Source organism: Thamnophis sirtalis, unplaced genomic scaffold, assembly GCF_051295495.1.
Source record: "Thamnophis sirtalis isolate CommonGarterSnake01/CBP01778 unplaced genomic scaffold, rThaSir2_p1.2 scaffold_2, whole genome shotgun sequence".
In the NCBI taxonomy this organism is placed as follows: Eukaryota; Metazoa; Chordata; class Lepidosauria; order Squamata; family Natricidae; genus Thamnophis; species Thamnophis sirtalis.
Window position 1 is genome coordinate 66,760,146 of NW_028261382.1, and position 219,375 is coordinate 66,979,520.

A 219,375-nucleotide genomic window follows, 5' to 3' on the forward strand; every position below is an offset into this window, starting at 1 on the left:
TTGCAGGATTTTGCACTGAGAAGCCATATGGTTTGCCAACAGAGGGGGGCGCCTTTTCTGCTATTTACACCTACAGCCCCAAAGGATTTTTTTTTGTACCTCTATGGGAAGCCACCATTCCCTCCTAGAAGAATGAAATACTTTGAAGAATATTTAAAACAGGCAGATTATTATATTTCCGCAAAGGGAGAAATGGAGAAACATGTTTTTTTAGAGACAGAAAGCAGCTCCCAATTTCCTTAATAGCCCACAGCAGATGTCAGTGTTTCAGAGATAAAGAGCTTATTGAAAGAAGACAAGTATCTAGACAGCTCTCTTCATAAGCAAATACCCTCATCCAAGAGCCAAAACAGGACAAAGCCATTAAGCCACAATAGGAATTGCCCATCACTTTCCAGAACACAAGCCTCTTCATTGCAACATCTCAGAGCAATCCAACCAAACCTGTTTTCTCTGATCCTGAAGTTTAAGTTATGCTCATGAAGGATTCAATGATGGAATGTATGTCCAGATGAGGCCCTAGGGATGAGGACCCAGGTATGGATGGAATGGACATGAGAATGAGGAATATGAATTCTGATAAAGCATTTTCTCTTGTCTTCATCTCTTTGCCTTGACAATTAAGAGCTTTGCTCCTTTCCTGTCTCTCTCATTGCAGAGGGAGGCGGGGGAGTAGGGGGGGTTGCTGCCTCAGACAAAAGTTTTAAACTGCTTTCACTTTTCTCTGTGGAAAGAGGGTGGTCGCAGGGGAGCTGCTTCAGATAAAAACTTTTTGCTCTTTTATTCTGCTCTGCAATAGGAAGGGAGGGTAGCTACACATGAACAGCGAGACAAAAGTTAGCACCTTAAAACCACTAGTCAGGATATTAGGAACAAGAACAGCTTGCTTATAAGAAAAAACCCCAAACCCACACAGCTGGCACATTTGCAAGATACCCATGACCTGGGGTGAAAAACAGGTGACGTGACATTCAGCTATTTAATAATTAGGGTGACCAGACGTCCCGCATTTGGCGGGACAGGCATGATTTTTCATAATTTTTCCCGCGTCCCGCCCACTTCTCAAAAAACCCCGCTTTATTTTGGCGCTCGCTGGCTCCCCCACCCATCATCAGCTGCCGCTAGCTCACTCGTTCCGTTCCCCCATCTATTCTATTCTACACTAAAAATCTAAGCCAGCCCAGCCTCCCGCTCACTGATTGGCCTGGACTCCAGCCAATCAGTGAGCTGGCTGGGATGAAAAACGCGGCGTGCTTAAAGTTTTCCATCCCAACCAGCTCACTGATTGGCTGGAGTCCGCTTAGCACGTCGCATGAGTCGCAGGAGTCTCCATTTCATTTCGCCTTCGTGGCCGTTTGCTTTGTTTTGCTGCTTCACTGGTGAATAAACCGGGAATTAGTAACCTGCGCGGGGTTAGTGAAACAGCCGCCGCTGCCCTCCTCCCCTTCCCTGTGTGTGAGAAAGGCGCCCGCTCGCCAGCCTGCGCCAGCCCACTCACCCTTGGGCTCCGGGGGCAGCACCTTCCCAGCTCCGCCGCTGCCGTGCTGCTTCCTTCGCGCCCTGCGGAGTTTTCCCTGTGTCTCCCAGGTCGTGCCCATCCTGTGTGCGAGAAACTTCGCAGGGCGTGAAGGAAGGTGCTGGGGAGGTGCTGCCCCCGGAGCACAAGGGTGGGTGGGCGGACTGGCGAGCGGGCACATTTCCCTGTGTCTCCTAGGTTGCGCCCGTCCTATGTGCGAGAAAGCCATCCGGGATGGCTTTCCCAGCCTCCTTTCTGTGCCCCTGCCCCCGTTCCACCTCCTCTGGCTGGCGGCCAATGGGAGGGAAAGGCGGGAGAAGAGCAAAGGTGACGATGGCGCTGCTCTTCTCCGCCCTCCGCTCACGCCTCCGTGCCCACCCCAGCCGCCCGTTCACCCCAGATCCAGCCACCTAAGCAGATCCCTCACTGTCCGGGGCGGCTTTCCCAGCCTCCTTTCTCTGCCCGCGCCCCGGTTCCACCTCCTCCAGCTGGCAGCCAACGGGAGGGAAAGGCAGGAAAAGAGCAAAGCCCTCCGCTTGCGCCTCCGTGCCCACCCCAGCCTCCCATTCACCCCGGATCCAGCCACCTAAGCAGATCCCTCGCTGTCCAGGGCGGCTTTCCCAGCCTCCTTTCTCTGTCCGTGCCCCGGTTCAACCTCCTCCAGCTGGCAGCCAATGGGGGGGAAAGGCGGGAGAAGAGCGAAGCCCTCCGCTCGCGCCTCCGTGCCCACCCCAGCCTCCCGTTCACCCCGGATCCAGCCACCTAAGCACATCCCTCGCTGTCTGGGGCAGCTTTCCCAGCCTCCTTTTTCTGCCCACGCCCCGCGCCCCGGTTCCACCTCCTCCAGCTGGCAGCCAATGGGAGGGAAAGGAGAAGAGCGAAGGCGACACTGGCGCTGCTCTTCTCCGCCCTCCGCTCGTGGCTCCGTGCCCACCCCAGCCTCCCGTTCACCCCGGATCCAGCCGCCTAAGCAGATCCCTCGCCAAGCGGCTCTTGCAGGAGATCCTCTAAGGAAAGGCTTGGCTCGCAAACTGTCTTCAGGAGCTGCGCAGGGCGAGCCCGGTTCTCGCCCTTACTTAAGACGGCGGGCCCGTCCTCGCTTGCGGGGAGCCGCCTAAATCTTGGTAACCGGCCGGACAGGCGGCAGAGCTTCCCGGATGTTGCAAGATAAGGCACGCAGCTTCCTTGGGGAAGCAGCGCTCACTGCCTCCTGCCCGCAAAGGGCTTGTTTGCTCTCTTCGGAGGATGCTCCCTTTTCAGGGCAGGGATTCCTCTTCCTCTCTCTCTCTCTCACACAAACACACACTCAATCATACTCATACTTTTTAAAAAAAATCATACTCTCTTTCACACACACAAACACCCTACTCACGCTCAACTTCCTTTCTCTCTCACACACACAAACACACTCAGTCATTCTCTGTCTCACATACACACACCACTCACAATCACTTGCACTCTTCCTTTATCTCTCTCCTTCACACACACACACCATTCTTAAGAGACCTTTGTCCAGTGTATCTCAATTAGGGGTGGGGACGTTTTAAAGCTGGCCCGTTGCAAGATATATATATATATATATATATATATATATATATATATATATATATATATATATATATATATATATATATATATATATATATATATATATATATATATATATATATATATATATATATATATATATATATATATATATATATATATATATATATATATATATATATATATATATATATATATATTGGAACAGAGAACTGCCTGAATACAATCTGTATCATTCACTGGAACCAGAGGTTTACTCTTCCAAGCTTTGGGACTTGTGCTGGAGAGCCCATCCTTAGGGAACTTCTCTCTATTTGAATGTGTGTATTGAGACAGAGGGCTGTCTGTTTTCTTTTTTCCACTGAATTGGTGAAAATTACTTTGTAAACTTAAAAAAAAGAAAAGAAAAATGGGCTGGAAGGAAGAGAGAACACTTTGAGTTAAGATGAGCCACAAGATTTTAGGGAAACAAGACAGGGAAAGAGCAGAAAGACAGAGAAGGTGAAGGTAGATAGGCAGAAGGAAGAAGGAAGAAATAGGAAGGAGGGAAGGTGAGAGGATGGAAGGAGGAAGGAACAGAAGCGAAGAGGAAGAGAGAAATGGAAAGAGCAGAAAGACAGAGAAGGTAGATAGGCAAAAGAACTGAAGCTGAGAATGGAAAGAAGAAGGAAGAGAAAAGGAGGAAGGGAGTGAGTGAGGAAAGAAGAGAGGATGGAAGGAGAAAGGAAGGAAGAGAGGGAAAGAGCAGAAGACGGATAAGGTGAAGGTAGATAAGCAAGAGGAATGAAGGAAGAAGTGAGGTGTCTCGAGGAGGGGGAAAACATTTAGTGACCAAAGTTACAATGGCATTGAAAAAAGTGACTGATGACCATTTTTCACACTTAGCGACTGTTGCGACCATTTTTCACACTTAGCGACCGTTGCAGCATCCTCATGGTCATGTGATCAAAATTTTGGCAACAGATTCGTATTTATGCTGGTTTCAGTGTCCTGGGGTGACCTTTTGACAAAATATAAAATTTTTAATCAAGCCCCCCCCCCCCCCACAGGTCAAAGGTGTCCCTCTTTACCAATCTGAAAATCTGGTCACCTTATTAATAATACAAGTGTAAGGCAGGAGTAAAATCCAGCAGGTTCTGACAGGTTCTGGAGAACCGGCAGCAGAAATTTTGAGTAGTTCAGAGAACTGGCATTTTCCACCTCTGGCTGGTCCCAGAGTGGGGAGGGAATGGAGATTTTGCAGTATCCTTCCCCTGCCACGCCCACCAAGACATGCCCATAGAACTGGTAGTAAAAAAAATGAATTTCACCACTGGCGGTAAGGGTTTAGGGGCGCTGAAATCCAAATAACCAATCAATATTATCTGTCATGCATGAATTATTAGGGGAAGGGCAAAGGGTTGAATGTGATCATCCAGTGACTTTAAAAACTGCTGTAAAATTCTAATCTGGGCCCTTGGTTAGCTTTTCAAACTGGTGTCCTTATATCTTGGTACCAAAATAAAAGTATAATTCTGCATCACACCTTGTGTCCGGTGACTTATCGGCTTTGACACCAAGCAAGAGTCCAGTTTTGGGGACAACACTAATTCTGCCTAACATGGGATTCCTCTGTGTTGCTTGGAATTGATTTTCACTGTATGTTTTTTATGCACACATACATATCTGTTTCCGCGAGCGAAGGTATCTTAAAACAAGGGAAAGGACTCACCTGCCCTATTTTACCACTAATGTAGTCAGTGGATTCATTGAAGTTTAGGTAATGTATGCTCCTAGAAGCTAATTATCTGATCTGAACAGAAATAACCTCTTCAAGTTTGTGAACTGAATTCATTATTTCTGCAGTTTCTGTGCTGATCGGCTTCCTGATTGCTTTCTATTTTCAGAAACAACCAAATATTTTTAGAGTTCCCTTTCTGAATATCACTTGCTGTTTTTGAATGCCTCCATATTCAAATCAAATGTTCTGCCCTTTGATGAGCCTTTTAAAATATGAAAGTGATAACTACAATCCCAAGCTAAGTTAAGAGAGCAAAAGTTAGATTTCAATGGCTGCAGGATTTGGGTTTGGCCAGTCTAGAGAAAAGAAGGACTAGGTGACATGATACCAGTCTTCCAGTATTTGAGGGGCTGCCACGAAGAAGAGGGGGTCAACTTATTCTCTAAAGCACCAGAAGGCAAAACAAGAAGCAATGGATGGAAACTAACAGTACTGAACAGAAGGACCAAGGGAGACATGATTGCATCTTCCAATATTAGAGGGGCTACCACAAAGAGGAGGGGATCAAGCTATTTTCCAAGGCACCTTTGAAGGCCAGACGAGGAATAATGGATGGAAGCTGATCAAGGAGAGATTCAACCTGGAAATAAGGAGGAATTTCCTGACAGTGAGAATAATTAACCCATGGAACTGAAGTTGCCTTCAGAAGTTGTGGAAGCTTCATCATTGGAAGCTTTCAAGAAGAGACTATCTGTCAGAAATGGTGTAGGGTCTCCTGGTTAGGAAAGACGTTTGGACTAGATGACCTACAAGACCCCTTCCCAACTCTGTTCTTCAATTATTCTGTTAAGGACAGAGTATGATACTAGTGTTCCAATATTTGAGGGGCTGTCACAGAGAGGAGGGGGTCAAGCTATTTTCCAAAGCACCTGAAGGCCAGAGAAGGAATCATGAGTGGAAACTGACCAAGGAGAGATTCGACCTGGAAATAAGGAGGAATTTCCTGACAGTGAGAACAATCAACTGATGGAACAGAAGTTGTCTTCAGAGGTCGTGGGAGCTTCATCCCTGGAGGCTTTCAAGAAGAGACTGAGCTGCCATCAGTCAGAAATTGGTGTAGGGTCTCCTACTTGGGTGGGCTGCAAGGTCCCTTCCAACTCTGTTAATCTATTAATGTCTCTTAATGATGGTTGCTGTGTCCTGGGGTCACCCGATTCCCCTTTTGCAACCTTCTGACAAGCCAAGTCCAATGGGAAGCCAGATTCACTGCAGTCATCCACTTAACAGCTGTTGCAAGAAAAGTCATAACATGGGGCATACATTTTGAGTTCCCTACCTACAGGTTCCTTACCTGTACTTCAGGAGGAGGAGGAGGAGGAGGAAGAGGAGGAGGAGGAGGAAGAGGAGGAGGAGGAGAAGTCCCAAGGAGGCTGAGAGGCAGTGCTGATTTACTGCTAGGTGGACGCTGCAAACAGTTGCTAGCTGGAACGTGGCTTTTCAAGATTCCAGCCTCTCGGTCCTTTAACAGCTTTGCACACACACACACACACACACACACACACACGCCAAGCAGATTTTCCAGTCATGGAGTCTTTCTTCCATTATTTTGGCCTTGGTCCATCCTTCAGATGCTGATGGGATTTTATGGGTTTAGGAAAGGGTCCAAAGGATAAAATCCTTTTGCTTCTAAGAATCAATTAAGGCAATTGCATCATTTCTCTCACTTTCCTGATGCAGAAAACAGTCCCAGCAGAGAAGTCATTCTTCTTCTTGATCTGCACTTCCAAGGAGATGTGGCAGGAAAGCAATTGGAAAGGTGCTGTGGTTGCCCATTGAGGGCATGGTGCGATTGGCACCTCTCCTGTCTTCAAGCTGCCCTCACTGTTTCTGCCAGAGGGACAGTTCTAGTCCCCGGGCTGGCCTAATGGGGCATTCAGCATCCTTCGCCTTCAAGGACATCATCAAGTGACCTATAATCCCAATACTTACTTCTGTGGGTCTTCCTGTTGAGAATGCCTGCCATTCTGAGATTTAACAGATCAGCAGAGTTGGAAGGGATCTTGTAGGTCATCTAGTCCAACCCTTGCCCAAGCAGGAGACCCTACACCATTTCTGACAGATGGCAGTCCAGTCTCTTCTTGAAAGCCTCCAGTGATGAAGCTTCCATAACTTCCGAAGGGAACTTCTGTTCCATCGGTTGATTGCTCCCACTGTCAGAAAAATTCTCCTTATTTCCAGGTTGAATCTCTCATTGATCAGTTTCCATCCATTGTTCCTTATCTGGCCTTCAGATGAATATAATAGAGAGTGTAATGGGAATGGGAGTAGAATAGGGTAGGGTAGGGTAGGGTGGGGTGGGGTGGGGTGGGGTGGGGTGGAGTGGGGTGGGGTGGAGTGGAGTGGAGTGGAGTGGAGTGGAGTGGAGTGGAGTGGAATGGAATGGAGTAGAGCAGAAAACAGAGTTGGAAGGTACCTTGGAGGTCTTCAACCCCCTGCCTAGGCAGGAAACACTACACCATTTTAGACAAACAACATCTTCTTTAAAACTTCCAGTGTTGGAGCATTTACAACTTTTGGAAGCAAATTGTTCCACTGATTAATTGTTCTGTCAGGAAATTTCTCCTTAGTCCTAGGTTGCTTCTCTCCTTGGTTAGTTTCTACCCATTGCTTCTTGTCTTACCCTCAGGTGCTTTGGAGGATAGCTTGCCCCCCTCCTCTCTGTGGCAGCCCCTCAAATACTGGAAGACTGCTATCCTGTCTCCCCTGGTCTTTCTCTTCACTAGATTAGCCATGCCCAGCTCCTGCAACTGTTCTTCATATGTTTTAGTGTCCAGGCCTTTGATCATCCTGGTTGCTCTCCTCTGCACTTTTTCTAGAGTCTCAGCATCTTTTTTATAGTATGGTGGCCAAAACTTGATACAATAGTCTAAGTGTGGTTTTACCAAGTTTTTATAGAGAGGTATTAGTACCTCTCTTGATCTTGATTTCATCCCTCTGTTAATGCAACTTACCAGGAGTGAGAAAAGGCCTTTAGCCATCTCTTCCCCAAACCTTTGAGTACAAAGAAGGATGCAGCCATTCAGGGCAGTCCTCAAATTATGCTCAATGCTCATCATTGCAGCTACAATGATGCAACCTCCACCTGTTTGTGATGTGTGTTGCAGCTCTTGCAGCAAGGATGGGACTGGCTTCTGTTTCCAAGGGATGGGGAGAGGCTCTGCTAGGACCCAAACAATCCAGAAACCGCTTTGTGGTTGGGAAACGTGAAATTTCAGATAATCCCTATCGATTCTCAAGTGGTGTGACCAACAGCGTTGCCTCACAAACTGACCTTCACTTTCAGCCAGCGCTTGCCTTATCTGCTCGCAAGCCTGCCAAGGGCATCGCAGTACCACTTGGAGAAGAGATAACCAGGGTTTTTTTTCCCTTCCAGTTCTTTTTCCACTCTGATAGGTGAGCCAGGGTGGGGGAGGGGTGGTGGGCTGGAGAGACTATTTGCTGCAGTTGCAAAGAAAGCCAAACCTGGCACAATCCGATCTACTGGAAGCATGGCTGGATTCCAGGCTTCCCATCACCACCACCACCTCCTGCCCCATCAGCTCAGCTTGGTTTGGTTTACCTTGCCTAAGTATTCGAACCTTACATATTTATCTCCATATTGAAACTCATACTTGCTTACAGTTGTTGGCGATGAAGCCCACCGCCAGTTGAAGAAAATGCAATAAACTTACATATTATAGGTGGGTATATGCATAATTCTGTATTTATTTGTATTTATTTATTCTGGTATATTATGTAAGTATATGCAACTGTATGCAATGAAATTTCCTTTTAATGTATGCTGATTAGTATACATCCAAAGTGACATTAAAGTTATTATTCTATTCTACTCTATTCTACTTGAATGATGTCTTTCCTGTCATAAAATTCCTATTCTAGTCTAGTCCAGTCCAGTCCAGTCCGTTCTTAATTCCTAATTCTATTCTACTCTACTCATCTAGTCTAGTCTAATTTATATTCTATTCTATTCTATTCTATTCCATTCCATTCCATTTAGATTGTGTCATTTCTGCTTATTATCTGACCCAGTGGGACTAAAAGTTATTAAAATCAGGGGGAAACATGGGTGAAACAGAAAAGGCACATCATGAAACAATACTTTGTAATTGTAATTATTACTTTACACAATATATTTTATATTTTATTTCCATTAGGTGTTTTTATTTCTCTTGACTACCATATAAAGGTTAGATTACCCCCGCCCCGTTGCACTAAACAAATGTTATTTTAACCATGGTTTGCTGCATATACAACCAACCACTGAGAAGGAAGGAAGGAGGGAGGGAGGGAGGGAGGGAAGGAAGGATAGCAATAGCAGACATATACTGCTTCACAGTGCTTTACAGCCCTCTCTAAGCAGTTAACAGAGTCATCCTTTTGCCACCAACAAATCGGGTCCTCAATTTACCGACCTTGGAAGGACGGATGGCTGTGTCAACCTTGAACTGATCAGGATTGAACTACTGGCAGTCAGCAGAATTAGCCTGCAATACTGCATTCTAACCACTGCATACCATGGATGGATGGAAGGGAGGGAGGAAGGAAGGAAGAGCAATAGCACTTAGACTTGTATACCACTTCAGTGCTTTCCAGCCCTCTCTAAGCAGTTTATACAGTTAGCCTCTTGCCCTCAACAATCTGGCTCCTCATTTTACCCACCTCCGAAGGAAGGAAGGTTGAGCCAGTGGGACTCGAGCTGCGGTCAGGGTCCAATTAGCCTGCAATCCTGCATTCCAACCACTGCGCCACCCCGGCAGAAGAACGCTCTTTCCAAAAGCCCAGAGGGGAGGGGGTGGATGGGGAGGGGGCGCCCCGCAATTCCCCCTCCCTCATTCCCTCCCTCTCTGCATCTCCAGCAAACTTCCACTTTCCCACCGGGGCCGCCTGTAGGGAGTTTCCACGGGGAGAGACGGCGTCTGATTGATTAATTCCTTAGCTGGAATTCCTCTTTCCAAAGCGGCGCACGGGGCGCGGTTGTTCTTGGCCAACACAGCCTGGCCAGAGGGCACCTAGTTGGGCAAAGCTGCCCCGAGGCGTCGCAGCTCCAGATGGGATTGCGCAATCCTCACGCATCTCCCCTCGCGTCTCCTGAATTGCCCGGGGCGGGGGCGGGGCAGGAGAGGGGGCGGGGCTTGACGTGGGTGTGTCTCGAAGAAGCGGAGAACAATAGGCAAGCCCCGCGGTGGGCGCGGGCCGGGCCGGCAGATCCACCAATCAAACGCTCCCACCGGCTAGTGGGCGCGGCTAAGGGGGAGGTGGCGCCTATATAAGCGTGCCGGATCGTCGGATCGTCCTTCAGTACTTGGTGGGCATGGCCGCTCGCTCTTGCTTCTCCCGGGCGTCGCTGCGCGCTGCTCAGTCCTTCGTCGCCCCGAGCCGTTCGCACTCTTCCCCGGCTGCGGCTCCTGCTGCTGCAGCGCTCCCGGACCAGGATGCCGTCCCCACCGACGCGGTCCCCGCGCACGGGACGCACCTCCGCCAGCACCCGCCGCCGCCGCCCCAACCGCGGACGGTGAACTTCTCCGATGCCCGGGAGGCTTTCCGGAGCAAGAGCAGCGGCGAGCTCCTGCGCGGGCTGCTCGTGCTCCGCCTCTGCGCCCTGGAGCCGCTGGTGCAGCGCTCCGAGCAGGTGAGCGGGAGATCCGGCCGCTTCTTCCTTTCCCGGAAGAACTGAATGGCCGCGGGGGGGGGGGGGGATGGAGAAAAGGGTAGAGCTTCCGTCTTCAGATGCAGTCTATCGGCATAACGGAAACGGGGCTTTTGCCTTTTGTTTAAAATGAGGCTGGTGTTGTTTTAGACGCGAATTTCCCAAAGGATGAAAAAGGAAACGATGGATATGGAAGAGATCGGACTGCCATTTCTTCAGAAATAGTGTAGGGTCTCCTACTTGGGCGCGGGGGTTGGACTAGATGACCTCCAAGGTGCCTTCCCACTCATCTGTCAATCTGTACCCTAGGGCTGTTAAGGACTTGGCACACACCTCGCGTTCGTGTAACGGAGGAGCGTTAACGTGCTTGTGGGAACTCGGCGGGTGGTTGTCCCCTCCTTGGGAGATTTCTAAGAGTGGGGGGGGGGTCTTCTACGGTTGACTGGATCCCCGGGACATTCGTGGGGGTGTTGGGGAGATCTTGGGCTGTCAAACCGAGGAGTTTAAGTCCCCAGAACTACAGCAGTTGGTGACCTCTGGACTTTGCAGACAGCTCAAAGGAGCAGTGAGGAGTTTGGAAGGAGCAACTTTAGGATGGAGTTCCAAAATGCAAAGCTTGAATCTTCCTTTATCAGCACAAATAGTGATGGCTCTGGAAATTATCCTTCCTAAGAAACTGGGGAGTGTTTTTTGCAAAAGAATTAACATTCTTTGGGGTTCCAATTTTGTTAATCTGTAATCTCAGAGGAATTCAATCTCGTGACTCCCAAGGCTGGTTAAGGCCTCCTGAGAAATGACTTGCACTTGGGTCAAAGATGGCACATTCTTCCCTGAAGGAGGCACATTTCCACCACCTCAAGGGTTCATTCAGAAATACTGGACTGGTCCAGGTTCCAGTCTGGGGTGCAGAGTAGAATAGAGTAGTCAATTCTTTATTGGCCAAGTGTGATTGGACACCCAAGGAATTTGTCTTTGGTGCAGATGTTCTCAGTGTACATAAAGAAAAATAAAACAGCATACATTCCACAAGAATCATAAGGTTTTATGGGGAAAGGGGGTAATAGGACCAGTGTTTACTCTGGGGCTGCCTCTGGGGAGTTTTAAGTGAGAAAGCCAGCCCTGTGACTGCTCCCTCTTTCCACAGTTGATGCACCTCAGCCAGAAGCTGCTGGGCCAGCAGCTCTTTGAGAAGCTGATGAAACTGACCTTCTATGGGCAGTTTGTGGCTGGAGAAGACCAGGAAGCCATCAAGCCTCTCATCCGGCGCAACCGTGCCTACGGCGTGGGCTCAGTGCTGGACTACAGCGTGGAGGAAGACCTGACCAGCGAGGAGGCCAAGAAGAAGGAACTAGAGTAAGAGACTAGTGTGGCAACAGGCAGCAGTGAGGGAGGGCTGCGCTGTGTGCCAAGTGGTGTCCATCCCCTCCGCAGCAATCATTTGGAGAAGTTGAGGTCATAGCCCATTACATAAGAAGGGGCATGACAGGGGGGCGGGGGGGGGAAGCGTTGGCTTACGGAGGAAGGCTGGTTTGGGGGAGGATTGGAAAAGAGGAATGATGTAAGGAGGACCCCAGCAATTAATCGACAGGAACTATTCCAATGATGTGTAACAATAAGCAAGTTTGCCGTGGCCTTTGCAATCTCTTGGGTTCGGGTTTCAGTGATGAGTCGGAGTGGAGCCATGAGCTGCTGGGGCTTTGAGACGTTCCTCCGGGATCTTTTCCTCCTTCCCACAAGGCCACAGGGTGGTGGGGGAGGAAGTGGGGAGCTGAAGGCCAACCCTGCAGTTGGGGGAGGCTATCCGTTAGATGAGTGGAACCGGTTAGACCAGGGGTGTCAAACTGGATTTCATGCAGGGCTGCACCAGGGTTATGTTGGACCTTGGGGGGCAAAGGTTGGGTGTAGCAGGCTCGACATCACTCGTGTCAGGGGCACCTGTGATGGCCCGAGCACTCGGCCAGCAAAAACCGGCTCCTGATGTCCATTTCCAGCTGTAACGGCCTCCTGCAACCCTCTTCCAGCAAAAATGGGCTCCTGATGTTCATTTCTGGCTGCAATGGCCTCCTGCAAGCCTCTGCCAGCAAAAACGGAGCTCTGTTTTTGCTGGCAGAGGTTGCAGGAGGCCGTGGCAGTCGGAAATGGACATCAGGAGTCCCATTTTCATTGGCAGAGTCACCAGGGGCTGGTCCCTCACTATTTCCAGGTTTTTCCTGCGGACTGGATCCAACCCACGGACCTTGAGTTTGACAGTCCTAGTTTTACACCAACATGTCTACGAAATGGATCTGCATTGGCGCTTCCTTTACAACTAATTTGGAGGAAGAGCTTCAGCACATGCGATGCGTGTCCTGCCCATTTTTTCTCTGCCTTTTCCTCCAGAATCTGTGAGGTTCTTCTGCATCACTTGCAAAGCAATCCCAGGCTGTTCTACAAATGATGCTTTAAAAAAAAAAAATTGCAGCTGCCGTCCTGGCAGCTCGTGCTAACTTGCCCAGAGCGATACTTGTGAGGTTTAAAACGAGAGCATGTGCTGGCCTATAGCATTGCAAGTATGAGGAGAGCAGGACAGGGGGTCCCAAACGTGATGCGGAAGGGAGGGAGTCCCTGCAAATTTTATTCCACTAGTTCAGGGGTTCCCAAGGAGGTGTGTGTGAGGTGTGAGACAATATTCCAGGGGGCATGAAAATGTGGGTTTAGAAGTTTCAAAATTATTGTGTATGTGCATAATTATATGCATATAATTATTTACTTTTTCAAGGGCTGCGAAAATATATCAGCATTCTAGGGGTGCAGGGTATAGAAAAGGTTGGGAACCCCTGCACTAGCTGATGCTGACTGTAGGGGGCAGCACTCATTGTCATTTTGAAGCTATGAGCCAGTGCTGTCCAAAGATATTTCTGTAGGTCATGTGGCCAGCATAACATCACAGAGTGCTGTTTCCTTCCCGCTGAAGTGGTACCTATTTACTCGCATTTGCGTACTTTTGAATTGCTAGATAGGCAGGAGCTGGGCAAAGACAGGAACTCACCCCATTGTGTGATGCTTAGTTTCAAACCCCGGCTGTCAGATTTCCATCGGACAATCCAGGAGTCTTAACCACTGAGATATTTCATTGCCCTAAATGCAATTGGAGAGGAGCGGTTTGATATTTTCCTGCCCAACAGATTCTTAAAATGAAATTATATTGCGGGTAGAGGGTAGAGCTGGACTTGGTTGATCAGGATAATTCTCCAAAACAGAAGAAAGGAGGAGAGACCAGCAGTAGAAAGATCAAGTTTAAAAACGGGTCAAGTTAGAGCAGAGAGAAAAGCACCAGGATGCCTCCCCCCTCAGGGCATTCCGTGATAGGGAGGGACAGCTGGGCAGCAGCAGAAACTGAGCTAATGAAGAGAAGGACTGGGTGACAGTGTTGTGGCCTATTGGCCCCTCCATCAACCGAATCGGAGGAGGAGGTATGGGAGTTAGGGCCAGCATCAAGGCAACCTGAGAGCTCCAGGGGGAAGAGGTAATGGAGCTGGCAGAGAGAGAGAGAAAGAGGCAGAGCCTGGGCCATCCATCAGCCCTCAGGTGGAAAGTCAACACCCCCCAGGTCTGGAGATGGCTGATGAGGAAGAAGAGGAACAGCTGGGTCCAGTGCCTGACACACAGATCCACAGAGGAGAGGAGAGCAGTGGAAATCTATGGGCCGGTCCTTGGGACAGAAGAGCTATCGCTGCTAGCGAAGCCCCACCCTAGCTCTGGGGATCAAAGGCAGGGGATGGAGATGAATAGGTGTGGCCAACAACTATTCATCTCCCTGCCAGACATACTTGTTAGCCTGCAGTGAGAGAGAAACTTTTTGCCATGCTGCTGGGATTCTGAGTTAACTTCAGAGGGTTTGCCATGTTTGGGGAGCTGGGTCAGAACAGACAGCTTCTTCCAATTTTCTGTCTCGGAGAAAGAGGGGTCAACCAGTTCTCCAAAACACCAGAGGGCAGGACGAGAGGTAACGGATGGAAACTTACCAAGGAGATCCAACCTAGAGCTCCGTCACTGGAGGTTTTTATGGGACAGCCATTTCTCTGGCGCTTGAGCAGGGAGTTGGACTAGAAGTGTCCCAGCTATGTTTTTTTTTTGCTGTGGGGCTCCCCATAACTTGCCTTCTCCCCACCCAGCCTCATGTTGTGAAGAGGTTACATAAAGGGATCAGGGTTTCATCTTTCCAGCAACATAACATGGCAGATCTCCAGGAATGCTGGCAATGTTGGCCTGGTGAGAGAAAACACCCCTCCCCTAGTCGCAGAAGGTCTGTGGGGTACTCGGGGTCACCTCCTACCTCTCAGCCCAAGAGCTGATTGGGTAGAGGGAGAAGATTTGGATCCTAGTTCTTCCTCATCCATGGAACTCACTCCCCCCACCCCCAGTCCATGCTACCACTCGGTGGGCCAGACCAGGAAATCCACCCAACAGGAAGGTTAAGGAAGGCGACGAGGACTGGACTGGAGAAGGGCTGCAATGACAGAATCTTGCCAGTCTGATTCTGCTGGGTCTCCTCACTTGTACAGTGAATTAGTGTCTACCTGAGCCACCTCCACATATTCTAGATTTTTAAAAATGCTTCGGCCACTTTTGCCTAGGAAGCAGTCCCTGCATTTCTCGGTCAAGGTTGTCTTCCTTACTCTCTTGAATACCTTATAGGGTGGTTGTGAGCCAAATTTGGTGTGTGCAGGTTTGGAGAGAGCAAATGCATATTCCATTTGTATGTCTGCTCATCCCACTGAGGGACTCTGTGCCATGCTGAATCCTGAAGGAAATAAAAGGTGCAGGGTCAAGGTTATATGGTGCAGTGGTTAGAGTTGCAGTATGGCAGGCTACTTCTACTGGCTGCCGGCTGCCTGCAATTTGGCAGTTCAAATCCCACCAGGCTCAAGGTTGACTCAGCCTTCCATCCTTTCGAGGTGGGTAAAATGAGGACCCAGATTGTTGGGGGCAAAAGGCTGACTCTGTAAACCGCTTAGAGGGGGCTGTAAAGCACTATGAAGCTGTATATAAGTCTAAGTGCTGTTGCTATTTCCCTCCCTCCCTCCCTTCCATAGTGTACAGTGGTTAAGAGTGCAGTACTGCGGTCTACTTCTACTGACTGCCTGCTGACTGCAATTTGACAGTTCAAATCTCATCAGGCTCAAGGTTGACTCAACCTTCCCTCCTTCCAAAGTGGGTAAAATGAGGACCCAGATTGTTGGGGGCAATGGGCTGACTCTGTAAATGGCTTAGAAAGGCTGTAAAGCACTGTGAAGTAGTACATAAATCTAAGTGCTAGTGCTATATGCTGAAAGCCACCAACAGGCCATTTTGGAGGATGTGATCCAGAAATAGTAAGCACAAGAGGCAAATGCTCACCCACTCAACACCCGAGTAATCCAAAGCCAAGCTATCGTATTTGGTAGCCCAGTTCTCATCCTTTGCAGAGATGAGTGGAAAGGGGGAGTGATTTTTTCCTGTCTTCTAGAACCCTAAAGCGACCAAAGAAGAGTCAAAACTCTCACTCCATGTGGCCTTCCTCAGTCACCAGAGGGCATCCTGTGACCCTCAGCATTGTGGGAGGAATATGTTGTCCACTTTGCCCAAAAAAGCCTGGTGGGTGTTTGTCAGGGGACTGGGTAGGTTCCCTTCCAGTCTCTAAGGCAGAGTCCTCGACTGTGGCTGTTTTAAGATGTCTGGACCAACTCTCTGAATTCCCTAGCCAGTCCTGCTGATATCCACCCATCTCAATCAGAATAGGGCTGGAAGGGACCTTGGAGATCTTCCAATCCAACCCCTTGCTCAAACAGGAGACCCTATACCATTTTAGACAAGTAGCTGTCCACTCTCGTCTTAAAAACCTCCAGTGATGGAGCACCTACAACTTCTGGTGGCAAGCTGTTCGACTGGTTAGCTGTCATCACCGTTAGGAAGTTTCTCCTTAATTCCAGGTTGCTTCTCTCCTGGATTAGTTCCCATTATTTCTTGTCTTGCTTCTGGTACTTTGAAAAATAAATTGTCCCCCTCTTCTTTGAGGCGGCCCTTCAAATACTGAAATGCTACTGCTATCATGTCCCCTCTAGTCCTTCTTTTTTCTAGACTAGCCAGACCCAACCTCTGCAACCAGTTTTAGTCTCAAGGCCTTGGATCACCTTCGTTGCTCTTCTCTGCACATTTTTCCAAAGCCTCAACATCTTTTTTACTAATGTGATGATCAAATGTGCAGTATTCCAGGTGTGGCCTTACTAAGGATTTATGAAGTGATACTAATACTTTGCATGATCTTAAAAAGCGGCCACAGTGGCTCAATGGCTGAGACGCTGAGCTTGTTCAGCGATTTGAATCCCTAGCGCCGCATAACAGAGTGAACTCCCATTACTTGTCCCAGCTTCTGCCAAACTAGCAGTTTGAAAGCACATAAAAATGCAAGTAGAAAAATAGGAACCACCGTTGGTGGGAAGGGAACAGCGCTCTGCCATGCTGGCCACATGACCACAGAGACGTCTTTGGACAGCGCTGGCTCTTCGGAGATGCACACCGCCCCCTAGAGTCGGGAATGACTAGCACCTATGTCCGAGGGGAACCTTTACCTTTAAAAAGCGACCTGGGTTGAGAAACGCAGCTGCTCCAAAAGCTTGCTTGAGGTCACCCCTGGATTTTTCTCGGTGCCTCGGCTGCCCCTCCCTTTGGTGCCTCTGGGCACAACTTGTTCTGCGCATTTTCGCTTCCTGTTTGCATTCTCCCCTAGAGCCGGGCTGGTTTCCATTGGAATCTGGAAGCAGGAACTGATTAGGGAGGGAGGGAGGGAGGGGGCCCCCTTGGGAATTTGCTTGCGCCCGGCCCAGGAGGAAACCCGAGAGGGTCTTCGCCCTCTTTGCGTCACAAGGCGCAGTGTTGTTTCTTTGTGGGACACGGTGTGTTCCTCGTGACTTGCCAATGAAACAGCCTTCCGCTTTGCGATTGGCTGAGGGGCGACATGCCCCCTCTCCCAGATTGGCTGCGGGGGAGGCAGATTCCTTACGCAAGAGAAGCAGCTGCCAGAAACATGTGCGAAGCTGAGCTGGAATCCGTCTTTGTCCTGCTCCTCTTCCTGCCTGGCCAGGTGAGATCAGTTAATCCGGCTCTTGGCAAGCCTGGTACTCTGTGCCATCTGATCTCCAGGAAGGCAGTTCAGGGTTTGTTTTGCAAGCTTCCATTCATTTCAGTGCATGGGCTGTGCCAGGGAATTGGCCTTGGTCTGAGGATCACAATCTGGTGATCTTCCCCACCTACCAATAAAGGAGAATATTTATAGCCCAGGGTTGAAATGAGGTGTCCTTGGTGCTCTCTGAGCTTGGTGGTTTTCTTGCAGACATTTCATTTCATGCACTGATTGTGTTACCTAGTTTGGGTAGAGGTATGCCTAGTGAAAAGAAGAACTAGGGGTAACGTGATAGCAATGTTCCAGCATTTGAGTGGCTGCTATAAAGACGGCGGTGGGGGTCAACCTGTTTTCCAAAAACAAGACAAGAAATAATGGATGGAAACTACTCCAGGAGAGAAGCAACCTGGAACCAAGGAAAAACTTCCTAACAGTGAGGACAATGAACCAGTGGAACAGCTTGCCACCAGACGTTGTGGGTGCTTCATCACTGGCGGTTTTCAAGAAGAGACTAGACAGCCACTTATCTGAAATAGTATAGGTTCTCCTGCTTGAGCAGGGGGCTGGACTAGAAGACCTCCAAAGTCCCTTCCAGCTCTATTCTGATTGATTGATCTCATTGCCATACGGGGGGGGGGGGGTAATGTCCATTTGTCCCAAGGCTGTGCTGATCTGCGGCAGGACTGAGCAAACTCTATGGCTTGGCATGGCCCCGGTCGATTCCACAGTCAGTGCATATATACGGTGCAGTGGTATAAGGTCTCCTGCTTGAACAGGGGGTTGGACTAGAAGACCTCTAAGGTCCCTTCCAGCTCTATTCTGATTGATTAATCAAACACCTGCAAGAAAAACAATCAAACTCAGAGAGCACCAAGGACCCCTCAACCTTGTCTGAGCTGGAGATGGGCTGAATTAAGGGGACTTTCTGGAACAGGAGTCCCCCCCCCCCCCCGGTGGGCTACCAAGGGGCACTTTGCAAAGACTTTCTCTCCCATCCTGTCAACTTTGGGGAAGTTTTGTCTTTGGAATGAGCTTGTCTAAAGCCATCCATTCTTTGCTGTTGTTTGTTTAGTTCACAAAACCTCCTGGGAAATTTGCATTTTAGGTCTTAAGTTCTTGATTAACTGAATCGGTTAATCAAGTTTAACTTGATTAGCTTTCTCTGTCACTTTTCTAGGCAGCTTTTCCTGCCCCAGAGTAAATACAGACATGCCCTGGCACTGACAGTTCCTGTCAAAGGCCATCAGGCACTTAGTGACTTCTGGGCTGGAACTTCAGCCGGCATTCCCTGCCAGGTTGCTGGGAAACAGACACACACAACCTTTACTTACCTTGAAAAGTAGGCACAGCTCATTGGACTGTGGAAAAAATGCAAGTCACAGCTATATGGTATCTTTATAACAACCGAAAATGACGGGCACACTTGGGGATTTTTGGAATTCATTGACAAGGTGTCATTTAAAAAAAACAACAGAATAGATTGGCTCAGGCCTTAATGGCCTATTGACAAAAGGGGGGGGGTGAATTTCTGCCTCCCTTTTAGGGGAAATATTCTGCCCTTTTAATATTTCCTAAAATACCTCATTTTCCTAGGAGAGGGTGGGTGCTAACTTCCTACAACTGCAAAGCCCACCTATTCTGATATTGCCAAATGTACATGTAATGAAGACTGGCAGACCCCAGTCCTAACTCTTCCGGTTGCCTCTGGCCAGCTGTGATCCCCTTGTCTGGGCTGCATTCAGTGCTTGCAGAGTGACCCATGGCAGAAAGTAAACGTTTTCTTCCTTCCTTCCTTTCCCAGCTCCTGCGTGTCTGCATTTGAGAAGGAGACAGGCAGTAAGTAAAGTTGCTGCGGAATCTTCTGGCCTCTTTTAATGTCCCACCACTTGTTTGGGGGTCTCCGGTCTGCCCTGTGGGGGGCCTCGTGGCTTTTTGCCCTGGCAGCCAAGAGGCAACATTTTTTCTCTGGTTGCTTTTGACCAAGGAACCCAAAGGTGCTTTTGGCAAGAGGCAACTGGACTTTTTGGTTTGTTTTTTCTTTTGAAGACATTTCGCTTCTCACCCAAGAAGCTTCTTCAGCTCTGACTGGATGGTGGGAAATGGAAGGATTTATACTCCTTGCAGACAGCTGGTCATTTGCATCCTTTTAGAGGGTCCTTGAGGCCACCTGGAGGTTGAGCTGTATAGTCAGGGTCACCTGAACAGCCCTCTCTCAACAGAGGGGGAGGGAAATGACATCTATATCTACAACACAATCCTTTCAGCTGTTCCAAGAAGGCTCCATGTCCATTTTCACCACTTGGGCAAACTCCAAGTGGCCTCCATGACTCTCTAAAAGGATGCAAATAACTAGCTGTCTGCAAGGAGTATAAATCCTTCCATTCCTCACAATCCAGTCAGAGCTGAAGAAGCTTCTTGGCTGAGAAGCGCAACGTCTTCAAAGAAAAATCAGAAAAACCAGTTGCCTCTTGAAAAAAAAAAAGCATCCTTGGGACAACCAGTTCCTGGATGATGGAGAATCTCCATAGACATTTCACCACGAACTGCTGACCAGGATCCCCGGAGGACGCTGTAGGACCAGAGGCCCCTTTCGGTCTTTTCATGGCACGTCAAGGGGTGCACACACCCAAAGTGGTGGGGGCCCAGCTCTTTTCCAGGGGGAAGGGGGGATTTCTGAACAGTAAATGGCTGCCCTATTTGTTCCTTAGCTCCTCAAATGTGCTCAGAGAAAAACTGGCCCAAAGGGCTAAGACTGTGATAGCGAACCTATGGCACCCATGCCAGAGGAGACACACACAGCCTTCATTGTGGGCATGCATGCCCTTCGCCAGCTGCTCTTCTGGTTTTTGCTTTTCTGGTGCTGGAAAATGGCTGGGAAACAGTCCAAAAAAATAGGGTGGTTTTCAGGCTGGTTTTGGCCCAAAAATGGTCTGCTAATGCCCCCCCCCCCTAATGGCCAGAAAACTGCCCAGAAAATGGCCCCAAACAGGCTGCTTTTCAGGCCATTTTCAGGCTGGTTTTGGCCTGAAAAACAGCTGAAAAAATGGTCTGAAAATGCCCCCAAAATATGTATGTGCCAGCCAACTGGTCTTTGGATTTCTGGCACTCTGGTGCGCGCATATGCACGTATGCACATCCTGGTTTGGCCATTCAGTGACAGAAAGATTCGCCATCACTGAGCTAAGAGGTTGGCCCTGGTTCCTTGTGAGGGGCTCTGGAGGCCCCAAATGGATGCCTCTCCTCCAGGCTTGGTCACCCTTTTGGCCTGGCTGACTTTGCTCCCACTTATGAGTGTAAGCAGATTAGGCCATGTGGGAGACCACACAGAGAGAGAGAGACAGAGGCAACCAAGTTAAACCATTATAATTAACAAGGATGGTCACAACCAGCTTTCTTGGTTGAGCATTTCCTAAAATCGCTTGGAGGGAAGGGGGCTTGGCGTGGCTTGGGGTGCGAAGTGGCTGGAGATTCTGGGGCTAAGGGGGCTCCCTTCCCTGCTGGCTGTCCTTCCCAGAACAGAGAGAGAAGCGCTATAGTGTCCATCACAAGTTTGGGGACCGGCGGGATGGTGTCACTGGCGCCCGAACCTACTTCTACGCCGATGAAGCCAAATGCGACCGGCACATGGAAACATTCCTGAAATGCATCGAGGCCTCAGGTGAGCAGCTGAGCAGACTTCGGGGGGGGGGGGAGGTCAGCCTCCCCCCAAATCGAAGGTCCTTCCTCCCACGAGATGGGCATAAGGGTGCAGGACCCCTCTGTAGAACCTGTCTTCCAAGCTTCTAGGGCAAACATATGGCCCTAGATGATGACCAAGGATCAGGCCAATGGGGGAGAAATGAGGAGCTGCAGTCCATGCAGACCTTGGGTTGTCTCCTCCACTTTGACTGCCCTCAAACATGTTGCCGGCTTTCTTGGCAACTTCCCTGCTGCTTTTCAGTTCTGCTAATGGAAACCAATCTGCTCGGAGGAGATCTAGATCAGAGGTCTTCAATCTTGGCAACTTTAAGACTTATGGACTTGGGAGTTGAAGTCCACAAGCCCTAAAACTTTGCTGGCTGAGGAACTGCAGGAGTTAAAGTCCACAAAGCTTTGCCAGCTGAGGAACTCTGGAGTTGAAGTCCACAAGTCTTAAACTTGCTTAGTTTGGAGAGCTCTGATCTAGATTGAGGGAGTTCAAGAGTCCCGGCTTGGCGTCACTCTGGGTTCACCTGTCTCAAGGCTTCCAGAGAGCCAGGGTGGCTCCTGACCTTCCTGGTCCTCAGGACAGGATGGCTAAAGTGCTCCTGGAGAGGAGATGCCCCTTTGGCTGATGATCTTTCTGCACCCGAAAGGCCCCGAGCACTAACTCTTGTTTTTTAGGAGGAAGCTCAGAGGACGGTTTCTCTGCCATCAAGCTCACAGCCCTGGGGAGGCCGCAGTTCCTGGTATGTGATCACCTGCTCTGGATAGGCCGTGTTTGGTTTCTTGGCTCCCTGCTTGCCCCATCACCGTTTAGCTCGGGCCTTCGGGTTAAGAAAGACCCCGCAAACTGCCCGGTGTGGCTCTGGCAGTGCCTCTCCCTGCTGGCAAAGACAGCAGTGGGGTCCCCTCCATGGAACAGGGTCAACACTAACCATCCCAGTTGGCACATTCTAAACAAAAGTGAAACTTTATCGAAAGCTCCATGTAGGAGGTACAGCAGAAGCAAAGTTGGTTCTGAGGTTTTCCTGTGAAAACCGGCGTAGGAAAACTGTCAAGAGTTTGTTGCATAAATTCAAATCCAGAAGCAAACACAGATAACTGATGCAACAGGATTCATTAACTTCTTCATATACATAAGAATAGATGAATAAATGTACGATAAAACACAAGGCAGGAAAGTTACAGGCAAACACAAGCAGTTAGTTTCATTTTAGCAGACAAGCCCAGACAGGTTGCTAGTTTACTTCTCAGAGCAGCAGACTGCTTAAGTTTCTGCTTCAATTCTCTGCACAGACTCAGATCTGTTTAAGCTCCCATTGGTTGACTTAGTTGTTATGCCTATTCATTGACTGACCTTGTTCCCACATCTCTCCCAATCATGAATATTTTAACAAAAACATCCCTTTTCTTCCCTGGGCCTCCCGCAGTTCATTATCCACCAATTACATGCTGTGCTTTTGTTTGGGGAAAATGTTCTGTGCCGTTGGAACAGTTCTCGGAGTTTGGCCTTGGTGGATATCTCTTCTCACAAGCAACAGAAGGCTCTTTTGCATTCCTCAGTTCTCCCCCCTTCCTGGGAATTTACCACCACCCCACCAAAAAAAACCTCTCATATGCGGCGCTCCCAAGCTCCGTTTTCACTGGCAGAGGGTTGGCGGAGACTGCGGCAGCCGAAAACGAAGCTTGGGAGCCCATTTTCACTGGCAGTAGCACTGCAGTCCAGTCCTTCTTTGTTTCTAGGGTAGCCCCACGGGCCAGATCTAAATACCCTGCAGGCTGAATCCGGCCCCTGGGCCTTGAGTTTGACACCCCTGTTCTAGTGCTTGTTGTGGTGACTGAATCCTAGATCCCCTGGGGAACCCTTTGGAGACCCTCCTCAGGAGGGCATCTCTGGCCAAGCCCCTCCTTGCATCTCGATATAGATAGCCAACCAGCAGGCACTTCATTCCTGTGAAAAGGCCAGGCTTCCTTGGGGCTTATTGTTTGTCCAGTTTCCATTGTTGTTGTGTTTTAATGGACTCTAGCATCCAATTTGCATTTAAAAGTTGGGGGAGGGGGGAAAGTACCTGCTAACTCTAATTTTGATGAAATGGCCATGGGACTTGGGTTTTTAGCAGACGGGATTCAACCACTGTGGATCTTAATGGAGTCCCTCAATTTAGAAGGAACATCTTTTTTAAAAAAATTAAGTGGTGCAGTGGCCTAGAGGTGGAGCTCTCGCCTCACAATCAGTAGCCTGTGAGTTCGATCCTCAGTAGAGGCAGATATTTCTCTTCTCTGGTCACAATGAGAATATATCTGCTGAACAAAACTCCGCATTGGCAAAAGGAAGGGCATCCGGCCATTCAAAAACGCTGCTAGCTCCATTCAGTTGCCCAGACTCCACCCTGCAAGGGATTATGGAGTCATTAAATGATGATAGGCCTTTTGGGTAAAATAGGGACCAGAAATAAAGACCAGAAAATGAATTATTTTCTGCTTCAGGAGAATCAGATGTTTCTCTCTCTGGTCACAATGAGAATATATCTGCTGAAGAAAACTCTACATTGGCAACAGGAAGGGCATCTGGCCATTTAAACACTCAGCTAATTACCCAGAATCCACCCCACAAGGGTTTATGGGATTGTTAACTCATGATGATTTTTAAAAATTTCTTTGCTAGTCCAGGACAATAGTTTGCCTTTCCTCATTGATACCTAAATGCTTATCCGAGAGGTCTTGAGCCACCAAGGTCCAAGGCCCATCCAAGGTTCCTGGTCAATGCAGGGGACGTTCCCTGGACTGACCAGGCCTCTCAGGGATGTAGGGCAGATGTTTTAACTCAAGACAGGGCTGCTCACTCGGTCTCTGCTTGCCTCCAGCTGCAGTTCTCGGAGGTTCTGGTGAAATGGAGAAGCTTCTTCCACCAACTGGCTGCTGAACAGGGCAAGGTGGGCTTGGCAGCTCTGGAAACCAAGCTGGAGATAGAGAAGCTGCAGGTGAGTTTCTGATGGGGGGGGGGGTTAACAAAACAGAGTTGTCTAAAGGAGACCAAATTTCTGCATTGAGAGAAAACACCTGTTGGAAAACAGACACAGGAAGCAAAAGTAGAATGGTCTCCTTTTGATTTGACTGCATTTCAGGTTTTAAGTCAATATGTTGTTGTACCAGTGAAGAGATCCCTACAGAGGAGAATGTGATTAGGAAAATATTAGAATGTGCAGAAATGAACAGATTGACCGATTATTATACAATTTGGGAATCTTTTTACTGGTGGTTAGAGAACAGACATAAGAATTAATAGTAAAAGAAGTTATCTAAAGTATAGAAAATGTATTAATAGTCAATATAACTAATAGATTTCAATAAATTACAGTGGGGATTGTTATAATATTAGATACTTAAGGTATTGGAAATTAAGCTAAAATGAGATTAATTTATTCAGTACAAATCTTTTTTTATTTCCATTTCATTCTATACAATCACATGTTTACTGTGCAACCGAGGCATATAACATTGAGTAATAAACACAGCCCTCGCTTTTATAGAAAATGCCCCCTACAATACAAACCCAATATACCGCCTTAGCCCACCATACACCCTCTTTCATCCCCCTCCAACTTTCATTCTTCCTTCTCTCATACCCCTCTACACCTACTTCCCTTCCCCCTCTATCTAACCCTAACCCTATCACTCCCTCTCTTAATCCATTCCCTCCCTTCCTTCTCCTCCTCCTCTCTCTCACTCTCTCTACTCTCCTTCTTCTTTCATTCAGCTCCTCCCTTCGGTATCTATTACTTTCCGATATATTCAGTTTGTTCTGTTTTGACACTAACATTAAAAAAACCACAGTATACAAGTGCAATCATGCTTTAAAATTTAACACATATTATATTTCCCCCCTCCCCCCCTCCCCCTAGATCCCCACCTCCCTTCCCTCCCCCCGACTTCCCAGAGCCCATACATGGTATAACTTTTTGACAATCACAGTCTAAAATATCTCTACATTGAACTCAGCTTCTTGCTGTTACCCAAATTTTTAACAATTTAAGTTATTACTAATTTTAAGCATAAGCTATCTGGAATTTCCTAGTCCCGTATTTGCTTTGTATATAATCAATCCATTTTTTCCAGTCTCGTTTATACTTCTCATTTGAATGTTCTTTAAGATATGCTGAAATTTTTGCCATTTCGGCTAAGTTTGTAACCTTCAGAGTCCATTCTTGAATTGTAGGCAGGTCTTTCTTCTTCCAGTATTGCGCCACCAAGAGTCTTGCTGCCGTTATTAACCAAATTAACCAAATTAATCTCTACTGCTACAAAGTCAATACATATACCTAGTAAAAACAGTTTGGGAGTGAATTTTATCCTTTTTTTGAAGATATTTTGCAGGATCCACCAAATTTTTATCCAAAATGCCTTAACATTACGACATGTCCACCATATATGAAAATATGTAGCATCAAAAGAACCACATCTCCAACATTTAGGCTGAACATTTGAATACATAGAAGCAAGCTTTTTGGGATCTAAGTGCCATCTATAAAACATCTTATAAAAATTTTCTCTCAAATTTTGTGCTTGTGTAAATTTTACATTTCTTACCCATATTTTTTCCCATGTGTCCAGCATTATAGGTTCTTCAATATTCTGAGCCCATTTTATCATACAATCTTTAACCATTTCGGTTTCTGAGTCCATCTGTAGTAATACATTATATATCCTCTTTATGTGCATTAAACTTTGATCTCTTATTTGTTTAAACAAATTATCCTCAGCTATTACAAAACCTATTTTTTGGTCTATTTTCCACCTGGCCTGTAGTTGGCCATACTGAAACCACGTTTGAACTACCTTCTCTTTTTTAAGTACCTCTAAGGATTTTAATTGCAGCACCCCTCTTTCTGTAATAAGAAGTTGTCTGTAAGTGGTTCTATCGTGTTTTTGTTCTATATTCATATTTTCAATTGCATGTCTAGGAATTGCCCACATGGGCAATTTGTCATTTAGTTTATGTTGATATTTTTTCCAAACCCGCAATAAGGCATTTCTTAAAATATGATTTTTGAAATTCTTATCCAGTTTTTTGTTGAATAACAAGTAAGCATGCCAACCATATACCAGATCATGTCCCTCAATATTCAATATTCTGTCATTGGTTAAATGGATCCAATCACTAATTGCAGATAAAGCCACTGCATCATAATATAATTTTAAATTTGGTAATTTCAATCCTCCTCTTTCACGTACATCTTGCATTATTTTCATCTTAACCCTCGGCTTCTTTCCTGCCCATACAAATTTGTTGATACCCTTCTGCCATTCTAAAAGGTTCGCATCTCTTTTAAGTATTGGTAACATTTGAAACAAAAATAAAAATTTTGGTAAAATATTCATTTTCACTGCCGCTATCCTTCCCAACAAAGATAAATGCAGTTTCTCCCACCTTTTCATCTCCATTTGTATACTATGCCAGAGTGGTTCATAATTATGCTTGTATAATTTCCCATTTGAAGTTAAAATATTAACTCCAAGATATTTGACTTTTTTAACAACCTCACATCCTAACATCACTCCCAATTCTTCCTTCTGTTTGGTATTCATATTCATTGCTAATATTTTGGTTTTTCCTAAATTAATTTTAAATCCAGAGACTTGACCATATTGATAAGTCGTATTCATTAAAACCTTACTGGATTCCTGCGGTTGTTTCAGTATTATAACCAAGTCGTCCGCAAAAGTGCGGACTCTGTATTCTTGCTGTCTGATCTTGATCCCTTTTAAAGCATCCAAAGCCCGTATCTTATTCAGCAATACTTCCAAAGTTATAATAAACAATAGTGGGGACAAAGGACAACCCTGTCTTGTACCTTTTTCTATTTGAAAGGAATCTGTTAAACTTCCATTAACTATAATTTGGGCTTTTTGCTGCTGATATATTGCACCAATTGACCTTAAAAAGCCATCTCCTATCTGCATTTTTTGCAATATCTTCAACAAGAATTGCCAATTGACTCGATCAAAGGCTTTCTCAGCGTCCAAAAATATGAATGCGGCAGGAATTTGATTATTCTTTCCCAAGTATTCTAAAGCATTAGTAATTAACCTGACATTGCTCTTCATCTGTCTGCCCTGTATAAACCTGTTTGGTCAGTATGTATCAGTTGTTGGATAACCACCATTAACCTATTTGCTAATATTTTAGTAAAAATTTTATAATCTACATTAAGTAGTGAAATAGGTCTATAATTTTTCGGCTGAGTAAGATCTTGGTCTTCTTTGGGTATCAACGATATGAACTCTGTCTTCCATGAGGGGGGCACTTTACCTTCCGATTGAATTTTATTAAATAATTCTGTAAGAGGTTCTACCATTTCTAACTGTAAGTTTTTATAATAAATGGCTGTTAAGCCATCTGTACCTGGTGCTTTCCCTAGCTTTAATTGTTTGATTACCTGCAGGATTTCCCCAGAGGTTATTGGTTGGTTCAGCCTATACCTATGTTCTTCGCTAACTAGGGGGATTTTCTCTTTATCTAAGTATTTATTTATATCTAAGTCCCTAATTTTGTCCCCTTTATACAACTCTGTAAAAAATTCTCGAAATCCCTTTTGGATCTCTTCCTGCTGAAACACTTCCTTCCCTCTGTAACACAATTTGGATACATTTCGAATTTTCCTTTTTTTCCTGATCTGATAAGCCAACCATCTACCGGGTTTATTTGCATTGCAGAAAGTATTATGTTTAGCATATAATAAACTGGTGGCTACCTGGTCAGAGATCAGCATATCAAATTGAGATTTTAATATGGAAATTGCTTCTTTAGTCTTTGTATCACCTGGGTTCAATATTAATTCCTGCTCTTTCCCTTTAATTTCCTCTTCCAATTCTTTACGTTTTTGCCCTTGTTTATGTCTATGTATTTTGTTTATATTTATCAATACTCCTCTCATATAGGCTTTGCTTGCATCCCATACATATTCCATAGGTGTACCCTTATTCATGTTAAAAACAAAGTATTCAGATAACAATTTTTTACAATCATTAACATACTTTTCATATCTGAATAAATTTTCATTCAGCCTCCAGGACCTTCTAGCTTGAACTACCCTTCCCAGCTCCATCCAAACTGGGTTGTGATCCGAAAGGACTCTGGCCGTAATCTTTGTCTTCTTCACCCTAGAAAGTAAATCATTAGTAATTAATATAAAGTCGATCCTTGAAAAAGATTGATGTCTGTCGGAGAAGAAGGTAAAGTCATATTCTTCTGCATGCCTTTCACGCCAAACGTCTCGCAGTTCGAAGTCGTCTGTCATGTCAAAAAAGGATTTGGGTAGTTTAGCTCGGAATTTAGTATTCGGGCGAGATGTCTTCTTATCTCTTTTGGTGTCAATCACGCCATTCCAATCACCCAATAGTATGCACGACTTAAAGTCCCACTGTACTAATTTAGCATGGAGATTTCTATAAAATCCATCTTGTTGTTGATTAGGAGCATAGATTCCCAAAAGCAGTGTCTTTTTCCCTTCTAAGATTAAATCTAATGCGATATATCTTCCAAAGGGATCTGCTTCGATTAGCTCAGTTTTAATGTCTTTCCTTAAGTATACTACTATACCATTTTTTTTTCCGTAGCAGAGGTCACAAAGTGTTGACCAAGTTTGGGATTGACCAGATATTTTTGATCAGTTATTTTGATATGAGTTTCCTGCAAACAAATTATATCATTCTTAGATTGTTTAAGATAATGAAATATTTTCTTTCTCTTCTGTGGAGAGTTCAGTCCATTAACATTCCATGTCAGAATCTTAGTTGTCATTTTTGGTTGCCTGAAGCTTTTTTAGAGCCTCCCGCATGGCCTGTCTCACCTTGGGTCTAGCTCCTCCCACAGCTTCTGAGCTTGTTGCTGTAGCTCCTTGGTCAATGGCCGAAAATTGTAAAGATTGTTGCGTTATGGCTTGTTTTTCTGTTTGTCTGGTGGTCATATGGTTAGATCTTTGTTCCTTAACCCCTTGCCCTTCTGGGAGGGGGAGATGATACGTTTTGTCTGGTGATTGTGTAGTTTGCTGTTTCTCTTGTCCTGCTTGTGGTTTTTCTCCATATCCCGATGGTTCAGGGTGCCCCACTTTCAAAATCTTATGATAGAAATCTCGAGCTTTCCATACAGAGTTGAGACGATATCTTTGCTTATCAAATGTAACTATGATGCCAAACGGGGCATCCCATCTGTACTGTATCTGGCGCTTTCTGAGCTCTTCCACCAAAAAAGCATAATCTCTTCTGGCTCTTAGCATTTGAGGTGGTATCTCTTTCAAAACCATCAAATCCTGTCCGCCAATTTGAAGTTTGGTATTGTAGGACTCTTGTAATATCTTATTTCTGGATTCTCTTGTGACAAAATATATTACCACGTCTCGGGGGAGTTGCTTTTGTTTTGCCGCCCAGGAGTTGACGCGAAAATTTTTATCAATCTGCCAATCAAAATTGGATCCCGGTCTTCCCACCAGACAGTCAAAGGCCTCAGAAAACATCTGCTTTAAGTTCTCCTGTCTCTCTTCACGCAGCCCCCTAACTCTTAATGCAAGTTCCATCTGGTTATACTGTATCATAATCATTTGTTTTTCAGCATTTTCAACTTTTCGTTCCACCTCTTCGGTTTTAGATGTCAAATTAATTTTAGCTTCATTGAGAGTTTCTAAGTTCTCTTCCATTCCAGAAATATATTCTGTGAGTACGTTTACAATTCCCAACATATCATCATTTATTTTGGTAATCTTGGTATCAAATTTATCATATGAGACTTTTATCTCATTGCTTATCTCTTTCCTTATTTCATCTCTGAACTCTCTGAGAGCTTCCAAATTCTGTTCCCTTGATTCTCTAAACATTTCCAACAAAAATTCTTTTGTTAATACATCTACACTAGGGGGCATAGAAGATGGGGGCTGTGACTTTGTGCCAGGTATGGGAGAAGCAGATTTAGGAGGTAATTTCGCAGGATTCAACTTGGAAGCCATAATATCTTTGCTTCAAGCACTTAACAAATCACTATGCCAAGAAGAGAAAAAAAAAATTCTCCCTTTTTTGCCAAGAATTTTACGGAGGATTTCAAAGGGCTGGCATTACTCCAAAACAGTTCAACAAAACAAAACAAAAAACAGAGAAAAGCCCTGTTCGGAATGTCTCTGTGTCAACAAAGGGCCTTTGAAAACTTTTAATTAGATAAGGAAGTCTCTTCAAAGGGAATAATTAGAAAAGCTGATTAGAAAAGCTGCCGGAATGTATCATCATTGCAAATACAAAGGCTGGAGAATCGCCATCTTTAAAAAAAAAAAATTAACACTGAAGCTTGAGTTTTCCTAAAAAAACAGACGTAAAGTTCTCAAATATGAGCTCTGCTTGTATTAATTTCATAAGAAAAAAAATAATTTCATTAATTTGTCCTAAGGGGGGGGGTCTTGGCCTTGTGCCGTTAATACAGCAGAGAGATCTGGCTGGAGATGACTCAGCTTAAAAAAAAACAACCCCTCCCCTCGTTTGCAGCAGAAAAAAAAAGCTACAAACTGCAAGGAGATTAATTTATGAATGATTGCAGATTTAAGTGTTGGTGCAAAATATGTATTCCCAGACAACACACTGGTTAATGGAAAATGGATTGTTGGTGTGTATATATATGTGTATGCGTACATACACACACACAAACATACATATACATATATACATATGTACATTTATACATTTATACATATATACATATATACATATATACATATATACATATATACATATACACGTATATACACGTATATACACACATACACACATATATATTTAAAGTCACAACCCCTGGTATGCCCAAATATGGGAGGAAGGTCACACTTCCACTCTCTGTCTTCGGCTCGTCACAAGAGACCATCCAGACAGAAACCCAATATTTTTTACTGTTGCCTTTTTGTTACATTTGTTATATACACATACATACATACATACATACATACATACATACATGCATGCATGCATGCATGCATGCATACATACATACATACACACACACACACACACATACATACATACACCATATTTTTTGGAGTATAAGACACTCAGAAGTATAAGGTGCACCTAGCTTTTGGGGAGGAAAACAAGGGGAAAAAATCTGCTTCTGTCTCCTAGCAATTTGCCTCCTTGCAACAAACAGCAAACAGTACAGACAATATACCTGCTTGTAGTGTTACATTTCAGACTATACTTGTATAGATACTATTAAAATTGATGTGGCTTTCTGGAAGTATACATTAATTAGCACAAAAAAAAATCTGCTTCTGCCTCACAGCAATTTGCCTGGTAGAGCAAACAGCAAGTTTCCCTTTCAATTTCAGAATGGGCCTCCCAATCATCAGCTGTTTCAGGCTGCTGGGATTGCCATAGCCTATTGCAGCCTCCGCAAGCCCCATTTTCCCCATTGGCTGCAAGGAGGTAAATTGCTGGGAGGCAGAGACCAAAGCGTGGGTACGGTGGGTGGGCACAGCTACATTTGGAATATAAGATGCACACACACCCTCTTTTAGGGGGGGAAAAGGTGCGTCTTATATACTCCCAAAAAGTACGGTGTATTTTTTGGAGTATAAGACACCAATATATATATAAATATATAAAGAATTAAGAACTGATTGGGCACTGCAGGACTGAAGGGACTCTCTCTGGTTTTGGCAGGAGGCCCTGGCCAACCTGGGGATTGCCACCAAAACTGAAAGCCAACAGTGGTTCGCGGGCGAGAAATTGGGCCTGACGGGGTAAGTGCAGTTCAGCTGGCTGGTTCTGGCTTCCATGAGGACATCGGCCGTATTATTGGGGGAGGTGGAAGAAGGTAGGTCATTTGTGCATTCAGGTCCTCTCTTGGCTTCTCCAAAGACACATTTGTGCTTGAAAACAATTAGGGAGATTCTCAGTCATCTAGGTGTGTCAAAGGTGCTTTTCCAAGAGGCAGTTGGACTTCCTGGTAAGTTCTCAGAAACTCCAGTTGCCTCTTGAAAAAGCACCTTTGGGACAACTGTCTCAAAACGAAGCAGGAGAGGAGGCCCTGGGGTGCACCGGTGTGCGGGTTGTTTCTGCCAGCATTATAGCCAGTTCAGTGCGCTCACAATTTTGCTTGTGCATAGTTGCCTATAAATAACTCTGCATCCACAGAACATTAAAAAATAGGGAGGGAACAGTTCAGGGGCATGGCAGGCCTGGGTCACTGCTGGTTCTGGCGACCCAGGCCGGCATACCACTACCGATTCGGCCAAACTGGGCCGAACCAGTAGGAACCCACCTCTGCCTGGGTGATGGAGCAGCTTCCTTGCAAAGAAGCAGAAACAGGGTGGCTTAGGGAAGACAGACAAGACCATGGAGATGAGAGCCAACCTCCCTTTCCCCCAGTCTCAACCTCTAAAGCTGAGCAGTGGGCGACTCTGGAGCAGTAAGGAGCCCCTTCCCCCCAATTGCGAAATAGCCTCGCAGCCATCAATTGGGCACCTTCATGGGACAAGACGAACCCACAGAGGAAAAGGCCCACCAGGTGTGATGGCTAAACATTATGCAGCCCCTCCATTCACCAGAGCTTGACTTCAATCTCTTTTCTCAGAACGGTGGACTTGCTGGACTGGAATAGTTTGATCGATGGCCGGATGGAGATTTCCAAACTTCTGCTTGTCCCAAACCTGAAGGTAAACACACCAGACCTTCCAGGAAGTCCTTGGTGGTGATGGAGCGGGTGGGGAATGTAGCGGTTTTGGGAGACTTCTGGATCGACATTGGGACCACATCTTTCTTGGTTTAGGACAGTGGCTGCTTTAAGGGGTGTGGTCTTCAATTCCCAGAATTCCCCAACCGGCATAGCCTTGAAGCTGCCATAGTTGAGAAATGTTGGGTTTAGGGAGCTGCAGTTTTAAATTCCCCCCAAATACAGAAAGGCTGCACATTTTTTCCCCCTGCCAGGTCGCATTCAATTCAAGGATTCACAGTCAGAGTCAATTATGTGTTGTTCTCTAAATATGCTAGTCCTCAGTGAGTTGTCTACACACACACACACACACACACACACACACACACACACACACACACTGCCCCTGGTAAATATCAGGCTACAAAAATCTGTAGAGGGATGTTCATTAGTTTCACAATATCTGTGAAGCAGATTCACAGCATGTAGGATTGGTGGTTTATTTATCTTTAAATTTTATTCACTAAATTGATAACGCCGCCCGTCTCCTATCAAGCAACACTTGGCACGCATGTAATCTCACCTCCGCAGCTGAGTAAGGAGCAGGGTGGCACCTTCTCTTCCCCTGTTCTGAATCGGCTGCAGAAAATTCATCATTTGGCCAGGCTTGGCAGCTTCTAAATATGTCAGGGATGATTCCTTGAGCCTCTGCTGGAAGAAGATAATGGACAGAAGAGATAAAGGACCAGGATGCTCTTTGGCTGGCAGTTGGGAGCATCTGTGGCTCCCTCCTCCCTTCCCCCCACCCCCCTCCCCCTTGTTCAGAGCCACCGTTACAATGACAAGCCTATTTAATTGAGAGACGAGCCCATTGGCTGATCTTTCAGTGGCTTGGACAGCGTGATGCCATTGGGGTAGGGCAGGGTGAGCAGGATCTCCTGGAGAGCCAGCCCACCATCCATCTCTGGGCTGCAAGGGCAGGGCAGGCTCTTTAAGGCCGAGCTTGGTTTTCATTATCGCTGTGCAAAAATTAGACCTGGGGACTAGATTTGAGCCAATCAGGTGGACCCATCAAAGTTCCAGGCATCGGACATTTGCCTGCAGAGGGTGTGCTGTCCCACTCGCTCCCATGCACACACAGTGGTTTAGGGGGTTTATTAATATTCCTCAGCAATTCCCTTCACCAAAAACCCAGAACTGTTTCAATGAAGTCCAGCCAAGAGCACATGGAGCAATGGCCAATGAGTCCACAAGGCACTTGAAAGTTTCCCAACCAAGATAATCCCCAAGAGAAGAGGGTCCACCAGGCCAGAAGAATCAAGAGCTCACAAGACACGACCCAAGGTCAAGGCAAGGTGGTCAATCCCAACAACCAGGAAAAATGCAGCTAGGAAATGAATACTTTATTCCCAGCATCATCTCCATCCACCTGCTGTGCTAAATAGCCAGCTTCTGCTTCAACCCATCACCTCAAAAGTATTGGATTAAAATTTGGAAATAGATACAGCAAATTACAGAGAAACAAATAGAATATAAACCGGAACTCTTTCTGCTGGGATTAACCAAGGGGAAATATAGAAAGAAAATTAAATACATATTAATACCCATGTTGACTACAGCCAGATTAATGTTTTCCCAATGTTGGAAACAGAGTAATATTCCCCCAGAAGAATTAGTGATTCAGAAAATTCTATATTGCGCAGACATGGACAAATTAACATTAAGATTAAAGGATAAAGAAGAGTCTGAATACTATGAAATTTGGGATAATTGGTATAAATGGTTGCATAACAGGAATAAAGTTAATTCAGCCAAGAAACAATAGAGAAATGTATAGAACTGTAGATGAATGTATTTAAATATAGAAGTGATATAAGATTAATATTTCCAGGTATGATGAAACAACAATGTTAATGGGATGATTGTAAGATGTAATAGAGGGGAAAACAATAAAAATTTGATCAACCCAGAAGGCAGTTCCTCCTCCTCCTCCTCATCATCATCATTGACTGGCTGCAGCTGGATGCTTTCCCCACCTGGAGCCTCAGGTGGTCTTGCTGTAGCTGTGCTCCAGCCAAATCCCCTCAGCTGGTTGTTTAAAGCCATTGATCAATTCCCTTTCTGAAGTGACTGGGACTAGTTTTATCTTCCTCCAAACTGACATCTGGAGAGGAATTTGGGGAAACATCTGGGGGAGTCATCACAAGAGGGGCACAAACTGACTCCAGACCCTCCCCCCACCCCAGATTGGCCTGGCTCCCTTTGGGGATTCAAAACTAGCAGCTGGAATGATGAAATAAACTCAAGCTCCACATTTATGTCTGGAAATACTTTCTAATCTCATCTCTCAACCTTCCCAGACAGGCCAGCTTGAGCCGCTCCTCTCCCGCTTCACCCAGGAAGAGGAGAGGCAAATGAAGCGCATGTTGCAGCGCATGGACATCCTGGCCAAGGTGAGACACTCCTCCCCTCCCCCCCCCCCCGGCCCATAGCACTTTTTGCAGTATGGTGACCAAAACGAGATGCAATATTCCAGGTGGGGCCTTACTAAAGATTTATAAAAAGGTACTAATACTTCATTTGATTCTGATGCCCTGTCTCTGTTGATACAATCAAGGATGGCATTAGCTGTTTTGGCTGCTGCTGCACACGGCTGGCTCCTGTTTCAGTTATTATTAAGAGCTAATCACCATCTTTTACTCTTCCTTTTTAGAAAGCCGTCGGGGTGGGCGTGAGGTTAATGGTGGATGCAGAACAGACCTACTTCCAGCCGGCCATCAGCCGCCTCACCTTGGAGATGCAGCGGCGATTCAACCAGGAGAGGCCAGCCATCTTCAACACGTATCAGTGCTACTTGAAGGTGGGATTTCCTGGTGGTCTCCTACCTAAGTATTGATCAGGTCCAACCTGACTTGCTTACGAGCCCAAAGCAGTCATCAAACTTCCCCCTTCACCCTCTACATTGGCCAAAACAGCTGAACAAGACAGGTTGCACTAATGGATGACAGGAATCATCATCATCATCTTTTAATGACCCCATAATCCCTTGCGGGGTGGAATCTGGGCAACTGAATGGAGTTGAGTGTTTACTGGCCGGATGCCCTTCCTGTTGCCAATACGGAGTTTTGTTCAGCAGATATATTCTCATTATGCCCAGAGAGAGAAATATCTGCCTCTGCCTAGGATTGAACTCATAGCCTTCTGATTGTGAGGTGAGAGCTCCACCTCTAGGCCACTGCACCACTCTAATGGTTGACAGGAATGCTGGAGGAAAAAAGGCTTGAGATATATTGAAGATTGAATTTATTTATACGGAATTCTAACTGGTATTTTTAACTAAAGAATCCTAAATCAGATCATATTGAAATGTTCATTGGGATCAACAGAATATAAAGATCACCCATCCTTTAATATCTGCCAGAGCCCTTAGACGTATATGTCGCTTCACAGGGCTCTCTAAGCGATTTACAGAGTCAGCCTCTTGCCCCCAACCATCTGGATCCTCATTTTACCCACCTCGGAAGGAGGGAAGGCTGAATCAACCTTCAGCCGGTCAGGATCAAACTGCTGGCAGTGGGATGTTTGTCTGCAATACTGCATTCAAACCACTGACCACAAAGGGAGGGAGGGAGGGAGGGAGGAAGGAAGGAAAATAGCAATAGCACCTAGACTTACTGTATTTTTCAGAGTATAAGACACACCAAGGTTTTCAAGAGGCAAATAAAAAAGAAGTTTTTGCACTCTGCAAACCTCCCAAAAACGAGCCCATTCCCCCACCCCCCAAAAAAGGCATGAATAGCCTTTAGGGGGCTTGCAGAGTGCTCCTGGGGAGGGGGCAAAAACCAGCAAAAAACGGCCCGATTTTCATTTTAAAAAGGGGGATGGATAGCATTTAGGAAGCTTATAGAGTGCTCCTGGGGGCTGGGGGGAGGTAAAATTGAGCAAAACATTTTTTGCTCATTTCTGCCCTCCCCAGCCCCCAGGAGCTCTCTGAAAGCCTCCTAAAGGCTATGCACAGCCATTTTGATGAAGGGGGCGGGGTTTCAGGAGGCAAAAAATGCTGTATTCAGTGTATAAAACGCATCCAGATTTTCACCCTCTTTTTTGAGGGAAAAAGGTGTGTCTTATACTCCGAAAAATACAGTATATAATACCGCTTCATAGTGCTTTATAGCCCTCTCTAAGCGGTTTACAGAGCCAGCCTCTTGCCCCCAACAATCTGGGTCCTCATCTGACCCACCTCAGAAGGATGGAAAGCTGACTCAACCTTGAGCCTGGTGGGATTCGATCTGCTAAATTGCAGACAGCCGGCAATCAGCAGAAGCAGCCTGCAGTACTGCACTCTATCCACTGCGCCTCTTGATGTGCTTCTTGATGCTGGAATCGAGCAGTGTGGAGAGGATCTTCCTCCACTAATATAAAATTTAGTTAATTTTTAGAAAGGAACAGATCTCAAGGTCTTTAGGTTATAACTGCCAGGAGAATCCTGTTTTGCCTTGGAAACCTTCAAGGTACAATTGAAGGCACATTCTCAGGCTCCTCTTCCTCCTCTTCCATCCATCCATCCATCCAAACAGGAGGCCTATGATAACGTGACCATCGATGTGGAGCTCTCGCGCCGGGAAGGGTGGCATTTCGGAGCCAAGCTAGTGAGAGGCGCATACATGGAGCAGGAACGAAGCCGGGCGTCTGAAGTGGGCTACGAGGACCCCATCAATCCAACCTATGAAAAGACGAGCGAGATGTACCACAGGTGGGGAGAAGTCGGCTCTGGGTTGTAAGAGGGGAAGGGACACCTGGCAGGCCAAGCTGATCCCTTCATCCCTCTTTCCTGCAGATGCCTGGACTACATCCTGGAGGAGGTTCGGCACAGCCGGAAGGCCAACGTGATGGTTGCTTCTCACAATAAAGAGACGGTCAAGTTCACCCTTGGCAGGTAGTGGTCAGTGTGAGGCCCACCAACCCATCTTTTATATATATATAACATTTTATTTATTTATGTTGTATGTTTGCATACAATTCTGATAATAATATTACCATTTAAGTCGGGGGGGTTCAGCTACTGCTACTGCCGGTTTGCTCAGGGATGCGCTGCGCACTTGCGCACATGTGTAGTACTAAAAAGAAGCTCATGTGCAGAAAGCAAGTTGGTGGCCCCCATGGCACCGCCGAGAAAACCGGTTCGGGGGCGTAGCAGACTGAGCTACTACTTACTCGACCGGTCCGAACTGGTATAATCGTAATTTTTCAACTTCTAACATTTGTGTATGTATAGCAATTATAATACCATGTTTCCCCCAAAATAAGACAGGGTCTTATTTTCTTTTGACCCCCAAAATAAACACTTGGCCTTGTTTTGGCGAGGTCTTATTGTTTTTGAGGTGCAGGAGGCAGCGAGCCTGGTCACCTCATGGCTGCTGCTGTGTTGTGCATCACTGGGCTTGCCACTCTTTTTGCGACAGCCATTAGCGTGACAGAAAGAGCACGGTGGCTAGGGTTGTGGGAGCAGCGGTTAGGTAAGGGCATGTGGGGTGCATGCAGGGGTGGGTTCCTGCCAGTTCTAACTTCTTCTATAGAAGAGGTTCCACAAATCTACCATGCCATTTAGAACCGGTTCCAGCTCCCGCCCATCTGCACCACGCTTGCCCCGCCCGCTGCTCACTGATTGGCTGGCTCACCAATCGTCCCCCCCCCCCCCGCCTTTAAGAGTCCTATCTAAATCTTAGTCTTAAAGCTGTCAAGTTTGAACATCCCTGGTTTTTTTTTTTTCTAAAAGGTTAGGGGTGCCAGGGTCTTGTAACTTGACAGACTTGTGTGCTTCAAATGCCAGAGTTTCTGAGCCTGTAACATTTTGGTTGCTAAGCAAGAGCGTTGTTAAGTGGGTTTCACCACATTTTAAAAGTTGGCCACGCCCACTCAGTGACATGGCTGGAAAGCCACTCCCACTCAGTCACATGAGTGCCAAGCCACTCCTACTCAGTCACATGGCTGGCAAGCCACTCCCACAAAGCAGGCCACACCTACAGAATAGGTTCTAAAAATATTTGAAATCCACCACTGGGTGCATGGGACATTTTCCCCCCTCCCTTCCCCCCCTCGCTTTACCTCATGCTGTTTGCACAGCAACCAACCAGAGGAAATGGGGGGGACCAGTTATGCATAAGTTTAAATATTTTCAGGGAGGGCTTATTTTAGCGCATGTACTCAAAAGCCCGATTGGGTTTATTATCCAGGGAGATCTTATTTTTGGGAAAACAGGGTACGTTCTATTATATTTCAGTATACATAATATTTTCCCAATTTCTATTTTCTACTTATTTTTTCTAACACTTAATAAAATAACCACCCTGTTAAAAAAATTCTATATCTATCCATCATCTCTTGCCCTTTTTAGAGTTTTAACTCTTAATAACTTTTTGGATGAATCTTTCCTGCTTCTCCTCTGGTACCTTGCAACTCCTTTTATCGTGTTTATTTAAATATTTCCTCTGCCATGGCATCTGTCTCTTGCTGTTGGATCTCTAGAGCAGTGGTCACCAACCTTTCTGACCTCAGGGACCACTACATTCATAATTTTAAATCCTGCAGATCACTAATATGATCTGCCTAATGATCGGCTTGGTGGGCATGGCTAGGTGGTCGCCTCGCCAGCCTCTACTCACCCCTCCCCTCCCAGCCACTCCTCCCCTGCCTGCCCGGGCTCCTTAGGGCCCCAACAGGAAGCAGTTGTTGGAGCTAAGCAGCCACCATGAGAAAGAGTTGGCAAAACAGCTCAGTTCAAATTGGATCTGGTCGAGAAGGAGGCTCAGCAGAAGCACCTCACTGAGGACTAGGAGCATAGGCTTTCCAAGCAGAGGGAGGGCCTGCAGGAGTGCAAGGCCAGGTACCGGCACCTGGAGTCTCAGCAGGCTGAGTTGGTCAGCCAGTTCCGGGCCATGATGCAGTCCCACTGGAACCAGGCCCTCTGGCTCTTCGCCACCAGCGGCCCTTCCCCCCAGCCTTTGTCCAAAGCCCCTCATCAGGAGACCGAAGCAGATCCCAAATCAAAATTTCTGCCCCCTCTGACCCTCACAAAAAGACCCCAAAGGGGGAGACTCTCTGCAGCAACATAAGCGTTCATGGCACATGTCCAGCCCAGGGGCCGTAGTTTTAGGACCCCAGATTCAGTGCAATATAGAAAATGCCAATAATTTTTCTTCAGTAGGTGATCGCTGCCCTGGAGCACCCATCTGATGAAGCCTGAATTCTCCTCCTAAAATTCTCAAGCCAGGGCCATCTTGCCCAGGACACTCTGCAAGATGGTGTCTGCACACCTGGAAGGGAGGTTGGCTATTCTTCAACATCTGGAGACTGTCCGGGGGTTGTCTTCTGAAATCCTTTCTTCTTTGCAGGATGGCAGACCTTGGCATCCACCCCTCGGAGAACAAGATCTACTTTGGGCAGCTCCTGGGCATGTGTGACCAAATCACCTTCCCTCTTGGTAAGGCAGGGCTTCCGTAAGAGTGATGTGACTCTTGGCCAATGGTGGAGGGCAGTGGGGGGCTGAGTTGAAAAAGGTGCAACCAACTGATTTCTGAATTCAATCCTCCCTCCAGGTCAAGCTGGGTTCCCCGTGTATAAATACGTTCCCTACGGCCCCGTGAAGGAGGTCCTGCCTTACCTGTCCAGGAGAGCCCAGGAGAACCGAGGCCTCCTGGCACGGGCAGAGGAGGAGCAGCAGCTTCTCTGGACTGAGCTGAAGAGGCGCCTGTTTGCGGGGACCCTCTTCAACGTACCGAGCCCCCCTTGAGTACTTCTCCCCTCGGCCTCGCACTGGGGCAGCTTGGACAGGGACCCCAGTCGTGGACGCTTCCTTGCAGGCTGACCGGATTCTCTCTCGCCCGGTGCCAGGGTGGCACAGCTTTGGGGAGGGGGGGGGCTGGCAACAGAAGCCCTGAGTGTAGCAGCTACTCTAGCATTACAGGCATTTGTGGCACCTGCCCATTGCCATCTCCCAGATTTGACACCTAGTATTCTGGAATCGCCTTCTCTTTGTCACCCGTTTGCTCTTCCACTTGTCCGTCTCTGGGATGAAGGTGGCTGTACCAATAAAAATTCTTTTCAGAAACTGCTGGAGTGACAGCCGTGTTGCAGAAGAGCCTTTTCCCAGGACAGTTGCTGAATGTCCGGTTGGTCTCTGGGTGAGATCACCCCCTCCCCCTTTTCTGAGGTTTGCAGCTCTTGCAAAACCACAATCTACTTAGCCACAGTTTATTAGTGAATCGAGCAGGTTTGCAAGGGCTTAGAAAGGAGTACGATAATTATCAGAGTTATCATGGATTAAACAAGGTGCACCAGAGAAATCTTAGTTTGCTTTGACAACCGAGCTAGATTACTGGAGGAAGACTTTAATAAGGAATTGGGGAAAATGTGGACACACCCTTCTTGAATAACTTGAAGAAGGTACGATTGAGGGATTGGGAGTGGGCTGAGCTACTACAGCCAGCCCATGGTCCTTAAGGGAGGAGAGATGCAGGGGGTACCTGGGGTTCCAGCCTGGGCCAAGGACTCGTCAAGATCTCCATAAATGTCCAAGATGAGAAATAGAGGGATTCTTATAATGTTTGGAGATGATGCAAACCTTGGCAAGAGTGGGTTGCACCAGAATACAGGCTCGAGATTCAGAAGGTCTAGATAGACATGAACTCTGGGTCCGATCTAGTTGAACAACCGGTTCAGTGATCACATGTTTCCCATGTAGTTTTAGTTGGGAAGTAACACAGCTGAGGCACAGCAATCCACTCTGCCACGCTAATCAGCTGAGAGGATATAGGAAGGTAAAGCACAAGGGCAAGCGGGTGGGCCAACCTGATCGTCGAAGCGAACCAGTTTGCCCAAACCAGTTCAAACCGGCTGAATCCCACCCCTGGTCCTATCTAACAACATGTTCAGACATGTAAGGTTCTGCATTTGGCAAGAAAAACCAGGTGCACAGGTACAAAATAGGGGTGCTACCTGGTTCAGACATAGTGTTTGGAAGGAGGATTTGGTGTCCTCGTAGACCACAGATTTTGCATGACCCAGCAGCATGCCAGAGGTGCTAATGGAGTCAGTACTGTAGAGGTGGAGATGGGATCATACTCACACAATATCTTCTCCAGTTCCGGTCACCACAATTCAAAAAAGAGTCAGGGGACTTAGAGAGGGGGCGGAGAAGAGCAACAAAGAGGCTTGAAGGCTAAGTCTTATGAAAAATTGGTTAAAGGAACTGAGTATTGTTTAGCCTAAAAAAGAGAAAGCTGGGAGGACGTGCTAATTCTCCAATCTTGAAGGGTTGACACAGGGAAGAGGGGGTGAATTATATGTTCTATAGTGCTCAAGGGTAGAACAAGAAATAAGGGATGGAAGCTTTTCTGAGAATTATTCAAGCTCAAGTAGGAATTTCCTGGATGTTGGGAATTATTAAGCAGTGGAAGAGTCCTGAGGGGTCGCTCCATGAAGGTGTTCAAAGAAAGGCCATTTGTCTGGGCTAGTTGGAGGAGTCCCACTCTAAGTTGGGCTAGAAGGCCTCCCGGTTCCACCACAAAACCGCGGTAGACAAAAGCGTGCTCGACGAAAGCGCGCTCGACGAAAGCATCGCGCTGTGATCGATAAATGTAAAATTAAAGCGAAAACCTTACCCTAACCCCCCCAAACCTAAACCTAACCCTTAACCTAACCCTAAACCTAACCCTTAACCTAACGCTAACCCTTAACCTAACGCTAAACGTAACCCTAACGCTCTAAACCTAACCCTAACCCTTAACCTAACCCTAACTCTAACCCTTACCTTTATGTGAATCGGCTTGCTTTAATTTTATTTTTATTTAAATTTTTAATTTTTTTCGTCGCGCTGTGATGACGTCACGTACGCGCTTTCGTCGAGCGCGCTTTTGTGGACCGCGGTTTTGACGGGTCACGGGCCTCCCAAGTCCCTCCCAGCCATAAGGGCTTGTGGCTGGATCCCCTTCTCACCCTTTTTGGTCAAACCATGATCAAACATTGTTCCGTTCCTAAGTCTAAGGAGGCATCTCCTGACCAGGGGAGTTCTTCAGTGGACAGTCTTCCTCCTGGACTCATGGAGGCTTCATCCAAGGAAAGGTTGGACAACCATTTGTCTGGGATACTGAGGATTTCTGCCCTGGGCCATAGGATGGACTAGGAGGCCTCTAAGGACTCTTACCAAACCCAGGATTGTAGTGCAGTTGGCTGGGAAGAGGTTGTAAGGCAGGAAGTGTCATTGGAGTTAAGTCAGGTTGTCCAGTAAAAAGCTGGATATGAAACTTGATGGAAAAAAAAATAAGATTTTACATTTGGACAAGAAAAAACAAATGCACAGATATAGAATAGGTGGTGCCTAGCTCAAAACTGCAAGAGGGGTCTTGGAGTCCTGGTAGACAATCACTTAAATATGAGCCAGGATTGAGCTGCAGCTGCCAAAAAAGCCAACAATCCTAGCCAGTATTAATAGAGGAATATAATCAAGATCACGTGAAGTGTTCGTATTGCTTTATAATGCTTTGCTAAGATCACACTTGGCATCCTGCATCCTGTACTGCACAAAAGATGTTGAGAGACTAGAAAGAATGCACAGAAATGCAACCAAGATGATTAGGGGACTGGAGGCTAAAACATGAACGGTTACAGGAATTGGGTTTGTCTAGTCAGAATTTGTTGCAGCAATCACATCCAGAAAGCACACACAGGTAACTGATTCAGCAGGATTCATTAACTTCTTTATATACATAATAACCCATAAGTAAACATACAAAACCAAAAGCAGGTTTTCCAATGTGGTAGTAAAATACAAGCAAAACATAGGCAGAGGAGAGAACAGTTTCTGTTTCAGTTCAGAGCAGCAGACTAGAGCTCAGCACAGACTCAGAACTTTAGTACAGAACAGTTGAGCTAAGCCACGCCCAGGCTCCTTGCTGTCTCCTTATTGCTCACAGCAAATACTATTTCAGCTTCCAAACAGCCCTCATTGGCTGACCCAGTTGCCGTGTTGATTCATTGGCTGATCTTGTTGCCATGTCTCTCCCAAGTCATGAACTCTCATACACATTGACACTAATGGAAAAATAGTCTGATGAAAAGAAGGACTAGGGGTGACATGATAGCAGTGTTCCAATATTTGAGGGGCTGCCACAAAGAAGAGGGAGTCAAGCTATTCTCCAAACCACCTGAAGGCAGGACAAGAAGCAATGGGTGGAAACTAATCATGGAGAGAAGAAATTTTCTGAGAGAACAATCAGTGGAATGGCTTGTTTTCAGGAGTTGTGGGTGCTCTATCACTGGAGAGTGGACAGCCATTTGTCTGGAATGGTATAGAGAATCTCCCGCTTGAGCAGAGGGTTGGACTAAAAGATCTCCAAGGTCATCAACAGAGGGATACAATCAAGATTAAGGGAGGTACTAGTACCACTCTATAAAGCCTTAGTAAGACCACACCTAGAGTACTGCATCCAGTTTTGGTCATCACACTATAAAAAAGATGAGACTCTGGAAAGAGTGCAGAGAAGAGCAACAAAGATGATGAGGGGACTGGACGCTAAAACCTACGATGAACGGTTGCAGGAACTGGGCCTGGCCAGTCTAGTTAAGAGAAGGACCAGGGGAGACAGGATAGAAGACTTCCAATATTTGAGGGGCTGCCACAGAAAGGAGGAAGTGGGTCAAGCTATTATCCAAAGCACCCAAAGGCCAGAAAAGGAACAATGGATGGAAACTGACCAAGGAGAGATTCAACCTGGAAATAAGGAGAATTTTTCTGATAGAACAATCAACCAGTGGAACAGAAGTTGCCTTCAGAAGTTGTGGGAGCTTCGTCCCTGGAGGATTTCAAGAAGAGACTGGACTGCCATCTGTCAAAAATGGTGTAGTGTCTGTTTGGGCAGGACGTTGGACTAGATGGACCTACAAGGTCCCTTCCAACTCTGTTAATCTGTATATACAGATAAGTCTAAGTGCTACTGCTATTCCTTCAGCCTGCAATCCAAAAGGTGTCCACTAGGTGGCAGCGCACCACTCCATTCGGGACAGCCCAGCTACAGGAGAAAGCAGCATTAATCAGCATGACAGAATTTTAAAAAGCCAGGAACCTGAAGGCAGCAGGAGGATCCTGCAAAAGAAGACATCTTTATTGCAATGAAAAGCCAGCAGATCATAAAACTTTATCTCTCAGCAAAACAGAAAATAAACTCTGCCTCTCAATCCAGCCAGGTGTGCACGTTGCATAGAGAGAGCAGAATTCAGCTACATGTACAACTGATGAGAATTTAGGCCAAGAAATTTGCCTAAATGTGGGGTTATCAACTCTGAGCCTGCTGGCATAAAACAATATAATGAAACGTGTAGGGGTTTGATAAGCCCTTCACTGCATGGCAACCTTTGCGTATTAAGCTACCAAAATGTCAGAGTTGCGAGACTTCTGTGTCTTCTAGAGATGCCTCAGCCACACCTGGCTTCTGCTTTTCAAGTGCTGGAGAAGGTTTTGGATTTCTCCTGGAGCATCTTGAGCTGGTTTGACTGGCAGAGGGGGCCAAGCAGAGGTGAAACTCAGCAGGTTCTGACAGATTCCGGAGAACCAGTAGTGGAAATTTTGAGTAGTTCAGGGAACTGGCAAATACCACCTCTGGCTGGCCCCAGAGTGGGGAGGTAATGGGGATTTTGCAGTATCCTTCCCCTGCCATGCCCACCAAGCCACACCCACAGAACCAGTAGTAAAAAAGTTTGAATTTCACCACTGGGGCTAAGGGTGTTACCCTGGTGTCATTCAGTTGTCCCTTCCATTTCCTGCAGCCCCCTAACTATCCACACTTTTCAAGCTGGAAAAGTCAAAGCGAGTCCTCCGATTTAAAGGAAAAACAGGAAGCTGAAGACCAGGGAGAGAATTATATTGTGCAAAGCTAAAAACAACAACAACATGCAATCATAGAAGGGACCTTGAAATTTAGAATAGAATGGAATATGGAATATGGGAATACAGAACATAGAACAGAACAGAACAGAAGAGAGAATAGAATAGAATAGAATAGATAGAACTGAAAATAGAATAGAATAGGAACAGAAAATAGAAGAGAGAATAGAACAGAACAGAACAGAAAATAGAAGAGAAGAGAATAGAGCAGAAGAGAATAGAGAATAGAACAGAACAGAAAATAGAATAGAGCAGAACAGAACAGAAAATAGAATAGAATAGAACAGAACAGAAAATAGAAGAGAAGAGAAGAGAGAATAGAATAGATAGAATAGAACAGAACTGAAAATAGAAGACAAGAGAATAGAGAATAGAGCAGAACAGAACAGAGAATAGAACAGAACAGAAGATAGAATAGAGCAGAGCAGAACAGAACAGAACAGAAAATAGAATAGAATAGAAAATAGAAGAGAAGAGAACATGAATAGAATAGAATAGAATAGAATAGAATAGATGATTAGAGGACTGGAGGTAAAACATATGAAGAATGATTGCAGGAACTGGGTATGTCTAAAGAAAAGAAGGACTAGGGAGGACCTGATAGCAGTCTTCCAATATTTGAGAGACTCCTACAAGATGAGCAGGTCAAACTATTTTCCAAAGCACCAAAAGGCAAGACAAGAAGCAATGGATGGAAACTAATCAAGGACAGAAAGCAACCTAGAACAAAGGAGAAATTTCCTAACAGTGAGAGCAATCAACCAATGGAAGAGCTTAGCTTCAGAAGTTGTGAGTGCTCCATCACAAAGGTTTTTAAAAAGAGACTGGACAACCATTTATCTGAAATAATACAGAGTCTCCTGCTCAAGTGGTGGGTTGGATTAGAAGACCTCCATGGTCCCTTCCAATTCTATGATTCTGTGTTTTATGTTCTATTATCACTTCTCCTGATCTTGATACTATCCCTCTGTTGATTCAGAGAGGACTGGCTTTTTTCTCTCTTTACTTCCTCCCTCCCTCCCTTCCCTTCCCTTTATTTCCTCCCTCCCTCCCTCTCCTTCCTTCCTCCCTTCCTCTCCCTCCTTCCTTCCTTCCTTCCTCTCCTTCCTTCCTCTCCTTCCTTCCTCTCCTTCCTTCCTTCCTTCTCTTTCTTTCCTTCCTTCCCTACCTCCCTTCCTTCCCCTTTCTTTCCCTTCCTTTCCTCCCTCCCTTCCTCTCCTTCCTTTCCATCTCCTTTCCTTTTTTTCTTTCCTTCTCTTTCTTTCTTTCCTTCCTTCCATCCTCCCCTTCCTTCCTACCCCCAATTCAAAGGACAGCTTAGAACAAATGTGAGAGTAACAGCCCAAGAATCTATACTAGACAGCAGGGGGGAAGAGGGTCTTTTGAGGGATGCATTTTCTTCTGACAGGGATCGGGGGGGGGGGTAAACAACTGGCATTCCCTTGGCTGGATTCACGCATTATGCTAGGAACCCCTTTCCTTCGACCACCATTTGTTCAAGGCACAGTTGGCTAGCTCTACCCTGCATCACCCAGCAAACCACACAGCAGCTTCACACATGAGAATCCATCTGTCTGGAGGGGCTGGGCTGAAAAAGTGACCCTCCCTCACTGTCTCGCTCTGGCCCCAGGCACAATTCTAGCGAGTCACTTATGGCAAAAGCCATAAATCGGTCAGTCGGGCAGAGGGAAGTTGATTCTCAGATGGAGGGAGCTAGTCCTTCTGGGACTGCACTGATGCAGAAGAGCCCAAGAAAGGAGAGGGAATGGGGAGAGAATGGGTTTTGGACCACAGCCCCTCCTGCTCTTATGCCAGAGAAATACCACACAGGGCTGGCCAGAAGGGTCTTCTCACCACAGCAGGTCAAAAACTTTGGTGTCCTTTACATCAAGCTGGGGACTTCATGGAAGGTCCCTGAAGCTTTCTTGGCAAGGACAGAAGTTGAAATATCTTTGAATATTAGTAGCTGGGGTTGATAGTTATGTTGATGGTTTGAGCTTTCAAGCTTGGCAATTTGGTTGCAAACGTTTTGCCCCCATTCGAGGAGAACATCTTCAGTGTGCTTTGGATTGATCAAAAGTGCATTGACGACGTCTCCTTGAATGGGGACGAAGCATTTGCAACCAAATTGCCAACCTTGAAAGCTCAAACTAACAAGATAAGGACAGAAGAGTTTGACTGTTCTAGGCTCCTGTTTGGTCTTTCATCCAAGAAGCTCCTCAGAAGATCAGCTGTCATCTCCTGTGACAAAGGCAACATTGCTTGATTTCCCAGTTAGAATAGAATAGAATAGAATAGAATAGAATAGAATAGAATAGAATAGAATAGAATAGAATAGCAGAGTTGGAAGGGACCTTGGAGGTCGTCTAATCCAACCCCCTGCTTAGGCAGAAAACCCTACACCCTGTTTGGGGGGACCCGACCCCCCCCAGGTTGTCTGACGCCTCCTTCTGCTGCTGTGCAGCTGTAGGGTCAGGCTAGGGACAGGGTAGGGTTAGATTAGAATAGGGTGGGGTTAGTTTAAGTTAGGTTAGGTTAAGGTTAGGGTGAGGGTGAGGGTGGGGATGGGGTTGCTAGCCTGATGGCCTACCGACGGGCTGCCTCCACTGGGAGTGTCACGGTACAGCTGGGAGTGGGGTTCCCCCCGCCCTTTTTACCGTGGGGTTTCCCTGGCTCCCGGGTGTTCTCTGTTCCTGGCGGGGGGGGGTGATGTTGCTGGCCGCCGTTGCCTGTGGGTTGCCCTACAACTTCCGCCATCATTTATCACCTACGGCCTGCTTGCTTCTTGGACTTTCCTGGCTTCTCTCTGGACTATTGCTAGGTTATCATCAGATGCCCCACTATTATTTTTCTGGACTTCGGACACCTGTATGGGAGACTTCGACACCATCCCCCTTTGGCCTCTTCGGACTAAATAACTTGCGATAGTGCGCAGATTTATACTTTATAATTTTTATATATTGGTAACTGTACAAAATTTTATAATTTTAATATATGGGGAGTGTGTGGTATGAGTGTGATTGATTGAATGTTCCCACTTTTTATCATAATATTGCTGTTTTTTTGTTTTTAATTTGTTTTGTGGGGATTGATTGACTGTATGTATGGGTATGTTTGGTGGGCCGGGAGCCTAGCTGGGTGCCTCCTGTACTGAGTGCTTTAGCGGTGTCAGGGGGGCCCAGGTCCGGTCCCGGCCCTTGGATGTGTGTGTCGAAGGGCCTGCCGGTGATTTTGGCGGTAGGGGGAGAGGGTGGAGGGACCACAGATGCGGGAGTGGGCCAGAATATTGGGGTCATATTGGGGAGGGGCAGATATGGTGGGAACTTCAGGGCGAGCCATTACCGGGGAAGGAGGGCTCCCTATGTCAGAGGGATCCCTCTTTCCGGCCCTGTGAGTTCCACTCCAAGGCCAGATTGCGCGAGTAGTCAGGACCCTGGTCTCAGGTTGCTGTTGCTAAATGCCAGGTCTGTGGTTTACAAGGCTCCCCTCGTCCAGGACCTAATTGTAGACGAGGGGGCAGACCTGGCATGTATTACTGAAACCTGGCTGGGCCTGGAGGGAGGAGTCTCCCTCACCGAGATGTGCCCAGAGGGTTTTCAGGTGCTTCATTAACTGTGACCCCAGAGAAGGGGCGGAGGAGTGGCCATTGTCATCCGGCAGTCCTTAGCTCCCCGTAGGATCCCTGCTCCGGAGCTTGTCGGGTGTGAGTCCTTGCTGGTGAAGATGGACCTTGCGGGTCAAGTGGGCTTGTTGTTAACGTACCTGCCTCCCAACAGCGTGACAACAGCCCTCCTCTTGCTCCTTGAGTCAGTAGCTGAGCTGGCAGTTGAGTTCTCCAGACTTATGATACTGGGGACTTCAATCTGCCTTCGCTCGGCGAACACTCGGATGGAGCACAGGAGTTCATGGCTTCCATGACAGCCATGGGCTTGACCCAAGTAATCCAGGGTCCGACTCACTCAGCGGGCCATACACTCGACCTCGTATTTCTCTCGGAGCAGTGGAGTTGTGATCTTGATCTGAGGGGTAGTGAGACCTTGCCCCTATCATGGTCGGACCACTTCCTACTAAGGCTTGACTTTCGGAGACCAATCCCCCGCTGTAGGGAGGAGGAACCGATTAGGTGGTTCCACCCCAGGCGTCTTATGGATCCCCAGGATTTCCAGACGGCGCTTGGAGTTATGCCTGATACTCTCGCCCGCAGCTCGGTGGAGACCTTAGTCACTACTTGGAACTCGGTGGCGGCTGAGGCTCTCCACCGGATTGCGCCTTTACGGCCGATCCACAGCAGTGGATCCAGGAGGGCCCCTTGGTTTACCGAGGACCTCCGGGAGATGAAGCGCCAAAAGAGACGCCTAGAGCCCCGCTGGAGGTCCAGTAAATCCGAGTCAGACTGAGCACTATTAAAAGCTTGCATCGGAGCATACCTCTCGGCAATACGGACAACCAAAAACAACTATATTGCCGCTCTGATAGCATCTGCTGAGTCCCGCCCTGCCGTCCTGTTTAGGGTGACCCACTCCCTCCTAAATACGAGGGTTGCAGATAACCCTTTACAGGGTAGAGCAGAGGAATATGTCCAGTTCCTCGCGGACAAAGTTGCTCGGCTTCGGATGGACCTGGACTCCAATTGCGCAGAGCCAACCGGGGTACCGGGGGAAGGTCTTGACCGACATCTCTGGACTGACTTTCAACCTGTTGCCCCTGATGAAGTGGACAAGGCCATGGGAGCGGTGAGTGCTGCCACACATCTACTGGACCCCTGCCCCTCCTGGCTGGTCGCGAACAGCAAGGAGGTGACACGGAGCTAGATCCAGCTAGATCCAGGCGATGGTGAATGCCTCTCTTCGGGAGGGCTTCTTCCCACCGGCATTGAAGATAGCGGTGGTGAGACCCCTCCTGAAGAAGCCATCGCTGGATCTGGCCATTTTGAACAACTACCGTCCAGTCTCCAACCTCCCCTTTATTGGGAAGGTTGTTGAGAAAGTGGTGGCCTCTCAACTCCGACGGTCCTTGGATGAAGCCGATTATCTGGACTCCTTTCAGTTTGGATTCAGGCCTGGCTACAGCACAGAAACCGCTTTGGTCATCCCTCCATCCTAGTGCTCCTTGACCTCTCAGCGGCCTTCAATACCATCGACCATGGTATCCTTCTGCGACGGTTGCGAGAGGTGGGGGTGGGAGGCACCGTTTTCCGGTGGTTCTCCTCCTACCTCTCGGACAGGTCGCAGTCGGTGTTGGTCGGGGGGCAGAGGTCGACCCCTAGGCCCCTGAAATATGGGGTTCCTCAGGGTTCGGTCCTGTCCCCACTCCTGTTTAACATCTACATGAAGCCTCTGGGTGAGATCATTCGACGGCATGGGATAAAATACCATCAATACGCGGACGATACTCAGTTGTATCTGTCTGCCCCGTGCCAACTCAGTGAAGCGGTCAACGTGATGTGCCAGTGCCTGGAGGCTGTCAGGGTCTGGATGGGGGTTAACAAGCTTGTGCTCAATCCAGACAAGACCGAGTGGCTGTTATGTTTCCCTCCCAAAAATTTGGTTAGTATTCCATCACTCAGGCTGGGGGGTGAAATTTTACACCCCTCCGACAGAGCTCGCAACTTGGGAGTCCTCCTGGATCCACAGCTGACTTTAGAACATCATTTGTCGGCTGTGACCAGGGGGGCATTTGCCCAGGTTCGCCTGGTGCACCAGTTGCGTCCCTACCTGAACCGGGAGGCACTCGCAACAGTCACTCACGCCCTCGTGACCTCAAGACTGCAATGCGCTCTACACGGGGCAGCCCTTGAAGAGCATTCGGAGACTTCAACTTGTCCAGAATGCAGCCGCGCGAGCGATTGTGGGTGTACCTTGATACACCCATGTTACACCTATCCTCCGTGAGCTGCACTGGCTTCCAATCGGTCTCCGGATACGCTTCAAGGTGCTAGTTATCACTTATAAAGCCCTTCATGGTATTGGACCTGGGTACTTGAGAGACCACCTGCTGCCAATTACTTCCCAAAGACCCATTAGTTCGCACAGGGTCGGCCTCCTCCGGATCCCGTCTACCAGCCAATGCCATCTGGCTACGACCCGGGGGAGGGCCTTCTCTGTTGCAGCTCCAGCCCTTTGGAACGAACTCCCCGCGGAGATTCGGACCCTCACCTCTCTCCCGGCCTTCCGAAAAGCTGTTAAAACCTGGCTGTGTCGGCAGGCCTGGGGTTGATGAGTTCTCTTCCCCTCTCGACAGGTATGGTTGTTGGTTATTTTAAATGGGTGTCTTGTATTTGTATGTTCCCTTCCCCGTTTGAGTTGTTCGCCGCCCTGAGTCCCTGCAGGGAATAGGGCGGCATATAAATAAAACAAAACTTCAACTTCAAACTTCAAACTACACCACTTCAGACAAATGGATATCCAACATCTTCTTAAAAACTTCCAGTGTTGGAGCATTCACAACTTCTGGAGGCAAGCTGTTCCACTGATTACTGTAGTTGTTCTAACTGTCAGAAAATTCCTACTTATTTCCAGGGTGAATCTCTCCTTAGTCAGTTTCCATCCATTCTTCCTTATCTGGCCTTCGGGTGCTTTGGAAAATAGCTTGGCCCCCTCCTCTCTGTGGTAGCTCCTCAAATACTGGAAGATGCTCTCCTGTCTCCCCTGGTCCTTCTCTTCCCTAGACTAGGCATGCCCAGTTTCTGCAACCGATCATGTATTTTAGCCTCCAGTCCCTTCATCATCCTGGTTGCTCTTCTCTGCACTCTTTCTAGAGTCTCAACATCTTTTTTACATGGAGTTAATCCAAAGCCTTGGCTAGTAGTTGTCACCTACAAAGCCCTGCATGGTATTGGATCTGGGTACTTGAGAGACCGCCTACTGCCAATTACCTCCTCTAGACCAATAAGATCCCATAGATTAAGCCTCCTCCGAATTCCATCAGCCGGCCAATGTAGACTGGCAACTACCCGGAGGAGAGCCTTCTCGGTGGCTGCTCCGACCCTCTGGAACAAACTCCCCGTGAGGATTCACACCCTCACCACCCTCCAGGCCTTCCGCATAGCCCTTAAAAGCTGGCTGTTCCAACAGGCCTGGGGCTAGTGATTTGTAACCCCACTCGAATGGTATGACTGTTGTGTTTTTAATGATGTATGGTTCTATGTTTGTAACTTGTCTGTCTTTCCCCTCCCTCCAATTGTGAGCCGCCCTGAGTCCCCCCAGGGAAAAGGGCAGCATACAAATAAAGTATAAACTAAACTAAACTAAATTTCCGGGAAGTGTCTCCTACAAGCTTGGGAGAGGCAATTAGCTTCAACCCAACCCTGCTTAACTTCCCAGACAGACCAGCTGAGGGCCACCAGAGGCCAAACCGTTTGAGGGACTCTCAGATTCTGCTTTGGTTCTCCTGAATTCTTGGGGTTTACCTTCTGTGAACTTCCCTCTTTGGTTTTCAGCCTTCAAACTACTGGAGATAATTCCCCGAGATCCGGGCACTGAGGATGGGTCGTTCGGGGAATCCCACAATCTGCACCGGCCAGTCCCGGGCATCCAGTCCCAGCCACGCCCGCAAAAGTCCCGCAAGCGCAAAAGGGCGTCCGTTCACACGACCCCCGCAAGTGCCGCCGCTTCCAGGCCAGCCTCCCTGGCAGGGGAATCGCAGCGCCCAAAGCCGCGGAGAGGGGACCCCGGCGGCCGCTTCGGAGGGCAGCAGAGCGGCCGGGCAGGCCGGGCTGGCCGGGGCTTCCCTCCCTCCCTCCCTCCCCTCTTCTTGCACGGCCCCAGAGCCTCGCAGCCAAAGGCACCGAGGCGCATCCGGAGCGCCTGGGCGGCTGGGGCGCGCGGGGCAACGGGGCAGCGTTGACTGTCTGGCCGCCCCGCCAGCTGCTCCTGCCGCCGCCCGGGACCGAGGGCCGAGGGGGCGTCGGCGGCTGCTCTCGCGCTGCCGCTTCCGGCCGGGATGCTGGAGCAGCCAGGCGGAGGAGAAGGAGGAGGCAGAGGAGGAGCCGCCGTCGGGGAGCCCAGCTGCCCCAGGAGGGCCGCAGGAGAGCGCAGCTCCTCACGCATGGAGGAGACGCCGCCGAGGGCCCGGCTCGCCGGCGGGGCAGCGGCTGCGGGGGCCGGTCGGGCGCTCCTGACTCTCGGCCCGCGGCTCTTACTCCTGCCGCTGTTGCTGCTCTTCGGGGCCGGCGGGGATGCGCAGGAGCTGAGTCCGCGCGGGAGGAACGTCTGTCCGGCGCCGGGGTAAGAGGCTCCTTGGGCAGTGGCGGGACGGGCGGGAGGGGGGGGGCTCCGCTGGCTCGTCCTCGGGGTCCGGCTTGGGGGGCGGGAGATGCGCTTCATCCCGGCCAGAGTTGCGGGCGAAGCTCCCGCGCCTGCTGCTCACGGGAACGCCGCCGCCCCTTCCCTCCCAGGCCGAGAAGGGGTTCCGGCTTCCCAGCGGAGGAAGGCGGCATTATTCCCCACTCAACCTTCCCTCTCTGTCCGGGGCTGCGGAACCGGGGCGGTCCGGGGGGGGATGTCCAGCCACCCCGACGGGGGCCATGGAGGCGCGAGGATCCTCCCCCCCCAAAGGCCAGGCGGAGCCAGTGGAGGGTCCCCGCACGCAGAGCTCATCCCGCCCCTGCCGCTGACAGTCCCGGTGCCCCCCCCCCCGTGGCCCGAGCGCATTTTGACACGCCGCCCCCACCCCCCGGCAAGTTTTGCTCTAGGCGCTTCTCCTTAGAGCTCCGGAGGTAGCCCGTTTGGGGCGAGGGGCTCCCCTGAGTTAGAGAGCCGCTTGAGCAGGGCAGAAGCTGGGGGGCGTCCCATGGAGGGGCGCTAATTGCAACCTTCTTGAACGCCCGTGTTTAAATTCCGAGGGAAGGGGGCCAGCAGCAACCCAGCTTCCCCTTCCCCGTCTCTCGCTCTCGCTTCCTTCCCTCCCAGCAAAAACCGCTTTCTGCCGCGCTAACCCATCCGCGCATCCCGGCTCAGAAAGCGGATTTCGGTCCCTTCCTCCTAGTGCCCGGGAGGAGGGAAAATCCCCCCAGCCCCCCATTGTTCGCTGACAGCCATGTTGGGCAGCGAGTGCACGACTTCCAGAACGAAAAAAACTCCACATATAAAAGTCAGGCGCCGAGGTTTTGGGAGACCCAATAAGTCCCCCCTTTTTTTCCATGAGGTTCAAAGAACAACAACTAACGCGGCGCCCCCCCCTTCCCCTCCCCAACCCTCCCCTTCCAAGTGTAACCTAAAACCTAGTGGAAAGCGAGGCTACATCTGTTTTTGATTTAAAGTCTCGCAAACAAGCTCTCTTCGGCGGAGGCCTTTGCAGATTCTGCGGTGGAATTTTTGGCTGAGCCTCGTTCTGTCTCCCCCCCCCCCCAAACCCTCAAGTTTCCCTGGCCCACATTGTTCCTACCCAGACAATGTCTGTTTTGCAATGGAAGAAGAAAACCCGTGGAAAGGAAGAGGGTGCAATTTAGCTTTTTGTGGGCATTAGAGAATGTCCTCGCTCTTGCAGATTGTGGGCTCTTGTTGCTATCAAATTTTTAAAAATCAGTTTTGATTGCAGACTTAGAGAAATGGGGGTTCACACAAATGAGGAGTTTGCTTGCTTGCAACAGCAGAAGAAGCTAGAAGCAGCTGGACCCTTGATTGCTCGGAGCAGGTTTCCTAACATGGCAATTTTTTAAAATTTCTTAAATATTAGCAAACCAGATCCTCCAGATGAGCCCATTCAGTTCCATCTCAAAAAACCCCATAGGAGGAGAGAGCTGGCACTCAGCACACTTTTGGGGATTGCAGCTCCGGTGTGCTTTTCCATTGATGTGTCAACTAGCATTAACAAAGTAAAACTCAAAACACTGTGTGGCTGATGTCCTGGATGTTTGTTTGTTTATTCTTAGCAACAATATAGATTTCCCCTATACAATATATAATAAACTAAATTACTAAACGTAGGGAGAATCAGGACAAGTTATCTTATTTTGTTTGTTTTTTTGATTGATTGATTGATTGATTTGTAATGGTCTTTAATGGGACCTGCTGTATGTAGTTTTTGATATGAGTTTGGGTAACTCCCTGTGGAAAAAAGGCACAAAAACTTTGCCATAATGATTTCTATCTCTGCCAAAGGAGAGCCTCCCTCAGAGAAATGCAAAAGAAATTTCCGGACATCTGAAAGGTAGATGTCCCTTTTGGCAGGGGAAGCCACAATGCGGATTAGTATATGTTTGAATAAAGGTGGGCTCTGTGTGAGTTTGCCCCCAACCACGGGGAGCCTCACCAAGCTTCAGTCAAACTAAATTTAGCAGGATATCAGCAAAATGTGGTCCCATCTTAAAAACTCTTCTTTTAATCAAAAATAACAAATGTATTGGTGTATGTAAACAGTGTTCGGAAGGGCTGCTTAACGTGCTGCTGTTTTCTAGGCTGTTGATTTACATCAACAAAGAAATTACTCAACAGTAATGATCTTCTCTCAGAATCTTTAAAAGGTCCCTGCTCCCCCACAGAGGCCAATAGTACAGAGACTGGCATAACATTTCTATTTTCTCCCACATAAGGTGGGGAAATGCCACCTTCCCCTTTCTCTCTCCCAGGAAAACCATTGTGGGTGTCAGACAGGCCAGTGGGGGGAGGGGGCAGAAGGTCAGAAAGTGTTCAGAAGTTGGAGTAAGAGAGGCAGGTTGAGAAGCACTGTGCTGGCAGCCTCAGGCACCTGTAGGCAGGCAGGGGATGGGCAGGCCGTAGACAGGCCAACCCAGGAAATCAAAGATGGCACATGTTTGAATTTTTGTCCATAAGGGTCTTGTCCAGAAGCATCCAGTTTTGGTCACCACATTACAAAAAAGAGCTTAAGACTTTGGAAAAAGTTCAGAGAAGAGCAACTAAGATGATTAAAGGCCTGGAGAGGCAGTGGATTGTATCCAGGGGTCATTGTGTTTTACTTAACTTCCCTCCATTGATTTTCTCTCCAACATAGTTGTATTTTTTTACTTTATTTTGGTTTTCATTGCTCCTTGTTGCTCTTTGTTGCAAATAGTAAACGAAATGAATGAAATTGCTAAGTGAAAACCCAGTTAAAAGGAAATCACAGGAATATGAGAAGAAGACCATCTCTTGAAGCTGGTTCTATGCCAATTTGCCACAGCCATCTCCCCACAGCCAATGCGACAATTTGCCACGGGACAAGAGTTAGTCTAATATCAAAGAAATGGTAGAAAGAATCATTAAAGAGCCGTGGTGGCACAGTGGTTAGAGTGCAGAACTGCAGGCTCCTTCTGCTGACTGCTGGCTGCCTGCAATTTGGCACTTCAAATCTCACCAGGCTCAAGGTTGACTCAGCCTTCCATCCTTCAAAGGTCAGTAAACTGTGGAGCCAGATTGTTGGGGGCAACAGGCTAACTCTATAAACTGCTTAGAGAGGGCTGAAAAGCACTGTGAAGCAGTATATACGCTATTGTTCTTCCTTTTTTCCTTCCTTCCTTCCTTCCTTCCTTCCTTCCTTCCTTCCTTCCTTCCTTCCTTCCTTCCTTCCTTCCTTCCTTCCTTTCTTCCATGATGTGCAGTGGATAGAATGCAATTCTACCAATTGTTATCAGTTCAGTCCTGACTGGCTCAAGGTTGACTCAGCCTCCCATCGTTCCGAGGTAGGTGCTTTTGCTATTGTTCCTTTTCCTCTCCCTCCTTCCTTGTTTCCTTCCATGGTACGCAGTGGTTAGAATGTACTATTGCAGGCCCAGAGCCAAGAGTTTGATCCTCCTTCTATCCTTCCAAGGTTGGTAAAATGAGGACCCAGATTCTTGGGGGCAAGAGGCTGACTTTGTAAACCGCTTAGAAAGGGCTGTAAAGCACCGTGAAGTCTAAGTGCTATTGCTATTGCTAAAGAAAGGATGCAAAAGGAGGGACATAATGAAATGTGAAATAAAAGCCATTTCAATTCATTGAAATGACTTTTATTTCAAGTCATTGAATTGTTAAATTGTACGGCGGTGAGTTGGCTGTGGCGAGTTATCCCTTTTCTGCTTGAAGCTATCCAGGGGGATTCCCCCAGGATTGTTCTCAAGCTCCTTGCCCCCCCCCCGTGTCCATAAAGTGTCCATGAAGAATGGCATGCTAAACCACATGCCCCTCCCTCCCCCACTGTCCAGAAATCAAGCCAGACTCTGCTGCCACCCAGGCACCCCTGGCAATCCAAGGGCCAGGCTCAGCTTGCTGGGAAATCAATCCATAGATTTTGGCACAACCAAGATGGTTCAAAGGTGGTTTCACTCACTTCCTGCAGTAGGTCCCCTCCTTATTCATTGCAGTAGGTCTGCCTTCCCCAACAGGATCCCCTCTGGGGATGGGGGATTTCAGTTCCTATCATCCCCAGCCAGAGTCGTCTGTCCATTCTGAACAGGGAGTGTGGAAACTGTGTTCTGGCTCCCAGATTGAGGGAGATTCTTTGAATGGCCACTGATGGGCCAGTTCTATTTTTACTCTTTCTTTTATCGGTCCAAATATTTAACAGGCGGCCTTTGAAGAGCCCTTCCTGGGGAAGTGCAGAAGCAGAATGGGGAAGCTAGATTAAGAACAGAGCCATTAAGATTAAATAAATAAAAATACAAGATCCAAACCTCCAGCCTGCATTTTTTAAATTAAAGAACGACATGGAATAAAAAGTTTTTATTGCTCATCTGATACCAGGTCCTTGGATGAAATCCCATGTCTCGCAATGAGGCATATATTGTTATTGGTACATATTTCTTTTGATCTCGAGGCCGTCAAAGTTGCAGGTAGATGGGGCGTAAATGAAGCCAGATGTGCAGATGTGAGAGAGGCTGGACTGAAAAGAATCACCAAACTCATTTATGGCATAAATAAAGGGATAGAATCAAGATCAAGTGAAGTGTTAATAGCAGTGGTGAAATTCAAATTATTTTACTACAGGTTCTGTGGGCGTGGCTTGGTGGGCATGGCAGGGGAAGGAAACTGCAAAATCTTCATTTCTCTGCACTTTGAGGCCAGCCAAAGGTGGCATTTGCCGGTTCTCTGAACTACTCAAAATTTCTGCTACCGGTTCTCCAGACTCTGCATTTATAATCCCGTAGTAAGACCTCACCTAGAATACTGCATCCAGTTTTGGTTGTCATGATGTAAAAAATATGTTGATACTCTCGAAAGTGTGCAAAGAAGAGCAACAAAGAGGGTTAGGGGGCTGGAGGCTAAAACATACGATGAACGGTTGCAGGAACTGGGTATTTTCTAATCTAGCGAAAAAAAGGACTAGGGGTGACATGATGGCAGTGTTCCAATATCTCAGAGGATGCCACAAAGAAGAGGGAGTCAAGCTATTCTCCAAGGCACCTGAAGGCAGGGCAAGAAGCAATGGGTGGAAACTAATCAAGGAGAGAAGCAACTTAGAACTAAGGAGAAATTTCCTGACAGTTAGAACAATTAATCAGTGGAACAATTTGCCTCCATAAGTTGTAAATGCTCCATCAGTGGAAGTTTTAAAGAAGAGATTGGACAACTCTTTGTCTGAAATGGTATAGGGTTACCTGCCTAAGCAGGGGGTTGGACTAGAAAACCTCCAAAGTCCCTTCCAACTTGTTACGTTATGTTACGTTCTGTTGTGTTGTGTTGTGTTGTGATGTTATGTTATTCTTTTCTATTCTTTTCTATTCTTTTCTTTTCTATTCTATTCTCCACTCTACTCTATTCTATTTTAATCTGACACCAGGATACTACTCTAAATTTGCGGGTCATCCTTTAAACCAGTCTGGACTCCAACAGAAGGAAGCAGCCTCCTAAATGCTGGGTTGGACTGCAGTTTTTCCAATTCTAGATGATTGGTCAGCTACAATCCCCAATTTATGACCTCATTTGCGATTTGAATTTTGATTGCTAAGCAAGGCAGTTGTTGTGCGAGTCACACCCAATTCTATAGCCTTTTCTTTTGCCACTGTTATTAAGCAATTCATTGCAGATGTTAATTTTGGTCCTTAATGGAATCCAGGTCTCCTTCGCCCAATGAATTTGCTTCTCAGAAGCTGGCTGGGATGACTGCGGGTGGCGATCACATGACCCTGGGATGTGCAATGAATGCATGACAGTTGCCATGCACCCAAATGTTGAGCACACGGCTTTGGGACTAGGACTAGAACTAGGACTAGGACATGGAATGGAATAGAATAGAATAGAATCTGGAAGGGACCTTGTAGGTCATCTAATCCAACCCCCTGCCCAAGCAGGAGACCCTACACCATTTCTGACAGATGGTCTCTTCTTGAAAGCCTCCAGTGATGATGCTCCCACAACTTCTGAAGGCAACTTCTGTTCCCTGGGTTGATTGTTCTCACTGTCAGGAAATTCCTCCTTATTTCCAGATTGAATCTCTTCTTGTTCAGTTTCCATCCATTCTTCCTTTTCTGGCCTTCGGGTGCTTTGGGAAATAGCTTGACCCCCTCCTCTCCACAGAAGCCCCTCAAATATGGGAAGACTGCTATCATGTCTCCTGTGATCCTTCTCTTCACTAGACTGGCCATGCCCAGTTCCTGCAACTGTTCATCGTATGTTTTAGCCTCCAGTCCCCTCATCATCCTGGTTGCTCTTCTCTGAACTCTTTCTAGAGTCTCAACACCATTTTTGTATTCTGGTGACCAAAACTGGATTCAGGATTCTATGTGTGGCCTTACTAAGGCTTTATAAAGTGGCAGGGGTGGGTTTCTGCCAGTTCTAACCTTTTCTATAGAAGAGATTCCACAAATCTACAGTGCTGTTTAGAACCGATTCCAGCTCCCTCCCCCCGTCCATCCACACATCATCAAGATGAAGAGCGAGAGGGGGAATTCTGGGAGTTGAAGTCCATAAGTCTTAACGCTGTCAAGTTTGAACACCCCTGGAGTTTTTTTTCTAAAGGGTTAGGAGTGCAAGGGTCTTGTAACTTGACAGCTTTAAGACTTGCATGCTTCAAATGCCAGAGTTTCTGAGCCAACATTTTGGTTGCTAAGCAAGAGCGTTGTTAAGTGAGTTTCACCACATTTTACAAGTTGGCCACGCCCACCCAGTCACATAGGTGGCAAGCCACTCCCACAAAGCAGGCCACACCTACAGAAGAGGTTCTAAATAAATTTGAAACCCACCACTGTATTAGATCCTCCATGGTTGAGTCCCTGAGGTCAGAAAGCGATGACTTCAAAGAAAGGTTCTTTTATTTATTTATTTTTTGTATGAATTCCATAGATAAATAGAAGCTCCCAAATCAGCCCCAACAGCTGAAGATTAAACTCATTCTTTCAGTTGCATCCTGAAACTCCAGACAGATGGATTTCTCTGCTTGCTTTTGGGAAACTGTCAGTCCTATAGTATTATTAATAATCTCTGCCTGTCCTCCTGTCTGTGCAAAGCCAAGTGAGGGAGAAGGGTTTGGGGTGTCAGCTGTTTTTAGCAGCAACTGCTTTCACAAGTCAAAGTTCGACATTTATTTGCAAGACCCTGCAGAAAGAATTCGCCTGCATTTTTCCCCTATCAATTTTTTACTATTTAGTGTGAGAGCAAAGACCATTTGCTTTTAGAATCGCCTTCCAAGGGAAATTCATTTGGGCAGAGTGCGGTTTTCCTGCATCCATTTCAGTGGCAAAAAATGGGTGTGAGTGAGTCTCCTTTCTTTCCTCCTGCATCATCTCTCTGTGCTGTGCAGCCTCCCTGCTCTCTCCATTCATCTCAGAAGAACAGGAATGCATTGGAATGCCTTCTTCAGAGGGAGAAGTGCTGGGCAGCTAGGGAGCTGCAAGATGAGGGGGAGAGTTAGTGGGATGGGATGGGATGGAATTGGAATTAGGATATGATAGGATATAGAATAGAATAGAATAGAATAGAGAGGATAGGATGGGATAGGATAAGAAGAATATAGGATAAAATATAGAAAATAGAACAGAATAGCATAGCATAGCATAGAATGAATAGGATAAGATAAGATAGGATAAGATATAGTATAGAATATAGAATAGAATGGAATGGAATGGAATGGAGAGGAGAAGATAGGATAGGATAGGATAGAATATAGAAAATAGAATAGAATAGAATATAATATAGATTAGAATAGAATAGAATAGAATATAGAAGGGACCTTGGAGGTCTTCTAGTCCAGCCCCTTGCTCAAGCAGGAGAACCTACACTATTTCAGATAAGTGACTGTCTAGTCTCTTCTTTAAAAACCTCCAGTGATGAAGTACCTACAACTTCTTCTGGCAAGCTGTTCCACTGGTTAATTGTTCTCACTGTTAGGAAATTACTCCTTAATTCCAGGTTGCTTCTCTCCTTGACCAGTTTCCAACCATTGTTTCTTGACCTGCCCTCTGATACTTTGGAGAATAAGTTGTCCCCTTCTTCTTTGTGGCAGCCCCTCAAGTATGGGAATGCTGCTATCATGTCCCCCCTAATTCTTCTTTTCTCTAGACTAGCCAAACCTAAAACCTACAGCCATTCTTCGTATGTTTCAGTCTCCAGGCCTTTGATCATCTTAGTTGCTCTTCTCTGAACTTCCCCCCACCCCAAGTCTCAACCTTTGTTGTTACATGAATCACTGCAGTTAACTGAGTCACCCAGTCATTAAGCAAATCTGGTTTCCTCCATTGAATTTATGTTTCAGAAGCTGTCTGGAAAGGTCACAGATGTTGATCATGTGACCCACGGATGCTGCAACCGTCATAAATAATATACCGGTTACCAAGCACCCAAATTCTGATCACATGATTGTGAGGATGCCACAACAGTCACAAGTCATAAGACCAATCATAAGAAGTCACTCTTTTCAGGGCTGTTGCAACTTCAACTTCAGTTGTTCCATGAATTGTTTGAAGATGAAGACGATACGTATTAGCTCGTCTTTTGGAGAGCAATGTTTCATAGCTGGAGGTTCTCAAGAAGATTGGACCACCTTTTGTCTAGGATAATATAAGGCAGTGATGGCTAACCTTTTTGTTGTTGGGTGCCAAAAATGTGAGCGCATGCGTGTGCGATAGCATGTGTGCGTGCACAGACCTACCTGTGCATGCATGCACAACACTCCACGCTCCCCCCTCACATGCACCACACTGCTTGCCTCTAAGCTGAGTGTGGTATTTCCTTCATGGGCGGGGCGGCGGTGTGTGTGTGTTTTCACCCTCCACAGGCTCCAGGAAAGCCTCCGGAGCCTTGGGAGGGCGAAAAATGAGCCCAATGGGCCTACCAGAAGTTTGTAAACAGTCGAAAATCAGCTGGCAGGCACACCGGAGCTGACAGCTCGCAAAGTGGCAGCTATGGCTAGGCATGCCCACCATCATGTGAGCATAAGAACTCTGTCCTTGGTAAGAAAATGGATAAGAAAAGTATGTGTTTAACATTACATGTTTTCACAGCAGCAAGTATTATATTCACACAATACTGGGAAAATGAAGATACACCGCGAGATGAAGAGATAGTCAAGAAGAGATGAGATTGCACTTTATCTAACTGTATGTATGTATGTATGTATGTATGTATGTATGTATGTATATACATACATACATACATACATACACACACACACACACACACACATACACTTTTTGTTCTCTTTTTTCCAAGAAAGGATGTTAAAATGAAATATGTACATTGAAAAGGAACTATAAATACCATCAACATAAAACAGAGCTTGCTCAGAAGCTGAAATACACCAAGTAAATGATAAGAGTGGGAAGAAAAGAGGGGAGGCAGGGGAAGGAGAAAGGGATAGGCGAAAGGGCAAGGAGGGAGCAATAGCAATAGCAGTTAGACTTATATACCGCTTCATAGGGCTTTCAGCCCTCTCTAAGCGGTTTACAGAGTCAGCATATTGCCCCCAACAACAATCCGGGTCCTCATTTTACCCACCTCGGAAGGATGGAAGGCTGAGTCAACCTTGAGCCGGTGAGATTTGAACAGCCGAACTGCAGAACTGCAGTCAGCTGAAGTAGCCTGCAGTGCTGCATTTAACCACTGCGCCACCTCAGAAAGAGGTGGAGAGAAATGAGGAGGAGTGGAAAGGGGGGAGAGGAGAAGGAGAGAGGAAGGGGAAGTAGGGTAGGGAAGGATGACAGAGGGGAGAAAGGAGGTAGGGAGGGGGAGGAGAAAGAGGGAGAAGAAAATGATGGATAAGGATAAATATGGTGTATGGAGAGCAGAAGAGCTAAACAATTATGTTTTGGGAGCTGATAGTAAGATGAATTGATGTAAACATTTAATAATAATAAATGATGTTGGTATGTAATAGTATATATGTGATTATATGTTGTGAAAATGGAAAAAATATTTTTTTTACAAAAAAAGGAAGAGATTAGATTGTGTAGAAATGAACAGTTTGAAATTAAACAGAGAGAAGATGCAAGTCATTATCAAACATGGAATCTATTTTTACCAGTGGTTGAAAAAAAAGATTGTGGGGGTTAGTAATGTAAATTTATAATGATTAAGCAATAATTACCCAGACAACACAATGTTCATTAAGCACTAAGATGTGTATTTAATAGAAAAAAACAATTTAAAAAAAGAACTCTTGCCTTGGGCAGGAACTAAACTAGAAGAACCTCCAAGGTCACTTTCAGTCCTAAGGTTTTATGGTTAAAAATGTCAAATTAGGGATGGGCAGCCTTTGGAGGCTACAGCTCATCATTCATGACTGAGATGGATATTGCTTCCAAAACATGGAGGCTGTTTGGAATTATGGTTTAATGATGAAGAAGAACCACCAAACACATGGTTCTCTGGTACAGCTGAACCCATGGAGCTGAGGGGGGGGGGTTTAATACCTTATTTTGCACTTGAGCTTCCTGTTCCTGTGCAAGGACATATATTCTATTGGCTGGTGTCAGACTCCCATGGAGCCATGTACAAATCCTAGCAGTTTGTCTGAGCTATGTTTGGTTGAAATTTGGTCTGCTGATGCAATGAAGGGGCTTGTTGGGCAATTCCTATTGTGGCTGAGGGCTAATCTTACCTTTGTTCAGACCTTGTTACAGGGAATTTACTTATGAATAGAGCTATCTATTTCTTTATCTCTTAAGTGCTGACATCTGCTGTGGGCTATTAAGAAAGGTGGGGGCTGCTTTCCAAGAGCATGTTTCTCCATTTCTCATCCAGGGAAATATAATATTCTGCCTTTCTAAATATTTCTCAAAATATTTCATTCTTTTAGGAGGAGGGTGGGTGCTAACTTTACAATTGGATGCAGCCATCAGGGGACTGATGGAAAGGGTTTGTGGCTGGAAGTTTTCCTCTGGTTTTAGCCATGTTGCTGTTGGTTGTATTTTCACAACTGTGGTTTGCTTACTTTGGTATAAGCCGTCATTTTCGTTTGTTTGCCATCTTCAGAGTGCTGAGACCAGAGGTGGGTTCCTACCAGTACAGTACGGTTCGGCCGAATAGGTAGTAACTCAGCTGAACACGTGACCGTACCGGTCCTATCCTCAACGCTACCAGCTTTATTTTCTGTTCTGCACATGCACAGAACAATCTTCATTGAAAAAAATGTAATTTTCCCCCCTTTTTTAATGGTGTGCGTATTCCAGTCCCAGAGAGGTCCCAGAAATAGGCTGTTTTTCGCAAAAACGGAGGCGTTTTTCCCTTCCCCCAGCCTCCAGAAGCATTCTGCAAGCTTCAGCTGGGCTGGCAGAAGGGGAAAATGCCCCCATTTTTGCACAAAAAAAACCCAGTCCATTTCCCACCCATTTTTCACAAAAACGGGGGCCTTTCCAAGTGTTCAGGAGCCTTGGCAAGTGTTTTTTTGCTTGGCCTGAGATGTGACGATCCTTCGCAATTTCTCTAACTGAGTTTTGTCTCCTCTGCAGGTCCTCTGGATTTGTTTGCTGCCCAGGATGGAGACAGCAAGAGGAGGAGTGTCCGATAGGTAAGATCTCAGCTGTCCTCCTTTTCAAGGCCAGTCAGAAGTTCTGCACAGCCTCCATGGAGTTTGGAGGAAGGTGGGCAAAGGTCTGACCCCGGAGTGTGTGTGTGTGTGTGTGTGTGTGACTGTGAGGAAGGGTCCCTAGGGGTCTCTGCTGCGGGAGCCCCAATATTTCTGCTTCACTAACTGCTTCATCAACCTGGGCCAGAATGTGGAACGGGACAACTTGCTGCAGCCAACTCACCTCGGCAATTCACTGCAGGACAACCTGCCATGGGGCAACTCATCATGGGACAATTTAGCAATTCAATTTACTTATTTAAAATAAACAAAAAACCCTTTCATGTTCATCATTCCCTTTTCATGTTGTCCCTCCTTTTGCACCCTTTCTTCAATGATTCTCTTCCACCATTTCTTAGTCTAACTTTTGTTCCGCAGTGAGTTCTCCTGCCATGAGTTAGAGCCGAGGTGGCGCAGTGGTTAAATGCAGCACTGCAGGCTACTTCAGCTGACTGCAGTTCAGCAGTTCAGCTGTTCAAATCCCACTAGGCTCAAGGTTGACTCAGCCTTCCATCCTTCCGAGGTGGGTAAAATGAGGATCCGGATTGTTGGGGGCAATATGCTGACTCTGTAAACTGCTTAGAGAGGGCTGAAAGCCCTATGAAGCGGTATATAAGTCTAACTATTGATGGCAATTTGGCTGTGACGCGATGGTCTGAGTGAGCTGGCCGTGGCAAATTGTCCTAGACCCCCTGGGGCTGAGGTCTGTGTCTCAAGGAGGGAGCACACTGTGGTTTTACGCAGCACAGTTAATCTGATTGCATTGAATTAACCCAATTTATACAACAAATTGTCAATATATTGAACAATGTGGCTAACCGTTCTGATTCATCTTGTCCAGTATGCCTTAACTGGTTACTGAAGCAACCTAGTTTCCAGATTCTCGTGGTATTTTGAAGCATAAACTTAGCTTATTGGTTGGCTTTGCATAAAATGGGGGGTTGTTGGTGCTCTGGAGCTTGGTTTGCTTGCTAATATTTTCTTATTCAGCGAGGTCACATCTTCAGGACTAGACATAATAGGTCAAGTCATCAAAGTAAACTCACCAAGGTTAATCCCAAGAAAGACGAATGAGATTGCAAATGGAGCTGCTCATTCCTTGGTTAAATGAATTGTTAGAACCCTACTATGGAAAAGGATGTGGTGGCTCAGTGGCTAAGATGCTTAGCTTATCGATCAAAAAGGTCGGTGGTTCAAATCCCTAGTGCCACGTAACAGAATGAGCTCCCGTTACTTGTCCCAGCATCTGCCAACCTAACAGTTAAAAAGCAAGTAAAACATGCAAGAAGAAAAATAGGGACCACCTTTGGAGGGATGGGAACAGCGTTCCGTGCGCCTTCAGCGTTTAGTCATGCTGGCCACATGACCATGGAGATGTCTAGACAGTGCTGGCTCTTCGGAAACAGAGATGAGCACCGCCCCCTAGAGCCGGAAATGACTAGCACAGGGGGAACTTTTACCTTTACCTTAAAGGAAAGGTTGGAAGGAACCTCAGAGATCATCTAGTCCAGAATCCTGCAGAATGCACTTAAATTGATTCCCAACAGTTCGCTGTCCAGCTTCTGTTTAAACTCTTCCAGTAGTCACCTCACAATGTAGTATGTTCCCATGTTGAACAGCACTTAAAGCTGAGAAATTCTTCCAGACGCCCAACCGAAAATTCACTTCCCTGAAATTTCAGCCCCTTTTTTCTTGTCTTGGAAAAAGTTTGAACAATCCTTGTGCTACTCCCTGCAGTCTTTGGTTCTGTAGGGCAGGGTGAAGAAGGGCTTCAGATATTCCTCCTGCTCTCCTTCCGGGGGTCCTTCCCACCTTGGTTGCTCTCCTCTGAACGGTCTCCTCTTTTTCCACTGTGGTCAGACTGGATGCAGAATTGCACCCTGGTCCTGAGCATAAGATAAGGATGTACACCTGTGGCCATAACTTGCCTTGGTCCAGTGGGCAAGGATCCCCAACTATTGTGAGAACCAGGAGGGCATCCTGAGGGTGCATAGCAAAAGGTCAAGAGCTGGGCTTAGAGAGGGGCAGGACTACTTAACAAAGGGGCCAGAAACCAAGCAGGGAAGGTAGATGGACAAAGATAACCACTTTCAGGAGCCTGGGTGGATGTGGTGAAGTCCCCAGGGACCAGGTCCTTTTGGGGGTGGGAATGGGGGTCTTGATTGCCACCTCCAACAAATGCACTTGATGCCAGTCTCCTGCACCCCACCGCACTCCTCCCAGCCCCAAGAGTGCCACTGCTGAGCATGGGGCCATTTGCTCCAGAGTGCTGAGCTGCGGCTTCTACCCTATTTCCCCAAAGGGTCAGTGGGGGCTTAACTGTCATAAGGTTCTAGTCCACCGCCACCCCCACAGTCGTTCCTTGTGGCTTTGGGCCAGTTGCCTCTTTGCAGCCCAACCTACCTTATAGGGCTGTTGTGATGAGGATAAATTGGAGGTGGGTACATCGCCATGAGCTTTTACAGGTACCGTATTTCCCTGAAAATAAGGTATAATTATATTAATTTTTGCTCCAAAAGATGCAATAGGGCTTATTTTCTGCTTAGGTCTTATTTTGGGGGGAAATACAGTTCTAAAAGTGTCTAGCTGGCTGACAACCTTAACTGGGGCTTATTTTGGGGTAGGGCTTATATTACGAGCATCCTGGAAAAATCATTCTAGGGCTTATTTTCTGATTAAGTCTTATTTGGGGGAAAATACGGTAGTCCTCGACTTATCACCATTACAGAGGTGATACACATCATGTTCATGTCATGTGCTGGTCATAAAGTGTTTCATCATATGACTGAACCAACTTTACAACCGTTTTTGTGGCGGTCATTAAGTGAACCAATTGTTTGCTATGAAGCCTTTTTGACAAAAACCAGAAGGAACCACGGAATGCTGCAAACAGCCCTAAAATACAGGCCCCTTGCCAAATCCCCAAAATGTGATCATGTGACCAGGAGGAGTATTGGCTAGCCGTCAGAACTTTGGTAATAGTATCTTTTGGAGGGGAGTTCAAATGGCTGCTAAATAACTCATTGTAAAGTCAAGGACTAGAGCAGTCCGGACATCTTCAAGTTGCCAAGGTTGAGAAACACTGGACTAGAGGTATATAGATAATCCTTAACTTAAGAACACAATTGAATCCCCAAATTTTCTGTTGTTCAGTGAGTTTTCCCCCTGTTTTATGACAATTCTTGCCAGAGTTGTTAAGTGAATCACTGCAGTTGATAAGTTAGTTACCCGGGTGTTAAGTGAATCTGGCTTCCCCATTGACTTCGCTTGTCAGAAGGTCGCAAAGGCGGATCGCAACGTCCTAAATTTGAGCCAGTTGGCAAGGGTCTAAATTTTGATCATGGGAATGCTGCAAAGGTCGTAACTGTGAAAAAAAACGGTCACTTTTTTCAGTGCTGTTGTAAGTTTGACCGGTCACTAAGTGAACTGTCGTAAGTCAAGGACTGGAATCTGCCTGACAAATTGTCACTTCCTGAAAGATTTAAAGCAGGGGGGCTGGAAGAAATCGGTCAGGAGAAGACAGAAACTTTACTTATGTCCTAGAGAACATATCCAGTGCTACATAGAAGCTCACCAGAAATGTCACTCATTGTTTAGGGCTGGGGAATTCTGGGAGTTGCCAGAAAGTGGCCAACCTTGAGAAACACTGGTTTATAGGTATCAGATTAGTGGTACGCATAAAATAAAAAGCTTAATTTTTGCAGGCTTTTCTTGCAGCAGAATTTGGGTTGACCGCTAAGCTCCAGAGCCTGCCTGTCGCCTCCCTGCCAGGCTCCCCGATCCTGGAACTCCGGTGGAGAGCCAAGGAAGGGAACCCGTAGCTGTCTCTCTGTGTGCACCATTGTCTGCGCCTGGCTCGGCTGGAACTTGGCCTCCAGAAGTTCCGGTTCCAGTCTTTTGCAGGCAGAGGAGGGAGGGGCCGAAAGGCGAAGCAGGCTGGCCGTTCTCGGGACTTAGAGTCCCAAGGCACCGATGGGAAAAAAACTTGGAGAAGTTATTTTTAGACTCCTGGTCAATGTGCTGCTGTTCCAGCTGGCAGGGGGGAGGCCTCTTCCTTTCCTGCCCAGCCATATTTTGCAATGCGTTTAGTCTTCAGAGCTTGGGGGCGGGGGGAGCTAAAGCCACAGAACAACATAGTGTGGAAATTCATTGGATTGGGGTGGGTGGGGGGGAGGGGACATCCAACTTGGAAGCAGCTCGAGGTTCCTACCTCTGTCCTAGGAAGCCAAGCCAGAAGTGAATGGTTGGGAGCAGAGGTGGGTTTGGCCCGGTTCGGCTAAACTGGTAGTAACTTGGCAGCTTGGGTTGCTGGAACCAGCAGCGACCCATGCCTGCCACACCCCCAAATAGGTTCTCCTACAAGGCCGCCATCTTGTTTTTTGCTTCTGCGCGTGAGCAGAATAATTTTCAGTGGAAAAAGTTATCCCCCCACCCATGTTTTTAAGGTTTTGTGCATGCGTAGACCTTTTTATTTGCAAATTTGCCTGCACGCAAAATTTTCGAGGCACCAAACTTGTAGAAATGCAAGTAGCAACCCACCCCTGGGAGGCTGGAGGTGGTGCCACTTGTGCACCTCTCTCCTTACAGGAGTTAGCACCCACCCCTCTCCTAGAAGAATGAAATATCCTAGGAAATATTAAAAAGGCAGAATATTATGTTTCCCTGGATGAGAAAAGGAGAAACATGGTTTTAAAGACAAAGCAGCTCCCTGCGTCCCCTTCAGCTTCAGGGTGATGGGATTAAGACATGGCCCTGGAGACATGATAGGATTAGTCCTCCACCCATCCCACCACATGGCACCTGGGAAGATTACATCACCCAGCAAGGCTCAACCAAGCCTGGGACTCAGACAGCCTACAAAGTTAGCTAAGACCCCTGCCCCCTGGGAGTCTGACAGCCAATGGGATACATTTCTTGTACAGGAACAGGAAACTCTAAGGCAGGGCCCAAGAGAGCATATAAATATATTCCTCTCTCCACTCCATGTGCTCTTTTGCCCAGGACCTCAAGGTATGTGATCCTGCCTACCATTAAACCATCTTTCCAAGTAGCCTCCATGTTTCCAGTGTCTTTTTCCCCACTTGGAACTGAACCCAGATGGGTGGGTTTTCTTCCAACATTCCTTAGGATCCAAACCAGGGGTGGGTTTCTGTCGCCATTACTGCCAGTTCGGTGTGAGCATGATTTGCCCGCACTCTGCATGTGTGGGCAATTGCCCGTAAATAGGTCTGCGCATGCACAGAATCAGTGATGAATTTTTTTTTTTTTACTGCCAGTTCTGTGAGCATGGCTTGGTGGGGGTGGCAGGGGAAGGATACTGCAAAATACCCATTCCCTCCCCACTCTGGGGCCAGCCAGAGGTGGCCTTTGCCGGTTCTCCAAACTACTCTAAATTTCCACTACCGGTTCTCCAGAACCTGTCAGAACCTGCTGGATTTCACCCCTGTGCAGAACATTAAAAATGTCCAAAATACATGCCGTGGCGACCAGGAAACCAGTTCGGGGGTGTGCTGAGCCTGCCGTCCCTACTGGTTCAGCAATCCAGTTGCAATTTGCACTACCGGTTCACCCTAGTAGTGAATGGGTAGTGCAAATGGGTAGCAACCCATCTCTTTTCCAAACCATGTTTCCAGGATTTTCCAGCTTTTTTAAAAATGGAAATATATTTTTTAAAAAGTATTTTATGCCAGTTCAATCATCCAATCCAGGGGTGTCAAACTCAAGGCCCATGGTGCTTAAATCTGGCCAGCAAAGGACCAGTCTGTGGTGCCCTCTGGCAGCTAAAATGGGGCACAGGGGGACACACATGGCCCATTTCAGCCTGGACAGTCTCCTGCAGCACTTTGCCAGCCCAAATAGGGCCCGGGGTGGGGTGGGAGGCACACAGGAGAACTACAATGCTAATCTGCCCCTCAAAGAAATCCAGTCTGACACCCCTGATCTAATCGAGGTGGCGCAGTGGTTAGAGTACAGTACTGCAAGCCACTTTAGCTCACTGCTAACTGCAGTTCGGCGGTTCAAATCTCACCGGCTCAAAGGTTGACTCAGCCTTCCATCCTTCCGAGGTGGGTAAAATGAGGACCCAGACTGTGGGGGCAATATGCTGACTCTGTAAACTGCTTGGAGAGGGCTGAAAGCCCTATGAAGCGGTATATAAGTCGAACTGCTATTGCTATTGCTAATCCATTTTTTAAAAGATGAGCAGGACATTGCATTTCTAACAAGCAACAGCTCTCCTCCTCCTTGCTTTGAGGGACGGTGAGTCCTTCCCCAGGCTGCGAATTCCCCAACTTCCTGTCTCTAAGGCCCCTGACTTTGACACCAGGGACCTTAGAGACAGGAAGAAGCATAGAAGGCTGCAATTTGTTAGCCCCCCCCCCCCACACACACACGGAGTCTCCACAAATGTGCGAAGATGGAATGGCTGTGAACACTCTCCCAGTCCCCCTGGATATGGCAAACCTGGCAGGGCCCAGGGCCACAGAAGGGGAGACATGTCCTCCACTTCTCTGCGCGCAACATAATCCTTTATGCCACCAGACTTGAAATGTTGGCCTTAGACAACTTAGAACTTTGCCGCCTTCAGTCTGACCTAAGCGTAGTACATAAAATCATCTGCTGCAACATCCTACCTGTCAATGACTACTTCAACTCAACCGCAACAACACACGAGCACACAGTAGATACAAACTTAAGGAAAACCGCTCCAAACTCGATTGCAGAAAATATGATTTCAGCAACAGAATGGTCAACACCTGGAATGCTCTACCTGACTCTATTCTTACATCCTCAAACCCTCACAGCTTCAATCCTAAACTGGTTACCGTGGTCCTCACTCCACTCCTAAGAGGTCTGTAAAGGGGGCGTGCATAAGCGCACCAGCGTGCCTACCGTCCCTGTCCTAATGTCCAAAATCATGTATATACATATATATCTAATCTAATACATGCTTGATGAAATAAATAAAGTAACTTAAAATATAAAATAACTTAAAATATAAAATAACTTAAAATATAAAATAACTTAAAATATAAAATAACTTAAAATATAAAATAACTTAAAATATAAAATAACTTAAAATATAAAATAACTTAAAATATAAAATAAAATATAAAATAATAAAATATAAAATAAAATAATAAAATAAAATAATAAATAAAAGTCAAACATTAAAAGGCCAGATGGAGGCACTGGCCAGTCCCATGGAGCCAAAGTCAGTCTGAAGAGCACTGGGGCCCAAGGGGGCTGGAGAAGCAGCAGAATTGGGGGTGCCATTGGAGAGACAAAGGCCAGCAGAGATGATAATGTGACTACATTTGAGTGCAGCAGAGGGCAACCCTTGGCTGACCGTCTGGCTGATCAGGAGGGGGAAGCCAGGTTGTGCCAGGACTTGGCTGGGAAGAAGCTAGCAGAGTCTGGCACAAGAGCCGGATCGGAAAGAGGAAGCAGCAAAATCACTTTCCTGCTGTCTGTGGTGTGTCAAGCAAAAACCTTGAGGTTTTAAATGAATACATCATTTTCATATTTGTATATTTATAATCCACCTTGTCTTTCAAACGAGATCGCTTAAATAGGAGACAGCCGTGTGTGGCAGCAGCCAAAAAAGCTAATACAACCCTTGCTTGTATAAACTAAGGTGACCAGATTTTCAGATTGGTAAAGAGGGACACCATTGACGGGGGGGTCGGGGTGGGCTTGATTAAAATTTTTATATTTTGTCAAAAGGTCACCCCAGGACACTGAAACCAGCATAAATATGAATCTGTTGCCAAACAAAATTGTGATCACGTGACCATGAGGATGCTGCAACGGTCGCTAAGTGTGAAAAATGGTTGCAACCATTGACTTATAAATAGACTAATGTTCTGAAAACCTGACCTAAATTACTATATATTTTAAATAGCTGTAAAGCTATGCTGAAAAAGTTGTCAAGGTATTGTGATAAATTCAATAAAAAGAAGGGAATTCTTCATGAACTTAAGGAGAAATGAGAGTATTGGATAGTAAATGGGCAAATAAAATTACCAATCAAAGAGAATATTTGCACCTCAGGGTTGAAATGAGATGTTCTATCTTACTCTTTCCTCTTCCTCTCTTTTCTCTCTGTCTCTCTCATCCTTTCTCTTTGTCTCTCTTCTCTTTCTCCTTCTTTTCCATTCTTCCTTCACTTATTCTTTCTTTCTCCCTTCTCTCTCCTCTTTGTCTCTTTCTGTCTCTCATCCTCTTTCTCTTTGTCTCTCTTCTCTTTCTCTCTCCTTCTTTTCCATTCTTCTGTCACTTTCTCTCTCCTTTTCCCTTCTCTCTCCTCTTTGTCTCATTCTCTCTCTCACCCTCTTTCTCTTTGTCTCTCTTCTCTTTCTCCTCCTTTTCCATTCTTCTACCACTTTCTCTCTCCTTCTCCCTTCTCTCTCCTCTTTGTCTCTCTCTCTCTTACCCTCTTTCTCTTTTTCTTTCTTTCTCTCTCCTTCTTTCCCACTCTTCTGTCACTTTCTCTCTCCTTCTCTGTCTCTTTCTGTCTCTCTCCCCTCTTTTTTCTTCCTCTCTCCCACTCTTTTATCACTTTCTCTCTACCACCCAACCTGCCCCCATACATATCTTCTACTGATCATGTTTGCAATAATTTACCTTTTCTAAATAGGCGCAGTTCCCTTACCAGATCCCTCGCTCAATCAAACACACACACACACACACACACACACAAAACCATTTTTCTCCAAACTTTGGTCACAGCATAGTTCTGACTTCGGCTGGTGGGAACAGCTTTCTCCTTTCCCCATCCAGTTTGGCAGCGAGTCTAGCAGAGAGCTGTCCCCATCCCCTGTGACCGGGGCGGAGCGGGGGTAGCGAGAAGGCAGGCCCGGCTCTTCTTGGCTTCTGCCTCTCCTTGCAGCATACAAGAAACCCCGCGATCTCCGGTCTCTCTTAAGATACGGAAACTAAGCCCGGCGCCTGATACAGACGTCACAATAGGAACGGCTCGTGGTCACAGATCAAAAGAGGAGATCGCAACGGAGAAAGAGCATCCATTAGCGCTGCCCTCCCTCCCTTCCCTACTTCTGCGCCCGGACTAGTTTCCCCTCCCGCCTCGGAGGCACCCCGCTCACCATCTGGCGGTGGGCGTCTCTGGCGATCCCCTGCTGACGGCGAAAAAAAGGCCCAACACCATGCGGAGGGCGGAGAAGAGCAGCGCCATCGGCGCCTTCGCTCTTTTTCCTGCCTTTTCCTCCCGTTGGCCGCCAGCCGGAGGAGGTGGAACCGGGGCGGGGGCACAGAAAGGAGGCTGGGAAAGCCGCCCTGGACGGCTTTCTTGCACACAGGACGGGCGCAACCTGGGAGACACAGAGAAAGGCGCCCGCTCGCCAGTCCGCCCACCCACCCTTGGGCTCCGGGGGCAGCACCTCCCCAGCGCCGCCGCTGCCGCGATGCTTCCTTCGCGCCCTGTGGAGTTTCTCGCACACAGGACGGGCACGACCTGGGAGACACAGGGAAAACTCCGCAGGGTGCGAAGGAAGCAGCGCAGCAGCGGCGGAGCTGGGAAGGTGCTGCCCCCGGAGCCCAAGGGTGAGCGGGCTGGTGAGCGGACGCCTTTCTCGCACACAGGACGGGCGCAACCTGGGAGACACAGAGAAAGGCGCCCACTCACCAGTCCGCCCACCCACCCTTGGGCTCCGGGGGCAGCACCTCCCCAGCGCCGCTGCTGCCGCGCTACTTCATCGCGCCCTGCAGAGTTTCTCGCACACAGGATGGGCGCGACCTGGGAGACACAGGGAAAACTCCGCAGGGCGCGAAAGAAGCAGCGCAGCAGCGGCAGAGCTGGGAAGGTGCTGCCCCCGGAGCCCAAGGGTGGGTGGGCGGGCTGGCGAGCGGGCACCTTTCTCGCACACAGGGAAGGGGAGGAGGGCGGCGGTGGCTGTTTCACTAACCCCGCGCAGGTTACTAAAGGCCCTCAGCAGCAGCAGCAGCAACCGCCGCCGACCTCGCGTGGCGGTCCTTGGGGGCGCTGCGGAAACCCTGCCAAAGCGCCCCTTTCCCGGCTTGGAGCGGGATGAGCAGCGAGCGGAGCCTCATTTAAAACGACGGCCGTGGTCGCTCGTTCGCTCTGCCGCTCTTGCGTGGAGGTCTGAGGAGGCAGAGGGGTGGGAGGGGCGCGAAGGAACCAGTGCTGCGATGCTGGGAAGGTGCTGCCCCCGGAGCCCAAGGGTGGGCAGGCTGGCAAGTGGGCGCCTTTCTCACGCACAGGGAAGGGGAGGAGGGCGGCAGCGCCTGTTTCACTAACCCCGTGCAGGTTACTAATTCCTGGTTTACTCACCAGTGAAGCAGCAAAACAAAGCGAGCTATCAGCAGCTGATGGGCAGGGGAGCGAGCGAGCCCCAAAATAAAGTGGGGGTTTTCTAGAACGGCCCGGGATGCGGGAAAAATTATGAAAAGGCGTGCCTGTCCCGCCAGATGCGGGACGTCTGGTCACCCTAGTCTAAACAGAGGCACAGAATCAAAATCACGTGAAGTATTAATGCTGCTTTATAAAACCTTAGTAAGGCCGCACATGGAATGCTGCATCCAGTTTTGGTCACCGCTTTATAAAAAAGATGTTGAGGCTTTGGGTAAAGTGAGAGAAGAGCAACAAAGATGATTAGAGGCCTGGAGACAAAAACATATGAAGAACAGTTGCAGGAATTGGGCAGGGCCGTTCTAGAGAAAAAAAGGACTAGGGGTGAACTAATAGCAGTCTTCTAATATTTGAGGGGCTGCCGCAAAGAAGAGGGCATTGGTCAACCTATTTTCCAAAGCACCAGAGGGCAGGTCAAGAAACAATGGGTGGAAACTAATCAAGGAGAGAAGCAACCTGGAATGAAGGAGAAACTTCCTAACAGTGAGGAAGAAGAAGTTGCCTTCAGAAATTTTGGGTGCTTCCACTGGAGGTTTTTAAGAAGAGACTGGATAGTTACTTATCTGAAATGGTATAGGGTCACCTGCTTGAAAAGGGGGCTGGACTTGAAGATCTCCAAGGTCCCTTCCAGCTCATTCTATTCTATCTCTGTCCTCTTATCACCTTTGTTACTCTTTTCTGCAACTAACCAATTGAGAGAAGCAACCTGGAATTAAGGAGAAACTTCCTAACAGTGAGGACAATTAACCAATGGAACAGCTGACCTCCAGAAGTTGTGGGTGCTGCATCACTAGAGGTTTTTAAGAAGAGACTGGACAGCCACTTGTCTGAAATGGTATAGGGACTCCTGCTTGAGCAGGGGGCTGGACTAGAAGACCTCTAAGGTCCCTTTCCGCTCTATTCAGATTGATTGATCTCATTGGGGTGGGGGAATAATATCCATTTGTCCAAGGGTTGTGTGGAGCTCCAGCAGGATTGAGCAAACTCTATGGCTTGGTGTGGCCCCGGTTGTTCTAGAGTCAGTGCATGCGGTGTCCCTTGAAGCTTCCCTCCGAAGCCTCCGGATGGGAGTGTGCCATCCCCCCCCCCCATCCCGTTTGCCTGTCCTTGGAAAAGCTGGATAATAACCAACTAATCTTCCCCAAAGTCCTCCATAGGTGCACTAACCGCTTCCCTAACTCCTACTTTGCATGCGCCCTCGTGCCCTGGACTGACAGAGGTTGCTCACCATGTGCCAGGGAGCTGCTCTCTCCACTCATCAATGGGGTAAGTATGCCACCTTCCCTCTGGCGGGTATTCTTTCCCCTCCACCCCTTTCCTCTCTGCTCCAGTTAACACAGCCTCTAATCTTACTTCAGTGCCTCCCTCCATTCCTTCTCCTCATCCTTTTGGGAGGCATTGGGCAAATTTCCCTTTGATGCTCCCCTTGTGGGAGGGGCTGTTTGGGGGAGCCAGGTTGTGATCTGCCATTTCTCCCTTGGGGGCAATGGGTTGAATTGGCAACCTAGGGAATGGTGAGGCTTTCAGAGGCTCCTGGGAGAAGTTGGTCACCTTCACTGCTCCACCACTTGCAATCTGCAAGTAAAAGCTTTGTAGGATCTGGAAAAGTGGGGAGATGGGTTTGATGTGTCTCTGCAGAACTTTGGTTTGCAGTCAGTGATGGAGGCTGTCTAAAGCAGGGGTCTCCGACTTTCGCCACTTTAAGCCTGGAGGACTTCAACTCCCAGAATTCTGGGTTAAAGTCCGCCAGGCTTAAAGTGGCCAAGATTGGAGGCCTCTGGTCTAGGAAAACCACTCTATTGTCATGCAAACTGGCTGGGGAATTCTGGGAGTTGAAGTCCACCAGGCTTAAAGTGGCCAAGGTTGGAGGCCCCTGGTGTAAACGCTTTTACGGTCATTTTGCAAAGAATTTGGTAAATTAATTTGTGGTAAATTAAAGAGAAAAATATCACTGGTAGTCCTTGACCTATGACCCCAATTGGAAAGGACATCAAGGAAGTGGTTAAGTGACTTGCAGCTGATTTTGCAATCCTTTTCATTAGGCCAGTGTTTCTCAACCGTGGCAACTTGAAGATGTCTGGACTTCAACTTCCAGAATTCCCCAGCCAGCTAATGCTGGCTGGGGAATTCTGGGAATTGAAGTCCGGACATCTTCAAGTTGCCAAGGTTGAGAAACACTGGTGTAACCCCTAAGATACTGCAGTAATTGCAAATGTAAGGATTGGTCATAAGTCACTTTTTTCAGCATCGTTGTAACTTCAAACAGGTCGCTAATCAATTACTGTAAGTCGAGGACTTACTGTGCAGGTCATCCTCGACTTACAACAGTTTCTCTTAGTGACCGTTCAAACTTGCAACGACACTCAAAAAAGTGACTGACGACTGTTTTTCACACTTACAATCGAACGGATGCCGCATCCCGTGGTCACACAATCCAAATTCAGACGCTTGGCAACTGATTCATACTTATGACCATTGAAGCGTCTCCAGGGGTCTCGTGATCCCCTTTTGCGACCTTCTGACCAGCAAAGTCAGTCCGGAGACCAGATTCATTTAGCACAATGTTTCTCAACTTTGGCCACTTGAAGATGTCCGGACTTCAACTCCCAGAATTCCCCAGCCAGCATTCACTGGCTGGGGAATTCTGGGAGTTGAAGTCCAGACATTTTCAAGTGGCCAAGGTTGAGAAACACTGATTTAGCAACTGTGTTACTAACTTAACAAGCACTTAACATTCGCTTATCAACAGGGGCAAGAGAGGTCGTAAAAATGGAGCAAAGCTCCCCTTAGCAAATTTTTCACCTAGCAACGTACATTTCGGGCTCCATTGTGGTCGTAAGTCGAGGATCATGGAATAGTTTCCCTGGTCGAAAACAGAAAAGAAAGTACTAAATATACAAGTATGTATTCAAGAGCCAGATCTAAAGGAGGGGAAAAAAACATAGCTAGGATAGACTAATGAAGGTAAGGGAATATAAGAAATGATACTAAATTATATTCGGGTTTGTGGAAATACCATCCCAAGGAAACATAAACTGAGATTTGAAAGAGACACCTATAACAACAGGAAAGGAAAGGGAGAGAGGAGGAGAGAACGAGAGGAAGAGAAGGGAAGGAATAAAGAGGTAAGGAGAGGAGGGTGGAAGGGAGAGAAAGAGAAGGAGAGAGGGGAGGAAGGGGAAGAGGAAGAGTAGGAGTAAGGGAGAGGTAAGGGAAGAAGGAAGGAGAAGGAGAGGAGGAAGGAAGAAAGTAGAGAAGAAAGGGAGGGAGAAAAGAAAGGGAAAATGAGGTCATGTTAAAACAGGAGGAAGGGATGGTAAATAAAGTAACCCAAACTGTATATTATAACCTATTAAATGAAATAATAAATGTATAAGAATGACAAGTGTAAAGAAGAATAACAATTATGTGAATGTATATTTATAATGGTATGTAAGAGAATAAAAAATAAAAAATGTTTATTTAAAAAAAGAAAGAAAGAATCCCCAGAAAGGCTCAAGGGGCCAGTGAAAGCAGAGAAGAATTCCTGGTATAAATCACAGGAAACTAAACCCGGATGGGGAAATTCCCATTTGTGCCCTCCTGGTTGATTTCTCTCCAGCTGGAAGGCCCACCACAAAACCTCCAAGTGTGGGGAGGGGAGGGAATGGGGGATAAGTCCCCGGAGCCCCCTCACCTTCTCTTCTCTCCCCCTGCAGCCATCTGCGAGGGCAACTTCACCTGTACCAACAACGAGGTGTGTGTAAGGCCCAACGAATGCCGCTGTCGCCATGGCTATTTTGGGGCCAACTGCGAAACCAGTAAGCGTGGGAGCATCCTCCAGACTGGGGAGGGCGGGGAGGGGCAGTGGGAGGGGGAAGGAAACACCTGCATGCTTCCCCCAGGGAAAGAGGGCCATCATCAGGGGCCAGAACCTCCAGTGCCATCCAGGTCAGAGTTCACAACCCCTCAGCGTCCAGAAAGTTGCAGGTTTGAGAATTCCCAGCTGTCCAGAAGAGAAAATAAATGGGGGAGGGGATGATCATCATCATTATTTCAATTTTAATATCTCAGCTTTTTAACCTTGCTTTTGGGTGCTCCTTGTGGGCTTCCCAGGGGCTAGGAATCCAGGACCCTCACTTGGGGGCTTCAGGCCAGTCACCAGCATCCCACCTTGCTGGATTGCTGTGAAGGAAACTTTGGATGTGACACCCCCCCCCCCCGATGTGCCGCTTCTGTCAGCGTTCCAAATATCATCCAGAATTAAATCAGAGTCCAAGGCATAGCTTTCATAAAAGTTCCAATTTAATAAGAGAGACATGTTGGTACAATCTGTGGAAACCCAAATCTGAAAGCCTGTATTCTCAGAGGAAAGGCAGGGAAAGGAAAGGATTTTATTAACCAATGAAGCAGGATGGTTTTAGGGCAGACTGGGCCACTTTTAAGATTTGTGGACTTCAACTTCCAGAACTCCCCAGCCAGTCGTGGTGACGGAGGAATTCTGGGAGTTGAAGTCCACAAGTCTTCAACCTGCCAAGTGTAGAAAGTTAGCGCCACCCTTCTAGAACAGTGTTGGCGAACCTTTTCGGCACCAAGTGCCGAAATGGGAGCATGCACATGGGGGAGTGCCCCCAGAAGCTGCTCTTCCGGTTTCCGGCATTCCCGTGTACGCAAAGACCACCTGGACAGAACTCGGAAAAGCAACAGGCAACAAATGGAGAGATGGCTCTGTGAGCCACTTTCAGCATGCCTGCCATAGATTCAGCATCGCAATCCTTGAAAAATGAAATATTTTGAGAAATATTTAAAAAGACAGAATATTATATTTCCCTGGATAAAAAATGGAGAAACATGCTCTTGGAAAGCAGCCCCCACCTTCCTGAAGAGCCCACAGCAGATGTCAGCACTTAAACGATAAAGAGATAGATAGCTCTATTCATAAGTAAATTCCCTGTAGCAAGGTCTGAAGAAAGGTAGGATTAGGCCTCAGCCACAGTAGGAATTGCCCAACAAGCCCTTTCATTGCATCAGCAGACCAAATTCAAACCAAACATAGTTCAGACAAACTCCTAGGATTTGTACATGCCCCCCTGGGAATCTGGCAACAGCCAATAGAATACATATCCTTGCACAGGAACAAGTTCAAGTGCAAAATACGGTATTAAATTCCCCCCCCCCCCCTAGTTTCAGCTCCATGGGTTCAGCTGCACTAGAGAACCATGTGTTTGGTGGTTCTGCTTCATCATTCAACCCTCTTTCCAATCCGCTTCCATATTTCCAGTGTCTTTCTCCTGGCTTGGAACTGAACCAGATGGATATTTCTCCCAACACAAGTTTGGAGACACCTGCTTTAGTGCAAAGAAGATTGTCTGATAAATGCATTTTGTTGACTCTGAGTGCAAGTGGCAATTCCAGTCCAATTTACGTTCCCAATTTAAATTTATGAAATAGAAATTTAATAAATAAATAAATAAATTTACTAGCTGCATTTCAAGGCTGACTCATCTGTGATTTAAATCTTGTATTTCGATTTAATCAAGGACCCGAGGGACTGTATGATAATAAAAATGTCAAACCCCAAACTGAAATTTAAAAAAACATGTAAATTGAAAGTGGTACAGAAATTAAGTAAGCATTAATCCGCAGTGGCGCAGCAGTTAGAATGCAGTACTGCAAGCTACTTCTGCTGACTGTCAGCTGCCTGCAATTTGGCAGTTGGAATCTCACCAGACTCAAGGTTGACAGCCTTCCGTCCTTCCCAGGTGGGTAAAATAAGGAGCCAGATTGTTGGGGGCAAGCCCTCAATCATTTAGGGCTGTAAAGCACTATGAAATGGTATATAAGTCTATTGCTATTGCTCTTTCTTTTCTCCTCCCTCCTTCCCTCCCTTCTTTCCATAACATTGCCCACTGCCAGCAGTTCAATTCTTACTGGCTCAAGGTTGATTCAGCCTTCCATTCTTCCGAGGTGGGTAAAATGAGGAGCCAGATTGTTGGGGGCAAAAGGCTGACCCTGTAAACCGCTTAGAGAGGTTGGTAAAAGTGTTGGGAAGCAGTCCTGAAAGCTATTGCTGTTCTTCCTTCCTTCCTTCCTCCCTCCCTCCCTTCCTTCCTTCTTTCCTTCCCTCCTTCCTTGATGCACACATGGTTAGAATGCAGTATTGCAGGCTAATTCTGCCAACTGCTAGCAGTTTGAGTCTCACCAGGCTCAATGTTGACTCAGCCTTCCGTTCTTCCAAGGTGGGTAAAACCCAGATTGTTGGGGCAATATGCTGATTCTGCAAACCGCTAAGAGGGGGCTGTAAACAGTGGTGGATTTCAAAAATTTTTAGAACCTCTTCTGTAGGTGTGGCCTGCTTTGTGGGAGTAACTTGCTGGCCATGGGACTGGGTGGGCATGGCCAACTTGTAAAATGTGGTGAAACCCACTTAACAACTCTCTTGCTTAGCAACCAAAATGTTGGCTCAGAAACTCTGGCATTTGAAGCACACAAGTCTTAAAGCTGTCAAGTTACAAGACTCTTGCACCCCTAACCCTTTAGAAAAAAAATCCAGGGGTGTTCAAACTTGACAGCTTTAAGACTTGTGGACTTCAACTCCCAGAATTCCTCCTCTCGCTCTTCATCTTGATGATGTGCGGATGGGCGGGGTGAGGAAGCTGGAACCGGTTCTAAACAGCACTCTAGATTTGTGGAACCTCTTCTATAGAAGAAGTTAGAACTGGCAGGAACCCACCCCTGGCTGTAAAGCACCGTAAACAGGTATATAAATCTAGGTACTATTGCTATAATGGGAAGCGAGACTCCCCAGGGGGCTCACCTGCTCCTGCCGTCCCTTGCAGAGTGTCCCCGCCTCTTTTGGGGCCCGGATTGCAAGGAGCTATGCAGCTGCTACCCCAACGGGCAGTGTGAGGACGTGACGGGCCAGTGCACATGCAACGCCAACCGCTGGGGCCCGCGATGCGAGAATGTCTGCTTGTGCAAGCACGGCAAGTGTGACCAGAAGACGGGCAAGTGCTCCTGCGAGCCGAACTGGTGGGGACCCCAGTGTGCCAGCGCCTGCTACTGCAGCCTCAACTCGCAGTGTGACCAGAAGACAGGCCTCTGCCTCTGCCAGCCGGGCTGGTGGGGGCGCACCTGCAACAACCAGTGCGCCTGCAGCACCTCACCCTGCGAGCAGTTCACGGGCCGCTGCCAGTGCCGCAGCCGCACCTTTGGTCCCCGTTGCGACCGTTACTGCCAGTGTCACATGGGGAAGTGCAACCAGGTGGACGGGACCTGCACCTGTGAGCCAGGCTACCGGGGCAAGTTCTGCCGTGAGGCCTGTCCGGCTGGCTTCTACGGACAAGGCTGCAGGCGACGGTAAGCAGGGGCCTCTTGGGGGTCTCCCACCCCCCAGGGATTCAGAGAGGGAGGGCACATCTGCAACGCTCAGCCCCTACCCAGCCCCTTTGTGCCTTTCCTCAGAACAGTTCAGGGCAGCGTTTCTCAACCATGGCACACTGAAGAGGGGCAGGCTTTAACTCCCAGAATTGTCCGGCCAGCCATGCTTGCCAAGGTTGAGAATTGGCATCCTGGACCACCCAGCAGACCCGCACATGATCTTCCCAGAAAGTTTGGGCAAGAAGCAATCTCTTTATCATCACAGCTCAGATCTACTACTTGTGCCATGTCCATCTTTGGACATTGGCGATCACATTGGCGATCCTATTTTTATCAACAGCCGCACAAAAAAGTGCCACAGAGTTTTGTCCAAACTGGTCCCTTGGATTTTGAAGCCACAATGTTCTTCTTCTGCCTGGACCTCCTTTGCCTTCAATCTTCCCCTGGAGGATTAAGGGAAGGATGCCGTATTTTTCCAGGTGTCGCATCCCATGTCCAACATATTCTAACTTTCGCTTTTTAATGGTTTTGATCATTTCCCTTGGCTTTTCCAGGCGGCTTATCCCTTCCTCATTTCTGACTTTGTCAACCCAGTTTATACATTAACAGTCGCCTGTCAATCCACATAAATCAGCCCTACTGGAAGAAAAATGTTCCTCCTCTTCCTCATCAGCCACCTCCAGACCTGGGGGCTGTTGACTTTCCATCTGAGGGCTGACAGACAGCCCAGGCTCTGCCTTTGTCTCTCTTTCTCTGACAGCTCCATTCCCTCTTCCCCCTTGGAGCTCCCAGGTTGCCTTGATGCTGACCCTGACTCCCATGCCTCCTTCTCCTCCTCTGATTCGGCTGCTGGAGGGGCAGACAGCCAACAAACTACCCGGCCTCATGGCTTTCACATACTCTCTGCTCCATCTCCACAGGTGCGGTCAGTGTAAGGAGCTGCAGCCGTGTACAATTGTGGATGGCCGTTGCCTGGCCTGCGAAGTTGGTTGGAATGGCACCAAGTGTGACCAGATCTGCTCCCTGGGCTTTTATGGAGAGGGCTGTGAGCAGATCTGCCCTCCCTGTAAGGATGGCCACACCTGCAACCATATCAACGGGAAGTGTTCCCACTGCAATCCAGGCTGGATTGGAGACAGGTGAGTAGCTGATTGTCCCTGAGTTCCAAATATTGTCCTTGATCGTATCCTGCCTCTGATGTGTTGGTGTATCTTCCCTTTGCAGCCCTCAGGGTGACCAAGCCTAAGAATTCATCATGCACATGTATGAAATACTCTACACATGTGTGTTTTGGGTTCTAGATTACCCCTTCAAGGGATCGCTCAGCCTTTATTTGATCCCAGATTAATTCATTGCTGCTTCTTCAGAACCTGATACTCTTAGCCCAAATTACCACATTCATTATTCCAGGGCCTCCGTCTTCTTAGAATTAGAATTAGAATAGAGCTGGAAGGGATCTTGGAGGTCTTCTAGTCCAGCCCCACTACTCAAGCATGAATGATGGGAAACTATCTTCCAATGATCTTCTCAGCTGTCCTCACCACTCTCTATAGAGACTTTCTATCTGAGGCGCTGCGTCCACCAAACCAAAGAGGGATGCGGTTTGTGGTTAAAACATTCTCAATTGTGCCTCTATAAAAAAATGTTTGGGACAGAAAGAGAAAGATGTGCTCTTCTCATCTGATGCAGGAAATGCCGATGCAGGTTTGCATGCTTCACTAAGGATGGTGTGTGGAGACACCAATTCAGATTGTAGTTATCTTCATCCCTAGATACTTAATACTGTTGACCACCTCTACAACTGCATCATTGATAGAGTGGAGTATGGCTGTGCCAGCTCTTTCTAAAACCTCCTGCAGCCAGCACCCCAAAGTCAACCCCTGAACCCCCAAGTAGACGAAGCCCTGTCTCCACTACCCCCTGTTTGTCTTGCTGCCCTTTTCTCCAGGTGCCAGACCAAATGCCGCAACGGGACGTATGGTGAGAACTGTGCCTTCGTCTGCAGCAGCTGTTTTAACGGGGAGTGCCACTTTGAGACTGGGAGGTGCCTCTGCCAGGCCGGGTTCCACGGGACATTGTAAGTGAGCATCACGGGGGAAGACTCAAATCCCCCACCCCACCCACCCCTGTATGCACCTGGGCAAGGCTGGGCTTAGCCAAGGAAACTGAAAGGCACTTTTGCCTGCTGAAGCAAAGCAAAATGGAGCATGCGCTTTTCTTCAGTCTGAACAATGTATGTTTCTGACTTGTTACAGGTTCCTCTTCTATTTAGGACAAGGTGACTTGTGTTCTTTAAGCAAATCAACAAACACAGGAGTGCCCTGTTTCCTGTTGGGGCCTCCTTGCTAATGAGACACTTAGATCTGTGTTTACAGCCGTGTTTCTCAACCTCAGCTTGAAGCTTCAACTCCCAGAATTGCCAGCCAGCCAGGCTGGGGAATAAATCTAAAACAGATAGTCCTCAACTTGGGACAATTTGGGGAGGGCAGAAAATGGCTCAACGGCACAACCGGAAGTTTGGAAACGAACTTCCGGTTGACCCATTGGGCGTGTTTTTCGCCTTCCCCAGGCTCTAGAGGCTTTCCTGAAGCCTGGGAGGGCGAAAACCGCCTCCCCCAGCCCTCCAGAATGCCGAAAATCAGTGTGCGCCGGAGCTGGCAAATATGTCTCCGCATGCCACCTGTGCCATGCGTGCCTTAGGTTCGCCATCACGGTTCTATAGTGCTCAAGGGTAGGAGAAGTAAGGAATGGAAGCTTTTTAGAGAATTATTCAAGCTCAAGTCGGAATTGCCTGGCTGTTTGGAATTATTAAGCAGTGGAAGAGTCCTGAGGGGTCGCTCCATGAAGGTGTTCAAAGAAAGGACATTTGTCTGGGCTCGTTGGAGGAGTCCCACTCTAAATTGGGCGAGAAGGCCTCCCAGGTCTGGAGCTGGGAGGTGAGGACAGTTGTGCCAACAAATATGACTCTGTGTGCCACCTGTAGCACGCGTGACATTGGTTTGCCTTCACGGCCCTAGGGCCCTGTGCAATGTAGTGAGCTCTGTGTCTTAGTAGGTTAATCCTATGATGTCCTGGAGGGTCCTGTCTTAATCCCTTCATCCTGGAGATAGGGTCGCCCAGTCTCTCTTAATGGGCACAAAGTATCTGCTGAGTCTGCTTTCTGTCTTTTTAAGAGAATGAGTCTCTATTTCTTATTTAGGGAAATATAATATTCTGCCTTTTGAATATTTCCTAAAATATTTCATTCTTCTAGGAGAAGGAGGGGTGCTAACTTTCTGCAGTAATAAGGCCTAATTTCTTAATCTCAGCAGCTTTTATTTGTGTGGATTTCTGCTCTCAGAATTCCCCATCCAGCCTGCTTCCCTGGGTTCTAGATTAATAGCTGCTTCTTTTAATCCAGACTCAGCAATGGTCAGCTCCTATGCAGGCTCCCAGAATCTCTTTTGACCAACTGCCTGATTGGGTTTGTAGGCAATGAAATACTTTAAAGGAGCAAGAAGATGTGCGTCTCAGCCCTGCAAAGGTTTAATGCACCCTTCTCACTTCTGTTGGAAGAAATGTCCATCTGGGTTCAGTTCCAAGTGGGGGAAAAGACTGGAAACATGGAGGCTGCTTGGAAAGATGGTTTAATGGTGGACAGGATCCCATGGCTTGAGCTCCTGAACAGAAAAAGGGGCTCACATGCTTTCAGGTGTTGGGTGAAGAAGAAAAAGAGAGAAAAAAGGTCTTGCTGAGTGTTCCTGGGTTTTTTATACTCTGTTGGGCCCCATCTCTTTGTTTCCTGTTCCTGTGTAAGTAATGTATTCTGATTGGTTATCAGACTCCTAGGGGTGGGTGGGTAGGTCTTAGCTAACTTTGTAGGTTGCGTGTCTTTTGAGTCCCAAGCTTGGTTGAGTTCCCAGATGCCATGTGGTGAGTTTCTGTAGAAGGCTAATCCTACCTTTGTTATGTAGACTAGCTCAGGCTTTTTTAATGGCCCATTGAGAAAGGTGGGGGCTATTAAGATGAGTCTGCTTCCTGCCTAAAAACATGTTTCTCCATTTCTGATGCAGGGAAATATAATATTCTGCCTTTTCAATATTTCCCCATTTTTCTAGAAGAAAAAAACAACTGATTTCTTCAGTTTCTAGTTAAGGACAAAGAATGGAAAGGATCTTAAGTTTTTTCCTCCTCCCCAAAGAGAATTGTATGATCCTACCCACTCTCAAAAAAGTAGCTTTTTTAAAATACCAAAAGAGCATCTTCTGCCAGCAGAAAGTTGTCTCCCTATGGTTGAACAGAGAAGCACAAGATCTTCATTTCCTGCCTTCCACAGTTCTTTAAATTTAGCAGAAAAAGGACATCCTGGCCACTTCGTTGTGTTTAGTCATGGCATGCTTATTCAAGACAAAGCTTGCTGTGTTTTCAGCAAAGAAAACTGACTTCTCCCTCCGAGTAAAGGGGGGAATCTTTCTACCCACCGTTTCTTTTTCTATTATATATGTAAAACAAAATTATTGCTAGCTTGGGATTCTCTTTGTCTTTTTTTCTCCAACATCTGCTTTCCCAACCTGGGGCACTCATGAATGTGTTGGGATTAAAATTCACATCATTCCCAGATGGACTGCAGGATGCTAATCAGCTCCAGACAGTTGGCACTCACCTTCCCTAAAGCATTGTTTCTCAACTTTGGCAATTTTGAGTTGGGTGGGCTTCGACTCCCAGAATTGCCCTGGTTAGACAATTCTGAGAGTCAAAGTCCACCCAACTTTAACAGATTAACAGAGTTGGAAGGGAGCTTGTAGGTCATCGAGTCCAGCCCCCTACCCAAGCAGGAGATCCTATCTACACCATTTCTGACAGATGGCAGTCCAATCTCTTCTTGAAAGCTCCCAGTGATGAAGCTTCCATAACATCTGAAGGCAACTTCTGTTGCATGGGTGGATTGTTCTCACTGTCAGAAAATTCCTCCTTATTTCCAGGTTGAATCTCTGCTTGGTCAATTTCTATCCATTGTTCCTTGCTTGGCCTTCAGGTGCTTTGGAAAATAGCTTGACCCCCACCTCTCTGTGGCAGCCTCTCAAATATTGGAAGATGCTCTCCTGTCTCCCCTGGTCCTTCTCTTCACTAGACTAGCCATGCCCAGTTCCTGCAACCGTTCTTCATGTTTTAGTCTCCAGACCTTTGATCATCTTAGATAGATTCAGATTAATAGAGGTGAAAGAGACCTTGAAGGTCATGTAATCCAACCCCCATGCCTGAGCATTTCTGACAGATGACAGTCCAGTCTCTTCTTGAAAGCCTACAGTGATGAAGCTCCCACAATGTCCAAAGGCAACTTCTGTTCCATGGGTTGAATATTCTCACGGTCAGAAAATTCCTCCTTATTTCCAGGTTGAATCTCTCATTGTTCAGTTTCCATCCATTATTCCTTGTCTGGCCTTCAGGTGCTTTGGGAAATAGCTTGACCTCTTCCTCTCTAGGGCAGCCCCTGAAATATTGGAAGACTGCTATCCTGTCTCCCCTGGTCCTTCTCTTCCCTAGACTAGCCATGCCCAGCTCCTGCAACCTTAAATTGCCACGTTTGAGAAACACCATCCTGAAGAAAAGTGATTGTGCAAGTATAAAAAAACCACATCCGCACAATGAAATTACAAGCTTTAGGATAGTCCAGTGGGGATCTCAAGGTTAACTGGCTCCAGGATCTATGAAGAAGACAAGAAGCAGCTTCTGAATTTAGTTCAGAGATGGGTCCCCACATCCCCAAAACCTCCTTGTAGTTCTTGAAGCCATCTTGGTCTACAATTGCTGAAAATTGTCAGTTCCTGTGGTTGAAAGAATGGTAGAATCGGTATCTCTGTTCCCTATAAAACAGCAAAACAGTCCTAGATATTGTTACCAGATTAGAGGATATGAAAATTATCCTTTCATTGTCCCTTGGACATCATTAATCATCTATAATCAAGCCCCAAAGCTGGAATATGTTTCGTCCTTTCTCCCTCCCTTCTTCCTTCCTGCTTTTTCTTTCATCCTTCCTTCCTTTTTTTCGGTTTCCTTCCTTCCACTTGCACAGCTTTTGCTGAGTTCCAGGCACCTCTGCATAACACTTTTGGCACATTTGTAAACAAGGTTGGGCGGGGGAGGGAGGGAGGGAGAGAGAGAGACATCTGGATTTTCTTCCTTGAGATGTGTTGTGGCATGCGTTGCTCTGGTCAAAGGATGAAAGGACTTTGACGCAGATGGGAAGCCCTGGGACATGCTAAAAATAGGTTTGGTGGGGAATTTTTCCTTTTGGCTTCTGATGGATGCGTGTAGTCTTCCCAGTCAGTTCGAGGGTTTGCCTGGGTTTGTTGGTGCCATCAGAAAAGCTGAAGGTTGGCTTAGGCAGCGTTTCTCCATCTTGGCAGCTTTAAGATGGGTGGACTTCAACTCCCAGAATTCCCCAGCCACATTCAAGTTGCCAAGACTGAGAAATGCTGGTTTAGGATTCTAGGCTACCCATCATCAATCACAATGAACATTTATTGGGTGGGGTGGGGGGGTGAGTTAAAGAGTGTTCCAGCCGGGAGTGGTGCGGTTGCCTAGAGGTGGAGCTTTCGCCTCATAATCAGGAGGCTGTGAGTTTGATCCTCGGTAGAGGCAAATATTTCTCTCTCTCGGCATGATGAGAATATATCTGCTGAAAAAAACTCCACATTGGTGACAGGAAGGGCATCCGGCCATTAAAATACTCTCTAGCTCCATTCAGTTGCCCAGACTCCACCCTGCAAGGGAATATGGGGTTGTGAAATGAAGACGATGAAGGTGATGAAAGAATGTTTTGGCCCCTCCCCACAAGATGATTTTCATAGCCCATCACAGGTTGGCAGTGTGAGTCTGCCTACAGCACCTCCTGAGCCGGTCTGCAGGACATGGCATCCAAATACACTCTTGGGGGGGGGGGGGAGCATAAAGATTGCTGAGCCTTTAAGAACTCGTTGTCCTTGCCTGAAACCATCAACCTGCAAAAATATTAAAATGCAAAATTCTGCAGAACTGCAAGCTCTCAAAAGGGTCTTCCAATTGAAAACAGCAGGGCAGGCAGGAAATACGTTCCTTTGTGAGCCGGCCAGCTTGCAGCTGCTGTGAGGAGCCAGGAAGCCTCTGGGCCAAACCAGCACATGGCCCTGAGGAAGGCAGGATCCGAGCCAAGGAAAAAACTCTGGAGGTCCAAGAGGCATCAGCATTCCTGGGAGAATTGGATGGCCAAAGGGCAGCCTTTGCAGGCCAAGCCTCTTCCCCTGGCTGCTCCTTGAGGGTGAGCCCCCTCCAGCCAGTCTGGACCAGGGCTCCTTTCTTCAGGGTTAGCTCACTCGGCTGGTGGGAGGAGGAACGGATTTCCAGAGGGAAAAAATTGCAGCCTACAGGAACCATTTGCACCACTCAGGTGACCCATTTGCAACCATTTCCCAGCAGGACTCAGGGCGGTGCACAAACCCAAAGGAGGGGAAGGGAAACACAAGAACTACAACAAAAAGTACAGGGAATTTAAAACAACCAACAGCCACACGATTCGAGAGGGGAAGGGAACTCATCGACCCCAGGCCTGCCGACAAAGCCAGGTTTTAACGGCTTTTCAGAAGGCCTGGAGAGAGGTGAGGGTCCGAATCTCTGCGGGGAGCTCGTTCCAAAGGGCCGGAGCCGCCACAGAGAAGGCCCTCCCCTGGGTAGTAGCCAGATGACATTGGCTAGTAGATGGAACCCGGAGGAGGCCTAATCTGTGTGACCTAATGGGTCTTTGGGAGGTAATTGGCAGCAGGCGGTCTCTCAGAGTTGAAGAAGCTTCTTGGATGAGAAGTGAAACATCTTCAAAAGAAAAAACAGAAAATCCAGTTGCCTCTGGAAAAAGCACCTTTGGGATAACCATGACCTGGATGACGGAGAATCTCTACCGACTTTGCAAACTACTATGAAACCAAAGGTGCTTTTTCAGGAGGCGACTGGACTTTCTTGTTTTTTCTTCTGAAGACATTTTGCTTCTCATTCAAGAAGCTTCTCAGCCATACAATTTGGGATGAACCCCCTTCAAATGGTGCGGGAGCATGAAAAGATTTCCAGAGGAAAAAATGGCACAGGAACCATTTGCACCACTCAGGTGACCCTGAGGACACAAATAAGCCTCCAGGGGCCCTCAGGGACCCTCTAAAAGGATGCAAAGAGCCAGCTGTCTGCAAGGAATATCAACCCTTCCCTTCCCCACCATCCAGTCAGAGCTGAAGAAGCTTCTTGGATGAGAAGCGAAACGTCTTCAAAACAGAAACCAAGGAAGTCCAGTTGCCTCCTGAAAAAAGCACCTTTGGGACAACCGTGACGTAGAGGACTGAGAATCTCTACAGACTTTTAGCTATACAATTTGGGATGAAGACCCTTGGAATGGTGGGGAAGTAGGAACGGATCTCCAGAAAGAAAGAAATAACCGCCGACTACAAGAACCATTTGCACCACTCAGGTGACCCTGAGGACCAATGATGGGTTCCTACCGGTTTGGACCAGTTCGGCCGAACCAGTAGTAGTTTGGTGGCCTGGGTCACTGGAACCAGCAGCAACCCAGACCTACGCCTCGTTCTCCCTACAGAACAGCCCCCAAACCAGTTCTCCCGTAGGTGCCGCCATCTTGTTTTTTGCTTCCGCGCATGTACAAAAGCATTTTTATAGTATTGCGCATGCTGCATGACCATGAGAGAAACGGCAGTAGCGGCTGCCAGAACCCACCCCTGCTGAGGACACAAATAAACCTCCAAGTGGCATCAAAGACACTGTAAAACAGGAGTGTCAAACTGGATTTATTTGAGGGGCAAATCAGCATTGTAGTTCTCTGTGAACTGGCAGGGTTGGGGGTGGGGATCGGGGACAGATGCCTCCTGCAGCACCCTGCCGGCCAAAACAGGGTGCAGGGTGTCCGCACCCCCCCCACACACACTTCATTTTTACCCTGCCTGGCCTCCTGCAGCACTCTGCCAGCCGTTTCCAGCCCTTTTTTGGCTGGCAAGGTGCTGCAGGAGGCCACGCAGGGCGGAAACAAGGCACAAGGCACACCCATGGCAGATCTGACACTAGCAGAGTTCATAAATTGGGCACATCTGCCCTAGTGGAGAAGGTAACCATAAGCAAAGATGACCCAGGGGGCAGCTCTTATAGGTCAGAGGAGCAGGACTTTCCTGTGCTCAAAGGCCACATCTCTTTCCTTTTTTAAAAAAAAGCTGCCCATTTGGGAGGAAAAATGCATGCTCTGAGTCTGTAATTTTTCACTTTAATAGGACCCAAATGGGGAAAATCACCCCACTTCTAAGAATTGCTTTTGAATCGGGGAATTACTTACTTGGCTCTTGAAAAACCCAGCTGCGCCACAGGGCTTAGAATTTAAAAGACATTTCAAAGTGAATGGAGTATTTTTAGCCTTGTAGGTCATTCATTCGGCTCCTTCCGCTTCTCCAAACTTCCCAGGGTTGCCCAAAAGCCCCCCTCCCCCAGGGGGGGGGCTCTGGGGAAGTTAGATCCCCCAGGGAGGTGTGGCTGCATCCTGCATTTGGTTGACCCACTGGACTCAAGGCAAACCATGGAGGAAGTGCTTGCTGGACACACAATTTGGAGGGAGACTTAAAAAGAGCTCAGGGCCAGGAATATCCAAGAGAAGGGTCATAAAAATCAAAATGGAGGCCATGATTATGACTGAAGCCCCCTCCCCTTTTCAACATACATGAGAGATGGTGCTTGTTGCAGCTGCCAGATGGATTATTATTATTTTTATATCCCGAGGATGCTTGTGCTCAGGGTTTGGCATGGAGCCAGATAGTTTTGTGGTTGGGGGCTGCCTCATTTTTTCCAGCCTCTGAGGACCCCAATGGGGAGGTAAAGCAAAGGCACTGAACAGGCAGGGCCCCAAATGTTGGTTCTCCTTTGTTTTTTGTGGGGTGTACGACAAGCTTTCTGGGGACTCACACATCTATTCTGGTGCTTATTTAAAATAAATTTTGAAAACTTGAACCAGCAAATTTTAACAATGCAATCTTTATTTATTCAAAATATGTATATAACTACCAATCATAAAATAACTCTGGGTGATTTGCAACCCATAAAATAGTGTAAAGGCAATGGTATAAAAACCCATAAAAATAAAGATACAATCCAGAGACCTACATTCCCTCTAAGGCAAAGAAACAGATGTGCAAGATAAAATGTCTTGTGGGCACCAGCTGGATTGGGCACCAATAAAACATGTCCATAATAAACTTTGCAGCTCCCAACATTTATTTAATCTTACTATCAAGTAAATTTGGGCAGCTAGAGAATTAGAAGTTACATGTTATTTGGGGGGCTGCCACAGAGATGAGGGAGTCAACCTGTTTTTCAAAGCACCTAAAGGCCAGACAAGGAAGAATGGATAGAAACTGAACAAGGAGAGATTCAACATGGAAATAAGGAGGAATTTTCTGACTGTAAGAAGAATCAATTGATGGAAAATAAGTTCCCTTCAGAAGCTGTGGGAGCTTCATCACTGGAGGCTTTCAAGAAGAGACTGGACTACCATCGGTCAGAAATGGTGTAGGGTCTCCTGCTTGGGCAGAGGGTTGGACTAGATGACCTACAAGGTCCCTTCCAACTGTTAATCTGAATATCTGAATAAGGCTGGTTTAAAAGGGGGCAGAGTAGTATAGGATTCAGTGTGTAATGGAAATCCATGGAGTTGTGGAGCGAGTTGCACCATTGCATGGAGTTGTGAGACGGTTTCATTTGAAATCCCAAAGGTTCTTTTTTCAAGAAGCAACTGGACATTCCTGGTTTTTCTCTGAAGACGTTTCGTTTCTCATCCAGCTCTTCTCCTCATTCTCTTGCACGAGAAGCGAAACGTCTTCTAAGAAAAACCAAGGAAGCCTCTTGAAAAAGCACTTTTGGGACCACCATGACCTGGAAGGACTGGGACAATTCATTTGAAGCAGAGGAGAAATGCACAATATTTCTATTCAGGCATCCACCAAAGGTGCCTACAAGTTGTGCTGTAGCTTCTGGGCATCATGTTGGAGACCCTGCCATTAAATGTGGCATTATCCCGCTGTCCTTTCCAGTAGGGCTTCTCTGAGTAATTTAAATGGAAGATTGTGGTGAGCTCCAGGTCTGCCTTTGAAGGTCTGACCTCTTTTGCCCTCTCTTCTTTCGCCAGCTGCAACCTGACCTGTCCGACTGGCCATTATGGTGCAAACTGCACTGAGCTGTGCAACTGCCATGATGACACCTGCAACCCCTTCACCGGCATGTGCCACATGGGTAAGTCCCTGGCCAACCTTTCCCCAAAGCTTCTTGCCCCAGCTGGGTGGGGGAGGGTGCAAAGTGTGCCCCCCCCCAAGATTCAAAAGGCAGCCACAACAGCCTCCTCACTTTGTTGCAGCTGCCCTATTGCCTTTTTTTCCCAACACACTCTCAGAGTTGGGATTCAGCCGTTTCGGACTGGTTTGGGCGAACTGGATGCTAATTTTACATCTAGTTCATCAAACTGGTAGTTGGGAGGACTGGCTGGCCCTGCCCACCCCACCCTGCCCCTCCCAGAAGGCTCCATGCGGCCCATTTTGGATGCCAAGTAAGTGTAGGGTCTGCATAGAGGCTCTAGGAGGACGAAAAAGAGGCCTCTCGGAAGTCTGGAAACGAGCCAGTTTCTGGCCTCCAGAAGGCCAGCGGAGGCCGTTTTCACCCACCCGGAGGCTCGAAGAAACCCTCCAGAGTCTGGGGAGGGTGAAAAGCCCCCCCCCCCCGGTGGTGCAGGAGTCTGGGTAGGCCACACCCCTGTGGCCACACACACCAGCAACTGGGCAGAGAACCGGTTGCTAACATTTTTCAATCCCACCCCTGCACACTCTGCAATCACAACACACACACACACACATCCCACCTTGCAAGGACAGGTGTGGTTTCCTCTGCCCACTGACTCTTGCCAACCTCTTTTCCCCAGAGGCCAATCAGCGGATGGGGCTCATTGGTGCCGGAGTCCTCCTGACGTTTCTGCTCTGCCTCGTCCTCTCGCTGTTGTCCTGCTGTTGCATTTGTCGAAAAAAGGATCAGGCACGGGAGTGAGTACCCACAGGGGATGGATGGGGGGTGGGGGAGAGTGAGTGGGAGGAGGGAAGCTGCAGAGAACCAGTCTTCCAGAAAACGACTCCTGCCTGGAAGGGATGCCAAGACGGGGGAGGAAGGATGGGCCAGGAGGCACTTCGATCTGGCCAGCTTCCTTCAGCTGCCCAATTTCCTGAGAACAGTTACTGCTATTCCTTGAATTATGAGCACAAACCAGTTAAGTGACTTTTGCCCTAGTTTACAACCGTCCTTGCCACGGTTGTTAAGTGAATCCCTGCAGTGGTTAAATTAGTAACACCGTTGTTAAGTCCATCTGGTTTCTCCATTGACCTTGTTATGAGAAGGTCGCAAAATGGGATCATAGGATGGTGGAACACTGCTGCCGTCATAAATGCAAGTCGGTTGCCAAGTGCTTGAATTTTGATGACATGAACCTGGGGATGTGGCAGCAGTCATAAGTGTGAAAAGGGGTCACAAATCACTTTTTCAGTGATGTCCAAACTTTGAATCGCCATTAAGGGAACTGTTATAGGTCTACCTGTAACCAATGGAAGAACTTGTGTCCCGTAGTTGTAGGTGTTCCATCACTGGAGGTTTTCAAGGAAAGTTTGGACAACTATTTGTCCAGAAGGTTTGGACTTCAATACCCAGAATTCCTCTTGCGGGCTGGGGAATTCTGGGTATTGAAGTCCAAACGTCTTAACTTTAAGATGGGCAAGGCTGGAAAATCCTGCCTTATTCCATCCATAGCTGTAGATGCCACTTTCCCCTGCCTTCGGATTACAGCCACCCACCCACCCCCACCCCTTCCCTATCACCTTATACAGGTAGGATAGGTGAGATGCAGGGAAATCTAAGACAAAAGGAGCAAATTATAAAGATGCAATGCAATATGACCCCTATTGAGGGCTGTGTTGGTGCAGTGGTTAGAATACAATTACAATTTCTGCCAACTGCCAGCAGTTTCATCCTGACCCAGCCTTCCATCCTTCCGAGGTGGGTAAAATGAGGACTCAGATTGTTGGGGGCAAGAGGCTGACTCTATAAACCACTTGGAGAGGGCTGGAAAGCATCATGAAGCGGTATAGAAGTCTAAGTGATATTGCTATCCATGTGGCAACTTTTGACTGTGGTCTCACCGGGTTGTCTGGCTTCCTTCACAGCATTCGCCAGGACTTGGCTCATAAAAAATCTTCAAGGCGCCTTTGTGGACAGTTCAGCCAAATCAGCTTGAAGCTGCCCCGGATCCCCCTTCGCCGTCAGAAGTTGCCAAAAGTTGTAGGTAAGGATCCACTCCACGGTCTTGGCCACTGTTCCCTCTGGCTAATGGACTTGAAACTGGAAAGGGGGGGGGGGCGCAGATGCCAGGAGAAAGATTTTGGCCACACAGTCGTCACTGCTAGATTGAGAATAGAATAGGAGTGGGAGTGGGAGTGGGAGTGGGAGTGGGAGTGGGAGTGGGAGTAGAATAGAATAGGAATAGGAATAGGAATAGGAATAGGAATAGGAATAGGAATAGGAATAGGAATAGGAATAAAATATAATAATAATAGGAATAGATTAAAATAGATTAGAATAGAATAGAATGAGGAATAGAATAGAATGAGGAATAGGAATAAAAGAGGAATAGGAATAAAATATAATAATAATAATAATAATAATAATAATAATAATAATAATAATAATAATAATAATAATAATAGGTACATTAAAGAAAGAAACAGAGTCACTAATCCTTTTTTTTCTATCGAACAGAACTTTTTTATTTTTCTTTAAAAAAAACACAAATATGTCATCATTTGTCAATCATTAAGACATTGAAGTACAATTTTTTTTGTTGTGTGTACCCCTCCCTCCCTCCACCCCCCCACCCCCCCTCCTCCTTCCCCCCCCCCCGACTTCCCAGAACCCGTACACGGTATGGATTTTTAACTAACACAGTCTAAAATCTATTGAGAAAAAAGAAATAAAGAAATTAATGACATTCTAGATTGACCTTAGCTTCTTCTTACTGAACTGACTTTTAACAGTTTAAATCATTTCTGATCTTAAGCATAGGCTAACTGGAATTTCTTAGTCCCGTATTTATTTTGTATATAGTCAATCCATTTTTTCCAGTCTCGTTTATATCTCTCATTTGAATGATCTTTGAGATATGCCGATATTTTAGCCATTTCAGCTAAGTTTGTTACTTTCAATGTCCATTCTTGGATTGTAGGCAAGTCTTCCTTCTTCCAATATTGCGCCACCAACAGTCTTGCTGCAGTTATCAGGTGCAGAATCAAATTGGTCTCTACCACTGTAAAGTCAGTACATATACCTAGTAAAAATAACTGAGGACTAAACTTTATCCTTCTTTTAAAAACATTTTGCATGACCCACCATATTTTTATCCAAAATGCCTTAACCTTTTGGCAGGTCCACCATATATGATAGTATGTAGCATCGAGAGAACCACACCTCCAACATTTAGGCTGTACATTCGGATACATAGAAGCCAACTTTTTAGGATCTAAATGCCATCTATAGAACATCTTGTAAAAATTTTCTCTCAGATTTTGAGCTTGTGTAAATTTCACATTTCTTACCCAGATTCTTTCCCATGTATCCAACATTATTGGTTCCTCAATATTTTGAGCCCATTTTATCATACAATCTTTAACTAATTCTGTTTCCGAATCCATCTGTATTAATACATTATATATCCTCTTTATATGCATTAAGCTTTGATCTCTTATTTGTTTAAACAGATTATCCTCAACTTGAATAAAACCAATTTTTTGATCTATTTTCCACCTAGCCTGTAATTGCCCATACTGGAACCATGTTTGAACTACCTTCTCCTCTTTTAATACCTCTAAAGATTTTAATTGTAATACCCCCCTTTCCGAGGTAAGAAGCTGTCTGTAGGTAATTCTGTCATGTTTTTGTGCTGTATTCATATTTTCAATTGCGTGTCTAGGAATTGCCCACATGGGTATCTTGTCATTTAATTTATATTGGTATTTCTTCCAGACCCGCAATAAAGCATTTCTTAAAATATGACTTTTAAAGTTCTTATCCAATTTTTTGTTGAATAACAGGTAAGCATGCCAACCAAATACCAGATCGTGTCCCTCAATGTTCAATATTCTATCATTGGTTAAGTGAATCCAATCACTAATTACAGATAATGCCACTGCATCATAATATATTTTTAAATTAGGTAGTTTCAATCCTCCTCTCTCACGTACATCTTGCATTATTTTCATCTTTACCCTCGGCTTCTTTCCTGCCCACACAAATTTGTTGATACCCTTCTGCCATTCTAAAAGGTTCGCATCTTTTTTAAGTATAGGTAACATTTGGAAGAGAAATAAAAATTTTGGTAAAATGTTCATTTTCACTGCCGCTATCCTACCCAGCAAAGATAAGTGCAATTTCTCCCATTTTTTCATCTCTGTCTGTATGCTATGCCAAAGTGGTTCATAATTATGCTTATATAATTTCCCATTTGAAGTTAAAATGTTAACTCCAAGATATTTGACTTTTTTAACTACCTCACATCCTAGCATCACTCCTAATTCTTCCTTTTGTTTAATATTCATATTTATAGCTAATATTTTGGTTTTTCCTAAGTTTATTTTAAAGCCCGACACTTGACCATATTGATTAATCATATTCATTAAAACCATACTGGATTCCTGCGGTTGTTCCAATATTATGACCAAATCATCCGCAAAAGCGCGGACTCTATATTCTTGCTGCCTAATCTTGATCCCTTTTAAACCATCCAAGCCCCGTATTTTATTCAACAATACTTCCAAAGTTATAATAAACAATAATGGGGACAAAGGACACCCCTGTCTTGTACCTTTTCCAATTTGAAAAGAGTCTGTTAGACTTCCATTGACTATGATTTGTGCTGTTTGCTGTTGGTATATTGCTTTAATTGACTGTAAAAAATTATCTCCTATCTGCATTTTTTTGCAGTATCTTCAACAGAAATTGCCAGTTAACTCGATCAAAGGCCTTCTCAGCATCCAAAAATATAAACGCAGCAGGGATCTGGTTGTTCTTTCCCAAATATTCTAATGCATTAATAATTAATCTAACATTACTTTTCATCTGTCTCCCTTGTATAAAACCTGTTTGGTCCGTATGTATCAATTGTTGAGTGACCAACATTAACCTATTTGCTAATATTTTAGTAAAAATTTTATAATCTACATTCAGTAATGAAATAGGTCTATAATTTTTGGGTTGAGTAGTATCTTGATCTTCTTTGGGTATCAAAGATATAAACGCTGTCTTCCAAGATGGAGGGACTTTACCTTCCGTTTGAATCATATTAAATAATTCTCTAAGAGGTTCTACCATTTCTAACTGTAAGTTTTTATAGTAAACCGCTGTCAAGCCATCTGTACCTGGTGCTTTCCCTGACTTTAATTGCTTAATTACCTGCAGGATTTCCCCCGAGGTTATTGGTTGATTCAATTTTTGCCTGTGTTCTTCTCTAACTGAAGGTATTTTCTCTTTGTCTAAATATTTGTCTATGTCTAAACCATTAATTTTATCCCCTTTATACAGTTCTGTAAAAAATTCCCAGAAAGCCTTTTGAATCTCTTCCTGTTGAAACACCTCCTTCCCTCTGTAAATCAGTTTAGATATATTTCGAGTTTTCCTTTTTTTCCTAATCTGATAAGCTAACCATCTGCCAGGTTTGTTTGCATTACAAAAAGTATTGTGTTTTGCATATAATAGATTAGTAGCCACCTGGTCAGAGATCAACATGTCAAATTGAGATTTTAATATGTTAATAGCTTCCTTAACCTTTGTATCGTCTGGGTTCATTGTTAACTCCAGCTCTTTTCTCTTAATTTCCTCTTCCAGTTCTGTTCGTTTTAACCCTTGCTTATTTCTATGTGTTTTATTTATATTCATCAAAACTCCTCTCATATACGCTTTGCTTGCGTCCCATACAAATTCCATAGATGTACCCTTATTCATATTCAAAACAAAATATTCCGATAGTAATTTTTTACAATCATTAATATACTTTTCATATCTAAATAAGTTTTCATTCAATCTCCAAGACCTTCTTGCCTGCACTACCCTTCCCAACTCCATCCAAACTGGGTTATGGTCCGAAAGGATCCTAGCTGCAATCTTTGTTTTCTTGACCCTAGAAAGCAAATCATTAGTGGTTAGAATAAAATCAATCCTTGAGAGGGATTGATGCCTGTCCGAGAAGAAAGTAAAGTCACATTCCTCTGCATTTCTTTCTCGCCAAATATCTCTCAATTCAAAATCATCCATAATGTCAAAGAAAGATTTGGGTAACTTTGCTCGCATCTTGGTATTTAGGCGGGAAATCTTCTTATCTCTCTTAGTGTCTATCACTCCATTCCAGTCACCCAATAGTATACAGGAACTATAGTCCCACTGTACTAATTTAGCATGAAGATTTCTATAGAATCTATCTTGCTGTTGATTGGGAGCATAAATTCCCAAAAGTAATGTCTTTTTCCCTTCTAAGATTAAGTCTAAAGCAATATATCTTCCGAAGGGATATGCTTCTATTAATTCAGCTTTCATATCTTTTCTTAAGTATACAACTATACCATTCTTCTTTTCCATAGCAGAAGCTGCAAAATGTTGACCAAGTTTTGAGTTGATCAAATATTTTTGATCAGTTGACTTGATATGAGTTTCTTGCAAACAAATTACATCGTTCTTAAACTGTTTGAGATAATGAAATATTTTCTTCCTCTTCTGTGGAGAGTTCAGTCCGTTGACATTCCATGTTAAAATCTTAGTTGTCATCTTTGGTTGGTTGAAGCATTTTTAGAGCTTCCTGCACGGCCTGTTTAACCTTAGGTCTAGCTCCTCCCATTGCTTCCAGATTTGTTGTTGTAGATCCTTGATCGATGGCCGATGATTGTTGATGCTGTTGCTTTTTAGCTTGTTTCTCCATACGTCTAGTAGTCATGCGGCTAGGTCTTGGTTCCATAGCACCTTGCACTTCTAGAGAAGAGAGATGCTCCATCTTGTCTGGTGGTTGTGTAGTTTGCTGTCTATCCTGTCCTTCTTGTGGTCTTTCTCTAGGTCCAGATGGTGCAGGGTGTCCGGCCTTCAATATATTATAATAAAAATCTCGGGCTTTCCATACAGAGTTGAGGCGGTACCTTTGCTTATCAAATGTAAATATGATGCCAAATGGTGCATCCCATCTATACTGTATCTGACGATTTCTGAGTTCTTCGACCAAAAAAGCGTAGTCTCTCCTGGCTCTTAACATTTGAGGTGGTATCTCTTTCAAAACAGCCAGGTCTTGACCGCCAATTTGAAGCTTAGTATTATAAGATGCTTGCAGTACCATATTTCTAAACTCTCTTGTAGTAAAATATATAACTATCTCTCGAGGAAGCTGCTTCTGCTTTGCCAGCCAGGAGTTAACGCGGTAAGCTTTGTCAATTTGCCAGTCTTGATTGGTCCCTGGTCTTCCCATCAGGCAGTCAAAAGCTTCCAATAGGATCTGTTTCAGGTTCTCCTGTTTCTCCTCACGCAGCCCCCTTACTCTTAATGCGAACTCCATTTGTCGGTACTGTATCATAATAATTTCTTTTTCAGCATTTTCCACTTTTTGTTCCACCACCTCTGTTTTCAATGTCAAGTTAGCATTGGCATCATTAAGAACCTCTAGAGTATCTTCCACTCCAGAAATATGTTCTGTTAATACAGTTACAAGACTCAGCATGTCGTCTCTAATTTTATCAACCTTAGCATCAAATTTCTCATACAGCTCCTGTTTAAGTCCTTTTATTTCACTTTTAATTTCTTCTTTCATTTCTTTTATTTCCTCTTTTCTCTCCTCTCTATTATCTCTAAACTTATCTTCCATTTTAATTGTCTGTGCATTAAGAGCCTCGCTTAGATTACTCAGGAAAAATTCTTTCGTTAACACATCCCCAGCAGGGGGCGTAGGAAGCGGAGGCTGCAGCTTTGTGCCAGGCACTGAGGATGTGCCCCTGGAAGTAGAGGGTGACGACTTCAAGTTAATATTTGGTTTTGAGGCCATTTCAAAATTTATCTGCCTGCAGTTAATAAAACTCTATTGCCTGAATATGCAGCTTTAAGTAAAGAGGCTTTTATTTTGAAGTTTAAGGCTTGGCAAAACTTTCAGTGAGTAAACATTGTAACAAGACCATTCAGCAGATTCATCACCATTTAACTTCCAAATAAGCAAGGTTAATGAAGGAGTAAAATTCTTCTATTGTGAAACCAAAACAAATGATAAGCAATCTCTTTTGTTTTGAATTCTTGTGAGGATTAGTAAAAAGTGTTCGTTATTACCGGAGAAACCAGCCTGCTCGGCGCCATTTTAGAAGCCTCTGAGTAAATAATTTTTCGGAGGAGAAAAAGAAAAGAAGCTAAAATGTTGATAAGCAATTATTGTCCACAGTAAACGGATTCAGCTCGTGATAAGAATAAATCAAACAAAACTTTGAGCAGAGTGGGAGAGACCTACTTTGTCCTGCACAAGGCAGTTTGAAGTTCCCAGCACGGACATCCGTTCTGCCTTGGGCTAGCCCCCCTTTCCTTGCAAGCACAAAAGCTGCAAAAATCGAAGAGCATTTGCCAGCAAAACAGTTTCTTCTTTCCTTCTTGCCTGAAGGATAAGAAAACCTGATAAGACGTCAGATGGAAGATCCTCTAAACAGGTACATAGCCAGGAATTCGGAGGCAGCTGATTTTTTGCTGCCCCCACCAGTAGGCTCCTCCCAGGAAGTCCAGAGTCACTAATCCTGGCTGCGCAAGAACAAGCTATCCGCACAAATGCCATTAAGGCCAAAATCGAAAAATCCTCTGATGATGCCAAATGCAGACTTTGCAAAGAAGCTGATGAAACTGTTGATCACATACTCAGCTGCTGTAAAAAAATCGCGCAGACTGATTATAAATTGCGGCACAATTCAGTAGCACAAATGATCCATTGGAATTTGTGCAAAAATTATAATATCAAAACAGCAAAAAACTGGTGGGAACATCAGCCTGAAAAAGTCACCGAAAATCAGATGGTCAAGATCTTGTGGGATTTCCGTATACAAACCGACAAAATACTGGCGCATAATACACCAGACATCACACTGGTTGAGAAAAATAAGGTCACAATCATAGACATTGCAATACCAGGTGATAGCAGGGTCGCTGGGAAGGAACATGAAAAAATTGCAAAATACCAGGACTTAAAAATCGAAATTCAACGACTATGGCACAAACCAGCAGTGGTAATTCCAGTGGTAATTGGCACACTGGGTGCTATTCCAAAAGCACTGGAATTACATTTAAAACAGTTAAAAATTGACAAAACCACCATCAGTCAAATGCAAAAAGCCGCACTGCTTGGATCTGCACGCATATTACGAAAATACGTTACGACGTCCTAGGCCCCTGGGTGGGGCCCGACTAGTAACCAATGCCAAATCCGGCGAAACAACTGGCCGCTGTGATACAATTGAATAATAATAATAATAGGAATAGGAAAGAATAGAATAGAATAGAATAGAATAGAATAGAATGGAATTCTTTATTGGCCAAGTGTGATTGGACACACAAGGAATTTGTCTTTGGGGCATATGTGTAACTTTTTCCAAGACCTGATTTTGGGCTTACGTCCTATTGGATGGTTGCTTGTAGAGAGTCAGGTACCTTGGTCCATAGACCAAACGAAGGACCCATTGGGATCCCCATGTCAAAACAACTTACCTTATGTGAGGTCAGAACCAGAAAATAACATTTAACACAGCACAGTCCTTAAACAAAATGGTTCGGTTGAGATCTGCATATGTGCAATTGATTGGAGTAGATTGCGGGAGTGACACCGAAATATAATTTTATCATATTTTATCTATATCTTAAATTATTGTATTCTATTCCAATTTCATTTTAGACTGCATTTTATTCCAATTCCATTTTAAATTGTATTGTATCAAATTCCATTTTAAGTTGCTTTTGTTTCTGGAACTTTGCACGCTGCTATGGCCCTAGGGTTAATCAATAAAGACTCAATGTCAATGAATAGAATTCTTTGTTGGACACATAAGGAATTTCTCTTTGGTGCATATGCTCTCAGTGGACATAAAATAAAAGATGCATTTGTCAGGAATCATAAGATACAACACTTTAAAAACCCTCCTTTTAAACTAATGTTTGAAAATCAACAAAGCAGGGGCAGGTTATTCAGCCAGTCAAACTCTTTAAGATCAAGGGACATAATTTTAATGAGGCCCATCTGTCTGAAGCTGCCTTCTTGATTTTTGTCACCCCCCTTTTCAGTTTTGATTTTTTTTTTGTTCCCCAAGCATCAATGTCGGATTCTTGACTTGGCATTCCGCCTCCAAACTATTTAAGCTTTATCTGGTGCTTCCAGTGAACAGCCTGGCTTTATTTCAGCTGTGGAAATATTTGTTATTCTTGGGCTCCAAGTTCTTTTTTGAGTGCATTCATAGGCAACATTGGGACTGTTCAGCTTTGGCTTTCTCTGTATCTGTAATTGAACAAAGACTTTCATAGTGATGTGTCACAAGAAGAAGAATTAGAATAGGATAGAATAGGGTAGGGTAGGGAGGGGTAGGGAAGGGAAGGAAACGGTAGGGTAGGATAAGCTAGGGAAGGGTAGGGTAGTATAGGAAGGATGGGTTAGGGAAGGGTAGGATATGATAGGATAGAGAAGGATAGATAGGGAAGGGAAGGGTAGGATAGGGAAAGATAGGGTAGGGAAGGGAAGGATAGGGTAGGGCATGGTAGGTTAGGGAAGGATAGAGGAGGGAAGGATAGGGTAGGGAAGGATAGGAAAGGGAAAGGTAGGGTAGGGAAGAATAGGGTAGGGTAAGATATTATATGGTAGGGAAGGGAATGGAAAAATAGGGGGGAAGGGAAGGGAAGGGGAGGGGAGGATAGGAAAGGGAAGGATAGGAAAGGGAAGGATAGGGTAGGGAAGGATAGGAAATGGAAGGGGAGGGGAGGGAAAAATAGGGTAGGGTAGGGTAAGGTAGGGTAGGGTAGGGTAGGGAAGGAAAGGATAGGGTAGGGAAGGGAAGAATAGGGAAGGGAAGGATAGGGAAGGAAAGGATAGGTTAGGAAAGGGAAGGGTAGGGTAGGGAAGAATAGGGTAGGGAAGGGTATGTTAGGGAACGGTAGGGTAGGGAAGGGTAGGGTAGGGAAGGATAGTAAAAGGAAGGATAGGGTAGGGAAGGGAAGAATAGGGAAGGGAAGAATAGGGAGGGGGAAGGGAAGAATAGGGTAGGGAAAGACAGGGTAGGGAAGAATAGGAAGTGGAAGGGTAGGATAGAGAAGGATAGGGTATGGTAGGGTAGGGAAGGATAGGGGAGGAAAGGCTAGGAAAGGGAAGGGTAGGGTAGGGAAGAATAGGGAAGGATAGGGAAGGGAAGGGAAAAATAGGGGGAAGGGTAGGGTAGGGAAGAATAGGAAAGGGCCCAGGATAGGGTAGGGAAGGATAGGAAAGGGAAGGGTAGGGTAGGGAAGAATAGGGTAGGGTAGGGAAGAATAGGGTAGGGTAGGGTAGGGAAGGAAAGGAAAGGATAGGGTAGGGAAGAATAGGGAAGGGAAGGATAGGGAAGGGAAGGATAGGTTAGGGAAGGGAAGGGTAGGGAAGAATAGGGTAGGGAAGGGTAGGGTAGGGAAGGGTAGGGTAGGGAAGGGTAGGAAAAGAAAGGGTAGGGAAGGGAAGAATAGGAAAGGGAAGAATAGGGAGGGGGAGGGAAGAATAGGGTAGGGAAGGGTATGGTAGGGTAGGGATGGGTAGGAAAGGACAGGGTAGAGAAGAATAGGAAATGGAGGGGTAGGGTGGAGAAGGATAGAGTATGGTAGGGTAGGGAAGGATAGGGTAGGGAAGGATAGGGTAGGGAAGGATAAGAAAGGGAAGGGTAGGGTAGGGTAGGGAAGAATAGGGTAGGGTAGGATAGGATAGGGTAGGGAAGGAAAGGATAGGGTAGGGAAGAATAGGGAAGGGAAGGATAGGGAAGGGAAGCGAAAAATAGCGGGGAAGGATAGGGGAGGTAAGGATAGGAAAGGGCAGGATAGGGTAGGGAAGGATAGGAAAGGGAAGGGTAGGGTAGGGAAGAATAGGGTAGGGTAGGGTAGGATAGGATAGGGAAGGAAAGGATAGGGTAGGGAAGGGAAGAATAGGGAAGGGAAGGATAGGTTAGGGAAGGGTAGGGTAGGGAAGAATAGGGTAGGGAAGGGAAGGGTAAGGAAGGGAAGGGTAGGGAAGGATAGGAAAAGGAAGGATAGGGTAGGGAAGGGAAGAATAGGGTAGGGAAGGGTAGGGTAGGGAAGGGTAGGGAAGGTAGGGAATGGATAGGGTATGGTAGGGAAGGGAGGGGAAGGGTAAGGAAAGGTAGGGAAGGATAGGAAGGGGAAGGGAAGGGGAGGGAAGGATAGGGTAGGGTTGCAGAGCAGAGCAGACTGGGAAAGCACTGTGTAGATCATTAGTCCAACCTCCCCCATCCAAGCAGGAGAGCCTACACCAATTCTGACAGATGGCAGTCCAGTCTCTTCTTGAAAGCTTCCAGTGATGAAACTCCCACAACCTCCGAAGGCAACTTCTGTTCCATCGGTTGATTGTTCTCACTGTCAGGAAATTCCTCCTTATCCTTTTCTCCTATCTGGAAATAGCTAATTCAAAGGATAAAATCCCCAGAGCTGTTTATTAGGACGAAAATAAGAGTTTTATCAGAGGAAACAAATGCATGAGACACTCTGATGTCCAGTGAGAACCTTATACAGGTAGTCCTCAACTTACAACCACAATTGAGACCAACATTTCTATTACTGAGACATTTGCTAAGTGAGTTTTGCCCCATTATAAGACCTTTCTTCCATGGTTGTTGTGTGAATCACTGCAGTTAAGTTAGTAATACAGTTGTTAAGTGAATATGTCAGGAAGTTTCTCCTTGATTCCATGTTGTTTCTCTCCATTATTAGTTTCCATCCATTGACACCTCCCCCTCTTCTTTATGGCAGCCCTTAATATAATTAATTATTAATATACTTTTAATGATTAATGTACTGAATCACTTTAGTTTACATGTATCATGATAATATACAGTGCAGTACAAAATCTTTATTTCCCTGTCTCTCCTTGTTCTTTTCTGGAATTAAGCATTTAGTTGGGATACAGATTCTTTGTATTTTACTTTTCACTTTTATTTTCACAAAATCAGCAGATAGCCATTTTCTCTCTTTTTGCTTCCAGGCTATTTTTATTTGTTTCATCTTTAAGAGCCGTGTGTCTTTCAGTCTGAGTTGTCCCAGAAATCTCTTTATCAAATCCAACCCATTAAATCTAGTTTTTGTTTTCGCTGCTGTGGTATATTGTTAAAAAGATTGGCCTGATAAATTTGTTTCCTTCAGTTTTAAGTTTCTTTAGTTTTAGGAAACTTGGGATCTGAACAATAGTCAATGCCTGGTTTTTCTTTGTTTGTTTGTTTCCTTTTGCTGACTAAACGGAGCTTTTCCATCTTCGCCTGCAAAGCAGCTCCTCAGTTTGATGTTTGTGTTTTCCATCCAATGATGTCCGTGTTTCTTTTAAGTTGCTGTCAGTGTTTGCTCTACTGCAGTGGTTCCCAAACTTGGCAACTTTAAGACTTGTGGACTTCAACTCCCAGAATTCTCCAGCTCTGCCTGCTGGAGAATTCTGGGAGTTGAAGTCCACAAGTCTTAAAGTTGCCAAGTTTGGGAACCACTGCTCTACTGGATTTTCTTGGCAGAACACAATGGATCTGTCTTCTGCTTCAGTCACTAAATCGCGTCAAATATTCCTATTATTTCAGATGCTATTTTACTTCCAATTTTAGCATTCTGCAGAAAGCCCTCGATTTACGATCACTGTGGAGGGCAAAAATTCTGTTGTTAAGTGAGACATTTTTAAAGTGAGTTTTGCCCCATTTTACGACATTTCTTGCCACCTTTGTTAAGCGCAGTTGATAAGTTAGCAATCTGGTGGTGTACTTGTGAATCTTGACTGCTTGTCAGGAGGTCACAAAAAGGGAATCATATGACCCCGGGATGCTGCAACGCTCATAAGTATGAAGCAGTTGGAAAGCGTCTGAATTTTTGATCACACCGTCATGGGCTGCAAAAGTCCTAACTATGAAAAACAGTCATAAGTCACTTTTTTTCAGCCCCATGGTAACTTTGAATGGTCACTAAATGAACTGTTGTAAGTCGAGGACTACCTGTGTTTGTCCATCATCAGTAGGAATGTTATTTGGTGCTACTTTGACAAGATGCTGTGAGGCCTCCTAGAAGCGCTCAGTTCCTGCTGCCTCTGCACCTGCAACTGGAGCACGGACTTTGAACACCTGCTGTGGTTGACTTACCTGGGAACAGAATTGAGATATTTCTCTCATTTTGAGTTGCAGCTGACAGCAACCTCAACCCTTTGGGTTATAAAGATGGCTGTTCCTTCTTTCCTATCATTTTTTCTTGGCCCATAATAGAAGATGTGAAGAAAAGAAGAATTAGGAGTGGCATGACAGTAGTATTCCAGTATTTGAGGGGCTGCCACAAAGAAGAGGGGGTCAAATTATTCTACAAAGCACCAGAAGGCAAAAAAAGAAACTAATCAAGGAGAGAAGCAACTTGGAATTAAGGAGAAACTTCCTAACAGTGAGGACAATTAACCAGTGGAACAGATGGCCTCCAGAAATTGTAGGCACTTCATTGCTGGAGGTGTTTAAGAAGAGACTAGACATCCACTTATCTGAAATGGTAGAGGTTCTCCTGCTTGAGTAAGGGGCTGGACTAGAAGACCTCCAAGGTTCCTTCCAGCTCATTCATTCTATCTTCTTCTAAAGTTTTTTTGGTGTGAAGTGACCCATTCCATTCCAGTTCTAGAATGTCAATCTGTAATTTCTGCTTTGACAATCACAGGAGTGTCTTGGTTTACTGTTCTGATAGTCCTTGTGTGATGCATATGGCCTCTCCTTTTGCCTCTGGACACAGCAATCTCTGGACCTCCCTTTGGCCTTAATCCGGTGGCATCATAAACCTCAGAGCTGGCCGTATTTGCCCTCCGTAACACCATACTTGGAATACGGCATTCAGTTTTGGTCGCCACGATGTAGAAAAGATGCTGAGACTCTAGAAAGAATGCAGAGAAGAGCAACAAAGATGATTAGGGGACTGGAGGCTAAAACATATGAAGAACAGTTGCAGGAACTGGGTATGTCTAGTTTAATGAAAGGAAGGACTAGGGGAGACATGACAGCAGTGTTCCAATATCTCAAGGGTTGCCACAAAGAAGAGGGAGTCAAACTATTCTCCAAGGCACCTGAGAGCAGGACAAGAAGCAATGGGTGGAAACTAATCAAGGAGAGAAGCAACTTAGAACTGAGGAGAAATTTTCCTGACAGTTAGTACAATTAATCAGTGGAACAGCTTGCCTCCAGAAGTTGTGAATGCTCCAATACTGAATAAGTATAATCTTTATTGTCATTGTAGTTAAATACAATGGAGTTGGAAGCTGGAAGCTTTAAAGAAAAGATTGGACAACCCTTTGTCTGAAATGGTATAGGGTTTCCTGCTTAGGCAGAGGGTAGGACTAAAAGACCTCCAAGGTCCCTTCCAACTCATTCTATTCTATTTTTTCCAAATCTCGTTGGGAAAGGTCCTGAAAGCCGCAGCGCCAAAGCCCCTGGAACGTTTTCCTCCCAAAATGATCCTTGGAGCTGTGTTTACAGTAGCACGCTGGGTCTGGCTTCCCTCCCCTCGCCAGCATAGAGGCCCTTTCTCCGAAGGAGAGACTCGGACTGAATGAGTCTGTGTGTCTGCACTTCCTGGCCTTGACTGCTGCTTGGAGATTTTGTATAAACAATGACAGCGAGAGCTTTCCCCTTGGCCTCTGTCGTGCAGTTGTGTTCTTTGCTGGCGCTCCAGAAGCAGAGACCAATTGGGCCACACAATCCGAGGTGCATTGCTTAGAAATGGAGCATCCCGGCTAGTCCCGCTGCCCATCCTCAGACCAGGATTTGGATCAGGAGTATCCAAACTTGGGAACTTTAAGATTTATGGACTTCAACTCCCAGAATTCCCCAGCCAGCAGTCCACAAGTCTTAAAAGTTCCCAAGTTTGGACACCCCTGATTTAGATGAACCTGGTCCAATTGAGCCAGCTCCTTTCAAACCCTGCTTCCCAACAGCTGCTAGCCAGATGCTCCATCCAGGAAATGAAGAGGCAGGAGCCACAACAACTGCATCTCCAGGCTGTGCAAAATACTGAGACGAGCCAGCTGGATTCCAGCAACATGCTCAGCTGAAATGGGGCCTGCCTCTTGCAGTCTGCAAACCATAGGAGATGGGTTTTCATGTTGTGGGAAGCTTGCTAGTGGGGATTGATTCAATAAACCAGGATTGAACCATGGTGTGAAGCAACTCAAACTATACTGGAACCATGTAAACTGTTGAGACTCGCTAGCTGTGTGTCCCAAGACGTGCTGAGCCACAGAGCCTGGAAATTGTGCAGGGAAGAGCCAGAAAGATAATAAAAGGTCTGGGGACTAAATCATATGAGGAAGGGTTGAGGGGGCCCTTGATATTTGTACTCCGAAGAAGAGAAGGATCGGAAGAGAAGAAATAATTGTCTTCCAGTACAGAACTTCAGGAATTGTCTATGGAGATTCTCCGTCCTCCAGTCATGGTTGTCCCAAAAGCGCAACTTGGACTTTCTGGTTTTTCTCTGAAGATGTTTTGCTTCTCACCCAAAAAGCTTCTTCAGCTCTGACAGGACGGTGGGGAATGGGAGGATTTATACTCCTGCGTGTCCTGTTATCTGTTTGAATGAATTTCCAGAGGAAAAATTGCAGACCATTTGCACTACTCTGGTAACCCTGAGGACACAGATAAAACCTCCAAGTGGCCTCAACCACCCTCTAAAAGGATGCAAATGACCAGCTGTCTGCAGGGAACTTAAATCCTTTTATTCCCTGCCATCCAGTCAGAGCTGAAGAAGCTTCTTGGATGAGAAGCGAAACGTCTTCAAAGAAAAAACCAGAAAGTCCAGTTGCCTGTTGAAAAAAGCAGCTTTGGTACTACTTGAGAGATTATCACCGAGAAGAGGTGATTGTCTTATACCGGAGGGCAGGCCCAGGGGTGGGTTCTGGCTTCTTCTACTGCTGGTTTGCTCAGGGGGCACTTAATGGACGCTATGTGCGCATGCACAGAAGCAAAAAACAAGATGGTGCCGCCTATGGTTCAGGGGTGTGGCTGGCCAAGTTACTACTTACTCGGCCAAACTGGGCCGAACCAGTAGGCACCCACCTCTGGGCAGGACAAGAAGCAATGGGTGGAAACTTGTTAAAGAGAGATGCAAAAAAGAAGGAAGGCGAAATTCCTGCCACCGAGAAGAACTTAGCAATTGGAATAGTTTGCCTCCCAGAGTTGTGATGGAGATTTTTCAAGACAAGATTGGACAACCATTTGTCTGGGATGTTATAAGGACTTCTGCCTTGAGCAGGGGATTGGACTAGAAGACCTCTGAGGTCCCTTCCAGCCCCATGATTCTATGTTTTATGTAGACTGGCTTGCTCCCTCTTCCACTCACTTCCTCTTTCCTACAGGATTCTTGGGATGGCAAAAAACCCCAAATATGGACTGTTGGTTTCAGGTTGGGCTCATGTGCCGTGCAGATTCAAACACCCAGATTTGTAAACTGGGCTTCACAGCTGTTGTTGTTGTTGTTGTTGTTAGCTGCGAAGTTGTGTCTGACTCATTGCGACCCCATGGACAACATTCCTCCAGGCCTTCCTGTCCTCCACCATCCTTTGGAGTCCCTTTAAACTTATGCCTACTGCTTTGGTGACTCCATCCAGCCACTTCGTTCTCTGCCGTCCCCTTCTTCTTTTTTTGCCCTCCATCGTCCCCAGCATGAGGCTCTTTTCCAGGGAGTCCTTCCTTCTCATTAGGTGGCCAAAGGATTTGAGTTTCCTCTTCATGATCTGCCCATCTAAAGAGCAGTCAGGGTTGATCTCCTCTAGGACTGGTAGGTTGGATGGCCTTGCAGTCCAAGGGACTCAATGCAGGTGTCTTCTCCAGCACCAGAATTCAGAATTCTTTGGCGCTCAGCCTTTCTCATGGTCCAACCTTCACAACCATCCATTGCGACTGAGAAAACTATAGCCTTGACTATATGCACACTTTCCTTGGCAGGGTGATGTCTCTGCTTTTTAGGAGGCTGTCTAGATTTGCCATCGCTTTCCTCCCCAGCAGCGAGCATTTCTTAATTTCACAGCTATGTGTGATGCTAATTCTCAGTGCTTTGGCTGAAAGCCCCCAACAAGCAGCTTCGGGGCTTACTGGACCCATACCCCGATGCTGCACTCTCCTGCGTCCTATTTTTGCCCCATGGCTCCCTTCCCCTAAAGCACTCTGCATGCAGTTGCCAGGCTCTGCAGTCTGGAGGGCTGAGTGTGGCCGCCTGCAGAGCCATTCGGGGCCTGACCAGCCCCATGTCCTCCTGCATTGCTCCCTCTGCCTGCCCTAACTGGCACTCCCTGAGCGCCCCTACATTGCCAGAGTTCTCTTATTTCACCAGAATGAAATGCTTTGGTGCCAAGCGCCTTTGTTGGCTTGGCACACGGGCCCTGCCATATGTTCTCATTGCCCAGATCCACATGGCTGCAGTGCAGAGGGGGTGAGGTTCCAGACAGAGCTGCAGGCAGGGCAGGGCACTTCTCTTCTCTTGCTTTGGCTTCTTTCCTTCCTTCCCTCCCTCCCTCCCTGTCTCCTTCCTTTCCTTCCTTCCCTTTCTTCCCTCTCTCCTCCCTCTCTTCCCCTTCCTTCCTCACCTCTCCCTCCCTCCTTTCCTTTCCCTCCCTTCCTTCCCCATCCAAGCCATATCCTTTCTTAGTGTCAATCCAAAAAAGGAAGGATGGCTTCGAAGCACCCTATGAAGGCAGTTATTCCAGACCCTGCAGCCTTTGCCTCCTGCTACCTTCCCACTGGGGGGGGGGGCGCTCAGAGCCACGAAGCCCCCCACTGAAGCTGCCCCCTCTAAGAATCACAGCAGGCCAGAGATTGCAGCAGAATAAACACCCAGGCAGGGATGGCGAGAGGCCCACAGGAAAGTCTTCTTCAGCCACTCTGGGCATGATTTATTTGGCAGTGACTCACCCAGAACCAGAGGTCCGAAGGCATCGGAAACGCCGCTTCCCCTCCGAGTTTTGCTGCACACAGAGGCCCTTCTGTTGGGCTCACCTGGCGCATCACTGCCTTGGCAAAGATCTGACTTCAAACCCCTTTAAAGTGGTTGTATCTTTTCCCGGACGTCTGTGGCCGCTTTCAATGTTCCCAACAGAAGTTACATAGATGCCCAAAGACATTTCTAAAGGACACTTTGCCCCTGAAAGTCCAATCTTTGCACAATGCTGCATATGGGATATAGTCTTTGTTTCCAGTCTCTTCTTAAAAACCTCCAATGCTGGAGCACCCACAACTTCTGGAGGTAAACCATTCCACTGGTCAATTGTTCTCAGCGTCAGGAAATTTCTCCTTTGTTCTACGTTGGATCTCTCCTTGTTAACTAAGAAAACTGCCTGTCTAGGGAGATTCTCAGTCCTCCAGGCCATGGTTGTCCCAAGGGTGCTTTTTTTTCAACAGGTAGCTGGACTTTCTTTGTTTTTCCTTGAGGACGTTTTGCTTCTCATCCAAGAAGTTTCTTCGGTTCTGACTGAATATTGGAGGACGGAAGGATTTATCTTCCTTTCAGTCATCTGGTTGTTAGCACTTTTTCTGAGAGTTGTTGAGGCCACTTGGAGGCTTTATCTGTGGTTTCAGGGTCCACATTCTGGACAGAGAATGTCTATGGAGATTCTCAATCCTCCAGGCCATGGTTGTCCCAAAGGTGCTTTTTTCAAGAGGCAACTGGACTTTCTTGGTTTTCTTTGAAGACGTTTCGCTTCTCATCCAAGAAGCTTCTTCAACTCTGACTGGAGGGTGCGGAATGGAAGGATTTATACTCCTTGCAGACAGTTGGTCATTTGGTGAGCCATTGAGGCCACTTGGAGGTTCGTCTGTGTCCTCAGGGTCACTGAGTGGTGCAAATGAGTGTGGAGTCTTCTTGGAACTGTTGAAAGGATTGTATTGTAGATTGGAGACAGATGATGTCATATCCCTCCCCCTCTGTTAAGAGAAGTGACATAGATGGCATCCTTGACCCTGCTTTCAAACCAGAGGACATCTCTGTCCAACGTCTCTATCCAGTGTCTTCAAAGAAAAACCAGAACGTCCTCTTGGAAAAGCACCTTTCGAATAAGACAACTATCATGTCACCCCAGCTCTATGCTGATTGATTGATTGAACCTCCCTTCTCCGACCTCTTTGTGTCTTGCAGTGGCTCATCATGACTTGGAGAACACCCTGAACTGCAGCTTCATTGAACCTCCTTCTGTGGTCGATCAGCCATCACCCTCCTGGTCATCCAGGGGCTCCTTCTCTTCCTTCGACACCACAGACGAAGGACCCGTCTACTGCGTGCCCCATGAAGGTCAGTGGAACTCCTGGCACAAGCCAGACTCCGATCACGCAAGCTGTCCCTTGAGAGAACTCAGATCTGGCCATTGAAAGCGGTACTCAGTGGTCACCAAGAGCAAAGGGTATCATTTCCTTGGCTGGTGATTAGGAAAAGTTGGGATAACAAAAAAAAACAACAACACTAACACACACACATACAGACACGTTGCTGGGGACCCAATGTCAAGGTTGGGCCACTGCTGTCTAATAATGCCCCAAATGTAATCAAAATACCTTTCTCCTTCTTCTCCTCCTCCTTCTCCTCCTCCTCCTTCTCCTCCTCCTTTCATATCCGTCATCAGTGGTTGGCGATCATGTTGGTGATCCTATTTTTGTCAACAGCCGCATGAAAAAATGCTGCTGAGTTTTGTCCAAACCATCCCTTAGATTTGGAAGCCACGATGTTCTTCTTCTGCCTGGACCTTCTTTGCCTTCAGTTTTTCCCTGGAGGATTAAGGGAAGGATGCCGTATTTTTCTGGGTGTCGCAACCCATGTCTGAAATATTCCAACTTTCGTTTTTTTATGGTTTTGATGATTTCCCTTGGCTTTCCCAGCCAGCTTATCACCTCCACTTTGTCAACCCAGTTGCCTGTCAATCCACATTTCAAATGCTTCTCATCTCTTCAAGTGGCTTTCTGTCAGAGACCAACTCTCCACTCCGTAGAGCAGGGTAGAAAAGATGGAGCATCTGACAAGCCTGATTTTCAGTCTTAAGCTTGTGAAAAAAGGCCATGTCATTTTTTTCAGTGCCGTTGTAACTTTGAATGGTCACTAAGTGAACTGTTGTAAGTCGAGGACTACCTATACTACAGACGTGCCCAACTTTCCCGTATCCCTGATGAAGTTCGTTGCCCTCTCACTTTGGCTACCAAAACATCTCCAGAAGGTTTTTCCCTTAACACAAACGGGACCCACTTCAAATTTTCCTTTGCAAAACTGAGGACTAGGATGCTGATAAGCCCACTGGAGTTCTCTGGAATGAGAGGGGTGCGCCGTGGCCATAGCAAGGCAGGCTGGAGTCTCCATTCTGCATTTGGATGGCTGGGCAGTGGTCAGAGCTCCCCATAGGATCTGAGCTCCTAATTTCTCCTCCTGTTATTTTGGCAACCGTTATGGAGCCGAGGAATTTGACTCCATTCCAGCTCCACCGCAGCCCTTTTGTAGCAAATAACAGCCCTTCACAAAGGGCCCTGTAATGCCTAAAGAATTCTTGGGCCACACATGCATGACTTTGAAAGAGAAAAGCAGCACCATAATTATCAGGCAGAGATGTTCCCACCAGTGGAAATTAACTCCTGCAGACACAGAAGCTCCTTTCGCACAAGATGAAAACTCTGGGACTGCTTTGGCACATGTCGGGGAAGGGGGCACGCATGAACAGGAAAAGGGCCCCCTCTCTGTGAGAACAAACTTTCCCTCTCCAACCTTGCTTCCCACACTCTCTAGTTGACCCTAGCCCAGCTCACTGTCGCCACTCCTCGCCTCAGGGATGTCTTCCCTTCCCTGGCTATCAGCTTTCAAAAGACACATAAACGCAAACACAATAGCAGTAGTCCTTCGACTTATATGCCACTTCACAGTGCTTTCCAGCCCTCTCTAAGGGTTTACAGAGTCAGCCTCTTGCCCCCAACAATCTAGGTCCTCATTTACCAACCTTGGAAGGATGGAAGGCTGAATCAACCTTGAGCCAGTCAGAATTGAACTGCTGGCAGTGGCAGAATTAGCCTGCAATACTGCATTCTAACCACTATGCAGAAGGAAGGAAGGAAGGAAGGAAGGAAGGAAGGAAGGAAGGAAGGAAGGAAGGAAGGAAGGAAGGAAATAGCAATAACATTTAACACATATATCACTTCACAGTGCTTTACTGCCCTTTCTAAGCAGTTTTACAGAGTGAGCCTCTTGCCCCCAATAATCTGGCTCCTCATTTTACCCACCTCAGAAGGAGGGAAGGCTGAGTCAACCACGAGCCTGGTGAGATTTGAACTGCTGAACTGCAGCCAGCTGAAGTAGCCTGCAGTATTGCATTCTAAGCACTGTGCCCCCTTGACTCTGCACACACCCCTTCAAACTCACTTCAGATCCTGGCATGACAGCCAGCTACTCCCTCAGCTTTCAGAGCTGCTGGGTTTCAGCCTCTTGAAATGGACTGTCCTCACAGATACACCCTTTAATATGCTAACCCTGGTTAGTTTGTAGTTGGCTTGTTTGTTTTCTGGATTTAGAGTGTTGTATGACTGGCGTGTTCAGTTAGCTTTTAAAAAAAACCAAAGACCTATTGTGTCTTTCCAAGTAATGAGTTAATGTAATAAGCGAGTTAATTGTTGGGGAAATATGCATGATATCCGTGGGTGAAAAAACTTCAAACCTCTCAAAATGCTTTCGGTACAAAAGCCACACATATTTTGAACACACACAAAAATCCCTTCCAAAACATCACAATCTAGTGGTCTCCAATTTGGCAGCAGAGAAGGATTGTGCCTTCAACTGTTGCCAGGAGGGATCTATAGGGAAATGTGTAGCTGTCTCAGACTCATTATTGGAAAAAGAAATGTTTGCTAATCTTGATTTTTTAAAATAAAACAAAACACTAAAAGTCTGTTCAGCATCATGAACAGACTGTTTAATTTTATCTCAAATTTTGCATACCAATCCCTTCTTTTAAAAAATAAATAAATACTGAAACCTTTCACCATCAAACTATATGAATAACAGGCATTTGCTTCTGCTTCTTTGACGCAGAACCCATTGGGTTAGAAAGCATCCCTTGGTGGTAGGAAAGGATAAGGTTGTGAGTGAGTCTTTGTGATTTCCAGGTGAAGCCCAAGACGGTGCAGCCACATCTGGGGAAAATCAGAAAAATCTGGAGTGTACAGTAGTATAAAATACACTTTTCCCAAAAGATTTCCACAATTTTGGCCACTACTGTAGTCCCAACAAATAGAATGGGGGGGAGCAGGCCTTTGACTGCACAAGTGTACCCATATTCTTGCTTCTACCTCCATCCTCCTGGGAAACCCCAGCTTCCAAGGGCTCCACCTTGCTAAAGGGAAGGAAGCAGTCCTGCTCATACATTTTTAAATTCTGCCTGGGCCACAGCTTCACCCTGGGCTACGTGCAAATCATTTGAACATCAGTCATTAAGTAACAGCTAAAAGGAACAGCTTTTTCCTTTCTGTAAAATGAAATAAAATCCACCCTGAGCACTAACTGTATTCTGTGCACTCAATACGTAAATGTTGGACCCAAATCCCTCCTTTTGCACAGGTTGCTCTGTCACACTCGCTTGGTGTGCAAAATTCTTCCAGGGCTAGAAAGGAGGAAGCCCTGTGGGGAGCAATCTCCAAGGATTGCTTGAGAATTTTCAGAGTTGGTTTTTCAGGGGTTTCTCCTTGAAGGGAGTGAAAATTCTCAGGCTGGCTAGCAATGTATTTTCTAAGGCTTTTCTCTGCCAATGCAGCCTTCTGACAATAGATCTCTTGCAATGACTTCTGAAAAGATTAACAGATTAGCAGAGTTGGAAGGGACCTTGTAGCTCATCTAGGCGACCCCCCCCCCAAAAGCAGGAGACCCTACACCATTTCTGCCAGTCCAGTCTTTCTTGAAAGCCTCCAGTGATGAAGCTCTCACAACTTCTGAAAGCAACTTCTGTTCCATGGGTTCATTGCTCTCAGGAAATGTCTCCATAGTTCTAGGTTGCTACTCTCCTTGATTAGTTTCCGTTTATTGCTTCTTGTCCTGTTCTCAGGTGCTTTGGAGAATAGCTTGAACCCCCTCCTCTCTGTGGCAGCCCCTCCAATATTGGAAGACTGCTATCCTGTCTCCCCTGATCCTTCTCTTCACTAGACTAGCCATACCCAGTTCCTGCAACTGTTCTCCATGTTTTAGTCTCCAGGCCTTCAATCATCTTAGATAGGTTCAGATTAAGAGTTGGAAGGGACCTTGTAGGTCATCTAGTCCAACCCCCAATCCAAGCAGGAGATCCTATCTACACCATTTCTGATAGAGGGCAGTCCAGTCTTTCTTGAAAGCCTCCAGTGATGAAGCTCCCACAACTTCGGAAGGCAACTTCTGTTCCATGGGTTCATTGCTCTCACTGTCAGGAAATTCATCCTTATTTCCAGGTTGAATCTCTCCTTGTTCAGTTCCCATCCATTATTTTGTCTGGCCTTTGAGTGCCTTGGGAAACAGCTTGACCCCCTCCTCTCTGTGGCAGCCCCTCAAATATTGGAAGATGCTCTCATGTCTCCGCTGGTCCTTCTCTTCACTAGACTAGCCAGGCCAGTCTCTTCATCATCCTGGTTGCTCTTCTCTGCCTTTTTTCTAGAATCTCAACCTCTTTTTATTTCTTTTTTTTAAAAGCAAAGGCTTGGAGGAGGGCAATTTTGGGGATGGGTGGATCAAGGTTTACCCTACCCTCAAAGTGTGTGTCTGTGTGTGAGAGAGAGGGGGGGGGAGACGAGACAGAGAGAGAGAACCCTGCTCTTTGCAGTTTGGCTCAGTTGACTTGATGGCCCCCGCCTCCAGCCCCCCTGACGGCTCTCCCTTCCTTCCCTCCCCAGAGAGCGACCACAAGGAGCGCGTCTCGGCCCCGAGCAGCACCCTGGAGAAGGCGCCGCAGCCTCTGCGCAAGGGGCCGGCGGTGGCGGCGGAGGAGGAGGAGGCGGGCGAGTACACCGTCTTGAAGGAGGGCCCGGCGGACGGCTGCGAGGCGCCCCTGCTCAAGTCCTCGGACAGCGAGCGCTCCTCCTGCGGCTCGGGCTCCGTCAGCGGCGCCCTTTACGCCCGCATCGCGCGCCTCTCCAAGCAGTCCCGGGAGGAGGAAGAGGCCCCCGCGGCGGAGCCCAGGCCGCCCAAGCCGCCCTCCCCAGAGCGGGCCAAGCCGCCCCCGCCGGACCCCTCCACTAAGCCCAAAGTCTCCTGGATCCACCACAAGTACAACGCGGCCCAGAGCAACTCCCTGCCGGCCGCCGCCGAGCTGCAGGCGGAGCGCCGTCCCGGCCCCTCCAAGCGGAAGCGGAGCCCCGGCGAGGCCGCGCGGGCCAAGGAGAGGGCCCCCAAGCCCCCGCAGGAGCCCGGCAGCCCCGAGGGCCAGCCCGGCCTCGCTCAGGCCAGGCAGCGCAGCCGGACCGGACCGGAGCCCGCCGAAAACCTCAACGGTTCCCTGCACTCCGCGCTCAAGAGGATGGGGGCCCCGGCGGCGGCGGAGAGGCGGCCGGCCGAGGCGCTCCGGAGCCCCGCGCAGCCCAAAGCGCCGCCCGGCTTCTCCGAGGCCGCCACGCTGCTGGCCGCGCAGCTGAAGGAAAAGACACAGAGCCTTCAGCGGGGCGAGACGGCCGCGCGGCCCAACGGCGTGAGCCCTCTGCCGGCCCAGCGGGAGAAGCCGGCGCCCCCGCATAAGGCCAAGCAGTCGGCCGCCCCCGCCGGGCAAAAGGCCGGCAAGCCGTTGCTGCCCACCTCCGCCCCGCTGCAGAAACTGCTGGGGCCCGAGGCCAAGAGCGCGGAGAAGCAGAGCGCCGGCGGCAGCCCCGAGGCGACCCCCGCGCCCGGAGAGCCCGCGGCCAAGAAGACGCCCATCAAGAAGCCGCCGCGCAAGAAGGGCCGCGAGGGGGCCGCGGAGCCGCCCAAGGCAGCCGCCAGCTCCCCGCAGACTGTACAGTAGGGCAGGGGGAAGCCGAGGCCAGCGGAGACCCTGCGGCCTCTCTTTGGATGGGGTCCCCCTGGGATGGGCCGAGGGGCTTCCGGGGACCTGGCGCTGGCGCTGGGCTCTGGCAGGGAGGGGGTGAGGGTGGGGTTCCTTTAAACCAGCGCTATAACTGCTTCTCGACCTCCGCGGAGACTCTCGCAGGCCTGGGGGGGGGGGGGTTGGGGTAGGGAGGGGTCTGAGACTGGGAGTCAGGCAGGACTCAGCAGAAGGTCCTTTTCTTGGAGGAGGGGTGGCTGCATTTCCCTCTGGGAAGCCTCTTGCCCCTTAAAGTGGGAGGCAGGCTTCACTTGTGGGGGGGAGCACAATCCCTGGGAAGTGAGTGCAGATTCTGCAGGAAGATGGGTGTGTGTGTGTTGGGGCTGCTGCTGGATCATCTGTGGGCTGGAATCAGAACAGACCTGATTTGGGCCAGTGGTGGAATACAATTTTTTTTGCTACTGGTTCTGTGGGCATTGCAGGGGAAGGATATGCCATTGCCACCCCATTCCAGGGGGAGGATGCAGCAAAATCTCCATTCTGGGGCCAGCCAGAGGTGGCATTTGTTGGTTCTCCGAACTATTCAAAATTTCCACTACAGGTTCTCCAGAAGCTGCTGGATTTCACCCCTGGATGGGACCCTTCCCAGGAGCCAGGCAGTGGGCTGTGAATTGCCGATGCAACAGCCTCCATCGTCCTCTTGGGAGCTGGGTGGGGGGCAGCAGTGAGGAGGCTTTGAATGGCTCCATCTGGTGCTTCCTCAAATAAAAGGATGGTATTTTTAGCTCTGCCTCATCTTTGGACTTCTGTTCCTGGTGACCCATTTGTCTCCCCCAGGTCTATCTTCCCCTCCTTAAGGCAGGGGGGCTCAGGATGAATTCAGCAGCTGACTCTATCATGGACAGCTGGCCAGAAGGAAACCGGTCTCCTCTCCTTGGATTTCTCAGGCGGGTTTCCTGGGGGTCTCTTTCGCGAGGACTAACAGGGGGGGGGGGGGTGCACCCTGCTCCAGCCCTCAAGGCAGCTTGGGTTCTTGGCATCCTAGGAGAACCTTCTGGCTTGGGGTCAGCACTACAGCAGTGGCCAAAATTGTGGAAACCTTTTGGGAGAAGTGTACAGTAATTTTGAGGTTTGATGGCTGATAATAACCCCACTTTTTTTTAATAGTACCATAAAATTATATATCAATTTAATACTGAATGTAATGCAATAATTTTTATGAAGGATTTGTTATTAGAATAACAATTATAAAGAAAAAAAGTGAAACGTAGAAAAAAACGAGATATACAAAAATTATCACCATAGAAAAAACAAGCTATACAAAAATTATCATTATGTCAGTTAATACTTAGTTGGGTAACCTTTAACATGAATTACGTCCTTACAATGTCTTCCCATGGAGTGAAATAAGTCTTTTAGCTCTGCAGTTGTTATAACGTGAAACCAAGATGGAATAGTTGCTTTTATTAACTAGGTTTTATTGCTGGCTATATTTGACTATATCTTTTCAAAAAATACAGATACTTGTTGCATTACATTCTTGATTAAATTATTTTTCCAATGATATATAATTTTATGGTACTACTCCAAAAATAAAAGTGGTGTTATTAGCCATCAAACCTCAAAAATACACTTTTCCCAAAAGGTTTCCACAATTTTGGCCACTACTGTAGGTCTTTTCAGTCCCGTTCTCCTGCTGTCTTCTGCCTTCTGCTGTCCTCCAGAATTGCTCTTCTTATCAGGACAATACATCTGGAAGACACCTCACTGGGGAAAGCTGACTATGGCTTGTGGGTAGGTTGGTTGCTGCCCATTAATTTCCTGTAATTCTCCAAATGAACATTGTGCCAGGAGATTATGGGAAATTTCAAAGAGCAACTAAGGTTCTCCCCACCCTAAAAGTGTTTCCGGCTTGGATGAAGTCGCCTTAAGGCCATACCTGGAATGCTGTATCCAGTTTTGGTCACCACATTAGAAAAAAGGATGTTGAGAGTTTGGAAAAAGTCCAGAGAAGAACAACTAGGATGATTGAAGGCCTGGAGACTAAAACATGAAGAACAGTTGCAGGAACTAGGTATGTTTAGAGAAAAGAAGGACCGGGGGGGGGGGGGGGCGTGAGAGCAACATTCCAGTATATGAGGGGTTGCCAAAAAGAGGAGGTCATCAAATTATTTTCAAAAAGCATCAGAGGGCAGGACAAGAAACAATGGATGGAAACTAATCAAGGAGAGAAGAAACATAGAACTAAGAAATTTCCTGACAGAACAATTAACCACTTTCCTCCAGGAGTTGTGAATGCGCCAACACTGGAGAGTTTTAAGAAGGGAGAGGACAACCATTTGTCTGGAATGGTATAGGCAGTGATGGCGAACCTTTTCAGCACGAAGTGCCCAAACATGCATGTGCTTGCGTGTGTGGGCACCGGAGCCCCAAAGACCAGCTGGCTGTGTGCACATGCCTGTTTTGGGGGCGTTGTCAGCCCCAAAAAACGGTCCAGAAATGGCCTGAAAAACAGCCTGTTTTTTTACCGTTTTCCAGCACTCTGGCACTTGCAAAGACCAGCTAGCCGGCATGTGCTGGAAACCAGAAAAACAGCTGGCAATGGCACACATGCCCACAGAGAAGGCTCTGGGTGCCACCTCTGGCACGCGTACCATAGGTTCACCATCACAGGTATACATTTTCCTGCCTGAGCAGGGGTTGGACTAGAAAACTTCCAAGGTCCCTTCCAGCTCTATTCTGATTGATATCTGAAGAACAGTTGCAGGAATATGGATATGTCTAGTCCTAACCCTAACCCTTCCAGGAAGAAGACCTGGAAGAGGTCTTCTTAGTCTGTTAAATCTATAATCTCTCTGTGTCTCTCTGTCTCTGTCTCTCTCTGTCTGTCTCTGTCTCTTTCAAACTATGATATGTCTCTGTTTCAGGAACATTGAGGAAGGCATTGAAGGGAGAATAAATAAAACAAGATTACAGCCATACATAAAAAGTTTGACTGCATAGCTGTGGACTCCATCTTGACTTTTTTGACCAACTCCCTGTGCTCCTTCTCTTTTTATAGGTGACATCAATCAGAGTTTTGAAATATGCCACAGACCATTTTGCAGATACACATCTCTCTTAACCATAGTCCATGGCAGAAAGTGCATCCGCCTTCCTGTTAAAAGTACAGATGTAAGTGTTGTTGAGCTTCCAGCACCCAGCTTTCCAGCTGGCAAAGGACACTGCAGCTCCTCAGTCAATGGGCAGCTGGATGTTTAAGGAAAGGAATATGTTGTGAATTTAGGCAATCCTGTGGAGCTTCAGTAAATTTAACAATACTGGCGATGCCAGGCCAAAAATGGGAACTCCATATAGCACTTAGCACTTAGATTTGTATACCGCTTCACAGTGCTTTACAGCCAATTGCCCCCAATAGTCAGCCTCTTGCCCCCAACAATCAGGGCCCTCATTTTACCCAATTCAGAAGGATGGAAGGCTGAGTCAACCTTGAGCCTGGTTGAGGTTTGAACTGCCAAATTGCAGGCAGACGGCAGACAGCAGAAGTAGCCTGCAATACTGCATTCTAACCACTGCGGCTCATATGCTGTAAAAAATCAAGCCACAATACAAGGAATAATATACCTCTAGAAATTCTCAGTCATCCCGGTCATGGTTATCCAAAGGGAGCTTTTCAAAAGGCAACTGGACATTGCCTGGTTTTTTTCCCTTGAAGACATTTCGCTTCTCATCTAAGCAGCTTTTTCAGTTCTGAAGAAGTGAGAACTGAAGATGCTTCTCGGATGAGAAGCTAAATGTGTTGAAGGGGGGGAAAAAACAAAAGAACTCCAGTTACCTTTAGAAACTCACTTTTTGGACAAGGAACAATATAATTTAAAAACCAGTCCAACGATAAACAATCACACCAATAACGATAGGGATTTTCCTGTAGTGCATAATCACCAAAAGACATCCAGAAAAAACTGGCTCTTAACTACCCTCACTTTTATTGACACCAGTGTGTTTCTAATCTGCCATAGCCAACGTTCCCGGGATGATTTAAATGTCATTAAAACCTTTACATTTTTTTTTGGAAAAGGAAAGAGCAGGCATTTGGTCACAACACTGACATGATATATGACTTGGGAAGAAGAACCTACCTCCAAGGCTTGCCAGCGTTTGACCTCAAACTGCAGCAAATGAGCAGAAATGCCAGAGAGAAGATGGCAGCTTCCTCCAGCTGGTTAAGTTGCTGGGAGAATTGCAATAGCACTTTCAATAGCACTTAGACTTACTGTATTTTTCGGAGTATATGATGCACCTTCCCCTTCCCCCCCACAAAAGAGGGTGAAAATCAGTGCATCTTATACACTGAATACAGCATTTTTGGCATCCCGAAACCACACCCTGCAAAAATGGACGCGCAGAGGGTTTGGGAGGCCTGTAGAGTGTTCCTGGAGTCTGGGGAGCGCAAAAATGAGTGAAAGCGGGCCCATTTTTCACAAAAAGGGGTGTTTTTGCCCTCCCCAGCCCCTAGGAGCGTTCTGTAGGCCTTCCAAACCCTCTGCATGGTCTGTTTTGCAAAAAACAGGCCCATTTTTTGCTTGTTTTTGCCCTCCCCAGCCCATAGGAGCACTCTACAGGCCTCCCCAACCCTTTGCACACCCCGTTTTTGCAAAAAAAACCAGCCCCCCCCCCACACACAAACACACCGTGCAGAGGGTTTGGGAGGCCTGCAAAATGCTCCTGGGAGCCGGGGAGGGAAAAAGCTTTTTTAAAAAAAATTTACCTCTTCCAAATCTTGGTGCATCTTATATTCTGGTTCATCTTATAGTCTGGAAAATATGGTATATACCGCTTCACAGTGCTTTTTACAGCCCCCTCTAAGCGGTTTACAGAGTCAGTCTATGGCCCCCAACAATCTGGGTCCTCATTTTACCCACTTCAGAAGAAGGGAAGGCTGAGTCAACCTTGAGCCTGATGAGATTTGAACTGCCAAACTGCAAGCAGCAAGCAGGCAGCTGAAATAGTCTGCAGTACTGCACTCTTAACCACTGTGCCACCGTGGCTCATAGAGAAGATGCCAAAGGGCCACTTAGGACTGTTACATCACCCCTCTCAGCCATGATGTGCTCACGGGTTACCAAATAGACCAGCCATGGAGTAATCCATGCACAGCCTCCTCTTCATGGAGTTCAGAGTTTATCAACCTTGGCAACTTTTAAGACGTGTCAACTGCCACGATGGCCCAACTAGCATCGAAGTCCCATGTCTGAATAGATGACAAGGTTGGGAGGCCCTGATGGAGCAGATGTATCTACAAGCCATGACAAGCTACACTTTCCATCTGTCGTCTTGGACTGAAATAAAGTCTGGTTGATACAATCCGGATAGTACTGTCTTTCCACAGGGAGAAGGCCCAAAGACAGTTGAAGGATTTTTCTCCATCGGGAGCCCACCAGGTGCTCTGGGTGGCTATTCTAGAGCAGGGGTCTCAAACTCAATTTCATTGAGGGCTGCATCAGGGCTGTGATTGACCTGGGGGGGACATGGCCAACTGGGTGGGCGTGGTCAGTTTGACGCCACTCCGCAAGCTGCTGGCATATTTCGTCTTCGCATTGGGTAGACCGGGTCGAAGCAATGTGGGCCAGCCTCTTACATTTTCCAGGGCAGCCCCACGGGCTGGATCGGACCGTATCTGGCCTACGGGCCTGGTGTTTGACACCCATCCTCTAGCATGTCAAAGGATGCTGAATTTCCATGTTCCTGGTCAGGCAATATTCTTCTCCAGACCTGTCCTCTCTCACTCTTGACTTCCGCAGCCCCTTTTCCGTTACAAAATGAATGGGTGCAGGGCAGCCAGTCAAAACTAGAGCAGCGATTTCTCAATCTCAGAAACTTTTAAGATGCCAGCTGAGGGATTCTGGGACTTGAAGGCCACACACCTTAGAAATTGCTGTGGTTGAGAAAGAAAGTAGAAGGAAAGCCCTGAAAAAGACCCATGATGGCGAACCCATGGCACGTGTGAGGGCATGCAAGGCCCTGTCAGCTCCAGAGCATATGTATGTGCTGGCAAGCGGATTTCGGCCTTGATTTTCAGCTGTTTTTCACCCTCCGGAGGGTAAAAAACCGCCCAATGTGCAAACCAGAAGTTTGGGAATGGACTTCCAGTTTGCGTGTTGGGCAGTTTTTTCCCCTCGAGAGGCTTCAAGAGGCCTCCCTGAAGCCTCAGAAGGGAGAAAAACGGCCAACGGACAACCCGGAAGTCTGTTCCTGAACTTCCAGTTTGTGCATTGGGTGGTTTTTCACCCTCCAGAGGCTTCCTTGAAGCGCCTGGAGGGCGAAAAACAGCCCAACACGTAAAATGGAAGTCAGAAAACAGGCTGTTCCCAGCCACTGTAGGGACTCCAGGAGAGCGGGTGAGGCTATTTTTGCCCTCCCCAGGCTCCTAGAATGCCTCTGGAGCCTAGGGAGGGCGAAAAACGGGTCTACTGTGCCACTGCATGCCAAAAGTGGGGGGAGGTTGGTGGGGTCACACATAGGTGCAGGGGAGGGTGCATAGAATTATGCGTGTGGGGATGCATGCGCATGACACCACCACCCCCCCACGCTCCCCTTGCTTTTGGCCCACGATGGCAAAAAGGTTAGCTGTCTCTGGACTAGACCTTTCTACCTGGGATGGAAAGCATACCTCGGACCTTTTTCTGCAGCCTCCCTGGACAGGAACTCCCTTCCCTGTGACTGCTCCCGGCTCCTTTTTGCCTCTCCTCATCTTCCATTCTTAGGGTGGTTCATGCTGCTTCTCCTGCGCCAGTTCCTGCCGCTAAACCTTACTCTCGAAACATACCCAGTGGCTGCAACTTCTGCCAGCCAGAAGAAGGCAACCCAGAGATACCCAAATCCCTAATGCTCGGCTGCCCTCGGTGGCTGAAAGGCTCCCCCATAATTTCATGGGATGAAACAGACAAGGGGGGGGGATGTAGCACGTGGAGTTGGGTGCCTTGGGGAGCCTTTGTCCCAGGGGAATCCTTGCTATGTCCCGGTGTGGAGCCAAACCCCCTCCTGGCACCTGGCAAGTGAATCTGGGGTCTGCCTTTTGAAAATCTCCATTTCCTGAACAGGGGTTGGGATTACAACTATGGCCAACTGGAGAGGTGATCCAGAAGATTTGAAAGGTTTGAAAAACAGCTTATGAAGACATGAAGTATCCAGTACATGGAGGCTCACATGCAACTTAGAACTACGTCACCTTCGGTCTGACCTGAATGTATTACCTAAATTATCCACCACAACATCCTACCTGTCAGTGACTACTTCAACTCAACCACAACACACACAATAGATGCAAACTCAAGGTAAACCGCTCCAAACTCGACAGCAGAAAATACGACTTCTGCCAGAGAGTGGTCAATGCCTGGAATGCCCTACCTGACTGCTGTTACATTCCGCAAACCCCCATATCTTTAACCTTAGACCAGGGGTGTCCAAACGTGGGAACTTTTAAGACTTGTGGACTTCAACTCCCAGAATTCCCCAGCCAGCATGCTCCCAAGTTTGGACACCCCTGCCTTAGACTATCTACTGTTGACCTCACCCTATTCCTAAGAAGTCTGCAAGGGACGTGCATAAGCCAACCGTTCCTGTCCTCCTGTCCCCATTTATTCGCACCCATTTCCCGAGTTCCTATTTATGTTTATCTTTATACCGGTTATCTTTTAACATGCTTGACAAAGAATAAGAAATAAAATAAACTCTTCCGAGCGCTCATCGAGCAGGAGGCTGGGGGTCCAGGCTGGGGTTGGGGGAGAGGGGAAGGAGGGGGCCGCGAGGGGATTTTGCATCCTTGTAAGTCACCGCAACGGAATCCGAGCCCGCAAGAAACGCAGGACGGGGCGGCGCGATGCAGGTCCAGGTGGCATCCAGCGAAGCGCAGCCTGGAAACCGGCAGAGAGGAGCGAAGCGCGGCCGCCCGGGCGCCGGAGGGGCAGCAGCCGAGGCAGGGGAAAGAAGCCCCCGGGGGGAAAGGAAGGATCTTTCTCGGGGCGCCCCGCAAAGCGGAGAAAGACCCCTCCCCTTTTGGCTCCGCGGAGGGGGAGGGGCGAGGGGAGGGGCGTCTGCAGGCTCGCGCGAGAAGCCGCCGCCGCGCTCCTCCCCCCCCCACATCCCCTCCCATCCCCACCCCTGCCGCCCATGGAGCGCTTCGGAGGTGCCTTCGTCTTCCCGGAGGGCGAGGCGGGCGGGACCCCGGCCGGAGGAGGAGGAGGAGGAGGAAGGGGCTGCTTGGTTATCGACCGTCCGACTCGGCAGCAGGCGCGGCACTACCAGCTGCTCTCGGAGCTGCAGGCGCTGGTGAAGGAGCTGCCCAGGTGGGGCGGGGGGCAGCAGGAGGGCGGTGGAGGAGGAGGAGAAGGAAGGGGCTTCGCGCAGGGCAGCCGGGTCCAGCCCCCTCACCCCCCACCGCCGGGTTTCCCCCGCAACGTCCGAGGGAGTGGGGGGGCAGAGGGACACACCCGGAAGTCACAAGTGGGGGGGGGCTTGGTTTGGGGGGCGCATCATGGGGGGGGGTGTGCTCATGCCCTTTTGGAGATCAGTCCAAAAGGCATTCAGGGCTCCGAAAGTGGGGAGGCAAATTTAAGGAAAGGCATATGTTGTATGTGTGTATATCTATATATGTATGTGTGTATGTGTGTGTGTGTGTGTGTGTATGTATATGTTTATATGTGTGTATGTGTGTGTATATGTATGTGTGTGTTAAGGAAACAATTAAAAATTATATGTATGTATATGTGTGTGTGTGTATGTATGTGTGTATGTATGTGTGTATGTATGTATGTATATATATATATATATATATATATATATATATATATGTATATGTATATGTATATGTATATGTATATGTATATGTATATGTATATGTATATGTATATGTATATGTATATGTATATGTATATGTATATGTATATGTATACACACACACACACACACACATACAGCAATCTCAATCTTACACGGGAAAAGACCCAAATACAAGAAGACCAGCATATATATATAATTGTTTCCTTAACATTCATAATTGTTTAGTGGACAGTGTATTCTCTGGGTCAATGTATTTTGCATACAATTCTGATAATAATATTACCATTGAAATATACATAAATCATACTATCATTCTAAAAAGGGCAAGAGGTGATGGAGAGACATAGAATATTTTTTAGCATGGTGCTCACTCTAATAAGTGTTAGAAAAAAGTAGTAATTGGGAAAATAATATTATATATACTGGAATATAATAGAACATATTGTGATTACTATGTATACACATATGTTAGAAGTTGAAAAAGTATGATTATGCTTGCTTAAATGGTAAGCTTTTGGAAGGCCTAAAGTGCTCTTTTCCAGAAAGGCTCTTTGCCCCCTTTGTCTCCCCTTCCCCATCTTCCTTTCCTCCTCACCTCCCCATCTTTTTAACCTTCTCTTTCTCCCACTCACCTCCCGACCCCACTACCCTGATTCTGACCCTCTCACCCTCCCCTTCAGCCTGTCCCTCAACCTCTCGCCCTCACCCCCCCATCCTAAAACCAACCCAAACTCTCACCCTCACTCACCCCTCTGAGGGTGGGTGACAGAAGGAGGGAAGCTTCCCCAGAGTCCATTAGCCCCATTTAAAGGCAGCTTATCTCCAGGAAGGCACCTTCACTCTGATAACTGACAGTAACTGACACTTTTAGCCTGCAGGGATGAGGTCATAAAGCCATCAGAATTCCCAAGGAGATGGCCAGCCTTCTCCTATCAGGGGGCACCTGCTCCTTCACCTTTGTGACCTATCCCCCTTGCTTGCCACACAAAGGTCTCTAGGAAGCTACCAAATCCATCACTAAAGTTGCCTACTTGTCATTTTTTGCAAGGTAGCCATTAGCACTTTGGGTGTGGATTTGGACGCCTCTTGTTATAGAAGCTCCCCTGAGCAGTCTAATGGTCTTCTGTTTGCTTTCTTTTTTTTTTTTAATTATTTTTATTTTTTATTACACAGACAACAATGGGAAAGGGAGAGGATGGAAAAAAAAAGGGGGGGGAGGGGAAACCCATCTTCACATACAATATGTCGTTTAATCACAGGTGCATCCCTACTAAGTTTATACATCCCGTATCTCTCTATTGTATATTTAATAAGCACCACAATAAGCTAGGGTTTAAAAAACAAAAAACAACAAAATAAAACAAGAGAGAGAGGGGGAAAAAGGGTAGGGGGAGGGGGGGAGGCCAAAAACGACAAAAAAAGGTCCAAGAAGGAAAGGAAAACAAAAAAAAACAAAAAAAAAAAAACCATCACATGCAGCATGTCGTTTGATTACGGTTGTTTTAACATCTACATCTTCAAATAATGTTTACCATCTCAGATATTTCCTCTAATGTAACTAAAGGTCTCATTTTCCTTCTACAATATATATTCAGTTAACATTAGCATTGTTTTCCCCCAGAGAATATACTTCTATTCATTGTTAATCTTGCATTTCATACCTTCAAACAGAGATCTTATTCCTTCATTGTTCAACAAGGCATCGCTGCCTATATATACCAGTTTTCATTTGTTCCCCTATTAGAATTGCCTTATCAGCAGCGAAATATCATTATAATAAGTTCTTAACCTTATACATTATATCACCAGACCTTATATTAGTACTTCCTTATATCATTGTTGAATTATTTCACAGCATAATTATATCATCATTTACTTTTTCCAATTAAGGCATAAGTGTATCATTTTTCATTTCCAAAATTTTGTTTTTTTTCCCTTAGCCATTGATAAAACAAGTCCCATATCTTATAAAATTGTTCATCCTCTTGCTCTCTAATTTCAAATGTCAATTTACTCATTTCGGCACAGTCCATTATTTTTCGAATGATTTCTTCCTCTTTTGGTATTGTTTCATTTTTCCAGTTTTTTGCAAATACAATTCTGGCTGCTGTTAACACATTTACAATCAAATATTTTAAGTCTTTGTTGTAGGTTTCTGGTAAAATTCCCAATAAAAAGACCTCTGGTTTAAAGTCTATTTGTTTGTGTATCATTTTCTCCAACCACATGTGGATTTTAGTCCAGTATCTTTTGGCTTCAGTGCAAGTCCACCACATGTGGTAGTATGAGCCAGGTATCTGGTGACATTTCCAACACTTTTCTGATTTATTCTTGAACATTCTTGCGATTCTGGTCGGGGGTAGATGCCACCTGTAAAACATCTTATACAAGTTTTCTCTATATGCAGTAGACATTGTCATTTTGTAATTTTGAGACCACAATTTCTGCCAATTCTCTAAATCAATCCCATACTTAAAAATTTCCCCCCAAGCAATCATAGTTTCTTTAACTTGTTCTTCATGCAATTTAAACTCCAATAAATATCCATATAGTTTTTTAATTACTTTTTCATCAGTACCTGTTAGAATTTTGTCTAGCTCAGTCATTTTATTGTAGAGACCTTTAGTTTTTCTATCTTCATTATATCTAGATTGTATCTGTACATATGAATACCAGTTCATTTCCATCCCTTCTTGCTTCAACTCTTGACTAGATTTGAGCTCACCCTCTGTATTCAATAATTCTATATATCTAACTGTTTGTTCCTTTTTATGTATTATCGGATACGAGAATGCTTCAATTGTTGATGTCCAGACTGGAATTTTTAAATAATGTAATTTTTTAATCTTTTCCCAATTTAACAACAACGCCTCCCTTATATAATGTCTTCTAAAATAACCATGTGGTTTAGTTCCCTTATACCATAAGAAGGCATGCCATCCCAACAGCAAATCGTGACCTTCTACGTTCAATAATCTAGAGTTTTTTAATGATATCCACTCCTTAATCCACATCAGGTTTGCTGCCTGATAGTATAGCTCCCAATCGGGTAAACCAAAACCTCCTCTTGATCTAACATCTTGTAGTAATTTAAGCTTTATTCTAGCTTTTTTCCCTTGCCAAATAAATTTCAAAACTATTTTATTTAAGTCTAGAAAAAAATCCTTACCCAGTCTAATTGGGATTGTCTGAAACAGATATAGAATTCTAGGTAGAATGTTCATTTTAATTGTGGAAATTCTTCCCATCATTGATAAATGCAAGTTTTCCCATTTCTCCAAATCGATTGCTATTTGTCGTTTTAATCTGGTATAATTATCCTCTTTAAGAGTGCTACATCTAGGTGATAAATGTATCCCCAAATATTTAATCTTACTTGTGTTTTGAATCTGCAACATTTCTGACAACTGTTCCTTTTGTGTAGCTGGGATATTCTTTGTCATGATCTTTGTTTTATCTTTGTTTATTTTCAAGCCTGCTACTTCTCCATATTCCTCTATTCTTTCTAACAATTTGGGTGCGGTTTCTAATGGATCTTCAAGAATGAAAACTAAGTCGTCTGCAAACGCTTGCAGTTTATACTCTTCTCTCTTAATTTTCATTCCTCTTATTTCTTCTTCTACTCTGATCTTTCTATTTAAGACCTCTAGTGTTAGGACAAAGAGTAGCGGTGATAGTGGGCAGCCTTGTCTTGTACCTCTCTTTATTTCAATCGGTTCTGTTAGTTCTCCATTTACCATTATCTTTGCTGCTTGTTTCTGGTATATCGTTCGTATACTTTGAGTAAATTTCTTGCCAAAGTTCATCTGCTCCAGTTGCAAAAACATAAACTGCCAATTCACATTATCAAAGGCCTTCTGCGCATCGAGGAACATCAGTGCCAATTGTTTTTCTGGGTGGGCCTCATAGTATTCCAAGGTATTCAAAATTATTCTCATATTGTCTTTGATTTATCTTTTAGGTAAAAAGCCATTTTGATCTGAATGGATGAAGCCATTTAAGTATTTTTTAAGTCTCTCAGCTAGTATAGATGCAAATAGCTTGTAGTCTGAGTTTAATAAAGAAATTGGTCTATAATTCTTGATTTGTGTTAAATCAGTCTCTTCCTTGGGTAGTAATGTGATATACGCTTCTGACCATGACTTCGGTATTTGGTTCTCAGTCATCACTTCATTCATGACTTGTAGGAGTGGGAGGGTCAATATTTCTTCAAATGTTCTGTAGAATTCCACGGGTAGGCCATCTGGTCCTGGGGCTTTCCCATTATTTTGTTTTTTAAGTGCCTCTGTTAGTTCCATCATTGTTATTTTTCTTTCTAACATTGTTCTAGTTTCATCTGGTACCTGGGGGAGATTGGCATCTTGTAGATACTTTTTGACTCGTCCCTCCTCCACCTTCTCTTGTTCATAGAGTTTGACGTAGTAGTCATGTATAATATATTTTTTTTCGGTAATTCCATATTGAATTTCTCCTTGTTTATCTCTTAGTTGAAGTATTTTCTTTGTTTCTCTCTCTTTTTTCATCTTATATGCTAACCACCTGCCTGGTTTGTTCGCATTTTCAAAATAATTCTGTTTGGCACCTCTAATTTTTTGTGCCAGTTCTTCCTTTTCTAATAGGTCCATTTTGTGTTTAATTATGTCCATTTTTATTTTAACATCTTTTTTTTGTGGTGCTCTCTGTAGGTCTCTTTCAAGTATTTTATAGTCATTGTCTAAAGCTTTATGCATTTGTCTTTTTTTTGAGTTTCTCTTCCTTGTGTAATCTATTGTCAAACCTCTGATAACAGCCTTCATTGTGTCCCAGAGATTCTGCAACGACGTATCTTCTTTCCTATTTTCTTTAAAAAAAAGGACTAGCTCTTTTTCCATTTTTTGTACAAACTCTTTTTCTTTCAATATAGTGTTATTTAGTGTCCATCTAGATCTTGCCCTTTGGCTTTTCCATTTAATTAAAATTGGATTGTGGTCCGCCCAGGTACTTGCTTCAATCTCAATTTCTTTTATGTTGGAGCTCAACTCCGCTGAGACCCATATCATATCTATTCTAGAGAATGAAGAATGTCTATTTGAGTAGAAGGTATATTGTTCTTTTTTAGCGTTTCTTTCTCTCCATATATCTTTTAAATTTAGTTCATCTGTCATCCTAAAAAAAGATTTCGGCAGAGGCTTCCTATTTAATTTTTTTGTTTTATGTGTTTTATAGTCCATATTTTGATTCACAATGCCATTAAAGTCTCCCATCATACAAATATCAGCATAGTCTAGTTCCAAAACTTTTTGTGTAGTTTTTTGTAGAATTCATCTTGTTTTTCATTGGGGGCGTAGATTCCAATTAGGAGTGTCTTTTTGGTATCCATAATTTCCACCATCAAAATTCTTCCCTCTTCCTCTGCGTATACTACTTTTGTTGGGATGTTGCCTTTAATATAGAAGACCACTCCTCTTTTCTTACAATTTGCCAATGATGAAAACATTTTCCCAAGCTTTGGTTGAGTTAGTAAATGTTCATATTTCTTTTGAATATGTACTTCTTGCAGACAGATTATGTCAAGTTGTAATTTCTCTAATTTATGGAATACTTTCTTCCTTTTAGTTACCGAATTGAGTCCATTAATGTTAATTGTAATCATTTTTCTTTCTTCCATGTTTATACTTTATATACAGGGTTTATCGCTCTAGTGGATCTAGGTTCTCGTTTTTCTTTGCGGCTCCCATTCCCTGTCTCCCCTTCTTTCTCACTTCCACCTACTGCTCCTTCTATTTTTTCGGTCGCGGTTACAGGTGGTTCCAGTATTTGTATCACTGCATCGTCTTTCCCAGCTTTCTCCGCCGTTTCTCTAAAGTATTCTTCGTAGAAAGCTTCTGCCTTCTCAGTTGTATCTATCCTGTGTCTTTGTCCTTGCCAAGTACATAATAAACCTTCCGGTATGAGCCATCTGTAGTTAACACCTTTTTTTATCAATACTTTGGTCAGAAATTGATATTCTCTTCTCCTCTCTCTCACCTCTCTTGGAATTTGTTTGAGTACTACAATCTCCTTACCTTTATATTCTAATTTTCTATCTCTCATTTTCTGTAAGATTTGTGATTTAATTGTTTTCTTAGTAAATCTTACATGCACTTCCCTTGGAAGAGCATTTCTCATTGCATATCTTGTGTATACTCTAAAAGTCTCATCAATTGTTTCTTTTATTTGGTCCTGGGACATCCCCAGAACATCTATCAAAATATTGGAAATTATCTGAACTAAGTCCTCTCCTTTTTCTTCTTCTATGTTTTGAAATCTTAAAAAAAATTCAGACCTGTCCATCTCCCATCTTAATATTCCACTGCTCTCTCTTTCTACATCACTTAGTCTGATCTCTAGCTTTTCAGTTTTCTTCTCTCCTTCTTGAATCTTATTTTCAATTTTTTGAATCCCATTTTCGTATTTCAGCATCCAGTTGTGTATACTTTCTACTTTTCCTTCCATATTATCAACTTTTTGCACTATGCTTTGGTTTTGTTGTTCCATTGCCTCCATTTTTTTTACAAGGGTATCGTTTCCTGCTTGCATTTTCTGCATCATTTGTATAAGTGTTTCAAAGTTGGCTTCCTTCTCTTTTTCCTGATGGGACATCGTCTGTGTTGTCCTCTGGCCTCCCGCAGGTGAGGGGGCAGGGGTTAATGTAAAGCCAGAGGCAGCTGCTTTTCTACTCATAGCCAATTAGTATTAGAGGGTGGAGAGTTATAGGTATGGTGGATTAAGTACGTAAAGTACACAGAGGAGAGGGGGGGGAGATAAGAAAAGGGGGAAAAGAGAAAGGAAAGGAAAAGAGAGAAGGGAGAGAAAAGGAAGGAAAGAAAAGGAAACTTTTTTTTTCAAAGATGAAATGCAGTAAGAATGCAATAAAATATATATATAAATAAGAGAATATGAAATAGTAAAAAAGAAAAGGAAGACACCCCCCCTCCAAAAAGGGGAGAAGGGGTGCTTCAGTTACAAGTGAGAAAAGAAAGAAGCAGAAAAAATGTAAATAGTCAAGAGGTGATCCAAAGGTTAAAAAGAATAATCAAAACAGAAAAGAAAAAAAAATGTAAAAGATCAAAAGGTCGATGGTGATAATCAAAAAAGAAAAACTCAATGTCGATGTCTCCACAGCCGGTAATATGAGAATGGTGTTGGGAGATGAAAGGATGCCAACAAGCTAAAACAAATGATTTTTTCCGGACTCTTTTTTTCCCCCCCCCCCTAAGATAAGAGTCTCTCCAAGGTCACTCTCAGCTTTGCTGTTTTATCTCACAGGTTCCCAGCTGCGTAAACACGTAAATCAAATGCATTACAGGGGGGATTTTAATAACAAAGTTCGAGTCCACAAGATGGCAGTGTTGGCTTGTAGTTTGTAGTTTACAGCTTGTTTTAGTCCGTTCCTTGGCGTTTGTTAATTACTAATTGTTAAAAAAAAACATCAAAAGGGCTAAAAGGCAACGAAGAAAAAAAAAACCAACCAGATCTTCAAAGCACTTTAAGTTTAAGATTTAGTGCCCCATTAGATTCAAAGTTAAAGGTATCAACAACAAAGAGAAGGAACGCAAAAAGCCGATTCAAATTACAGGAAAGTCCAGCCCGGCTTCCAGGAATTTAAAAAAAAAGGAACAGAAAAATAAACTTCCAAATGGCAAACATTTATCACCGCCGCTTTTCTCACTTATCAGCCTTATTTTAAACTAAGTTTCCAAATTTAGAGTGTTCTCTTTCCAACAAGAAAAAAGGATTTAAAACTCACATCAAACGACATGTTCATATTCAGCTCTCTCTCTGGGCCTTTGCAGTTGCAGTCAGCATCAAGTCGATCCGGAAGTCACTGGATTAGGAAGGCTTTCCTTAGGTTCCCAGAGATTTTGCGAACATCTCTGGGACCACTGGAGTTCCCCCCACGTCACTGTCTCTACGGGACAGCTTAGATTCAAACGAATCGTCCAAAAAAGACTCCGGTATAGATGGTCATTCAGGAAATGCCTGAAAGTCCGTCTTCTCACTGCTAAGCCCCGCCTTCTTCCTTCTGTTTGCTTTCTAAGGTCGGGTTGGAAGCAGACTTAACTGTTTAGGGAAGACCTTGAAATAGATTTAGAATAGAACAGGAACAGGAATAGAGCTGGAAGGGACCTTGGAGATCTTCTAGTCCTGCCCCCTGTTCAAGCAGGAGAACCTATACCATCTCAGACAAGGGACTGCCCAGTTTCTTCTTAAAAAGCTCCAGTGATGGAGTGCTCATGATTTCTGGAGGCAACCTCTGTTCCACTGATTAATTGTCCTCCCTGTTAGGAAGTTTCTCCTTAATTCCAGGTCGCTTCTCTCTTTGGCTCGTTTCCATCCATTGTTTCTTGTCCTGCCTTCAGGTGCTTTGGAGAATAATTTGACCCCCTCTTCTTTGTGGCAGCCCCTCAAATACTGTAATGCTGCTATCATATCCCCCCTAGTCCTTCTTTTCTCTAGACTGGCCATACCCAAATCCTGCAGCTGTTTTTCATATGGTTTAATCTACAGGCCCCTATTTGTCTCATTGTCCAACAAGAACTGAGTCTAACAGATCTCACTGATTTTAGTGGTACGGTGTTGACAAACTTTCAATCCTGTCCATTGTCTGGAAAGACCAATAGATTTTAAACCAATGTTATTCAGCCTGTCCCATTTAGACCCATTACAATATATACTCTGCATTGTTTTCTGACGAACAGTGGGAAAATCTTTTAAATGTATTACTTTCTTCTCCCACTTTGAAGTCTCTTGTCTCTCCATCACCTTATTTAGTCAGCGAAGCTCCTCCTGTTTTCCCCATCAAAGAGGAAGGAGCCATAAAGTAGTTGAGAAATGACAGTGGAGACGGAATATGGAGGGCAGATAAAACTGCATGCTGTGAAGATTCAGAACTACCCTAGGGGATCAATCTGCTTGTGTGCCTCACTGACAAGAGGGTCTCCTGCTTGAGCAGGGGGTTGGACTAGAAGACCTCCAAGGTTCCTTCCCATTCAGTTATTCCTTTATTCCATTCTCTTAAAAAGGTGTGAAGGCTTGGAAATGAGAGCTGATAGGAGTAGGCTTCGGCCCAATACAAAATGGCAGTGGGTGGTTCAGTGCAGAAGCCTCCCCCAGGCTATACTCTATTTGCAGGGGTGCAGTGTATTTTGTGCATGCATGCAGCCGTGGGCTCTGTTGACTTGGGTGAAAACCTCCTTGTGAAAACCCAGCTGACAAGGAGCTTTCAACATTTTTGAGCCAACAAGGGATTTGATCCAGGGGCATCCAAAGTCCTTAAAGGCAAGCAGCCTTGCGCTTGGGAGAAAGTGGCCAATTTACTCTTTTCATGGTTTCCATGGTTGAGTTTCCGTGGTTGAGTTTCCATCAGTGGTGGGTTCTGGATGGTTACAATGGGATCCGGAACCCAACACTGATGGAAACCACATGAATGCACACAGCACACGCATACAGCGCACACATGTGTCCTTATCTCTTCCGACGCCTCTGCGAGCCTCCGGGACGCTCCAGCTGCTCGGAGAAGCATCGCGCAGGCGCCGTGTGCTCCGTGTGTGTGCGTGAAAGCACCAAAGAGCTCAAATGCAGGTAAGGAGCTCGGGCGGGCGGGTGGGCCCTCTGGAGCACCATACCGGAATGGTACCCAGTGCTTCAGGCAGACACTAGTACACCTGTACTGAGGCATACTGCCTGCAACCCACCATTAGTTTCCATGGTTGAGTTCTCATGGTTGAGTTTCCATGATTGAGTTTCCGTGGTTGAGTTTCCTGGTTGAGTTTCCATGGTTGAGTTTCTGTGGTTGAGTTTCCGTGGTTGAGTTTCCGTGGTTGAGTTCTCATGATTGAGTTTCCATGGTTGAGTTTTCATGGTTGAGTTTCTGTGGTTGAGTTTCCGTGGTTGAGTTTCCGTGGTTGAGTTTCCGTGGTTGAGTTTCCATGGTTGAGTTTCCATGGTTGAGATGCAATTGATGACAAAAATCTTTCTCGCTTAGCGCAGTCTTGATGACAAAAATCTTTCCTCCCCCAGTTCTTCTCAACAGAGGCTGTCCTACACCATCCTCAGTGACCTGGCCTTGGCCCTCCTTGATGGAACTGTCTTTGAGATAGTGCAGGGCCTGCTGGACATCCAGCACCTGATGGAGCGAAACCTCTACAACCAGCGGCTCAAACTGCAGACGGAGCATCGAGGCAAGTGAGCTGTTTGCACAAATAGGTCACTCCCATTGAGCCTTTGCACTCACTAGTGAAGGGGCAGGGGTCCTTGACCAAACTGTGGTTTTCCCCTTTTCCCTTTTTGTGAGTGAAAGGAGATGGCTGGAGGCTCAACCCACCCCAGGAGAAGGAATAGACTGGCCGTGAGAGCTGGCAGATTTCTGGCATCACAATATCACAGGCCACATTTCCTGCATCTCCCAACAGAGGAGAAGGGAAAGTGTGCAGTGGGCAGCAGCAGCCAAAAAAGCTAATACAATTCTGGGTTGTATAAACAGAGGCATAGAATCAAGATCACGTAAAGTATTAGTGTCGCTTTATAAAACCCTAATAAGACCACATCCCTGGAATACTGTAACCAATTTTGGTCCCTGTACTAAAAAAATAGATGTTGAGATTTTGGGAAAAGGAGATAATAGTATTCCTCAGATCTCAAAAAGATCTCAAAAAGACGCAAGTGAGGATCAAAACAGATGTTTTATTAGTCTAGAACAGCTTTTCCTCTACTATAACAACGTTAAGATGGGTGGACTTTAACTCTGCAACCAGCAAGATGTGGTGTAATAAGTGACATGAAGGCAAAGTCTGACTGACCCTTAGAAAGGCTTTGAAAGGCTGTGAAATAAACGACTTGGGAGGCAAAGGGTGTAAGAGGTACCATGTTTTTTGGAGTATAAGATGCACCTTTTCCCCCCAAAAAAGAGGGTGAAAATCTGGGTGTGTCTTATAGACTGAATACAGCATTTTTGGCCTCCCGAAACACCGCCCCCTTCGCAAAAATGGATGTGCAGAAGGTTTGGGAGGCCTGAAAAGTGGTCCTGGAGGCTGGGGCCATTTTTTGCTCATTTTTGCCCCCAGCCACCAGTAGCCCTCTATAAACCTCCCAAGCCTATGCATGCCCTGTTTATTGCAAAAAAATGGGCTGGGTTTTTTGCTCATTTTTTGGGGGGGAGCCCCCAGGAGCACTTTGCAGACCTCTCAAACTCTCTGCATGGCCCGCTTTTCATAAAAAAATGAGGCGTGCAGAGGGTTTGCCTGCAGTGTGCAAAATCTTTTTTTTTTTAATTTACCTTTTCAAAATCCTGGTGCGTCTTATACTCCGAAAAATACGGTGCTTGTTTGGGAAGCTTTGTGTAGATTCCTGCACTGAAGGGGGCTTGGACCTGAAGACTGCAGTGGAGAAGCTTTGATATCTTCTCCTTCCCTTTCTCTTGTCCTTAAGGGCAAGCAGCTTCAGCTCCCTGTCCTGGGTCATTCCATGAGTACAGCGGAGTAGCCAGCAGAGACTGAGTCGGTTGGGCAGGTGGTAGCTACATTTTGGGGACCTCATGCCCTTTTTCTCCTTCCTTTCTTACCAGCCCTGAAGCAGGAGACCTTCCGCAAACACAAGGAAGACCAGCAGAGCTGCCAGCCGCACAACCTGCCCCTTCTGAAGGCTGCTCAGCAGCGAGAGACGGAGGTAAAGGCAGCAGTAGCAATAGTCAGAGTAACCTTGGTGGGGGTGACGGTGGGATGTAGAGCTTCCTTCCCACTTAGCCCATGGTTTGAAGCATCGTTCAAAGCGCCCAGTGCTGTTCATGGTGCTTCTTCTTTTGCCTTTTGGGGTTCTCCTCTGCTCAGGCTGTGGAGCAGCGAATCCATACAGAGCTGCGGATGATGGACGAGAAAATAGTCCTGGAGCTGGATCAGAAAGTGGTGGACCAGCAGAGCACCTTGGAGAAAGCAGGCGTCTCTGGCTTCTACATCACCACCAATCCCCAGGTCTGTTCAGGCTGGAATCCTTTGTTCTGCCCCAGGCTTCCTTAGAAAGCAAGCAGCAGAGTCTTCATCCCGGCAAAACCTCTTTTATTTACACGACTGTGAATTCCTTTCATTCACAGTCAGCCAGGCTTAGCAATCAGTCTTTCAGAGGAATGTTTATCCACATGAACCTTATCTTGTTTGGAGAGCTGCCAGATAACTAGTTTCCAGCCGCAGGGCAAGGCAACGCTTGGCACAGAGTCTCTTATCGTCACAAAAAGAATTTTCCACTCTTGAAATGACCGAAGGAACTAATTGTTTCCTGCAAAAGCCCCCTCCCCATTCTCTCCTCTTTTGTTTCCTCTGGGAGGGGCCAATAACCTCCAAGGTGTGGCTTTACTCCCAAGTCGACCCTGCTTTCTTAGTTGTTCTTGTCTTCTGGCAGCTCTGCGCACGCGCACACTGGAAACAGGCTCCAGCTGTTCCTCTGCCTCACTGCTGTCTAGCTCCCTCTCTGCCTCTGACACAGAGCCTCATCTGAGCCTTCCTCAGACTCCAGGACTAGCCCATGTTCCTCCCCAAAGTCCTCTCTGTCCGACTCTGCTGCCAGCTGCGCAGGCCACCGGCAGTCCACAACAGCCTTGCCCAAAGTTGAGTGCCAGCAAGAAGACCGGGGAACGGGGAGGATGAGGGGATCAGATCCCCTGCTCTGGAGGGTGAAACTGCCCACCCTAGAGGGTCTAGCAGGGAGAGATGCAAGGGCCCATCTTTCCCCCTCCTGAGATCAAGGGATGGGGGCTCTAGTGGCCCACCCACTTGGAAATTGCTTAACAACACCCCCACCAGAGGGTCAGAGCAGCCTGCTAGGAAGAGAGGGAATGGGGGCTCTTCTACGGGACCTCCAGAGGGGCACAACCTCTTTACATAGCAGCAACAGAGGGCCCTGCAGGAGAAATACATGTTTATTTGTAAGCCACCCAAGGGGAGTGCTGCGGTGGCCTAGACGTGGAACCATCGCCTCACAATCAGGAGGCTGTGAGTTTGATCCTAGGTAGAGGCAGATATTTCTCTCTCTGGGCACAATGAGAATATATCTGCTGAACAAAACTCCGCTCTGGTAACAGGAAAGGCATCCGGCCCCTCTCATCCCTCTCCTCTCTTCTCCCAAAAACTAGGGAGACCCCTTTCTGAGACACTTCCTTCCCCCTTCAGAGACAGATTGCATTTGTCAGACCTTGTCTAGGCTGCAGTTCTTCCCAAGGCCATTCCCACTCTGGAATGGAGGAAAAACTTCCTAACAGTGAGGACAATTAACCAGTGGAACAGAAGTTGCATTCAGAAGTTGTGGGTGCTCCAACACTGGAGGTTTTTAAGAAGAGATTAGACAAACATTTGCCCAGAATGATACACGGCTATGATGGGAAACCTATGGCACGCATGCAGCTATATGTGTTGGCATGCAAGCCACCAGCTCCAGTGCATATGCATGTTTGGCCTTCCGGAGGGCCGGGGGAGGCAGTTTTTGCCCTCCCTGGCCTTCAAGAAAGCCTCCAGAGCCTGGGGCGGGCGAAAAATGGACCCAACAGGCCAACCGGAAGTTTGGAAACGATTTGGAGGCTTTCCTGGAGTCTGGGAAGGGCGGAAATGGCCTTCCATGCGCCCCCAGAGGAAATACCAAGCTCAGCTTGGAGGCGACTAGTGTGGTGCACGTGGGATGGGGAGCATGGGGAGGTTGTGCATGCATGCACATGTGGGGGGGGACGCTTTGCATTATGGGTGCCAGCACACTCGTGCACTATTGTGCGCACACCCTCACATTTTTGGCATCCAATAACAAAAAGATTAACCATCACTGGTGTAGGGTCTCCTGCCTGAAGACCTCCAGTCCCTTCCAATTCAATTCTGATTGATTGACTACACTCCCTGCCTTCCTCTCCCTCCTCTCCCTCCTTGCCACCTCTTGCATCCAGAATCCAAGCCAGGGAGACATTTTGAAACCGTCTAGCAGGCTAGATCTACACAGGGATTTGGGCCCTCAGCAGGAAGAGGGTTAAAATTCCCTCGGGGGTTGTTGTTACTGAGATGTTTGGGGGAGAAGGGAGGGGGAGGGGGGCAAGGACTGCTACTTTCTGAGATGCTAACTGCCCCCATCTCCTCTTCCTCCTCCCCCGATCCCTCCAAGTTTTCATGGGCTGCTAGATGAGTTTCTAATCCAGCGATGGCTAACTTTTTTCTAAAGAGTGCCAAAGTTGTGCGCATGCGCCCCACTTGCTTGTGTATGTGTGTCAAGCATAAACCCACTTACCCCATGCGGGAGGGGGGAGTTTTCACGCTTCGGAGGCTCCCCCCCCCCCGCAGAGGCCTCCAGAAGGCGGAAATGGATGGTTTCCGAAATTCCAGTTGACCTGTTGGGCCTGTTATTCACCCTCCTCAGGCTTTTCTGAAGCCTGGGGAGGGCAAAAATGGCCTCCCTCCCCTGGCCCTCTGGAAGGCCGAAAATCAGCTGATCAGTGCGCCCATGCATCCCGGAGCCGAGGGCTGCCATGCCAGCAAATATGGCTCAGCATCACAGTTCAAAACTATTGTTTATAGGCAGGATGTAGAAATGGGTTGGCTTTGCCCTTGCTTCTTGCAAGGCCTTTTGCTGACGGGTGGGTGGGTGGAAGAAGTTGGCTTGCTTTTATATTCCTAAGTTAAACATAAACTCTTTTGTTTCTCTCCCAGGAATTGATGCTCCAAATGAATATGCTGGAGCTCATTCGGAAGATGCAGCAAAGGGAAATGCAGCCCAGACAGCCGTTCCCCTGAGAAGGGACACAGGACTGTCTCCCACCATGCCTAGCATTCACCCTCCTCGTGGGTCTTGTGGAAAAATGGAGGATGGGTGGGTGGTTTTTATTTTAGAGGTTTGCCCCACAAGAGAGCAGAACAAGGCTGGGGGCCGGGCAGGCCCAGGGCTTTCTTGCTGACCCTCCTTGAAGGAGCTCAGATCGAGTTTTTCTTTGGTCTTTCTTAGAGTCGGGGTCCTGGGGCTGGTTTGTTTCTTAATAATGTTTGAGGAATTTTCAGTTTGAGGAATATCTACAGGTTGGTATTTGGAAATTGTAATATAGGGAATACAGGCTGCAAAAAGGCAATAAACACCATTTATTTATTCAGTAGACTTCTATGGCTGCCCATCTTAAACACAGGATCTTGGTTGGCTAACAGTGTTCAAAAGGATAAAAACATATATTAAAAAATGGAAAACACATAGCAGCTGGGAGAGGGTGGAATTACAGAAACAACAGTCAACATTCAGCCCAAGCAAGAAAGAGGCTCTGTCGTATAGCTGCAGCCCCTGATTCAAGCCCACTGCCAAGTCTCCAACGTTTTCGTCTTGGGGAAGGAAGCTTTGGGAGAGGGAACAAGGAGGCCTGTGGATGGGAGTGTTTCTAGAATTTAATTTTTATGATTACAGAAAAGGGTTTTTTTTTAAATTGCTCCCATATATTTTACCAATAGCATTTATACTTATATGCCACTTCACAGTGCTTTGCAGCCCCCTCTCTAAGCTGTTTACAGAGGCAGCCTCTTGCCTCCAAGAATCTGGGCCCTCATTTTACCCGCCTCAGAAGGATGGAAGGCTGAGTCAACCTTGAACTCCAGGCTGCCGGGCAGAATTAGCCTGCAATCCTGCATTCTAATTGCTGTGCCACCATAGCTCTTAGTTATTTGACTCTGCCATGCTTCAACATCAAGATTTGTTAAGGCAGTTTATCCACCCACCATACGCACACAGGCTTGGAATGAAGCTCTAAAACCAAAGTCTCACAGCAGCATCAAAACATGCTAAAGCAGCATCAGTAAACCCAACTTGAGGAAAACCTTATATCAGAAAAGCACTAAATTTCCCCAATGTGATAAGAGAGGCGTTAGAAATGCCCCCTTCAGAATTCCCCGTATGGCCTTTGGCTGTGAACTCTGCAGTTGCCTTCCAAAACAGAGGCCCAGCTTGTTTAGTGGTGGTTTTGAATGGTGAAAAGGACCCTGGGAATTGTGCAAATCATCCTCTAGAACAGGGGTCCCCAACCCCCTGGCCTTCAGCTATTCGAAACCAAATACAGTAGAACCTCTGGTCACGAACCCTTCTGACCACGACCAAATCAGGTTCCGAGAAAAACATGCACGATTTTTTTCCCCATGAGCGATTTCTACTTCCGTGCCTTTTTTTTAAGCGCCAAATTTCCAAAATTAGGTTCAGGTGACGATCAAATCGGGTTGCAACCAAAGTTATGGAATGAAATGAATTATGGTCGTGACCACGGGTTGTACTGTATATATTAAATCCCCCACCCCGCCCCCCAACCGGTCCAAACATTTGTGAAGAATAGAATGGAATAGAGAGCAAAATAGAGCAGAGTACAACACAACAACACAATTTTTTATTAACCAAGTATGATTGGACAAACAAGGAAGTTCTCTCCAGTGCATAAACTCACAGTGTATATACAACTTACAAGCAATATGTCATAGATCATAAATCATAATTACAATCATTAATCATAAGTTACAAACTAATTGATAAACCATAAAACAATAGGAAGCTAGGAAAGATGAGAAATGAGACAGTGTGGTGGGAATAAAGTGTTTAGCAGAGTGACGGCATGGTGGGGGGGGACTGTGCTTGTGTCTAGTTGTTTTGGGGTGCAATGCCTTATAGCAGCGCACTAAGTGGAAACAGATTATGTCCGGGATGCGAGGGGTCTGTAGATATTGTCACAGCCCTCTTTCTAACTCAGGCAGTACACTGGTCCTCGATGGAAGGCAGGCTGGTTGCTTGTTTTTCTGCAGTTCTAATTATCCATTGAAGTCTGTGTTTGACCTGTTTGGTTGCAGTGCCAAACCAGACAGTTATGGAGATGCAGATGACAGACTCAATAATTCTTCTGTAGAACAGAATCAGCAGCTCCTTGGGCAGTCTGAGCTTTTTGAATTGATGCAGGAAAAACATTCTTTGTTTTTCTTTTTAATGATAGTTCTAATGTGAAGCATCCATTTCAAGTCCTGGGAGATTACAGAATGCAAAAAATTGAAGGACTCTACTGCCAATACTGTGCTATTAAAAATTTAACGGAATAAAATAGGAGCTATTGGTACTGGCAGTTATTGCTAGGAATACAGCTTGTTTAGAGGAAATGAATGATTTCATATTGCTTGACCCAGCCTATATTATCAAGAAATGATACAAAATACAAATTTGTGAGGAAGGTTAAATGCAATGGAAAGGAAAAGGACTTAAAAAATTATACACTGTGTGGCCTTTGACTGATTCACTTAAATATTTTAATTGATAACTTTTTTTTAACAGAGCACATGCCTAGGATTTGTTTTGTGGGAAGTCTCCACCCTCCCCTGAATGAAATATTTTGGGAAATATTAAAAAAAATTTTAAAAGGCAGATTATTATATTTCCCTAAAGGAGAGATGGAGAAACATGCTTTTAGAGGCAGACAGCACGCCCCAGTCTTTCTTAATAGCCCACAGCAGATGCCAGCACGTAAGGAGATAAAGAGCTTATTGAAAAAGGAAGCAGCTGTCTAGATGGCTCTTATTCATAAGCAAAGCAAATGCTGCAGGCAGAAATTGATGCAAGACATGCTATTTCAAAACTCCTTGCAGCAAAGTTTGACAGCTAACAGAAGCAGAATGGTAGGATTAGTACAGCAACCCCTCACCCAAGATCTAGCACAGGACCAAAGCCATTAGCTACAATAGGAATTGCCCAACACCCTTTCATTGCACAACAAAAATTGCAGCATTTCAGGACCTGTATAAAAATCCTGGCACTTATCTAGCTAACGGTTCAGCTCACCCAGAACTACAAACCCTGGTGGCTCTGTTCACTAATAAATGGACTTTCTTTTCCACTCAGCCTCCAGCCTCCATGTTGTTTCCAACGTCTTTCTCTCAGCTTGGAACTGAACCAGATGGATTTTTCTTCCAACAGTTTTCTAAAGCCATGTTTTTCATACAAAAATAGTGTTTTAATTTGTACTATATGAAAATCCTGAATGTGTGTACCCACTCCAAGCCCACTTAAAAATTGCTATTGGGCAGCTTTAAAAGCCATAGCAAGTCCTTTGATCCAGGTACTGTAGGAACTCTGAAATTTAAAGCAACAAATTTATTTAAGGAAATTAAAGTTTGAAAGATTGAAAGTGGGATAATTGGTAATACTGCAACCATTGTTATTAAATTGGATAGTCATGAATTTAGAATACACAAATGATTGCTGAATCATGTAGCATTTAATTTTAAGAAATACTAAATGTTGCTTATTATTCTAAAGCCAAGTTAGTCCTACAGAAAATGATTTCTGGAAGTGGCTGCATTCCTCAACAGCTGTTTAAAAATAGTTAACAGTTATTCTTAAATTGGCAACGTAACAAATTTGAACAGACTTTCCATGTGTTTGGTTTGGTTAAGCTCAATGGAAATTCTCGCATGGTTAGAGGTGAACTAATGTTGGGGGAGGAAATTGAGTTTTAAAAATGTGAATATGCTGCTAAATTATATTCCAGAAATCTGGGATTCATCTATCTGAGAAGCCTTGAATATATGGTGCTTGAACTTAGGGAAAAAGGAATGATAGATTATGGCAGATTCGCTAAAAGAAAATTCTCCCCCTGAATTGGCTCTGTATGATGGAAGAAGCCCAGCTGCACAAAATAAGTTTTTTAAATTATCTATTTATTCATTATTAGATTTGTGTGCTGCCTATATCATCTGGATAGTTCCAGAGGGCCTTGGTTTAATTTGTTACTTCAAAATTGACTATAATTACTTCCATACCCAGGAGTCCGTTTTTGGTACTGCAAAATTTATAATTACTGTAGAATTTACAATTCTATTTTTTTCTATTTTTTTAAAAAAGCCCCCAAAAGCTAATGCAATACTAAATTGCATTAACAGGGTCACTATCAAGATCAAGTGAGGTTCTAATATGATGTTATAAAGCCCTAGTAAGACCACACCTAGAATCCTGGATCCAGTTTTGGTCTCCACAATGTAAAAAAGATGTTGAGACTCTAGAAAGAGTGCAGAGAACAGCAACCAGGATGATGAGGGGACTGGAGGCTAAAACATATGAAGAACAGTTGCAGAAACTGGACATGGCTAGTCTAGTGAAGAAAAGGGGAGATAGGATAGCCGACTTCCAATATTTGAGGGACTGCCACAGAGAGGAGGGGGTAAAGACCCGAAGGCCAGACAAGAAATAATGGATGGAAACTGAACAAGGAGAGATTCAACCTGGAAATAAGGAGAAATTTTCCAACAGAGAGAGGAATAAACCCATGGAACAGAAGTTGCCTTCGGAAGTTGTGGGAGCTTCATCCCTGGAGGCTTTCAAGAAGAGACTGGACTGCCATCGGTCAGAAATGGTGTAGGGCAGGAGTAGTCAACCTTTTTATACCTACCGTCCACTTTTGTATCTCTGTTAGTAGTAAAATTTTCTAACCACCCACTGGTTCCACCGTAATAGTGATATTATGAAAACCTAATGAAAATGTTTTCAAATAATGCAATGAATTTTTTTTTAAAAGTCAATTAAATTTAAAAAAAGGAAAGTGCTTCAGTATCGGACAAAACCCCTACTGCCCAACATGAAAGTTGGAACGCCTACTAGTGGGTGGTAGGGACCAGGTTTACTACCACTGGTGTAGGGTCTCCTGTTCAGGTTGGACTAGACGATCTTCCAACTCTGTTAATCTATAAATCTGTAAATTATTTTGGAACAAAGTAAAATAACCTGCTTAGCATGTTACTGTGTCTCTTGAGTGAGGTGCAATTGCAACTGCCATTTACTTGGTAACATTTTCGGAAGAGATCTGTCCTGCCGCCTCCTTCCAAGGACAGAATGAGGGACTCAAGGTCACCCAACTGGCTCTGTGCCCTATGCAGGACTGGATCTACTGATTTCTCTCCTTAATCGAGACACCAAACAGGTTCTCTTGGCACATTTGCTATGGTTAAAATGCAGCATGTAAGTTTTGTATCCAATTTCTATCTGCTTATTTAAAATTAGTTATTCAGGTACCTTACAAGGAGAGAAAAATAGGCTAAAATAACAGAAACAACCAAGAAAATACAGTTAATGAAATAATCCTATGCTGGGGAAAATAATATCATCCAGGTAGTCCTCAAATTACAACAGTTCATTTAGTGACCGAAGTTACAGCAGCCCTGAAAAAAGTGACTCGTGACCATGTTTCACACTTAATGACTGTTCCATCATCCCCATGGTCACGTGATCAAAATTCGGATACTTGGCAACTGACTCATATTTACGACGGTTGCAGGTCATATGATTCCCTTTTGGTGACCTCCTGACAAGGAAAATCAGTGGGAGATTCACTTCACAAAGCCAGGTTCACTTAACAACCAGGGTACTAATTTCACAGTTGCAGTGATTCACTTAATAACGGTGGTGATTAAAGTCAAACAATGGGGCAAAACTCACTGAACAAAAGTCTCACTTAGCGACATAAATGTGGGGCTCAATTTTGGTCATAGGACAAAGACTACCTGTGCAGTCTTTTGTAGCAGAGATCTTAGAAATCTGCACAATTTTTGCAAAGAAAGGTAAAATGCGCTGGAGGAAGGAAGCTCAGGGGGGAGGGGCTTCCAACCTTTTCCTCTGGGGAGGAATCTCCTCTCCCCTCCCCGAAAGGGCCTCGATCCGATGCTTGGAGAGGCAAAACAGGCTGGGTCGACTCCTCCCTTGCCCAAATGAGAAATGCCCTGTTCAGCCGGAGGGTCTCTCAGTCACGCCGCTTGCTTGCATGGGAACCCGCCCCGCTAACCGTGGTTTGCTCCAGGCCGCCCGCTTGGACCGGAGCACCTGCCGTGGCGCTTCGGGCGTGGCCAGCGGCGCCCTCCTCCCGGGAAGGCCGCCTTAGCGGGGGCCTCGGCGGGACTCAGCCTGTTGCGTGGCTCCCTCCCGGCCGGCTGCTCTACGGGCCCCCATTGGAAAAGCCGCGGCTTAGCGGCTCCCTAACCGCCCTCCACCCGCTACCTGCTGGGAGGGGCGGCGGCCGGCAGGGAAGGAGCCGCCTCCCCGGGCATCTGCTGCGCCCGCGGCCTCCGCCGCCTCCTCCTCCTCCCCGGCCGGATCCTCGCAAGGCGGTGACGCAGTAGCGGCGGCGGACGGCGGGCGTGGAGCTGCCAGCGGCGCCGGACAGGTAAGGCGGCAGCCGGGCGCGGCCCGCGGGGGGGACGGGGGACGGACCGGGCCTGGAGCTCCCCTCCCTGGCGGGGTGGCGGCTGCATGGCGGACCCCGCTCGCTCCGCTTCCAGGCGCCCGGAGCTGTCCAGGGGCTTTGGCGGCAGGAGCGCAGGTGGGTGCAAGAAGGATGGAGAGGCGCTCCCCCGCCAGCCCCCCCCCCCTTGGCCAGTTCGCTTCCCAAGGGCTGGGAGGCGCATAGGGGGGCAGAAGGGCCCCGGCTGACCCACAGGACCCAGCAGGCCTCTTTTCAATAAGATCTGGGGTGGGGGGAGTCCTCGAGATCCGAGGGTCCCACCTGCTACTCACCCGGGGATCCCAAACATCTAAACAGTAACAGAGTTGTAAGGGACGTTGGAGGTCATCTAGTCCAACCCCCTGCTGACCCAGGACACCTGCACTAGAGATTCCAACCGGCAAACTGCCATCAACAAGCTCAGTGTCTTAGCCACTGAGCCACCTAGTCAGATCATCCCAGCCAGATCCTTGTGCAGCTGAGACCCGGGAGCTGGCCTGTCTCTGGGTAGCTTATCCCAATACAGGGGCTCTGCAATACAGGGAGTCCTTGACTTACAACGGTTCGCGTAGCGACCGCTCCAAGTTTCAAGGGCCCTGAAAAATATGCCTTGGGACCGTTTGTTCCAGTTCCGACCTTTTCAGCCTCCCCAGGATCAGGTGATCAAAATTCAGGTGCTTGGTGAGTGATTCGTATTTATGACCGTTGCCAGGTCCCAAGTTCATGTGATTTTAACCTTCAGACAAGCAAAGTCCATGGGGGAGCTGGATTCACTTAACATCTGGGTTACCCAACTGCAGTCATTCACTTAACAATGGTGGCAAGGGTTGTAAAACGGGGCGAAACTCACCTAACAACAGAAACTTGGGGTTCAATTGTGGACGTAAGTCAAGGATTATATGTACCTGGGGCTTTGATGGGCAAGAGGCGCCCATCCCAGCCGGTACCTCTTACAGCAGGGGTCTCTTTTTCTGGGACCAAAGGCAGTGCAGAAGGACAGCCAAGCCATACCTGGCAAAGGTGCAGCTGCATCCAGGAGTTCCAGACGGGCCATTTAAAGACTGCACCGGCTCAGAAGCCCTGCTATTTGGGTTGGGTTGGGCTGGGTTGGGTAGTTGAATTGGGTTGGGTTGGGTTGGGTGGAGTGAGGGTGGGTTGGGGGGGTTGGGTTGGGGGGTTGGGTTGGGTTGGGTTGGGTGGTTGGGTTGGGTTGGGTTGGGTGGTTGGGTTGGGTTGGGTTGGGTAGTTGGGTTGGGGGGTTGGGGGGTTGGTTTCCCAAATCGTTCTGGCACTGACATCCACAATTCCACAATCTGCCCTCTGGAGCAGAAGAGGAGAAGTCTTTACCTGTTTCCATGTGAGCAGCCCCATCACCCTTTAGATCAGGGGTCTCCAACCTGGGCCACTGTAAGCCTGGCAGACTTCAACTCCCAGAATTTCCCAGCCAGCTTTAGATGCCTTCCTTAAAGACTGAGTCCCAGCACTTTTCCAACTTAGTTTCTCTGTCTCCTGGCCATACTCTCCTGTTCCCGTCCTCATCTTATGATCACAACTGGAACCAAAATGTCTATTGTTAAGCAAGGCAGTTATTAAGCGAATCATGCCCGAAACAATGACCTTTTTTGCCCCAGTTGTCAAGCAAATCATTGCAGATGTTATATGAAACACGTGGTCATTAAGCGAATGTGGCTTCTTCCCCCTTTGACTTTGCTTCTTGGAAGCTAGCTGGAAAGGTTGCGAGTACATGTCAGTTGCCAAGCACCCAAATTGTGGTCCCATGATTGTGGAGTTGTGAGGGTGAGAGCCCAAGCTAAGTCATTTTTTTAGAGTGCCATTGAGCTTCAAACAGTCACTAAACAATTGGTTGTAAGTCAAGAGCTACTTGTATGTCTGAATCCTCCTTTGCAATAGCTGCCAAGGATGGTGTCAGGATTCCAAATGGCATCCAAAAGTAAATCAGAGTCCGAGGCAAAGTATTGCTCAAAGTTCCAATTTATTAAGAGAGACACGTTGGCACATCTCAGAAAACCCAAATCTGAAAGCTACCAGGTTTTCCCACCCAGTTGAAAGTTCAAGATCTTGCCCCCACACCCACCAGCCCATCCCATGGTCCAATCTTCCACTGCCAGAAAGACAGATTCCTCTCATCCAGTTCTAGCCAGGTGCAAAGACAAAGACAACCTTGGATTTCTAAGAAGAATGTTGTTATGGCTACATAGCACCCAACTCCGCATAATTCCCCTTCCCATTTTTCCAAAGTGTGGCAGGCCTGAAGTCCAAAAAGAAAAGATGGCTTGCAGGCATGACAGATGGACTCGCAGTACAGAATATTCTGGAATTGTTATCTCTGCCCATCCACCAGATCAAGAGACAAGAATGGGACAGGAAGGTCCCAAATTTGCACCCCTTCCCAGTCTTTGCAAGACACGGCCGTCAGTGACTCAGACACAGTCACTCTAGAGCAGGGGTGTCAAAATCAAGGCTCAGGGGCTGGATCCTGACCACCCTTGTTCCAGGAAGCCATCTGGGAAGAGGAGAAGGAGGGAGAGAGAACATTGCTAACTCTCCAAAAAGGGTCCCCTTTGGAAGGATAGATTTTCTGCCTCCTGAAAGGGGTGTTGATCCAGGCTCTCTAGCAGCACCAAGCCTGGTGGAAGAATACCTGTGTTTCCAGCCTGTTTCCAGTGACAGGTGCTGCCATTGTCTCCTTGGCACTTACAGGACAGATGGAGCAGCAGCTATTAAGAGCAGGGGTCTCCAACCTTGGCAACTTTAAGACTTGTCGATTTCAACTTCCAGAGTTCCTCAGCCAGCTTTGCTAAATGAAAGACTTAAAAAGATTTAAAAGAAGTGTATGGAAGGCAACCCCCACCCCCCCAAAAAGAAAGATTAAAAATTTGGATGCAGGCAAAAGATGTGGGATAAAAGGAAAAGAAAGAGAATGTAAAGTAAAAAATAGGCCATGAAAGTATTTTAATAATGTGTATGGATATTAGAATTATACTGCATATGTTGGATAACTGATTTGTATGTAGTGCGATAGTGATAGAAGTATAAAACTATGGTTGATAGTGAAAGATTAGAATTAAACAATACAGTGATTAGATAATGAAATAATATATTTGTTATTATCCCATCTTTGAATGTTATAGTGACAGGAAAGGAAAAAAAAGATAAAATAGAAACAGCAATAAGGGGCAAACTATAATATATAGACGGACAGGCAGACAGACAGGTAGAGATAGAGATGTTAAGATATATGAAAGAGTAAGAAGAAGGGTTAGAGTTGAGGGATGGCGGTAAAGGATATGTACAAATAATATGAAATAATGAAAATGAAATGTAATGATTGTGAGTAATAATGCTATGTTTATTTTTATTGAAATGTATGATACCCAGGTATTACCCCATTGATATACGTTGATATGTATAAGCCAGTGTTTCTCAACTTTGGCAACTTGAAGATGCAAATGCTGGCTGGGGAATTCTGGGAGTTGAAGTCCAGACATCTTCAAGTTGCCAAGGTTGAAAAACACTGGTATAAGCAATATAAAAATTAAAAAAAAACTGACCAAAAAAAGGAGACCCCTGATTTAAAGAACCTCACTGGGACACTCAGACGCTCACAGCCATCCTTCATTTGCCTGCTTCATATCAGAAGTAAGTTGCTACCGGGTCACACCGGTTTGGGCGAACTGGTAGTGGTTTGTTGGTCTGGGTCGTAGAACCGACAGCGACCCAGGCTGGCCATGCCCCAAATTGGTTCCCCGGTCGCTGCTGACTTTGTTGGCAAGGTTTTTTTGTCTGTTTTTAATGTTCTGCGCATGCTCCGCTTCATGCCCAGAGGAAGACTGGGGAAGGGGTGAACTTTGCTTTTTTTCTCCTTCTTGGGCTTATTATTTTTGCCTCTAGCAGGGATTTCACCTCTTCCCGATCCTGCTTTGACCAAATTTCTTTCTCCTGTTTGGGCCAGGAGAATACCTTTGGCTCCTCTGACTCTTGGTGGGTGAAGGAAGAAAGGGCCCTCTTGTCCAAGATGGCAACCAGGCGGCTTCGTTCTGGAGACCTGGCCCGCTTTTGCCAAAAGCTCAACCGGGTGAAGACTCTGCAAGATGACCTCATGGAGACCTCCTTCAACCGTTGCTTGAGCACAGTCGACTTGACACTGCTGGGCATTGGCGGGATGGTGGGCTCTGGCCTCTATGTGCTGACCGGCACTATTGCTAAAGAGACAGCTGGACCGGCCATCGTGGTGTCCTTCATCATTGCGGGCATCGCCTCTCTGCTGGCTGCCCTCTGCTATGCGGAGTTTGGTGCCCAGGTGCCCAAGACGGGCTCTGCGTACATGTTCACCTATGTCTCAGTGGGTGAGATCTGGGCCTTCCTCATCGGCTGGAATGTCATTCTGGAGTACATGATTGGTGGGGCAGCAGTGGCCAGAGCCTGGAGTGGCTACCTGGATTCCATTTTTGACCACAGGATCAAGAACTTCACGGAAGCCCATGCTGGCACTTGGCACATACCCTTCTTGGCCCATTATCCAGACTTCTTGGCATCTGGCATTGTGCTCATTGCCACGGCCTTCATTTCCTTTGGTGCCCGCTTCTCCTCTTGGCTCAACCACGTCTTCTCAGCCATCAGCATGGGCGTCATTCTCTTCATCCTGGTCATGGGGTTCATCCTGGCCAAGGCCCAGAACTGGAGTGCCAGTGAGGGAGGATTTGCCCCTTATGGCATCTCTGGCATCATGGCCGGCTCAGCCACGTGCTTCTATGCCTTTGTGGGCTTTGATGTTATTGCCACATCCAGCGAGGAGGCCCGGAACCCGGAAAAGGCCATTCCGAGGGCCATCGCCATCTCACTGAGCCTTGCCACCGGAGCATATATCCTTGTGTCCATGGTGTTAACGCTGATGGTGCCCTGGCATTCGCTGGACCCTGATTCAGCCTTGGCCGACGCCTTCTACAAGAGGGGCTATTCCTGGGCAGGTTTCATTGTGGCCACCGGTTCCATTTGTGGTAAGTTCCAGTGGTGAAAGTCTTTTTTTTTTACTACCGATTCTGTGGGCATGTGTGTATGAGTCCATTCACAGCAGAGCTGCTGCTCCCTTTATGTTTCCCCCCCAGCCCCCTCTCTCCCTGGGTCTACCTTAAAGAGACAGGCTGCAGCAGCTCTGCTGTGAATGGAGGGAGAAACGTTCGGATCGGGTGGGTGGGTCGAGCAGCCAGAAGAGGTGAGTGGCAACAGGGTGACCAGGCAGGCATGGGCAGGGCGACCAGGGATTTTTGCCACTGGTTTGGAGAACTGATGCCAATCGTCCCTGCCGGTTCAGCCAAACCGGGAGGATTTCACCCCTGGTAAGTTCTTTTATGTCTGGGTCACAGATACAGTCTGGCTGGCACTCTGGGTGCCATTTCTGCTCCTTCCCTTTTCTCTAGCCTTTGGTTACTCCTAATGTAGTCTTACCAAAGTGGACTCCTTTATATGGGCTGGCACAGGACCCAGGTTGGTAGGAGAGACTAGGACATGGCCAGCTCCTAGAACTGAGCATGGCCTGGGACAGTCAGCCCACACAAGAGGTTGTGCAAAGATGCAATATAACTACGCCTCATCCTAAAATAACTATGCCTAATCCTAAATGAGTAGGTTGGGAACCGTGATTAAACGTAACATAAAGGCACCAGTTTAGAGAATGTGCCTGCATGCTAGGCCACTTGAAAATTACAGAAAACAGTAGAGACTAGCAAGGATTTTATGCTTGCATGAAAAGATATTTCTGTCCCTCTTTGCCAAGTTGCATTCAGAATTACCCTGCTTGGAGATTGGGGCATCCGGGAGTAAAAAAGGAAGTAGAACGTGTGTCAACTGTCCCACTCAGTCATCTGGCAAAGAAAGACTTCCAACCATCTGTCCTTGCCAAGAGTATACTTTACTGAAGCTTAAGTGGTTACAGAAGAAGTGAAGCTGAATCTGAGATGTTCTTGTGCAAACAATACAAAATGTTCCTCTCAAACCCGCTCCCCTTTCCCCAGATATTTGCAAATGTCCAATCAGGTGCTTGTCTATTTTTCAGGAAACAGGTTCTCAGTTCCCAGCCCTACAGATTGATAGTTGATCTTGGCTGGCTGGATAGTTGACAAGGCTCAACTGGGCTTCATTCCCCAACCCTTCTTGTTCCTTATAGTCCAAACTTTCAGTCAGGGTTCCAAGTAATACACCCATAGCAGACAAAACTTCGAGGCAGGTAGATTCCTCAAAGAATAGCTTATTTGGATGTATCATATTGGCACAATTCTGGTGAAAACCGACTCTGAAGGTTTCCGCGGTTTTCATCTAATTAAAAGTAAAAGTTTCCCCCTTTTCCCAAACAATCAGTCACATGGTCTAATCAAGGTGCCATCTGGTTCCCTGGTGTCAACATGCCTCCTCTCTCTCTCCCTGTGGGAATGTCCTTGGTTCTCAGGAGAAAGTGTTTTGTTTTGGCTACAAATCCCCAGCTATCTCTCCCCTCCCTATCCCTTGGATCCAGTGTGGCAACACTGAAGCTTCAAAATGGCTTCGGTCAGGTCAGCTTCAGGGTTGACCCTTTCTCTCTGTTGCTAATGTCCAGCTCCCAGCTCATGAAGCTTGGATAGGAAAGAGGCAGCCATGACAGTGTGGGAGGTGTAGGTGGGAGGTATAGGGTCTCCTGCCTGAGCAGGAGGTTGAACTAGAAGACCTCCGAAGTATATTTGGTGGGCAAGAGGAGTGAGACAAAAATCCCTAAGGGATCCTGGTCTCATCTGCTCTTCATTTTGATTGCTGCTTGGTCCTTCTAAAGCATCAACAACAATCTTGGCTGGCAGGGAGAAGCCATCCCTCCTTGCTTCCACAGCTTGTGAGAACTCTTGAGTGGCCACTGAAGAACCCAGAGTACTGCCTGGATTAGTCTCTGGTCAGGTCCACCCTTGGTGTGTTTGTGGGGAATGTGTCTTCTTTTGTGCTAGCTTTCCTAGCTTTGTTTTCTCCTGTTATCCTTCTAGTGTCCAATGGTGTAGAAGGAGGGTGCTCCCCGTCCTCAACAAGACAGCTGCAGCAAGACTCACTGGCCTAGAGGCTGGTCTTCTGCAGAAAAGGAGCTGACTGGCAGGCATGGGTCTATGACAATTCATCATGGCCAATTTGCTATGGCCAACACACTGCAGGACAAGAGTTACACTAATATCAAAGAAATGGTGGAATAGAGTCATTAAAGAAATGACAGAATGAAATGTAAATGGCAAAAATTAAAATCATCATCATCTCCTTTTAACAACCCCATAATCCCTTCATTGGGGTGGAGTAGGGGCAACTGAATGGAGCAGTGTTTAGTGGCCAGATGCCCTCCTTGTTGCTGATGCAGAGTTTTGTTCAGTAGATATATTCCCATCGTGCCCAGAAAGAGAAATATCTGCCTCTACCGAGGATTGAACCCACAGCCTCCTGATTGTGAGGCAAGAGCCTCACCTCTAGGCCACCGCACCACTCCAATGGCAAAAATTAAAATGACTTTTATTCACTTTAAACAATTAAATAGAATTGTTAAATTGTCCTTCAACCAGTTGTCTCGCGGTGAGTTGGCTGCAGCGAGTTGGCCATGGTGAGTTGTCCCATTCCCTGCAAGCACCATCAACACCTTCTGCAACACTCCCCAATCGTCTCAGGGGCCCACTGTGACCACCAATGTGTCTCTCCTCCTCAGCCATGAACACCGTTCTCCTCAGCAACCTCTTCTCCCTGCCTCGGATTGTCTACGCCATGGCCGAGGACGGTCTCTTTTTCCAGGTGTTTGCCCGCGTTCACCCCCGCACGAAGGTGCCCGTGGTGGCTATCGTGGTGTTCGGCTTCCTCATGTCTGTCCTCTCGCTCATCTTTGACCTGGAGGCCCTGGTCCAGTTCCTCTCCATTGGCACACTCCTGGCCTACACCTTTGTCGCAGCCAGCGTGATCATCCTGCGCTTCCAGCAAGGCAAGACGGAAGCTCAGGAGGCCGCCGGGAGGAGCGAGGCCATCCAAGCAACGGCTGAGCCTGTGGACGCTGCCGAACCCAAAGAATACGAGTCTTTCTCAGATAAGCTGCAGCTGGTGGGCAAAGAGAAAGCGGGCAGGGTGCGTGAACCAGGGCAGCTGAAGGCAGCCTTCGAACCCTACTTGGAGTTCCTCAGTGATTTCTACCCTGGTGAAGTGGTCACCGTGGCCGTGGTTGTCCTCATGGTGTCGGCCCTCTGCTTGGCATCCATCCTGGTCTTTGGAAAGACACAGCTGCACCTGCCCACCTGGAGTTACGCCTTGCTCATCCTGCTCTCCAGCCTGGCTTTCACGGGCAGCCTTGTCCTCATTGGTGTCCATGAGCAGAAGCCAACCTCCCAGACCTTCCAGGTGAGGCAGGCGGGCTCGGCAGTTGCTGTGCTCTGATGCAAGAGGAGGTGGGTGTGAACTGGGAGGGTAAGGAAAATGCATCATCTTCCCCAAACACAGCTGGGCCAGAGAAGGCTGCCCTTAAGGCTGACCAAGTTGAACCTCTGCATGGAAATCTGTTTTCAAATTGGGCTGTGGTTGCCTGGCAGGGTTGGGGCACAAGTCCTCCAGTCCAGCCACCAGAGATTGGGAGAGTTTCCTGGCTGATGATGCCCCAGGCCTTATGGGTTGGTTCTAACTCTGTATTGAGCCACGGTTGATTAAGTGCTACCAAATCGTTCAGTGACTACATAGGTTTTCTCCATCAAAATGAGTAACATGGTTTAACTTTAGGAGAGCATGTTGTGCGAACACTGTATCCAAAGTGCAGCTTCAGTTTAGGCCTTTCATCACTTCCTTTGGAGTTCCCGGCTGCTGCTTTCTGTAAATAAGGTTTTTATCTCTTTCGGGAGACAAAACCTGTCTCAGGGTTCCAATTAGCATCCAAAATTAAATCGGAGTGCAAGGCAAAAGATTCCCCAAAGTTCCAATTTATGAAGAAAGCCATGTTGGCACATCTGGGAAAACCCGAATCTGAAAGCTTCCCGGTTTTCCCCACCTAGTTGAAAGTTCAAGATCCTGCCCCCATACCCACAAGTCCATCACATGGTTCAATCTTCCACTGCCATGCTGGCAATTCCACCCACCCAGTTCCAGTGAGGTGTAGAGGTGCAAAGACAAAGGATGACCTTGTCTTCCTAGAAAGAATTTTGTTATGGCTACATGTCATCTAACTCTTTACAAGCCCCCCTCCCATTTTCCCACAATAGAAAATGCATAGTAGAGTAATAGAAAGTGGGGCAGGCCAAAGATCCAAAAGTAAAGATGGCTGCAGACCTGGCAACCTCATTGTTTGTCAAACCATGATGGGCCAAATCTTGTGCCAAGACCCCTTCAGGTATCAAAACCCTTTTGCACATCTGTTGGGAGTCTCCCAGGCAGCCCTAACCAGCCTTCTGGTTCTCTGCCAGCAGTGTGTTGCGGCTGCCAAAAGAGCCAATGCAGTCCTAGACTGGTCAATAGATAGCGAGCTTCAGAGATGATGTGAAGTTAACATTTTATGCTGCACTGGTAAGACTATGCTTGGGACGCTGCATTCAGTTCTGATCAGCACAATGCAAAACAGACCCTGAGGCCCTAGAAAGAGTGTAGAGAAGATGTTGTCGGCCACCGGCCCCTCCAGCAGCCGAATCAGATGAGTAGGAGGAGGTGTGGGAGTCAGGGTCAGCAGCAAGGCAACCTGAGAGCTTCGAGGGGGAAGAAGGAATGGAGCTGAGAGAGAGGGAGTGGGAGGGGAGAGGGAGGAGGAGGAGGAGCCTGGACTGTTCAGCCCTCAGATGGAGAGTCAGCAACCCCCCAGGTCTGGAGGTGGCTAATGAGGAAGAGAAGGATCAGCTGGGTACAGTGCCAGATGCACAGATGTGCAGAAGGCAGAGGAGAACAGTGGAAATATATGGGCTGGTCTTTGAGACAGAAGAACCACCGCTGCTAGCAAAGCTCCACCCTAACTCGGGATCAAAGGCAGGGGGCGGAGATGAATAGATGTGGTAGACAGCTATTCATTTCCCTGCCATCGAACTTGTTAGCCTGCGGTGAGAGAGAAATCTTTTGCCGGGGCTGCTGGCATTCCTAATAAAAGGAACATTTATTTAACTACAGATGGTTTGTCGTGTTTGGGGAGCCAGGTCAGAACAGAAGAGCAACAAATAAGATATCTGAAGGATAAACCATAGGATGAACGGCTAAGGGTACTAAGTATCATGAATGAAGGAGAATATACATGTCCCAGGATAATGTTGCAGGATGGCCGGCACCAGAGGTTTCTCATCCAAACTTTTGGACTTGTGCTGGAATCAATTTTTGGGAAACTTCTACATGCGCACAGAGAAGTTTCCTGAGGATGGGCTCCAGCATGAATGCAAAAGCTCAGAAGAAAAAAATTCTGGTTCTGGCGACCGACCCAGATTAGATCCGGTACTAGGTATGTCTAGCCTAACAAAGGGAAGAATTAGGTGTGTCATGATAGCTGTCATAGAGATATAGAGAAATTTCCTAACAGTGAGAACAATGAATCAATGGGACGTCTTATCTCCAGAGGTTCTTGGGTGCTCAATGACTGGAGGATTTTAAGAAAACATTGGACCACCATTGGTCTGTAAAGGAGTAAGAACTCCTGCATGGGGCAGGTGGGGTTGACTAGAAGACCTCAAGGTTCCTTCGAGTCTTAGGATTCTATGATCCCTGCCCTCCTTCCTTTCCAGCTTCCTCTGGTACCGCTGACGCCTGCCCTGAGTATTTTCATCAACCTCTTCCTCATGCTGAAGCTCAGCTACATGACCTGGCTGCGTTTCTCCATCTGGTTGGTGGCAGGTAAGTTTTAAGAGGACTGCAAAAAGGCGCACCTGGAATTGGGGGTTGGAAGAAACACAGGAAGGTTAGCAAACCTGGGATGAGGATGGGATGGGAGTCGCATCCAAAGCAAGGCCAGGCAAAAAAAATGGCAAGGAGGTCAGAAAGCTTAAGGAGCAGTCATAATACAGACCATATAATACAGGTAGTCCTCCACTTACGACCACAATGGGTCCCAAAATTTATCTTGTTAAGTGAGACATTTGTTGAGTTTTGCCCCATTTTTACAACCTTTCTCGTCACGGTTGTTAAGTGAATCACCGAAATTGTTAAGTTAGTAACCCGGTGTCAGGTTTCTGAAAGATGCCCTAATTAATTCATGAGCCTCAAGCCAAGTTTCAAAAGAAAACCAGTCATTTATTAGGAACACCATTTTGGTAATACCCCATTGCAGTCAGATCTAACCTCATTTAAATTATGGCCGAACTTTGCCCCTGTTTCTTCCCTCCCCTCAGTCTGTGTCATAAATGACATTCTCCAATGAGATGCACACCTAACAAGTCTGCTGTAGTAATCTGAGATCCGACTCTAGCCGAAGGTATGCACGGAATACGCTCCCCCCATCCCCTTTCCTGACCATGGCAACTTGATAACAGACAGGCCAATGCTTTATGGGTTGACACCTGGTTGTTAAGTGAATCAGGCTTCCCTGTTGACTTTGCTTGACAGATGGTCACAAAAGGGGATCACGTGACCCTGGGACACAGTGATGGTCATGAGTCTGAGTTAGTTGCCAAGCAGTCACTAAGTGAACCATTGTAAATTGAGGACTTCCTGTAGAAGCCACATTAGAAAGGCAGGGCCTGGTCACCCAGTCCTGACTGCCATCTTGAGTTTTTTGACACACACCTCCCTCAGATGCCCCTGAACGTGGGTTCAATCTCTTATTCAACTCAACCATCTCCAAGAATGGGCAGGTTGGCCGTTTTGAGAGAAAGCAAGCGAGGAGCTGTCCGTCTTTGGAACCTGCCCAAAAACCATATTACTGAACCGTTAAAAAATGTGAAGCATTTTAAAAAGAGAATAGAATTCCTTGCAATATATTGAAGCTGGTTTAACGTCCCTGGAAATATCTATTTACCATGGTGACACAGTGATGGGAGTGCAGTACTGCAGGCAACTTCTGCTGACTGCCAGCTGCCTTCAATCTGGCAGTTCGATTCTCACCGGCTCAAGGTTGATTCAGCCTTCCATCCTTCTGAGGTCGGTAAAATTAGGTCCCAGATTGTTGGGGGCAAGAGGCTGACTCTGCAAACCTCTTAGAGGGCTGTAAAGCACTGTGAAGCCGTATAGAAGTCTAAGCGCTGTTGCTATTTGAGGCAATTACTTGCCGGGAAGGTTGTGCATATTGGTCTTCAGACTCGGACCCCTTTCCTCTTGATCATTTGGGGCACCAGCCTCCTGCCACAGGAGGGCCACCCTCTATATGAAACCTCCAAAAGCTTGGAGCATTTTCAGCACAGGTAGTCCTTGATTTACGACCATAACTGAGCCCAGGATTTACGTTGCTAAGTGAGAAATTTATTAGAGAAGTTTTGCCCCAGTTTTACGACTTTTCTTGCCGTGCTTGTTAAGCGAATCTCTGCAGTGGTTCAATTAGTAACGGCTGTTAAGTGAATCTGGTTTCCCCAGTGACTTTGCTTGTCCGAAGATCGCAAAATATGATCAAGGGACATAAAGATGAACAAGCTGTCAAGCCCCCGAATGTAAATCATGATGCGACAACGGTCATAGGTGTGAAAAATGGTCATTTTTCAGTGCCATTGTAAATTCGAATGGTCACTAAACGGATTGTTGTAAGTCAAGGACTACCTGCACTCGAGGTCCACCCCATGAGATAATTCTGGAGTGCTTGTTTTGATAAGAAAGAATCTCAGTAAAATTATGGGCTAGGCAGGAAAGCTTCCCCTGCAAGGTGAGGTTGAAGGGGGCTCCGGCAGCTTCCGTGGGGTGCCTTGAAGCTGCTTTCTACTAGGCTGCCCAGACCCGGGGATGCAGTCCCTTGGAGCTCCTTCCTGGGGTCGGGATGGGATCTGATCTGGCTCTTTTTGGTTGTCCTTGCAGGCCTGCTGGTGTACTTCAGCTACGGCATCTGGCACAGCAAAGAGAACCTGCGGGACTCCCCGACACAGGAAACCCGAGCCCGCTATGTGGTCTTCCCGAGCAGCAGCTTGGAGGAGACGGTGCAGACAGTGCAGCCCAGGACGGAGCCAGCCCAGGGCCTGCCAGATGCCCAGGAGAGTGGCGAAGAAGCCAAGAGATGACCTGGGAGGGTCCGGCAGAGGCCCTGCTTCCCTCACCCACCCATCCCATCCCGCCCGTTGCTCTCCAGCCTGGTCAGAGAAGAGCACAGGCAGGAAAGTCTGGGGAGAAACCAACCTTTTACTGCCGGGGGGGGGGACTCCCCCACTTCTCCTCTCTTACCTGGCCTCGCTTCTCTGACCGGAAAACTGAACTCACCTGTTTGCCGGATGCTCTTCAGAAACGGCTCCTTCGCTTGTGCCCCAGCTAAGCCACCCTCTCCTGTGCCTCCTTTGTGTCATCCACTTGCTCCCCTTCCCTCCCTCTCCAACCTGCCCTCCAAGGGGCAGTGCCAGGCCTGCCATTTTGGGGTCTTGATCAATCAGTGGAGGAAGGCAGGGTGTGTGATGTATGCCTGGATGCTTGGATGGGCTCCTGCAGGGCAGGGACAGGGCTGTCAGAATGACAGACTGAGATGAGCTGATTTCCCAGTTTTGATCTCAAACAGAGTCCTTGACCACTAACAAAGGCACATCTGAGAGCCCAGATATCTCTCTCTTGCACAGACCATGGGATGTAATCATCACACCCATCCAGCTAACACAAGAGCAGGCATTAAGTGTGCGGTAAGCACACTTCCTCCTGCACAAACCTGACCCTGGGACACTTCTCGGGTGTGAGGTGGGGCAGCCTTGGGGGTAGCCCCATGGACTGAGAGAGAGGAAGTGAGAAGGGGAGCCAGTAGAGTCCACCCATTGCAACGAGGCATTGCCTACCCATTGGCCATGGCAGGAGGAAACCAAGGCTGGTGAAGCAAGTCGACATAGCATCCTCGACAAGGCAGGAGGAGGTCCTTCAACTCTATGGTGGTGGCCATCTTGCTTTTTTTGACTCTCTCTTCTCCCAGACAGCCCTAGAGTAGGGCTCTCCAACCTTGACAACTTTAAGACCTGTGGACTTCAACTTCCAAAATTCCTCAGCCAGAAGTTGAAGTCCACAAGTCTTAAAGTTGCCAAGGTTGGAGACAGAGGTGGGTTGCCAATTTTTTACTACCAGTTCGGGTGTGCTCCTCTGTGCACTCTCCCGCACGTGCAAAAGCATCCGGGAGGGTGGGCAGAGCCTCCCGCCGCTGCTACTACTGGTTCAGCCGATCCAGGAGCAACCCACCTCTGGTTGGAGACCTCTGCTCCACAGCCCCGATGTGGAGGGAAACGATGGAGGGAGATCAATGGTGAAATTCAATTTTTTTTATTACTGGTTCTATGGGTGTGGCTTGATGGGCGTAGCAGGGGAAGATTACTGCAAAATCCCCATTCCCTCCTGATCAGCTGGACTTGGGAGGCAGAGAATAGATGGGGGCGGGGCCAGCCAGAGGTGGCATTTGCCGGTTCTCCAAACTACTCAAAATTTCCACTACTGGTTCTCCAGAACTGATGAGAACCTGCTGAATTTCACCCCTGAAGGAGATGGATGGATAAGAAAACCAAGGCTGAACTCCCCCAGAAACAGAAGGCAGGAATTACAGTGGGCACCTCCTCTCGTTTCTTCAGGGTGGAGAAGCTGGGAAACAGAGAACAGCTGAGTTCACACAACACCCTTACCCTAAGGATGTCTGCTTTGCCAAATACCCCCAATGACCCAAGGGTAGGTTAGCGCCACACACTATATCATGCACAACCAACACACACAGAGACCGCCATGCTAGAATTCTCCCAGCTGGACCTGTGGGGGTAGATATGGCTTGGCGTGCTGTGTGGACACAGCCTCTCGGGTGGCTCTGTCCTTCCCACGTGTTGTGAGAACACGCTTTTCGGGGCCTGTGGAACTCTGCTGGTTGGAAAGGCCTACAGGAAGGCGCTTGGAACCAGCCTGGGCTGCAGGGGTTGCCTTCCTCTTGCAGGGTTGCAAGGGGGCTGCCCTCCTACACAGACCCTCACCCAAGGGGGCAACAGCATTTGTCCCCCCGAAGGGTGCACAGAGCACATAGGAGTGGTGAGCCCTTCCTGTGAGAAAGGGCTGCCTCTAGGTCCATGCAGGAGGGGCCGGAGCAGGGTGGAAACAACATTTGGGGAAGGAAGAAATGCCTGCTAGGACAGAGAAGATAGAAGTCAAATTTCATTTTGGGACAATAATGTAGAGGAAGATTGGCTTCCCTTTTTTATAGCTTTCCTCGCTGGGAGGGGCTATTCAGGGTTTGTCCTGCCTGGCGGCCTCCGTTTCCTTTCCCACTGCGCACTTCCTCTGCTTCCTGCTTAACTGTGTGCTGGCCGTGGGTGTGTGTGCGTGTGCCCTGGCCACATCCTTCCTTTTCCTTTTGTGTGGTGACTTGTGCAATGGCGTTTGGCCAAGAAGCCAGCCAACTAACGATAAAGACTTGTCTTTGCTGGGCGGGCAGTTCTTCAAGTGATGTTGTGCAGATTATTTCAGTCGGCAATGTAGTGTGCAGGCAGCCTTCTCCCCTCCCACTCGGAAATCTTAAATCCACACCTGTTCTTGTGACAAAAAGGGAATGATGTTAAATATAGGAGGAGCAACTGTCTCAAGTGTTAATATAAATTTTAGGTTTCTTACAGCAAAGGTGTGGCTTACCCGAGCTCTAACTTTATCGGGAGCGCATCCTTTGCACATCACTCCAAAGACAGAGGCAAGGCCTTGTTCCCACCCACCCTGCTCACCTCAAGCCCCCTTGTTCAGAGGTGCCTCAAGGCTGAGCTTTGCCACGACTCTCCATTCCTTCCCACTCGGATTACCCCACAATAGTCATCACAATAAGGTTGTGTTTCTGTAGAAAACTTTTTAAAGAATCGCGCTTCTGCATAAAATTAAAAGGCATGAATAGGCTTTTTAAAAAAATCATGTCATTCTATAAAACAGCGGTTTCTAATAAAATCCATAAGTTTTTCTTGCAGAGCTCTCACATCCACCAGGTGGCATTCAAAGGACTGTAGCACACTGAGCATCAAACACTTTTCTCCTATGCGCTTCTCCAGCCTTCAAACTCCAGGAATTTGTTAAAAAAAACAAAACTGTAGGGACTAGCTGGTTAAATGGCCTAATCAGTTAGTTAATGACAATATAGCGTACAGCTCTGGTTACTTGATTCTCAAGGGGAGCAAAACCCAAAGATTTTGCTAATTCTTTTAAACTGGTGTGTGAACTTCTATCATAGCAATGGCAAATTGAAGTCGCTTCCTGATTCCAATCTTTCTAGTTAGGGATATCTATGTGATGCATTTAAGGCTGGTTTTGAACCAAAACCCAGTAGCTTTTCTTAACTTCTGCATCAAAACAAAGATACATGTAGGTACTTTAAAGTCTGTCATCTTTAAAGAATTGCTAGGTTTCTTGCCTTTTTTTTTAACCTGCTTTTTGAGGCATGTCTCTTCTGGAGCAGATTCATAGCACAGAGAGAATATATGCTTCAATAGGAAAAAATGGGCCAGAGAGGAAAGATTAATAAAGACCCTTATGCTAATTCACCCAGTGGATTTTATTTATTTACTAGACCACCTGTGCCCTGTTGGGTCATAGTTTTAGAAATATTTCCTTGCCAGATTCCTCAGTATCTTTAAGAATGTACTTGAAAATTTCTTTAAAATTCAGGATGTATCAGCCCTGTAAGTAGCCAGTGTTGAATTGTATAGTACAGTCAAACATTTACTACAAGAAATGTTTTATAACATTTTCTATTCCTACATAAAATGCTAATTTTATGTCATAAAATATTGTATGAAATTTGCCAAATTTCAGCTCTACAAGAGCTGTATGTCCCAGACTTTGGAGACACATTCTGTAAGTTAGCCCATCTGAGGTACAACTGGCTGAAAAAGGTTTTGGCCTATGATGTACCTTTTCACCCAACTAAAGGTTATAGGCAGGAGAGTTTTAGGGGTGTATAGATTTAGATTTATTTATTTATTAAATGTATATGGCTGCCCATCTCGCACAAAGTGATTCTGGGTAGAATACATCAAACTTAGCAACAATACAATATTTCTCTGACAAGATTGGCAAAACTGAAGTTTACAAAAATAAAAAAAAATAAAAAGAGAACTGGAGTGAGATACATTATTTACTACAAATGGCCCCATATCGAGCAAACATCATGGACATAATCCACTGCTTGACCCACACATTTTTTGGGAGTGGGGGTACCCTTCTTTCCCCAACTCTTGTTGCCTTCTTCCTTCAGCTTTCTCTCGACCCCAACCTTCAATATGGCTTGGAGCTGACCACATGCACCCGGAAAGTTGTGGCCTTGGACCCCCTCAGCCAATCCACCCCGAATTTCACTACAGCTGTGTGAATATCCCTTACCATGGTGTGTGTGTGTTTATAGATGGCCTTCAGCAGGGGAGAGTTCAACCTTCACCATGTCTGGCCATTAGAACTGGTCTGCCTGCAGTGGAGGTGGGGACTTCCTCTGGGACAATGTCCAGCCAGGAAGTCTGCTGGACATTCCTGGCCACTGGAAATGTTTTCAGGGGAAGCTGTGCAGGTTACACAAGAGGAAAGGTTGATATTGAGGATGGCACACAGGATAATTTGGCTAAAAGTACCGGGACAGAGTTTTGATAGAGGAGCAGTTCCCAAACTCTGTGGAATGAGAGGGAATAAATGCATCCAAAGTTTCTTCCCAGATTTTTATCGGCTTCCTCTTAGCCTCCACTGAGGTCCGCTCGGACAACCTGCCTCATCAGATCACTGGAGGGTTTTGCCTCAAAGGGAAAATTGCTAGGAACGCTTGTGGCATCATGTGCCAATGGATCCCTTTGTGTTGCTATGAGCAGGGTATCCAAATCCTTGCAAGGAGATCCCTGCAGCCAACATTCAGCATATGAAAAGGTGGCATGTCACACAACATGCTGGCTCCAGCCCAAAGAGAAGCACGGAAGTGGGGAGGGGATCAGAAGGCCTGGACCTCTATCAAGCATCACCAGATGATTCACGGGGTCCTCCCATCCAGGACATCAACAAGAAAAGGCTGATCTTCCAGGGCCACCAGGAATCTCTTTAGGAAACCTGCAAATGTAAGAAGATGCACAAGTCCAGACAGGGCACAATGGATGGAAACTGAACAAGGAGAGGTTCAATCTGGAAATAAGGAGGAACTTTCTTATAGCGAGAACCATCAACCAAACAAACTGAAGTTGCCTTCAGAAGTTGTGGGAGCTTCATCCCTGGAAGCTTTCAAGAAGAGACTGGCCTGCCATCTGTCAGAAATGGCGCAGGATCTCCTGCTTGAGTAGGGGGCTGGACTAGATGACTTACAAGGCCCCTTCCAATCTATCTGTAATTCCACCAAGGAATCAATGCCACTGTTTTCTGTCACCAGTGGAATTCTCCAGTTCCTGATGCAAATTACGTCCTTTGGAAAGCAACTGGAGCTAGAAGCTTGGCTGGCTGCATCCAAGCCTCAAGTGCTAAGAAAGGCTTTGGGAACAGGTGGGCTACTGAGCGACAGAATCAGGCTTGACACCACAGCGATGGCCATGCAGAGCTGGAATCCTCCATCTGGCCGGGAAAGGATCTAGTGCAGGGGCCATCGCAGTTGAAAACAGAGCTTAGGAGAACCACCCAAGTTCCATTTTCTCTGGCAGAGACACCATGGGCCGGTCCTTCATTGTTTCCAGGGCGGCCCTGTGGGCCAGATCTAAGCACCCCACGGGCCTTGAGTTTGGCGCCCCTGGTCTAGTGGAAGAAATCATCTTTGGTCTGGCTGGACACCCCCAGTGCTGCTGTGCAGAAGCAGTGCACCATGGGCTGCGGAACCTCCTTTCCAAGGGTGTCTGGAACCACCTAACATTCCTTGGACAGAGGTGGTCAGAGCCAGTAACTGAAGTCGCCTAAATATCGCCTAAGGCCCTTGTATTGTTTTCCCTGGACGTCGGGGAATCCAGATGCTGCAGGCATGGACAATCAGGGAATCATGGAGAGCCGATGGGTTCCAGGGGCTGCAAAACCTGCCAGGTCTGCTCAGCAGGGACTTCCTGCTTTGGGCAGAAGAACTGATGGGGCTTTGCAGCCTTGTGCTGCCAGTTCTGCCCCTTTTAGCTTTGTGTGCAGCATTGGTATGCTTGGGGTTTGACAACACGGCATATTTGCCATCACATTGAACCTACTCCCCTTAATAGTGTCCCCCCCCCCCCCCCGGCACTGCTCAGCCTGGCTGAGCTGAGACAGTGGTAGGAAGGAACAGCGCTCAGGACAGGGGTCTCCGACTGGCAACTTTAAAGACTTGTGGACTTCAGCTTCTAGAATTCCTCAGCCGGCATGGAATTCTGGGAGTTGAAGTCCATGCATCTTAAAGTTGCCAAGGATGTTGGGGACCCCTGCATTTAGGGCATCTAGCCATGGGAAGACAAGCCTGCTGTTCCCCAGAGAAGCGAAGTTACTTGCTGCACCTTTGGAAGTTTTCTTCTGAACAAGCGAGAGGTTCCATCATGGTGGATCAGAAGGCTGGGGAAAAGTTCTTGGACAGCCTCACATGCCCGGACAAAGTCCTGCTTCACCACAATTGCCTGAAAAGAGGAATTCCGGGCAGTGAGCGGGTTGGAGCCAAAGCTGCCACAATCTCAAGATGGATTAAAACAAAACAAGGTTCCCCAGCAGCCCAACAATCAGTCACAAAGCAAACCTTCTTCTGGCCAGGGGAGGGAGCCAGGTGAGGCAGGTTCACCTGAAGACAGGGACTGCACCAGCTGCGGCCCCTTCTACCTGAGAAGGATAGAAAATGATCCTTCTTGGATCAGAGCAAGGCCCAGTTGGTGCTCTGCAGTGTGGAGCTAGAAACCTCATATTCAGGGCTTGAGGAAATGGCCTTCCCTGTCTATTCTCCCCCACCTGGCCCTGCTGAATTCCAGTCTGAAATGCAGCACCTCTGTAGAGTCCATATGCTTTACCTTCCTTAATGCATTCGCCTAACCTTAACCTAACTTTGCAACCTTCTCTAGGCTTGGAAACAAAGCAAGGGCAAGTTTGGTTGGAAGTCAGATGGAAGGAAATTGGGAAGGCATCCTGGAAGAAGGAAATGGCAACTACTTCCTAGGCTAGGCTGCCTTTCCTTTCCCTCAATCTGTGCAGTTGCAGTAATTTCACAAATTCATTACAAGTAATCCCCGAGTTATGAGCGTTCCCTTAGCAAACTTTTGAAATTACGCGAGAAGCACCCCCTAGCATTTGCAAACGAGTCCCGAAACTACAAATCTTGCAGCACCACAGCAGTTGTTCTCCCTTACGAATGATCGCAGAGACTCTGCAACATTTGTCCTGAACATTGCAGTCCGAAACAGAGCTTCTGAGGGGAAGATCTGGCCCTTCCCCTGGCCTCCCCCGGACCATTGCAGAAGCCTGAATGGAACAGCTGGGGGGCGCACGCAAGCAGCTGAGAGGCTGGAGAGGAGACTGCTTGCTGGATCTTCACTTTAACTTTAACTTTTAATAGATTTATATGCCGCCCAATCCCGTAGGACTCCGGGCGTCTTACAGAAAAAGTTAATATAAGAAGTTAAAATAAAGAACAATTTAAAAAGAAACAATTTAAAAACAATGCACCATACACTCAATCTGGGTGGGGCTGGACCTCATTCCTGAAGTCGACAGCCCCAGGCCTGCCGGAATAGCTAGGTTTTAGTGGCTTTTCGGAAGGCCGAGAGAGTGGGGAGGGTCCGGATCACTACGGGTAGGTTGTTCCACAGGGACGGAGCAGCTACAGAGAAGGCCCTCCTCCGAGGAGCCGCCAGCCGGCATTGTCCGATCGACGGCACCCGGAGAAGGCCTAGTCTGTGAGTTCTTATCGGCCGTTGGGAGGTATGTGGCAGGAGGCGGTCTCCCAGATATCCAGGTCCTAGGCCATGTAGGGCTTTAAAGGTGATGACCAGCACCTTGAAGTGTGTGCGGAGACCGATCGGAAGCCAGTGCAGCTTGCGGAGGACAGGTGTAATATGGGTGTATCTAGGTACACCCATAATCGCTCGCGTGGCTTTGTTCTGGACTAACTGCAGTCTCCGAACACTTTTCAAGGGCAGCCCCATGTAAAGCGCATTACAGTTATCAAGGTTAGAGGTGACGAGGGCACGAGTGATCATTCAAAGTGCTTCCCGGTCCAGATAGGGCCACAACTGGTGCACCAGGCAAACCTGGGCAAAGCCCCCCCTGGTCACAGCCAACAAGTGATGTTCTAATGTCAGCTGCGAATCCAGGAGGACACCCAAGTTGCGGACCCTCTCTGAGGGGTGTAGAATTTCACCCCCCAGGCTAAGGGATGGAATATCTGGACTATCCTTGGGAGGCAATATCAATAGCCACTCGGTCTTGTCTGGATTGAGTGCAAGCTTGTTCGCTCCCATCCAGACCCTGACAGCCTCCAGGCACTGGCACATCACTTCCACCACTTCGCTGAGTTGGCACGGAGCGGACAGATACAATTGAGTATCGTCCGCATACTGATGGTATTTGATCCCGTGTTGGTGTATGATCTCACCCAGCGGCTTCATGTAGATGTTAAATAGGAGGGGGGACAGGACTGAGCCCTGCGGCACCCCATATTTAAGGGGCCTAGGGGTCGACATCTGTCCTCCAACCAACACCGACTGCGACCTGTCCGAGAGGTAGGAGGAGAACCACCGTAAAATGGTGCCTCCCACTCCCACCTCCTGCAACCGCTGCAGAAGGATACCATGGTCGATGGTATCCAAGGCCACTGAGAGGTCAAGAAGCACCAGGATAGAAGAATGTCCTCTATCCCTGGCCCGCCAGAGATCATCGATCAGCGTGATCAAAGCAGTTTCGGTGCCGTAACCAGGCCTGAAACCCGACTGAAAAGGGTCTAAATAATCTGTTTCATCCAAGGACCGTCAGAGTTGAAAGGCACCACCTTCTCAACAACCTTTCCTACAAAAGGGAGGTTGGAGACTGGTCAATAGTTGTTAAGGATAGCTGGGTCCAGAGAAGGCTTCTTAAGGAGGGGTCTCTCCACCGCATCCTTCAGTGGGTTCACAATCCGACGCGGCAGGTTGGGTGGGGGGGGAAACAATTATGGGGAACATGAGATGTTTCAGTGGGTCGGGGAGCTCTTGGGTGGTCTTAGGCAGGTGGCCTGTTCCATCAGTAAGCCTCCAATGGCCTTCCACACCCTGAAATACCTCCGGTGCACTTAATGAGTCACGCATTCGATTATCGAATGTGTGGGCGAAAGGAGGGAGTGATCACATTCAAGGTACGAGATTCACTCCCATAAATCCTTGGGTTACTAATGGAATGGGAAGGCTTTATTCCATGCGTAACTGGAGGATTACCTGCATTCCCTTTCTCCTCCTGCTCTTCCTGCCTAGAGGCCTGCTCACCTGCTCGCAGCACAACCCACCATTACATCCACCCAGCATTTCTTGTTTGGATTTCCCTTTACTTTGTGTGCCACTCACAACGTCACTGCCCACAAATCCCCGTCGTTTGGGAACTCACAATAAAGGGTGTTCTGTCCCCCACCCATTTTGACAATCCTGCATTGTCATTTCAGATGGCCAGTTTTCTCTTTTTGACCAACACCTACTGAAAAATCCAGAAGTTCCATTGCAGCTCCAGGATTCGTGCGGATTGCTTTGAGGATCCCAAGGCAGCCTTCGTTCTGGATCGGGTTCCTGGACATCTGCAGGGCACAGGAAAGAACAGCCCCCCTCTCTGCATCACCTGCCTGCCTGGCAGGGTTATTTGGATCTTGGGGTCACCTTCCCAAAGGCTCCTCACCTTGAGTCTCCTCAGGTTCTTGTTTCCTTTCAGGCCCAAAGCCAGCGCGAGGGCGCCTTCCAAGGCAATGCGATTATTACTGGAAATAAAGAGAGAAGGCCCTCAAAAGTCCCCCCACTTTCTCTCTTCCTTCCTGCCCATCCACGCAGGCCCACACCAGCTTGCAGTTGGAAGTAAGTTTTTAAAAAATACATCACAGGATCTACCAGTGATGACAAAAGATCAAATCTTCCCTCTTAGTCAAGGCATTTAAACATTTTAGAGCTTCGGGGGGCTTCCGGGTGGTGACGTCACTGTGCTTAGAGCGGGGTAATATTCTGCAGACACCGGGGTGGTAAGGCAAATCCCACGGCAGATAGGAGAAACCCCCCTAAACGGACAAAGAAATATCCTGCTATCTGGTTAGGACTGAGCAATGGCGGCCGCATAGAAGGAAGAAACAGAAATAGAAGCGGTTGAAATCGGGTGCTTGTTGTTATTGCCGACAATCCAGAGAGGAGAACAACGTGAAACTGGCAAAGTGGGTGTGCTGAAAGAAGGAGGAGCCGGGAAAGAGGCTATTTTTTATAGTTCAATTTTGCCAAAAAGAAGCGGTGCAAAGAGGCTGAGTTAGAACGGAAGGGACAGCCGGAAGAACCTTAAGATCAGCCACAGTAAGAACGAAATCCCGACATGGACTTCAGGGAATAAAAATTGCCGGAAAGTTTTGGAAGGTTCAAAGAATTGACTGCTTAATAGTCGGGTTGGTAAACGGAGTTCCCTTTTTTTTCTGCTTACCAGTTCTTCTGCCGCTGGGTTGAATCTTTAAGTATTTGATATTGATCTGACCAGGAGTTTGGAACAGTGCCAGAGACAAGAAATAGAGGTCTGTCTTTTGCTTCGTGGACATTAACACTGACACCAAGGAGAGAGTGGCTTAGAGAGACTAATTATTAGAACTGAATATTGAACAACCGACAAAACTGAGAGACATTTATTGATATAAAAATAGGGTGTGATATATAAATTTATGATATTTACTAATCAAATTAATTAAATAGAATATTACTAGTATTATTACATAGGACTGTTTAAATATTGAAAGGTGATACCAAGGAAGGATAATTGTTGAATTGTTGTTGAATATTGGTTTATACAATTATAATAATCATAATATATTATTGATATTACTGACAAGGTATAAATAAGGTAAAAGTTATAACCAATCGTGGGCAAGGTCAAAAAAGGGGGTTAAAAATGGCAACCTCAGCAAAATCAGGGAAAAAGACCATACCCAATGTGAGTTCAGCAACGCCCCCCTCCTCAAATCAAAAAACAATGGAGAGTGCGTGGGGATTGGAGAAAGGGGAAAAGATGGCAGAATCAGCGGGACCAGCACCTACGATGCAAAACATGCAATCGATACTCCAGATGATACAGGAGACCTTGGCTATAAGCCAAGAAGAGGAAAAATCACGAAGAATTAAAAAATGAAATGGGAGAATTGAAAGGAACTATCAAAAATATAGACGATAAAGTTGAAAAGATACAGAATGCCTTAGCAATCAACGAACAGAAAATCCAATGTATGGAAGAAAAACTACAACACTCAGATCAGAAGATGGGAAAAATGGAAATAGAATATAGACAGCTTAACAAGGAATTGGAATTATCAATAATCCATCTTGAAAACGAAAAAGAGGCATTCTACCTAAGATTTCAAAACATACCGGAAGAGAAGGAGGAAGATCTGAAAGAAAAAATGATTAATATCCTTACTGAATTTCTGCAAAAAACAGAACACAAAGTGAGACGGAATATTGATGAGGCTTACTGGGTGAATACTAATTATGCAAGGAGACGTGCATGTAAGATTCGCTAAGAAAACTGCCAGAGATGAAGTGTACAAAAAAACTAGAGAAGAGATGATTATACTACAGGGAAAAGAGCTGACCACGCTTAAACAGTTCAGTTCCCACGGAGAATCCGGGAACAATGCAGGCAATACCAATTTTTAACAAACGAGTTGAATAAAAATAGAATAGTGTACAGATGGCTGGTACCAGAAGGGGTTCTGGTATCTTGGCAAGGAAAAAGATATGATAGAGAATTTAGAAGAAGCACACAAATTCTATGAAGAACACTGTAATAGGGAAGGAGAACAAGGAAGCAAAGAGGAACTAGAATGCAGAGGTCAAGTAGAAGAAACATCAGAAGACAGCGAAAGAAGCAGGAGAGAAGAACAGAGGCAAGAAAGAGAGAGAGCAGAGAAGGAAGGCACGAGAGAGGAAAGTCAGATACAAACTAGAAGTAAAAGAAACAATTTCAGCTAAAGATGGATCAAGAAATAACAATTGTGTCGATAAACCTGAATGGACTGAATGCACCAAAAAAAAAAAAGAGCCCAGATGTTTAATAAACTTAAGAAATTGAAAGTAGATATAGTCTGTATACAGGAAGTGCATATTAAAAGAGAACATAGGAATCTACTGGAAAATAAAAAACTAGGGAAATTATATACAGCATTGGCAGATTTAAAAAAGTGGGATAGTAACCTATATAAAGGAAGAAATAAACTCCAAAGAAGTTTACTCAGATGAAGAAGGCAGAATGCTAATGATTGAATTAGAGACAACAGAAAAACTGATACTATTAATAGTCATATATGCACCGAACCAGAAACAAGAGGAATTTTATAGGAAATTACATAACAAAATAAATGAATTAGAACATGAGAACATTTGCTTAATTGGCGACTATAACACAATAGTAGATAAAAAACTGGACTATGAAAGCAAAAAGAAAAACAAAACAAAAAAAATTCATTACCCAAATCCTTTTTTGAAATGGCAAAGGAATATAAATTACAGGATATTTGGAGAGAAAGAAACAAAACAAGAAAGCAATATACTTTTTATTCGAGCCCCCATCAATCTCTATCAAGAATCGACATGGTTTGGATCTCATCCGGGCTGTGTAATCAAGTAGACGAAATCGAAACAGAACCAAATGAGTGGGCAGATCATAACCCAATAAAAATAAGATGGAAAGGTAAAAAAAGAAGAAAAAGATGGATGATGAATTCAAGTATTGTAAAAGAAACAGTATACACCGAAATGCTAGAGAAAGAATTAAAAATGTTCTTTAAAATAAATAAAAAAGAAGACACCTCAATTCAAAATCTATGGGATACCATAAGAGGCCTTACAATTGCCTATATGGTGAGAAAAAGGAGAAAGCAAAAAGAGCAAGGCATGCAAAAGAAGGCATGCAAAAAGAACTTAGAGAAGCGGAAGAAGAACTAGAGAAAGATCCAAAGAATAAAACTAAAAAGGAAAAAATAGAGGTGATAAAACATAAGATCAACTTAATAACTCAAAAGGAATTAGCACAGAAAATCAAAACAGTCAGGCAGAACTACTTCGAACATGCCAAAAAAACAGGACAATGGCTGGCATATAGACAGAAGAACGAAAGAGAAAAAAGGATGATATATCAATTAAAGGATGACGAGGGAAGAACTCGCTTCAAAGCGGAAGAAAAGAAGAATATCATTCACAAATATTTCACAAAACTATTCGCACAAGAATATATGGAGGAAACTAAAGTAAAACAACATTTAAAACTAGAAAAGATAACCCCAATCTCAAAAGAACAAAGGGAGGCGATAAATAGACCCATAACGTTAACTGAAGTGGAATCAGTCCTGAAAAATAAAAAAAATAATAAAACACCAGGACCAGATGGAATACCGGTGGAACTATACAAATATAATAAAATAATATTGGGAGTGCTAGGAGTGGAAATGTTTAATGAGGTTTTAGGAAAAGCCAAGATACCTGATTCATGGACTGAAGCAATAATATCCCTAATCCCAAAAGAGGAAACTGATCTACAAGAAATTCAAAATTACAGACCAATCTCATTATTAAACTCTGATTACAAAATATTTGCAGCAATTATGGCAGAAAGAATTAAACAGGTCTTAAATGAATACATCCAGGCCAAAATGGTTTTTTACCCCATAGACACATGAAAAATAATACGAGAGTTATTCTAGACATAATAGAGTACTATGAGGCCCATCCAGAAAAGCAAATGGTACTGGTTTACTTTGATGCACAAAAAGCATTCGATAACGTAATTTGGAAATTTATAACAATATTATTGGATAAGATGAAATTCGGAGAAAAATTTACAAAAATGATAGAAAGATTTTATAGTACCCAGACAGCCAAAGTTCTGATGAATGGAGATCTAATAGAAAAGATTGAAATAAAAAAAAGGAGTCAGACAGGGACGCCCCCTCTCTCCTCTGCTATTTATACTGACTTTGGAAACTTTATTAAATGAAATTCGGAATGACCAGGGAATAAAAGGTTTAAGACTTAAAAATGAAGAATATAAGGTCCAAGCCTATGCCGATGACTTAGTATTTGCTTTAGAGGACCCATTAGAATCTAGTTGAAATTAATTCAAAAATTAGTAGAATATGGTGAAGTGGCAGGACTAAAGATTAATAAAGACAAAACAAAATGATAACTAAGGATATGGCAAAAAAGCAAGAAGAGGAACTGGAAGCAGCAACCGGATTGCAGTTAACTAAGAAAGTAAAATATTTGGGGATCTGGTTGTCAGCAAAATGTTCCACAATCAAAGAGGATAACTACAATAAATTAGTGATACAAATAAAGAAAGATTTAGAAAATTGGAAGAATATTCAATTATCACTTATAATACGTATAGCAACAATTAAAATGAATATCTTACCAAGAATACTTTTCCTGTTGCAAACCACTCCTATCAATCCAGGTAAAAAATTCTTTCAAGATTTAAAGAAATTAACTACTAGATTCATTTGGCAGGGACGCAAACCAAGGATCAAATTAAAGTCAATGCAAGACAACAAGGAGAGGGGAGGCTTAGCATTACCAAATTGGGATCTTTACGCAACTGCAGTAACAATGACAATGATGAAGGATTGGATAGAGTTAAAGAATAAAATAATTCTGATCTTAGAAGGCCATGACCCGCAGGCAGGCTGGCATATTTTCTTATGGGATGACAAACATAAAAGGCACAAATACTTTCAAAATCATTTAATTAGAAGAACTTTACTGCAACAATGGCTCAAAATAAAAAAAATCCACTATGTGAAAACCCCAAATTGGCTATTACCAACAGAAAGAACGACACACCCAAATTTTACAGATTGGAACAAAATCCTAAGATCTAACTGACAGACAGGGAAATTTAAAAACAATTGAAGAATTGGCAGATCAGAATATGAAAGTTGATTGGCTAACTTACCTCCAAATTAAAACTAAATACAATAAAGACACTAAAATATATGGTATTGAAACAGAACCACACGAATTGGATAAAATTATTCAAAGTCCGGACAGAAAGATGATAGGGAAAATATACAAATTCCTCTTGAAGTATCAAATGGAAGAGGAAATTGTGAAAGAACCAATGAAAAAATGGGCACAGAACTTTGGCTATAACATTGAACTAGACAAATGGGAAAAATTTTGGGGAATAAATTTAAGAATGACACTATCAATCCCATATAAGGAAAACCAGTACAAAATGCTTTATAGATGGCATCTGGCACCATCAAGGTTGGCCAAAATTTCAACTAATACCTCTCCAAATTGCTGGAAATGTGATTCGGTACATGGCACATATTATCATTTATGGTGGACTTATGAAGGGCAAAAGAATTCTGGAAAAGGATCAAAAAATGGTTGGAAGAAATAACAAAGGTTAAGTTAGATTGGAAACCTGAATTCTTTCTATTAGGAATTATACCGATGAAATACAAAAAAGAAATACAATATCTAATACTACATATACTTACAGCAGCAAGGATCGCTTTCGCCCAGAAGTGGAAAAACAAACTAACCCCAAATGAAGATGAAATAATAAGAAAAAATATGGACTGTGCCGAAATGGATAAATTAACGAAAGAAATACAGGGAAAGGAAGAATCAGAATTCTATCGGATATGGAATAATTGGTATAGTTGGATGGAGCAAAGGAATTAAAAAAAGCAATGAAAAAATAGAATAACACTCAAAAATAATAATTATGAGTAAAACAAGGGGGTCAAGATTGGTGAATTCAAATCAGGACAATAGCTGGAAGATAGACTGTAGAACCCTAAATAAAAAAGGAAATGATATGAAACAAAAATGGGTGTGTGGGAATACCATCCCCAAGAAAACATGAACTGGGATCTGAAAGAGACACCTATAACAATAGAAAAAGAAAGGAAGGGAAGAAGGAAGGAAAGGAGGGGAGGAAGGAAGTAGAGAGTGGAGGGACGAAGGAAAGGAAAGGAGTGGAGGGTAGGAGAGGAAGAAGAAGTGTGGAGGAGAGGTAAGGGAAGAAGAAAGAGGTAAGGGAAGGTGGGTGTAAGGGAGAGAAAAAGAAGAAGAGGAGGGAGGAAGAGAAAGAAAGAGTAGGAGCAAAGGTAGGAAGGAGAAGAAAAGGGGTAGGAGTAGGGAAGAGGTAAGGGAAGGAAGAAGGGGATGGAGAGGAGGAAGGAAGGAAGTAGAGGAGGAAGGGAAGGAGAAAAGAAAAGAAAAGAAAGAGAAAACAAGGTGGTGTCTTAGCAGGTGCAAAAGATGGTAAACAAAGCATTTTAAACTATACCTTATAACTTTTCAAATGGAATAATAATAATATAAGAATGGCAAAGAAAAAGAATAATTATGTGAATGTATATCTATAACTGTATGTAAGAGAATAAATGACAGTAAAAATATAAAGCATAATATAGGTAAATAATATTTGGTCATAAGTAGCTAAGTTTAAATAAATTAAGAAATCTACATAAAAATGGATAACGAATAAGGAGATTATGAATGAAAGATAGAAATGTATAGTAGGGAAAACACTAACTGCAAAGAAACCGATTCGGAACTGCGGTATGATATACGATGGAACTTATTGTTCCTATGTTGTTTTTAAGTTATGTGTTTGTTTTTGTTGATGTGCTTATGTGTTTAAAATAAAAATTTATAAATACTAAAAAAAAACAAAAAACCATTTTAGAGCTTCATTCAGATCTAAAGATTAGGGAAACAGGAAAGGAACTAACCAGCAAACTTTCTCTTCCAGAAAACACTTCTGACTGGCAACCCACATTTTCATTTGGCCCAAATTGTTCCCATTAATCACATGAGCTCCTAATTAGTACATACCGTATTTTTCGGAGTATAAGATGCACCTTTTTTCCTCAAAAAAGAGGCTGAAAATCTGGTGTGTCTTATACTCCAAAAATACGGTAATAGGTCCAACTAAATTCCCAGCATTTCCAACTCTAGGTTTCTAGGTTCTGTGTTCCATTTCCAGTAGCTGAACTACTAATAGTTGAAGGGGGGGAAATCTTTGCTTTTTCCTGAGGCTCTGAGAGTTTTTGCTACCCACAAGGCAACTTCCTCCCTGAGAGGATCGCCAGGAATCATTCAATTGAGAGTGTCTGGAAATGGAGCAGAATCCTATGCAAACAGTTATCCAGCAAAGCGGGCAGAGCAACCCAGGCCTCAAATTCTGCACGCCTCACACTTTCCCCACACTGCTGGCACTCTTCTCTGGGGGAAAAGAGAACAAGACTGCTGGTTTTTATTTTATATTTTTGCATGGCAGCCCATCAGTTATCTGAAAACAGGATGTCAAGCTTCCAAAAAATTCGAAGAACTCGTCAGTTCACAAGAATTCACTTTCTGGTTCCAGAAAATCTAGCTTCTGAGATTATCCACAGATGCTGCATTTTGCCTTTTTTTTAAAAAAAAAATGGGTTGTCTAATATTTTATTTCACCAAAACAAAAAAGGAAAATGGCTTCTTAAGAAGCAGAATTTTGTTGCTAACTCCAGGTTTATAATTCTTCTTCTGTAGGGCGGAACCCTGAGTCCCGTGGTAAGCCCCAATTTGCTTAATTGGCTGGGTTGGTATCTCAAGCTAAGCCATGGTTTGCAATTACCAGAGGTCACACATCACCCCAGCAACAAGGAGATAATGCTCGGTTTGCCTTACAGCGCTGGATGACTTGGGCACAGCTCCTCCCAGGTTCCTCCCTCTGTGATTGGCAAGAGGCCACAAGTTCAGCACGTAAAAGAGAAGCAATCTACTTCTAGCATGTTGCCCATCGAACATTTCCCCCACTAAACGCTACATCAGAGGAAGACTGGTTGCGATGTCAGTGATGGAGCACCCACATCTTCAGAAGGCTTTTAAGAGAAGGCTGGACAGCCACTTGTCTGGAATGGTAGAGGATAGCAGCAATATTAGCAATAGCAGATTTTTATATACCGCTTCATAGGCCTTTCAGGCCTCTCTAAGCGGTTTACAGAGAGTCAGCATATTGCCCCCAACAACAATCCGGGTCCTCATTTTACCCACCTCGGAAGGATGGAAGGCTGAGTCAACCCTGAGCCGGTGAGATTTGAACCGCTGAACTGCTGATCTAGCAGTCAGCCTGCAGTGCTGCACTTAACCACTGCGCCACCTTGGCTCTTGCTTGAGGGTCTCCTGCTTGAGTAGGAGTTGCACTAAAAGATCTCTAAGGTTCCTTCCAACTCCGTTAGGTCTGTTCTGTTCTGGTTGGGCAGCCTGGGCAGAGGGGAAGATGGGAGGGAAGAGACTGCCAGTTCCTCCTCTCCCCTTAAGCAGGTGAGGTCCCTGATTCAAATCCAACCTTTGCCAGAAACTCACATGATGGCCTCAGCCTCAACTGCCCTGCCCGGCAATATGGAGATCCTAGAAACTATTCATTTCCTGGCTTGTGTCAAGGATGACTAAGAAACTGCTCTCGGCACTCAGGAAGTGCATGCACACACACATATGCCTCCTTACCCGATGCAGAGTTCTTCCAGCACATCGTTGCTTTTCAGGGCTGCCCCCAGAGCAGCTGCACCACTGTTTCCAAAGCCGTTATAGGACAGATCAAGGACTCGAAGGAATATATTCGCCTGTGGAACAAGACAGAGTTAGCAGAGCTTGGAGAAGGTCCAAAGTGGAGGGTCCACAGGAGACCAGCGCTTGCCATCTAGAGCTTCTAATCACAAGCCACAGTCTGACAGAGGGTTCCCGGGCCTTCACCCACTCCAGATTTGCTTCCGGGTTCTTTCCAAACAGGGAGCCTCTTCCCCTATCCAGGTCAGTGTTTCTCAACCTTAGCAGCATAGCTGGCTGGGGAATTCTGGGCGTTGAAGGCCACCCATCTTAAAGCTGCCACAGTTGAGGAACAATGATTTGGTTTACTGAGGAACTCCGGAAGATGAAGCGCCAAAAGAGACGCCTAGAGCGCCGCTGAAGAGCCAGTAAGTCCGTGTCAGACCGAGCCTCATTAAAATCTTGCATCAGAGCCTACCTCCGGGCTATCCGGACATCAAAAAGAACTCATATTGCTGCTCTGATAGCTTCCGCTGAGTCACGCCCAGCCGCCTTGTTTGGGATAGCCCGTTTCCTCCTTAAAGGGAGGGATACGGGCACTCCCTTGCAAGGTAAGGCTGAGGAGTTCGGTCAATTCCTCGCAGATAAAGTGGCTCAGCTTCGGGCAAACCTGGACTCCAATTGCGCAGAGCCAGCCGAGGTACCGAGGGAGGGTCTTGAGCGCCATCGTTGGATTGATTTTCAGTCTGTTACCCCTGAGGAAGTGGACAAGGCCATCGGAGCAGTGAGTGCCTCCACTTGTGTACTGGACCCGTGTCCCTCCTGGCTGGTCGCAAACAGCAGGGAGGTGACACAGGGCTCGATCCAGGCAATTGTGACCGCGTCTCTCCGGGAAGGGTCTTTCCCCCCCCCTTTAAAGGAGGCGGTGGTGAGGCCCCTACTGAAGAGACCGTCCCTGGATCCAGCCGTTTTAAATAACTATCGTCCAGTTTCCAACCTCCCCTTTGTTGGGAAGGTTGTTGAGAAAGTGGTGGCCTCTCAGCTCCGTTGGTCCTTGGAGGAAACCGATTATCTAGACGCCTTCCAATCTGGTTTCAGGCCTGGCTACAGCACGGAAACTGCTTTGGTCGCATTGACCGATGATCTCTGGAGAGCCAGAGACGGGGGCCGTGCCTCCGTTCTGGTTCTCCTGGACCTCTCAGCAGCCTTCGATACCATCGACCATGGTATCCTGCTGCGGCAGTTGCGAGGTGGGGGTGGGAGGCACTGTTTTTTGGTGGTTCTCCTCCTACCTCTCGGGCAGGTCGCAGTCGGTGTTGGTTGGAGGACAGAGGTCGACCCCTAGGCCCCTTAATTATGGGGTGCCGCAGGGGTCGGTCCTCTCCCCCCTCCTGTTCAACATTTACATGAAGCCGCTGGGAGAGATCATCCGACGGCACGGGATAGGATACCACCAATATGCAGACGATACTCAATTGTATCTGTCCGCCCCGTGCCAACTCAGTGAAGCAGTTGACGTGATGTGCCAGTGCCTGGAGGATGTGAGGGTCTGGATGGGGGTGAACAGACTGGCTCTCAATCCTGACAAGACCGAGTGGCTTGTGTTTTTTCCTCCCACAAATTGGCTTAGTATTCCATCTCTCAGGCTGGGGGGTGAAATTATACGCCCCTCAGACAGGGTTCGCAATTTGGGAGTCCTCCTGGACCCACAGCTGACTTTAGATCACCATTTGTTGGCTGAGACCAGGGGGGTGTTTGCCCAGGTCCTCCTGGTGCACCAATTGCGTCCCTACCTGAACCGGGAGGATCTTACAACAGTCACTCATGCCCTCGTGACCTCAAGACTGGACTACTGCAATGCGCTCTACATGGGGCAGCCCTTGAAGAGTGTTCGGAGACTCCAGCTGGTCCAGAATGCAGCCGCGCGAGCGATTGTGGGTGCACCCCGGTACACCCACGTTACACCTATCCTCCACGAGCTGCACTGGCTACCTATTGGTCTCCGGATATGCTTCAGGGTGCTAGTTATTACTTATAAAGCCCTACATGGTATTGGACCTGGGTACTTGAGAGACCGCCTTCTGCCGATTACCTCCCACAGACCCATTCGATCCCACAGATTAGGCCTCCTCCTTATTCCATCTTCCAGCCAATGTCGGCTGGCGATTACTCGGAGGAGGGTCTTCTCTGTGGCTACCCCAGCCCTTTGGAACGAGCTCCCCGTGGAGATTCGGACCCTCTCCACCCTTCAGGCCTTCCGGACGGCCGTGAAGACCTGGCTGTCCCAGCAAGCCTGGGCTTGAGTCCCCCCCCCTACTCGAATTTGCTGTGTCTGTTGTGCTTTTAAATTGTTCGTATTGTCTGATTGTCTTTGTCTTACTTTTTGTAATTTCCCCTCCCTTGGCTTTGTTCAGCCGCCCTGAGTCCCTTCGGGGAGTAGGGCGGCCTACAAATTGAATAAACTCCAAACTCCAAACTTAAGTGGCAACCCTCTTGGCTACAAAAGCTACGTCCCCCTAAATCAGGGGTGAAATTCAGCAGGTTCTAATAGGTTCTGGAGAACCGGTACCAGAAATTTTGAGTAGATCGGAGAACCGGCAAATACCATCTCTGACTGGCCCCAAAGAGGGGTGGGAATGGAGATTTTGCAATATCCTTTCCCCAGGAGAGAGAGGGAATGGGGATTTTGCAGTGTCCTTCCCCTGCCATGCCCACTAAGCCAATTCCTCAATTCCAGGGTGCTTCTCTCTTTGATTAGTTTCCAATCATTGTTTCTTGTTCTGCCCTCCAGTGCTTTGGAGAATAAATTGACCCCTTCTTTTTTGTGACAGCCCTTCAAGTAATGGAAGACTGCTATCATGTTCCCCCTAATTCTTCTTTTCTCCAGACTAGCCAAACCCAAATCCTGCAGCTGTTCTTCGTATGTTTTAGTCTCCAGGCCTTTGATCATCTTAGTTGCTCTTCTCTGAACTTTTTCCAAAGTCTCAACATATTTTTTGTAGTATGGGGACCAAAACTGGTTGCAGTGTTCCAGGTGTGGCCTTACTATGTTTTTATAAACAGCACTAATACTTCATGCGATGTTTATTCTAAGCCTCTGTTTATACAACCCATGATTGTATTAGCTTTTTTGGCCGGCGGCTGCACACTTTCCCTTATCCTCTGCTGGGAGATGCAGGAAATGTGGACTGTGATATCGTGACCAGGATATTGTACCACTAGGCCAGGAGTGGGCAACTATGGCAAGTTTAAGATCTGTGGACTTCAATTCCCAGGAATTCTGGGAGTTGAAGTGTACAGATTGTAAAGCTTTCTTTCTTTGTTTCTTTGTTTCTTTGTTTGATTGATTGATTGATTGATTTCTTGGCAAACACTACTGGGCAGCTCACAATTCAGAAACATATATTACAACTAAAATCTTAAAAACATTTTAAAATAATACAAACAGTAAAAGCCATTAAAATAATTTTAAAAAACTACTAGCTGCCATAGTTGCCCACCCGTGCACTTATACACTAGACCAAGCAGGGCCAAATTATTTCAAACCTGTTTGCATGTTAGAGGATGGAGGGGTGAAATAACAGCTTATGCTTTACAACTTCATCCATCAGGAAAACTCTTGAGCCGAGTCCCCTTTCCTACCCCCAGGCCTTTGGCAACAGCCACTGCTCCTTGGCCCCGAAAGTTGTTCCAGCTGAGGTCGAGTTCCTTCAGCCCCACATTTTCTGCCATGGCCATTCCAAGAGCTTCTCCTGGTTCAGTGTAGAGGGAGACACAAGAAATGGGAAAGAGGCCTGAAATGTCAAACTGAGGGAGGCTTTGCAAAAGAATGACACCCTCTTGGGTCCCACCCCCCATTTACAGGAGCTGCCTTTCCCCATACAGGAGACACGGTGGTGCAGTGGTGAGAATGAGTGTTGCAGGCTAATTCTGCCAACTGCCAGCAGTTTGATCCTGACCTGCTCAAGGTTGACCCAGCCTTCCATCCTTCTCAGGTTGATAAAATGAGGACCAGATTGTTGGGGGCAATAGCCACTCTGTAGACCGCTTAGAGAGGGCTGTAAAGCACTTGGAAGTGGTATACATACGTCTAAGGGCTATTGCTATCCAACCTAATGTGGCTTTTTCTGCTGAATTTCCGCAGAGCAATTCTCCTCACCTCAGCATAGATTTCAGCTCACAGAGGAAGAAGGGAAGCATAGTAGGATCTGCAAGCAGTAGGAAGAGGAGGTTCCCACAGAGCCAGACCACTGAGGAGCCCTTGCTTGTGGGAATCCCCAGAGAGTTCCAGAAACAGCTCATTCACAGACTTGGCACAATTCATAAGGCCATCCCCTTGCACGCCTCCCATTTGAAGAGCCCACGGAGTTGTCCAGAAGACATGGAGAGGTTTTATTCTCTTCCCTCAGATCATCCTAGCTGTTCCCAAGTTTAGAGCAGAGTTTCTTAAACTGTACATTGTGGAAGCCCAGTTCTCCTCAGGCACTTTAAGATTTCCACAAATTGGACTGAAGATCTACGTTAATGTTTTTGGTGGGTTTTTTAACCAATTTGGAGGAGACAAACCCTAACTTTTTTTAGTTGTGGATCTTTACTTTGCCCCAGCCGGTTGCAGCTTCCAGCTGACCTTGCTCTCACGTAAAGCTAAGGGAAACTGCCCAGAGCTAGGAAGACACATTTCCAGTTTTTCTCTGGAAATCTCAGATTGAAAGTTGACCACCTGTCCTACAAGAAAACATTAGCAGTCCCCTTCGTATTTTGTTTTCAAGAAAACAATGTCTGTAGTAACTGAAGCCAACTCAAAGATCTGACTTGCTTTTTATCCTTTTTCTGGAGTACTCCCCCCCCCCGCCCCCAAAAAAAGTTTTATCAGGAGCTAATTATAACACTTTTCAGCAACATTTGTGTACTTTTTAGCTTCCCAGTTCTGGCTTTGTCTCTCTATATACATATGTTTCATATTATTTTGATTTGTTAATTTATATTGCTAGTCCATGTTTGATATGCCATATGCCAAAGAAATTATTTTAATGACTTTTTATACTTTTAATTACTCCTACACAATTTTAGTTTTACACATTAATAATTCTATTTCAAGAAGCAATTCTTTTGGTAAACCAATAGATAAAACTCTTAAAGGGCAGACAGAAGCTTAAGTGAGCCCAACTTTCTAATCCCTACCTTAATTTTCTTTTTCGCTTTCTCAACTTTGGTAGCTCTTCCCTATTTTCTGCATTCTCTCTCTCTCTCTCTCTCTCTCTCTCTCTCTCTTCCTTTTGTCCCCGCTTGTTCTCCATCAAATCACAAAGTCTTCTTCAAAACATAAGGAGAAGAAAGAGATGGGGCTGGTGGGAAGTCAAACCCTCTCATGGGATGAGGCAAAGGAGGAGATTCCAAGCCACAGCAGGTAACAAGGGAAGAAAAGGGGGAAGGGAGGGAGGGAGGGAGGGAGGGAGGGAGGGAGGGAGGGAAGGTGGGCCGGAGTCACAGCCCAGCAATTCTTTCCCCCCAACAAAAGTAAACCCTAATGGTTAGTTCTTAGCTGATGAAAACCACAGCTGGCCCTTAATTTAACAATTCATATTCCCTTAAAGGTATGTGGTGACCTGGAACCAAAGGGCCATGAACACACAAATGGCATGTCTACGTAGATGTGTGTCTTTCTCACATGTGCTACACAGCGCTTCCCACACTACAGCCAAATACAATACTTCTATGAGATTTACCTGCTGGCTCTCCAAGCATGTTATGACTCAGATCAAGGTGCTTCACTTTCTGATTGGTCACTAAAGCATCTGCCAGATGTTTGGCTGCCCTGTCATTTAATTCATTTCCTGAAAGTTTCATGGTCACAAGAACTGGATTTTCTCGAAGCATTGTGGAGAGAGCTTCCGCCCCTTTCATCCCGACTCTGTTGTCGGATAAATCAAGTTCTGAAAGAGAAGAAGGTTGATCTCTAGCTGTGGCTTACCATGTAAAATCCCCCAGACCCATTAGCCCAACATGCCTTTGTTCCTCAATCCCTCCTTTGACCAGGAATGAAATGGTTTCATGGAGGATCCCTTGGAGAAAGGCACTCCTCACTTCAACCCATCAAACATGGAGTCTTTATTTGGGGGCAGCACATAAATGTTGTAAAGCAAATAAACAAACTTATAAGCCACCATTTCATTAGCAATCCTTAGGCTTGGGTTTCCCGGTGTAAAAGTCAAGAGGACTAAATTCTTAAGAACTGTTTCAACACAGCTTCAAGCTTTGCTGCTACATTATATGAAGAGTAAATCGCTGCTTTTCAAAAATGGAAACTTTAGAGGGCATCATCTGACAATGGTTTTAACAGCCAAGCCCAAATACCTCAAGGCTACGGATTACATGGACTCTCCATTTTGCTCTCCTGAAGCAATTCTCACAATCTCCCAATGAAGACGTGCACCTGAAATGTAGCAATTTTCCTTTAACATCTCCGCTATCACAATGGCTCCGTTTGCATCAAGGCCGTTGTCACTCAGGTTCAGCTTCAGGATGGATGTGTTGCTGGTCAGGGAAAGAGCGAGAGCCTTGGCTGCCTAAAAGAAGAGGCAGAGGAGGGAAGAGCCATGAGGGCAGAATGCTGAGATCTAGCCCGGTCCTCTGGCCAGTGGTTGTTGTTGTTCAATGTTTATTACACTTGTATGCCACCCTATTCCCGAGGGACTCAGGGCGGCTAACAAACAAGGGGGGGGGGGATACAACAACAGACAAAGACAAAAAGTGGTGAAAGTTTGGGGGCCTGGGGGAGGCCAACTGCAGTCTGGGAGGGAGCTGGCATGGCCATTCATTTCACAAGAGGCTCTGCCACAACTGAAAAGCCATTAGCGAGGGGCCTTTTTAGACCTCCAGCTAAGCAACACCAGTGATTAAGGAAGAGAGAAGGAAATGAAGGGTCAGAAGAGGTGCTGGACAAAGACAGCCCCATCCAGCTTTGCTTTCAGTCACCTCCCAGTGACATTGCACTGCAGAGCCTGATGGATTATTTCAGCAGCCATGAAATGAAAACGAGGTCACGTCTCCTGATCTGCAGCCTGGAAGTGGGCAGCAAAGTTGTACTGCCACATGAGTGCATCTGGACTCCAGTTTCCCATATAGATCAAGCACAGGTCTTGGGGGGGGGGGGGCTCCACCATATGCCAGCAACACCTGCTGCCTTTGACTCCATAAGTCCCGTTTAGCTGAGATGGTTAAGACCCTGGAGGCTGCTTTAACAGGAACTGGCCCAGTAACTTTTAAGTACAGAACCATCCTCATTTGGGACAAATGGTCACAAACTGAAACAGGCGCCTGCCTAAAGTTACAGAATGAAGGACTGGAAGGACTCTTTTCCTCTGTGTGCTTCATCAGGCAGCCCTCTGGCTCTCCTCATGAAAGGCTCAGCAGTGGCAGTTCTGTGTTGTGACAGAAGACTGTCCTCTGAGCCTGCTCTGCAATCTTATCAGTGCCAGGCAAGGATGTCTTTACCACTTTGTCATTTCAACTGGTCTGTTTTGTTTCTCTATTTTAGGTTGACCAAATTGGTCGCTTACGCTTTGCTACTAACAATCGTATTGTCTTAGGTGTGCTTAACTCATTTTTCTCCATAAGACACCTTGAACATTTGAAGGTAAAACTTAATCAGGCCCTTGCATATTTCTGCAATGGTGTAAGTGTTGGTGCTGTAATGCTCCTTGAGTATTCCCACAAATAACTCTGTAAAGGAATATAATATTCCCCCAAGTGCAACGCAGATGGAAAAAAAGGAGGGGGGAAGAGAGAATGTTCAAAGGCAGTGAGGAGATTCATACTTGCAGAGTTGAAAGCAAGTCCTGAAGTGGCCAGGCCAATTACCTTAGGATTAAGACCACGATGGTTCAGAATCAGTTCAGAATCTTTCATATGCCGTAAAAAGTAAGAGATAGGAACCACGCCATATGCTTGACAGATCGCAAGGTATCTGGCTTTCCCGGCAGGATCGTAGCATATTGTAGAGCCTAGGCCAAGACAAAAGGGGAAATGAAAGCAATGGTCATTCTTGGCTTTCTGTAAAACAACCAGGCCCAGGAAGCATCTGCAGTTTCAAGCAGTGCAAGAGCAAAATGACTTTAAAAACTGTAGCACCCGTCCAAGTCCCACCACCGTCCCCAGTGAGGCATGCCTGAACCAGATGTTCAGTGGTCTTGTATGCAAAAAATACAGAAGGGACAATGACTTTCTCAAGGCAATTCACAAGAGTTTGGTGTGTTTGTTTTGAAACTTACAAGATCTGCATCAAAGTCACAATGCCTTGAAAATGACTACCGACAATTACTTGGCTTAAAAAGAAATAAGACACATTTGTGGAAACCAGGCTAACAGGCAGAATATTCACTGCTCACACTGCAGGTTGGCCGCTCAAAGCAGGCAGGTGCAGGCAGATGCACCAGGGCATCAGATATTTAGAATTAAACATTACAAGAATGAAAGGTTACAAAAGTTAATTAAAGAGCAGCCAAATTCTCATGAGATTGTCTAAGACTTCTATCAGATTGATGGGGAAGGAATACCCGATGCTTACTTAATTGCCAACAAATCTTTGAGAGCTCTTTATTTCTTTATCTGTTTGACACATGTATATCCTGCCTTTATTATCAATAGTTCAAGATGGTTTCCATGTTGCTTACTCTATTTTTCCCATAACAACCTTGAGATGTAAGTTGATCTGGCTGATTGGCCCAAAGTCATCCAGGGAGCTTCCATAGTTAAAGATGAACTAAAGGCTAGCTAGCTAGCTAGCTAGCTAGCTAGCTAGCTATCATTCATTCATTCATTCATTCATTCATTCATTCATTCATTCATTATCTTAAGTCTCTCTGGATCTAGTTCAATGTTTCCCAACCTTGGCAATTGTAAGTAGCTTGGCAATTTGTCTAATCCATACTTTCTATTTCAAGGTCTGTGTCCCACTCCTCCTCTTCATCGTCTTCTGTTTCTTCTTCCTCATCTTCTTCTTTAAAATAGTTTAATGCTTTCTCCAAGAAGCAGGCACTGTTCTTCCCGTAGATCAGCTCTGATATATCAGAGGACCTTGAAAAAGTCTGATAAAAGACCGTGTCAAGATATAGAAACATACGAACATACTGTACCTATCTCTATCCAAAAAAAGTAATGATACAGAGGTCCAGCTCACAAAACCCTTGAAAAATGAGATCCCCCCCCCCCAAAAAAAAAAAAAACTAGGGAAAGCAACCAATCTAGAAAACCAGCAGCCTTAGAAACCTGAATAAAACATCAAGCAGGCTGGGAAAAATACAGGATGTAGAATAAATAATAGACTCAATATTCTAATAAATATACCAAATATTTTGGAAATATTCAAGAATCGTCCCCCCCTATTGCTAATATAATTAAGAAGCAGATCATTTGTAATTATGTCCCTTTAAGTAATTTTATCTCAGGAAGTGGTAAACAATCCAGTAATTAAAGTTTGCAACATGACTTTTTGAAGCCTACTTTCACCTCCCAAGGAAAACAAAACACCAAAATGGATTCTAAGCTAAGAGATTTGCACCAGGGCCAAGCAGGAAATCTAGGCCTGGCCTGGCAGAAGCAAAGAGGCAAAATTTAATTCTCTCCCAGTCATGTTTACTTAGCTCTATATAAAAGTGGGAAGAACTTTTAAAGCTGGAAGAACCCCAAATGATCTATTCGACATAGTTTTTATACTTTATGTGGTTTACATGGTTACATAAGCAAGAAAACAGCCGTTTGCATGGAAATAGATAAAAAGCAGAAATTGCTGCAATATCGTGGCTTGCCTCATTTCAGAAGCATATTTAGAAAAAAAATACTATTTAGCAAACCCAATTGCCTTTATTTGTGGTTTCCTGTCATGCATTTCCTGAGCTATAGACAATTACATATTACAACTCATTTATTCTTTTTAATTCAGTTTCAATGCAGGATTCTTAATCACCATAATCCTGATCAACACCAGACTTTTTAATTTCATTCGACTACCAATGTAATTCCCTGCGCATCCCCCTGCTTTTCAGAGCCAGGAACTAGCCAGGTTCCGATCGCGGAGAGCTTATTCTGAACGTTATTTAGAGGTTGACTAAGTTCAGATAGCACCCTAAGGCCCCCTCCTCTTAAGCCTGAGCTACAAATATTCTCCTCTTGTTCTTGTTTTGTCAAGAGAAACAGTCATTAAAACTGAAGGTTAAACCTCCTTTACCGAAAAACGTTTATTTTGCTATGGATTTGCACAAATTAGACTGGAAAAGAGACAGGTGTCTTAATGGAAACCCTGTGCTCTCCTTCCACCTTGGGGGCACCCAGGCCACCCCCTGGCTATGCCATCAAATATGAATGACAACAGGGGTAGTCCTCAACTTATGACAGTTCGTTTAGTGACTGTTCAAAGTTATGTCATTGAAAATAGTGACATTTTTCACGCTTATGACCATTGCAGCATCCCTGTGGTCAAGATTTGGATGTTTGGCAACTGCTTCATATTTATGATTGGTGCAGGATCCTGGGGTCACGTGATCCCCTTTTGCGACCTTCTGACAGGCAAAGTCAATGGGAAGGCCAGATTCACTTAACAACCATGTTATTCATTTAATAATTGCAGTGAGTCACTGAATGAAATGCAAAGAAAAATAGTAAAAACTGGGCAAAACTCGCTCAACAAATTTTTCACTTAACATAAATTTTGGGCTCGATTGTAGTCGTAAGTTGAGGACTACCTGCATGAATAAAAATAAAACCCCAAAACAGCATTCTCTCTTTTGGACTGTAACCACCATCATCCCCAGCCATCCCTGCTCAGAGAGACAGATTAAGAGAGTTGGTAGGGATCTTGTAGGTCATCTAGACCAACCCCCACCCCCGCCGAAGTTCCCCGATTCCAGATGTATTAGACTACAACCACCCGCATCCGCAGCTGGCATGCTGCCGAGGTCTACCATCATTCCTTAAAAAAAAAAAAAAAAACCACTCGGACCCGGCCCATCCCGTCAGTTTGTCCCCGCTGGACTACAATTCCCATCATCCCCAGCCTCGGGGGTAATGAGAGTTGAGGTCCGACTTCAGCTGCAGAGGGCGGGGGGAAGGCAGCTCTTTCCTCCTTGCCTTTGAGTTCCGCGAGCTGGAGGCGCTCGAAGCGAGGGACACGGAGGACGCGCCGCCGGAGAGCCGCTCCCCCGCCGCGTCGGCCTCCTGCTCGGGCACCGGCGAGAGCGGCAGCTTGGGCATCGGCGCGGCTGGGCCTCAGGATGCTTTGCTGCCATGGCAACGGCGTCACCGCGCAGGGGACGGAGAAAGGCGGCCAGCCAGCGGAAGGGGCGGGCGCATCCGGAAATCGCGCCTGACCATTGGAGGAGGGAGGCGAGGTGGCACCTATCGATCTCCCGCTCGCGTTGCCATGACAACCCATGTGCCAGGCCTTCTGCTTCAGAGGCCTCGAGCTGCTGGATCCCTCTGGCGGCCAAGCCAAGAAGGAACTTTCTGATAGTGAGGACCATCAGAAGTTGCCTTCGGAAGTTGTGGAAGCTTCATCACTGGAAGCTTTCCAGAAGGGACTGGACTGCCATCTGTCAGAAATGGTGTAGGGTCTCCTGCTTGGGCAGGTGGAGGGTTGGACTAGATGACCTCTAAGGTCCCTTCCAACTCTGTTATTCTATATTGAATGGAACAACTTGCCTTTGGAAGTTGTGGGAGCTTCATCCCTTGAGGCTTTCAAAAAGAGACTGGACTGGACTGCCCTCTGTCAGAAATGGGGGGGGGGGGGAGGTTGGACTAAATGACCTCTAAGGCAATGTTCCATCTAATTTTTTTTTCAGTGTGTGCGGAAAAGTATAGTGTTTGAGCGGCACATTTTCATGTCTGAGCACCTGAATTTTTTTCACAGATGTTTCACAGAGCAATTGATTTATAGGATCTGAATTGGAATGGAGAAAAATGGTTTTGTGCATGAGTGTGTGTGTGTGTATGTGTGTGTTTGAGTGAGCGTGGGATCGGGTAAGGGAACTGTGCCTATTTAGAAAAGAAGGTAAATTATTGCAAACATGATCAGTCGAAGATAAGTATGGGGACAGGTTGGGCGGTAGAGAGAAAGTGAAAAGAGTAGGAGAGAGGAAGAGAGGAAGAAAAAAGAGGGAAGAGAGACAGAGAAGGAGAGAGAAAGTGACAGAAGAGTGGGAAACAAGGAGAGAGAAAGGGAGACAAAGAGAAAGGATGAGACAGAAAGAGACAGAGGAGAGAGAAGGGAGAAGGAGAGAGAAAGTGACAGAAGAATGGAAAAGAAAGAGAGAAAGAGAAGAGAGACAAAGAGAAAGAGGATGAAAGAGACAGAGAGAGAAGAGAGGAAGAGGAAAGAGGAAGAGAGAACATCTCATTTCAACCCTGAGGTGCAAATATTCTCTTTGATTGGTAATTTTATTTGTCCATTTACTATCCAATACTCTCATTCCTCCTTAAGTTCATCAAGAATTTCCTTCTTTTTATTGAATTTATCACCATACCTTGAGAACAACTTTTTCAGCATAACTTTACAACTATTTAAAATATATAGAAATTTAGATCACGTTTTCAGAACATTAGTTTACTATTTATAAGTCACTAAGTTAAAGAAACAGAATTCAGAAAGTTGGCTTCCCTTTTTGTAATTGCCTATTGCCTGCTTAACTTTTTACCTACATTTTTGATAACTGATATTCACTGTTGACCCAAGAAGCCCATCGTAGAAAGAAACCCTCCATATGAACTTTGTTTGTTTTCCATGGAATGAAGTTTGGTCTTTTTCTCAACCATACAGTAGCATATTCTTTCTAAAGGGGATATAATCAAGATAGTCCATAATTGCCTACCAATCTAACAGTATGGCAATTGACAATCTCTTTATATTTCAACTCTAACTCTTTCAGTCTTAAAGGTTTGGTGAGGAGAAATCCAAAAATTCTTTTAAAGAGAAAAAAAATGCTTGCACAATTGCACCCATGGAAACATGTATATATGCACAACACACAGAGAAACAAACTTAACAAAGTGCTAAGTCTGCCCACCAACTAACTCTCTCTCTCGAGAGAGAGAGGGGGGGGAGGGAGTATCCCTACTTCCTTCAGCCCAACACTCTCGCTGGCATCCAGGCTAGACGAGAAGGACTGCAGAGGGTCTCCTCGAGTCTAGGGCAGCGAGTCATTCAATGGGAAAGTTGCCTCTTGGAAGGAATGACCCGGATTGGCTTCCGCTTTCAATCTTCTGCCCAAAGAACGAACGGAGAAGCAAAGAGGCAGGAGAGACGAAGCAGGAGAGATGAAGCGGGAGCCAATCCGGGTCATTCCTTCCAAGAGGCAACTTTCCCATCGAATGACTCGCTGCCCTAGACTCGAGGAGACCCTCTGCAGTCCCTCTCATCTGGCCAGGATGCCAGCGAGAGTGTTGGGCTGAAGGAAGGAGGGATACTCTTTCTCTCTGTCTCTCTGTCTCCCTCCCTCTCTGGCAAATCTGAGCAGCCGCTGCTGGGAGCCCGTCCCATACCTTCTCCCAACCCCCACGCCCCTTCTCTGAGCTACTTACTTTCTGCTCTGTGGACCTAGAACTGATTGCTGTCTCCAGGCTGGCTCTCCTCTCCTATTATGGTGGAAGGCATCTCACAAAAACCACTGCGCGGCATTTGGAAACTGCTGCGTGGTGTTTTGTTGCCACGTGTGCGGCCGCGCAGCTTAGAGGGAACATTGCTCTAAGGTCCCTTCCAACTCTGTTATTCTATTATAAAGAAGCTGTGAGAGCTTCATCCCTGGGGGCTTTCAAGAAGAGACTGGACTGCACTCTGTCAGAAATGGTGTAGGGTCTCCTGATTGGGCGGGGGGTTTGGACTAGATGACCTACAAGGTCCCTTCCAATTCTGTTAACCTGGCCCGCAAACCGGGCAAGCAGCAGCCTTGCGGAGCCCCATCAGCCTGGATTGAAGGGAAAGCCTGTTCTTTGCGGTCTCCAGGGCAGACATTGCCAGCTCCATCCCACAGCGCCTTTGCACCAAGAAGGAACAGGCGTGAAGCTGAAGCCTCGCCAGGCCTCAATGCCCCGTCCCTGCTGCTGCGGCCACCGCTTCCATGCACAAGCAGGTGACAGCGTTATGCAAGACAAACTGATGCGGCTACAAGAATCCTGCGTGAGGCTGCCTGGGGAGTCCAGAGCCTCGGACTGTGGCCCTGCTGAGGGCTGGACTAGAATACCTCCAAGGTCCCTTCCAGCTCTCTTCCGATTCTGACTCTAAACAGCGTGCAAATAGCACAGCCAATGGAAGAAGAAAACAAAGGGTACACAACCTGGTGGCCTTAGGGAGAAGAAAGCTGGATTCGCAGATCATGTTACACCATAATGTGCCTTCATTGGTTTTGGCTCAGGGTTTGAGAGAATCCAGACATGTCTGGCTTATTGCAGAAGCAAAGTGGTTGAACCTACCACTGAAAAGAGCAGTACCTCAAAAGGTGCCAAACTGGGCGATGCTCCCAATATACCTGCTTGCCTCAGCTGCCCCCAATTTTAGCAGGCTGATAATCCTTGCAGCTTTTCCTTCTTGCACTGGGAGAAGAGAATGACTACCGGTTTTATTGTCTTAGACCAACCTGGTCCAATATGTGGCCTGCCAGTATTGTGGACTTCAACTCCCAGCATTCCAAGGCCCATCCCTGGCTGGATGGGCATTAGTCCACAGCCCATGGAAAGTGCCTGAGGCATTTTTGCCTTTTAAGCACCAGCTGGCAGTTGAGCAGGATGTGTTCTCTGCTGCTACATCTCGTAATGGTTTTCAGCACGGGAGAATCTCTGAATCAGTGCTTGCTTTGGCCTTTTGGATTACAAAACAGAAATTTGCAACGTTCAGGAACAGAACAAATTGGGCTCTTGCACTGCCCAACCCAACATGGAATCCTTGGCTATATTTTGGGCTAACGAAAGAGGGATATTACAAGTTATCTGCATTTCTAGGTTATTGTTCGTGATTCTATTCATGGCAGTGGAAGATAACCATTATATTGGCTGCAGGCAAAGGCATATCTTAGGACAGAGAGATTTCTCCAGTGTTCTATTATAGAAATAACACTGACAGAAACGGAATCTGGGCTGCCAAAATATGAAAGATCACTAGATGGCAGCAGAGGGTATTACTGCCCTCTAGTGGTAGTTCACATTTTGCAATGCAGATCTAGTTCCTAATACAGGTAATCCCCCCAGAAAGGAACATCCATTAAACAAATGTTCACAAGTACAAATTTACCTCAAATCAGAGGTGGCAAACTGGTAGCGGTGCGGAAGTCTCCACCCACTCACCCAGACGGCATCACATACTGTTTTTTATGCTCTGCGCATGTGTGGAAGTTCCTGCGCATGCACGGAGGTGGTGCGTACGAGCGAAGCGAGTTTGCAAACCTGTATCTGGCCTGCAGATTCCCTAGCACAGGGGTCTCCAACCTTGGCAACTTTAAGATTTGTGGCCTTCAACTCTAGCAAAGCTGGCTGAGGAACTCTGGGAGTTGAAATCCAAAGCAGACTTTGTGGGCCAGAGGTATTTTTCTCGATGATGATGAATATAAAGGTCAATGTTTTGCTTTGCAACAAATCTTCCCTTCTTAAAAATACTAAATTAGTCACAAGCAGCAAACACGGAGACCACTACGGGAGATGTCTATAGATTCTCTGGGACTCATGCCACCAGGTTAGGGAAGCAGAGGTAGACACTTACTTAGGAGATGGGAATGAAAATTTATGATGACCATCTCAAATAATTTTAATAAATATAAATAAATGGCAGGCTCCACTTCACTGGTTGCATTCAAGGAGAGTCTAAATAGTCACAACTCTTTAATCTGGAGGCCTGGAGTCTGGTGTCATTGTCTGCTTTCAGTTCTAAAGTGTAACCTCCACACAAGTCATCAAATCAGGCCATAAGAAGAACAAATTGGCTCTAAGGACAAGCAGGAAAGTTGTCATAGGTGTCTTTGCACAAATAGAATAAATTGCAAATTATATCACAGGAGAAGGATGAAAAGATCAATTGTAATGGCTCCTCTCCTAACTTGAGAAAGTAAAGACTCTTGAAACGGATTATTTCAAAAGGAACCTTTAATCAGTCAGGATGGAAACTATTAGAAGCAAAGCAGCATCTGAAACCCTTTAGGCAATGCAAGTGGGATTAAGCTGATAATGACCCCTCCCCTTTGTCAGAATGCAGATTCTGACCAATACACAAGTGTGAAGATGTTTCCTTAACTCTTCTGCCCTCAGAGTCAATAAAACACACATTCCCATGGCTATCTCTAGTTAGACATTAAAGTAAGTTATCCCACATGGCTCTCATAAACATCCCTCCAGAGATGCTGAGACCTTCAATCTTCCGGTGACAGGAAACCAGTTGAAGCTGTGAGGGTCAGTGGATGTTAGTCAGGTAGAGCACTCCAGGCATTGACCACTCTGTTGCTGAAGTCATATTTTCTGCAATCAGGTTTGGAGCAGTTCTTGAAAATGTTATTGAGAGAAAAAATCTGTGAGGGTGCTGGAAGTTCTCTTGAACTAGCAGATTCTGGTAGTATTGCTACTTCATTTCTGGTTTATTGTTTTGTAGGTTTTACTTGCCCTTAGTGGATTTTATGCTTTATTCAATTAATAAGCCTCTTATTAATTGGATTTTAATAGTATAGCCGGAAGGCAATTTCATAAAAGAGATGAATGTGGTTTTCCCATATGAATGTAGTATGGGAACTCCACTAGGGGCAGAAAGTAGAGGATTTTATTGATATTCCACTGATTTCTAGACATCTCATCTCATCTCTGGACATCCCAGAAATTTCGAGTCAATTCAAGAGATCTTAAACTTGACAGCATTGTTGGGATCTGCGGTGAAGAAATTACTTTAATCAGAAAGTATTGATAAAAAAAGGTGTTAACTACAGATGGCTCATACCGGAAGGTTTACTATGTACTTGGCAAGGACAAAGACACAGGATAGATACAACTGAGAAGGCAGAAGCTTTCTACGAAGAATACTTTAGAGAAATGTCTGAGAAAGCTGGGAAAGACGATTCAGCGGTACAAATACTGGAATCACCCGTAACCGCGACCGAAAAAATAGAAGGAGCAGTAGGTGGAAGTGAGAAAGAAGGGGCGACAGGGAATGGAAGCCGCAAAGAAAAACGAGAACCTAGATCTACTAGAACGATAAATCCCGTATATAAAGTATAAACATGGAAGAAAGAAAAATGATTACAATTAACATTAATGGACTTAATTCGGCAACTAAAAGGAAGAAAGTATTCCATAAATTAGAGAAATTACAACTTGACATAATTTGTCTGCAAGAAGTACATATTCAAAAGAATTATGAACATTTATTAACCCAACCAAAGCTTGGGAAAATGTTTTCATCATTGGCAAACTGTAAGAAAAGAGGAGTGGTCTTTTATATTAAAGGCAACATCCCAGCAAAAGTAGTCTATGCAGAGGAAGAGGGAAGAATTTTGATGGTGGAAATTATGGATACCAAAAAGACACTCCTAATTGGAATCTACGCCCCCAATGAAAAACAAGATGAATTTTACAAAAAACTACACAAAAAAGTTCTGGAATTAGACTATGCTGATATTTGTATGATGGGAGACTTTAATGGCATTGTGAATCAATGGACTATAAAACACATAAAACAAAAAAATTAAATAGGAAGCCTCTGCCGAAATCTTTCTTTAGGATGACAGATGAACTAAATCTAAAAGATATATGGAGAGAAAGAAATGCTAAAAAAGAACAATATACTTTCTACTGAAATAGACATTCTTCATTCTCTAGAATAGATATGATATGGGTCTCAGCAGAGTTGAGCTCCAACATAAAAGAAATTGAGATTGAAGCAAGTACCTGGGCGGACCACAATCCAATTTTAATTAAATGGAAAGGCCAAAGGGCAAGATCTAGATGGACACTAAATAACACTATATTGAAAGAAAAAGAGTTTGTACAAAAAATGGAAAAAGAGCTAGTCCTTTTCCTTAAAGAAAATAGGAAAGAAGATACGTCGTTGCAGAATCTCTGGGATACAATGAAGGCTGTTATCAGAGGTTTGACAATAGACTACACAAGGAAGAGAAACTCAAAGAAAAGACAAATGCATAAAGCTCTAGACAATGACTATAAAATACTTGAAAGAGAACTACAGAGAGCACCACAAAAAAAAGATGTTAAAATAAAAATGGACATAACTAAACACAAAATGGACCTATTAGAAAAGGAAGAACTGGCACAAAAAATTAGAGGTGCCAAACAGAATTATTTTGAAAATGCGAACAAGCCAGGCAGGTGGTTGGCATATAAGATCAAAAAAGAGAGAGAAACAAAGAAAATACTTCAACTAAGAGATAAACAAGGAGAAATTCAGTATGGAAACACTGGAAAAAAAAATATTATACAAGACTATTATGTTAAACTCTATGAACAAGAAAAGGTGGAGGAGGGACGAGTTAAAAAGTACCTACAAGATGCCAATCTCCCCCAGGTACCAGATGAAACTAGAACAATGTTAGAAAGTAAAATAACAATGATGGAGCTAACAGAGGCACTTAAAAAACAAAACAATGGGAAAGCTCCAGGACCAGATGGACTACCTGTGGAATTCTACAGAACATTTGAAGAAATATTGACTACAAGTCATGAATGAAGTGATGTCTGAGAGCCAAATACTGAAGTCATGGTCAGAAGCGTATATCACACTACTACCCAAGGAAGAGACTGATTTAACACAAATCAAGAATTATAGACCAATTTCTTTATTAAATTCAGACTACAAGCTATTTGCATCTATACTAGCTGAGAGACTTAAAAAATATTTAAATGGCTTCATCCATTCAGATCAAAATGGCTTTTTACCTAAAAGACAAATTAAAGACAATATAAGAATGATTTTGAATACCTTGGAATACTATGAGGCCCATCCAGAAAAACAATTGGCACTGATGTTCCTCGATGCGCAGAAGGCCTTTGACAATGTGAATTGGCAATTTATGTTTTTGCAACTGGAGCAGATGAACTTTGGCAAGAAATTCATCCAAACTATACGAATGATATACCAGGAACAAGCAGCAAAGATAATGGTAAATGGAGAACTAACAGATCCTATTGAAATAAAGAGAGGTACAAGACAAGGCTGCCCACTATCACCGCTACTCTTTGTCCTAACACTAGAGGCCTTAAATAGAAAGATCAGAGAAGAAGAAGAAATAAGAGGAATGAAAATTAAGAGAGAAGAGTATAAATTGCAAGCCTTCGCAGATGATTTAGTCTTTATTCTTGAAGATCCATTAGAAACCGCACCCAAATTGCTAGAAAGAATAGAGGAATATGGAGAAGTAGCAGGCTTGAAAATAAACAAAGATAAAACAAAGATCATGACAAAGAATATCCCAGCAACACAAAAGGAAGAGTTGTCAGAAATGTTGCAGATTCAAAACACAAGTAAGGTCAAATATTTGGGGATATATCTATCACCTAGATGGAGCACTCTTAAAGAGGATAATTATACTAGATTAAAACGACAAATAGCAATCGACTTGGAGAAATGGGAAAACTTACATTTATCAATGATGGGAAGAATCTCTACAATTAAAATGAACATTTTACCTAGAATTCTATATCTGTTTCAGACAATACCAATCAGATTGGGTAAGGATTTTTTTCAAGATTTAAATAAAATAGTTTTGAAATTTATTTGGCAAGGGAAAAAAGCTAGAATAAAACTTAAATTACTACAAGATGTTAGATCAAGAGGAGGTTTTGGGTTACCTGATTGGGAGCTATACTATTAGGCAGCAAACTTGATGTGGATTAAGGAGTGGATATCATTAAAAAACTCTAGACTATTGAATGTAGAAGGTCACGATTTGCTGTTGGGATGGCATGCTTTCTTATGGTATAAGGGAACTAAATCACATGGTTATTTTAGAAGACATTACATAAGGGAGGCGTTGTTGTTAAACTGGGAAAAGGTTAAAAGATTACATTATTTAAAAATTCCAGTCTGGATATCAACAATTGAAGCATTTTCGTATCCGATAATATATAAAAAGGAACAAACAGTTAGATATACAGAATTATTGAATACAGAGGGTGAGCTCAAATCTAGTCAAGAGTTGAAGCAAGAAGGGATGGAAATGAACTGGTATTCATATGTACAGATACAATCTAGATATAATGAAGATAGAAAAACTAAAGGTCTTTATAACAAAATGACTGAGTTAGACAAAATTCTAACAGGTACTGATGAAAAAGTAATTAAAAAACTATATGGATATTTATTGGAGTTTAAATTGCATGAAGAACAAGTTAAAGAAACCATGATAGCCTGGGGAAAACACTTTAAGTATGGGATTGACTTAGAGAACTGGCAGAAATTGTGGTCTCAAAATTATAAAATGACAATGTCTACTGCATATAGAGAAAATTTGTATAAGATGTTTTACAGGTGGCACCTACCCCCGACCAGAATCGCAAGAATGTTCAAGAATAAATCAGAAAAGTGTTGGAAATGTCACCAGATACCTGGCTCATACTACCACATGTGGTGGACTTGCACTGAAGCTAAAAGATACTGGACTAAAATCCACATGTGGTTGGAGAAAATGACACACAAACAAATAGACTTTAAACCAGAGATCTTTTTATTGGGAATCATACCAGAAACCTACAACAAAGACTTAAAATATCTGATTGTAAATGTATTAACAGCAGCCAGAATTGTATTTGCAAAAAACTGGAAAAACGAAACAATACCAAAAGAGGAAGAAGTTATCCGAAAAATAATGGACTGTGACGAAATGAGTAAATTGACATTTGAAATTAGAGAACAAGAGGATGAACAATTTTATAAGATATGGGACTTGTTTTATCGGTGGCTAAGGGAAAAAAAAAACTTTGGAAATGAAAAATGATATACTTATGCTTTAATTGAAAAAAGTAAATGATGATATAATTATGCTGTGAAATAATCTAACAATGATACAATGAAGAATTAATATAAAGTCTGGTGATATAATGTATAAGGTTAGGAACTTACTATAATGATACTTTGCTGCTGATGAAGCAATTTTAATAGGGGAACAAATGAAAACTGGTATATATAGGCAGTGACGCCTTGTTGAAAAATGAAGGAATAAGATCTCTGTTTGAAGGTATGAAATGCAAGGTTAACAATGAATAGAAGTATACTTTCTGGGGGGAAATAATGCCAATGTTAACTGAATATATATTGTAGAATGAAAATGAGGCCTTTAGTTATATTAGATGGAATATCTGAGACGGTAAATATTATTTGAAGATGCAGATGTTAAAACAACTGTAACCAAACGACATGCTGCATGTGATGATGGTTTTTTTTTCTTTTTCTTTTTTTTCCTCCCCCTTCTTTTTTGGACCTTTTTGTCTTTTTTGTCTTTTTTGTCCTTTTTGACTTCCCCCTCCTCCCCCCCCTTTTTTTAAACCCTAGCTTATTGTGGTGTTTATTAAATATACAACAGAGAGATATGGGATGTATAAACTTAGTAGGGATGCACCTGTGATCAAATGACATATTGTATGTGATGATGGGGTTTTTCCCCCCCCTTTTTTTTCTTCTTCTCTTTTTCCCATTGTTGTCTATGTAATAAAAAAATAAAAGAATAAAAAAAAAAAGAAATCACTTTAATCAGTGTGGTAAAGTTCTTTCTTTCGCTCGCCCAAGCTCTGATGAGGGGGAAAGAGAGGACTTTCCTTACGCCCGCATCAGAGCTGGGGGGGGGGGGAGAAAGGACTTTACCCCATTGATTAAAGTAATTTCACCCGCAGATCCCAACAACGCTGTCAAGATTAAGATCTCTTGAATTAGATTCCGGCTGATGCGGCAGGGGCTGCACTGGCGGGGATGGGCGGAGGGGATGGGACTTGGAGTCCTATGATCTTGGCGAGTGGGGAGTCCCATCCCCCCCCGCCTGTCCCCGCCAGCGCAGCCGGGCTGCAATCGGTGTTCGTCCCTGCTACAATCCGCGACGCCCGCCTCATCAGCGGAATCTAATTCAAGAGATCTTAATCTTGACAGCGTTGTTGGGATCTGCGGTGAAGAAATTACTTTTATCAGTGGGGTAAAGTCCTTTCTCCCCCCCCCCCCAGCTCTGATGCGGGCGTAAGGAAAGTCCTCTCTTTCCCCCACATCAGAGCTCGGGCGAGCAAAAGAAAGAACTTTACCCCACTGATTAAAGTAATTTCTTCACCCGCAGATCCCAACAACGCTGTCAAGATTAAGAACTCTTGAATTAGATTCTGGCTGATCCGGCGGGCGGCGCGGATTGCAGCAGGGACGTCCGCCGATCGCAGCCCGATTGCGCCAGGGGCTGTGCTGGCGGGGACGGGCGGAGGGGATGGGACTTGGAGTCCTACAATCTTGGCGAGTGGGGATTCCTGCGATGGGGTTTGGAGTCCGATGCCCCTGGCGATTGGGGGTTCCGCTGGTTGGAAGAAAGTCCTTCTTCGCGCCAAGCGCTTTTCCCTCCCAACCACACCTGGGGGACACAGGGAAAGGCGCCCGCTCGCCAGTCCGCCCACCCACCCTTGGGCTCCCGGGGCAGCACCTCCCCAGCACCTTCCTTCGCGCCTTGCGGAGTTTCTCACACACAGGACGGGCGCAACCTGGGAGACACAGGGAAAACTCCGCAGGGCGCGAAGGAAGCAGCGTGGCAGCGGCAGAGCTGGGAAGGTGCTGCCCCCGGAGCCCAAGGGTGAGCGGGTTGGCGCGGGCTGGCGAGCAGGCGCCTTTCTCGCACACAGGGAAGGGGAGGAGGGTGGCGGCGGCTGTTTCACTAACCCCACGCAGATTACTAAAGGCCCTCAGCAGCAGCAGCAGCAGCAGCAGCCAACGACGACGACGACCTCACGCGACGGTCCTTGGGGGCGCTGCGGAAGCCCTGCCAAAGCGCCCCTTTTCCAGCTCGGAGCGGGAGGAGCAGCGAGCAGAGCCTCATTTAAAACGATGGCCGTGGCCGCTTGTTCGCTCCGCCGCTCTTGCGTGGAGGTCTACTGCCGCTCTTGCTGAGGAGGCAGAGGGGTGGGAGGGGCGCGAAGGAACCAGCGCGGCGGCGCTTGGCGAGCGGGCGCCTTTCTCGCACACAGGGAAGGGGAGGAGGGCAGCGGCAGCTGTTTCACTAACCCCGCGCAGGTTACTAATTCCCGGTTTACTCACCAGTGAAGCAGCAAAACAAAGCAAACGGCCGCGAAGGTGAAATGAAATGGAGACTCATGCGGCGTGCTAAGTGGACTCCAGCCAATCAGTGAGCTGGCTGGGATGGAAAACTTTAAGCAAGCCGCGTTTTCCATCCCAGCCACCTCACTGATTGGCTGGAGTCCAGGCCAATCAGTGAGCAGCAGGCTGGGCTGGCTTAGATTTTTTAGTGTAGATAGAATAGATGGGGGAACAGAACGAGCGAGCTAGCGGCAGCTGATGATGGGCGGGGGAGCCAGCGAGCGCCAAAATAAAGCGGGGTTTTTTGAGAAGCGGGCGGGACGCGGGAAAAATGATGAAAAGTCGTGCCTGTCCCGCCAGATGCGGGACGTCTGGTCACCCTACCCAAAGAGCCCCCATAGCAAGACAGGAAGTCTCCCTCCTCAGATAGGCATTCAGCCTTGCTACCCATATCCAGGCTGCCATGTGGCGATCACATGGGCACCATTCTGGGGGCTGTGTGTGTAACCCTCCACAGGCTGCCACACTTTTGGGCCCCCCAGCACACCAGTCTCCCTTCAGGTCTTTTGGGCCTTGAAAATATGGGAAGGTGGGAGAAAACCCCCAAATGTACATAGATACATAGATTAACAGAGTTGGAAGGAACCTTGTAGGTAACCTAGTCCAGCCCCCTGCCCAAGTAGGAGACCCTACACCCGGGATGGTGAACCTATGGCACGTGTAGCATGTGGAGTCATTTGTCAGGGCACACGAGGCACTGCCCTGTAAGCTGGCCAGCTGAGCCTTTTTTAAAGCCATTTTTCGCCCTCTCCAGGATCCAGAGACTTTATAGGAGCCTGGGGAGGGCGAAAAGAGCCTCCCCCCCGCAGAGGACCTCCGGAGGCTTCAGGAACTTCCCTGAAGCCTTTGGAGCGCAAAAAAACCAGCCCTATGGGCAAACCGGAAGTTCAGGAACGGACTTCTGGTTTGCTCGCGTGTCAGTTTAAGCCCTCCGGAGGCTTCAGGGAAGCCTTCTGAAAGTCCCTGAAGCCTCCAGAGGGCCTCCGGGGGTGGTGGCAGGGGAGGCTGTTTTCACTCTCTCCAGGCTCCTATAAAGCCTCTGGAGCCTGGGGAGGGCGAAAAACGCATGTAAAAAAATGGGAAGGAGTGTCTCTCATGCGCCATTGTTGCCCTACACCATTTCTGACCAATGGCAGTCCAGTCTCTTCTTGAAAGCTTCCAGGGATGAAGCTCCCACAACTTCTGAAAGCAACTTCTGTTCCATTGGTTGATTGCTTTCACTGCCAGACAATTCCTCCTCATTTCCAGGTTGAATCTCTCCTTGATCATTTTCCATCCATTTTTCCTTCTCTGGCCTTCAGGGGCTTTGGGAAATAGCTTGACCCCCTCCTCTCTGTGGCAGCCCCTCAAATATTGGAACATTGCTATCCTGACTCCCCAGTCCTTCTCTTCACTGCACCACCTCGGAAGAGCCGAGGTGGTGCAGTGGGTAGAGTGCAGTACTGCAGGCCACTTCAGCTAACTGTTATCTGCAGTTCAGCGGTTCAAATCTCACCAGCTCAAGGTTGACTCAGCCTTCCATCCTTCCAAGGTGGGTAAAATGAGGACCCAGATTGTGGGGGCGATATGCTGACTCTGTAAACCGTTTAGAAAGGGCTGAAAGCCCTATGAAGCGGTATATAAGTCTAACTGCTATTGCTACTAGACTGGCCATGTCCAGTTCCTGCAACCATTCATCATATGTTTTAGTCTCCAGTCCCCTCATCATCTTGGTTGCTCTACTCTGCACTCTTTCTAGTCTCAACATCTTTTTTACATTGTGGCAACCAAAACTGGATGCAGTACTCTAGATGTGGTCTTACTAGGGCTTTATAGTACCTCACTTGATCTTGTATCCCTCTGTTAATGCAATTTAGGATTGCATTAGCTTTTTTGCTTGCCACCACACACTCCTGTCTCCTATTTAGTCTGTTGTCCACTAAGACTCCAATATCCCTCTCACAGTTTCTGCTATTAAGCTTGGTTTCACCCAATCTATATTTGTACTTTTGATTTTTTTTCCCCCAGGACTTTACTTTTCTCTGGATTGAATTTCATTTTGTTAGAGAGTTGCAGGAAGTTAAAAACTAGCAAAACCAAAATGAACAGACTTTACCAGAAAAGAAACTGAGAGGAACCAACGTTCCCAGAGTCCTCCCCAGCCCAAGTGGTCCAAAGTCACTTTTAATTTCTTCAGGGACTTCTCTTTCTTGCAGGGAGTGGGTGCTTAGTGCCCCTACACTGAAACTGGGGCATGTTCAGAGCTGCTGGTTCCCCCCACAGAACTCCTGGTGCCTAACCCTGCCCGGACGCCCTTCAAACTGCACCAGGTAGAACTGCCTGGCCAGGTGCTTGGCCATGTCTTTGAGGGCAAAGGAAGCGGCCACGATCTCCGAGATGAGGAAGCAGAGGAGGACACCATGCACCGCCATTTCCAGAGGCATACAGATCACCTGATGGTCCGTCAAGATGAACAGCAAGACGGGCATCTCAATGATGAAGGACAGGAGGAGGAATCCAGCCAACTTTGGAACCTGTGGGAGCCAATGGGGAGCGGGGGTGTCACCTTTCAAGAGAATAACCTGGTGACAACCCTGAAGTTCACCTGACCGGATCCATCTTGGAGCTTCAGTGCTGCCACACTATTGCTGAGAGATAGGGAAGGGGGAATAGAGATAGCCAGCGTTTTGTAGCCAAAACCAAATATCTTCTCTTGGAAACCAAGGACATTCTCACACCTGGTCAGAGAGAGGAGGAGTGATGTCATCAGGCAACCAGGCGGCACCTTGATTGGACCATGTGAATTTTAGGGGGGGACTTTTAATTAGGTGAAAACCGTGAGAACCTTCAGAGTCGGTTTTCCCCAGAACTGTGCCAATATGATATATCCAAATAAAACTATTCTTTGAGGAATCTACCTGCCTTGGGAGTTTTGTTCTCCATGGGTGTATTATTTGGAACCCTGACAACTGGCCCCTGAAATTCATCCTGAATTTCAACTATATCTCAGAAGCCTCTGGCACCCTTGAAACCAAATCTGCTCCTCAATGTTCTTCTCTGCTTCCGTTTAAGATTAATTTAATGTTTTGAAAACTCACCAGGCATTTGACACCTGCTCAGGTGTATCCATGGGAGGGGGGGGTCTGAAAAAGTCAGAGGGCAGCCTTGCCCGGACAATTGAAACCCCGCCCCCTATGAGAGGCCTGCAACAACTTCTCTTTCAGGGCTGCAGCTGCAGGGACCCCAGGCTCTTTGATTTCAGTGGAAGATATTTTGCAATAATGTCTAAATATATCCACAACTGAATAGATAGAGCAGAGCTCTATTTATAGAAAGAAAGCTAAGCATAGTATCCCCTGTCATTCCTTACCTTTTCTTGCAAATTCCCAACGTATCCAAGGAAGAGACGAGCGGCTTCCACTCCGACAATTGTCAGGTACGCAGCAACCAGCAAGCATTGGTAGTAAAGGGGTAGCAAGCTAAACTGTGGGGGCATAAAAAGAGATGGGGGTATTTTCCAATGGGCCCCTCCTGCTACGCTACTCCTGCCCTTCTCCAGAGCCTTCTCCAGCCCAAGGCAAGCATGGAAAGCCCAGCTTGAGATGTTACTGGGAAGGAGGTCCTCCCTGCCAGAAAAGGGAAGCAGCCCCACACACTTGGTGCAGCCCAGCTCCAATGCCTGCATTCGCAGGGAGGCTGGAAAGCTGCCTCTTTAGAGCTCCAGGGTTGTCTGGCCACAATTCAACAGCAAGCCAGGATAGATTCACTGGCTGCATTCTCATAACAGACAGGATTCAGCCAGCTGGTGCTTCCCTCCTTTCTGGTACCATAATAATGAAACTTCCCTTATTATATTGCAAGCAGCCATCCTTTTTGCACTGGCCAAAAATATTTTATCTTTACATTCTGAAGAAAATAAACTAGCTGCATGCAGATCTGGTTTCCTCTGAATCTAATAAGAGGAGGGAGGTCAAGCTATTTTCCAAAGCACCTGAAGGCCAGACAAGGAATAATGGATGGAAAGCGAACAAAGAGAGATTCAACCTAGAAATGAGAAATTTTCTGACAGGGAAAACAATCGACCCATGGAACAGAAGTTGCCTTTGGAAGTTGTGGGAACTTTATCACTGGAGGTTTTCAAGAAGAAACTGGACTGCCATCAGTCAGAAACGGTGTAGGGTCTCCTGCTTGAGTGGGGGGTTGGACTAGATGACCTACAAGGTCCCTTCCAACTCTGTTAATCTAATCTGAGCCCTCCATTAACCCTCTCTTGCAGGATATAGGGAGAATTGAAGGTAAGCCTCCTGCGGACTTTGCCTGCTCATATGAGACAAAGACTCTTCTCCTGACCCAGATAAAAGTGTAGTGAGAACACAAGACTTTTGAGGGACCCAAAGCTTTCTTTATGGTGCCCTGGTGGGGCTCGTGGTTCATGATTCAGTTTAATGATGATTAAGGGCTGGAGGCTAAACCATATGCAGTGGTGGGTTCCTACCGATTCGGACCGGTTCAGCCAAACCGGTAGTGGTTTGGCAGCCTGGGTCGCTGGAAGTGGTCCTCTTGTTTTTCAGTTCTGTACATGCGCAGTGCACATCAAGTAGGTGCACACAGCACACGTATGCATGTGGCATGCACATGAATGAACTGGCAGTACTGCCTGCTGGAACCTACCCCTAGCCATATGAAGATCAATGGAGGGAACTAGGTAACCCTAGTCTAACAAAGAGAAAGAGTAGGGATGACACTATAGCAGTGTTCCAATATTTGAGGGGCTGCCCCAAAGAAGAGGGGTGTCAACCTATCCCCCAAAGCACCTGAAGGCAGGACAAGAAGCAACGGATGGAAACTCATCAAGGAGAAACCCAACGTAGAATTAAGGAGGAAATTCCTGACAGTGAGAACAATCAACTCATGGAACAGAAGTTGCCTTTGGAAGTTGTGGGAGCTTCATCACTGGAAGCTTTCAAGAAGAGACTGGACTGCCATCAGTCAGAAATGGTGTACGATCTCCTGCTTGAGCAGGGGGCTGGACTAGGGCAGAGGTGCCAAACTTGCGTTGTCACATCGTCATGTGACGTATCACTTTTTCCCTTTCACTAAACCAGGGGTTGGTGTGGCCAACACACGATGCATCCGTCCCATGGGCTACGAGTTTGACACTCCTGGATTAGGCCCTCCATGGTCTTTTCTTTTATTCTCCATGTTAAAGACCACAGGTTGCAATTAAATGGAGTAATGCACAATCTTTTCAGGAGACGCTGTCTCTTGTCCTGCTCCAGTTCCAGGATTCCTCCAACTATAAGCCCTATTTACAAGCTCCAGTCATGCCATGGACTGGAAAACTTCCTTTCCACCCTTTAACGGATTATCAGAGTTGAAAGGGACCTTGTAGGTCATATATTCCAACCTTCCCAAGCAGGGGAAGAGAGTTACCTTCAGCAGCTGCCCCAAGAGCCCTTTACCTTTAGCTCCAGCATAATTGCCTCGGACAGACACCAGAAGGGGAGGAAGAAGGCGTTGAAGTACAGCAGCATCTGAAGGGGGAGACTGGAGAGCACCATCTGGCCTTCGGGGGACAGAAAAAAGCTCAGTGGGAAAAAAATCGGTTTCCTTGTTGTCTTTGGTTTTGTGATGGACATTTAAAGCCTAGAATCCGGGATCAGAAGAAGCCTTTGCCTTCAGGTCTAACCCCTGGTTCAGGACAGGAATCTGAATCAAAGCCCCCCAGGAAAGCCTCTGCTGGAACATACCTGTAGGAAGTAGCACCCACCCCTCTCCTAGAAAAATGAAATATTCTAGGAAATATTAAAAAGGCAGAATATTATCTTTATCTGGATGAGAAACGGAGAAACATGTTTTTAGGCAGGAAACAGACTCACTCTGAATAGCCCCCACCCTCCTCAAGAGTCCACAGCAGATGTCCGCACTTAAACAATAAAGAGATAGCTAGATCTATTCATAGGCAAATGCCATCACTCAAGATCCAACAAAGGTGGGATTAACCCTCTACCCATCTCACCACATGGCACCTGGGAAGATTACATCCCCCAGCAATTACATCACCCATCAATTCCCATGATCCACCATCCTCTTCAATAATTCTGCTGGAATTAAGTCTCCCCAGGAGCCTTGCAAGGGAAGCTAACTAGCAACCAAAGAGTTCAAAAATTGCAGGAGGCCCTGGTGGTACCCGACTTGTTCCATTTGGCCCCATGCCAGTGCTCGTCTTTTCAGGGTGTGCAAGATGATGCATCTAAAAACGAAGGACCAATTGTGGCCAATATTTTTTTGACCCACTCACCGTTGTGTGTCTGGCCCTGCTCCTGAGGTGGTCCTCTCCTCCTCCTTCCCACTGCCAGGCCAGGCAAGTATGAGACCTCCCTCAGTTGGGCCAGCTCTGTGCACATTTCAGGCAGGGGTCTTTTGTGGCAGCCTGGAGTAAACACAGTTATTCCTCGATTTATGACCACAATTGAGCCCAAAATTTCTATTGCTGTGCGAGACAGTTGTTAAGTGAGTTTTGCCCCATTTTATGACCTCCATCGTTAAGTGAAGCACTGCAGTAGATAACTCAGTAACCTGGTTTTTAAGTGGGTCTGGCTTCCCCATTGACTTTACTTGTCACAAAGGGGGATCGCATAAATCTCTGGGACACAACAACGGTCACAAATGCATGTCAGTTGCCATTGGTGGTGCCCGACCTCCTTCTATTTGACCCCAAAATTGGAGCACCCAAAATTTGATCCTGCGACCACGGGGATGCTGCAATGGTCGTAAGTGTGGATTTTTCAGCCCCTTTGAGAGCTTGTTCTCCAGGTCAAAGTCTCTTTAAATGGTTAGAAATGCTTCTTCCTAGGTTTCCCCCCTCCTGGGTTGAGCTGGCATTGAAGCACCAGCTGGTAACGGAGTTTCCTTCCATCACTCGATTTCTTTGGAACGAGCTCCCCGTGGAGATTCGTACCCTCTCCACCGTCCAAGCCTTCCGCATAGCCTTGAAGAACTGGCTCGCCCGTCAGGCCTGGGGATAAGGATAGTTACCCCTCCCGAATGATGAATGTATGTTGCCTACTATTTTATTATATGTCTTCTATCTTGATGTTTGTGTTCCCCCCTTCCCAGTTTTATGTGAGCCGCCCTGAGTCCCCTCAGGGAAAAGGGCGGCCTACAAATTCTAATAAAACTACAAAACTACAAACTACAAAACTTTGCCAGCCTGCCCACAATCTATTAACAGATCAACAGAGTTCGAAGGGACTTATATAGGTCATCTAGTCAGAAGGGACACCCCTTTGAGGCCATTCACGATTTGGATGCTCTTGAGACCCTCCAGCAGGAGTGGGGAACCTTGTTGGCTGAGGAATCCTGGGAGTTGAAGTCCACAAATCATAAAAGGCCAAAGGTCCTTCCCCTACTCTACAGCCTTGACCCTCCACCCAACTATCCAGCTTTTTTGGCGTTGCTGCCTTCCACATTGGGCAGGCAGGGCAGACAGGATCCCAGGAGGGCTTCAACCCTCCTTGCAATGAGGGTGGGACATGTGAGAACCTCCTGTGCTATATGGCACCCCACTCCCACCCCCTATCCCAGGTACCTAGCTGGTAGAGCTCAGCCATGCTTCTGTCCTAGGTCTGGCCGTTGCTGGAGAGAGAGAGAGAAAGAGAGAGAGAGACCAAAAGTCACCAAGGCTTCCAGAGGGAAGTTGCAGCCCTGACAACTCCCTCTCCCCCCTTCCCAGCTGGATCACGTGAGATGTGGTGATAGTTGTGCTTAATCGCATTATCAGGCCAGGCTGTCCCAACTGTCCTTCAAGCCAGGGCTCTGGGCTAATCTGGTGCTGCTGAAAATAGGACGTAGGAAGGATGAGAACATGACTATGCCTGGTCTTTGAGTGTCTGATGTTGTAAGATGACAAAGCCCCCATCTCTCTGCTCCCATTGCAACCCTTCACTTAGAGCACTGAAAAGGCATCCTAGCGACCTTCAGACTATGCCAGGGGTCTCCAAACTTGGCAGCTTTTAAGCCTTGGGGACTTCGACTCCCAGAATTCCCCAGCCAGTGTTTGCAGCACTTCTTTTTGTGCCACATCCGTCATCGGACGTTGGCGATCATGTTGGCGATATTATTTTTGTCAACAGCCGCATGAAAAAGTGCTGCTGAATTTTGTCCAAACTGATCTCTTAGATTTTGAAGCCACGATGTTCTTCTTCTGCCTCAACCTCATTTGCCTTCAATCTTTCCCTGGAGGATTAAGGGAAGGATGCCGAATATTTCCAGGTGTCACATCCCATGCCCAAAATATTCTAACTTTTGCTTTTTTATGGGTTTGATTATTTCCCTTGGCTTTCCCAGGCAGAGAAGTGGGTTCCCACCAGTTCAGACCAGTTTGGATGAGTAGGTAGTAACTCAGCCTGTCACGCCCCTGAACCAGTCCTATTATTGGCAGCACCATCTTGATTTTCGATCTGCACATGCGCAGAACAATCTTCATTGCAAAAATTTAATTTTTAATTTATTTTTTTCCTCTTTTCTAACATTGTGCTCATGCGCAGACCTTTTGAGGTGCAAATGCGTACACCTAGGTGTAATGCTGGCAGGAGCCCACCCCTGCCCAGGCAACTTATCCCCTCCTCATTTCTGATTCTTTCAACCCAGCTCGTACATAACAGCCACCTGTCAATCCATATTTCAAATGCTTCTCATCTCTTCAAGTGGCTTTCTGTCAGAGCCCAACTCTCTACTCTGGAGAGCAGGATAGAAAAGATGGTGCATCTGACAAGCCTGATTTTCAGTCTTAAGCTTATGTGATAAGTGCTTAGTGCTTGCAGGGCTGCGATGTGCGAAGGGGCTTCCCAGCATCACATGCTCTGTCCTTCCAGCTCAGCTCCCATCTCCCTTGGCTGTGAAGACATTTAATGCAGCTGCATGAATTGCTGCATTTCGATGCCTGCTGTCTGTCTTGGTAGCAGTCTGGCTTCTCCTCTTCTGTTTTTGGAAAGTGCTCTTGACAATCCACCGTGCTTTCCAATGTTGAAAGAGAAACCTTTTAGACACCAGTAGAGGCTGAGCACCAAAGAATGGAGACCTTTGGACTCTGGTGCTGGAGAAGACTCTGTGAGTCCTTTGGATTGCAAGGCGATCTCACCGGTCAGTCCTAGGTGCTTCATTAGCCGAGAGCCCAGAGAAGGGGTGGGGGTGTGGCTATTGTTATCCGGGAGTCTTTAGCACCTCGTAGGATCCCTGCTCCGGAGCTTGTTGGGTGGGAGTCCCTGCTGGTGAAGTTGGACCTCATGGGTCAAGTGGGTTTGCTGTTAACGTACCTGCCTCCCAACAGCATTGCAGCAGCCCTCCCCTCGCTCCTCGAGTCGGTAGCCGAGTTAGCAATTGAGTTCCCCAGGCTAATGGTGCTGGGGGATTTCAATTTGCCTTCGCTCGGTGAACACTCTGACGGGGTGCAGGAGTTCATGGCTTCCATGACAGCCATGGGCTTGGCCCAAGTAATTCGGGGCCCAACCCACTCAGCGAGTCACATGCTTGACCTCGTATTCCTCTCGGAGCAGTGGACTTGTGATCTTGGTCTGAGGGGTAATGAGATCATACCCCTGTCGTGGTCAGACCACTGCCTACTGAGGCTGGACTTCTGGAGACCAAACCCCCACTGTAGGGAGGAGGAACCGACCAGGTGGTTCCGCCCCAGGCGACTTATGGACCCCTTGAGGTTCCAGACGGAGCTTGGGTTTATTCCTGACACTCTCGCCCACAGTCCGGTGGAGACTCTGGTTGCTGCCTGGCACTCGGCAGCATCGGAGTCCCTTGACCGGATTGCGCCACTACGGCCGCTCCAAGGTGGCGGATCCCGGAGGCCCCCTTGGTTTACCGAGGAGCTCCGGGAGAGGAAGCGCCGGAGGAGACGCCTAGAGCACCTATGGAGGTCCGATAAATCCGAATCGAGCCGAGCACTCTTAACAACATGCACCAAGGAGTACATCAGGGCACTTAGGACAGCAAAAAGATCGTATATTGCCACCTTGGTTGCGTCCGCCGAGTCTCGCCCAGCCGCCCTGTTTAGGATAACCCGTTCCCTCCTAAATAGGAGGGATACGGGGGACCCCTTACAGGGTAGGGCTGAAGACTATGTCCAGTTCTTGGCAGACAAAGTTGCTCGGTTTCGGTCGGATTTGGACTCCGATTTGCAGATCCAGCCAAGGCACAAGGGGATAATCTGGTAGACCATCGCTGGGTTGAGTTTCAGGATGTTGCCCCCGGGGACGTGGACAAGGCCATGAGAGCTGTGAGTGCCTCCACTTGTGTACTGGACCCGTGTCCCTCCTGGCTGGTTGCCAACAGCAGGGAGGTGACACGGGGCTGGATCCAGGCGGTTGTTACCGCCTCCCTTCGGGAGGGGGTCTTTCCCCCCGCACTCAAAGCGGCGGTGGTGAGACCCCTCCTGAAGAAACCATCCTTGGATCCAGCCGTTCTTAACAATTACCATCCAGTCTCCAACCTCCCCTTTGTGGGGAAGGTTGTTGAGAAGGTGGTGGCCTTTCAGCTCCAGCGGGCCTTGGAGGAAGCCAGCTATCTGGACCCATTCCAGTCCGACTTCAGACCGGGTTACAGCACAGAAACCGCTTTGGTCGCATTGACCGATGATCTCTGGAGAGCCAGGGATGGAGGCCATGCCTCCATCTTGGTTCTCCTTGACCTCTCAGCGGCTTTCGATACCATCGACCATGGTATCCTTCTGCGACGACTGCGGGAGGTGGGGGTGGGAGGCACTGTTTTGCAGTGGTTCTCCTCTTACCTCTCGGACAGGTCGCAGTCGGTGTTGATTGGGGGGCAGAGATCGACCCCTAGGCCCCTAACATATGGGGTGCCGCAGGGGTCGGTCTTGTCCCCCCTACTATTTAACATCTACATGAAACCGCTGGGCGAGATCATTCGGAGGCACGGGATAAGATACCACCAATACGCGGACGATACCCAGTTGTATCTGTCCGCCCCGTGCCAACTCAATGAAGCGGTGGACGTGATGAACCCGGGTCTTGAAGCCGTTAGGGACTGGATGAGGGCTAACAAGCTTGTACTCAACCCGGAAAAGACCGAGTGGCTGTTGTGTTTCCCTCCCAATAATTTGGCTAGTGTTCCATCACTCAGGCTGGGGGGCCAAATATTATACCCCTCAGACAGGGTTCGCAACTTGGGAGTCCTCCTGGACCCACAGCTGACCTTTAATCATCATCTGTCGGCTGTGACCAGGGGGGCATTTGCCCAGGTTCGCCTGGTGCACCAGTTGCGACCCTACCTGAACCGGGAGGCTCTCACAACAGTCACTCGTGCCCTTGTGACCTCTAGGCTGGAATACTGCAACGTGCTCTACATGGGGCTGCCCTTGAAGAGCATCCGGCGACTTCAGCTAGTACAGAATGCGGCCGCGCGAGTGATTGTGGGTGCACCTCGGTTCGCCCACATAACACCTATCCTCCGCGAGCTGCGCTGGCTACCCGTTGATCTCCGGGTGCGCTTCAAGGTGCTACTTACCACCCACAAAGCCCTCCATGGTAGTGGATCTGGGTACTTGAGAGACCGCCTCCTGCCAATTACCTCCTTGCGACCTATTAGATCACACAGATTAGGCCTCCTCCGAGTCCCACCCGCCAGTCAGTGTCGACTGGCAACTACGCGGAGGAGAGCCTTTTCAGTAGTTGCTCCGACCCTTTGGAACGATCTCCCCGTGGAGATTCGTACCCTCACCACCCTCCAGACCTTCCGCACAGCCCTCAAGATCTGGCTATCCCGTCAGGCCTGGGGTTAAAGATTATAATCCGTCCCCTCCCGAATGATGAATGTTGCTTCTATTTTTAATTACGTACTGTCTTTATATGTCATTGTGTGTACTCCCTTCCCTATACGTTGTAAGCCGCCCTGAGTCCCCTTAGGGAAAAGGGCAGCCTATAAATAAATTTATCTAATCTAATCTAATCTAGAGGAGATCAACCCTGACTGCTCTTTAGAAGGCCGGATCCTGAAGAGGAAACTCAAAGACTTTGGCCACCTAATGAGAAGGAAGGAAGTCAAAGAATGGAGGCTTTTGAACTCTGGTGCTAAGGAAAACTCCTGTGAGTCCCTTGGACTGCAAGGCGATCCAGCCGGTCAATCCTAGAGGAGATCAACCCGGACTACTCTTTAGAAGGCCAGATCCTGAAGAGGAAACTCCAATACTTTGGCCGCCTAATGAGAAGGAAGGACTCCCTGGAGAAGAGCCTAAGGCTGGAAGGCAAAAGAAGAAGGGATGGCAGAAAAGGAGGTAGCTGGATGGAGTCACCGAAGAAGCAGTCGGTGTGAGCTTAAATGGACTCCAGGGGATTGTAGAGGACAGGAAGGCCTGGAGGGATTTGGGTAAATCTTTGATATGCACAATGTCGGGCCTTTATTTTCAGATCTTGCTTAATGTGAGATGTGCCTCCTTCAAAATTCAAGAAAAGAAACCCCCAACTCCATTATTTTAGAGAAAAGGGTTGGAGACCTTCCAGTTGGAAAGCCACATGGATGGCTCCTTGTTATTCATTGGTTTGAAGATGCCACTGGCAATTTATGCATGAGACACAGGGAACCAACATCAGGATGGTGACTGTTTACACCCAGTTTCCAAAATGCAAAGGTTCTGCCTCTGTCTTATGCGCAGGGGCAGATCATGTGCTGATGTACAGTCACCATATGAAAAATGTGTAAAACTTTACATGCTGCATACATGTGCGAGACGCCCTCATTTCTGTGGATCCCACCTCTTTTTTCCCGTTTTCTCTGTTCTGTTTAGTAAAATTAATAGAGCCGAACACATCTTTAAAAGAACGAGGCCCCCACTGCCAAAGTTGTTGCTCCTCCAGAGTTCAGCAGTGGAACCCAAAAGGAAGCTGGTGCCCAAATGTCAGGAGGGGGAGGGAGGGGAGGGGGACAGAGGCTGCAGCCATCAGAGTGGGCACTTCTTGCTTGTTCCAGTGTCTCCATCGCCTGCAGACGAGATCCACTCCTCCTTTGGTGCCTGAGGAGTTTGTTAGAGCCAAAGTGGCACAGTGGTTAGAGTTCAGTACTGCGGTCTACTTCTGCTACCTATCGATTGCCTGCAATTTGGTAGTTCAGATCTCACCAGGCTCAAGGTTGACTCAGCCTTCCCTCCTTCCGAGGTGGGTAAAATGAGGACCTAGATTGTTGGGGGCAAGAGGCTGACTCTGTAAACTGCTTAGAGAGGGCTGTAAAGCACTACGAAGCAGTATATAAGTCTAAGGGTGATTGCTATTACTCTTCCTTTTCTCCTCCCTCCCTCCCTCCCTCCCATAACTC

The 219,375-nt window shown here is 46.4% G+C and overlaps 6 protein-coding genes across 8 annotated transcripts; 4 read left to right on the plus strand and 2 right to left on the minus strand.

Annotated features, from left to right (window-relative positions):
* The first annotated feature begins 10,131 nt into the window (after positions 1-10,131).
* On the plus strand, positions 10,132-41,103 carry PRODH (proline dehydrogenase 1). The gene is made up of 14 exons (XM_087705845.1): positions 10,132-10,473; positions 11,636-11,844; positions 19,434-19,468; positions 21,147-21,290; positions 21,995-22,059; positions 24,178-24,294; positions 32,006-32,085; positions 32,919-33,000; positions 35,357-35,449; positions 35,710-35,856; positions 37,574-37,749; positions 37,834-37,932; positions 40,388-40,476; positions 40,592-41,103. The coding sequence occupies exons 1-14, from the start codon at positions 10,156-10,158 to the stop codon at positions 40,783-40,785; spliced, it is 1,848 nt and encodes a 615-aa protein (XP_087561971.1). The 5' UTR covers positions 10,132-10,155; the 3' UTR covers positions 40,786-41,103.
* Positions 41,104-53,874: 12,771 nt separating this feature from the next.
* On the plus strand, positions 53,875-121,009 carry SCARF2 (scavenger receptor class F member 2). 2 transcript variants are annotated; one of them, XM_087705846.1, is made up of 11 exons: positions 53,875-54,158; positions 65,729-65,787; positions 79,930-80,031; positions 83,050-83,569; positions 84,511-84,729; positions 85,539-85,667; positions 94,767-94,870; positions 95,550-95,667; positions 96,835-96,953; positions 115,064-115,216; positions 119,803-121,009. In XM_087705846.1, exons 1-11 carry the CDS (start codon positions 53,875-53,877, stop codon positions 120,900-120,902), a joined length of 2,907 nt encoding a protein of 968 aa, XP_087561972.1. In that variant the 3' UTR covers positions 120,903-121,009. The 2 variants fall into 2 exon arrangements, with proteins under 2 accessions (XP_087561972.1, XP_087561974.1); XM_087705848.1 differs by lacking the exon at positions 115,064-115,216 and having other exon boundaries at positions 53,889-54,158.
* Positions 121,010-129,060: 8,051 nt separating this feature from the next.
* DGCR6 (DiGeorge syndrome critical region gene 6) lies at positions 129,061-144,885 on the plus strand. The gene is made up of 5 exons (XM_087705851.1): positions 129,061-129,268; positions 139,803-139,963; positions 141,346-141,446; positions 141,608-141,748; positions 144,452-144,885. Exons 1-5 carry the CDS (start codon positions 129,093-129,095, stop codon positions 144,533-144,535), a joined length of 663 nt encoding a protein of 220 aa, XP_087561977.1. The 5' UTR covers positions 129,061-129,092; the 3' UTR covers positions 144,536-144,885.
* Positions 144,886-150,480: 5,595 nt separating this feature from the next.
* SLC7A4 (solute carrier family 7 member 4) lies at positions 150,481-168,186 on the plus strand. Of its 2 annotated transcripts, none has more exons than XM_014072851.2 (5): positions 150,481-150,951; positions 154,982-156,026; positions 158,729-159,405; positions 161,745-161,853; positions 163,957-168,186. In XM_014072851.2, exons 2-5 carry the CDS (start codon positions 155,045-155,047, stop codon positions 164,154-164,156), a joined length of 1,968 nt encoding a protein of 655 aa, XP_013928326.2. In that variant the 5' UTR covers positions 150,481-150,951; positions 154,982-155,044; the 3' UTR covers positions 164,157-168,186. The 2 variants fall into 2 exon arrangements, with proteins under 2 accessions (XP_013928326.2, XP_087561975.1); XM_087705849.1 differs by lacking the exon at positions 150,481-150,951 and adding an exon at positions 150,964-151,107.
* Positions 168,124-194,092, minus strand: LRRC74B (leucine rich repeat containing 74B). The gene is made up of 11 exons (XM_087705850.1): positions 193,884-194,092; positions 191,689-191,845; positions 190,620-190,762; positions 189,193-189,325; positions 188,486-188,692; positions 186,402-186,511; positions 182,721-182,836; positions 173,878-173,956; positions 173,684-173,779; positions 170,538-170,654; positions 168,124-169,155 (listed from the first exon to the last, which is right to left on the minus strand). The coding sequence occupies exons 1-11, from the start codon at positions 194,004-194,006 to the stop codon at positions 169,147-169,149; spliced, it is 1,290 nt and encodes a 429-aa protein (XP_087561976.1). The 5' UTR covers positions 194,007-194,092; the 3' UTR covers positions 168,124-169,146.
* Positions 194,093-207,680: 13,588 nt separating this feature from the next.
* Positions 207,681-213,765, minus strand: LOC106538754 (transmembrane protein 17A-like). Its single transcript, XM_087703757.1, has 5 exons — positions 213,632-213,765; positions 212,342-212,473; positions 211,503-211,606; positions 209,411-209,524; positions 207,681-208,574 (listed from the first exon to the last, which is right to left on the minus strand). Exons 1-5 carry the CDS (start codon positions 213,651-213,653, stop codon positions 208,299-208,301), a joined length of 648 nt encoding a protein of 215 aa, XP_087559883.1. The 5' UTR covers positions 213,654-213,765; the 3' UTR covers positions 207,681-208,298.
* Between the last annotated feature and the right edge of the window lie 5,610 nt (positions 213,766-219,375).

Coding starts and splice junctions, on each gene's coding strand:
- LOC106538754 (XM_087703757.1), bottom strand. CDS start 213,653: ATGGCTGAGCTCTACCAGCTAG. Junction 212,474..213,631: donor GGCTGAGCTCTACCAGCTAG/GTACCTGGGATA, acceptor TGTTTACTCCAG/GCTGCCACAAAAGACCCCTG. Junction 209,525..211,502: donor CAATTATGCTGGAGCTAAAG/GTAAAGGGCTCT, acceptor ATGCCCCCACAG/TTTAGCTTGCTACCCCTTTA.
- PRODH (XM_087705845.1), top strand. CDS start 10,156: ATGGCCGCTCGCTCTTGCTTCTCCCGGGCGTCGCTGCGCGCTGCTCAG. Junction 35,450..35,709: donor GCATGGACATCCTGGCCAAG/GTGAGACACTCC, acceptor CTTCCTTTTTAG/AAAGCCGTCGGGGTGGGCGT. Junction 37,933..40,387: donor GTCAAGTTCACCCTTGGCAG/GTAGTGGTCAGT, acceptor TCTTCTTTGCAG/GATGGCAGACCTTGGCATCC.
- LRRC74B (XM_087705850.1), bottom strand. CDS start 194,006: ATGCCCAAGCTGCCGCTCTCGCCGGTGCCCGAGCAGGAGGCCGACGCG. Junction 190,763..191,688: donor CACAGACCTTGAAATAGAAA/GTATGGATTAGA, acceptor GTCTTGGCCTAG/GCTCTACAATATGCTACGAT. Junction 170,655..173,683: donor TGGAACTTCTGGATTTTTCA/GTAGGTGTTGGT, acceptor TCCTCTTTTCAG/GCAATTGTGGTGAAGCAGGA.
- DGCR6 (XM_087705851.1), top strand. CDS start 129,093: ATGGAGCGCTTCGGAGGTGCCTTCGTCTTCCCGGAGGGCGAGGCGGGC. Junction 129,269..139,802: donor CTGGTGAAGGAGCTGCCCAG/GTGGGGCGGGGG, acceptor TTCCTCCCCCAG/TTCTTCTCAACAGAGGCTGT. Junction 139,964..141,345: donor ACTGCAGACGGAGCATCGAG/GCAAGTGAGCTG, acceptor CTTTCTTACCAG/CCCTGAAGCAGGAGACCTTC.
- SLC7A4 (XM_014072851.2), top strand. CDS start 155,045: ATGGCAACCAGGCGGCTTCGTTCTGGAGACCTGGCCCGCTTTTGCCAA. Junction 159,406..161,744: donor CAACCTCCCAGACCTTCCAG/GTGAGGCAGGCG, acceptor CTTCCTTTCCAG/CTTCCTCTGGTACCGCTGAC. Junction 161,854..163,956: donor CTCCATCTGGTTGGTGGCAG/GTAAGTTTTAAG, acceptor TTGTCCTTGCAG/GCCTGCTGGTGTACTTCAGC.
- SCARF2 (XM_087705846.1), top strand. CDS start 53,875: ATGCTGGAGCAGCCAGGCGGAGGAGAAGGAGGAGGCAGAGGAGGAGCC. Junction 65,788..79,929: donor AGAGGAGGAGTGTCCGATAG/GTAAGATCTCAG, acceptor CTCCCCCTGCAG/CCATCTGCGAGGGCAACTTC. Junction 84,730..85,538: donor CCAGGCTGGATTGGAGACAG/GTGAGTAGCTGA, acceptor CCTTTTCTCCAG/GTGCCAGACCAAATGCCGCA.